The following is a 286,110-nucleotide window of genomic DNA, read 5'->3' on the forward strand; positions in this document are numbered from 1 at the left end:
AAACCCATCCCCCAGGGATTTAAATTCTGAGTGTAAGGGGATAAGAGAGAAAACTGGTTGGAACCAATTTATCCTAATGGCAGCTCCATGAAGATCCTGGTTTCTTGAAAGACCAGATTCTTCCATTTTGATTTCAGATCTGTGAGCATCAAACACCTTCTCATAAATTTGCTTTTTGCCTGGAACTAGGCAAAGGCAATTTATATTAATTACAATCAGAAATTTTTACCTGACACCCCACTGGTCTTGTATTTATCCATCTGGGGGAAATATAGACAGGCATAATCCCTCTTCACTATTGTAGTCCTTCATTTGTGTAACTGCTTAGAATGTTCCTTTTCAATCATTCCTTATTTCTTTATATGACCTTTTAAGAGACGAGCTCACCTTTCCTCAGCTTCTGCTATGTGTCATGTTTCTTTGTCCTCCCTCATCCTCCTTTTCTCCCACCGCTGTCAGGTATTACTGAAAATATCCAAAATACAGGACAATAAATGGTTGGCCAGTTTCTATTCCAATATTTTTGTAGCAATTTGTTAAGTTTGTGCAGAAAGAAGTATAAAATTATACATATAATAACCAATAAGTTGATATGTAGTGAGTGGAAGCCAGAATTCCCTGTACCACAAAATTTCACCCTTCTGCACCCGTCTTTCGCTCTTAGTGAATGAGGGATCTCAAGACCCTTTGATCTGGCTTACACTTTGACTTGTAGCGTATACCGCGTGGTGTTTCCTGCCCTCATCATCCTTGGAGCCTTAGTTTCTGGCATTACTTTCTAAGACCCACGGAGAAAATCCTTCCATTTCTGGCATACATTCGGTGTTTGGCTATCTGAATTTCTTTCAAAATATATCGACATATATGTTGCCAAATAACTGGGAAGAAGGAAGAAAACTCCCCTCCTGTCTTTGCATGCTAGAATTGTTTTCTCCTGTTATATATAGCTCTCTCTTTCTTACTTTTGAGACAAGGTAGAGTGTTGCTTCTGGCTTGCCTTAGAGTCTCTCTTCCCAGTCAATCCACAGACCCTCTCTGTGGTACATCCTCTGAGCCCACTACTAGTCAACTTGCTCACTATAGCATGACCTGATTCCAGATGGATTTCAACATGATTTCAAGTCCTTTCAACCCTTCCACTTGAAGGGTACCACTTCTCTAAACATGCTCCAGCTGGTCTTTTCTACTCAATTCCATAAAAACGTACTGAGTACCTACTAAGTGCCAGGCTCTGTGGGTACAAAATTAAATTGGACACAGATCCTGCCCTTTAGGGCAGATGGACACATAAGCAATATGGCAATGAAAAAGCGATGCATGCAGTAGTACAATTGAGCTGGCACAACATGGCCATGATTAAATCTGCCTGGTAGACATGGAGTGGAGAAAGGTGTCATAGAAGAGGTGACCTTGAGCTGGCTTGGGAAAGATGAATAGGAACATACCAGGCAGACAAGAGGGCATGCCACACACTTAAAAGTGAATGTGTCATCCCAGGTGTGCACAGAAAGGGGAATGCTTGCTTTCTTCTATCCTCTATAATTGCAGACTCCGACCATATTCATCTTTTTGGCAGCCTCAATGCACGGCAGGCTCGCAGAGAGCTAAAGCCACTCTCTTTCTCGCAGTGTTTGGACCCATCGACCTTCATCATTCATGCCGGTGAGTCATTACTCTTTATCAAGAAATGAAAGCAAACCCTGAGCTCCTTCATGTGTCCCTACTCCATCTGATCACTGCCCTTTGCTTCTGGAGAAGCAGCCTTGTCTCTCCTGTACTCGGCAAGAGAACCCTCCATTTTCACCAATTTTCCCTCCCCTCTCCTTCACACATCTGCTTCTAAGACGACGTGCTCCAAACTTTGCAGGAGGCAGAAATCAGCTTTAGACAAGGTTTACGGAGGGTTAGATGCAGTTTCTACCCAGCTGTTGTCCAGCGTTCTCCGAAACCAATCAAAAGAAAAGAAACCAAAAACATGTTTGCAAAAATCAAATTAAAGCCAAGCTCTGATGGAGTCACAGCTATCTACGCCCATACGGGCTGCCTGCCAAGAATGTTTTTAATATAATAATCGCTCATCCATAGACCCATAATAATTGATATTTGCAATTCGATAATGCTTCTTAACAATTTTTTATTTGTTTCCAATCTCCCCGCTTCCCTCCTCACCTCATCCGCCCAACAACCTCCTGTGTCAGCACATTCATGGCTCTTAATGACCCTCTCAGCAGCTACTGATCAAAGTCAAATTTTAATTACGATTCTAATTTTGGAAGTTTGCTTCCTTTTAATCTGAACTTTTAGAAGGGAGTCAAATGTGTGCTTGCAACGACTCACAGAAAACCCATCAGGCTCCAGGACTATTTAATTGGACGAGTTCAAGTCGTTTTGAGCGTCATGCTTCCTACCAGCTTGTCTCCGCTAGGTGATGACATCTACAGAATGTAAAGTACATGACTAATGACTGTAGTCTGGCCTGAGGATGATGGCATGAAAACAAGATGCAAACATAGGACCGCAGGACGTTGCTGTCATCATTTCAAAACGGGGCTTTTCCTCCAATCTTCTCTTCTTCCCAGTTTGGTCTGAGCCAAACCTAAAGACTTCTCTGCACCTTCATGCTAATCCCATTATCCCTTCAAGAATATCTTGATTTATTTAGCCTTTAGAAATTCTAACCATTCTTAACAACACCACCTCAAAACTCCACTTTCTGTGCAGCCTTTCCTGATCCCTCCTGATAGAAAAGACTTCTCCCTGGAAATCCTGGAGCACGTATTGTCATCATAATTAATATCAAATAGCAATCACAATAAAAGCACTATGTTGGCACATGAGCAGCGTTATCTAACTTTATCTTCCCAATAATCCTACTGTATGCTGTTATCATCCCCATTTCACAGATGAGGAAACTGAGTCTCAGATATATTAAAATGTGTTCAAAGTCAAGTAACTATTTAATGGGAGAGTGAGAATTCAAATTCTAGGTCTCGTCATAGCAAATCACAAGGATTTATATTCCTCTTACATGCATACCAATAATCTCAATCAGAATGTAAGATTGAGCAAGAAAGAAATTATATCTCATGCTCCTTTGAATCTCCTAATGCTCACAAAGTTGTCATTTAATAAATGTTTTCAGATTGAATGACTCCATCTTAGAATATATATTTAGAAGATTGAGGGCACCTGAGTAGCTCAGTTGGTTAAGTGCCCGACTTTGGCTCAGGTCATGATCTCGCAGTTAGTGAGTTCGAGCCCCGCATCGGGCTTTGTGCTGACAGCTCAGAGCCTGGAGCCTGTTTCCGATTCTGTGTTTCCCTCGCTTACTGCCCCTCTCCCACTTGCATCCTGTCTCTCCTCTCTCTCTCTCTCTTTCTCTCTCTCTCTCTGTCTCTGTCTCAAAAAATGAATAAACATTTAAAAAAAAAAAAAAGAAACTTGCTTATCAAAAGGAGTAAATGACTTAAAAAAAGTATTTCTCTACTTCTTAATAGTTTCTTTTGAAATTTAGCATTTCAAAAAGATAACTAAGGTGGTACCTATACACCACTCCAAACCTTTAATAGGAAGACAAAAGTACAGACTTACATCAGTTGTATCGTTATTATCCAGCCTTTATCAAGTACCTAACATGTGGTAGGTGCCGTAGAGGATGTGGACATGAAAAGAAATATTCGGGTCATCAAAATAGCTCAGCTTCTAGTTTAGGGGCACAATGAAAAGCCAGTGTTTGCTTCACTAAACCTGACTGCCTTCTGAAAAGGTTAGGTAATGATAATAAGAGGGTTTTTGTTCTGGAGACTATTTGGATGAACAAATGTGTGCATTTAGAGTAGGAGCCAGGGGGAGAGAACTCAATTGTTATGAATCACAATTTATAACCCAGAGAGGAATTACAGGTAGATTCTAGAATGGGAAGAGAAGAAGGCAAGAGAGATCAACTGTCAGTAACAATGTTTGAAGAGAGAAAAACTGTGTGCTGTGAATTTTAAATTGTTTGATGTGGGGTGCAAACATAAAGCCTTCCTCTATGAAATCGTCAGGAAATTGTACAGTGATCACTCATAAGTTTGTGTCCATGAATTTTTCTGGGAAAAGCAAATATGCTTAATTGTACATCTGTGTCAAAGCAACACAGTCCAGGGACATCACGAAGGGTGTAGGGGCCCTGAGAGATCCACCAAAGCTAACAGGAAAGAAGAGTTTCTATTCGAGATGATCACAGGATTCATGAGCAACCCTTGCCAACCCCTTCCTACAGAGGGGCTTGTGTTTACTCTCTTCTGCCTGGCTTTGACTTCCTAGTTCTTTATCACAGGCCCCGTACCCTAAACCCGGAGCCCATTGTTTGGATGTCATTCTCTTCTAGCTTCTTGGGCCCCATACCGGGCTGAATAGTGTCCTCCAAATATCTAAGTTCCATCTGGAACTTCAGAATGTGACCTTTTTTGGAAACAGGGTTTTTGCAGATGTAATCAAGTGAAGGTGAGGTCATACTGGATTTGGGTGGGCCCTAATCTCATGACTGGTACCCTTTTAAGAACGGAGGAATTTAGGGGCACCTGGGTGGCTCAGTCGGTTAAATGTCCGACTCTTGGTTTCAACTCAGGTCATGATCTCATGGTTTCGTGACTTCAAGCCCCGCATCAGGCTGTCAGGCTCTGTGTTGACAGCACGGAGCCTGCTTGGGATTCTCTCTTCCATTCTTTCTGCCCCTCCCTCAGTCACGCTGTCTCTGTCTCTCTCAAAATAAATAAACATAGTTTAAAAAAAAAAAAAGAATGGAGGAAGTTGGGCACACTCATGGGGGCAAAGATTGAAGTGATGTGTCTGTAAGCCAAGATTTCCAGCAGCCACCTGAAGCTAGGAGAGAGGCACAGAACACATTCTTTCTCGGTGTTTCCAGAAGAAACCAAGCCTGCCAACACCTCTAGAATTATAAGAATACACTCCTGTTATCTTAAGTCACCCAGTTATAGCAACCCGAGAAAATTAATACAGACCCTTATTTTCCTAACTCATAGTCTTGCATCCTCTAATACTCAATTAGACAATCTTCTACGGACCCAGACTGTAGAGCCCAATTCTATTATTGACCTGCCCAGGGAACTGTGAGCATTCCGTTGAGATCCCAATAGGACATTATTTAGTTTTTTCCTAGGACTCTGACAAGGAAACAATGAGGCATATCTTTTCTATCACACTTCCTAATTCTCTATAAAATAATAGCACACAGGACTCTTCAGAGGCTTAGAGCTACTGAGTGATAAAACCACTATAGGAATTTAGTAGCCCAGTCATGTTGACAGTAAGTACAATGTGGCAAACTTCATTTATACTTGAAAACACAGATAATAGGACTGTCACTGTCTACGAACTCCTATGTACTTACTGCCTGCACCGCAGATAGACAATAAATACGCACTTGATTAGAGCTAGGATGTTGCTCTGCCACATGGGCATTTCTTTAAACGACCTGGTCTGAGAAGTGTCACATGTGACATAGTCAAGATGAATACTATGCAGTTTGATAAATGACCATTCATTCAGTCATTTGACAAATATTTATTGTGTGCATATGTAGGCCATAGTATTTGGGACTTAATCTTTTTTTTTTTTTTAATTTTTTTTTTTTCAACGTTTATTTATTTTTGGGACAGAGAGAGACAGAGCATGAACGGGGGAGGGGCAGAGAGAGAGGGAGACACAGAATCGGAAACAAGCTCCAGGCTCCGAGCCATCAGCCCAGAGCCCGACGCGGGGCTCGAACCCGCGGACCGCGAGATCGTGACCTGGCTGAAGTCGGACGCTCAACCGACTGCGCCACCCAGGCGCCCCTGGGACTTAATCTTTTTTGAAGAAGTCATGGGACTTGAGGTCCAGTTGAAGAGAAAGAGACATGAATGCTCACTTATAATTCATGGAGGTGAATGCTATGTCATCGACCATTAGGAACTCATAGACTTGACTGGAGTTTCACATGTCTGGGAATGAGCTAGAGACCCTTCTACAAATTTGGATTGCCCCGTTCACTTGTTCATTTGGTACATGAGTCTAGCGAACTCCCCAACATTAGCATCTTCACATAGGTTTGTTGTTCTCTATTCATCTTGTGTACACAGTTACTCCAGTGAGTGATAAAACCTGTTTCTTTGAGGGAAATGATCCTCAAGTGAGAAATAAAACTTTAGTGTGAGAAGAACAAGGTGATAACTTGCTTTGTGCTTCTAAGCACTTGGAAACACCTGCTGACGTGGAATTGAAGAGAAAACAAGTCTCCTATTTAGATATTGTCATTGTAGAAACCGGAGATTTTAGAAGATGCCATGATGGACCACAGATAAATACTAAAGGTCTACTTTAGTAAAAATGAAAGGAAGGGAGAGAGCAACAGAGGATTCTTTGAGTTCTTTGAGTACAGTTGAGTGATGAAGGTCTAAATGCTCCTTTGTTTGGGGGGTAAGGAGTTTGGAAAAGGTTTGGGAAAGGACCCCCATCCCATCTTCCTGTCCATGGATGTCCACGATGAAACTTCAATTAGAGTAAAAATGCTGACCTCTCTTTAAGATGCATTTCTGCCACTCTGTAAGTAACAGTAGGACTGAAGCTGCTCCCTTCACCTTCTACTTGGTGGCTATGTTTCACTCTAAAAGCAAGTCTTATGGAATTCAGCTGAGACACAGACACCCACGCTGTACCTCCAATCAGCTTAGTCGCAAAGCATCTACTTCTCAGTAAACTCAGGAAAGAAAACATGTGGTATTATTAATCTACTCAGACAGTCACTCCTTGCTGACTCCCCTTTGCAAATGTCCACCAGATTGTTCCACACCTCTTCTTACCCCCTTAACTTCACACGCCTCCCTGCCAGCTTGTTACATGATGGGGGGAAAAAAAAACTATAGAGGCTATTTCAAATGCTGGGAATCACATGGGCTCTCTTCTTCCATTGAGCATCCATGGCATGTCATGAATGTGTCACTGAGACTGTTTTCATTCCGCCTTGCGTTGTAGTTATTTGAGTATTTGCTTTAACAGCCGGTCCGTGCAAACCACCACACCATCTGCTCCAGCTTTATCCCCTCATCCACACTCCTGAACTCCAAGCTCTGCAATAATAAGGACTTAAGTCAAATCGTGCGATACCCGGTCTAGTGTTTGTCATAAGGGAGCGCATTTGCAATACGTGTCTTCGTTTCATTAAGAAACTTTGTTCTGACATCAGCTGGTTCTGCTTCACCAATTTCAAGGTACACATATCATCACAATTCCAATTAACTGTTAAAATACCTCTGTGCCTGTGTTAGCAAGTCTCGAGGCTCTCCTACACCGCAGTGTCCAGTTTAGAGGGCTCTACTCAAGTAAAGGTGTCAGTTCTGCTTCAGAATGTCAGTGAGGGAGAGAAATCGGGGATCCTGCCCGGCGACACCTCGGTGTCAGATGGTCTCTGTCACTCATCCATCCTCTTCTCCCTCGGAAAATATGGTCCCTTTTGGGACCTTGGAGTTCTTTCCTACCGGTCAGTTGGAACCATCTCAATCCATCAAAGAGATTTGAAGTGTATCCTGTTCTTCTAGAGATAACCTGGTCCCTGTGCAGATTTGCCTGTCCCTAACTCTTATGCAATCAAATCTTCATTCCAAGTGGCTTAGGAGCAGCAACTTTGGCCGGGGCTGAAACGATCTGGTCCCATACTAAATGCATCCACATTCATCTTACAATTGCAAAACTCAATAACTCTGTCTCGGAAGTACAATTGTTAGAAAAACTCAACTGAGTTTTTTCAGTTTTCCCAATAAATTTAAAGATCTAATTGTCTTGATTCAAGGATTCATGAATCAGGCAGCATACCATCTAGCAAATAGAAGGGAGCTCCAAGGAGTTGTACAAAATGGAAGGTTTTTACAGGCAGAGGGAGGGTAGGACAAGGAAGTTAAAAGAGCGGATTATTTCAGGCAAGGTTATCTTCCCTTAGGAGAAGGCAGGGGGTCTTGTCAGGCAGATTACCTCATTAGTGCTGACCAGGAAATTCCAGACTGATTGGCTTAAAATTCCACTCCTGGGAGAGGCTGAAACTGCAATTAGGTTAGGTATTAAGTTTTACTGGGACTTAGCAAAAGTGACTCCATTTTGAGCCTGTTGGGGTTTTTTTTGTAACACAATGATGCTCTATTTTTTTTTTTAATTTTTTTCAACGTTTATTTATTTTTGGGACAGAGAGAGACAGAGCATGAACGGGCGAGGGGCAGAGAGAGAGGGAGACACAGAATCGGAAACAGGCTCCAGGCTCCGAGCCATCAGCCCAGAGCCCGACGCGGGGCTCGAACTCACGGACCGCGAGATCGTGACCTGGCTGAAGTCGGACGCTTAACCGACTGCGCCACCCAGGCGCCCCTTTATTTTATTATTTTTTTTTTTAATTTTTTTTTTCAACGTTTATTTATTTTTGGGACAGAGAGAGACAGAGCATGAACGGGCGAGGGGCAGAGAGAGGGGGAGACACAGAATCAGAAACAGGCTCCAGGCTCCGAGCCATCAGCCCAGAGCCCGATAACACAATGATGCTCTAAACTGACAGGCTGGGTTCACCTAGCAAAGCAACACACAGCCTCTATCGCTAAAATATAAAGTTAGGTAAAATAAAATAAATTCTACCTCACCAGGTACCTCAATAGAATTCCTTATGTCCAGAAAATATGTGTGTATGTACTGTCTGTTGGCCAACACCAAGTTCAGATTTTTTTTTTTTTTTTTAATACAAATGCCTTTAGGAAGGATGTATGCACTCCCGTTCTCCACAGTATCCACCTAAACATGGAAGCTCAGCTTTCTGCCTGGCCTCTATAGACATTTGAGTTTGAGCACTCTGCTTTATGAGTCTCCATGATTAGCTATACCCCTATACTGAAGGTATGGGGGATAAAGATACACACACACACACACACACACACACGCACACACACGAGACCCCATGAGGTGAGAGAAAGCATAACCTTCCTAATATTTGTATGTTTCTATTGTTGATCCTAGAGCTATTTTCAGCAACTTGTCCTCTGAACAACCACAGGTAAAGGGATGGAAATTGAAGACAATCTAGGTAGGAAGAAAAGACACTACAATCACCCCGAGGAGTGAGGCTTTCCCCAGTCCTGCATGTTACTGTGATGGTCAGATTGTCTATTGAATGAATGGTTAAAAAAAATTTTACTCTACAGGCTTGTTTTGAAGTAAGTCAACCATTGTCCTGTGGGTGTCCACAGGGTCCATCCACAAGAGATGGGGTGTGCTGGGGGGTAAGAAAGAAGGGGAGCCTGACTCCACCACCACCAGGTACCCTCTTCAAGGAAGGAAGTTGTTTTCATCTGTTTGACCTATTGGTGGTCTCACTAGGAGAAAATGAAGCAGTTGAGAAAAAATTGAGAAAATCACTGGGATACGTTAAAATAATTTTTTAAAAAGTCCTCTTTTTAGAGAACTCTACACTTTATTTTTCTTAAGAGAAGTTGAAGAGTAGTGGTTCTCAACTGTGTATGTGCGTTAAGATCATTTGGGGGAGGTTTAAAAATACCGATGCCTGGGTTCAACCTTCAGAGATTCTGATTTAAAATTTGTCTGGGGCGTGACCTGAGCATTGAGTTTTTTGTAAAGTTCCTGGCAGATTCTAGTGTGCAACCAGGGTTGAGAATTCCTGCAAGAGAGAGAAAAGGCTATATTTTGGTTTCAGGAAGGTAGGATGGACTCCTAATTCATCTCTGTCTGTAATGCAAGCTAATCACATAAAATCCAGATCCTCTGTGTTATGCATCTATACATTTGGAAAAACTTATGAATATGTATGTTGTTGCTCATTTGCACCTTTTTTTTTTTTGCCCTCAAAATAGTTTCATGTGCCTTAAAGAAATGCAGGTAGGATAGCAAGGAAATTGTGAAAAAGAAAAAGGAAGTTACAGTAGACTATTCCCCACAGGTTATTAGACCTCTACACTTCCTGGAGCTTCTTGAGGTCATGGCACAATGTGATAAAATCCTCAAAAGCCACAGTAAAAACAGTAAGGATCTCTATAGGACTGGGCTTCAGTTTCCTACACCTATAACATGGGGACCATAACAGACACTGCTAATACTTAGTCCGGAACTGGTCTCACCTTCCTCCTTAACAACAGAACGTTGTTTTTGTTGGGGGCAACAAAGTGCCCAGGTAAGAAGAAAGAGCAAGATGATGAAAGGGTGAAGAAGGAGGAAAAAGAAGAGGAAGAAGAGACAGACGAGGAAGAAAAAAAGCAAGAAGTAGGAGCAGAATGAGCCCTTTCCTCCATTTGCTTGCAAATAGTGGTAGTCAATGGGATGGAAATAGAATGTCTTAAAGACAATTATTTGCAAGGAAATCTCTTTAAATGGGGCTACTCTAGGCAGAAAAAGTGTTCTTGTTCTTGTTACTTTCCCACTTAAAACAAGGATGTGATGGTTGGAGCTGCAGCAGCCACTATGGAGACACAAGGAAAAGCAGACAGACTTGCAGACATCTTGGTCCTGAACAAACAACATCTCAACTATAGCCAATGACACTGGACTCCTGATTACATGAGGTGTTAAAATTACACCTTATCATTTACAGTCAGATTTCAACAACTTGCAACCAAATTCAGTTCTTAACAAATTCAGGGACAACTATATCTTACATATTCTTGTGAGACTGAAATTAACATAGGCTGTATTTCTGGAATTTCTTACTGATAATTATATTCTTCCATTCCATCAGAATGTATGAAATGCCTACCCTATGCCCAGCATCATTCTTAGTGTTGAAGAACATGACCCAACCTTCATGGAGATTATTTTACTAAAACATTCCTGCTCTTTGCCCAAATGTTTCCTTTTATCTCCATATACATTTTTGAAAACTTTTTGGCTTGTGCAAAATCAGGATTTATACATCACCACTTTCTACAACCCATTTCTAGCAATAGAGTCACACATCTATCTATTGGTCAAATAGGATTTGAATGTACATGTGTGTATTTGCTTTGCAGGTACCAAATGTATCTAAAAAACAGTCACTGCTCAGTCAGTTAAGCATCCACTCTTGGCTCAGGGCATGATCTCACAGTTGGTGAGTTCGAGCCCATATCAAGCTCTGTGCTGACAGTGCAGACCTTGCTTGGGATTCTCTCTCTCCCTCTGTCTATGCACCCCAGCCCTGCTCGCTCTCTCTCTCTCTCTCTCAAAATAAATAAATGAACTTAACTTTGTTTTAAATAAATAAAAATAAAAAACAGTCACTGCTCTCAAGAATCATGAATTTCTTTCTTTCTTTTTTTAATTAACGTTTATTTATTTTTGAGACAGAGAGAGACAGAGCATGAACGGGGGAGGGGCAGAGAGAGAGGGAGACACAGAATCGGAAGCAGGCTCCAGGCTCTGAGCCATCAGCCCAGAGCCCGACGTGGGGCTCGAACTCACGGACCGCGAGATCGTGACCTGAGCTGAAGTCGGACGCTTAACGGACTGAGCCACCCAGGCGCCCCAAGAATCATGAATTTCTACGAGGAGAGATAACAAAAGCCAGTTAGGCCACACAGACTATAGGTTCGTAACTAGCATCTACTGATCTAACTTATGTACCATGCGTTTTTCAAGCACATCACAGCACGTATCTCATTTATTCCCCGCATCTCTTAAGAGAGACTGATATTATCTTCCTTTGTACCCTGAGCAAACTGCCCCAAATCACACAACTCCTAAGTGGTAGTTCCAGAATTCAAACCCACCGAGTCCAAAACCACAGCCCACGTACTTCATGACAACTCGAAACCAACTCCCGGTAAGTGACAGATGCCAAGGAGAGGCAATGGCAGCCGTCAATGGAGACGTTTGTTTAAAAACTATTCGGGCAGCACCTTCTATATGCCAAACACTGATTGGGACACAACAACTCCATAAGTAAACAAGCAAGGAAAACTGTCCACCAGAGAAGTCATGACTTACATTGTATGGTATCAGTAGTCACTGTGACTGAGGCAAAGGTTCTGAGAGGTCAGGAGCAAGGTGAGATACTTTTGGTATTGTTTTAAGCATTTTCAATACCTGCAAAGAAACCAGACTACGTTCCTCAGTAAACCACACCAGTCACCAGGACATCTCACTGTGAGTGACTCCGTTCCCCTGCTCTCCCCAAGCCACTTGTGGAACAATTAGGCTTCTATTCTCTTTCTCTCTCTCCCTGCCCAGTGATGACTGATATTTTTTAAATCTCCTTTCCCTGCCCCCTTAAAAAAATAGGTGTCAAAATGAGAGTCTGCGAGAGTTTGCCCAAATTTGGTGACACGTGAGAGGCAGTGACTAGCATAACAAACTAAAATGGTATTTCAAGGATGGCCCTGCTGGGAAGGAATTATTTGCAGAGAGTGTGGTCACTACTGAGAGAAGGTCCCACAAACATCCCCAGTAGAAACCCACAGACACAAGCTATGATCATGCTTTTAATCCTGACGGCTCTGTTTTCACAAACTGCAGTAAGCCAAGTCAAAACAGGTTCCATTTGTCTTTGAGAGTAGTCTTTTTTTTTAAATCAATTTACTTATTTTTGAGAGAGAGAGAGAGAGCACAAGCAAGGGAAGGGTAGAGAGAGGGAGACAGAGAAGAGAAAATCCCAAGCACGCTCCGCACTGTCAGTGCAGAGCTCAATGCAGGGTTTGAACTCATGAACTGGGAGATCACGACCTGAGCCGAAACCAAGAATGGGACTCTTAACCCACTGAGCCACCCAGGTGCCCAAGAGTAAAGAATATTCTTAACGTCACATCTTCAGTATTTAGAAAAAATATATCCATGAAGCTAAGTTTACTTCAGTATCCATTACAAATGACAAGTATCATTGGGAGGCATTTACTTCTGTTGTGTGCTCAATGTTCCACAAGCATTTTCTCCTTGACTCTCTACAACAATCCTAGGAGGTGGGGTCTTTTGTGTACCCCATTTCATAGATGACAGGAGTGAGACTTATGAGCTGGGAAAGCAGTTTGGTGGTTCATGAAAAAGCTAAACATAGAATTACCTTATAACCCAGGAATTTCACTACTAGATATATACCCCATAGACTTGAACATGGATACGGAAACGAATCTATGCACACAAATGGCTATAGCAGCATTACTCAAAACAGTTTTTGGAAATAACCCAGATTTCCATCAATCAATAAATGGATAAACAAAATGTGGTGTAACCGTATAATGGAATATTATTCAGCCATAAAAATGTACAAAGTACTAACACATGCTCCAAAAACATTATGCTAAACAAACTGGATACAAAACATCACATATTGTATGATTCCATTTGTATAAAATGCCCATAATGAGAAAACCCATAAAGACAGAAAGTACATTAGTCGTTGCCAGGGACTAGGAGGGAGGGGAAATGGGGAGAAACCGTTTAATAGGTACAGGGTCTCCTTTGTGGGGGATGAAAACGTTTTGGAATGAGATAGAGGTGCTGGTTGCACAACATTGTGAATGTACTAAATACCGCTAAATTATACACTTTAAAATGGTTAATTACATGCTAGGTGAAATTCACCTCAATTTTAAAAGTTTTTAAATTGTAAATGAGACCAGATCTGGGGTGGCCATGGAGGTACGCCACTCAGGCCTCGCTTCAAGAGCGCGGGCTACAAGGAAGGTGGCCGGCTGACAGCCTCCAGCCGCCAAACTGCTGGCTCCTCTCCGCCAGTCCCCCGAACACGGTATTTATGCCCCAGTGCCCTGCTCTCTGTGACCTCTGTGAGTTGTTCCCAGTCAGTGATGGAGCACTGCAGGGCCCCCAGGGCTGTCTGGCCCTGCCCAGCTCTGGATTCACCTGGCAGGCATCTCTGCTTTCGACTGAACGGCAAACTTCACTCCACTGTCCTTTCTTCTTTCCCACGTCAGCCTTGTACTTCACTCCCCCCTCCACCCACCTTCTTCACCGCCTCGTTACTTTATTGGTCCCAGACATCTGCCTCCAGTAGATCCCCGGCACAGCTAACCCCACCTCAGTGTCTGCTTCTTAGGGAACCCAAACTGACACAAAGCCCAATAAATTGCCCATTGTTACACAGACAGTTGGGGGCAAAGCCAGGACTCAGTAGCTCTATTACTAACTTTCTGAACGTAAGTACAAAATCACATTTATTTGAGGATGAGAGCTACCTAAATAGGGTTTTCGTGTATTCCTGGTAGAGTGGCTCTGATTTGCTCATTAAATAGCTGTGATTTTGAGCAAACTGCTTACTGTTAGTATTTCTGTTTTCAAAAATGTAAAAATGAAAGTTTGCCAACTTACAGCTTGTCAATCCCTTCTCCCTCATGTGTCCACGGCTGACCTCATTGACCTACCCTCAGTCCTTCCTCACCCTAAGAGACCAGGCAGACATTGCAATAGATCAGAGTGTGTATATATATATATATATATATAAACTGATTTGCTTCCTGTCAGAGTCCACGCTCAGCCTCATGTGATTAAATTATCACACTTTTTTTTGCCTATTTTTTTAATATGAAATTTATTGTCACATTGGTTTCCATACAACACCCAGTGCTCACCCCAACAGGTGCCCTCCTCCGTGCCCATCACCCACCTTCCCCTCTCCCCCACCCACCCCGCATCAACCCTCAGTTTGTTCTCTGTATTTAAGAGTCTCTTATGGTTTTCCTCCCTCCTTCTCTAACTTTTCTTTTCCTTCCCCTCCCCCTTGGTCTTCTTTCTGGTAAGTTTCTCAGGATCCACACAAGAGTGAAAACATATGGTGTCTTTCTCTGTATGACTTATTTCACTTAGCAGAACACTCTCCAGTTCCATCACGTTGCTACAAAAGGCCATATTTCATTCTTTCTCATTGCCGAGTAGTATTCCATTGTATCACACTCTTTTTGACCATGGCACCACCCAGAGCACTGAGTCATCCAAGCAAGACCCCCACTCCTTCCTGTGCAGCATCCTTACCACCATAATCAGCCTAAACCAGAACGTCGGGATGAACTGAATTGATCTGACTTTCATATTTATGTCAGTCAACACTAGATGCCCCAACTCCCAGGTCATCCTTCATCACCCTAGAGTTCTTCACACTGTCTTCTCTGATCCCCATCTCCCATTCCTCACCATGAGCCTTCTAGAATGTACGGTCCATTGTCAGTAAAACTCTCCCTTTATCACCATCCCTTTCCGTTTCTCTGACTTACTCTAACTGGAATCGAGCTTTGTGCCGAAGACGCTAGATGGCTTAAGCTCTCTTCACTAATGGTTTCTTTCTTTCCCTTATCCCTTCTACCACTGAACCTAGAGGTAGGGTGCCATCCTTGTACGTCCTAGTCATTTCTAGATCATTGTCTCTTTTGCTGAAACTACCAGCTTGGAACTTAACTCAATTAGACTATACGTACCAGTACCACCCTCCTTCTTAATCTAGCCCTTAGTCACTCCTCATTTCTTACTAAATGTAGCACCTGGCTCATTATTACTCTCTAGTATTAATTCTGTCACGATTCTTGGCGAGCTGTAATATCCATGGAAACCCTTCTTTTATCACTCTGGCCTCTTAGTGGGAAGCTTCTTGATCTCCTCCCTCCATGATGCTGTCTACTCAACATCAGCCAACCAGTCCTCCAGACATTTCCTGAACTTTTTCATCACCATAATCTAATCCCCATTTTAAGTATCTTCACTTCATACCACACCCCCATTTTGTACAGCTCACTCACTCTTGTGTCCTGACTCAACATTAATAAACCCCACAGGGTCTATAAACCTCATTGCCAGCACTAACTCTTCTCTTGTTCTCATCTCGTTCCATACCCAACTTGGACTCCATGGCTCCTTGCAAATAGGCTAACATCCCTTCCTCTCTCTTCCTTCATCGTGATTCCTTGATTAACTTAATTTTCCACTTTCTCTATGCCTGCACCAGGGTACTTGAACTTAGATGGAAAAAAAAAAAAAGCCATACACAAATGGGGGCTCATCCACGTCACTCAAAACCATTACTACGGCCCTCAGGAGGGTCTTTGAACCTGCCTGACAATCTTCCTACCATTCCCAATCTGTTTTCTCTCCCATGATTCGAGGTGAGAATTTCATATCTTCCCTTTAAAATTCCAGCACCCCCTGCCTCCTCCTCACTCCCCCCAGAGAAGTCACTTCCAAGTGCACTGAAAAAATAGAAATAATCAGAAAAGAACTTCCTTGAGAGGCCACTGTCGTGTTTCCCCCTCCTCATTTATTTTATCCCATGTTTTCTTACTAGCCCTTATTCCACCCCAGACCTACTATTTATGCAATCAATTCTTTATTGGTTTGTCATCCATTTTCCCCTGCAGAATCTAATTTCCAAGATAGTAAAGATTTGTCTTTGTTCATTGCTATATCCCGTGCAGTGCCTGGCATGTAGTAGCATTCGATAAATATTTGCTAATTGTGTATCTATTATGTTGTACAGGCACAACTCACAGTTCACAATCACAAAGTAATCCTACTCTGTCTCCTTTGTCCCTTTAAAACTGTTCTCATGCTGCTAGTTTTGCCAGGAACTTCTGCCGGATTCTTGGTTTTTCTCGTCATCCTTCAGTATACAAAGAGTTTTTTCTTGTCCCTGTGAGTCACAAAACACTGCTTCAATTCAGTAATTAAAATGTGTAGTTCCATGTAAAAGTATATTTCAATTGAAATGAAAGCTTCTCTCTCTCCTCCAGCTCAGACTGCTCTGAAAGAAAGAAAGAAAGAAACCAAAACCTTTGGTCAGAAGGTGTTAGACTGACCTCATCCCTTTCCCAGCCTTTTTTCCCTCTTCCGCAATTTGCAATTCAAAGCTTCTTTTTTTTTAAATTTTTTTAATGTTTATTTATTATTTTTGAAGGAGAGAGAGAGAGAGAGAGAGAAAGAGAGAGAGCAGGAGAGGGGAGGTGCAGAGAGAGAGAGGGAGACATAGAATGCAAAGCAGGCTCCAGGCTCCGAGTTCCCAGCACAGAGCCCGACGCGGGGCTCAAGTTCACGAACAGTGAGATCATGACCTGAGCTGAAGTCGGACGCTTAACCGACTGAGCCACCCAGGCGCTCCGCAATTCAAAGTTTCTGATGGCTTCCCCCAAACCCAATGTCGAGGAAAATGAGAGAAGAGAGTAAAGGGAGAAAGACATTTATTAGCTGACACTACCTTGTTGATTTTATCATTGACTTTTTCTGAAGTTGTCAGATGTTCACAAGTGACTCTTCTGTGATGCTTTCAAGGGTTATTTGATGTCCTTCCATCACCATGGGCCTCACCTGCAATTTCATAGACAAGGTGACTGTGTCTCTGTTTTAGCTGACTCTTACTCCTTTCCTCCATTCCTGGGAGTCCCGCAGTATCTCCAGCGGCTCTCTGCTTAGATCTGCTCACCTCTTTTGGACATGATCTAAGACCATTCCATGCAGGTCTCTCTTGTGTGTAGCCACATGAGTTCCTAGGAACTACTCATTCTTCCTTTGCTCTGACAAACTCTATTTTATTTTACTTTATTTCATTTCATTTTATTTGAGAGAGAGAGAGAGAGAGAGTGTGTGTGTGTGTGTGTGTGTGTGAGTGTGAGATGGGGGATGGGGCAAAGGAAGAGAGAGAGAGAGAGAGAGAGAGAGAGAATCTTAACCATGCTCCACGCTCAGCGCAGAGCCCCACATGAGGCTTGATCCCACCACCCCAGAATCATGACCTGAGCTGAAATGGAGTCAGAGACTTAACTGACTGAGCCACCCAGGTGCCCCTGCTCTGGCAAACTCTTATGTGCCTATTGCCCAGTGCAGCAAGCTTGCCTTTGTTCTAGCAGTTGAGCATTCAGCCGGCCAGCCCATCCCCACTGTAACTTCACAGCAAACCTGAGTCTCCAAAAAGCCACGTCATAATAGGTAAGACTTATTTTGGCACTTAATATATGTGCTTAAAATATATTAATTTACTTAATCCTCAAACAGCCTTTAGAAGTATATACTATAATCACTTCCATCTTACAGATGGGGAACTGAGACACCCCCATTATTGCAAGTCCCCAGTGATGGGTTCTAGCCACACACTTTGGGATGTGGTTTCTGTTATCTTTAGCCTCAGCCAAAGCAACTGAAGTCATTAGCTAATAAGTATAGAGTAGATAATTTTTAAGGTCTTTTCTAGTACTTATAATTTTGACATTTAAAATTATATTACTGTCCCATCCATCCATGGCAAAGCGTAGGAATGGTGGTGGTGGAGGATGTAGAAGATTGGAAATGGCCTTTTCTGGCCTAAATCCCTGGGGGTTCCCCCCATGTGATTCTCGCTACAACTTTGTAGTTCAGCAGGACACTAGCAAAACTAGTCTAGATGGTATGTACTCATGGAACCGTGAAGTTATAACTCTTCCCTGGTCCTATTAGCAGATGTTTAATTGACCATTCAGACTTGCACCAAATTGCATGCAGCAAATGAAAGCATAGTGCCAGAGATCTGGACATGAAGACCTGTGTTGTTGTTGTTTTCTTCTTTTTTTTTTTTTTTTAAGTATATACTTAGAAACCAAATTCCCAACTGTTTATCTCTGCTCCCATATAATTCCCACATTCTTTTATTGAAAAGATCTCAGAAGAGTGGAAAGCAAAATGAACTCCGTGATAACTAGTTGGAGGTTTTCTGATATGGGGGAAAAAAAAGCAATAGACATGAATTTTATGGCGGTATTTTGGTACTCCCTGCTGAGGTATCTCTTGCTCAGAAAGGGAAAGAGCTGGGGACTCATCTATGAGTTCAGAGGATATTTCAAATGGCTTCCTCATCTGGGGTCTGTGATCATCATGGAGTTTTGGTACCATTTGTTAACGTCCAGCTGAAGAGCACAACCATGATGTAGGAATGAGTACAGCAAGGGAATATTAAACCTTAGAAGGCTCTTCAGCCTCATGTCTTGGATTTTGAAGGCTCTGCAGCACACCTGGAGGGCAGGAGTCCCCTGTCTGCCAGTCTGCCAATGCGACTGGGGAGGCATCTGTGAGCCCAGAATTAAAAGCCAAGGAGAATCCATAAAAGGAAGTATGTAATAATAAGGTGGATATAGAAAGAAAATGATGCCAGGCCCTTGCCCCTCTATCCCTTCTATAGTTATCTTTATTTCATTCCATCATAGTCATCTCTTAACTCTTTTCTCTGCTTTTAGACTTTCCTACTCCTATCCAAACTCAACTTCACAGCCAGAGTCATATTTCTAAAATGCAAATCTGATCATGTCACTTCTCTGCTCAAAAGCTGTTGCTCCCCACTGCCTACAGGCTAGAGTCCAAACTCATTAAAATGGAAGTCAATGCCCTTGAAAGGCTGGCACTGACCCACCTTCTGGCCTCATTTCTCAATGTAATATTTCTAAACCCATCATGATCTCTCCTTTCTCTCTGTGAGCCTTTGCACATGCAGCCCTCCTGTCTAGAAGTCCCTGCAGTTAGGAGGGGATCCATGGTAAGTAACAGAAAACTCAGCTTAAATGGGCTTTAACAATGAAGCTGATGTATTGGTTCACAGATTGGAAAGTCAAGAGGTTGACAGGATCCATATTTGATTGAACCAATGGACGCTGGCATTATCAATGGCCTGCTTTCATGCCATCTCTCTTCCCTGTTTTCTGCAGTGTCCATTCCAATATCTGGGAGGCTCATGTTGGGGTAATAGGATGACTGACGATCAGCAGTAAACAGGTCTTCATGGGAGGGAGCATACACACTTTGAGGAAAGAGTGGTTCTCAGAGAAAAATATGGATGCTAAAAAGTGAAATGGAGGAATAAAGTTATAGGGTATCTTTCAGTCTAAATGATTTTTAGACATCTTTCCAGTCCAGTTCAGGTGTTCCATGAGCTGTGGAAAACACCCCTTTCCCTCACGCTAGGTTAACAGTTTGTTCTTTCATGCTTATCTTTCACCTTATGCACAGCTCTTCCATTAATACTCCTACAAGTCATGGGGCACCTGGGTGGCTCAGTAGGTTGAGCATCTGACTCTTGATTTTGGCTCAGGTCATGATCTCATGGTTCATGTGTTCAAGCTCCACATTGGGCTCTGCACTGATAGTTTGGAGCCTGCTTGGGATTCTCTCTCTTCCTCTCTTTCTGCCTCTCTCCTGCCCATTCATTCTCTCTCTCTCTCTCTCTCTCTCTCTCTCTCTCTCTTTCTCAAAAATAAACATTTAAAAAAATACTCCTAAAAGTCCTAAAAGTTTTCATATTGGCCTACTATGTGCTGACTATCTGATATACACTAATTTACTTAACACCAACAGTAAAACTTTGAAATAGATATTTGATATCCATGTTTTATTTATGAGGAAACTGTGATGAGAAGTTAAATAACTCTCCCATGGTAACACAGTTAGCAAAACTCTCTAACATATGCATTCATATTGCTTGCTCTGTATTATGTAAATGAAAACACATCACAAAATATCCACTCGATCACAGTCACCAGAAAGACATGTTGGATGGGTCATAATACTTATCACACGGTCTTGTATTTATGGGTCTCCCTTCCACACCAGCTATAAAACTCTTATAAAAAGGGATTGTATTCTATTTCCATTGAGAGACCTGGAGTGTCATGATTAGACATTGTAGAGACAAACTTAGCCAGTCTGTCTCTACCTGACATCCTCCACTTCCTGGGAGAGTGTGGGCAAATTTTTTAACCTTCCTATATCCAAGTCCCCTCATCGATAAAATGGGGATAATAATAGTACATCACAGAGTCATTATAAGGATTGAATAAGGTACAGAAAAAGCCCAAACACATATGCCTGAAACATTGAAAGCCCTTGACCAATTTTACATAAAAATGATTGTTGTGTACCTTTCATCCCCTCAGGATAGTGCCTGAAACAAGGCAAGATAGTCAATGAAATATGATCAGTCATGGGTAAGATCCTTAATCCTGCAGAATACTTAACTTTTCCTCCAGTTTTCCCCACGGTCTTCTAGTTCTATGGACACAGAAATGTTTTGTGTGCCTGAAAAGCAACCAGGACCTGGTTAGCACAGAACAGTGACCTTTTTGGTGTCCTGGATGGGACACACGGAAAAGGAAAAAAAAAAAGTCATATGACAGTGAGGGGGAAATTAAAGACCGTCAAGGAATCAGGAGATTTTGGTTTCTAAAGCTGTTTTTTTTTTGTTTTTAACTGTGTGGGACATTGGAATGATATCAACAGGACTTGATAACATCTAAATGTGTGGATTGAGTAAGAAAGAGAAATTCAGGGATCTATTCTGCTATTGGCCAAACATGTCAATGCAATAGGCCTTGATCTTCCACCTGTGAAATGGGGAATAGCATCATTAGCCTTTCTCACTGCATTGCTCTAAAGATCAAACGAGCTTCCCATTTAATGACTAACACTCTACGAGAAAGAGCCAACACAACCATTCAAGCTGAAGAAAAAGCAGCAGCTGGTGCAGGTGTCCAAGGAGGTAGTGTCTCATACTTCATTTAAGGACTTGGGACTTCATCCTAATGGGGGGGGGGGAGCACTGAAGAGCTGGTCAGTAGAGTGGCATTATATTTGCATTTTAAAAACATTTCTCTGATTATAGTTTCGGTAAAAATTGTGGGAAAGCGAAGCTTGCAAAACCAGTAAGGGGTTATTGCAGGAACGTAGACAAGAATTAATGGGAGACTGGGCTGGGGTTGCAGCTATGGGAAAGAAGAAAATGCACGAATTAAACATGTTCAGTAGAACTTGGTGATGGACTTAATGTGGGCCTTAATGAAGAAAGAGGAATTGAGGATATTTCCCAGATTTTCTGATTTATCCAACAGGGCGAAGGCAGTGTCACTTTTTAAAATGAGAAAACTAGTAGATCAAAGTTAAAAATAATCATTCTTTTCAGAAATTGAAACAAGACACAGAAGAGATTCTTACCTGTGACCTGTTATAATGTAGACTCATGGATTTCATTAGAATGATTTTATACTGATTATTATAGGATCTAGTCTAGAGAATAAATATGTGGAATTAAAGGAAATGACAAGAGAAGAATTTGTCAAGTCCATTTATTCATTCAGCCAGTATGTCAGGTACTATTCTAAACAACTTTTTAACAATAGTAAAGAAGAGAGAAGGTCCTTGCCCTTTGGAAGTTGATGTTCTAGTGGGGGCAAAATATATAATAAACAAACAAATAGGAAAAATCATATAGCAATGAGGATTACTCAGAACATTAAGATAACTTGACATGATGGGAAGGCCAGGGGATTTTTTTTAGGGGCAATAGGAAGAGGTCACTCTAATGGAGAAAACACTGAAGCTGACGCTTAAATAATAAGAAGAGGAGTCAGTGACCCTTATAATCAAGGGAAAGGGCCTGCTAAATAGAGGGAACAGCCAATGCAAAGGCCCTGTGGCAGGGCATGTTGTTCAGGCCAACCACAGAGAGTTATGAAGAGAGTGGCACAAGAAGTTGGAGCCGTGAGCAGTGCATTGTAAACTGGGGCTTAGAGTCACATTTTATTGCACATGTAAAGGGAGGCCATAAAAGAGGTTAAATCATTTTGCATGTTTAATTTTTTTTTTTTTCAGCGTTTATTTATTTTTGGGACAGAGAGAGACAGAGCATGAACGGGGGAGGGGCAGAAAGAGAGGGAGACACAGAATCGGAAGGAAACAGGCTCCAGGCTCTGAGCCATCAGCCCAGAGCCTGACGCGGGGCTCGAACTCACGGACCGCAAGATCGTGACCTGGCTGAAGTCGGACGCTTAACCGACTGCGCCACCCAGGCGCACCTCATTTTGCATGTTTAAAGGTACCTCTTTAATGTGTGGAAAATGGGTTGTGGGAGCCAGGAGGAAAATTTGGGCCCAGGTAAGAAATGTTTGGTGCTTGGTGATTAAGGATCTGCAATTGTTTTTAGTAATACCATTGACATAGCGAGGGAAGGATCCCTGCGCAGAGAAACTTACAATGACTTACAATGACAAAGGGAAGCATGCACAGCGCAGTGAGGAGGGAGAAGGTCAGTGGCGGAAAGGCTGCCCACACTGAAGTTAAGAAGGGCCCCACGCCTCCCGGGAAGCAGGGAGAGTGCCAGGTTCCCACTGGGCAAAGAAAATTGGCAATCATTTGGGGGAGGAAAGGGAAAAGAGGGGGAGTCAGAGAATCTACGAAGAGCACGCATTAATTTAAGGATATATTTATATTTGGTTTCATTTTGAAATATATATTTGCCTTGCTAATAAATCTTTTATTTTGAATTATGTGTAGTGAGTGCTAGGTACTGGGACACCATTATCTTTGAGGATGTACTATAAAGTCTCTGAAGGTCTGAATTTATCTGAGAAGTGAACATGCCAAGTCATCACAAGAGACGAGGGGGAAAATAAAAAGAGGACACATTACAGGCTTTGTTGGGGGTTGGAGCACAAGGGAAGGGAACTTGAAATAAAGAAGTAGAAGCAGCTCAAGACACAAAAGGAAAAACACGCCTACTCCTTGACAATGAAGCAAATTTTAGTCTTGGAAAAGCCAATTTGTGCAAAATGCCCAGAAAAAGAAAAGAAAAATTAGGAGAGACACTCAGAATGGTTGGAGGAACGTGTTAATAATGTCACAAGAAGAAGAAGAAGAAGAAGAAGAAGAAGAAGAAGAAGGAGGAAGAGGAAAAGAAGGGGGAGGGGGAAGGGGAGGGGGAGGGAAGGAAGGGAAAGAAAGAAAGAAAGAAAGAAAGAAAGAAAGAAAGAAAGAAACTAAAACAAAAATACCCTGAACACAGATGAAGTAATACACTCAGGGAAAAGTGTCCACATACTTGACATAACAGAGAAAGAAAGACAAGAATGAGAGTATTTTCAAGAAAGACACTGAGTCGAGGCATCCTACATTCTAGAGGCAGGTATGAACCCAGATGCTGCTTCTTTTTCACAGTGTCAGACAATGACAAGTTCCTTTAAATTTTCTGAGCCTCATTTCCTTTATCTTACAGATAGGGAAGATGGAAAGAGAAAGTGACAATATGTATATGGGAAGGTTTATAAGCACTAAGAAATGACAGTGGAAAAATAAATTCCGGAGAAGTCTTGAATAACACATGCACACATATATCCACACAGATACATCCACCTGCGCGCGCGCACGCACACACACATACACACACACACACACACACACACACACACTTTATAGATCACCTCAGCATCTGGGTGGTGAATAATTTGAACAGGATATGAAACTAGAGAGACCTGGTTAAAAAGAGTGTGAAAGCAGAGGCACAGAGTAGAGAGCCCAGAATCAGACCCATTGCATATATGGAAATTTGATGAATGAGTTGATGCTGCAGGTTGATGAGAAAAGGGAGGACTATCCAACAAGAGGTGCTGGGGAAACTGGTTATCTATATAGGAAGAAATAAAAACAATTGTGTACCTTAGACCATATGCAGAAATTTGTATAAAGAACTATTGAAAACTTTAAAAATTACATAGAAAAACATTCTCACTTTTAAGGGAAGATTTTTAAAATAAGACATGAGGTAAACAACCTATAGAAAAAGGAATGATAAATCTGACTATTGAAGTTATAAACTTTAGTTCATCAGAAGAATTCTCAAATAAGAGGAAAGATAAATCACAAACTTGAATAAGATACACACACACACACTCACACATGCACACACACACATACATCCTTGACTGCCTCTACCCCCTACCAAGAAAACCACTATTCTGTAATTTGTTAATTATCCCCTTGTTTTTTCTTTATAGTTTTATCACATATGTATGTTTATGCATAATATAGTTTTGCTTGGTTTTGAAATTTAAACAAATGGAATCGTAATATTTTCTTTGGGGCCATGAAAACCATAGTATTATGGTTTCTAGCTCTATTCTTGTTGATTTAGGTAGCTACTTCATTATCATAGTTGTATTGTATTTCATGGAACAAATATACCACAGTACAGTTATTTATTTCTCCTATTGTTTCTCCTATTGTTTCAAGGGTTTTACTCTTATGAACAAAGTTGTTGTGAACATTCTTGTACGTGCCTCCCGATGCTCACAGGAGAGATCTCTTCACAGCAGGCGTTAGCAAACATTTTCCACAAAGAGCCTGATATTAACTATTTTAGGCTTTGCAGACAATATGGTATCACTTGCAATTATTCAATGCCATTTAGCATGAAAGCAGCAATAGATAATATGGCTTTAAATAAAACTTTATTTTAAAAGTTTTAAATAAAACTTTATTTATATAAACAGACAGTAGGCCAGATTTGGAACATGAGCTATAGTTTGCCAACCCTTGGTATAGATAATAATCTTTACAATAATCAAAAATATTAATACTGAGGAACAGAGCAAGCTGCAATAAAACATGCTATAATTCTGTTTGTTTACATTTTGGAACCTAGCAAAATTATAACATACCATAATATAATTTGGAGATATTTATATGAGTGGCAAAACTACAGAAAGCAAGAGGTCATTAACAACATGCAGGGTGGTGGTTTTCTCTGGGGATGGGGATGAACGCAATCAAGGACTCTTCACAAATTTTGGTGATATTCTAAGGTTTAAACTGATTAGTGGAGGGGCGCCTGGGTGGCTCAGTCAGTTGGGCGGCCAACTACAGCTCAGGTCATGATCTCACGGTCTGTGAGTTCGAGCCCTGCATCGGGCTCTGTGCTGACAGCTCAGAGCCTGGAGCCTGCTTCCGATTCTGTGTCTCCCTCTCTCTCTGCCCCTTCCCTGCTTGCTCTCTGTTTCTCTCTCTCAAAAATAATAAACATTAAAAAAAAATTTTTTTAACTGATTAGTGGATAAAAGGAAGTCATTTTGTTATTATTTTTTAAACAACACTTTTAAGTCCTCTAGACTCCTCTATTATATAAAATGAAATATGTGTGCATGTGCACATGTGTGTATGTATGTGTACATTTTATTTCACAATAAAAACAAAGAATTTAAAAAAAAAACTATTATAGTGGTCCAAGTGATGGTGGCTTGCTCCAAGCTAGTGGAGACTAAGACATGGGTTTAGATTTATAATACATTTGGAATCCAAAGTGACAGGACTTTGTGACTATTTGCATGTGAGTATCGGCAAGGGGTTGAGAGGGGTACACAGAGGTGACTCCTGCGTATTTGCATCTGGACTGGGTAGACACGCCATTATTTCTTGACGTGGGCGGACTTGAGTGAGGGAAAACAGAGTTCAGTCTTGAGTGAACTGGTGATCACAGGTGGGATACATGACAGGGGTCAGCCCTAGGCAGCTGAGTGGACAGGTCTTGCTCAGGAGAGGCTGAGACTGAGACTTAGTAGGGAGTAATCAGCCCCAAGATGGCATTTCACGCTGTGGGAGTGGTTGGGATATGCCGGGTACTGAGCACAGAGGAAGAGCGTATGTTTGGTGGTGAACGCTTTTGTCTCAGAGTCAGATCAGTACTTGGCCACCCACCAGCCAAAATGACTTGGGGAAGTTACTAAACCTTCACTGCTTTAGTTTCTTCATTATGTGAAGACGAATGCAATTAAGGTACAAGGTCCTAGCACGTAGTAGGTGCTTGATAAAAGATAGCTCTTAACTAATAACAAGGTCACAGAAAATGTTGACCTGGTGAATGGGCAGAGAGACATGAGAAAGATTATCTATTCAATTTTGCCCTTTTTATTCTTTCTGGGGAGAAACATCCACCCTTCTACCAAAACTGTATCTTTTATTCCCAGCCTGAGGCAAGTGGAAAGCAGTGGGGAGAAACCAAGGAAGGAGGAAGAAGCAAGGGAACACTGGCTTACCAGATTATATTGCATTTTAACACAACATAAATCTCCCCGAACTTGTTTCCTGCCCATTAGCATCACATCCTGCGCTCTCTCTAAGTAGTCTGCCCAAGTCCCTAAATGTATCTGGACCATGCATAAACTTCATTTTCCCTTCCTCTTTTCTCTACTTTTCATTAAGCTCATCCACCCACATCATTTTTCCCTCGATGAAAGCCACCAGGCTCATCTGGAAAAACATTAAGCTCTCAGTTTTGTCTGTCACTGGGAAACATTTTCAGATATTTGGTATGAAGGTTGCTGAAGAAAAACAAATTGTGTTCTCTCCTACCTGCCAGCATTGGCTGCTGCTATACCAAATTTAATGAAAGATTGCCATCAGGTGTCTAAATGCTTAAGCGACCCGAAGGTCAGAGGATGCCTTCTCTGCTGTTGTACAACCCAATGTGAGTCACAGACTCCTACTGCTGATGCAGGGAAGGAAATAACAGATATAATCATGAAACTCTTTTTCCATTGTCTTGTCCAGAATTTTAGGCAAAAAAATATATATTAAAATATTAAATGATTTAAAATATGCTCAATGAGAAAATGTGAAATCGAAAACTCACCTTTTCCATAAATCACTGCTACATGTTGTTACATCCTCTGAAATTCCAATAGTTTTCCCAAAAATTATTAGAAATGATCCCTTTAATTGTGAACTGGTTAACCAAAAATATCAGTCCTTCTCAGTGAAAGTGACATGATATGAAATACTGAGTGGTCTCAGCTTTCAGAAAATGGCAAAGCTATACTTCAGTTTCAAGCATAATAATCTCTTCATTTATACAGCCACTGTTTAATGAGCACCTACTAAGTGGCAGAGACTGTGCCAGACTCCAGGAAGAAGCAGTAGAAGAAAATAGATGAGGTCCCTACCTAGTTTGCATTACAGTTAGAGGTGTGAATTTGAAATAGATTGACGATAAACAAAGAAAAAAAAATCTGATTACAGGGCAGAAGAGCTATGAAGAAACAGGGCGGGGTCCTAAAGGACCCTGAAAGCAGAGTGTTGGGGAAACGGGGCAACCCCTCTAGGGAGGTGATATGGGCACTGATGTCAAAAAGGTAGGAGTCAGCCATTCAGGTGGTGATGGTGGGGAAGCCTGGACATGTGGGAGTCTCCCAGGCAGTGAGATTTGCGAAGGCAAAGGTCCTGGCTGGGAAAGAATTTGGCTTGTTCATGGATCACAAAGGAAGCCGCTGAGGGGTTCATAGAAGGAAGTGAGTGTAAGAGCACATTTGTGAAGTTATGGGCCATAAGAGGATTATATACAGTCTTTGGACTCAGGCATCCTTACCCGCTTGTGCTCAGTCTCAGCGAAAAATGGCTCTGAGTCTGGTAGCTATTTTGATCTCTCTTTCTTTGTTAGCCATGTTCCATCATTGATCAGGTTTGCCTATGCAATGTTTTACAAATCGCCAGTCTCAGCTCCTGGCCTATTTTCTGAGCCCTTGATCTATTAAACCTGGCCCATTGAAGAAGCCCCACCCCCACCCCAGGCCCTGGATTCCCACTGCCTCCCTCTCCTCCTTCAGCCTAAAGTTTTTCTTTTTTTTTTTAAATTTTTTAACGTTTATTTATTTTTGAGACAGAGAGAGACAGAGCATGAACAGGGGAGGGGCAGAGAGAGAGGGAGACACAGAATCCGAAACAGGCTCCAGGCTCTGAGCTGTCAGCACAGAGCCCGACGCGGGGCTCGAACTCACGGACCGCGAGATCATGACCTGAGCCGAAGTCGGACGCTTAACCGACCGAGCCACCCAGGCGCCCCTACCTAAAGTTTTTCCACTCTGCTGCACAGTTAGCTTGTTAAAACCTCCAACCAGGCTACTCCATGTTCGACAGCTTCAGAAGCTCTCCACTGCTCAGCCCGCTGAACTGCAGAACACAACTGAAGGGCCCTCACCATCTAGCCTCAATTTACACTCCTGATTCACTGTTGCATTGGCTTCCTAGAGCTGCCCGAACGAAGTACCACAGACTGGATGGCTTACACATCAGGAATCTACTTTCTCTCAGTTCTGAAGGCTAGAAGTCCAAAGTCACGGTGTTGACAAGGTTGGCTCCTTTTGAGGGCCATGAGAGGTGGATCTGTTTCAGAACTCTCCTTGGCTGATAGCTGGCTGCCTTTTTCCTGTGTCTCTTTGTATTATCTTCTATTTGAGTCTGTGTCCATATCTCCTTATAAGGACACAAGTTATAGTTGTCCTTATAGGGCCTGCCCTAATGGCCTCATTTTAACTTGATTATTCTAAGGGTGCCTGGGTGGCTCAGTCGGTTGAGTGTCTGACTCTTGATTCCAACGCAGGTCATGACCCCAGGGTTGTGGGATCAAGCCCCATGTCAAGCTCTACACTGAGTGGGGAGCCTGATAGAGGTTCTCTCTCTCTCTCTGTCTCTCTCTCTCTCTCTGTCTCTCTCTCTCTCTCTGCCCGTCTCCCACTCACTCGCATGCATGCACACTCTCTCTCTCTGGTAAAAATAAATAAAATAACCTGAGTACTCTATAAAGACCCCATCTCCAAGTAAGGTCACATTCTGAGATCTGGGAGATTAGCATTTCAGCATAAACATTTTATAAGTGACACAGTTCAACCCAGAGCACCTCCCATACCGCATCCAACACTCATCCTATGCTCTGATGGCATTTAACACTGTGTCCCCCCATATCATCCCTGAATCTTTGAGGCCACCAGGTGTTCCCTCCTTCTTTTCCAAACTCTGTAGATGGAAGTCCCTTCATGTCTTACTCAATTTGGTAAAATCTTACTCACCAAAAAAGACAATCTCAAAAGTTATGACCTCTGTAAAGTCCCTCAGCCCCACACTCGTACAGTTGGAAGAAATGGCCTCACTCTTGTTTTTTTGTACCAATTTGTTTATAACTGGACAGGTCTTGTGATGCATTCTATTATTTAGTTTGGGGCATGCCCATCTCCACAGGTAGAGGGTGACAAGCTGTTGCATGCCCTGCCTGCAACAGACTCTCAACAAATTGTTAGTGGACCATGCTTACATGGCCCTGCTTCCGCTCTCAGTCTGTTGGTTTTTCTTTTTAGAAACATTTTTGTTGGAGACCTTTGACAATGACAAATGGTATTATCAGAATAATGATGGAGACGATGGAATGGATCATGTTGTCAGACTCTGCAGTTTCTTTTCTACATGAAGTATTGACCAGCTACGTGATTGAAGGAAAATAAAAGTATTATCCATTGGATGAGTGGTTGGACTTGACAACCTTTAAGCTGTCTTCCATCTCTCAGGAGTGTAACAGAACTTTCAGCTGCTTCACTCCCATCCCCCACATCATAAAGAATCCTTTATTACCCAGATTCTAAAGGTGCATTAGAATGAATAATAATCCAAAGAATAAGGTGTCCCATGGTCAAATGAGTTTGTCTGAAGCTAACTTCCAAATCTCACTCTTGAAGATGACAATGATGTCAACATATTAAAGATTCTGGGGGTGCCTGGGTGGCTCAGTCGGTTAAGTATCTGATTCTTAATTTCAGCTCAGGTCCTGATCTCATGGTTCATGAGTTGGAGCCTCACATTGGGCTCTGCACTGGGCATGGAGTCTGCTTGGGATTCTCTCTCTCTCTCTCTCTCTCTCTTTCTCCTTCTACCCCTGTTCCCTGCTCACTCTTTCTCTCTTAAAATAAATACAAATTTTTAAAAAAAGATTCTGAAAAATCAACCAGCAAAGACTTTTTAAATTTGTTCTAACATTTCTCCCATGCAGTTGATTACAGAAACTTGTATACATATAAATATATATACACACACCTATAATGCATAAATTTATAAAATAGTTATTTGCATATAAAAGTATATACATATATTTACATATGTTATTATATATATATATATATATATATGCCGATAGATACATAGATAACAACAGTGCAAATAGGCATTTTATCTTAAGAAACTAATGTTCTGGGGCACCTGGGTGCCTCAGTTGGTTGAACGTCTGACTCTTGGTTTCGGCTCAGGTCATGATCTCATAGTTTCACGGGTTCGAGCTCCACATTGGACTCTACACTGGCAGCATGGAGCCTGCTTGGGATCCTCTCTCTCCCCCAATCTCTGCCCATCCCCTGCTCACACTCTCTCTCTCTCTCTCTCTCTCTCTCTCTCTCAAAAATAAACATCAAAAGAAAATAAAAACAAAGGTAATGTCCTGTATAATCTGTGTTAGGAATGACAAACACAGTAACATTCACTGGACCTAGTAACAAAGGAGAAGCATTTACATTTCTTATATTTTTTAACATTATATACTTATATTTTTCTCTTACTCTACACACATGGATTGGAGGGAGCAATATAAAACTCATTTCTCCACCTAATTCCTCCCTAAAGACATAATAGCGGTGAGTCCTGAACTTCCGAAGACATGGTAAACCCAGTGATTATCATTTCAAGGTAAAATTGTTAGCACTTTAGGTAACAGATTCTCGAAATATTTGTTCAACAGACGTCTGTGATTTTGGAAAAGCTCTACATTAGGTCTCTGACTCATGAGGATTTTGCAAATGATGATTGTGATGATCGGTTTTATGTGTCAATTTGGCTGATGCTTGCCTGAGGTTATTCAATCCAACACTAATCTAGGTGTTGCTCTGAAAATATTATGTAAATGGGATGAAAGTCCATAATGAGTTGACTTTGAGTAAGAGAATTTGTCTTAGATAATTTGGATGGAGCTGGTTCTGTCCATTGAAAGGCCTGCATTGCCACTGGAACCTCCTTGATGAAAGTGGAAGTTCCACCTGTGCCCAGCAGGCTCGACTTGAACCCATAAGTTCCAGAGACCCATCCAGATGACCTCCCTACAGATTTTGGTCTTGCCTATACCGTCTCCACTATTTCATTAGCCAATTCCTTGCAATAAATCTCTTAATATGTATCTCCTACTAGTTCTGCTTCTCTAATTGAACACTGATTGATACCAAGGTGATGTGTTTTCTATGGCCACTTACAGTTTCTTCAGCTTTTTTGATCAGAAGCATTGTAGGGGCAGGAAACAAATCCCATTCATCTGTTGGACTATCTGTTGGACTTGGTAGAGTTGAGCTCAATAAAAGTGAACTGAGTGAAATAATCGATATAGGCCTAATCCATGACAATGGCATATTTAAATAGACTTCTTTGTGCTTCTGTGTGGTTTTAAAATAACCCACTGAAGTCATATTTTTTGTGGTTTTGTTGAGGAAGGAAAAGAGCTCCATTTTTCTCCAATCTTCTATAGAATGAAAGAAAAATATAAAAGCACTATAAACACAAGCCTTGCCTAATTATTAGGGAAATTACATGGAGGAAGTACAGCAAACAAAATAGTTTCAAGGGTAATAACACTGTGGCATTTTTGTATAACTCTAGAATGTTGTAACGAAAATTCCAGTTTTATGATACAATCCCATAACTTTACAAATATACAAAATACTGGAGGTATTTTTTTAATCATTTTTGTCACATTCTAAAATTCAGGTGCATCATAAGGAAAAGCCCAGGGTTTCAATGGAGATATACTGGTAAGGAAAAAATAAATTAGCATAATTTTCACTGAGTGTATATATGATAGATGTTTGATTCCCAACAAACATGTTCCTCCTTTAACAATAGGTCAAGTGATTATGATGAAGTGAAACAGGCTTTTGAATGTACAAAGGATGTGTATGTATGGGAGTGGAGAGAGGGAAAGACAAATGTTACTTGTTCAAGAGTAGAGAAATGAGGAAAATAACCTAGAGTTCTACTCTATGCCAACTTTGATGATACAGGGGGATAATGAAGTAGGTTATACATCTTACATCATTTAATCTTTACAATTTTATAAGATACATTTTGTTATCGATATTTTACAGAGGAGGCTCTGTACAGTTACAGAGGAGGCTCAGATAGGTTTAATAATTGAGTCAATAACTAGTCAGTCAAAGAGTCAGGATTTGAATTCAGGGCTGACTCTGAAGTTGATGCCATTTTTCACTACATAAATGTTCCCCCTGCATTTTTATCACACTTTATAGTAGGTAAACTCTTTAATATATGTTTGGGTTTGGGGTCATAAATAAATAACATCTATTTCTCACATCTATCTCTTAAGAATGGAGTAGAAAAGTTAGATAGATGGAGGACAAGTATCTCATTTATTGTAGGTAAATGTGGAAGGGAGAAGCTGACTTCAATGTGCAACCACATTAAAACTTCCCAGTATTGGCACACCTGGGTGGCTCAGTCGGTTGAGTGCCAGCTCAGCTCAGATCATGATCTCACAGACCGTGAGTTCGAGCCCCGCATCAGGCTCTGTGCTGACAGCTCAGAGCCTGGAGCCGGCTTTGGATGCTGTGTCTCTTTCTCTCTCTCAGCCCCTTCCTCACTCACGCGCACTCGCTCACTCTCTCTCTCTAAAATAAAATAAACATAAAAAAATGTTTTAAAAAAGGTTAAAAAAAAAAACTTCCCAATACTACTTCCCAAATCTAGACCTTGGAAAAACCCACCTGAGGGAAAGTGTAGATCAGACATCATTACTCAGAAACTTTGAACTATATGCCTGCCTTTTTCCTTATTAGTAGGAGTAGTTACAAATTGAGTCCTTTAGAAACCAGGCTTATACCCTGATCCACATGTACTAACCGTATGGAAGATCAAAGCAGAAAACACCCATGCTATAGGCAGATAAATTCAAAGGGAGAAACTGGAAATGGATTTAGCTACACACAATCAGTGACCTCTTCTTAATTTCAGTGGTCAGAAAAGTCACACTTCTCCAAAGGAGAGGAACGGGTGAGTGGTGGAGAAAGATCAGAAGCATACATTCTAAAATTTTCCCTCTGAAAAGTGTGGTGAAACCCCACCCACCAGCTCTCCTCACTTTGCTGATCATGGAGATTTAAGAAGAGGGAATTGTAGCCCTTTCTAATATTTTTACAACTATGTCAATCAGAATGTAGCTACCTCTCTGGATGGAAATAGGGGAGGCTTATCATTTTATCTGGAACAATCTTACTTCCACTTTAATGAGGTGGTTCCTCCATACTGCTACCTTTTTGGAAGAGCTGGAGGGTAACTGAGCTTTTCCTTAGAGAAGGCTCTGAAATGATCAAAACAATAGATTAATTAAACACCAAGGCCAAGTTCCACTACAGTTACAAATTCATCTCCTAGTTTATTTACCATCCAAAATATTGCCCAGGAAATTAATTATCCTACACAGTTTACCAGTTATGCAAAGTATACTGATTTTCTAGGGCTGCTGTCACAAATTACCACAAACTAGTTGGCCTAAAACAACAGATAGTTATTTTCTCATAGCTCCAGAGGATAGGAGTCTGAAATCAAGGTGTTGGCAATGTTCCCTCTAAACCCACAGAGTACAGTCCTTCCTTGCTTCTAGCTTCTAGTGTTTGTTGGCAATCCTTTAATTCTTTGGCTTATAGATACCCCAATGTAATCTCTTCCTCCATCATTAAATGGCTGTTTTCTCCCCTTTCCCTTTGTGTGTCTGTATCTTCACATGCTGATCACTTTTCTGTCATCCCTCCCCTTTTTTCTATAAGGACACCAGTCATATAAGATTAAGTGTTCACCCTGCTGCAGTATGACCTGTTTTTAATTTAACTAATTACTTCTACAACAACCTATTTCTGAATAAGGTCTCATTCTGAAGTACTGGGTTAGAACTTCAACAAATATTTTGGGAGGACACAATTCATCCCATAACATAAAGTCATAAGGCAACTACATAAAGGTATAAAACAACAATGTCCACAGCTTAAAGGAGCTCCAGATTTAAACAACTAAATCTTCATACTCCTAGAAAAACATTAAGGCCCAAAATTAAGTCCCTTTGCCTTTTAGCGTCCAATGATATTACAGTCCAAAAATTATGAAATTAAGGTCTGGAATGTATCTCATTCTGCCTCATTTCACCCAGATACATCTCTCTGATGCATTCCTCCAGGAGCTGCACTCCCTGGAAAGGAGGTGATTCCTGCAGGAATTAGTTCAATACAAAGAATTTGTTCAATACAGTCTCCTTCGTGCCCTTTCCTCTGAAAAGCCTGAAGAGTCAATAGGACACACAAGATCATCACAGCAAAACCCCCACATTCACACAATTTAGAGAGCAGGCCAATGCTCAACCTCAAGAGCAAAGTCACACACACTCCCCAAACCAGCAGCGGGTACAATCCACGGGAATCAGAAGAAATAATACTGAGATAGTAAGATAGTACTTCTAGATTGTATGCTTTCTGTCACACCCACCATCATGATTGTGGGGTCTGGAGCAATATTACAAATGGAGGTCCTCATACCATTGTCCAGACATTCAGATGTTATAAATCAAGTTAACAAGCTGGAAGAAAGTATATTCTTGTCTTTGTACCTAGACAACAATAATAACTTGGAGGTCAAGTTAGAATTTTGAATTCTCAAACTCTTCTGTGTTTTTTTCTAATGACACTTTAAAAAAAAATTTTTTTTAACGTTTATTTATTTTTGGGACAGAGAGAGACAGAGCATGAATGGGGGAGGGGCAGAGAGAGAGGGAGACACAGAATCGGAAGCAGGCTCCAGGCTCCGAGCCATCAGCCCAGAGCCCTTGAATTCACGGACCGTGAGATCGTGACCTGAGCTGAGGTCGGATGCTTAACCGACTGAGCCACCCAGCCGCCCCTCTAATGACACTTTTAAGAGCAGTGAGACCCTGGGGGCCTCCTCTACACTGAGACCATGGAGCTCTTCTCAGTCATTCCCACTATGGTTTTTTTTGTTTGTTTTTTTCACTTTGTGGTGCTACCTCAGTTTTCTTTCTGCTGTTTCCAGACATAAACCAATTTCCTGAATTACAGTTCTATGTTTACCTACTACATCTTGAATTCTGTTTATCTGCTCTCCCAGGTCTTAGTGCTCTTCCCCAGTTCATCTGATTTCTGAGAGAAGGCATTCTAGATACAAGCCATCTCTTGTAAGTTTGTGGACTTTGAGTTTGTGATGATCTCATACAATTTCTTTTCCTTCTTTGTTCATAGAAACTTTTCCAGTGGATCAAGAGCACCATTGATCTCTATTTATTGAGTAAACACACCAGTCTTCCATGATTGGAGCCAGTGTCCAATCATGTGTTCAGGGAATTTGAAATAAGAAACAATTGTCAGAACTTTCCATAACTGACAAGTCTAGAACCAAAGTACAACAATGGGATGGGAGAAGGGAAAATTAATGACTCTCGGATTCTGTGAATAAGCCACTTGGAACCAAGAAGTTTTTCCTTCCAGAGTTTTACCATTGACCCTCTCCATAGGTAGTTCACAGAAAAGAGAAAAGAGAGGCAAAGAGAAAAGAAACACAATGGGGGCTGCAAATATATGGTTTTTTATACCCAGCAGACACAACTTAAAGGCTCAAAACTAAAACACAATTCTTTTGTGTTCCAGTAGAACTTGCTTGCCCCTTTGCATTTTGAAGTCCTGTTCTGAAGTTCTAGGTGAGAACACAACAAAGAAACAATAAAGCTATTTTTACAAATACTGCAAGGTAAAAAGTCACCGTACTGTAGATATGCTCATTCCAAAGGGAGCTTTAACTGGAAATAAAAATAGTCCTTTCCTTAAATCTAATCACTGTCTCAGTTGAGCCTGGAAAGTCAAAATCAGCTTTAGAAACCCATTCATTCAATCTCAAATTGATTAGGATCAGCACAGCCCAGGTGACTTTCAAAGACAAAAATATCAACAAAGTTCCTGATGGGGAGCAGAATATGCCACCCCAAAATGTGCTACTTTGACATGTTGATTATTTTGAATTAAAGTCACTTGAGAAACACGCAGTGTAAGAAGGACACTCAGACTCCTTTGTTCCCCTGAAATCAGGAGATAACTCTCTCACCAGAAAGACACTCTCCTTACATGAGGAGGAAGAGACACGTCTGTATCATCAGAAATAGGGAATTTAGGGCTGAGCAGGCTGTATAAACAAACCTTGTTACTTCTTCACAAATTTACTACCCCAAGCCCAGACTTCTTTGCATTGTCATTTCTTCACAAATTTATTATTTCTTTGTCTAGAAAGTATCAAAGCTGCCTTTGGTCACTTCTGTGAGTCTCATATTTTTAATGAGGCTCCCATATGTCCAAAATTGAATTTGTTTTTCTGTTGTTAATCTGTTTTATGTTAATTAATTATTGGACTAACAAAAGAACCTAGAAGGGAAGAAAGGGAAAGTTTTCTTCCCCAAACTACACAACTTAAAAACTTTCCTTTTTGTTCTTCCTGGTCCTTAACATCACCAAGGTGGATCAATTACTTCCAAAGGAATTAAGGTAAGTTGAAGGAAGAATAAATATCGTCCAATATTGTCTCCATTTTACCAGTGTGAAAACCATAAGCATTTGTATCATATGCCAAACACACACCGACTACTCCCAGGATGAGCAAAGATCTGTGCTGTTACTTTGAGCTGAATAAAAACAAATGAAGTATTTTTCTGCCCAAGATTATATTATCTTGTGGGAGGGAGAATATAGTTTTATATGATGGCCTGTTGGATCCTGTTTGATTCTGTTAATCCATGAATCTATAAATTAGTGAGTTTTACGAACCAAGACAATTAAAAGTAGGTTACATTGGAAAGTTCTATATGAGTAGGAGAAAACACCTCAGCAGAGGGAATGGGAAAGATTTCAGAGAGGAAGTGACATTTGAAATAGGACAGGGTGGGTTGAAGTTTACATACTGACTCATATAACTATTTTTCTATGACTCAACTCAATTTGCTCATGAACTCTGATTCCTACCTTTAGTGGGCCAACAGACTCAATCACTCTATTTCAAGGTTGTTCTGTCTGGAAACTTAATTTCTTCTAGTTTAACTCTCTTTTGCTTTAAACAAATTTCCAGGGTGTTTCATTGTTTATTGCCTTATTTTGTTTTCAGAAACTCTGCCTACCCTTTTCATTTCTTTCTCTCCCTAGACCTGATCTCAAATCCCAGAGGGTGCTGCCATCATGCTATTACTAGAAGAAGCAGTTGTCAGGTCTGTTTTCCCCCACAGGCCTCACTGGTCTTCACTGTGGTCTAACTGTTCCACTAGAGCACAGGGTATCCTGAACCAGAATCCACTGAGGTATGCCTAGATACACCCGAACCCTTTGGGGATGGCACCAAAGTGCACCATTGTGGCCCATGGTATCTTTTGTGACCTACATACACAGACTGCCCATACCCATACCCACCCCCACCCTCCTGCTCAACCAGTTTTCTCAATGTTTCCCTATAAGCTGGTAGGGCCTGGGAATTCTAAACTGCTATCACTAGACTTCACTGAAATTTGGGGGATTCTATGAGGCTACCTCAAATCCTGCTCCTTAAACATTTTCATGAGCCACAACTCTGGTACTGACCCCCAGAAGGAAAGCCAACACATTCTGAATTTATGCCTGACGTTCTGTATGGTCTTTTCCCTCCCCTCCCTGCTTCTGCTTCACCTTCTCCTTTATCTCACTATCTCCCTCCCTCTTCTCCTCTTCTCTCCTCCTTTCTTCTCTCCCTCTCTCTTTCTCTCTCTGTTTGGACGACACTAGAATCCAGAGGACCTTGTTTTCCATCCTGTACAACAAAAACTTCTCTCAGTCTATATGTGATGGTCTGCCTTCTCTACGAGCTACAGCCCTGATGACCTCTGACAGACAGGCTTGCCTCTTCACATGTAAAACCCATCCTTGGAAACAGCCAGCCTCCTGGAAACATCGGCCTTCATTTGTGGCAGGAAGGACCAGGAGAACAAATCAAGCTATCAAACTTGTGTGGCTGTTTGGGGTTGTGCAGTGGTTAGGACGCTTGGAAGTGTGTAGGTCTCTGTGGATGACTAGCTGAACAGGCTCAGCTAAGACAGGGATTTAGTTACAAAAGGCTTCTTCATTCCAGTTAAGCTCACCTCAAAGTGGGCAAAACTGCTATATGTCGACATTTTTTAACACTGTTTACCTTACCAAAAAATGTCGCTTTTATCATGCTCCTTAAACATTACTTGAGCCCAGCACTTGAAAATGCAAAGGGTAAAACATTCCACTGGGGCCACAGACCACCAGCATTTGAGATTTGAGCTTTCAATTGTTAGTTGTAGCTATAAAGCAGTATTCTTAGAGTCGCTGTCTAAACTAATGGGACTTTTCATCTCTTTTGAACTACCTGCATACAGGTTCGATGAGAGGGCTGTGGAGGGGCAACCTGCTCTTTCCATGTCACTGATCCACTCCCTCACCCTTGTTCCTAATCACCACATGACTTCAAGTTGGCTCTGACTAGTCCTTCAAAATGTATCAAGCCTCACTATTAAAAGGCTTATTCTGGGCAGAAAGAACAAGAGCAGTAACAATGAATATACAGCATGTGGGATGGGAAGGAAGGACAGCAAGTACTAGAATTTGATTTAAGTTTAGGTTTGGACCATAATTGTGAAGGGCCATGATTGTAGAGTTTATTCAAAAGACAAGGAGGAACCATTAAAACGTTTAAGTTTGTGAGTAGTGTAACCGAAGCAAGTCTAGAAAAAAACGTAATGGTCTGAAACAGTCCTCTGTAGGAGCCTGGAATAGATGTGACTGGGGGGGGGGGGGAATCATAATTTACAGACACAATATATGGACAAAGGGGGCACTGTGTCCTAGAAAAAAAACTGTCTCTTTCTCAAAACCAGAACCAATAACTTTTACCCAAAAGACCATAGAACTCTCTCTAGTAAAAATGGTTATTTGTACCATTAGGGTATAGACATAGTCTTGAGAAGTACAAAACACGTTGTAACGATTTTTTTAAAGAACATTAAATATAGGTCATTCACAAATCCCCCTGGCTGATCACACCGAATGCATTCAAATTATGCTCCAATGACTTATACTGTGCCAGCCTGGCATGACTTCCTAGTGGCAGCAGCTGAGATGTACTTTAAAAATAGGTTTTCTTTAATTGGATTCAAAATCAATTAAAATCCCATTAGAAACATAATTGTAGTGATACAAATCATAAAATGGTATCTTTTAAAATAAACTAAAAAGGGGGGGATACTTGCATAATTAATACTCGGTACACATAGGCTACATTGTACTTTTTAGTCACCACCTGCCCTGATGAGAGTAGATGCTTCAATTACTAGAGAAGGAACAACCGGAAAAGAATGTCAAATGCAGGTGTAGACACCAATGAAGCATGTAGATCCCCACTGGTTCTCCTCCGAGAGAGCCAAAAGTTCTATAGATATCCTAATACGGTTCAGGAAATATTCTCCATCTTTTCTAAACATAATTCACCTATGAGAACATACCAAGCAATACTCCCTTCCACTTACTTTAACCCATTATTCAAGGCCCAACTCAAATGTGATTCTTTTGACAAAGAGACTCCTGATATCCTCAGCTGCAGTCACTAAATGACTCTTCAGAACAATTATGATGGATTCCTTTGGCTTTTATCCCTTCAAAATTGCTTTCAGTATAGACTCTGTCCTTGTTCTCAAAGTGTGGTCCTCAAACCCATGACAATCACCTGGGAGCTTATGGGAAATGCAGAACCCCAGGCCCCACCCAGACTGACTGAATCAGAATCCACAGTGTGACAAGATGCTCAGGTGGTTTGTCTAGACATTCAAGAATGAGAAGTGGTGCATTTTGTCTTGTTCTTAAGAGAGTTCCTTGGAAAAAACCAATTCTCAATATATATATTTAAATAAATGGCTTTTAAAATTCTGAGGTATTAACAAAATTATGTTAAAAATGTGAGCACATTTTTTTTATATTGGGGCTCCCTTTGCTTCTGAGTGGTAAGAATTAAACGAGACAATTACATATCAAGTGCTTATCCAAAGCAATTACATGTAAAGCACTTAGAGTGGCTATCATCTAGTCGGCTTATTAAATGTTAGTTAATACCGTCATTATCAAGATTGTTATGCCACTGATTTCCTTAGTCATGTAGGCATGATTTCCTTGTTTTGGCCAATATATTCAGCATAACTTGGTTGAATTTTGCCGCCAGTGTAGAGCAGGAAAATGACGTGATATTGCCCAGCCATTATTAGAAAACAGTAAGAAAAGCAATGGAAAATATGAGTTTTTTTCTCTTGGAGCAGAATGACTGAAAGCCTTAATGTAAGGAATATAACTATTATGGTCATTGTATAGAACACTTCTTAAGTAGCCACTGGGTGTCTGGGAAAATTCAGAGCCCACAGGTGAAATATGTCCTCTTCAACACCACGCTGTAAGGATGAAATTTGGGGAATGGAGGAATTTTCTTTTGGCCAAAGTAAATTCCCACTTTCAGTGATTTCCTCATCAACCTTGTTTTTAAAAATCTCTTTAAAAGAAGATACTTAAAAAAAAAAATCCTTTGTGTTGAACAAAGTAGACATTCCCAGCTTTTGAACTGATACTTGAAGTAGGGGGCAATATAAAAATGAAGTACATAGTTTAATTGTCCTTTTATCAGATTGGGGGTGGGGGCACATGATAAGATTCCCTTCAGCAGCCTATTGACTCTTTCAACCTTGCCTCTTGAAACCTTTCTGAACACAGGAGCTGATACTGCAGGTTTTATATTTATAATGATTAATTAATTCTGCACTAAGCAATGTTCTTGACTGCAAGAACAAAATCCACTTTAGAAAGCCTAAATGACAGCCTGCCTAAAATAATTAACACCCATACTGATAGAATTGAAATGTTCTTACTCTATGCAGGCAGATTTCAGCAATTTAATTACTAGTATTTCTAATTGTTCTAGAATTACAATAAAAATAAGGAGAGTTTGATAAAGCAGTAAAAAAAAATCAAGCAAAGAATATAAAATGAGGAAATAATATTTACATGTGGATACACCTAAAATTATTACATACAACATAGGCACAAACATGCATTTTTTTGGTCGGCTGAACAGTGAACATAAAAACGGAGCTGATTTCGGTCCGGGTTTGGGGCAGAAGCTCTTTGAACCCCCTTGTGGCTCCCTGGAATGATTAGACACTCCCGTGAAAAATTACATAACTGTAGTTCCTGAATGTTGAACTTTTAGCACTTTCTTGAAGCTCCTTGGCCTTTACTGTCAATTTTAACTATTATCCAGTTCATTGTGGGGCTTAAAAATTTCCAAATTTAAGAGTGCTGACATCTGGTTCATGTGACATTAGTAAATAAAAGAGGCAGAATCATGTGATATTGTCTCTTGCTTTTTCCCTTGAATTTCCAAGTCGAGTTCGTAAAATTACCTTACAAGTGGAAGAACTCGAGCAAAGCAATCTCAGCATCGTGCCTGTCAGATTACGTGTCTATAAAGTGACAGCTTTGCTGATAAAAGACTTTGATGACATCCTCCTAGTCCCCATTCTCCCATCTCCCTGTTTTGTATTCCCTAAATATCTGCTAAATGAATTCTAACTGTTTTCTTCTGTCCCACATGAAATCCTAACTACCTTTTTAAAAATTTGCTTATAAAACCGTAAAAGCATCTGAGTTCCTGCTTTGCTTAAACAAATACTTTTTTTTTTTTTCCTTAAGGGCAAAAGAAGTTAGACCCTTCTTTGTGGATTTAGCAGGTGTAGTCCAAACTTTCATTGACAGTATTAATTCATAAAATCTTTGATCACATTTTTCCTCCTTTTGATATACTGTGGCAACTTTGCTGTAGCCACCAACCTCAAGGCCTTCCATAGCTTGGAGAATCATCTAAATTAAGAGAGCAATTGCCTAAAGTTACACTATCTAATGTGGTAGCCACCACCACTTGTGGATTTCAAGCACCTGAAATGTGACTAGTCCTAACTGAGATGTGTTGTATGTGTAAAATGCATACTAGATTACAAAGGGGAAACACAAGGGGGGAAAAAAAGAATGTAAAATACCTCATTAGTCATTTTTTTTTTTTAACGTTTATTTATTTTTGGGACAGAGAGAGACAGAGCATGAACGGGCGAGGGGCAGAGAGAGAGGGAGACACAGAATCGGAAACAGGCTCCAGGCTCTGAGCCATCAGCCCAGAGCCTGACGCGGGGCTCGAACTCCCGGACCGCGAGATCGTGACCTGGCTGAAGTCGGACGCTTAACCGACTGCGCCACCCAGGCGCCCCTAGTCATTTTTTTTAAGTTTACTTATTTTGAGAGACAGGGAGAAAGAGAGACAGAGGGCATGAGCAGGAGAGAGAGAATCTCAAGCAGGCTCTGTGCTGTCAGTGCAGAACCCAAGTGGGGCTTGATCCCACGAACCATGAGATCATGACCTGAGCCAAAATCAAGAGTCCAACGCTTAACCGACTGAGCCACCCAGGCGCCCCCCCTCATTAATCATTTTTATATTGATTAAACATTTAAGTAAAAGTATTTGGGGTATATTGGGTTCAATAAAATATATTACTAAAATTAATCTCACTATTTCATTTTGCTTTTATTAAAAAAAATATATGGCTACTGGGGAATTTTAAATCATATACGTGTCTCATATTCCTGCCTGGCATTTTATTTCCATTGGGAAGTGGTGGTTTGCAGAGAGCTACATACATAACAGTTTACAAAATGCTCATCTGTATGTTTTTAGTGTGGAAAAAAAAGTGGGCTTCAGAATCTGAGAATTCTGTGTCTAGATCCTCTCTCTGGGTTTTTTTAAGAACTGGAGGGTATTATGCCAAGTGAAAGAAGTCAGTCAGAGAAAGACAGATATCATAGGTTTTCACTCACATGTGGAACTTGAGAAACATAACAGAAGACCATGGGGGAAGGGAACAGGGAAAAAATAGTTACAAACAGAGAGGGAGGGAGGCAAACCATAAGAGACTCTTAAATACAGAGAACAAACTAAGGGTTGATGGGCGGGGGCAGGAGAGAGGGGAAAATGGGTGATGGGCATTGAAAAGAGCACCTGTTAGGATAAGCACTGGGTGTTGTACATAAGCGATGAATCACAGGAATCTACCCTCAAAACCAAGAGTACACTGTATACCCTGTATGTTCGCCAACTTGACAATAAATTATATTTAAATAAATAAATAAATAAATAAATAAATAGCAGAATACTTACCTCTCAGAGTCACCTACATTTTAGCTAAATAGAATCGTGTCTTTGAATAAGGACCCCTTCCCAACTACATAGTTGAGGGCCAGGTAACCGATGAACCTCAGGGTTTTCTTCACCCATGACGTGAAAGGGATGATTTGGCCTGGTGACCATCCCCCCTGCCACCACCACTAAAGGTCATGGTGGTGACAGAATGGTCCTCAACAAGTAGAGGCCATTAAAACACATTCTCAGATGTGAATCACACTCCTTTTGCTTTCTACCGTTTACTGCTTACCAGATGCCAGGCATTGTTCTAAAGAATTCCAGATACATTTTACCAGTTAATCCTCACCACCACCACCACCACAATAATAATAATGATAACCACAATAATAATAATAATAATAACAGCTAAATCTTGTAGAGATTTGAGCAAGTCCTGAGCCAAGGGCCTCACCTGTGTTATCTCACAACATCATGATGAAGGATGCAAAGAAATCGAGGTGCCAAACATCACTAGCTTCATTTTATGGATGAGGAAATTGAGGCTCAGAGAGGCTAGGTAACCACTCAAAATCACATAATTAGCAGGAGACTGAGCTGAGAGTCAACCCACTGGTTCCAAAGCTGTTCTCTTAGTTATTACATCAGAGTCAATCTGCAAGTCCTTCCCTTCAAGGCTTCATCCCTTCCCATCTTCTTCCCTTTCCTGTATTTCCCTTCCTTTTCCCCTCCTATCCTTCATTCCATTATGTCTCCTTTTATTTCTCATTTCTCTCCAACGACTTGCCACATGCCCGGTTACATATGTGAATAGGAGTTTTCCCTCTCCTAGCAATGTGTAGCTCACTGCATTAAAGAGCCATATTTTTAAACTTTAAAAAAAAAGCATCTCTACCAGTATTTTCCCTACCTGTGATGTAGCATTTGTACTTCCAGCTGTGAACCAAGGTCTGGTGTGTTCCCCCTTGTGGTTACGGCTCCTCTAATATATTAATCAGTGGATCAGTGCCGCCGCAGAGGTTCTTCCTGGGAACTGTAGAATCTGAAGACTGTCAGACATCTAGGCAAGACAGCCAGAATAGCACTGCTGCTTGATTCCAAGCTGACAAGAATTGCATGAAATCCCATTGCAAATCATGGAATTCGGTAGTAACCATCACCTTGGACATCACCCAGTTCATCTCTCCACATTTGACACATAAGGAAATTCTTTTTTTTTTCAACGTTTATTTATTTTTGGGACAGAGAGAGACAGAGCATGAACGAGGGAGGGGCAGAGAGAGAGGGAGACACAGAATCGGAAACAGGCTCCAGGCTCCGAGCCATCAGCCCAGAGCCTGACGCGGGGCTCGAACTCAGGGACCGCGAGATCGTGACCTGGCTGAAGTCGGACGTTTAACCGACTGCGCCACCCAGGCGCCCCAAGGAAATTCTATCTCAGAGAGAGTTTCACTTGATTTTGGTTTTCACATCACTATTTAGTTATGAAGGACTAGATTCAACGCACCGTTCTTTGTACTACAATAGTCTAAACTCCAAACTTGTTTACCTTTAATAAAACTCTACTGTTAAATACAGAGCTCCGTTTGAGAAAAGAAAATTCAAAGAAAGCATAGCGATATGAAAATTTTTGTGGTTGAATCCCATGACTACTTTCTTTATCTGTTTATCTATGTCTTGACCCTGTTTTAAACTGTACCCATATCCCCATAATCAAGGCTTAGGGTTTCAGCGCAGCAGAAAGCAACCTGCATTTCTCCCATGCTTGACCTTCGAACATCCAATGGAAGACCAAATGCTTAGCTTCAGAGCTGCAAATCCAGCCCGTCTAATGTTGTACAATATTGGAAACAACAAAGATACCAAGTCTTTAGTTAACTTTGGTTCCCCACCATCACCCTGTCCTTCCCCAGATCTAAGCCTGTAGAACAGGTTAGGTCTGTTTTACTTAAAGACCAGAACTTTACGATTTTCAAAATGGATCTGGGAAAGCATGCAAAGCCAGATGAAACCCTCCAACACTTCTGACCCAAGCTCATTAATCATTTCTTCACATACCTCTAATAAAGTTTTTCAAACTTCAAAGCACCCCTTCCTGTTTAGAGCAGTGAGATCTTGTGCAACACCAGGAAAGGGTAACTATTCAAAAATGCCTTCACAAGTAGTCTTCTTGATCTGAGAGAACATTTACAAACTTCTCCTGTGGCAGCTTCCCCCCCATCATATTTCATACAATCCCCGCCCACCCCCCAGTGCCATTACTCGTCACATTCCAGAATCAATTATTGCTATTATATCTACTAAAGAAGGTGGTAGAAATGATCGCTTATTGTTCTACATCTTTAATTCGCCACTGAGAAATGAACTACAACTTTATTAACCTCCACCGGACTATAATAAATTTGACAGAAATAATGTTAATTTGTAGCAACCACAGCACACACGGACATGCCTCTAATCTCTCAGGCTGGTTACCCGTTCTCCTGGTCCATGTCTCCAGCAGGAGAGTCTAAATCTTTCCCATTTCATAGCATCATTTGCTCCAAGGAGAGCTAGATATATTTTCCAATTGTGCTTTCTGGTGACTGAGCAGAAAGAAATCACCAGCGTCGTTTTCTTCAAAGAACATCAAAAGAGTATCCGTCTGTACCTTGCAGGGCTCTAGGCATCACATAAAACCAGATAAGCAGATATGGTCCTGCCCTCCAGGACCTTAAATAGACACCTATGCTGTGTGGATGCACATCGGCTTCAAGCATAAACTTCTGCCCCATGTGGTGGACTCTCAGTCAGTTACAGAACATACAAATACTGAGTTTTTACAACGCTTATTTCTACAGTCTGTATTCATGTAGCACATCCTGTGGAAAGGCATTACATACTTTCCTAAGAGAGTATGTTTTTAAAACTTGTGTTGACTACAATTTGGCTTCAAGACTGAGCCATAAATTGAACTTGAATTATAACTTGGTGCCTGTCTATAGCTCCTACCTCTCCCATCAGTCAAACTGTGATTCCAGGATGCAGATTTCTGAGGGACGTGGGGAAGATGTCCTAGGGAATAAATACTGTACAATAACAGGCACATCCTTTTTATAATACAGAGTTTAATGAAAAGGAAATAGATCCTTATGTCTCCTATAACCCCAAACCTAACAGACTGAGTCTGAATGTATCTCCTTTGAGAGAGTAATCCCTCTCAGATGCCTGTTGATCTCACCTGCATGTTAAAGGGATTCTGATCTTTCTCCTCTTAATTCTCCCTCAGTTATTTCTAAAGGTCTCCGGGATGTGTAACATATCCTTATGAAGATCAGACATATTGTTTCACTCCTGCCCATGGGGTGAAATCTTATTCTTCTAGAAGCTTCTCCCACTCTCGTTGCTTCCAGGGTCTTCAGTGGGATAAAACAGGTTCACTTGGGAGTCAGAGGCAGGGCGTCCATCCTTTTTACATTGTGAGCTGAGGGGCTGAGGCGTGCCTAAACAGCACCGTGACCCTCTCAGGGCTCACAAAGTGTAGGTTCCACACCATGTTTCACACAGATACGAAGAAAAGTTCCACTCCCCTGGGCTGTCCACACAAATAGACTCTGAAATAGTGCTGCTTGGACCCCAGGCCTCCCAGAAGCCTCTCACAAATCAACAAAAAACAGTCCATGCAGCTGATCCTACAGGCACCAGAGTTTTTCCCCTGATGCACTTCACCCGCTCCCTACCTCCTCTCACACAAAATCAGGTTATGAAAATGACATGCCTGGCTCCTGAACCACCACACACAGCCAGACAGGGGCTTCCTAGTAAATAGCAGAATCATAGCTCACCCTCTCTGAGTGCCGAATTTGAGCTGGGCAATGTTCTAAGTGCCTCGTGGGTAAAAATCCTGACTCTTGCCACATCTGTGTGACTTCAGGCAGGTTTCTAAACCTCTGTGTGCTTCAGGTTCTTCAGCTGTGAAATAGGAATAATCCTAAGAATGACAATAATATCTCTGTCAGAGGGTTGCTGTGAAGGCTAAAGAATTCAGACAGAAAGCCCGAACATAAAAGGCACAATATCATTTCTACTTATTAATTCTCATGGTAACACTTCTAGGACTAGTATTATTGTCAACTGCAGATGAGGAAACCAAGGCATAGAGAAATCATGTAACTTGTCTAAGATAGGCCAGTTCGAAGGTGATAACTCTGGGAGTCAAAGTCAGAGATTCCAGAACCACAGCCCAAGCTTTTTACCACCATCCTCTTGCCCTGTGTATCAAGACTCAAATTTGCAGGCGACCTGTCAAAAGTCTTGTAGGATTCCCATTTGAGGGGTGCCTGGGTGGCCTAGTTGGTTAAGCACTCCACTCTTGATTTCAGCTCAGGTCGTAATTTCACGGTTTGCGAGATCGAGCCCCATGTGGGGCTCTGCACTGACAGCATGTAGCTTGCTTGGGATTCTCTCTATCCTTCTTTCTCTGCCCCTCCCCCCCCCTCTCTCTCTCTCAAAATAAATAAATATTTAAAGAAAAAACAATAATTCCCATTTGAGCCTTCCACTTGATTATCTCCCGTAGTGGAGGCAACAAGAAACAGTAAGCAAAGATCCCTGAGCACCAAAGCCTGTAGCAGAGCCCTGTGCAAAGACATCGTCTCTTCTCAAGAGCTTTCATTATTAAATTGCAAACCAGTGTTGTATCCTCTCAACATCTGTGATCACCAACGACTGTTCCTGTCTGATTTCTTTGTCTTGTGTTGTCTGGTTTTGCTATCCTCCAGCATTAATATTGCCTTCACTTCTCATTTCATTGCAGCTGGGCATCTGCCCCTAACTTTCTCTTCTGTGCTCGATTCCATCATATAACCTGTAATCAAAGCTCTGAAGCAGAAAACTTGGGCAGTGAAGCTCTCCCCCTAGTGGTGATGCAGAGAATAGCCTAAAATTGCCTGGGTTGCAAATGAATCACTTTTTGTTAAAACCGACCTATTTCTCTGAAAGTTATTACAAAAAGAAGAAGCAGATGAGTGCGGAATGTCAAATGAAGAGGACGAAACAGGTTTCTGACGTCCGCTAAAAGCTTAGGCGCTACAGTCGCCTGGAGAGGATGAGTGGAATTAACAAGAGGGAGTAAGGAGCTGGGCAAGAAAACCCACATCCCACCACCCCACCCCCACCAGGCCCCCGTGCATTCAAAAGCCCTGAGACAAAAGGGAGCAATTCTTGTTGGGAGGGGAGTGGGACATAAAGGAAGGACAGTGAGGTGGGAATGCAGAGGAGAGAAGAGAATTAGCAGGACCAGCACAGGAAAGTTCTTCTGGGCCAAATTTAGAATTGGGGGAGTTGTGGGGGAAGGTTGGAGTTGTCTAAAAGCAATCGGAAGCAGTTGAAGGTCTTTAACCAAGGAAGTAACATGATAAGACCAGAATTTTTAGTAAATCCCTCAAATCATATCTAGTCATGCCAAGTTGGAGGTAGGAGCCATTCCAATCCAGTGGTTTTATTTTACCCATTTTCTTCATTTCACTTTCCTGGATGTAGATGTGGCTAAACCAATAGCAGGAGAGACCTGCTCTCTTTTTTCCCCAAGGTTTATTTATTTTTGAGAGAGAGAAACAGAGCATGAGCGGGGAAGGGACAGAGAGAGAGCGGGAGACACAGAATTTGAAGTAGGCTACAGGCTCTCAGCTGTCAGTACAAAGTCTGATGTGGGGCTCGAACTCATGAACCATGAGATCATGACCCGAGCTGAAGTTGGATGCTTAACCAATTGAGTACCCAGGAGCCCCTAGAGAGAGACCTGCTCTCTTAACAGAGACAATAAGAGAGATGTTTTTGTTGAGAAGCAAGAGACATTTCTAAGTCTGCCTTCCCTACTGGTGAGATGTCAGTGCCATCTGGAAATGACTAAAGTTACTTATCAGAATAAGTGTAATCATTCTTTTGCCATCTTCCCCTCTGTGAAGGATAAAATGTTTATCCATTTATGTACCCCAATGGCGTGGAAGTGCCAGGGAAGCCTGGAGTTAAATGTTGCCCAAACTCTACCCATTCTTTAGGTCCTTCTCCATGACAGCCCCCGTCAGTGACCTGCCCCTTTCTCCTTTACTCTCCCACTTGGAATCTGATAGTCAAACCTTGTGTAACATAGTTAAAAGAGAAACTCTGAGCTCCCCTCTCTGCCCTCCAATCTGTTCAGGCCATGTGGAGATAGATGCAGAGATGAGGGTGATATTCCACAAGCCAAGGAATGCCAAAGGTCATCAGCAAACTACCAGCAGAAAGGGGAGAGACATGGAAGAGATTCTCCCCCACAGCTCTCAGAAGGAACCATCCCTACCAGCACACTGGATTTTGGACTTCCAGGCTCTGAAACGATGAGACAATAAATTTCTGTTGTTTAGGGACACCTGGGTGGCTCAGTCGGTTAAGCGGCCAACTTCAGCTTAGGTCATGATCTTGTGGTTACTGGGTTCAAGCCCAGCATTGGGCTCTGTGCTGACAGCTTGGAGCCCGGAGCCTGCTTCAGATTCTGTGCCTCCCTCTCTCTCTGCCCTTCCTCCACTCACTCCCTGTCTCTTTCTCAAAAATGAATGAACATTAAAAAACTTTTTTTTTTTTAGTTAAAAAAATCAATTTTTGTTGTTTAAGCTACCTGGTATATGGTACTTTGTTAAGGCATCCCTAGCAAACTGAATACAGTTTTAGTCTGTCTTCTATATCTGAAGAAACATCACCACTGAGTCATCCCTGATTTATCAAGTTTCTTCAACACCTACCATCCATGTTCAAATCCTGAGTAAATAGTATGTCAGTAGGTAACATTGCCCCTTTCCCTCTATTTCTACTACTAGTCCCTAATCCAATCCTCCATTACTTCTTGCCTAGACTATTGTGTCATTTTCCTGGTTCCCTATTTAAAACCTTCCAGTGGCTTCTATCACATTTAAAATATAATCCATATTCTCCCCGATGGCCTCCTGGGCCTCACGTGAACTTGCCCTGCCCATCTCTCTGGCTTTCTCTCTTTTCCACCTTATTCCCCATGCATCGGTACATTCATCTCTTTTCTACTGCTTCAAATCACCAAGCCTGTTCCCACCTCAGGGCCTTTGCACTAGCAGTCCGAATGCTCTTCGTCCAGATACCTGTTTGTCTGGTTTCTTGTCTTTCAGACCTCAGCTCTTCAGGGAGCCGTCCCCTGACTGCCTCATCTGAATAAATCCCTCAGTCCCTCTCTATCACGTCATCATTTTATCCTCTGCTTGGTACATTCTATTACTTGCTATTTTATTTTTGGTCAATTGCAAATATTGATTGAACTCTGACTCTGTGCTGAGGACTCTTCTGGGCTCTGTGGAATGCAGTTGTGAATGACAAAGTCTTTGTTCTTACATTGTTGACATTCCAGTGAGGTAAGACAGATAAATCCCTACCTGATATTTTATTCTGGTTTATTCATTTTTTTAATTGCCCAACCTATCCCTCCTCCCACTAGAATATAAACCATAAGACCTCAGGGCACCTCTACCTTTTTCATGTCTGTATCTCTAAGGCCTTACATATTTTTTTTAAATTTCTTTTTAATTTTATTTTTGGGAGAGAGAGAGACAGACAGAGTGTGGGGGGGGGAGGGGCAGAGAGAGAGGGAGACACAGAATCTGAAGCAGGCTCCAGGCTCCGAGCTGTCAGCACAGGGCCTGACGTGGGGCTCGAATTCCCAGACCGCGAGACCGTGACCTGAGCTGAAGTTGGATGCTCAACCAACTGAGCCACCCAGGCACCCCTCTAAGGCCTCACATAGATCTGGAACCATTTTATTTCACTAAAAATATAAATAAAAGGGGGAAAAAAAAAGAATAAGTGGTATTGTACTGACAACACAACACTGCAAACATAAATCTGTCATTAATGGATAACTAAATCTCAGCAAACTCATCTGTAAATATGGGAGTAATAATAACTACCCTCAGGGTTATTATGTACATAAAAGAAGACTCTGTTAGTAATATTTTGCACAAGTTTCACACACAGAGAGCATAGATTAAAAGCCTAATGAGTTAAAACTTATGAAAGTAATTAGGAAGCTTTCTTTGGAACCTAGAAATTATGACTGGGTTCTCAGGTAAAATTTTAGATTTAACTGGTACCTGAATTCTGCAGACCCCTTCCCTTCCCCTGTACTCCTATACAACCTCTTTCCTATAGGACTTGTGATTTTTCCAGTTTACATATAGGTATTCAGATGCATGCTTCACTGTAATAGGCAAGATCTACTTGTCTTACAAAGAATTGCATACAGGCTGGTATTAATTAACCATTTCTGCTGATTATAGGCCATCTCTTCAACTCCCTTGCAATCTTCTTGGGAAAAGAAAATGGCTCGCACTCATCCTCTGGTGACCACTGAGCCTACTCATCACTGCTACAAAGAATATCTTTATCAGTTCTGGGTACCACGTCAGTCCTCAATCACCAAATACTTGCTAATTGAGTGGGACTGATTGTGGTAAATAGCCTCTCAGATAGCCCTCAGCACTCCTCATGTTTCTGAATGTTTATAATCTCCTCTCCTTGAGTGTTGGCTGGACCTAGGGTTTCCCTTCTAAAGAACAGAATACTGTAAAAGTGAAGGTATGTCACTTCTAATACTAGGTTACAAAAAGACTAAGACTTCCATCTTGTCCTCTCTGTCTCTGTCTCTTTCTCTCTGTCTCTGTCTCTCTCTTTCTCTCTCAGAGACCTCATTCTGGGGGAAGCAACCTCTCATTCTGCCATGTTGGGTAGCCCTCAGGAGAAGCCCACATCATATGGAACTGATGTCTCCATTTGACATCCAGGGAGGATCTAAAGACTTTCCACAGCCATCGTGAGTGAGCTTGGCAGTGGATATTCTCATACCAGTCAATAGCTGTGTTAACGAACATGGATGTGATCCTAGACGTGGAGCCTTGTCCATTTGAACCTTGAGATGACTGCAGCCCCAAAAGATACCTTGATCGAAACCTTGTGAGACCGTGAGTCAGGGACATCCAGCAAATCCATTTCTAGATTCCTAACCCACAGAAACTCTGAGCTAATGATTGTGAGTTGTTGTAACCCACTAAGTTTGGGAATAACTTGTTATATAGCACTTGGTCATTGCTCAATAAATATTCTTTGAGTAACCAAATGAATAGCTTTGACTCTTTACTGATATTGAATTCATGTGAAATCAGAGATTTATAAAAGCAACTTCTTTTGCTTTTGCTTTTGCTTTACTCTGAAATCTAAAACCACAGGCCATCAATATACAATTTGGATCTTTTATTCAGTTAACAAAATTTCTTGATTGCACTTTCATAAAGTAAATATGATACAGTCCCTGACTCCAAAATGGACCTTCCCATCTAGAAGGCACACACAGTCTTCCTATAACTCATGAGTGTCTCCATGTAGTGTCTCTCTGAATAGAATTCTGGGTGGAAGAGAACTTAATAAACTGATAATTATTTTTGAAAGAGCCAGACAAGTCTGTATATAACTCCCAGCCCTCCACTAATTAATTAAACATCTGGAAGAAATAAAAAATCTCTCCATTTTTTAATTTCTTCAGTAGCAAAACAGGCATCATGATATCTACCTTTGTAAGGACTTATATATTCCAAACCCCAGATTCAGAATTTTAGTCCAAATAAACTAAAAAATATTTATGGTCTCATTAGCCATGCTTCCTAAAATGGGATCATCAAACGGAAAAGAATGTAGATGGTCAACTATGAGGATCTCATAGAAAAGCAAGTGACTCATGGTTCAAAGAGTAGAACCCTATAGTCAGGAATCCCTGACTAAGCATGACTAAAACCAAATCTATAAGATCAACTGGGAGATGGCTTAGATCTCAGGTTTTTTCTCCATATCCCCCAAACACATATGGAAGCAGGAATCACTTACAGTTTGAGAAAAATAAACTTGAAACACAACCCCATAAGATCGGTAAGAAACATAAGAAACTTGTAAACCTGAGAAATGGGATGGAACTAAGTGGAAATTTAGAAACATGGAACTGAAGGGAGGGGTGTGGTTAAAAATCCAGAGTGTATCTGAAAACCATAAAATAAAAGTCTAGTAAAAGGCAAAATCAGTGTTACCAAACTTAGTTATCAAAATGTGTGTCTTTTAGTCTCTAGGCGCCTGATTACCTTTAGTTTACACAAAATTCTAACAAGTGTTGAAATTCAGTAACTCAGCCCTGAAATAGTTGTGTAGTCAGGCAAGCTAGAAATACTGGGAAGCACTAGTTTGACAGAAAGAAGACAAATGACAACGAATTAGACAAAAGCCTAAGAAAATAGTAAGAGTAATCTGAGGCCATTTAATGAAGGGGAAGGAAGTCTTACACATCCCAATAGTATCAATGTATGCATCACTATGTTATAGAAGTGTGAAAGTATTCTGATTAAACTGAGTCTTCCTAAAGATGTTAACAATTATGTTTTACATTTTATCCCCCTAAACTTGGAAGTGTGCCACAACTTAAAAAAAAAAAAAAATATTGTTAGTTGGCATTAAAAATTATACTAAATGTCATATTTCAGTCATCCATCGAATCCAAATATAAATTACTCTGAGTGACAGTAGGCAAATAAAATATTAAACAAGTGCATGTAAAGGGATCACAGACACCTAATGAACCACTGAGGGACGCCAGACTGTGTGAAGGAGACCCTAACATGTGATCTTGACAACCAGAAAGATGGGCATGACTGTGCTCCACATGTCCCTTGGGACTTGCAAACAGACGGTTCTACAGCTGAGTGTATAACTGGGTTTTTCTTTCTACGTGCAGTGGTAGGAAAGAGGCACACCGTGGGTGACTTCTTTACAATCTCACACTGGACTTATCTAGTGTAGTATCGGCAGAATCCCTCCAGCAATTTGCCTGGTATTGTCACTTCCCCCTTTGTAAGTCTTTTAACCAAGAAGTACTTTCCCACCTAACATTTTTCTCCCCGGTGGTTCTTTATTAAACGGCCTCACACCGCGTGGAAACATTCTGTGCTGAAGATTCTCCACATGTTCCTGCAGATCCATCCATGCTTCACTCTGCTCTGGGCCCCGGGAGGCTGATCTCTAAAGTCTTCTTCAAAAGACCCCCTTGTCCTCCAGCTTCTAAGTAGGGTAACTGTGAGGGGCAGCACCAAGGGACCAGGGAGTGGGAGAAGAGGATGACTGGCATTTTATCCACCTGGCTTCCTCCCTGCTGGACCAACTGTTAGAAGCAGCTTCTCTCTCTCTCTCTCTCTCTCTCTCTCTGTGTCTCTCTGTCTCTCTCTGTCTGTCTCTCTGTCTCTCTCTCTTTCTTCTTACCGATTTCACCTGTATGTCATAGAAACTCCTTTACTTTCACTGTTTCATGAGTTTTTGACAAATGTATATACCTGTGCAACCACTGCCGCAATCAAAAAAGAAAATTCCAGAGAATGTTACCTAGTTTCCCCCATGCATTCAGTACCGCCCCTAGCCCCAGGCAACTACTGATCTGATTTCCATTGTTATAGATTTGTTTTACTTTGATTAGAATTTAATAGAAATGGAATCACAGAGTATGAACTCTTTTGTTCAACATAATTATTTTCAGATTTATCTATGTTGTTGAGTCTATCGATAGTTCATTACAATTAATTGCTTTGTTGTAGTCCATTGTATGCCTGTCACAACAAAGACCAACAGTGGCTACTTTCATACAGGCCTCCCCTACAACTCGTTGCTCCCAGGTTCCACCATCCTTGTTGATTTCCCTTAAGTCAGTCACCATCTTTGTAAATAGCCCTTTCATGAAACTTTAGTCAATGATCCCTTGTGGACATACCACTGTCTCCTACTGGGCTTTTAACTGATCTGTCATCACTTAGGAAACACAATATTAAAAGAATATGAAAATGTTTGTTCTCAAAAGTGATAGATTTTTTTAAAGTTTTTATTTATTTATTTTAAGAGAGAGAGCGCAGGTGGGGAAGGGGCAGAGAGGGAGAGAGAATCCCGAGGAGGATCCTCACTGTCCGCGTGGAGCACAACCCAGGGCTTGATCTAACAAACAGTGAGATCATGACTTGAGCCGAAATCAGGAGTCAGACCCTTAAACACCTGAGCCACCCAACTCCCCTAAAGTGATAGATGTTTTTATAGGCACCATTCATTCTATCATCCTTCATTATGTCCCTTTAGGGCAAAGTAGATATCAACATTTTCTAACTTCAGAGAGAGATGTGGATTATCTAGCTCGTTGCCTATGGTACATCATGAAATTGGTAGGTAAAAAAAAGGATGAGGCAGAAGAGACTGAAGCCTTGAATTTTTAAACCCTCAGAGCCCTTTTAATTACTTAAAAATAGTCTTTTTTCTTCAGATTATAAAAGATACATGTGTTGAATGAATACTTGGAAAGTACAGAAAAATGTAAAAACATGAGATAAAATAATAAACACCCATAAACCCACCTTCCTGAAATAAACATAGCATATTTCTTTCCAGTCTTTTTTTCTGGTAATCCACATGCAGCTGTTTTAAATAAAATTAGATTCCTAGGGTAGTTTTGTTTCTTGCCTTTTCATACCTAACTGTATAGAGCAGCATTTTTCATTATCATTAAATATTATCTACAGACATTATTCTTAATGGCCACATAAATCTTACTTTGTATAACGCGTGTGTTCAATTACCTCCCCATTGTTGGCGATCCTCTGTTTCTAACAGGGATCTAAATTTTGCAGAAGGCAAACCAAATTTCAGTTCAACTCATTGCCCATTATGATGGTGTTCTTTGACATTTGGAGCCGGCCTAGCTCCTAAATAGAATTTAAAATCAAGGGATTTAACAATTGAAAGAAAGGTACTTGACAGCTAATCGGAGGCATTTGGGAAATATTCACTGGGCCTAACAAGGAAAATAATGGGGTTCTCAGTCTCCACTAACTTCCAAAGCCTGCCCTGCTAAGGTTCAATTAAGATGAGAAGGATCAGGTAACTTTGCAGGAAGACCGTAATTCCTGCAATAACAAATGTCAAATGTTGCCATTTTAGCTGTTCTGAGTGACTGCTTTGTTATTTCTAAGGGTTTTAAAGATAGTATTTGTCAATGGCAGTATCACTGACTTTTCAAAGTAATTAACTTTGTATCTAAAAATAAACTTAATTGTTTAACCACCGGTGTATTAGGCACCATGGGAGGGATGTACCACTTTCTTTGGAAATAAATCTGATTCCTTCAGTCTCTAGATTTATTTCTCCAGGAACCGTGTTATTGTCTTGTAAAATGGCCCACCCCTCCCATTATCTCCTAAGTAGCAGTTAGGCTGGGGAGAAAACAGTTATATTGATATATGAAGTTGGAGGCAGATGCCAAGCTAATTGATCTGAGTAGGTTAAATGGGAGAAAATACTTCCAAGAATCAATAGAGGTGCTAATTCGGCTAATTGTTGGATAGTGTTTCTTTTTTAAGTGAGTGATTTCCCCAATTACTGTTTATCATGTTGATTTTTTTTACCCTAAGTGTATCAGTTTTAACTTTACTAAACCTTCTATGATATTGGTTTCCAATGTGTCTTTGTCCCAGAGTTTTTATCGCCAACCTGATGACAGGTAGTTTTCCTGGATATGCTGATCTTACAGCGTAAAAACTAGGCTTGGTCTCTTACCCAGACAAGTCCAGTGGAGACAATTTTCTGCCCGTGGCATCCAAAATAAAAACAAGAGTCCTTGTCTTACCAGAGTTGATGGACCAAGAAATAGAAGTTGAAGCATATTATTTAAATTTACAATGATAACCAACAGACAAACTGAAGATTAATATCTTTCTAATTAAAAAACTGGGAAGAGAAAGGCAGAGTGAGTAGATAATGAACTAATTTCTTACCTGCCCATAGGTGTTGGGAGAAGGTGTGTCAGTACATGTTGCTAAGACTGACAGTTCAAGACATGGTCAATAATGGATACAAGGAGTGGACGTGGGGGGGGGGGGAAGAAATAAAGTGGCAAGGAGAGAGAATGTTTTCTTTTTTTCAAACCCTTATAAGTAATAATTTAAAAATAATCATAAATAGAAACACAAAGGTGTTGGGAGTTTGAAAAGAATAGTGAGTATATAAGAAGGAAAGAGAAATCCTAGAATACTACCCTGTGAGAACTAAAAGAGACCTAAGAGGACTAAATCTTTTCCCATTCCCCCACTTTACAAATGACAGACTAAGAGACAGATGGTTGAATAATAGAGGATACTACAAATATCGAGACTCAAAAAGGACAAAGCAGAGTATATTCTATTGATATGCATGATATTTTCTTGGAATAATACTTGGAGAGTTCTTGCTAACCTCCACCCCCAAGCCTTTTCACTAATGCCTGAAAAGATGGGACTAAGCCTTTCATTCCAAAATGAGGGATACCCTAGGGGAAAATTTACCCATTAACTCAGGGTTCTGCTTGAGTAATTTTGACCTAAATTGGAACAAAGGTTTAAATGCCTGATATTAGAAGAGTACAAAACTCTGAATGCAGGGATGGAGCAACTCTGTCAATATGAGCTCAAAAAGGAATGACCAGAGGCATCTGACACGAATATTTTACATCGTAACTGTTTCCTGCTGTGTTTCCTGCTGTCCACTATCTGTCTCTGGCCTCCTTCTTTCTTTCTGCGCAATGGTCCATGATGTTCGAATTGTTTTTATGGCTAAAATCAGCATCAGAATAGGAATTTCAAATAGTTACTGCCAGATTTTGGCTGGAATCTTTGGCAGACTCCCCTGCTGGAGTGTTCACTGCCATATCAGGGTGGTGATGATAAACCTGAACCAACATATCAACTGATGGCTAACCTGGAAGAGAGAACTTTTCAAGGCCTTTCACAGGAAAAGTGGGAGTTTGCTGATGAAAAGAATTCACACAAACATCAGGGCACCAACGAATGTCTCCCTGCAAGTAATAGGTTATCAGAGGACTTACAACAACTTATTTAAGAACAACTTCTTAGATGGTCAGCCTACTCAACTATGAAATGGATGTATTGGACTTGGCCCTGCACCTTTTGCAAAGAGACCTACATGTGGACAAATAAATGAGACAAAGAGTCATAGAAGCACCATGAGAAAGCACTAAGTAATCAGAAATGATTCCAAATGTTGAACTCCGAGGTCAAGGACCCACAGAGCATGGCATGGAGTGCTGCAGATCATAGATATTCAAACGTTTTTTATGTATGTGTAATGGAGAAAACGACAAAAACAGACAAAAATGCAAGTGAAAAGGCAGGATAGGATTAGCAAGGCAAATGGGCAGTCAGTACCATGATTTCAGAGGACATCAAGTCCTCCAGAGGGACTCTGGAATGAAACTGGAAGAGAAACTTCAGTTGGACTTTGAAGGACAGGTCGGGTTAGCTAGCTGTTGGAGAAAACAGAAGACAAACAGTGGGGTAAAATATAATTGGTAAATTTATCAAATGCCTCCAGTACATCCAGTTATGATTGTCTGGTAGTCTTTTGCATATATTCTTTAGTCTTAGCCAAAACTTTCTGAGGGATAAATGTAAATATTAATATGTGTTCCTAATAATTTGTATCTCATAGATAAACCATGATTTGAAGATGCTGAGTTGCCTGAGATCGCACAGCTAAACATGAGGAGGCTTGCATGACTGACCTCAAACCCCGGACTCTTAACTGGAAAGCAGATGTGTACAATGGAAACTGCAGACCACCGTGCACTTGACAGTATGATGCCAATGAGCCCTCAAAGGGTGTTCAGTCCTGACATCCCAGAGGAGAGTCTCCTTTGTAGCCTGAACTCTGGGAAGATGTATGCATGTGTGTGTGTGTGTGTGTGTGTGTGTGTATATAATATATATAATATATATATGTGTGTGTATATATATATTATATATATTATATATATATATTATATGTATAAGATGCAATATGTATATAATATATAAGATGCAACATATATATAATACATATAGATTCAATCCTTATTATTTACAGACTCTGTATTTGCAAATTTTCCCACTAGCTAAAATTTATTGGCTAAAATCAATACTTATAGATTGATAGATGATATAGATATAGATATAGATATAGATATAGATATAGATATAGATATAGATATAGATATAGACATAGATTCTGTGGCCATTTGCAGACATACACAGAGCGACAAAAAATTTGAGTCACCTGACATGACCGCTCCCAGCTGAGGTCCGACAAGGCAACACTCTGCCTTCTTATTTTAGCTGTCATCCTATAAACAAGCATCTTCTTCAGGATCTGTTTAGTGCCGTGCTCTTCACATTTTTGTGATTTTGGTTGGTGATTTTGCTATTGAAAATGGCACCCAAGGGCAGAACTAAAGTTGTGTCTAATGTTTCTAAGTACAAGAAGGCTGGGAAGTGATAAGGGACATGTTAGGTAAGTGTCATTCAGGTAGGAGTTTCAGTACAGTTGGATGAGTTCAGTGTTAATGAACTAACAATATATATTAAATAAGGAGTCTTTAAACAGAAACACACATAAAACAAGGTTATGGATCCATTGGTTGACAAAAATGTGACCAGAGGCTCACGAGAACCTAATCCTGTATTTCCCCCAGGAGCAATGGTTCAGTGCTCTCCAACTCAAGGTTCACAGAAACTTTATAGACATAACTACCACAAATAACAAGAATCAGCCCTATCCCCTTAAAGAAATCACCTGTTGCATGCCGTATCATTCATTGGTTACATATCACAAATGAATTTACTGGATTTACTAACTCCTCTTGGGGATAGAGGCAGAAATAGAGGTGGAGAATGGGAAGGATAGGTAGGGTCCTGAGCTAGATGGACAAGCATAGATGGATTACCACCATGGTGAAGAAGATGTCATCAGCCTTACCAGCTAAAGAGAGCTGGGCATTTGAGGTTATGGGTATAAGAGACTTTAAAGGAGGTGAGTCGGGGGCCAGTGAGAACAGGCTTTAGCTACTCATTATTTTGTCTTTACAAGCAGGATTACTGGAGGTGGTGCCTATTGTACTCAATGAGGAATTAATCAGTGGGATTGCCTTCCCTCTAAAACATCTGGTCAACTCTCCAGTCAGAGCCAGCAAACTCTGCAGTTCCCCCTTCAGTGTTTCTTCAGCTATGATTGGCCTATCCCAGTCTATGCTTCTAAACCATTCCATGGGACAGTGCACATCAGGTTGAAGGAGAATGGACTGAGTGTCCAGGGCCTGGGGCCTATTATCACAAGTTCAACACTTCTTTGAGGGTTTATGTTTTACCACAGAAACTCAGGTGAATTTTGCATTACACTGTACAATGTACCTTGCCTACGAGTGCAACAAAAAATAACATAAAATTAACACTTTAAGAATAATAGGTAATATGTATGGAACAGGGACCATGAGCCAAGCACTGTTCTATGCACTTTACTTTCATTGCCTTTGTTAATCCTCACAGCATGAAATAGTATGATCATTACTGTTATTATCTCCATTTTACACGTGGAGATACTAAGGGTTAGAAAGGATAATTACTTTGCCCAAGTTCACTCAGTCAATCAGTGCTGGAGGCAAGATTCAAACCCAAGCCACCTGACCCCAGAGCTCTGCTGGATCCTTGACTGTCCAACCACAGTTCCCCCTTCTCCACAGGTCTCTCCATGTACCCTATAGTGAGCTCAGTGTCCTCTGAAGTCATAAAATTCACCATCTGTGTCCCTTCCCTAATTATATACAGTAAAACCTTGGTTTGCGAGCATAATTTGTTCCAGAAACATGCTTGTAATCCAAAGCAATTGTATATCAAAGCAAATTTCCCCATAAGAAATAATGGAAACTCAGATGATTTGTTCCACAACCCAAAAATATTCATATAAAAATGATTATGATACTGTAATATAATACAAAATAATAAAGAAAATACAAAATATAAAGAAAAATAAACAAATTAACCTCTACTTACCTTTGAAAACCTCCGTGGCTGGTGTGAGGGAGACAAGAGAGAGGAGGGTTACTGTGTAGGACGACTTTCACTATCACTAACGGAATCATTGCCATCTATTGGCTCAATGGAATCTTTCTTTTCATGCAACTTTAGCAAGGAACCTATCCAATGATACTTGCTTTTGCCTCCTTTTGAGGATTTCGCAGAAATGTGACATTGCATTGACGATCCACCCACAATCCTGCAGCAAGAGAAAGAGAGAAGAACCATTGGCTCAGTTGTGATCATGTGACATTTGACATCACATACTACTCATATTGCAAGACATCGCTCATTTATCAAGCTAAAATTTACTCGAAATGTTTTCTTGTCTTGCAAAACACTTGCGGAACAGGTTACTTGCAATCCAAGGTTTTACTGTACTCCTTATATATTGTCATTCACATGTTTAGTACAATGCACCTACCCTGGAACTTTGGGAATTCTCACTCCTAAGACCCCAACTTTGAGAAGGACAAGTCTATATGAAATTCTTGGCATTCTTTAAGCCAAGCAATCAGCTTCAATATGTGTCACAGACAGCCTTAAGGCCTCAAATGGGAGGAAGAGAAAAAGGAGGACAAAAAAAGTGGTGGTGGTAGGGCACCTGGGTGGCTCATGTGGCTGAGTGTCCAACTTCGGCTCAGGTCATGATCTCACGGTTCATGGGTTTGAATCTCATGTGGGGCTCTGATCTGACAGCTCAGAGCCTAGAACCTACTTCAGATTCTGTGTCTCCCTCTCTCTCTGCCCCTCCCCATTCACACTCAGTCTCTCTCTGTCTCTCAAAAATGAATAAATGCTAAAAAAATTTTTAAAAAGCAGTGGTGAGGGAACGAAATGGAAGAAGGTAAAAATAAATTAATTAATAAAATAAAATAAAATTAATGGAGGGAGAGGAAGATGGGGTGGAAAGATAAATAAATAAACACTGTATATGAGCCTGGGCATTGTAGACAAATTACAATCATGGCAAAAAGTATCTAATTCCATGTGTCCAATGGATTACCAATCCCACATGGGTTGACCCAAGCTCAAGGCTAGTAATTAGAAAAATAGGAGTTCTGACCTTGTATTCACTACCCATTTGTTAGGCAACCTTGAGCAATTTGACCAACTTTCAATCAACGCACCTCACTCAATCTGTTTCTTCTGCTTATTACCTCCTCTGACTGCTGCATCAGATTACTGAGAGTAGAAAATGAGTGCATATTGTGTGAAAATTGGTGGTGGGGGGGGGGTGGGAATCACTAAGCAGAATATTCCATTGCATTTCTGGAAAGTATGGCACATCGACCAAGGTCCCATCTCGGTATTGGAGGTTCAAAGATACGCAAGACCTAGTCTCCACCTTCAAAGCCTCACAGTTTCCAGGTATAAACTCAATATGTGTTAACAAATGCTTTTCAAAACAGTATGAGAAGTGTAATAAGAGAGACATAGCCCAGGAGTAGGCAATAGTTAACTCTATCAAGGGAGGTCAGAAGGAATAGCAAAGAAAGAAAGCACAGGAGTCCGTATTTTTATATGGGGGAAAAAAAAGGTGATGAAAGACAAGAAGTAAATAAAAATGTCCAGCTTTAAGCCTATCTATTCAGTATCAAAGTAACAATGTATCTGTTAAAGCCTGACTTCCTTTCTGTGCAATTTTAATCAAGTCCAAAAGGGCACTTGTGAGATTAAATCACCATCCACAAAACCTTGATTTATCTGGGGAAAAATGGACTGTTCCAGCCTTCATCCCCTGAGCAGAACAGACAAGCCAATTTTGCCTTTAAAAAATCAACAGGTAGAGACATAACAAAGGTCATATATTATGAGGCTGCAGATGGAAATTCAGCCCCAGCAGTTACATCGACACAGTTATTACTGTTATTACAGCTAAACTTCCTCATTCCGCTGACATTATTAACCAAGACAAACGTGGCCCTGCAGCTTTATTTCATGGGGTAGATCACCTATTAAACCAAGAACAATATCATTGTCTTTTGCAGCACTTCCAAAATTGCTTCCTGCCTCCGAGAGGTGTCCTGGGCTTTTTTCCCCTTACCATCAAAATAGGCACCATCCATCTCGTACATGTTGCTGTATGGCCAGATTCTGTTTTGCATATCCCAGTATAGCCCTCCAATATTCATTCAGGTAAGAGACATGCAATTGTTGTGATCATTTGTGAAATCATCAACATGCTCTCTGGCAATCTCATTTAGGTAGTTACAGAGGGAATCAGCCCCTTCAAAAGCCCAAAATGTGTCAGAGTATTTTTTTTTCCTCTAACCAAAAATGCATGTTTCTGGATCCATTAGTAAAACTCATCCCAGAATTTGGGAGTGCTGCGTCAAGCTAGAGGAAGAAACCAAGTCTCAGACAGTTTAGGGAATTTGACTAAAGTTACACAGCTGTAGGTGGCTGAGCAGGAAGTAAAACTGAGGTGAGATATACTTTTCTTCATTTATTGTTTTAGGGAAAAGCACTACTTTTTGGAAAGAGATTTGCAAGTCATTATTTGCTATGTGAGTGAGAACTAAAATTCAAGCCACCTTCCTTTCGATTATGGATCAGGCTGATTTTTGCATGGAAATTTTCCTCATTAATTATACCTTTCTTATCTCAATTAATTTAGTGAGTAAATCTTTCCCACACTCCGTGTCCTGTGCCTTGGATTTGATAATGGTCCCTTCATGTCAAAGAGGGAAGAAATTCCCTTTAAGTACTAATGGTTCTGGAACTGGCAAATATTGACTATTTTTGAGGGAGTCCTATGTGACTATGTAATTATAAATAAAATTACAGACAGAAATAATGATGGCAATCACTCAATGGCATCCTCAGTTCTCTTGTGAACAGTAACCTCAAGAGGCAGCGTCCAGCAAGAAGCTTAGGACAATCTAATCCTTAAGAAAAGGGAAATCTCTTTCAGGGTGTGTGAAGCTCCAAATGATCAAAGCCATCCAAGGAGGTTTGCCATATGGCTTGAGCTCTTGCACATCTTTCCTTAATTTTTTTTCCCTGACAAAACAAACCAACATGTCGCTGTTGAACAACAACAAAATAGCAGGACTTGATGTTCCAAAGGCGTCAAGGTCGGGAGTCTGACCTGCACGGGCTTCTGTGGGCTGTCTCTCCCTTGGCCTCCACTCTCCCGGCCAAGCTGGCCGACGGCAGACAAGCATGATGAGGGGAGGCAGAGCCCTGTCGTCTCAGTGGCTCCTCTGGTCTGTGGGCAGCCAGATTGATCCAGGGCCAGACCTGGCTCCCCAGCTCTTTGCCTTTTGGCGACCAGCCACCTGGAGTCTGTTCAAATGAACAAGCTGCCTTTTCTTCCTACATATTGGTTTCTCCTCCATTTGAAAACAAAACTCTTCCCCATCTGCTTGCTTCTGGGATCGCCATAATTGCATGGAGGGTAATTGGCGGCAACTCAATCTGAGGAAAACCCTGTTGATTCGAAGCACAGACTCAATAAACGTTTGTGTTTCATCGTTTTTCTAAATGGAGCCTGTGTCCCAGCCAGCTTTGCTAATGCAGGAGTGGAAATTAATGGGAGGCATATGAGGAGGAGGGACACATCAAACGGTGCTCTACCATGACCCTCTTTCTTTCTAAGAATCCTCCACTGTCAGGAGATCCATTGATTTGTCTGGATCGTGTCTCCCAATCCATAAAGCACTGAAATAAATGATGTCAGAGTGGTGCCCTAAAGGCTGTGGGACTGCCAAGAATAGAGCCATTTCCCTGACTCTGGATCTGTGAACTGTGGCCCTGGATCTGAGTACTGGACTGGTCAACTCCAATAAAAAAGAAGAAAATCATTGCCTCAATACCTGGCATTTGCTCTCTGAAATGGTTATTGTCTGCCATGAGAGAAGCAACTCGAGTTTGTACACAGTCTGAGCAGAGCACTCGTATAAGAGAATAAACTTATCATCCACACCCCTGGGTTCCAGTCCTGCCTTTGACACTCACAAGCTGTGTGACCTTCAGCATAGCCTTTAACATCTCACAACCTCCGTGTCTCATCTCTAACCTGGGAGTTAAGAATCATTTCTAACTCATTAGGTTGCATGAATGTGATCATTCATGTAAAGTTCACCTCAGTACCTGATGCGTAGAAAGTTCTGTAAAACATGGGTATTAATGCTAATTACAGTTGATGTTCATTCACTTTACTGGGCATTTACTACCTACCCAGCACTCCTTCATGCTCTGGAAATATGTAGAAACAGCACAGCAAAGATAGACATGGTTTTGGCAATCATGGATGTTAGATACTCATAAGGGAGACAGATGACACAGAAATGAGTTAGTAAGCAAGATCACATGAAATAGTAAGAATTGCTATGATGAAAATAAAATGAGGTAGATGGGGGTAGAGAGAGACGGGAGTGGGGACTACTACTTTAGGCAGGGTATTTGGGGAAGGCCTCTCTGAAGTGGAAATATCTGGGTTGCAACTTGATTGGTGTAGGAAAGACCTGGTGCAAAGGCTGGTCACAGGAATGGTCTTGACATGTTCAAGGGAAAGAAGAGGCCCACGGATGCTGGAAAATAGTGAACAAGGGATAAGAGAGACATGAGATGAATCAGGACTTGGTCAGACCTTGTGTTTCAAGTAAGTATGTTTTCGTGCACAATGGAAGGGTCTGTGAGGAACTAGTGCTATGTGATTTACGAGTTTAAATGTTCACTCTGGGGGCTTTGAAAGCAGTGTCATGGGCAAGAACAGGAGCAGACCAACATGAGGCCAGTGCTGTAGCCTAGTTGAGAGATGATGGGGACTTGGACTAGGGCGATAGCAGAAGAGATGGAGAGTGGTGGACAGGATTTAAGCCATGTTCTATTTGAGCAATGTCAGCCTGGCACATGTTTACATGGATCTGATTAAGTTCAAGTTCTTTCAGTCCTCAGTTCACCTGTCCAGCAGCATATACACAGGCAATAGTGAGGACTAAAATGAGATATATTCAAGGGACTTCTTTCACTACGCCATGTAATCAGGACAGGGTAGCAGAAGGTGCCTTGGCTCTTAGTCAAAAGAATCTAGAATGAGCTGGACTCCCTCACTGACTAGCTCTATCACTTTGATCAAGCCACTCAATATCCAAACTCATTTACCTCATCTGTAAAATGCAGGGGCTCATATCAAACTCATAGAATTGTAGGGATGGTATATGTAGAAACTGTTCTGTGAACTTTAGTGTGGTATTGAAATATAAGAAAGTATTTCCAAACAGAGAGCCGGAACAGATGGTTTCTGCTTTTCTTGATGTTTAATGCCCAACCACAGGGCCAACTGGGCCACATCTTTTTTGAGTTTCTACATTAGTTTCCTGTGGCAGCTGTAACAAATTACCACAAACTGGGTGGTTTAAGACCACAGAAATTTATTCTCTCACAATTCCAGGGGCTGGAAGTCCAAAATCAAGGTGTTGGCAAGACCATTCTCTCTCTAAAGACCCTAGGGAAGAGGCCTTTCTTGCTTCTTCAACCTTCTGGTAGCCCCAGCTGTTCCTCAATTTACAGCAATGGTAGTCCAATCTTTGCCTCCAACTCCATGTGGCCTCCTTCTCTCTGTGTCAGTATGTCTCTGTCTGCGCATGGCAGTCTCCTCTTGATGTTTCTGTGTTCTCTTTTCATAAGGACACCAAATCATATTAGATTAGGGTCCACCCTGATTGAGTATGACTTCATCTTAACTTGATTACATCTGCAGAGACCCTATTCCTAAAAAAAGGGTGCCAGTATCAGGGATTAGGACTTCAACACACCTCCCTGAAGGACACACAAAAAAGGAAAAACTCAGATTTGGACTGTCCTAGTGTCTTCCTAAACAGGAGAGCAAAGATCAGTTTTGAGTTTGAGGAGATGTCTTGGCAAAAAAGGCTAAATCAAGAATCCAGGGATTAGAGCCACTGGTAGATGGGATAAAATGGGACCCATTTGATGTTAAAACTAAAAATCAAGCTGGAGCCATCTGGTGGCCCCAAAGAGGGTTGTCAGGTTGGAAGAAGGAAGGAAAAGAGGGACCCAGAGAATAAGCCATGATAGTGAGAAGGAAAGGAAGAGTTAAGCTGGTACAACTAGGGACACTGGGGACAGTTGCCACATACGTTGCATTGGTCAGACAGAGTAGGTTACCCAAAAAGAAACAAAGAAAATTCAAGGAAAGCAGGTTTCAAGTTCTGCAGCTCAGTAATTGAGCACAGGTGGAAACCCTAAAGAAATCAGACTTCAAGCCACTCCGAATTGTTATGTGTGTTTGACAGTGGCTCCATCTGGCAGATGGCCATGTTCCCAGGCGGACACGTTGGAGAATTTTTTTCTAAAAAAAATTCTTCCTTTGTTGGTTTCCTTTTTGTTTTTGCTTTAATAAAACTTCCATTTAAATCTTTTGTGAATATACACTTACCTGCGCTAAACAGAGATAGTGAGAAATAATCCCAACTTATTAGCACTTCTTTCTTTCTTAGCTGGGGAGGGACTCTAATCTAGAATTAACGAGGAGTTAAAGAAATTTCAAATGGAGCTTTATGGGATGTCTTCTGAAAGAAATTAATTCAAGGAATGTCGAACTTTATGTAGAAAGGAAAGAAACAGAATATTCTCTTTCCACCAAGAAATCATAGTGGCTTTCAGGGATCAAAGCAGTAGGCAAATCATTATCCTAGTGCTAGTGAAATGAAATGTGGACTTTGAATCCATAAAGTGGAACTGACGGTGTTTCCTTAACAGCATCAAGTGCTGCCCTGTGAGTTTCACTGTATCTAATTTCACCCAGGTATGTCATCTCAAACCATATTAGCATCAACGTTGTTATCAACCTCTGAGGGATATATCAATGTGTTAGTGTAGGATATGTCTCTGTGTTTATATATTTGCTTACCTGTCTCCCACACTAGACCAAAAACCCCCTAAGAGTAGAGGCAGACTTTCATCTCCATATCCCCAGGCCACTGTGTCATCAAAACCCAAAGAATGAATGCACCTCACATACAAATATCTCACCTTCTCGGAAATCTGTAAGAGGAAACCTATGGGGACGATGACATCTGAACTGAGCTTGAAGGAAAAATAAAAAAGAACATTCTAAGCAGAGAAAATGGAATGAGCAAATGCATGGAGGTGGCAAATAATTAAGTGAAAATTCAGAAATGGCATGTCTGAGGTTGAGACCAAAAAATTAGCTGGAGCCAAACAGTGGTCCCAAGCACATGATGCTGCCCTGACTTTCCAGACTTCAATATCAGTTGGCGTGCAAAATAGAAACAGAAGCCACCCTAGGTGTTTCAGTCTGGAAGGGATTTAACATAGGGAATTGAAAGCTAACAGGAATCCTGGAGCTGCTGGATATGTGGGTTTAGGCTGGGCCTCCAGGAACATCTCTTTGGATCAATCTACAGTGAGCCACCATGAGAGTTACTGTAGCTGAGAACACTGGAGTTATGCCAGGGTCAGAAAGCTCCCACTGCCTCTGCAGCTCCGCCACAATTGCCTCCAGGTGCTCAGGAAGCTGATGGCGGAACATGGCTGCAGAAATACCAACTTATCCATGCCCTTGTCCAAGAAGGGCAGGAAGACTGCACAAAGCCACTCGATCTAACTCCAATCCAGAGCCCTATCCACAAAGAACTCCAGGAAATGGGGTTTTAATGGAGTTTTCAGCTTTTTAACCCCTCTAACCAGAAGGAAGTTAGTGGTCTAAGGGATTTAAAGTACAGTATTACAGTGCAGATGATAAAAGGGATGGTTTGAGAAATTTCACCTGGTAGTCAAATGCGGGATGAGTGAAACAGAAGCTGAAAACAGAGAAACTAATATAAACAAATGAAAAGACTTATTTTATAACATGAACTAAATATTAATCAGAGATTTTACTGATGACAAAAAAATCTTTTTTAAAAATATATCTTTCCTGCTTTGGAGTGTGGTGTGTGTGTGTGTGTGTGTGTGTGTGTGTGTGTGTGTTTTAAGAAAACTGCTTTATGACTGATAAGGGCATTTGTCAGTAGGGAACAATGAAATACTGATAAGGAAAAAGCGTCCCTCAGCTCAGAAGGACAGCCTACAGTTGTCATCTTACACTGTGGCTTGCGGAATCCTGGAGCCATCCACGGGATTTCTTGAATTCATTCGGCATTTCAAATATCAGCTGCAGTTTTAGGTCAAGCATTGGCGTAAATTTCTATGGGGTTTGTTCAATATGGTGCTTCAGGTTTGGGTATTGGCAAACTGTCATTGTAATTGTGTGTCTAATTTGATGTGGCTTCAGTATGTACCTTTCACTAAAACCTCCTGAACAGCTTTTAGAATCCCTGATTAGTTTAGGAAAAGAAAAAAATGTCTCCCTTAATAGAAAGAAATAAAAATGGCTGCATTAGCAGTGAGGCTTTCAAGATTTGTGACAGTGAGTGAAGCAAGTCTCCATCACTTCACAGCTACATCCTAACTGAGCTCCTCCCCAGTATGCGTCTTAGGGGGGCAAGGACATGTGCATTCAACCTGCCCTGAATCTCAGTGCTGCTCCTCCCCAGCTCTGCGGTCTTGGGCTAGTTATTTCACTGCTCCAAACCTCAGTTTCATCTTCTGTAAAATGGACGTGACAACGATTTTATAAGATGGTTGAGGGGATTAATAAGATATGTAATTTCTGGCACACAGAATTAGTTTCAATACATGTTAGTGTGTACTTTCTCCTTTCTCCACTGGACCACGTGCTTATACTGTGCATCTCTTTGTTTCTAGTACCTCTGTGTATACGTGGCACATAGTAGGTTCTCGATAACTGGTTTTGGATACTAATTAACGTTAGGATGGATGGATGGATTGCTCACTACAGCCATGCAGACTCCAAGCCATTGACGGTTGATTGTCGGGGCTGTACCTGTGCGTCTCTAATCCTGGGTGGTGAATTTATACTACAGGCACCGGCCCGTGCTAAAGTGGTAAAGCGACAGTCAGTTTCACTTCTGACTAGAACCAAACGGGACCCTCCCTCTTACTGCCACGGGAGACTTGACTAGCATTTGAGGCTCCAGGAGTAATTGTCCTTTCCAACGGGCTTATTTCACAGTCGATTATGCTGTGGCAGCCCCAGACATCCCATTTTAAACATGTATAGCATGTCCTTGAAGAACCCAATCATTTCAACAAGAAGCAGTCACTCAAAATATTAAATATCGCTCCATCTTCAAAGCAACTTATCATATCAGCCAGCCCCTCCTGAGGCAAGATCTGCTATTGTCAAAAAGTAAAATAAAAATTAAAAAAAGACTGGGCTTGGAGGTGCCATCGGTCAGTTACTAAGCCACAGTATCCACAGTGCTGGACACCAACCAGGAGACGTCACCTGGTGTAAGGCTCAGACATAGCCTTGGATGGCTATGAACATCCAAACAAGTACTTGAAAACAAATAAATATAGGGCTCCAATTCTGCACAACTTGCAAGGATTTAGATGAGCAGACCCCATCGTCCTGGGGGGACTCCCATGGCTCGCTCTTCTCTCTCAGTGCCTCCCAGTGGTTATTTATCTTGGCTGCCTACGCCACCCCTGGTATCATTAATGACTGCAGAAAGAAATGCCGAGTCCTCTCAGCTGTTTCACCCCACTGTGGACAGCAGAGACAGGGTGGTTTGGATAACTCCTGGGAAGTAGGCTGCTAGAGAAGAGGTTTTTTTCCCCCTGCGAAGTGAAATTATACAAGCCTTTGATCTTACTTTTATTTTCCTTCTCTAAAGTGAATTTTATGCCTGTGGAAAGTGCCAGACAGGCAGGGCAGGAAAACGGAGGATCGTGCTTGCCAATGAGAAAGGTCAGAGAGAAGGAACAACCTTGCTCACAAAGGTCACTTTTGTCCTGCCTGATCTAGGGGATTGAGGAGAAAGCGGTCCAAGAATCAGATTCTTTCTTGTCTCTGCCGCAGTCTAATTTGAAAGCTTGGCCAACTTCCTTGCTCTGCCTCGGTTTTCCTTTCTGTTAAGTGGGCAGAATCGCTTGCGAACAAAAGTGTTTTCAGGTTTGAAGTGCTTCTGCTTACCAGAGCACAAGCATGAGAGCCATTCAGTCAAAGACAACTCCATCAGCTTCTGGGCAATGAGGAACGTACACGAGTGAAATCACTCCTCTCCATATGTTTATCAGTTTCCCACTGTGTCCCAGACTGCGCCCACCTTCGTGCAGTGTAGACAGAGAAATGGAAATAGGATTCTGCCCTCAGTCAAAGATTGTCTAGGAGTTTTCCTGCTCTCTCTAAAAATGCAAGCACAGATCTACCCAGGGAAATGAAACTAAGCCAATGCATAATTGAGAAGGAAAAAAGTTAAACCAAAATGGACGTGGCATCACTTTAACAACTGTAAAGTAGTGTGAAAGTAGAAGCTGCACCAAGGGACTCTCCCCCAGGGCCAGGAAAACTCAGGGAAAAGATTAGTGTCATTAAAACAGAACAAAGACTTGGAGAGGCGGAAACTTAGACCCTTGAAGAGGGAGCACTGTTGGGTTAGAGCTGGTATCTCTGAGGGTCTGTCAAGGGGTTGATCCTGTAAGTGTTGGAAAAACTTCCTCATGCATTCAGCTGCTGGCTGGTGAAGTAGCCCCCTGGATGATACAGGAGCAGGAAGTTGAATAAAGCTAACAGGAAATAAAAGGGAAGTAGCAGGTATCTTCTCCCCTCCAGCCTTGCTCATAGACTCCCTCAAAGTGCCCCCTCTATCAGGCAGGACTTAACGGGGAGCAGCATGGTGGTTGCCAAGCCCCAGTGTCAGCATCACAAAGAATGGAGTGGAGAGACAATTCCTTAATAATTGGCACAGGGAGATAACAAAGAAGAGAAAGAGATTTGTACCATTGGGGGTTGGTGCTATAAAGATGCAGAACAGAGAATAATACTCTGGAGAAGGAGAATACTGGAATGAGAGAGGTAACCAGTAAAAAAGGGGAAAAAAAGTAAACCCTTGCAATTCATAAGCAAAATTTGAAGAGGAAGTAAACATAATACACAATGGAAGATTAGGGTGAGGCAGTTGGGGCAGGGACAGGTGGTAGTGAGCCAGATAGATCTTCAAGGTTAAAACATCAGGGCCATGGACTTTGATTTCAACACAAAGTGCCATAACTTATTCAGTGTACAACCTTGGGTAACTCGTTCAAAGTCTTTTGAGTTTCATTGTCCACATCTGCAAAGTGGGGATACGAATGCTGTCTACGGGGAGCCTGGGTGGCTCAGTCAGTCAGTTTTGGCTCTAGGGTCATGGGATTGAGCCCTGGGTCAGGCTCTGCACTAGGCATGGAGCCTGCTTAAGACTCTCTCTCTCTCCCTCTGTCCCTCTCCCCGACTCATGCTATCTTTCTCTCTCTCTCTCTCAAAACAGAAAAACTATTTTAAAAAAGAACGCTATTTATGTTGAAAGTTTAAAGAACATATTTTTTAAGTTTCTTTAAATTTATTTTTAGAGAGAGAGAACAGAGAAGGGGCAGAGAGAGAGTGTGAGAGAGAGAATCCCAGGCAGGCTCCACACCATCAGCACAGAGCCCGACACAGGGTTCAAACCCACGCACTGTGAGATCATGACCTGAGCTGAAACTAAGACACCTATCCGACTGAGCCGCCCAGGCGCCCCTGTATTGAAAGTTAAATGTGAAGAGTCAATGAGATAATTCTGTGGAAGAGATTAGCATTGTGACTGGCATAAACTAAGTACCACTTTTTAAATATATAGTTTTTCAAATCTATTTACACCTATTTTTGTCATCAATGATGCTATGAAAGAAACTTACTTGCTCCCCAGTATCTACCTTTTCTTTCACATAATCGACTCCTCTTCCCTTCCCCCTTCCTGCTGGCTGGCAGACATGGTGAGGAGTCATCTTTGACTTTATGGATGAGAGTAACACCCCAGGAATGGCAGAACAGCAAGATCAAAGGAGCCTAGTCGCATGACAACGTCGCATACTTATCATGACAGCTCAGACTTTGTGTAAGAGAAAAATAAACTTCCATTGTGTTGAAGTCACTGTATTTGGAACAAACTAGAATCTGACCCTGTCTTTACAGAGCTTGCATTCTAAAAGGAAAGTGTAGCTGTTATAAAATTATGTCAGATAGGATACTTTTGGTTTCAAGAAACAGAAAAAATAGAAACTAAGAGGCTTTGAAATAAAGGGTTGTTTTTTTTTGTTTGTTTTTTGTTTTTTGGTTTTTGGGTTTTTTTGGGGTTTTTTTTTTGGCCTCACATAAAAAGGACTCTGGATAGTTCCAGGATTCATTTGGTGGTTCAGCAATATCAGGGCTTCATTTCAGTTTCTCTGTGATGCCCTTGGCCCTATCCTCATGATCTAAAAAAGGCTGCCATAGCACCAACATCATGGCCTCACACAAATAATATGTAAAGTAATAAAAATGGAGAAAGGTATGTTTCTTCTTCCTCTTTCTCTTCCCTCAGGGTGGAAATTTTTGACAAATATCCTTATCAGGTTTGGTCTCGGGTCCCATTGGTCAGGAGGGGAACACAGGCCAATCCCCTAGCAGCAAGGAGGCCAAGCAATCAAGGAACTGGCATTTATTTTTAACCTCTGTAGGCTTGGGAAGGTGGGCTCTGCAAAAAATGAAAAAGGAGTCTGGCAATGCTGTTAGGCCTCAGTCTTTGCAGGACCCCTCTTCCACTTTCTGTAATTTTCATGTGGGCAAGTCAGTGGTGAAATTCTTCTTTAAATGTGCTTATTTATACTCTGCCTGCTTGTTGAGTTGTCCTCTTGTATTTCAGAGGAAGTAGGTTAGGGTTAATTACTTTTTTGAAAAAGTAGTTGTAACTGCTATTTAATTCAATTCTACCATGTGTCAGGCTCTCCGTTGAGTGCTTGGTACACGTTATATCATTTAATAAAGCATGCTTTCTGAAAATTGCCGGTCATCTGCTTGTTACCTTCCAAAGCACCGCATGTTAGTATGAATAAAAATAAAGCTTGGTGATAGAAGGCACTGTGAATCAATTTTCAATATGTTCAAGAATCAACATTACAGAAAGCAGACATCTTATTATCTTGGGCAAACTACATAAAGTGTTGGCTTAGCTTTTAACTATGGCTTGAAATCGATTCTGATAATGGTGACAGAAAGCACAACGAAAAACTAAAATATATCTGGCATTTTCCTGTCAAATAAACTGACCACTCCCTGGGAAATGAGACATTGGTCAAGAATTTAGATCAATTTACCAGTACCATTCTAAGACTTGATGAAAAGTCTCAATACTCTTCTAATTTGCTTAAATATCTGCTGCAGACATTGTGAACTCTGCCAGTTATTTGCAACTCATAAGTTACTATACATTCTACTTTGGTCTGTGGGCTTGCCTTTAAATCTGTTGGGTTCAGGGAATTAATGTTTGGAGACTTTATTAAAACAGTCGCCATCACATCCCATCACCCAACAGCAAATGGTCAGGTCGCAGATGTGTAGAAGCTACTATGGCTGCAATGAGACAGTTACTGGAAAGATTGTCCAATAAGACTAGATAAATCCCTCATCATGCAGCATGGCCCAAGGGTGGTATCAGGTCTGTGGCTTAGCCAATTGGGCAAGGTCTCATGTCCTGGCTACGTCTACACTTCTAGATGCATAGGCTCGGCACAAACATAGCCTAGAATCATTTACTCTCATACTTGGGTGGTCATGATAATAACATAAGGAACATGTTAAAAATATAGATTCCAATGTCTCATCCTAAAATGTGTATCCAGTAGATCCGGGTTAAAGTAAATGATTCTGTATTTTTAACACACGCCCCACGTGATTCTGATGCAAGTAGACCAGATCACAGACAATAATTTGACAAACACTGATCTAGATGCTGTTCGGTTGGTATCTACTTTCCCAACTTTAAGTTACAAAATTTAGTCTTTTTAAGGAACTGTGAAGTTGGCCTAAAAAAAGGATTCTTTAAACTGAGATCACATAAGCCAAGTAATCCAATGGCTACACACCAGAAAAATCAATGCAACCTTACCATGTTGATTGGTTCGTGGTCTGTACACACACACACACACACACACACACTCACACACTCACACACTCACACCAGCCCAGTGACTCAACAGAGGCAGAGCTGTTAGAGCATTTCATCTCAGTCACTTAGTAAATGAATTATCAAGTATATCAGGGACATAATGTAAAGAAAATGTTAATGGGTAGCTCATTTGGTTAAGTGTCTGACCTTGATTTCAGCTCAGGTCATGATCTCACAGTTTGTGAGATTGGGCCCTGCATCAGGTTCTGTACTGACAGCATGGAGCCTGCTTGGGATTCTCTTTCCCTCTCTCTCTGCCCCTCCCCTGATGGCACTCTCTCTCACTCTCTCTCATTAAAAATAAATAAATAAAACTTAAAAAACAAGAAAATGTTAAACAGTTGAAGGCGCCCATGAACTGCTGTAATCAAGTCACCTAATAGTTTTATGCCCACTAGTATAACAAAGAAATCTTTGTTATAGGTACCCTTTTCCAGGATAAGCCCTATATTAATATCTGTGAATATGGGCAAATGTTTGGTGGCCATGCACTTCCAAATTCTCAGATTTTACCCTGACAAATATCCTTACTTCCCCATAAGATTTCCAAGAGAGATACATGCAAAATACATAAGCAGGATTTTTAGCATAAAAGAACCACTAAATTACTAGCAGCATGAAATCTTCCTATTACTTCACTATGTTAAATGGCAGAATTAAAGCAAGTTTTCCTTTGATGGAGACCTAGGAGGGGCCTTAAATTCCCTCCCATTTACCGCAAATCTAAATTTTGAGACAACTATACATAGTCAGATATGTGGCGGGATGGGGAGACAAGTAGGGAGAGAACACAGAAGGGAGCATTCAGAGAAGAGAAAATGAATGAGTAAATATGGTGTGTGGACCCTGACCTAGTTACCTACCTAGTCATATGCTAGGAGATACTAAAAATTAAGAAACCTTGGTTCTCAAGAATGAAGGGCCCTGCCTGGATCTGCTTATTATAGGAAGGGAAATCACAAGAGATAAGGAAAGATGCTGTTCCACCTATAAGGATGGTAAGCTTACCTGTAACAACAGTATGGCTCTGAGAAGTGCTTTGGTCTGTCATCCTATTAGTATGCTTCCTTGGTGTCAGGTACAAAAGGGATGGGGTAGTGGCAGTGGAAGAGAAATCCAAGTCTGCTGTGGCTATGATTTATCTGATAATTGGATTTCACATTGAAATGGCATGGTCACCCATAGCCTTTCAGACTCCTCTGTTAAGAACCCTGTCATTTCCACCTCCTATTTTGTGCTTTTTTAGGCTTTGAGGAGGCTGTGTTGGAATGCCTGAGCCACCATCGCCTAGGCAACGATTTGGTTACTTCCCTTGGTCTCAGTGCTTCGGAGTTGGGGTTGTGGTGGCGTTTCAGATTGTGGGAGCCTCGGCTCCCAAGTTGTCCCATGATCCCAAGCAGCACCAGGAAAGTAAGCAATGAGATGTTCAGTCTGAATCGGAAACCCTTTGTATATGGCAGCCTTGCCTTTGTTGTTGCTGAGCTTGGAACTTTCCTTGCGGACCTAACCAAAATGTAACTTCAAGTACAAGATGAAAGTATTGATGTCCACTTTAATGGGGTAAAATTCTGAGGAATCTTTCATGCTTGGTTCTCAATCTGTAAAGAAGAAGGTGTTTTGGCTCTGTATTCTGAAATAGCTCCTGTTTTACTAAGACCGGCATCATATAGCACCATTAAAACTGGCACTTACTGGAGCTTGAAGGGATTATTTGTAGAGTATTTAGAAGATGAAACTCCTCTAATTAATATGATCGGTGGGATGGTGTCAGGAGTGATATTTTCCACCATATCCAATCCACTGATGTACTAAAGGGTGAGATTTAGCTTTAAGCTTGTGTATTTTGCACAAAAATAAATTGATATTGGATTAAAGACCTAAATGTGAGACCTGAAACCATAAAAATCTTAGAAGGGACCACAGAGAGTAACTTCTCTGACATCACCTTCTTTCTAGAAATGTCTCCTGACGCAAGGGAAACAGAAGCAGTAATAAACAATTGGGACTACATCAAAATAAAAAGCTTCTGCACAGCAAAGGAAAACAATCATAACTATTCAAGGCAACTTACTCAATGAAAGAAGATATTTGCAAATGGCATATCCAATAAAGGATTAGTATCCAAAATCTATAAACAACTTATAAAACTCAACACCCCAAAAATGAATAATCCCATTAAAAAATGGACAGTAGACATGAATAGACATTTCTCCAAAGAAGACATATAGATAGCTAACAGACACATGGAATGATGCTCAACATCAATTATAGTCAAGGAAATATAAATGGAAACCACAATGAGATATCACCTCACACTAGTCAAAATGGCTAAAATTAACAACACAGGAAACAACAGATGTTGGTAAAGATGTGGAGAAAGGGGAACCCTCTTGCACTGTTGGTAGAAATGCAAACCAGTGCAGGCACTCTGGAAAACAGCATGAAGGTTTCTCAAAAAGTTAAAAAAATAACTACTCTACCATCCAGCAATTGCAGTACTAATTCAAAGCACTAATTCAAAGGGATATATGCACCCCGATGTTTACAGCAGCATTATCTACAATAGCCAAATGATGGAAACAGCCCAAGTGTCCATCAACTGATGAATGGATAAAGAAGTGTGTGTGTGTGTGTGTGTGTGTGTGTGTGTATAATGGAGTATTATATATATAAATATATATATATATAATGGAATATTATATATATAATATATAGTACATTACATTATATATACTATAGTACATATGTGTATATATATAGTGTATATATATGTATATATCACATATATACACATATATAATGGAATATTACTCAGCCATAAAAAAGAATGAAATCTTGCCATTTGCAATGACATGGACGGAACTAGAGAGTATTAGGCTAAGCAAACTGAGTCAGTCAGGGAAAGACAAGTACCATGATTTCACTTATATTTGGAATATAATAAACGAAACAAAAAGAGAGAGAGAGAGAGAAAAACCAAGAAACAGACTCTTAGCTACAGAGAGCAAGCTGATAGTTACCAGAAGGGAGGTAAGTGGGGGATGGGTTAAATAGGTTATGGAGATTAAGTCGTGCACTTGTGATGAGCACTGGGTGATGTATGGAAGTGTGGAATCATGATATTGTACACCTGAAACTAATATTACACTGTAATATTAACTGGAATTTAAATAAAAACTTAAAAACAAAACAAAACAAACAAAAGAAATGGCATGGTTAACCCATTTCCTCATCTCTACCCACTTTTTAAATCTTACCCATCTTTTAGAGTTCACCTCAAACACATTCTTGTGCCTGACCCCGATGCAGGCGGTGCTTCCCCTGTGATCACGTGACACACACGTATACCATTCAGTTTGTCACCTCACCTACTGACAGATTATAAATGATTATACTCACTAGAAAAAAGCCTAACTCTTATGTGAATTCACAGAATGATCAGAGGGATCTCAGAAATGTGGCTATGCCTGTCTTCCTAACTGGATTTTATGTTCCTTAAAGACTGCGACTTGGTTTTGATTGTTTTTGCAATCTTTGTACCACCTATAGTGTGTAATGCAAAAATTCCCTCACTTACTAACATTCAATTTACAAACTTTTGTAGTAACAAAGGTTTTCGCTTGGGCAAAAGTGAAGCAATCTCTCAGTCATCAACAGATGGTTGGGTATGGTTCCCTAAGATGTGGCGATCGAGTCTCTCACTAATTAACTGCATGTCTGAAGCAGCATCATGTTATCAACTTATTTTTTATTTAAAAAAAAAAGAAAGAAAATGCAAGCCTATTTGGGAAAAAATGTATGAGGATTAAAAAATCATAATTGGCTAACAGTCACAGTTCTTTAACAAAACTTTACACAAACATGCTGAGATTTCTTGTCAAGTATCCCAGGACTTCTGAACAAATAAGCTAATGAACAGCCTTTTGGATCCTGACTTGATCATAAGTTAAAGAAGATTTTCAACTACCTACTCAATGTAGTAAGGATTCAGTATTTTTTTTTTTTTTTTGGCTACACAAAAGATTTTTATTTTTTTTAATTTTATTTAAATCCAAGTTAATTAACATATAGTGTAATAATGGTTTCAGGAGTAGAATTTAGTGATTCATCACTTACATTATCATCCAATGCTCATCTCAACAAGTGCCCTCCTTAATGCCCATCACCCCACCCAACACCCCTCCAGCAACCTTGTTTGTTCTCTATAGTCAATAAATTTTGATCTGATTTCATTTTAATTTCTTTGACTCCAAACTAAATTTTAAGCCTTTTGAAGGGAAGAGCCACATTAACTGCTTCTTTTACATCCTCTTCAAATGACCAAGCAAGGTGCTAAATAGCATGGTCAGCCATAGAAAGAGAACAAGTTAAAAGAATCATTATCAAAATAAGCCCATGGTGGGCACTTGGTGGCTCAGCTGGAGTGTCTGACTCTTGATATTGGCTCAAGTCATGATTTCGAAGTTGTGAGATCGTCTTCATTGGGCTCTGTGCTGAGCATGGGGCCTGCTTAGGATTTCTTTCTCTCCCTCTGCCCCCTCCCCTGTTCATGCTCTCTCTCTCCCTCTCTCTCTAAAATAAAAATTAGAAAAAGAAAAACCCATCGTACATATATGTGTATGAGATTCTGCATGCTAACCTAGACTTTTTCCCTCCAAGAAAGCACCCCAGAAATGAAGGGAAAGGAAAAAAATGTGGAGAGTATCTTCAGACACTTGTATACAGCAGAGTTTGTAGGTTCAGGTCAGACAGCCTGGTTTCTTCAGATGGAGGCACTTATTAAGTATATAATGTTGGGTAAGTCGTAGAGCCATTCTGTGCCTTGGTTTGCAATTCTGTAAAATGAGGGTGACAACAATAGCAGGCCCCATGTCATATAGACATTCTGAGTCTTAAAAGAATGAGGAGTTTGAAAAATAGAGCCCACAGCCCAAATCTGCTCCACCACCTGTTATTTCTAAGATAAATAAAGTTTTATTGCAACACAAAGACACACACACACACACACACACACACACAAGTTAATGCATGTGAAGTGCTAAGTGTTTTTGCCTGTCCACTAGCAAATGCTCAGTGAATGTTCGCTATTGTTTTTGTGGTGTTGGCAGTCATAGACTGGAGTCCTGGTTCTGCTGTTCTTGAGACTTGCAATTTTGTGTTTCCTTATCTGAGAAAGGGAAATATTTAAATATTTAAACCATATGATCTCTAGTACTAATTCTAACTTGGGTTATTCAGTAAAGGACATACATACAGTATTTGAAAGAGAAATTTAGGCAAGGAAAAAGAACAGAGAAAATTATTTGACAGAAAGGATTCTTCCTTCTCTTATTATACCCAAAACCAAAAGCAGCTAAGATAGGGAACAGGATACAAGAAGAGATAGTGATAGCATAAAAAGGAAGAGGAGGCAATATTTCACTCAGGGCTCTATTGCTTTTATTAACTGAGAGACAAATTCACTCAGAACTTTTAATTCTTCAAATAACAGGCATCATAAACACCATTATCTGTTTGCTTGTGCCTGTAGCGTTTACTGTAATTCCTCAGATTAAAACCACAGCTTCTAATATTACAGGACAGGGATGGAGTGAGAAAGGCTTAATGCAATTCAAGATATTCAAAGGTAAAAAGCTGCAAATGAAAATTATCACAATGAGCAAGAATAAAATTATTATAAAACTGTCACATTTCTAATATTTCATATCACTTCTGACCATAAGCTCTGCAGCTATAAAAGCAATATCTTTTACTCCCCAGTGTGCAGTGGTGATGGTTCGCATTCTTCAAGGCTTATGATGTTAAAATGCCTTTAATTATGTTCCGGATAGCTATTCATAAGGCATCCTTAAACCTCTCCAAGGTCAGCGTCTTCCTTCTCACTGATTCTCAGATCATCACTCTATGATTCTAGCTTCACTGACACAATATTCATTTTATCCTGGGGAAAGACACAATTGCTGAATTGGTCACACTGGCATCCGGGACGGGAGCAAGAATTGTCCCAGAAGGTTCCTTTGCTGGGCACTTGATGTCTGCATTGGTCTCCTCTGCCATTCTTTAGAGGTCAGCCAAACAGAAAATTCAAACTGGTACTTAATGCAATTCAAAAGCCTAAGCACTGCAAACAGCCATCACCTTTTGGGGCCATTTGGAGACCCTGAGAATCAAGCAGATGGTAAGTGGCAGAGCCCCTTACAGATTTGTGTTTCTGGCGACACCTTGTAATGGGGGACATGAAAGTAATGTTGAGTTGCCAATCGCAGTGCTAGGTGGGCACTTGAAAACTGAAAACCTAAGTCTATCGATAGTTTCTCCTGAACATAAGAAATTGCTGGCTGGGCTACATACAGTGATAGACTTTATTCTCAAGCCATTAATTTAAACACTCAGATTCCAAAACCCAAAAAAGAATCAACTTCATGGATCGCTGGCCTTGTTAACAAGTAGCAAATGGGGTAAGTTATATTTCAGGAGCACTGGCTCACCAAGTCCTTGTTAAGGGCACAGCAACTTTGGAAATGTCCTTGTTTTCAGGGATTTTCTTTCCGTTCACACACACACACACACACACACACACACACACACACACACACACCTATACATCTGCTTCCTCTATGTGAAATTTCTATAAGCCCATGACAAACAAGTGGGAGCAGGGGAACCCAGAGCCCATAGCCATTCAGAAGAAAGACCAAGTACAGAATGGGATATGAAGTCATTTCCAGGGGCCACCCAGATAATGAGGCACGACTTCATTTTCTTTTAATAATTTGTACAATAATTTTACTGTGGGTTTTCTGCTTACACAGAGAAATCTAGGCCCATTATCATAAATCTGGACAGCAGAGATGCCATGGCATAAGTTCTACTACTCAGAGATGATCACTGATAATATTTTGGTCTTTTCACCTAATCTTATTTTCAAGCATTGTTGTATGGTCAATTTGTTTTATATCTGTTCATTTCTAGCCTACACCTAATCATGATGTTTAATTAATTTTGCTTACTTATCAGTTTATTGTCTGTGACCCGATCCCTGCCCCCAAACCCTCCTCTTGCCCTAGAAAGTATGCTTCCAAAAGGATTAGAGTTTTGTCCTATTCCTTCATTTTGTAGAACCTGGGGACCACTTCAGCACTCAATACATTATTGAATGCATGAATCAATTGAGATCAAATTGAGCATATAACATTAAATCTTATATTTCTCTCCCAACATCATAACAGTGTAATGAGCACATCTTGTGTCACTACATAATCCCCTCAGTCTTTCCACTCATTCCAAGTAGTACAGGAGTGTCTAGTTCCCTGTAGGCCTTCATGAAGTTCATGCAAGAGCAGTTGGAGAACGCCTTACCCCCACTTGGCCTGGCCATAAAATATGAATTACTATATCCTGTGTAATAATTTTAGTATTACTGAGTGTTTTGGTGGTTTATAGTTTTCAATATTACAAATAAAGTTATGATGATCATCTCCACATGCAAAGATTTTCCTCATTTAAGAAATGGAATTAGTGAATCAAAGATGAAAGGTTTTTTTTAACAACATATTGACCAATTACCCCCCAAAAGACTGTACCATTTTACACTTTCATAACAATACAGAAGCTGGTTCCTTTCATTGCAAGCTTACCAGTGCCAAGTATCATCTGCATTGCTGTTTTGATAATTTGGTAAGTTGAATAAAATTTTTTATTTTAATTTACATTTTTCGTATTTCTAGTATCCCCTCTTTTAGTAACTGTCTCTTATGGAAGATCAAGACTTTTCAGAATTTTGTGAGGAGTCAGACATACTCTACAACATGAGCCAAATCACCCTAGGAGATGGCCATTAGACCAAATGAAGGTTGGAGAGGAAATCTAAGGGAAGGTTTGAGTTGGAACAACAAGGAGAAGGGAGCTGTTCAACTGAATAAACATGGGTGCCTATTCCTGGCCACACGGGAAGATAGTGGAGGTCCAGAGATGAAAAAGACACAAAACTGTCATCTTGGAGCTACTAGTCTAGTGATCATGTTGAAGAGAGAACTGAATGCCTAAACTAAAGTCATCCTATAGAAAAATTATAGAGGAAGCTTTATTAAGGTTTGGCTTCATTGGAAAGAGTAAAAATGAGTTCAAAATCCTCCCACAGCAAATTAGGGAAAGTGGATTGTTTGGAATGCATTTAGATGGGCTATGAAAGAAATTACACAATGCTGGTGGTTTAGAGGTAGATGTACCTGGATTAGGTTCAAGTGATACCACATGGGGTAAATGATAATGCAATATTATAATAAGGAAACCCAAACGTAAGAATTAGCCAACCCTGGTTTCAAGACTAAATTCAATGGCTTCTAGGTTATGGCCTTGGACATGTTAATTTCTTTGGTTTTGTATTTTCTTATCTGTGGAATGAAGATGATAATACCTTCTTGACAGGGTTGTGATATAATTTTAAATAAGATAGTGCATGGAAGAGCCTAGCAAATCATAACGGTGCAAAGTAGATAACTGATAAGAGTCATGAAGAAAAAAAAATGTTAAAGTTTTTTGAAGTCAAAGACAAAATTCCTCTGAAGACGAGAACTGTGTTTTGGTTACGTGAAATAGATCAGTGTCGCATTTGACCAGGAAGAGATAGGCCCAAGACCAGCATCTGAAAATGAAGAAAAGGTTGTAAAATATAGAAACTATGAAGAAAGTAAGAAGTAACAACCAAACAGTAACAGTAAGAACCACAACAAAATGCTGATAAAAGAAACTGTCCCAATAACTTTTTTTCAAAAATGAAGGATATGAAATAATAAGTAACCAAAGCTACTTGCTACATGTTAATAATACTGTATGGTATACTTGAAATATTGCAAAGAGAGTAAATCTTACATGTTCTCATTACCAAAAAAAGAAAAAAAAAAATCTTAACCTGTATGAGGTGATGGATGTGTTAATTAAATTGACTGTGGTAATCATTTCACTATGTATGCATGGATCAAATCATTACATTGTCCTCCTTAAATACACACAATTTTTATTTGTCAATTACATCTCAATGAAGCTGGAAAAAAACAAAAGTGACTTTTTCCTACCTGCTCACAAAATTGGATGTTGTCACTCTTTATTTTTTTTAATTTTTCTAACCTTTATTTATTTTTGAGAGACAGAGCACCAGTGGGGAAAGAGCAGAGAGAGAGGGAGATACAGAATCCACAGCAGGCTTCAGGCTCTGAGGTGTCAGCACAGAGCCCGATGCGGGGCTCAAACCCACAGATCCTGAGATCAAGACCTGAGCTGAAGTCGGCACCTAACCGACTGAGCCCCCAGGCACCCCTAATGTTGTCACTCTTTAAATTTTGACAATAAGGTTTGAAAAATGTTGTATTTAATAACTATACATTTGCATATTTTGATATTAGTGGGGTTGTAGACCTTCTTCACATTGAAATAGTAAAAATTCTCTCTTGAAAAAAAAAGGTGTTTGTTGGAGGAGGCTGAGATGTAACCCCTCCTTTTATATCCAAAACTTCAACAAAATAAACACCCCCATTATGGATGTGTTCATTAACTTGATTGGGGGAATCGTTTCATAATGTATGTGTGCATCACATCATCACATTGTATACTCTAAGTATATCACAATTTTACTTGTCAGTTATACCTGCATAAAGTTGGGCAAAAAACAGATTCCTCTAAAACACTTTGCTATCCACATAGTCTAATACCAAATGTATTAACTATTTTGTTTATATGGATTTAAGATTACTAGCAGCTCTCTTTTCTTCTGTAGTTATGACTGCTTTCCTGGTGGGGTGGGAGGTAAAGTGCTGTGTGTGTTAGATTGAGAAATTAAAAAGTACATATCTAAAATATCTTATCTACTAATCTTTGCATGTGAATCCAATGCCTTCTCCTCAAGTGAAGTTCTTACAGTTGGCTTCCCTGCCATCTTTCTTACAAAAACTGAACCTGTAATGCCTATAATGCAGCATTAGTTTTCATTTTGGTTTCTCTAAAGTGGAGCAATAAATTAAAGACAAAATAATAAGTAAAGGCAAAATACTCTGAATGTATAATTCTTCTTGGTTCTTACAATTTTTTGGAAAACTTTTACTGTTGTTTTTCCCAGGTTTAATTTAATGCTGTTTTATTAAACACCTCTCCTTTACTGAGGCTTGCCATCATTGTTTCATAATAAACAAAAGCTCTCTTACAGAACTATTTAATCAGCTAGGATAATATTTCCATAAATTAAATAGTTATACTAAAAAAATCTCTGATAAGCAACATATCTAATTTTGGTAAGCATACAACTTCTCTGGTAGAAGTATATGTGCATGACTTAAGTGACCTGAAGTGACTTATTTCTAGCAATATGGCAAACTAGGTAATTCTAAACAACCTTCCTGACTAAAGCAGATAAGTGGTGGATAAAATATATATTCAATCTTCAAAAGGCATTGCTGAGTTAGCACAAAAGGAAGTAATTCATAGAGGTCAAAGAAAAAATGGAACTAGGAACTTTGATGGATAAGAGGATACCAAAATCACATTATATGTAGAGGTTTCTGGTAAACCCTAGAGTTCATGAGCTTCTGTTTTGATGCTGGAAAAGGTGCAGGGGAATGGAGCCAAAATCTAGGATCTTCCAGGGGTGCCTGGGTAGATCAGTCAGTTAAGACCCCCAACTCCTGATTTTAGCTCAGGTCATGATCTCAAGGTCATAAGATTGAGCCCCGTGTGGCCATGAGATCAAGCCCCATGTTAGGCTCACTGTGGAGCCCAGAGCCTGCTTTGGATTCTCTCTCTCCCCCTCTCTCTCTCTACCCATTCCCTGCTGGTGCATGATCCTTCTCTCTCAAAATAAATAAATAAAGTTAAAAATCTAGGATCTGCCAAAGGATGGAGCTTATGAAGGCAAACTCCATGAGGTACAGCCCCTAATGGCTATACATTGAAGGAGAAAAGAGACATAAAAATTGTGTTTATCAATTTATTGCATTTATTGATTCTATGCTAAGTGAAGAGAAAAAAAATCCCATTTGAGAATTTGCCATCATTAAACAATCATTGCAGAGGTATACAATTCAAATTCATGCTTTCATTTTAGTAAAAAAAAAAAATCTACACTGAAGTAAAGTGGTCCTGGGTTACTAAAGCTGCCAAATATCATGAATACATACAAATGTCTTTTGGAGGAATCCAACTACAACCTAGGCCTCAAGAAATTCTCACAAGGTGCCAATTAAAATGAGTAGCTTGTGGCCTAAAATCACAAAACGCAAAAGGAAACACAAAAAGTGACCGCCAGCAGGAACAAAGAGATGAATATCAGAAGTGAAAGTCTTCAGTGATTGCAATAATCAGAGTATAAAATATACAAATTCAATATGTTTAAAAAAAAATAAAAGAAGCTTGAAAATACAGGCAGAGAAGAGAAATTACAAGGAACAACTAAGTATATTTAGAAACACCCAAATTACACTCACATACATTAAAAATAAATTAATTAAAATTAAACATAAAATGAGTAAATAGGAAATTGGAGACAACACTTAAGAGTTTTAGTGAACTGAACGAAAGATCCAAATAAATGATCTAGAACGCATCTTCGAAAGAAAAGTGACTGAAAACATTAAATAGGGTAAGATACATAGAGGATAGAGGGATAAATATCTGGCATAAACCTTAATTGGTGATCCAGAAAGAGATTGTATTAGTCAGAAGAGGCTAATCTATGGCACAACAAAAAGTAAACCCCACATTTTAGTAGCCTAACAAAACAAATGTATTTCTCACTCATATAAAGTTCAGTGTGTATCAGGCAAATTTTCAGGGAAATATCTCCTCCACAGCAGTGGAATCTTGTGCATCTTCCAGTGGTTTGCTGCCAAAGGAGAAGACAAAGCTGAACATTAACAGAAGAGGCATCAATGATACTGAGAATACATAGCATTATCTCTGTTTCTGTTTGCCCTCCGGTCATAAAATCACTCCATTCTTCTACCCACACACAGAACACACTCAGCCCCAACCCAAAGGCCCATCAGCTCGAAATCCAAGAATTCTGAGTGAGAGTCACTTAGTCTTTCCAAACATGGCTTCTCTTCTCATGAGATCTATGAAGTCACCATTATGCCACACCTCACCTAATCGACTGTGAAACAGGAACAAAATAGTTACGGTAAAGATTCCCATTTGAAAAGGAAATGAATGGGAGACATATAATATAATATACCTTTCACTGAAATCCACTGGACAGACACTGTGCGTGCTCCTTACTCAAGGGAGATTTTCCTTAATTAACCTCTGATTCTCCTCTTCGGAGGAATCTTTGTCCATTGGTTTCATGTCCCATGGTGTCATTCTCTGTCAAGTTATTCCTTTTTTTCTTTTTTTTTTTCTTTTTTTTTATTTTTTTTTCAACGTTTATTTATTTTTGGGACAGAGAGAGACAGAGCATGAACGGGGGAGGGGAAGAGAGAGAGGGAAACACAGAATCGGAAGCAGGCTCCAGGCTCTGAGCCATCAGCCCAGAGCCTGACGCGGGGCTCGAACTCGCGGAGCGCGAGATCGTGACCTGGCTGAAGTCGGACGCTTAACCGACTGTGCCACCCAGGCGCCCCAAGTTATTCCTTTTTAATGAGTGTCCTTGACCACATCTAAAATGAGCTTTGGGAGTCATTCACTGTTGTGGTCTGCACAGGTTTCAAAACTGACTTTCTGTTTATTGAAAGTTGGAACCCAATGGTTGTTTCAAATCTTAAAAGTCATATGTTTTGTTTTGTTTTTCAAATCCAGACTCAGAGTTTTTTTGTCATTATAGGTTTCCTAAAAACTTATTAACTTTCTGAACTATTTGCTTCCAGTCAGTTACATGTGCCAGTAATGACACCAGAGGTACTCTTAAAGACATTGTTTTTAGATATGATTTCTTCTTTTATTTTCTTGTCCCTCATACTTCTCTCTGTCTTGATTTAATGGGAGGTATTTTAAGGCTATCTGGAGCAATGAAGGGGGTGGAGGTGGGGGTTGGGTCATTTTATCTATTGGTAGGTTTTGCTAGTTGCCATTTTTAGGTCTTTTGACTTTCTCAATTCTATAGGGTTCTGAGTTTCTATTCCCTATTATTGTGCAAACTGACCTTATCTCTCTTGAACAAATCCCTTTTTAAAAAATGTTTATTGGGGCGCCTGGGTGGCTCAGTCGGTTGAGCGTCCGACTTCAGCTCAGGTCACGATCTCGTGGTCCGTGAATTCGAGCCCCACGTCGGGCTCGGAGCTGATGGCTCAGAGCCTGGAGCCTGCTTCCGATTCTGTATCTCCCTCTCTCTCTCTGCCCCTTCCCCGTTCATGCTCTGTCTCTCTCTGTCTCAAAAATAAATAAACGTTAAAAAAAATGTTTATTAATTTATTTTGGGGATAGAGAGGAGAGAGAAAGCATGAGCAGGGGAGGGGCAGAGAGAGGTAGAGAGAGAATACAAGGCAGGCTCCATGTTCAGTACAGAGCCCAAGGCAGGGCTCAATGCCATGACCATAAGATCAAGACCTGAGTCAAAATCAAGAAACAGGCACTAAACCAACTGAGCCATCCAGGCACCCCTGAACAAATCCCATGTTAATAACATTGTCACAGGTTGGGTTCTCCAGAAAGTAGATGCCGATGTTGGGGTTAGTGTACAGGATATTTGTTAAGGACCTTGGGATCAGCGTCTGTGAAAGAGAAGAAAAATAGGAGGACTGAGAAATTGAGATATGGAAGCCCATGACAGCTTCAGCCTACCCCACAGGGAACTTGGGCACTAAAATTGTCCAAGACGATTGTCACAAACTGGGCTAAAATGGCTAGATGTTTATGCATCTGTTCTGATCAGTCATTGGACTGTTGCACCTTTGTGAAAGCTGACTAACTGCAGCCAAGTAATTCTGTGAAGAGGCTGTTATCTGATGGGTCCTGTTAATGGAACTTCCAGAAACAAAGGAGTAAGTCCTTCTATGAAGAGAGATCTAGACAAAATATCTTGTCCATCCCCATCCCCTCTTGTGTTTTTCGACTATGCTTCTTAGCATGTTGAGTAGCCGATTTTCAACAATTCTGGTAGGCCTCTCTTCCTGGGGAAAACTTAGTACAAAAAGGTGAGTGGAAAAAACAGACAACTCCCACCATTGCAGATGGTCTCTGGACCACAACTGATATTCAGTGTCTCCATCCTCCACTAGATGATACAATGAATAGATTACATGGTTGTAAACCCATTTACACATTTCCTTGTTGTATATGCGCCCCCTGGTCTGACACAATACAATGTGGGATAAACCAGTGAATCAAAGATCTATAAACCCTTCAATAGTGGTGCTGGTTGAGATCCTGAAAGCAAGACAGGAAAATGCACACACAGAATATGTATCTGTTCCTGTGAGAATTAATCACTGTACCTTTAATGATAAGAAAGAGGCCAATATAGTCACTTTGCCCCTAAGGTGACTCATTGGTCTCCTCAAAAAATGGTGCTGCATCTGGAGCCCTTCAATGGTATCTATTATTGATCAATCGGACATTTAGCAGTGGCAATAGCTACATCAGCTTTGGTAAGTTTACCTTCATGTTGTTGACACCATGTGTGGCCTCCATCACTGTTACCATGACCACCTCAATCATGTGTGCCTCATACCAGCACTGAGGAGGTCCATGACAGAAAAGTCATTCGAATACTTGGTTGTGTAGTATCTCTTTCATGAAGGATATTCTCTGATGGGTATTAATATGTCCTAATAAAGATATTTACCCTTAGCACCCACCCCCATATGTTCATCCACATGCTGCTATCCCAGATCACCCTGTTCCTGGTCTTTCACTCTTTCTCATTTCAGATGTCTGACCAACTGTCCAGGATATTCACATCTGCACTTGAATCCATATATATTTTAACCTGAGGTAGTCACTCCTCTGAATACAAAAGTTGATGACCAAGTGTGCCACTAATATGTCTGCCAAACCTTCCACCCACATTCTTTTGTCCATAATTCAGTCACATGCTCCTAACCTAATTGAAAGAGAGGCTAGACCAGCTACTCTTATTCTGTGCCTGGAGTGTTCAAACATTGTCTCTGCCACAGAGATTAACAGAGAATGGAGAAAAGGTAATGTTCAAGTCAAGAATGGTTGAGAATTTTCCAGAGCTATGTAAAGACACCAATTCTCAAAACTAGGAATTACAACAAATCCCAAGAGTGTTAAATAAAAAGAAACCACACCTCAGTCATCATCATAATACTGAAGAACACCAAAGTAAAAGAGGTCTTAAAAGATAGAGTGCCCACAAAGGAACAGAAATTAGACTGATTGATGACTTATCTCAATAGCGATAATCAAAGCCAGATTATATTGGAATAATGCCACTAATGTTATCAGAAAAAAAGATAGTTGAACTAGTGTTCAAGAAAGAGGATAAAGACATTTTCAGATAAATAATATGTGAGTAGCTAACCTAGCACAGATCCTGCCTGGATTACAGTCTATAGGGATACACTTTAAACAAAAGGAAAATGATCGCAGAATATCTGAGATAGAATGGTGAGCAAAAAATACATAAGTAAATGAATAAGATTGAGAAATATGTGGGCAAATCTAAGTCAACATCGACAATTCAAAAGAACTACACTAATTTTTAACTGTTGGAAAAAACTAGAAGAGAGTTAAAATACAGAATAACAATAAGACTTAAATTGAGGGGAAAAGGTGATTAAGTATTTAGGGTCCTTGAATGTCTGGGAAGATGATAAAGTGGTGGTGGTGGTCGTGGTAGTTGAACAAGTCTGTTAAAGGCGTTAGAGTAACAAAAAAATACATTGAGCACATAACATCCAAACATATAAAAGGAAAAAAGAAATGAGAAAAAGATGATACATATAATCATATTATTTTACCAACATATAGACCGGGAAAGCAGCAAAATGAAACAGTATATTTTTAGGTGTACATATCAAACCATAAAGGAAATTTAGACAGTAATTTAGAGAAGATTCAGGATAGTGGTCACCCTGGGGAGAGTATGCAGGGAGGGGGAGCACCAAAAGGAATGCAAAAGGGAGGGTGGGAGAGGATTAGGGGAACCTAGGTTTCTATTCTTAAAGCTAGACAGTGAGTACCCAAGTATTTATTTTATTATAATCTTTTAAAGGAATCAAAAATGTTTTAAATACTCTTTTCCATGTATATTTCATCAAAAAACAAATCTACTAAAATAAAGGTAAGGATGTGAGTTGAGGGATGTGTTAATTAACTTGATTATTGAAATCATTTCACAATGTATATGAGCATCAAATCATCACGTTGTATGCTTTGAATATATTACAATTTTATTTGTCAATTATACCTCAATAAAAACTGAAAAAAAAAAACAACAATAAGTAAATAAGTGAACAAATAAACAATGAAAATGACTTGCCAATTCTGAGTGTGCAAAGTGCCCATGACTATTAATCATTATAGGTTGTCAGCACATATATTTTAGAGAAGGAATGGACAGTGTCAATTAAGGCAATCAATCAATCCAGAAAAACATTAATCCAGCAATTTGAGTACGTAGAAATCAATTAAGAGTGGTTCCACTCTGGGTATATAAAACTATTTGGATATGCTCTCCCTGGAGAAGAGAGGAGAGAAGAAAAGTACTCCTAGTTTGGTTACTCAGAAACTACTCTTGAGTATTGGGTCTGGGTTTGTCTGACTGCAATGTGTTAGATTCTATATGTGCTAATGGCATAATATGGTATGCATACTGAATTTCACACTTTATGGGCTATATCTCTTTCTATACAGCTTTTGTTCCTCCACGGAAAGTATAGCAACAGGTTATTGGTTAACCACAACAACAAAAAAGATAGTTAATAAGGCTTGTATTTCTTCTAAAGTTGCTTGAATAGTGTCTGCTCAGTTCCCTGAAGAAACTAGGATAAAATAATGGTATACATTTTAATAAAATATGCAGGGAGTTTGAACATTAAAACTGCCATTATTAGTATTACCATTATCAGTAGAAAAGTTGTATACCTAATTCTCCATACATTATGCTAAAAAATTAAAGCATTATATCTAATGCAATGTCAAACACAATGTTAATATAAAAACTAACTACAGGAAAGTACAAATGTGAAAGAATGGAATTCTAAATGAACAGATTAGAAAGATGGTAGCAAGAAGATATCCTCAGCTTCTAGAGTCAGCACAGAGGGTTTTCTAATGCAGCACTCTGAAAAATAATTCATTCATGGAAGTTCTACCTGTCATTACTTACATTTTCATAAATGATATGTAAAATGACTAGTTGTTAAAATGCAATATTGACATCAGGTTGATAATGAATCAACAACCAAGAAATGCCCAGGAGTGTATTCATCCAAACTATCATAATTGGCCAGACCCTGTGATTTGTCAGAGAGAAATGTGAGAATAAAACAATCAGGATCCCTGCCTCTTTGGGCGAGTGAAGCAAACAGGTAAAGTGAGTCCCTTGTTTCCATTTCCCTGTATCTTAGTAGGTGCTTACTCAAATGTTAGCTAACTTATGGTTGGGTAGCAGGTTGAGTAAAAGTGCTTTCAGAATACCAAGGAGCAGGAAATATTTGAGCTGAATCTTTAAGGAAGGACAGGACATTTCCAAGAAGAGAGATATTCCACTAACAGAGATCAATGGAAAGAAAGATGTTTTTTTTTTCCCTCCAAAATGTAAGATAACACAGGGCTAGACGGACATGTAAGCCCTGAAGGATTCCGAGTGCCTGTAACAGAGGCTGAGAGTGGAGATGAGATTGGTAGGTTGATTGGACCATGTACGAATGGCATCTATTCCAAAGTAGTTTGTACTTTCTCCTACAGAAGATTCAAGGCCTTCAGAGGTTTGCATGCAGGAAGCAGGCATGCAGGTTTTATTTCTCTAAGGAGGAGAGCTCCTGCAGCATAACAATGGCTTGGGTGAAGTGTGCCATGCTGTAGGCCCTGAGTCAGTGACCACTTGTGTGTGATGGAAGGTGTCCAGGTGGTGGAAACCTAGTGGGAAAGGCAGGTAAAATCAGGGGATGGATAACTGCTATATGAAGGTTAAGTGTTGTGATAAAAATATACACAGTGGCGCTTTGGAAGCACACAGGAGGGCTACCTACTTCACGGTGGAGAAGTCAGGGAAGGCTTCTAGGAAAAAGTGAGACTAGGAAATCAGGAAATAAAGGCAAATAATGTACTCTAATAAATTGCTCAGGACACAACCATTATGTTAAGAGATCATAACTGATTCTTATCCAGTGGCATGCATTTTGGGGAACATGGCAAGTATACATATGAAAGTAATTAATGTAATAAATGAATAAAATCATAAGAACAGCATTTAATCTTCTTAAGCACAAGGAATGTTTAACTGATTAATCATGCACAGTGATCATTTATCAAGGGCTACACATCAGAGAAGCTTCAAGAGAACCTTCAGGAGTGCCAGAATTGTATCCAATGAGATTCCCACCTTGGAAAGGGGTTAGAATGGGTCCTATTTCCCTGAGTCTCTTTCAATACTGAGGTTCCATTTCTGCCACCTTCTAGCTCAAGAAGCTTATAACCTAATTGATGAGGCAGACTTTTCATGCCAGAAAAGAATAAAGCTAAAACAAGGCTTATACAAAAGTAGGAGTAAGTAGTTTGGCGCAAGCCGAAACTTCATGGCGTTTCTGAGAGATGAGTGGAGAAACCTGGACTAACGAATTCCAGACAGAGGGGAATTCCTGGGCAGAGGGCCTAGGAATATGCAGAACCATGGCTTTCTCTTTTCTTTCTTCCTTCCTGCCTCCCATCCTTCTGCCACCCCTATCGTTCCTTCTGTCAACAGATATTTACTGAACCTAGAATTTCTCTTCTAATCAAAATGTATTTCTTCACTGCAAGTTGTTTGTGGTTCCATGAAGGGACACCAAAATGAGAAAACCTACCCTCCCCTTCTTCCCTCCTAAATCTAATTCCATCTTCTGGAGACAGGAATAGGACATTGACCAGGGAATATATCCCCAAAAAAGTGGTGCCCAAACTAAATCATGAAGGAGCCCAGAAGATACTCCAGGTGGAAAAATAGCTCACACCAAACCAAACTACAGAGTGCGGCATGTTCCAGGAAGTACTAGGATCCAACTAGGGCAGAAGCTTAGGGTAGTGAAGAGGGGTGAGAGGTAGAATCCGAGGAATCGTGCGATAATGACTCTCAGGACAGCAGACAGACCTGGCTCATGGCAGGAACCGTCAGAGATAAGGTTGAATAGGTCATCTAAGGTCCTGCTGACTGGAGGACAGAAACGAACTTGACAGAAACAGGCTCCTGCTAGCCTTCAGAACTGTGTTTGCTAAGCAGTTTTGCACACTTGAAAGCAATCTGGGTACATATAGGCCTCCTGACTATAGTTTGTGTTACCTGTAATTATTATTAATTAAGGCAGAGACTCATGTCTATGAAAGTAGTGTGGAAATCTGCAGGGTTCATTTTTGTATTTGTCAACTTTTATTTGAAAACAGCAGGTGAAATTCTGATTTGAGCAACGTTTAGCCTCAAACTATCATGCAGATTGTTTTGGTATCCATGTAATTGCAAAAGACTGCTTTGGTCGAAGCTCCTGAACACTTTTTATTGCTAATTTTGGCAATAAACCTGTTAATTAGTTAATTGTAAAACATTAGTGAATCAAGCAAAAAGAATCCATCTGTTTATAAAATTTCAAAGATCTCTTCTGGGCATAACATTTAAAAACAAGAGCTGGCTTGCACTCTATTGCCTCCTAACTACAGACCATCTCTTTGGAATATTTGTACAGTCTCCACTAGGACTAAGAGGTGATATTTTAATGCAACCATTTGCCATGTTTGAAGGCAATTTTGTAGGTACATGGTGCTGCATACCATGTGTTTCAGGGACTGTTAGAAAATGAAAAATTAGTGAGGGATACACAACTTTTTCATTGATATCCCAAGCTGAACCTAGAAATAATTAGCCAAGCAGGAAAAGAAAGCAGAAGGACACTGCACACAGGAAAACACAGTTATAAAAGCAAGTCAGAAAAACAACAACAGAGGACTGCAAAAATTCCTAACAAGGAGAACCAGTAGTGCACACAGAAAAGGGCAACAGAGAAGACTGGCGAGTTGGACAGGGTCCAGACTGTTACAAACTTAAATTTCCATAAAGAAGAAACCTCCTGCAACTTTACTAACATAGTGTGGGGAATCCACTGAAAATCTTCCATCTAGTGAGTGTGGTAAAGAATTGGTTTTTAGGAGTACGATGAAAAACGTTGTGAATCTTTCACTTGGAAAACTGGGAGGATCCTAAGGTCTTCCTTGTCCTAGCTCCCAGAGGCAAGTGTAGTGGAAAGCCTGGAAAAAGCCTGGGCACCCAAAAAGGAAGTAAGAGAAAAGGTCACCACACTAAAAGCCAGAGATGTGGGTTCTAGTTTCAGCCCCATACTGACTAGCTGGGTAGCAAAAGCATGGAGTTCATCTTCCCTGAAGCTCTACTTTTCTTTCTAATTGGGAAAGTTGTATGGGGACACATTTAGTCTGGGTTTGGAGGAATAGATTGATACGGTTCCATCCACAGTCCCTTCTGTGTATAGCTCAGTTATTGATAGCCATCAGAATATGGAGATGGCTTTAAGGAATTCCTCCCACCCAAAACAATCTGATTCCCTGACATGAAGGTACAGGGCCAGAGGCCATATCACAATATGGGCAAAGGCACCCAAAACTGGAAGTATGGAGGTTTCAGGGAAGAAACAAGGTTTGGAATATAAAACTACTAGCTGCTAGTCCGTGGTCTAAAATCACACATAGATGATGTGGTTTTGATGGAAACCCAATTATAATGGAAGTTACTACATTTGTTATAATCTGAATTTTTGGTTCTGACTTGTAACTTAACATCCGAATTATTTCCATTGATATTTTTATTGCCGATCTTCATAGTTTTTTTTAATTCCATTAATTATCTGAATTTGCTCCTGGATCTTTAATAAATAAATTTAATGATAACAAAGGTACTGTGCCAGTATATAGTCATAAAAATCACTTGTTCTCTTTCTTTCTACATCCCCAAACATCTTAAATATCCTTCTAATATGTAATTAAAACGAGTACAGAGTTGGCTTCTGGAGAAGAGCATCAAAGGACCCCAAATTCTCAAACATTCTTTCATTTATGCTTTCCTTTGCTGTGGACTTCCTTATGTCTTGATGCAACTAGCTGTTTCAACATTACGAGGGTCCCAGCCACCAATAATTCCAATGCTCGTGTTTCTGCCTTATCATAGATTACCTAGTTGTAAGTCAGAATTCCATTTATTTCTTTATATTAAGACCTGGCTTTAATATTCTCACCTGGGGGGGGGGGTCCCAGTGGCTATCTATTATTAAGTACTCTGATTTGCTCATGAAATCCTCACTTAAATATTCAACAAAACTTGAAGAAGTTAAGGTATCAGGATATGATGAAGTAGAAGGAGCACTGAGTTAGGAGTCCAGTACAGTCTTGAGAGCTGGGTGGCCTTGAATAATGCATATAATCTCCTTCAGCCCCAGTTTCCCCAACTATAAAACTAGGGTGGGACCAGTTATCATTTTAGATGTCCTCTTGTTAAAACATTCTGAAATTTGATTTCCCAGGCTGCTTTTGGGAGCATCCATTTGCTTCCATCCTGGCAAGCAGAGGCCAATGCTATTATAACCAGACAGCTGGAGAGATAGACAAAGAATAAAAGCTTCCCTAAGTGTTCCTGATCCTCCTTTTTTGTAAATAAATGAAAAGACTTCATTTTCCAGAGCAAATCCTGAGTTGCAAATGCCATTTTTTTTTCTTCATGGGGAGGTAAAAAAAAAAATTAGCATTTAAAAATATGCCAGCATGTAACATTTCGTTTGTTTCCATAATGTCTGATTTAAGGATAAAGATCTTTTTTTCAATACTGAAAGCAAAACCTCCTAATTCATCTGGCTTACGGGATCATTTACATATCCAATGGAACATTTATTTTATCTGACCAGAATTGAAGATGATACAACATTCTCGGCTGAGATTAAAAATATATAAGGATGGAATATTGATGGCAACACACAATATAGAGGAGAACAGCCCAGATGATGCACCGAGGATGATAAGAATGAAATGGTTCCTAGCTAAAGTGAAATCATAACCTCAAAAGATATAGATTAATGACAGTGGTTTCTAAGATTGAAAAAGGAGAGGCAAGGATAAAAGAGGAATAAATTTAAGCATTTCAACAAAGGATGGGGAAATTTAAAGGATAATGTTAATTGAATTATGTGTTGTAACCAGATAATACTCCATTATACAGAGATGAAAGCCACGGTCATATCAAACCATCTAGTCAAAAGATGTCAACTTGAATCTGCAAGGGTTATTTTTAAAGTGGCAGACTCTAATATGAGTCTGAATTTCAGGAGTACAATTTTAGTTTAAGCTTATTAATTTATAATGGTGATAAACTTAGTTTGATTGCTCAGTAACATATATCCAGATTTATGACAACACTGGGATAACTGAATGCGTTGTTACTTTTCATCTAGAATTCATTGATTTGTTTTATGTCTATTTACTGAGGTCTCCTATGTGTCCATAATCCCAAGTGGCCCATAGGGCCCGGTTTTTTCAAACTTCATTCATTCAACTAACCTTTCCTAAGTACCTTCTGTGTAGAAAGTATTGTGCTAAAGTTCAGAGCCTAAAGGACATTAACGCACTTTTTGAGGACAGGAGCCATATCATTTTCACATGGCTAGCAAGAGGGCCGGACCTAATTTTTGTCACTGGTGAATATTAAAACAAACAGAACATTTTAGGGAGGCAAATACAAAATCAAATAATATTTTACATGTCTACAACCATGAACTAAAGAAGTTGGAAGAGATCTTATATGTCATTGGATCTAATGTTTCCTAAGTTTGTTTCACGGAATAAAAGTAATGGATGTTACTAAAACAAAAGGGGGTGGGAGATTCCTTCGTCAAGTAAGTCTGGAAGGCAGCAGTGGCCCACCGCTATGCCACCAATGCTGCTCAGCTCAGGTCAACTAAGTTTGGAAAAAACTGAATCAAGCAAGTTTCTTCTCAAAGACTTTGACATGCCAGAATTTTGTCTTTATCTCAAAATCAGATATAGCACATAACCTCTCCAACTGTGTTCATCCAGGGGGCACTTTTGCAGAGCCACATCTCGTGAAGACAACATTCTAACCTTGGAAAAGGATCAAGTGGTCCATTTTCCTGGTTTCAGCCCTTAATCCCAACCACCTTTCATCTAGTAAGAGAGAACTTTGTCCCTCTGCTTAAATAATTCTGTGAAGAAGTGATTCATCCTATTTTTTGAACAGACTGTTTCTATAGTTGGACAGCCTTAACCCCCCATTAGAGATCTTCTGCAGCTTGAGCTGAAATCACCTCACAGTCCACTGAGAACAGGTGTCAGCAAACAATGGTCTGCAGGAAAAATCTGGCCTATTGTTTACTTTTGCATGGCCCTCAAATTCTCAAGATAAGAATGGGCTGTACATTTTTTAGAGACTGTAAAATAAAAAATAAAGAAGAATACACAATAATGATCACATGTGGCCCACCCAGCTTATTTACAATCTGGACCTTTACCAAAGAGTTTGCAGACTTGTGCCCTAAAGTAGTATTTTCCAGACTTTGAACATGCACTCTGTAGCGAGGAACCTCAAAAGTAGTCCCAAAGGATCCCTGCATCCTTGTGTTCAAGTCTTTGTACAATCTCTTCCCCTTGAGTATGGGCTGGATTTAGCAATTCACATTTATTCTATTCTATTCCATTCCATTCCACTCTATTCAACAGACTTGCTTCTATTTTGCTGTGTTGAATAGAATGTGGCAAAAGTGATGGAATGTCTTTTCTAAGATTAAGTTATAAAAAGACTGGCTTCTGACCTGAGTGCTCTCTTGCCCTCTCGCACTCGTCTACTCTGAGGGAAGCCAGCTGCCATATTGTGAAATACCACCATATTTCCCACTCTATAAAAGGGTAAGGAAAGCAGGAAGTCCTCCAGCCAACAACCAATGAGGAACTATGGCTTCCAGTCCAATAGTCTAGTGTTGAAGGAACTGGATTCTACCTACAACCAGGTAATTGAACTTGAAATGCATCATCCCCCAGTTGATCCTTCAAACATGATTACAGCACTGGCCAACAGCTTTATTTCAAGTTCATGAGAGACCTTGGGCTAGAAGCAGCCAACTAAATTATACCCATATTCCTGATCCATAAACACTGTAAGATAATAAATGTTTGGTGTTTTAAGATGTCATGTTTTGGGATAATTATTACCTAGCAATAGATAAGTAACATATATTCCCATCAGAAAAAATTTTTTCGTGTGCTATCCCAATGTATGTATATTTACTTATGAATGATAAACATGCATTCCTATAAAATTGACTGTAATTACTAGGAAAGCTTACATTCTTTAAAATTTTTAGGTAAAAATACAGGGAATTTTTAATAACTCTTTTATGGGTATGGACCCTACTGGATTGGTTTGTCCGTCCCCTGATGTGTCCACATCTACTTTGAAGAACAATGTGATAGAATAACATACAATATCGTACTAACACAAGCACTCCCCAAAGTTGTAAACATAACATTTTATTTGTGTGATCACTATATGCTTTCAATAGAATCAGATTTTTCTGTCTAAAATATTTTATTTCTTCAGAAATGTTAGTTCTTCATTCATGCTAATCAGTGGACAACTCATCACAGATGTCACCTTGGAAACCTATACTTAGGTCTGTAGAAAATTTCAGATGTCTGAGAGAATTTGTTCCTGTCTTAAGGGTTGCTTGGCCACTGAAGAGGAATGTTAACAGCTGTGGGAGAAGCAATTAGTGTCCATTCTATCCTGATTGACAATTCTGTAAAATGCCCAGTAGCATTTTCTATGGTTTTACAAAATGGCGACCTTCTGTTTCAGAGTGCTGGGTAGCTATTGAGTTCCGGGTACAGTTATCATCTTGCAGATGCCCCATGTGGCTTCCAATTAGAGAACTGGGCCTAATTTCACTCCCCAACCAGACTGAAATATAAAAGAGACAGATAAGACCTTCAGAGTGAGGCATGGACAGAGATTTCAGGCAAGCAGAATACATGAATATCAACTTTTAGGACCATTCAATTAAAAATGCAAAAGCAGAGCTCTCTGAGAAACTGGGAGACTCTGGATGAAAGGAGAGAGATTAGTGAGAACCCTGCAATGAATGCTCTGTTTTCATACAATGCCCTAATCAGGAGGACAAGTGGCAGTTGTTAAGAAGCAGTGAGATTCAGAACAATGCCTTTCCCCGGGAAGTAGTCACTACAAAACAAGAGCTGTAGTGGGACAATACTGACTTGTACACATGAAAAAGAATAATTACTTTAAGACACTATGCTCCACATTTGGGAAGCTTTCCTGGCCCAAAAACAAAAATACTAGAAATTGGAAAGTAGTGGGTTATTTTTCCCTTGGCCTCCGAACTTCCTATTTTTGTCACTATGCATTTCATATTATCCCAATTATCTAAGTTAGTGCATTAATACAGAAATACTATGATCTTCCATTTTCCCTAATTAAGACTATTAGGAAGACATTTTATGCTCTTATTTTTTTAATGAAATTCAATTTAAAGTCACTGTATCAGATCTTATTAGCTGCTACATTATAACATATAATATTTCATTGGGGGCAAAGTGCCTAAATCAAAAATTAGATCCAAACTTCAAAAATACAAACTATGATAGTAACATAGTCATGGTCCTTTGCATATATTTCATCCTGTATAAAATAAAACTTTCCTTGTGTCAAGTTTTAATCAAGAATGTCCCCAGGAAATACTATGCCATGGAAGATCTAGGAAGAAATTGTACCATTCCATCTTTTGAATAATAGAGGGTCCAAATTAAAGGTTGTGAATATTTTAAGGACAGTCTAAGAGGTGAGTAAAGGAGTTGAGACACCCTATATCGTTTTTTTTTTTTTTTTTAATGTTTATTTTTGAGACAGAGAGAGACAGAGCATGAACGGGGGAGGGTCAGAGAGAGAGGGAGACACAGAATCGGAAGCAGGCTCCAGGCTCTGTGCTGTCAGCACAGAGCCCGATGTGGGGCTCGAACTCACGGACCGTGAGATCATGACCTGAGCCGAAGTCGGACGCTTAACCGACTGAGCCACCCAGGCGCCCCCCCATATCGTTTTTTTAAAAAGAAAAATGGGAAAATTTCATTTAGTTAATACAGCAAGTGTATTGAAGTGTTAACTGCATGCTAAGCATGAAGCTGATCATCGTGGTATAGGATAACGTACTGGAGGAAGATATCTCCAGTATGTAGCACATAGTAGTTGCTCAATACAAGATTTTTGAATAGATGGATAAATACCTTACTGTCTTCCCCTGAAGGAACATACAACCTACTTGGAATTAATAGGCATTACTTCATGTAATTTTCACCCTATATCTATGAGAAAGGAAATATTTTTAAGCTAATTTTTAAAATGTTTTAAGTTTATTTATTTATTTTTGAGACAGACAGAAACAGCAAGAGTGGGGGAGGGCAGAGAGAGAGGGAGAGACAGAATCCCCAGCAGGCTCTGCACTGTCAGCGTATGTAATAGGTCAACTTATAAAATATCAGAAAGCTTATTGCATATAAGTTCGGCTTAAACTCACCTTTCGTGAATAATTGAGATAAAAGCTTATGTAGTCCCCTATTAAGGTTATCGGAAATTACTAACCACCCTATCTCACTTCTGTAACTTCGCATGGTTGCTGAATAGGTAACTTAGGTTGCAAAATGCTCCCCCACCCCTTCTACCAAGATCTGGCCTAGGCAAGACCAACATGTAAAAAGTCACAAACTCACTGCCCCACGGTATCTTAGGTGTCTAACTATGATTTGTCATTTTAAACCCTCTTAGGACAAAGAACTTTAAACTGATAGGTTCCTGCCAAAACTAACGTCTGTGTGTCACAATATAATTGGCCACCATGAAATGCTATAAATTGTAACTGGTTAACTAAATAATGAGGTACTCTGACTTGCTAAAATCCATATAAACTCACTGCTGCCTTTGTTCGGGGCCATTCTCTGCACTTTTCTCCTTAAGATCAGGAGATCAGGTTTGGCCCGGCCGTGAATAAAATCTTGCCTCGCTTCTATTCGGCATCTGGCAGGTTTTTTTCGACAGCACCCTGTTTCACATAGAGCCCGATGCGGGGCTCACACTCACGAAACCGTGAGATCATGACCTGAGCCTAAACCAACAATCAGATGTTAAGCTAATTTTTTAAATGAAGAAACTGAGGTTCTGAATCTCAAGGTCAGAGAACTAGAGAGCAGTGGAACAGACTTCAACCCTGTCTTCTGACTCTGGAGTCCAGGTAATAACTTGGTATCTTCAGCTACTGATGTTTTGCTCTTCTGAGAGATAAGGACTGCCCTCAGTGATCTCCTGCTAGTCCTTCAGTCCTGGACTCTTGCTAATGTTTTCTTCTCTTGTCTATTATTCTCCCTTAGAAATGATATAAAATAACAATTCAGTTTCCTGCGGGAAATCTTCCAGCCGTAATTATTAAAACACAAGTAAACATGTACCTTTGAAGCTTGAGGGAAAACCATATTTCAAGTCAAACCTTGGGGGCTACCTGGAAAGCCACTTGGCATGTACCCAAAGCTCAGAACAACCACCTCCAGGACAACTGATACTCAGGGATGTTTTCTTTGTCATTGCTGGACAGGAGGGACCTTTCTCAATGATTTTCTGTCACCACATGAAAGTGATAAGTTCTATGAACAGTTTAATGGCCAAATAAAGGATTTCTGGATACCCCATAGAGGGGATTCTCAATTTTGCTGTGCTCCCAGTACATCTCACAGATATGCTTCGAGGACACATCGATGTTCAAATTTCCACCAGGGCTTGGAATTGTCTATTTCTCTTGGAACAGCTCAGCACTGGCAGGGTTCAGCTGAGACTAAGGATAAAGCACCTTAGGAAGTTGACAGTCAATAAAATATGGGGCCTTGTTTTGAGCTGATGGGAGCAAAAAGGTTTTTTATTTAAGGTCTGACTTTTTAAAGCCTTAATAAATTTGAATAAAAGAAACCGTAAAATGGGTAAAATATGCCAGAAAGTAAAAATGACCACTGGGATTCCTCAACCAATAGGGACAAGTGGTTTCGCACAGCCACAATAGCTTCTTGCCTGATTTTCATTTTTGTTTTTGTTTTTACAACATTACTTTAATTATACCATTCCTCCTTAATACTCCCTCACTCTTGAAGGAGGTTAAACAACTCTTGGCCAACAGACTTCATTCATTCACCCAAAATCAAATCTGACTGAGAAAAGGGGCAACTCTGAGTCCCAAAACATTGACAGATTGCCAACTGTAAAAAAAGGCAGGAACTTCTGGAAACACCACAGAATTGGTCACACCCACATTTCTGTAATGTCTGATCTGTAGCATATCGTTGGTCTATACTGAATTCTTCCCACAAACATGGCTGTTGGAGGTTAGAGGTTTGCTCTTCGCATGCGCTCTGGACATCTTACTCAATCTTTGCACCCCTGTTTGTCAGACACACTAGATAGAGGTGAATGATCATCATGAGAATTAAGCAAAAGTTTTAAATCTCAGAAATTCTTTTAAATCTCATCGGGTTTATGGGGTCCCTGGGTGGCTCAGTCGGTTGAGCCACTGACTTTGGATCAGGTCATGATCTCATGGTTTGTGAGTTTGAGTCCTGTGTTGGGCTCTGTGCTGACAGCATGGAGCCTGGAGACTGCTTCCAGTACTGTGTCTCCCTCTCTCTGCTCATGCTCACTCTCTCTCTCTCTCTCTCTCAAAAATAAATAAAACATTTTTTAAAAATTAAAACAAATGATAAATCTCAAAAGTTTACAAAATGCTTTCAGATATACAATTCAATCCTTGTAACAACTTTGTTATGAGAACATGCATTCTACAATGAGGGAAGAAATTTGGAGATGTTCAATGACAAGATTAAGATGATCAAGGCATTTAAACAGTGGTGCTGGGAATCTACTTAGCTCTTCTGATTCTTAGGCCAATACTCCTTCCAGCTCTCCATCACTAAGGTTAGTTGACTCAATGGCATATACCAAGGGCTCTCAACGTGAGGAGAGTCAGCAGCAGTGTCTGGCAACTCATGAGACATGCAAATTCTCAGGTTTCTCCCCCAGACCCACTGAATCAGAAATTCTGGGACAGGGCCCAGCAATCCATGTTTCTACAACTTCTCCGGGTGATGCTGATGGCTGCTAATGTTTGAGAACCACTGGCATACAGTTCCTACTTATGGTATCATGAAGTCATCTCAGAAACAGACCTTATATCAGTCGTCCTTCTTAAAGCTTCCAGAAGACTTGAAAGCCAGAAGGGAGCAGAATGTTTAAAGCTTACAATGCAGGTGCTGTGGCCTTTACTGGCAGATTTTCTCCCCCTAATCTCTATCATTTGGAGATAAAGGAAATGGTTTTTATTTCTTGAAGTCAAGATCATCCAACTACTCAATTTTGTTAGAGTAAAAAAAAAAAAAAAAAAAAAAAAAAGATCTTTATTCTATGGAAATCCTTTCTCAAGGATCTTCAGTGCCTTCTCAGTCTGCCCAGGACAATGGTTTTATCCAATTCATGGGCAGCCAAAAAGAGTGACTACTTCTCCCCACCACTCACCCACTCCAGGCACACTGTAAATGCCTACTCTTTCAAGGGCTTTATTCCAGTGTATTTTAAAGTGTGCATGTCTTGGATTTCATCGAGAAAAAAGAAGGGAGGTGAGGCTCCCCTGTCATATGCTCCATAGCATCTGTACTTCTTCACAGTGCTCATCACATTTCTAATTACTTGTTCAATGTCACTGTCTAATTACTTGTTCCCCACATGTTCTCTATTAAGACTTTTAGAGGCCCTAAGCTCTGACACGATAATGGTGTCTCCTCCAACACCATATGGATTTTGAAATTAGGGAAAAAAATCAAAACTTTCAAATAAGTTTAAGGTGTCCAACAGGTTTTCATATTGCCCATGATGACACTTCAATACTTTACATCAAATATCATAGACTGAGCATAAGTTTTTAAATTAGGGAGGAGGGTAACTCTTCCTTTGTGGGTGTCCCAAGCATGGGGGTCTTCATGTTGGGTAAGCCAGCCCCATTTCTATCCAAATTGTACATTTCATGAGGATCAAGCTACATCTATCTTAGTCACAGTGTAGTCCCACTGCTGGCACAATGTCTGAGCCAAGATAGGTTCTTAAGAAAGGTCTGATGAAAGAATAGGAGGGTGAGTGAGTGAGTGAATCAGTGGATGGATGGAGCAAGAGGAAGGCAGTGAGGTAGAAAAGCTAAGGTGACAGGGAGGGAAGGTGAGGGAAAAGTGGGGGTAGAGATGAGGCAGGAAGGGAGAGAGGGCAGAAAAGCAGATGACAATAAATCCAGTTGGTTACTATCTTAATTCTGCTATAGTTTAAGAGAGAGATGTACTGGTACTAAACTCCCTAGCCTACTGCTAGAGCTCAAAGAATCATCTGTTTCATTACTGCTTAATTCTAGAATAAATGTTGCCATCATCCTCTTATAGAATTATGAACTGTGTCTTTATTTACTTACACGGCACAATTTTCAAATACGTGACAGCCCATTGCTCATGTCTTTGTCATGGAATTAGGGAAATGTAGCATAAGCTTTAAATTTGTAGCTGCTGTCCAATCAATGAGGAGGGCCCACCATGCAGATAGCTCTGTGATACATGAAGTTAGCTATTCAACAGTTGCAGTCTTTGGGACTTTTTGATTTCTGTCACCCTGGAAAATGAACAGCATTTGTGCTGACAGCTTTTTTTCTTTCCCAATTCACCCCTTTCTAATGAATCTATTCTAAAGCATGTTACGCATTTAAATAAATTTTACACGCCATATCAAAACAGCAATATTAACAGTACTTGTCGCCACAATATCCCATGCAAATTACAGAGAACTTACACATGCAATACATTTACCCAAAATGAGGCTTTTAGATGACAGCAATCTTATAAGGTGTCAACACACAGCAATGATATGCAGACCCTATTTTCTACTTTTTCCTGATGAGAACAAAAGTATGCTTTGGCACAGCATTCAAATTCATCAAATAAGCACCCAAGAACGGATTTATTGCACAGGCTAAAGTTGAGTAAAGAAGGCCCATATGCTGTGTAAAAAAGCTTCTATATCTTTAGGTCCCCAGATCCTAATGTGACAAGGATATTATTATCCACTAGAGTCATAAAGCCTTTTATAGAGATATTTCCCCCCTTAGCCCTGTTATTTTAATTTGTGCACAGATTTTAGCACAGGCAATTTCCCCCTGCAAGGGCTTTTCACTAATAGAATTATACTGTCTTAGCTCAAAATGGCCTTTGGTTCTTAGTCCACTGGGCTCAAAAGATTATTTTCTTGTGTGGAGAGCTCTCCACACCACCCGGGAGCCCACCATTATCTGTACCGAACACCCCAATCCTCTACATCCTCCAACAGGCTACACAGCTGGGCCCAGCATGAAAATGACAACCATTCAAAACTCCACAAGTTTATTTTCCTCTGGCTGGGCATCTCGGCTTCTGGACTCCCGTCAACACCATCACAACACATGCCTTTCAATAAAAAGTGATCCTAACAGGATTAAATGTAATTTAGAGTCAATAAGGAGAAGTTTGCCATCGGGTGGAATTATAATAGACAGTATGATCAGAAGGTAGAAAATCTGGAAGGGTTTCAGGGGTGCATTCTACTGTAAAAAAAAAAAAAATGAAACAGAGCAGAGAAAAAAATTCATTCCCAGCCAAAACCTTTCACTCGTTCTAACTCTCACGCAAATCAATTCACAGTCTATTAAAGTAATAAGAACCATGTACTATCATTTACAGGGAGGAAAAAGAAAGAGGGAGAGAGACATTTACAGGAGAATGGAAAGGTAGTGTGATCTCTCTGCCAGTTCTCTGTTGCTATGTAACTAGTAAGTAAAATATTTTTGGTTCTATACAACATGGAGAGGACAAAGGGTGCATGGCAGCCACCACAGACTTACATTTGCTGCAGGACAGTTCCCAAATCCTAACTCCACAGGCAGCAGCCTTGGGAAGGCTGTTACTTTTGGAGAAGGCAACCCTCCACCCCTCTTCAGGGTGGATCTAGAAAAGTAATGGGAGAATTGAACAGTGAAATGGACTCTATCCTAGGGAAGAATAATCCTCCACTGCAAGAAGAATGAGCTGCTTTCTCGGAGCTGCCTGTAGAGATGCCCATCACCGAAGCACTGCTTCAGTACAAATGGAAGAAACCAGGAAGGGAGATGGGCATGTTGCAAAAATGCATTGCCTGAAATTATTTCCCTAATTTCGAGTCTTCACATCACTATTAACAGAAAATAAGAGCTACCACTTATAAGACATTGTACTTACCACTTAATGGAGGAGTTTTTAAGTTATCTTGCCTGTGTCATCTCTCTTAATGCTCACTACAGTCCTAGAAAGCAGCTAGTTTTATTTTAATTCTCACTTCACAGATGAGGACAACCTTTTAGGTCCATCCACCATGTCACAAGTGTCAGGATTTCATTCTTTTTTATGGCTGAGTAATATTCCATTATTTATGCATGCCACATTTCTTTATCCATTCATCTATCAGTGGACACTTGGGTTGCTTCCATATCTTGACTATTGTAAATAATGCTGCAATAAATATAGGGATGCATATATCTTTTCAAACTAGGGGTTTTGTTTTCTTTGGGTAAATACCCAGTACCGGAATTACTGGATCTTAGGGTGTCTTTATTTTTAATTTTTTGAGGAATCTCCATATTATTTTCCCCAATGGCTGTACCAATTTATATTTCCCACCAACACTGTATGAGGGTTCTCTTTTCTCCACATCATCGCCAACACTTGTTATTTCTTCTCTTTGTTATTTTAGCCATTCTGACAGATGTAAGGTGATACCTCATTGTGGTTTTGATTGTAAATGCAGCACCTTTATTACGGGAGTAGTCTTGTTTGGGTATATGCCACAGCTGGGAAAAGTAATCAGCCCATTAGAAGATAGATTCAAAAAGAAAATGGGCTGGATGAGTGCAGAAGCAAAGAAAATGTTTGGCATAGATGCTGGTAGTCTTAGAAAAAGAAGAAACTACACATCTACAACTTTGTGAAATGACTAGCTGTGGAGTATGGAAAATCCGCTGAAGTTTTAGAGACACGGGGGGATTTCATATTCAAATGTTCCAGTTCGGTTAAATTATGTGTCAGGGTGTCTTATTGAAAATAACCAGAGTGCCAGGACTGATTCTGCCACAACTCTATCAGGAAAGAATATGAAGTAGCTTTTTGATGTTTGGAAACACATGTATGGCTTGCAATTCTGGCTTTACTGCTCTATGGTTGAGACAAGTTATTTACCTTTTCTCCGCCTCAGCTTACTCATCTATAAAACAGGGATAATAACTACAATTGATCTCATTTGGTTCTTGTAAGGACTAAATGAGTCAATCCATATCTTAGGTTTCCATTGCAAATAAGAATTTGACTACCTAACATCCACTGCATCAATGATTTAATCCACATTTATAAATTGCTTAGAATTGCCAGATATCATGCAAAAGGTACTGGAAATATTAAGATAAATAAGACCTCAAGTTGTTCACCATCTAGAAGGGCAGACAAATAAAAACATTATGTGCAGCAGAGATATAATATGTTGGTGATTACAGAAGAGATGTGGCAGTTAATTTTTAAATATCTCAAACCGTAACAAGCACTTAAGACATATTTGTTGCCATGATGAGTTTAAAGTATCACCTAGATGGAGTGATGTGTATGCTTGCCATTTTTCATCGGTTGTACCATTGTTCCTTTACAGAGCCATCAGCGACTTATCTACCTCCATGACTTCAACATGCAATGAATCACTGTGACAGATGAAGTTTGTCTTTAAAAATATTTTCTAAGGGCACCTGGTGGCTCATTCGGTTAAGCGTCTGACTTCGGCTCAGGTCATGATCTCACACTCCGTGAGTTTGAGCCCCGCATCAGGCTCTGTGCTCACAGCTTGGAGCCTGGAGCCTGCTTCAGATTCCGTGTCTCCCTATCTCTCTGCCTCTCCCCGACTTGTACTCTGCCTCTCTCTCTCAAAATGAAATAAAAACATAAGAAAAAAAATTTTTTAATCTAAAAAAAAATAAAAATATTTTCTAATAATAAAACAGAAGCTAACTAATGACAACTTAAGAGTAAATTATAAAGAAGAAAAAAGTAGCCTTTAAAGCACAACCCCAAGAGAGATAAAAGGACATGTCAAGACATTACCAGTGGTTATAAAATACAGCTGTGTTTTAGCTCAGTATATGGTAGATTATAATATATGCTTATATCCAATATATTCTCAGAATATATTATTAACTCTTCTATGTACATTTTTAGAAACTTTTGGGGGGAATAATTTTAGATTTACAAAAGAGTTGTAAAAAGAGTACTGAGCATTTCATACTTTCTTCACCCAGCTTCCCCTCATGTTAACCTCTTACATGACCATGCTTTATTTATTCAGCAAACCTAAGGAGTTCACACTGGCAAAGCACCATTAATTAAACTGAAGACTTTATTTGGATTTCCCAGTGTTTCCACTAATCTCTTTTTCTGTTCCAGGATCTGATCCAAGAGACCATGTTGCATTTAAGTTCCTGTGTACTTTTCATACATTAATTATAATTATATATTAACTTTTCATATATGCACTTCCTACCTTAAATAGAGCCCTTAACACATCAACTATATTCTGCTACAAGCAGCTTTCTAACTGGTTCCTACATCTTAATTTCTTGGCCATCTTTTGACATATTGCTTTTAAATCTTCACCATCCTGCTCAGAAATCTTTGACTTGTTCTACAAGAAAACCAAGACCAAGAACATCAGACTCTCCATATTCCAATCTTCCCACTCCTTCCCCAAGGTGAACTGGCCTGGGTGCTGCATCCCACACCAAAGTTTCATGCTTTCCATTTCCATATCATTGCCTATATTACTCATATTATCATACTGTTTTTAATATTATATTATTTCCCTTGCCCATGAAGCCATATTTGCCCACCCCATTTAGCAGAGAGCTCACCCTATCCCTACTGTCTAGAAAATTCACCCAGCATCATCTGCTATCTTTTCTTTCTGGTTCGGCAACCAGACCATGAACTTCTTTGGAGAAGAAGAGCTGTCTTGTGTGCATCGTTGAAGGTCCACAATATATTGCACAGTTTAGTTTAATAAATATGTCCTAATTGGGATGCTGGGAACCTTATATTCTAATGATTATAAAAATAATGGCTATTTCCTATTTCTGGCCTGATATGTTAGGAGCTTGGAAGGTATTGCACCCCTCCTAACAAAACAACAACAACAACAACAACAAACCAAAAAATAAAAGCCAAGTTAGTAATTTTTCTTAGGTCAGAGAAGTGAGATCACAAGGAAAACCACTAACACAAAAATTGGAGAGAGAAAATCAGAGTGACAGTGAATCACCACTTACCAGAGCAGAAACCTGTGCAGGACATGGAGGTAGAACAGAACCAGAGTTAGAAACATCTATGCTGTAATTGACAAATTGCTGGGGGATCAGTGTGAACAAGTCTGACAGTTACAAACAATGGTGCACACTAACCCTGCCCTTCCCGTGTTCTGGGAACTGTCTGAACAGGTTACATCTGTCAGATTACTTATGTCTTGCAAAAGCCTTATAAGGAGGCCATTTTCCAGATAGGAAAACTGAGGCACGGGGAGGTTCAGTAAGTGGCTTGGTTAGTAAATGTCAGAACCAAGATGTAAATCCAGGTGAATGGGCTCCAGAGCTCACATTCTTAATGATTACTCTATATTTGCCTCATACCAGGTACCAATAGCCTCTCAGACAAGGCCACATAAGTCAGTCATGGGTCAGATGACATTTACAGATACCAGGAAAACCTAGGGCAACAGACATTTACTGTCTACAAGAAACACTCATTAACTCTCACCACTGGGGACCGCTCTTCCCTGTGACCCTAGCCCAGCGCTTCTACAACATCTCCCCATCTCACCACTGCCACAATTAATAAGGTTTATTCTCACTTCATGAAGGCCACCATAAAGTGCCTCTATGTCAAATTTTCTTCTAATTTCATTCTTCAAGGCTCATCATGCTTTGTGCTAAGTACTATATCCCTCCCAGGACAACTAGAGCCTAAAATATTGTCATCGGTGATGAATATGTGTTCTCCAGGTAAGGTGTATTGCTAGTAATTAAACAGTATTAATTCCATCAGCTTTGATTTATTCTGCTCTCTCAGTAATGAAGCCCAGTATTCTATTTTCTCTCTGCCTAGCACTGAGCAATAGAATTGGTGTTTAAGGATTATCATATAAATCTACTTTTTGGTCAGTCAGTGTTGGGGAATTTTTTCAATATATTACAAATGTATTCATTATTCCCTCGTTCATAAAAATAATTAAAAGCTACGGCCGAACACAAATTCCCAGAGCACAAAAGCCTGACTGGCATGCTACTGCCAAATACCAAGGTTGGCAGCTTCTTAGTTTACGGGTTTCTTAATGAGAACTCGTACCTTCTCATTCAATAAAGGGCTTAGGTGGACATTTCCTGCTGGTGTTCACAGGAGTTATAAAACTAAAGCCCTACACATCAAAATGAAAATGGGCTACTGTTATTTTCTATATGTTTTTAGCAGTTCAGAAATAACTTACCCTAAAATAAAAACTATCCCCAAAAATCCGACAATTCTTGAAAAGTGATCCCCAGGATGTTAATAACATTCTCTTAAAAAAAAAAAAAAAAAAAAAAAGCAAGGAAGGAGAAAGAAATACAAGTAGATCCAATCCATCATTGTGATATCCAAGTTTCTCCTTAGATAAAACAGACATAAAACATGTACTTTACAAGCCTCAGATGACCTTCAAGACATCTAAAGTACAGTATCTATGGATTTTTAAGTATAATTAACAACTCCTGTTTTTCCATTTAAAGAATCCAAGTTCTGTTTCTGTGACAGGCAAAAGCCAATCAATCTCTTTTTCAAATGCTAATACAAGCAATTAAAAATAACATTAATTAAAATACTGCAGGGGCTGTAGATTTTTGGTGGTGGAGTTTTTTTTTTTTTTTTTCCTTTACCTAAACTCGTGACAATTCTAATTTACAGGACTAATTGAGGAAGCACCCTTGGTTTGATCCATTTCTGGGACGAAGAGCTGGCCCCTGAAACCCAGCTGAGAGCTGCAGAAAGCCACCGCTCTGTGAGGAAGCCCGGGCACTGCAGCTGAAATGCGTATTTCACCTGGTACACCAAATGTGACAGATCGTTTTATTTACATCACGAATATTAATTTTCTGATTTTGGTAACGAAAATGCAGAGCTCATTTGTATTGTTGTAAAACTTGTAAATATGCCCTGTAGGATAAGTAATATTCAAAACAACATCCTAATTAAAAGGAAAACTCAGTTGTCTTGCAAGATAATATAAGGAGGGCACATAAATTGTAAATAAGATACATGGTAAAAATGAAAAAGACAGTCTGGATAGGAGAGGAATGAAATAAGATTTGGAAATGTGCTTTTTAAATGAACACAAATTGTGAGATAATGTCTCATTGAACAATAAAAATAACAAAACAGTGGCAAAGATGTAATAGAATTTCCTATGTATACCATTTTAATCTTAATATAATTTTCCCCAGTGCATCCACGTTTATTGAACTACTACGACCATTTCTTTCTCACTCTGTCCAAAGTTACCGAGACAGTATTCTTTGCTGTAAATAATTCCCTGATTATGAACATGAAAACGATCTAGAAATTGACCACAGTGCTTTTTTAAAAATGACATAGTGTCTGCTCAGGGCCAAAGGCCTTATGGGAATGGCAAAGTATGTATAGCTTTCTCAGGGAAGCAGAATGAGAACACAGAAGAATACATTCCCCACATCCTCTCCATAAGGCAACTCCACACCTTTGTTTCTTTTTCCCTTTATTCAAAAAAATGCAAAGGAGACTTCTATGACACCTGAGCCTATGGTGTGCTGGACAGAGCACAGAGCTAATGCCAAAGAAGTGCCGGGTCCAGGAAACAAGTACACATGTGACTTGAGGAAAATCTACATCAGTGCATCCTCAGTTTCTCAGTCTGCAAATGGGGGTGATGATACTTGCCTGTTAGCTTCAAGCTTGATCACAAATGAATGTTGAGTAAATACTACTTAAATATGTAGGTGAGAGTCCAAATTCATTAAGTATGAAAAGGTTTGCTGGTGTGGACACATGACGTCCAGAGGAAGCCCTACATCTACTACTGACCCCAACTGAGGAAGTTCAGCAAAATGTCCAATTCCAATCCAATGCCATATACATCTCAGATGTGCACACACGTCTTCTACTCATATAGGTCATTCAGTCTATGTGTGTATTTCATGGATGTCATCGATGTTCTTATAGATCTTAAATTCTTAAAAAATACTCAAAAGTATAGAATATGCTCTGCTTATTATTTTGCCCTCCATTTGATGTCACTGTGGAGTAGGAATTCAGTTTCTGCTGAACATCAGTTCAAATGCTCTTTCTGCCATTCACAGTCTAATTTGTTTTATTAATTTATTATTTTTCGAAAATAATTCATCAGACAAGAGAAAGATGTACTTGTTCACACATTAAGAAAACATGTGCCAAACACATCAACAAATCCATTTTATTAAATGTGTTATCAATTAATCCCTTTTTTTGAAGAGAATGCATAACTGTATAATGTGACTAACTTTTAATTTTGATTTTTTATACTAGATTAAACAGTAGAAAAATTATGGACCACATGAAAAAGTACCCACAAAGCAAACAATAACTGACATAACCAGAAAAACTAGGTTCATAAACAAGTATTCTTATAATAAGTGGCCTTGCTGTTAGAGCTGCAAATCATGAGCATGCTATCTTTATAAATTTTGCATTATCTTTTTCTAGAAAAATTCTAAGGATTTAAATTGAAGTTTCCTAGTCTATCTGATTTCTTAACATAAAAATCAATTTCAGTGGTTTTCTATTCTATTTTTTTTCAAAGCCTCATTGATCCACATGCAAATAGAGTAAAGGCCATCATTAAATACATCCCCAGGCATTACATATTCAGACTTTATAATCATGGATCAGCTGGTAGGAGATGATTACAAAGGCAACTTGAGATTGTCTGAAGGATCACCGAAGCAGACATCCTTTCCAAAAGCAGAGGCCTCTTCTCCAGCAGACATGGGACAGCTGTCTTTTATAGACTTTCCTTTAGTCCATTATTTCGGATGATCTTGGCATACTCCTTGGCTGATGTGTAAGGGACTCGAGGTCTAGCAGGATCCTCAAAATCAACGTGGAAGAGACCAAACCGGATACTGTACCCTTGGGTCCACTCAAAGTTATCCAGAAGAGACCATGCACAATATAATTTAAGATTGACTTTATCAAGCTGGATAGCTGATTTTTGTTTCAAGAGAGAAAATAAAAGAAAGGAAGAAAAAAGAAAGAAAATTATCATCTCTGGGAAAGTTTTTTGAGAACTTCAAAATCATTGACAACCAGAATGGTATCTTTCTCCTGCAGGAGATCACAGAAAAAACTTCTAAATTCTCTTTTCCAATTTTCTTTTTTTTTTTTTTTAACCAAGTAGGGGCTCCACTCAAGAAGTTAAATTACATATCATTCTAATTATTTGGTTATTCACTCATTTTGATATGTGTTTTATTCGTCCATTGATTTACTCAATAAATATCTTTAATATCTACTACTTTTCAGACACAGAGAAACACACACACACACACACACACACACAGTTTCTCTCTAGTACCTAGAGTTATATTTATTCAAGACACTGCTCAGCTTCCAAGTGTAATCTCTAGATGATCCACAAAGTCCACTAGTAAGTTGGAAGAGATGATAAAAATAGGGCTGAAGAAGCCTTAGCCCTTGTGTCTCTATGACCAAACTGAGACATGTCTTATAATTCTGGAAACAGGACCCTAAAATGAAAAGGGTCAACACACCTCCCTGGTTATACATGTATCTTAGACTGAGTAGGTACAAAAATGTGATGGCATCTCCTCTGCCCAACATCTAAACTTACAGTGGTGTTTAAACCCCCTAAAAGCCAAAATAATGGACCATCTCTCCCCCAAATACACTTGTGCACATATGCAATATTCTATATAATTTCATTTGTGGGTATCTGAAAGCCCATCCCTGGACTCTGTAGTGAGATACCAAAGTGTGGAGAATTTTCAAAGTAGTTTTACACGGATTCCCATCCTGTTAGGGAATTTAACTCACTTTTTAGTATTTTAAGTATTTCAATAAGTATTATTTTAGCATTAGGATTTAGTAATCAGCATTTTAATTTAATATCTTAAGTTTAGCAAAACTCTGGCATTGTATGAATTGCTGTATTGAATATGTCTTTTTAAACCAGCATTTTAATTTAATATCTTAAGTTTGGCAAAACTCTGGCATTGTATGAATTGCTGTATTGAATGTCTTTTTAAACCAGGATAAGTGAACTCTATTTATGGGATGCACTCATATCTATTTCCCAATGCGGAAATTAAATAAAAAGGCAAGTTTCCTTCATAAGATAGACATATTCCTAAATAAGTTGGGTAAAAAGGAACATTCATATAATATACCAATTTTTAATGATATTAGGGATCACTCTCAACCAAAATGGCTCTCTGGCATTGGCAAAGCAAGATCCACTCTATTTTTTTCTTTGATGTAAATCTGTGTTTGGGGGTTCTCTTAGAAGCACTATACTCATAAACTATTGCATATGTGTTGGTCTCCTAATCACCTTGGAATTTTTTTTTTTGACTATGGACACCCCCATAGACAAAAGGTTCCTGAGAAGTTAATTGATGCATAACCCCTCCACCTTTGTGCATGGAGGCGTGCAAAGTGCTGTACTTAGAGAGCGCCTTATGAATGGTCTCAAGGCAGGAATTAAGCCAAGCTAGATTGATTCCTTTTAAATAAAGTATGGTTGGAAAATGAAATACATAAGATTGAAGCACACCAAGTTTTGCAGGCATTAAAACATTTATAGATATCCCTTCTTCTACTTGTCCACATTACCATTCGTGTCTCCTCCCCTCTCTGTCAACCACAACTGCAAAACACCAATATTTTAAAATCATTTTTTTAGGGGCGCCTGGGTGGCGCAGTCGGTTAAGCGTCCGACTTCAGCCAGGTCACGATCTCGCGTCCGTGAGTTCGAGCCCCGCGTCGGGCTCTGGGCTGATGGCTCAGAGCCTGGAGCCTGTTTCCGGTTCTGTGTCTCCCTCTCTCTCTGCCCCTCCCCCATTCATGCTCTGTCTCTCTCTGTCCCAAAAATAAATAAACGTTGAAAAAAAAAATTTTAAAAAAAAATCATTTTTTTTAACTAATTTAAGTTCTAGATGGCATATATATAAGAATTAAAATAACTGAAACCAAATACCAGGCCAGAAAACAAAAATCTCCTGTGACTGCCTTAGAATTCAATCCGGAGACATGTAAGAATCTGCATTATTTTTTTTTTCTTATTTGCAGAACGACTGCCCAACACGAACGCCTGCCAGATATAAAGCCAGACAGTTTCTGAAAACACACACAGTCCCACTGAACGTGCACAAAGGATTGATTCATGTGCTCAACCAAGGGATAAAGACGATGCCCTGCCTGCTTGAAAGGAAACAAAAAGGAAATGCTGACAATTTCATTGTTACCTGCCAGGAGTTCAGCTGCAGGTACTAAACTGCCCATTGACGCTGGTGGGCGTAGCTGCATTTTCACTGCAGGAACATTCAAATAAGAATCACCTGGCTGCTTAGGGCTGAGGAGTTAGCCTGCTGGATTCCTTCTCATTGTGCTACCACAGGGAAAAGTTACGAAACCATGCTAGAGCCTGTATGCCTCTGCTCTTCCAATCTCCTCTGGAACAGAGAGAGACCATCATCACATTTCTCGTCAGTGTGATTTAGGAGGGCCCAAATCTTAGTAGGGAAAAATCACTTCTGTGAGTTCACTTTCTTTCCTTAACCAGAGTTGCAGGCAAAGAAAACAGACTGACAGGGACTAAGAATGGGTACAAAACACACGGGATAAAAACAACAAACATACAGAGCCAGAGTTTGGTTTTAGACAAAAAGGCCAGAGGAAAAGATCTCACAGTCAGCAAGTTGAACATAAAGATGCAAGGAGAAAAATATCTAAGACTTGCTAATATATTAACATCTGAGTCAGGCTGTTCTAATTATAAGAACCATGTGCCAGTGTTATCCTACTCACACACACACACACACACACACACACACACACACACAGCCCAGTTTTAGTCAAAGTGGGAAGGCTGAGGGGAATGGTCCTTTATCAGACCACCCTAATTCTTTACAAGTTCAAGGGGTCCCCAAGCCACCCTCAGTTTCAATAATTTGCTAGAACTCACAGAACTCAGTGAAACCTGTTATACTCACAGCTATGGTTTATTATGGCAAAAGATACAAATTACCATCAGTCAAAGGAAGAGATGTACAGGTCAGAGACTGAGGGGCCCCAAACATGAGGCTTCCATCATCCCCTCCTCTAGGGGTCCTGGTATGGGCATGTGACCATAAACACAAAGCACAGTCAATCAGAGAAACTCACTGGAGCTTCAGTGTCCAGAGTTTTTATTGTGACTTCATTACTCTGGCATGATTGATTAACTGACTGTCCATGTGGATGAACTCAGACTCCAGGTCAAGTGACACTGTGTAACCCAAAGCCCCCACCTTCAATCACATGGTTGGTCTTTTTTTTTTTTTTTTTTCATGGTTGGTCTTTCTGATGTTACTAGCCCCTATCCTAAACAAGGGCATTCTGTCAGGTATGACATAGATTTCCTCCCAAAAGCTGAAGGCAAAGGCCAACCTGCTATTTGGGCAAAACCAAATTCTTTACTACACACACACATGCACACATATACCTATTTTAAAAGCTCATTATTTTATGCTCCTGGGCAGAATCTTCTCAAATTACTGGTTTATGAAGTGCCGTGATTATGCCTGTGTTTGTCACATTACAAAAGGCTAATAACTGGGCACTCAGCTTCAGTGGGTTTTATTTCCTAACAGTTTATAAACAGAGATAGCCTTCGTTTTCAAGACTGCCTGGGACTATATAAGACATCCACGAACGTAGCACAACTGTTCAGCTGTCAAACAAAACACTAATCCACAGGCCCAAACTGCCGTAGTGAGGACCAGTGGAAGGGATCTGGACAGTGTAAAAGGCAGCCACCTCACAGAAGAAAAATGGCAGAGATAAAGCCCCAGGAAGGAGTGAGAAGAAAAAATACAAGCCTCTAGATTTCCGTGTTCTGGTAATGGCAGACTACATTACTTGAGCAAGCCCTCCTAATGAAACAAGTAAGCATGCTGGATAGAATTTTAAAACCAAATCTTCAAAACAATGAAAAGCTGAAAATTTCATAGGGAATTACCTGGCCACAGCAGAACAAAGAAATTGAGATTGATGGGCATGGTAGCTACTTTCACCTGATGGAATTGTCTATTCTTAGGAAATCAGAATCTTTTCCTATTACCCAGGGTGAGGATAGGTGTCAAAGCCCAGAGACACATGGAGGGAAATCTGAGACCCCACACATAGAAAACTAAGATCCCAAAGGACAAAACACTAATACCTCAAGGGCAGGATGAGCCAGAAGCAAACCAGTCACTGGAAAGTTTCAAGTCACCTGGTGGTTCTGAAAACATCAAGTCTGGGTCTTAGATGGAAGTGATTCCAGACTGAAGTAACTCCAAGTGTCTGGAAGATTCATATTCAAATACTTTCTGAAGGGAGAGATCTATATTCTAAGCCTTCAATTATTATCACAAATACTTTTAAGTATAATCATCAGCACATAATCAAATAATCAGAAAGACATGGGAAAATAACAATTAGAAAATCACTAAAATCAACAGACAACAGAAACAGACCCACAAAGAGCTCATTTATTAGCATTGTCACACTATAAAAAAACGATGTTCACTATGTTTATACTGAAGAGATAAACTTGAAATATCTTCAAGGTTTATAGGGACCTATAAAAAGTGATGTGGCAGATTTGGAAAAGGAAACAGTAACACTTGGGTTTGAATCCCAGATGCAGCAGTTACTAGCCACGGGACTTCCAGTTTTTCATGCGTACAATATAGACACTAATATCTACTCCTGGGGCTGCTGTAAAGATTAAAGAAGACAGCATGGACTCAGCACAACATATTGCCCATGTGGGTTTCTGTTGTTTTCCACTCTGGCCACCCCTCAGAAGAATACAGTATCCAAAGTAAACATATACCTTGGTGTGCCCTCTCCCCACCAATCCAGATATTTTGATGAAGTAGAAACTGGGTTTAAATGAGCATCTGGGACAATGTAAAAGAGGAGGAGGAGTCACAAGAACAAACTTCAGTCTCAGAAACTGTAAGACTTAAGGGAGAGGCACAGACAGACTGTATAAATCTGAGGACAGGGGTCTTTACATTAGTTGACAAACTCTTTTCTTTTCTCCAGGGTGACATCTCCAAGTCACTGCCTGGCTTCCTGCCTCCCTGAGTCTCGAGAAGCAGTCCGGAGACCCCTATAATGCCGACTTTCAGGTGTCCAAGCTCTCAAACTTAAGAGTTGTTAGTTGAACAGGTGCATCCTGGGATTTACTTCGTGAACAGCAAATCTGATCGGAGGTATGGAAAAAACTAATAGCATGGGTCTGAGTCAAAATCCTTAAGTAGTGCATGGCTAAGTCTATGTCAGAAGTCCAAAAGGCAGGATGCAAAACAAGCTCAGATTTAAAGTCATTGAAATAGAATGAGAAGAGATCAAAGACAAAGGCAGGGTCTTGGGGAATGTCTGCAAAGGGTCATGGAGTATTTTTTATTTTCATTAACTTGTTGCCAAATATGCCAAATCTGGCTGATGTAAAGATATAGAGCCAAAGCAAACATCAAAATGATTACTAATCTAGCAAGACATCGTTTCTCCAAGGGTTGACTCTAACTCCCTCCACTGTAACCAGTTGGAATCACCTAGGGCATAGCTAAAAAACAAAAAGTTTGTTAGCCTCACCCCAGACGTACTAAAATCAGAATCTCTTGGGTTGTGTTATGAGCTGAATTATGTCCCCGCCAAAACCCGTGTTGAAGCCCCAACCCCTGGTACCTCAGCATATGACCTTATTTGGACATTAAGTCTTTAAAGAGGTGAATAAGTTAAAATGAAGTTGTTAGGGTATGCCCTGATCCAGTCTGACTCGTGCCCTAAGAAGAAGGAAGTCACCAGAGTTATGTGTGCACAGAAGAAAGACCAGTGAGAACACAGTGAGAAACTGGTTATCTGAAACCCAAAAAGAGAAACCTCAGGAGAAACCAAACTTGCTGACCCCTCAATCATATGCCTCCAGCTTCCAGAACTGCGAGAAAATAAATCACTGTTGTTTAAGCCATCCTGACTGTGGTGTTTGGTTATGGCAGCTCTTAGCAAACTAGGTACAGATCTGAGAATTTCTGTTATTAATAAACAACCTGAGTGATGTTTATACTTAGTCATGTTTTCGACTCCTAAGCCTAGGATAAGCTCTAAGAGTCCACCATAACTTTTTGAACACCAAGGCTTCCCTCCTGAGGTTATAAATGCGGGCAACTCCCTTAGCACTCGGAGCTGGAGGAGCTCTTTGCCAAGAGACACGTGATGTGCAGGCCCGACCACACCACCTTTCAGAAACAGGGGACCACAGAGAGACGAAGGTGGGAATCCTGCAAACTCAGGAGTGCCAAAGGCCTGTCATCTGCTGCTTAATGAAAGCCTTGCCTTACCCCAGTGGGTCCTGAGACATCTTCTCAATTCACCATGTGCAATGGGTTTGATGGCTCCTGTACAGATCTGTTCATTCAAAAACTGTGAATGTGACCTTACTTGAAAAAAGGGCCTGTGCAAATGCAGTTAAGGATCTCAAGATGAGAGACCATCCTAGACGATGCTGAGTCGTAAATCCAGTGACCAATGTCCTTAGAAGAGAAGAGAAGGGGGGGAAGACACACGGGGAAGAAAGCAATGCGAGGCCAGAATCAGAGATTAGAGTGATATGTCTGTAAGCCAAGGGATGCCAAGGCAGCCACAAGAAGCTGGTAGACATGCCTGGCCTAAGTTGTCTCTCAGACCCCCAGAAGGAATCGATCCTGCTGGCACCTCAATTTCAGATTTCTGGCCTCCAGAACTGTGAGAGAACAAATTTCTGTGGTCTGAAGCCACCAAGTTTGTAGTAATTTGTTACAGCGGTCACAGATCATGCACCATACTCATACAGAGTGGTTGCCAACTGGGCTCCAAGTCCCAAACCACCCACCTGGTTTTGCAGAGGGCTTGTGAGAATCTTTTCTCAAGGCCTGTGAAAGAGAGAGAGAGAGAAATCCTTCCTGGCACACAGTTTGAAGCACATTTTCTGGCAATTGCCCCACACGCTAACCTTGCAAATGTGTTTCTCTGAGCTTGGTTGAATTGCACAGAGCATTACAACGGGAAGACAGCTTTGGCTGGGTAACAGTGCCTGCAAGGGAACCGGCACACTGTCTTTCCCTTTCTTTGGGAAAAAAAATAATAAAATGGAACAACATCAGGAAGATCTAAACATAGAAAATGCACAATAAGCCCCCCCCCCCCCAACTCCAGGTGAGTATCAGTGGCGGGACAGCATCTGTGAAAATGCCCAAATAATCCCAACACGGGACGCCCCACATGCACATGGTAACTCCTAGTAGCAAAACATATGACTCTCTGAAAAAAGAGTCTGAAAACCAAAGGCTAAGTTTTAAATATTTTATAGGAAAATGCCAATTAACCAGAAATAAGCTGTAAAGATTTCTTAATTGTCTGTATAGTTCCTATTACTTACATTAGATTTGGGAGGGGAAAAAACCCCTGCAAATAGTAAGCAGGTGAAAGGTATAAAAAATTATACTTTTATTTAATTATAAAACTGATCTGAGGCTAGGTACACATTCAGTATCACCTTCTATAATTTATCCATCAATATTATTTTCAGAGTTACCTCTGCTGCAATAGAGAAATTCTTATGAAAACCAGTGTTCTGAGCAAGTGAAACTCTCCTCTAGCAGAAAACCTTTCTTCCTTCCTCCTTTCCCTGCTCTTCCCTCTTCCTTCCTTCCCTTTTTCTTTCCTTCTGGGGACTTACTTTTCCCTCTGCAAAATGGGGGCAACAATATCTTTTTCCTAGGATTGTGGTATTAAATAAATTAACTCATATGAAGCTCTATGAAAAATGCCAAGTTTATAGGAGACACTCAACATATGGTACTGTTGTTGCTGTTGTTGTTGTTGTTGTTGTTTCTTTCAGAGTCTGGAAGGGTGATGAATGAAACCTGTTTTCTCTCTTCCTCCCATCTGGCTTCAAACAGCTTTCAGAAGGTATGGAGTCAGCAGAAAATGCTCAGTGCTGAGAACCAGAGAAATCAGGGCATCAAGGGAAAGAGCAGCATCTGGGCTAGGGTTTGTGCTCTGCGGGAAAGGGTCAGTTGTGGGTCATGAAAAATAAGTCACTAAAGACAAGGACCTTGGGGTGAGGCTGCCAGGAAGACCGAGTGCTGCTGAAGCCGGCCTGTCTCAGTGAACTGGGAGGTGAGGACCACATCGCTCAAGGTTCCTGGGATCCTACGACAACATCCATCCTGCACTTATTAAATAAATACATATCATGCTAGGAATTGGGAATATAATGGAGAGCAAAATAAACAGCCCCTTTTTTTGTAGAGGTTAACAGTGCATGTGGAAGACATATCTTAATCCAATTACCACCCTGTGAGCCTTTAATTACACTCAGTGTAGAGTATTATGGAAGGAAAGACATGGGAACTGTGAGAAAGAACAACACATCAGCTCACATTTATTGAGCATTTAGGTACTGATTCAAGCGTTTCATGTATGCATTAAATCAGTTCCTCTTTACAGTAAACCTAGGAGTTAGGTATTATCATTGTCCCCATTTTGCAGATAAGGGAACTGATGTACAGAGAGGTGAGGTAACCTTTACAAAATTCATACAGAAAGTAAGTGGGAGAGTTGGGGTTGGAACCCAAGCAAGATAACAACAGAGGCAGCATGCCATGTCCTGACGCATGCTCTAATGGAAGAACTAGCTTAGTCAGCAAGGGTGGGAGAACAGGGTGAATGGAGCAGTCTCCTGGAGCAAACTAGAGCTGAGAGTTCAGCATTCATTGGAGTTATCTACTGACATCAGCCGAGGTTCTCTCTTAATTGTAAGTAACAGAAACTGACATTGATGGATGAAGCATAAAAGGGTCAAGTTGGAGAAGTAGGCTCAAATGAAGCTTCTAGGACCAGGGCCCAAAAGCACAACACAGAACTGGTGGATGGAAGAAACTTCTTTAACCGCTAATGACCCAAGGCACTGAGTCCTGCGGTGCATGTTGCTGCCAAGACCCAACTTTCCTGCAAGCATAGCAGCCACTACTTCTGCACCAGAAGCTAGACCTTATAACCACTGTCATTCTCAGAAGCCAGATGCCTCTGCTGCTACCCTCACCAGCACAATCAGTTCTGCCTTCCACAAGCTGTTTGCTTTCAGATCAAATTCCCAGATGGGTAAGTCTGATTGGTGGGACTAGGTCACATGTGTGAGCCCTGGCTCCTACAAAATCTGAGGAATGTCATGCTCTACCTTGGTTAGACAAAACGCTTAAATCTGGGTGTCCCTCAAATGTAGCAAGAGTGTTCAACAAGTGCTAGGCACCCCAAAAATGTGACAGATGCCCACTTCACTAGATGAACTAGATGTTCACTAGATGAACAAGGACAAGAGCAATCCAAGGAAAATGAACCACATATGTGAAAGATCAGACATGGGAAAAGTTCACAGCACATTTAAGGAACTCCAAGAAGGTAGTTCAATGGATCAAAAAGACTTAACAAGAATTTATAGAAACAGAGGGTAGAATGGTGGTTACCAAGGGCTGGGGCAGGGGGATACGGGGAAGGGTTGTGCAAAGGGTACAAACTTTCAGTTATAAGATGAGTAAGTTTTGAGGAAATGTATGGTGTATATAGTTAATAGTTTGATAATTATACTGTATTATGGACTTGAAAGTTGCTAAGATTTTAAATGGTCTCACGACAAAAAAGAAATGGTTATGGGAAGTAACGGAGGGTGTTAGCTGACGCTACAGTGGGAATCATTTTACAATATATAAATGTACCAAGTCAACACACTGTATACCTTAAACTTATACAATGTTATATTTTAGTTATATCTCAAAAAAGCTTAAGGAAAAAAAAAAAGAATTGTGGAGAGATAGCCATAAGGCAGGGGACATGCAGGTCCTTATAAAGATTTTAAGGATTTTGATCTTTATCCCAACCACATTAAAAGTCATTGAGGGAGTTTAAGCAAGGGAGTGACTTTAGCTAATTTGCATTTTTAGAAGATTACCATGACCTCTGTGGAGAATAAATTTGAGTGCAGCAAGAATGGAATCCAAGAGAGTATTTAGGCGTGATTGTAATAAATCATGAGGGAGATGACGGGAGCTTGGTCTGGGGTGGTGTAAGTGAAAAGAAGAGAGAATCAGATGGATTAAATAGATATTCAGATAAAATCAACTGGATTGAACAATTCACTGGAGATCAGTGGTAGAGGAGATAAAGTAGCAAAGATGACACAATTTAATGGATAACATTGAAGTTAGGGAATCCTGGGTATGGACAAGTTCTGGAGGAAAGACAGAGAAGATAATGAATCACGCTTTGGTTATGATGATTCGAGGCTTCTTTTTCTGATCTCCAAATGAAGAGCTGAAAAAGCTCAGGGTAGAGTCCGAGATGAAAATGTAAATTTTGAAGCCATCATGTAGAGATGGTAATTGAAACCATGGCTGTTGAACACAATTTAGAGAATAAGAAAACAAGACGTTGGTGTAGCCCAACACTCAAAAATAAGCTGGCAAGGAAAACTGAGGAGGAGGGCCAGAAATATTCCATGTCCTTTACCTGATACAACCATAGATGACACTTCCTGATAATGTAATTGACCAACATTACACAGCTAAAATGGGAGAGTTTGGAAATGAACACTATGGCTATCTTGACTCCAAAGCCTATAGCCCTTCCATCGTAATAACATGGAAAAATTGTAAATCTAAGACTGTGGGTGCTATGCCAGCGTCAAGCCACTATGGGAAGCACATAGCCAGGCTGTGTGAAGAGCATAAAGAGGGTGGAGATGGGGAGGGGCCTCCAACATCTATTCCCTAAGAGCCAAAATCTAGTGCTTTCTCAAGGCTTCTCTACCCCTTTCATAATCCCCTTATAGCACTCCAGGAAACATTCAGGGTCAAAACCAAAAAACTTGTTCCAGTGAGGAAGAGTAGCACTCAATTTAGAGGACAGTAATGGATCCAGATTTTTCTGGGATGATAGTTTTAAAGGGGATCAGGTTATGAAGTTGTGACCTACATAGGTAGGGGTCTCTCTTTCATGCACTCTTTTTTTTTTTTTTTTTTTTTTTTTTTTTGAGAGAGAGAGACAGGGACAGAGCTTGAATGAGGGAGAGCAGAGAGAAGAGAGAGACAGAATCTGAAGCAGGCTCCAGGCCCTGAGCTGTCAGCACAGAACCCAACATGGGGCTTAAATGCATGAACTGTGAGCCTGTGACCTGAACCAAAGTCGGACACTTAACCAACTTAGCCACCCAGGAGCCCCATGCACTCTTGAAGTCAGAGTGGTAAGATGGCATGGATTCTTTCCCCTTGGAGCACACTTTGCCAAGGTGCATGCTTTGTTCAAAGTCTCTCTTTTTCCTATCTGACAACAGACTCAGAGCTTCTTGACTTGCTCAAGCTTAGGACACAGGCAGGGTTGGGAGGGGGCTTTGCGGGTGGAAGGAAAATGCACCCTCTCCTGCTATCTGTTGCTCTGGTCCTATTTCCTAGGGTGTGATATAGTGGTGTTACTTTTCATCATATTAGAAGGGATCAGTTCAAAGATCCTAAGATGAATTTAGGAAAAACTGTGGCCTTTAAGCTTATTTTAACTCTGGGCTTTAGAAGAACTCCAACTTGTCTCTGGGCAAACAACTATGCCATGTGGTTCAGCCTAGCTCACTAAACTTATGAAGAGAATTGGGAACCATGACCCAATTTAGGTCAAATATCATATGATGACTCCAAAATTTATACTTCTGTCTCTGGCATCTCCCTTACCCCCAATCTCTATATAGTTGAATAATTAACCTCTCCCCTTTCAGTCAAAATGACATTTGAAATTAACATGTATATTTATATACTAATGTTTAAAGCAGCATTTTCACAAGAGCCAAAAGATGGAAACAACCCAAATGTCCATTACTGGATGAATGGATAAATAAAACATAGTATATACATACAATGGAATATTACTCAGTATTAAAAAAAAGAGAATAAAGTTCTGACTCACTTTACAATATGGATGAAACTTGAGGACATTATGCTTAGTGAAGTAAGCCAAAGAAGTCATATATTATATAATTCCATTTGTATGAGGTACCTAGAATATCAAATTCACAGAGTCAAAGTAGGACAGTAGTTACCAGAAATGGAGGGGAGGAGGCAATGAGGAGTTACTGTTTAATGGGCACAGTTTTGGTTTAGGGAAGATGAAAAAGTTCTAGACATGGATGGAGGTGAGTACATGAATGTATTCAATGCCACTAACCTGTACAGCTGAAAATGGTTAAAATGGTAAATTTAGGTTTTATGTGTTTTAATTTTGAAATTTTAAAAGTTAATTTTAAAATTAATTTTTAATGAAAAAAAATTAACACGTATAAATTAGAACTCTTGATTTTTAACCCATTCCTCAAACCTGCCCCCCTCTGCCAGCTTTTCTAATCCTAGCAAACGGCACCATCTCTCTAACTCTTCACACCAAGCACCTAGAAGTCATGTTGGATTCTCTCTTGGCTGTATTCTCTCCCATTGCCAATCTGTAACTGGTTTTGCTTCCATCCATCTCTCTATCCCCTGAAATGGCCACAGAAGCTTCCTCACTGGTCGCCTGCCATAACTCTTGCATACAATATAGCCAGAAAGTGTAAATCTTTGAAAAACCAATTTAGCTTATGTCCTTCCCTGTTTAACTCCTCCACTCAATGGTTTCCTATTTTAGTGAAAATCTGACATCTTTTTACGACCTTTAAGGCTCCATATGGTTTGGCCTCTGCCTGGCTTTCCTCTGGCTTCTCCTTGCTGTCTTCCACCTCCATTCTCCAGACACACCGGGCTTCTTTCTCTTCTTGAAATGTGCTGAGCTCTTTTCCATTTTATGACCTTTGCCCTGACTTTCTTCTATGAGGATCACTCCTCTAGGTTCTCACTTTATGGCCTTTATTGCCAACAATTCTTAACTTAAATTCACCTCCATAAGCTATCTTTTCTGATGGCCCAATTAAAAGTTTTATTCCCAACTACCCCATTCTCTCTCATATTATCCTGTACTATTTTCTCTGTGGCCCTTATCATTAAATGAAAATGTCTTATTCATGTATTTACTTATTTTTCATTGTCTATCCTCCCTGAAAGACTGAAAATCCCATGAGAAACAGGGACATCTGTCTACTGTCTTTGGTATGCCCAATCCTGAGAACAGTACTTAGCCCATAGTGGATGTTAAATAAATACCTGTTGAAGGAATGAAGAAGAGAGGGAGGAGATATGGAAGGAAAAGAGGAAAGAAGGAAGGAAGAGAGGAAGGAAGGAGGGAGGGAGGGAAGGAAACAAGGAAGGAAGGAAGGAAGGAAGGAAGGAAGGAAGGAAGAAGGAAGGAAGAAAGGAAGAAGGAAGGAAGGAAGGAAGAAAAGGGAGGAAGGAAAGAAGAAAAAAAAAGTCATCTTAATATGATCTTAATAAGACTCTGGTCTCACTATTACCATCTGGGTATTAGAATCATAGGATATTCAGGCTGAATAACCAAGACTTCACTGGGTATTGATTTCAAATCCACACCCAACACCTGAATCCCTGTTACCACGCTGCTGGCTATCCCTATTCCATGGGAACCAAACTCTGCCTCCAGTCCCAACTTGGCGATTCTAAGTCTCCACCCATTCAGACCTGAGATTCCTCATCACTTTCCATTGGCTTCTTACTCTCCAACATTTCCCCAAAAGCTTGTCCACTATTTCAGCTTCTGCCACCACACTTCCACTCTGATTCCCAATATTTCTCAAAGAACACTTTATTTGGCCCTTGGTTGCACTTCTGGGATAGTCCTCTGGAGTGCTTACCCTTCTTGAGAACTCTGGGAGATCCTCTTGAGCAATGTCATTCCACTCTCCTGGACACAGTATAAGCTTGAATGGTGGCTCTCGGTTCCAGAAATCCCATAGGGTACCAGAGTAGAGCCCCAAGAGAAAACATCCCCCATCATACAACCTTATCCATAGGCCTGAGGTGCCCACTTGGGAATAGCCATCATTTTTTCAGTCCATAAGAATATTGGTCTACTTGTATTTAGAAATAGCCCATCTCTAATAACGACAGCCACGTAAGAATAGCCCTCAAAGGAAGTGATGCCTCAGCTGGTGCCTCAGAGAGAAATATCAGAGTCCCACCTTCCTATACACAGGTGAAAAGGTAAATTCTAGGTTTTAAGTCTCACTAAGTGCAAAAATAAGCACTATGGGTGAATAAAAGTTGTATAACTGCATATGAGAACAAAACAAACGTGTAGTTTTCCTCTAAAACTGATTTAGGGCTTTAGAACTGTGATTTGTCAAACCAAATTCTGAGCATGTAGATTAATATTAATACTTCCTTCTTAGCTTCTTTCATTCCTCCCTTTTGTCCACAAGATACTTTATTAAGCACCTACTATATGCAAGTTATTGTTTTAGGCAGAGCGATTCTCATAGAGGAAGGGAAAATCTGATGTAGAGTTTACCCTCAAGGTAAAGCAGCCAAGTAGAAGAGAAAAGCTCCCACATAGTTTCTCTGATTTGTGCATTCACCAAACACCCTTAACTTCCCTTTTGTAACATGAATAAGACATGGAATTAACTATTTGTTCATTTTCTGTCTTCTACTCCCAGGGTCTAAGCTCTGTGAGGGCATTAAGCACATACATCTTATCCTAGGGAAGGACAGGTGTTTAATGAATATTGCTTAGATGAAAGAAGGACTACAAATGGATATAGAACACTGAATATAATGTTACCAATATAAGAATAGATAATAGGTAGTTCTCAAGAAGGCAAGATTATTTTCTTGACCACGATAACAAAATTCAACTCCAAATTCATCTTGTCCAAATAAAGAAAAAGAAATAACTTCTTCCAATCTGATCAGCTCCCTGCTCATTTTGTATTCTAGACTATCTTTCTGTGATCACAAGCACCATGCCTCTTGTCAGTTACTGGAATTTCTATACATATATAATAAATGTTGAATAAATTATATTAAATGTCCCTTAAAAAGTCATTTTCAGTGGAGTCAATGCCACCTTTTGCTAATGACAACGGGAGAGGCAGCAAGTGTTAGCATTATCCTCGCCACAAACACACTTCAGGTGCTGGCATACAGTGGCCACTGTAATGGCCTAGAGTGAAGAGATACAGGAAAGTGAATAGTAGAGAGCTGAGAAGAAAGAACACTGGCATCTCTTTAAAATGCTACCATGTAAGTTTTCATATTTCTGGCACCAAGTTCAAGCCCAGGTGGGTACACCTTACCCAGACTGCCCATTCTGGCCTACTGTAGAAGTCTCGCTAGTCTGCTTTTTAAGGACAATGAAGGACACTGCTTGGTGATGTGGCTACAAGCTGTTCAGGGAAGAGACTTTGCTCAGCACATTTCAGCTACTGAGCAAGGTTGGGCTCGTTTCACAGAGCCACATAAAATAAATAATCATGCAAAAGCAGATTCGTTCTGATAGGGCTCTGACAGCTGCTCTGAGAGGTGGATCCTTGCAAGCCCATCTTTCAACAATGAACTGACCCAAAGATCCAGGAAAGCTCCAGACAGGACCATATGGCCTGGAATAAAAACATATTTCAAACTCTGTTTATTATGCATATCTTTCAAAGGTTCACTACTCTGTGATGAAACATTGCACCTGCAAAGCTTTAATAAGCTTCCCAAGCAAGTACAATTATAAAATCGCAGGCACCTGAAGAATTTGTCTTCTCTTACACTTAGCTATGCACTGCCCACGAACGACTGGTCTCATTCTTTTTAATTATATAGGTTTGTGGTATTTTGTAAGCTGCGATCAATACTTATTCAGAAAATAAAACCCCTTATAGACCTCAGCATGAGGCCATGAAATATCTCTCCTCCTAAATTTTAGGGACTCCAACATTATTGCATATAGAACCTTCTAGTCTACCTGAAAGGAAAAGCAGCAGTTCAATCATGCAGCCCTGCAAAGACAGGAGAGCATTTGACATGAATTTAGTCTGGGCTTCATTCATCAGCAATGGAAGGGGTAGAGGGGGTATGAACAGTTTCTCTCACTAGCGCACTCTGTGACTCCACATCCGGTCCAAATATTTGAGAAGCACAATCTGTTCGTTATTCACTCAACAAATATTCACTGAGTAGCAATTATGTGCCAGACACCAGGCTCGGTGTGGTGACTCAGAGATACATAGCACATAGTTTCTGCCTTCAGGAGTTGACGGTCTCATTGGGAAGACTCAAGAAGAACCTTTGGAAGGTTCCATACCTCATGGAAGGTATGAGCCATATCAGTGTTGGAACTCGGCCCATGCCAATTTTAATGGCCTGTCCCAAGGCCACAGCAGTGTGATACAGTTTGAGGCCATGAGTTCTGTTTCTATCCTTGCCTCTAATCAGCTTATGCACTAACAAGACATGTGTCTCTGAGACTGTTCATGTGATCCAGTGATGGGTTTACAATAGATGACCTTTACAGGTCTATTGGCATTAGAATCCTTCTAGAGTTCTCTCCAAACTAAGAGTCTACATGAAACTTAGACTTCTTTTATTTCTCTACCCCAAAACAGTGTACAGTGTATATTTTAGGATTTAGAAGTTAATTTTACATAAGTTGGCTAAGCCTAATCGTTATGCAGTGTGACGGAGTAGCTGGGTCTTACTGCTAGGATCCTGTCTTATTCCCCTTGAACCCATAGTCTTGCATCAAAAGAGACTTTGGATTATATCATAGAAGGATTATATCATACTCAGCCTTCAAAATGAAGAATATAGGAACAATAATGGTACATGAAATGTACTATGAGATTATGAGATTACATGTAGACCTAGAGACATGAAAAAAGTAACTGTTTCTTCCTAAAGGTACTGATGATGCCATTAATAATATGCAAGATGAGCTTTTTTTTTTTAACCACAGGTTGTTATTTGACAAATGTACTGAGGACATTAAAAAGAGAAAGGAAGGGAGAGAGGGAGGGAGGGAGGAAGGAAATAAAGGAGAGACAAGGCAGAGAGGGAGAGAGGAGGTGGGAGAAAAGGAGGGGAAAAGGGAGGGAGGGAGAGAAGAAGGCAGAGAAACACATACTTCCTACAACCAACGTTGTCGCCAAGCTTTTTATCTCCAGGCTCTCAACAACGATTCACAATATGTAGCCAGGGCATTACCTTTCAAGGCTTTTTAGTCTCAAGGAGAACAGCAGAGGATTACCAAAGGTGGCACCTGATACTGCCCAGGCACACAGAAAAAGGGACAGCTATGATTTGTTGCTAAAAATCACATTATTCACAACAACCCTTAAAGACTGATGCTGTTGGATCACCTGGGTGGCTCAGTCAGTTAAGCATCTGACTCTTGACTTAGGCTCAGGTCATGATCTTGCAGTTTGTGAGATCAAGCCCCGCATGGGGCTCCATGCTAACAGCGCAGAGCCTGCTTGGTATTCTCTCTCCCTCTCTGCCCCTCCCCCACTCATGCTTGCTCACTCTCACTCTCTCTTTCTCTCAAAATAAAATAAATAAACTTAAAAAGACTGATGCTATTACGTCCATTATACGGATAAAGAAAATAAATTTCAGAGAAAGTGTTTTCAAGGTGAGCAAGAGAACAGGTAACAGAGAAAGGATGAAGACCCAGCTCCCTGCTTCCAAAGTCCATGCTCTTTCCAAGACCCTATCTTGAGTCTTGTCTTCTTTTTAATTAATCTTCATGACACCCCTGCTCAGGCGGTGGAGAATAGCCATTTTTGTCTCTGTTTTACCTATGCTTTGAAAGACTGATGATCACAGCCATACATGTGGCCATAGCAGACAAAGTGTCAAAGGAATTCTGGACAGGTACCTGACACTGAGGATGTCACTGACAGGTACAGGTCCAACCAATGTCTCTTTTTATTTGACCTCACTGTCTGTCATATATCAGTTAATCTTTTCTGGTGTGAGTATTAAAAAGACAAAAATATTCCTAAGAGGTGTCAGCAGAAAGGGAGAGAGAGAATTAAAAACCTTTGTTTTACTATGAACTATAGGCAGAGAAAACCATCATTCACAGAGAAAATGGAATCAACAGATTTTTGTTTTTCTCTGGCTTATGGTAGAACTCTACATTCTCCGAACTCCATTGTCTTTATTGATAAATATTGGCTTTGTTTGAATTTTAATAAATCCACTTTTTTATGAGATACTTCACTAAGGTCCAAAAAAACTACAGACCACCTCTCCCACCCAGCTTTTCACTGACCACCTCCACAAACAACTGTCTTCAATGACGAATGGGGTGAATTTACTTCTATTTTGAAGCTAATAAGACAGCAGTAATTTAAATTTACTGGGTGTTTACTGGATATCAAGTACTATTTTAAGAGTTTTATATGCATATTTCATTTGCCCTTTACAGCAACAAGATAGATACTCTTATTATTCTCATCTTAAAGCAGAGAAAAATGAGTCTTGGGGAGGCTGTATCATTTGCCCAAGTTCATGAATGAGATAATACATCTCAAGTATGGTCTCCTTTGTAAGCCTCTTGTAGAGTGGAGTGGATTAACAACTTGGAAATGATTCTGGAAGGACAACTACATCACCTGATTTTTATTTAATATAATATTTATTCTTTAATTCAATCAACATTTTTTTCCCAAGCCACTGAAAATACAGAAACAAGTAGGATGAGATGAAAATCCCAAAGGGTTCCTCTGTCTTACAAAGAAAAAAATACATAAAGGAGTAGTTATGAAACAATGCAATCAGGACAAACACTGGGTATCATGGGGGCACAGAAGAGAAACTCCTACTCAGTGAGGATATTGGGAAAAGGAGACATCAGACCCTCTTTGGTTTAGATAATGCTAGAATAACCTTGAAGGGCAAGTAGAAGATAATGAGGAACAAAGGGTCAGAAAGCACAAGTAAAAGACAAGGACATGTTCTGGCAACTACATCTAATTGGATGTGACACAAGGCATTGAAAAAGGCAAAGGGCCAAGAGTAACCCTGGGAAAGTGTGTAAAAAGTGTGTAAACAGTGTGTAAAAAGCTATGCCATTCAAGACCTCGCTTGCCAATAAATTGGAATTTGATGCTGAAGGCAATGGGCAATGAGAAACCACTAGGGAGTTTTAAGTAGGGGTAAAAGAAGACTGAATTTGCATGTTAGAACAATTGTTCCTCCAGCCAACTAGAGACTGGAGTCAGGGAGGCCAGCTATGAGGCTGCTAGAGCCTTATATTTAAGGAAATTGCAGTGGGATAAGAAGGAAGAACCAGATACTAGAGATATTAAGAAGAATCAAATCTTACAGCCAACTAATTGGGACAAAGGGTTTAATATGGCTCCCACTTTTATAGCTGTGTTGTTGGGTTAACGAGAAAGAGAGAATTCAATAGAAGGATCAGGTTTGAGGAATTAAGAATGATAATTAACAAGGAACTTTACAAATGAAATGGACAGATATGATTTTATTTTTCCTTTAAACAACCCTCTGAGGTTGCCTATCCAGGATCTCAAATGGAGCCCTGAGCAGAGAGGTCAAGGGACTTGTTCAAGCTCCCACAAGTATTAGAGGGAAGAACTAGAATTCGAACCCTTTCCAAATTCCATTTTGGAGATTTAGAGCCATTTTCCACTATGTAATCTGACACATAACAACAGTAGCAGAGTAATAAGGATGATAGCTAATGTGTGTTGAATACCCAGGTTCTCTTCTCAGAACTTTGTATTTATCAACCCATTGACTCCTCAGCACAACCATATGCAGGAGGTATTGTTATCTCCACTTTACAGAAGCAAAGGGACACGAAGAGGTGCCAGCTGTAAGCTGCATCAGCCATGATATATACTTGTTGCCATTTCCCCTGTGGGGTGGATCTAAGCACCATGGCAAAATGAACCACACAGCCGCCAGTTCATGGCTTGTGTTCTTCACCAGACATCTTGTTTCTTTCGGAGCCTGTGGTTTAGGGGAAAATCCAGACCCAGGCCCTCATTGTTTTAACCCATATATGAAAGATGAGAACCATTTTCCCCCAACTCCAATTCCTTGAGTTTACCGGCGAGGGTGTCCAGGACTTCCTTACTAGGCTGCCAGTGTTGACTTCTGAAAGCAAGAGCCAGGCTCTGTTGATCCAGTTTGAGTTTTCAATAGGGAACCATTTTCTAGCAGCTTATGTGTGCTGGGCTGTGCTGTCCTGGAGCGGGATAAACAACCTCAGGCTTGACTGCCCAATGCATCAGGCTGTGGAAACAGCCCTCCAGAGGACACTACTCACCAAAAGCCCATTAGCCAATTACTCAGAGCCCGTTTAGTAAATGAGCTCTTTCTGTGTACTAATTGGAGCCCTGTAAAAGTAAATTTGCAGGAAGAAGCTAGCTCTCTGTGGCCAGATTCCTTTCTCTGGCACACCCAGAATCGGGGGTCCTGGAGAGGCAGAATGACTTGGTACGGCCACAGGCTCTAAGCCTGCACTGCCTAGATTCAAACCCCAGTTCTGGTACTTCCCACCTATGTGGCCATCAGCAAATTCTTCTGGGCTCAGTTTCCTCATCAGTGAAGTGAGATTATAGGGCCGATATCATGGGATTTGGGGGGCTCAGATGATGTAATACACCTGTGCCCAGCACATGTAAACTATTCAATAAATGTTATGTGATACTGTTTACTGCTCTTGCTTGTATTACTTCCAAAGAATGTAATATAAAAAAGTGACAGGGGCGCCTGGGTGGCTCAGTCGGTTAAGCGTTCAACTTTGGCTCAGGTCACGATCTCGCGGTTCGTGAGTTTGAGCCCCGCATCGGGCTCTGTGCTGACAGCTCAGAGCCTGGAGCCTGCTTCAGATTCTGTGTCCCCCTCTCTCTGTGGCCCTTCCCCTCTCAAGCTCTGTCTCTCTCAAAAATAAACATTATTTTTTTTTCAAAAAAGTGACAGGAAGCAGTATAAATTTACTCAGGTTTAATTACTGAAGTTTGACTAAATATATTTTCACAGGCTATCTGTGATGTCTGCTATACTCCTAATTTGGCAATTAAGATATATTTTATTATTAGTTTGCATTACTACATCACTAAGTGACTTTTCATATACCTAAGCATTAATTATCTCCTCAATTCGATTTCATGCTCCTTTAAAACAAAATTTTTTTTGATGTTTATTTATTTTTGAGAGAGAGAGCACAAGCAGGGAAAGGGCAGAGAGAGAGGGAGACACAGAATCCAAAGCAGGCTCCAGGCTCAAACCCATGAGCTATGAGATCATGACCTTAGCCAAGCCAAAGTCAGATGCTTAACTGACTGAGCCACCCAGACACCCCTCAGTTTTATGCTCCTTGAAGAATGGTTCCTTGTAGCCTAATACCCACCCATACCATCCAAAGATTAGATATTTGTTCATTATTGATGTCATTGAGTAAATTATTGTCATTCCTGATGAAAATCAGCTGGAATGAATATTGGTGTGTTACTACCCGTAATACTTAATACTTCAGGATTGAAGGTTTCCAATGAATGTAATCTCTATTCATGATTTAGTGTCAAATTAGACATACATACAGTCAAACCCATAGGGCAAAATAGTAATACAATAAGCTACAGCAAAAACTTACAATACTCATGAATCATAGTTGTTTATTTTATGAGGACTTCATCACAAGGTTAAAGTAGATGAATACTAAAGGCTTCATGGTCTTAACTCCCCTAGACCTGGGCAACAGCTAGCTTAAGAAGTAGAAAAGACTTGGGGTGCCTGGGTAGTTCAGTTGGTTAAGCATCTGACTTTAGATCAGGTCATGATCTCACAGTTGGTGGGTTCGAACCCCACATCAGGCTCTGCAATGATAGCTCAGAGCCTGGAACCGGCTTGGGATTCTGTCTCCCTCTTTCTCTGCCCCTCCCCCACTTGTGTTTCTCCCTCTCTCTCTCTCTCTCTCTCTCTCTCTCTCTCTCAAAAATAAACATTAAAAAAAAGTGGAACTGACTCTGAAAATGAAATTGAAGTTCTGCCTAAGCTAACTATAATTGTCACTAAAGTTGTGCAAACTTGATCAAATAATTTTATTGTCTGCAAAATTTTAAGTATATTTTAGTATACATGAAAATAATGCGCTTGGTATTATTGAAACAACATTAACTCAGCAGCCATTTTATGGTTTGAGTACCTGATGGTGATTTTATTAAAAATTAGTTTTCAAGATAAATATTGGAAATAATAACTTCATAATGTGGTAAAAGCCCATTATTCTATTTAATCTTTTAAAAATTTAATGTTTAAAAGCATAAAAATAATATGTTGATTTGTTTAAAGGAAACATAAGAAAAAACAAATTTAACATCTTTTGGTAACAGCTGGATGGAAAAGTCAGAACCATACACATGCAGACCTATCATTCAAACAGACTTAGGTAAAGAGTTAAATTACTCTTCATTATCAGGTTTCTATGGAAATAACTTTGTACTTAAAAAAAAGAGAGAAGAAAACCCTGAAATAGCTTCCTTTCTTTAGCATGGTCATTTTCCTGATTTCACAAGCAGAAGCAAATACAATGTGACTAGCTAATTCCCAGATGCATAAAGATTTAAATCCATGTCTGAACACTGGACAATCAAATTATGTAGTAGTACAGTCACCAGAAATAAACTCAACACATAAATGCAGTTTATTCAGTATTATTAACACAAATAAAATTTACACCTACAGTCCTGTGTATTAAAAATAACTTTTCCCACATCAAATAGCAATATTTTGCTCTGCCAATCAAATTAAACCACCAGAAACATATGGAAAGAAATCAATTCTGTAACAAAACTTTGAAAAGTATGGCATTTATCATGTTCAAGACAGGTTAATTCTAGTTCTAAACAAACTTTCTTCCAAGTAGGGGCTTTTGTTTCTGTTCTTTTCTTTGCTGGAAATATACTTAACACAAACATTCTGTCACTCTAACCACAAAATCCTTTTTCTCCCACCCAACAGGAATTAAAAGGAGAAAAAATACACACACACACACACACACACACACACACACACACACAAATAATCTTACCAGACCCAGACAAATTTAACTGTATCGATTTTAGGCAAAAGTGAGACTAAAATCCTATGCCAAGAATGAGAGTCTGCAAATTCTGGTGAGAAATGTTTATAGAAAAAGCCCTGTCCCCTTGTTCCCTGTCAACAGCACTTTGGGGACTAATTGTAAAATCACCTTAGTTAAGTGTACTTAACTAAAGGGAGAGAGGCCGTCTTTAATAGCTTTCAGAGCCCTAAACTCCACAGAGCTCTACAGATGAAAGCTGAGAGCCTCGAGTAGAGCCCTAACCTGAACAAGAACTGCATCATCCACACTACCTGAATCATATTCCCAAATTAGCAGCCTCTGCAGACACCATTAGCTCATGTTTGAAAGACACAGTCAAGACCAGTCTTCCAAATCATGTACCACAATAGCCTCATCTACAAGTTATGAGCAAATGAACAATACAGATGAGACAAAAAGGAACAATGCCTGCTCTAAAGTGCAAACCAAGTGTAATGGAAGGAAAAGAAATGCACAGGGTGCACAGTTTTGGAGCAAAAAGAGACCTTACCAGTTACTTAGTCTGGTCTTGTAGCTTCCATCACATTAGAGTTTGGCAGTGGAAATGTAGAATGCAAAAAGGTTTCCCTCTGGCGAGGAAGAAATGAACACATGGTGCCAAATGCCTGTGGGGCTTCTCAGGGTTTGTGCAGATACCTGGTTGTTCTCCACGAAAATGGAAACAGTCAAAACTATTGTGTCAAAATTAAGAGAGGGGCTGGCTTTTCAGCTGGGAATCTGAAATTTGCATTTAGTTAAAACCAGTCGACTGAAACATCAACGTGAGTTTCTTTGTTTTGCCTTAATTTTACCATATGCATCCTAATTATTTCATCAGACATTCACTTATTAAGTCAACAAATATTTACTGAGAGCTACCAACTATCAGTATGGCCCTGGCTGGAGGGGTATAGTAATGAACCAAGGAGAGAAAGCGCCTGGGAAGGGATGGTCAAGAAACAAGTACAGACCTGTATATATCGGGTAGTGGTGCATGACATAAAGAAAGAGAAGGCAGGGTAAGAGTCCAGACTGTTGGAAGATGCTATTTTATGCAGAATGGTCAAGGCAGGCCTCACTGATAAAGTGACATTTGAGACAAGATTTACAAGAAAAGGGGAGCAAATCTTGAGAATATACAATTGGAGTATTCCAGGCAGAGGAAGCAGCAAGCAGTGAAAGCGTTTTTGACATGTACAGGAAGACCAGGCTGGCTTTGAATGAGCAGAAGAAGAGTAGTTCGTGGGATGTGGAGACCAGATCGAGTAGGGTCTTGTGGGCCACAGTGAGGCCTTTGGACCACATTCTGAGTGAGATGGAAAGCCATTAGAGTGTTCTGAGCAAAGAAGTGGCAGAATCTGACCTGGCTGATGGGGAAAGAGTGGAGCACTAGGGAGCAGGCAATGGGCATTTCAGAGAACTGCCACTAACTGGTAGCAACCCCTGCCCCACAGAGCTTGTTGCATTCAAGAACCAAGTTCAGGGCACTTGGGCTGCTCAGTCAGTTAAGCATCTGGCTTTTGTTTCAGCTCAGGTCATGATTCACAGTTCATGGGTTCGAGCCCAGAGTCAGGCTCTGCACTGGTGGCACGGGGACTTTTGGGATTCTCTCTCTCCCCCCGCCCCGTTCTCACCCTGCCTCTCCTCCACTCTCTCTCTCTCACAAAATAAACTTAAAAAAACCCTCAGTTCATCATGCACCACCATAGCCACTACCAACACCTCCACCCAACCCAGCAGATATGAACAGAACCAGGAGGGGAGAAATGTCACTTTGAGCATGTAGAGCAGCAAGCATCCTCTATTAGACCTCTCCATCATCTCTTTCTGTAATATTGAAGGGACCCAAATGTCCTCCCCACCTCTGCTAAGTCAAGAACCGTGACCATTTCTTGCCAGAAGTGCTGAGCAATGGGAACCTCAGATTGCCCAGGGTTGATGGGAACCTCAGATTGCCCAGGGTTGCAACTGTGGAACAAAGGGCAAGGGCAGGATGGCAGAGGTATGACAGGCAGCAGTTGGGGGCAGCCTATACTGACACAGGTTACCAGAGCAAAGATACAGAAAGTCCTCCTGGGTCAACCAGTGCCAGAAGATAGGTGGGTTTAAGAACTTCCAAAAGAGTCACTCAATGAATGAGGGGAGCTTGCAGCAAGAGGCCATAGAGTGAGTGGTTTGCCCATAGCGTGGGCTGAAGCTGGCCTCTGCCCACAGGTCAAGACTGAGCCAGGTCTCCCGGGCCAGTATACTGTATAGGGCAAGTATGAAGAGAGCTCTCCCATGAGCACCCATTAGAGGTAACTCTTGGGGCAGCTGGGTGGTTCAGTCAGTTAAGTGTCCATCTTCGGTTCAGGTCATGATCTCATGGTTCATGAGTTCGAGCCTTGCATCAGGCTCTGTGCTAACAGCTCAGAGCCTGGAGCCTGCTTGGATTGTGTCTCCCTCTCTCTCTCTCTCTGCTCCTCCCCTGCTTGTGCTCTGTCTCTCTGTCTTTCAAAGATAAATAAATGTTAAAAAAAAAAAAAAAGAGGTAACTCTTTGGTGACCTGCCATACAGAAAAGTGACAATCAGCTGATAAAGGAAGGCAGACTAAATAAAGGACTCTGAGAAATCCTGAAAAGCACCTTACCCTAAAACTATTGCTTTGTATGTGATAATAATATTATTCTAGGGGTATTTCTTCGAGAAGCTTGCAAATATGGTTTTCTATGCATACAGTTTAACTTGTGAAAACACCCCAGTGAAAATTTTCTACACTAAAAAAGTATCATGAGGGAATGATTACATAAAGCTTATATATATTCACCTTTTACAGAATTAAATTTAAAAACAGTTCAAAACAGAAAGTTTTAATAGTTCTCTCATAAAGTTGTATTCACTTGCTCTTGGGGGTTTTCCAAACTTTTGAAAAGACAAAAATAACACTTTCAAAAATGGACTATTGTTTAAAAATAAGCTATACGGTTAACCTAAGAAATATCTTCATCTCTAGGAATAGCATTACAATGGTTGTAGGCTGCCTCTGACTTTTTAACCGTGATTCAACGAACAAGTCACTTAATTTTTAGAGATGATGTACTCATGGAGGAGCTAGAATGTAGACCGCGTTCCTAATCTCTGGATTTATAGTCAGTCCTCTGGGGAGGGGTTCCTCCTGATGTCACCTACCTCCCAGGCTTTTGTTACTACGACATGTCCTGGAGTCCACCTGTGGAGTCCTCATGGGCATCTGTTACTTTTGCCTGCCTCGCATTTATTTACCTCCCACCAACCACTGGTAAGAACACCCCCAATTTTTATGGAAAAGTAATGTTGCTCAACTTAATATACTAGCTGGGATGGGACTGGCCACATCCCATGAATCCAGGTGTGGACACAAGAACTATTTCTGGTCAATGAGTATTTTCCAAAACTAAAGTCACAGTGATGGGTTCAAGGATGAACTACCGATTCAAGTTGTCTAATCAGAGCTAAGCCAAGCATTGGCTCGAGAAGTGGGAGGAAGTTATTCTCTTCTCTCTGATTATAAACCTAGAAGATATACACCTAAATCTGCCAGCAACCACCACAAAGAGAGAGTCTGAGGGTTGAAGAGAATCTACAGAAAAGCAGAGTCAAGATATGGAGAAAAAATAGGTCCCTTTAAACCACTAAGTCCAATGAACTTGAAAAACTGTCCTGGGATCAGTCATTTGAACAAATAACAAATGTTTTTTGTAACTAAAGCCAGTTTCTGTCAAATTTTTTGTACCTGAAAGAGATATGTCTGATACACATGATCTACAAATTGAATAACTGATTCAGGCTAATACAGAGATATACAAATATTTCTATAATATATGTAAATAATATACCAAATAAAATTTAAACCAGTGTAAAAGTTTTCTAATTTTTATTACGATTTTCTCAACGTATAGTAAAGATGCAATTAGAAAATTTCAACAGTCCCTTCAGGTTCTAAAGTCCTATCATGTTTAAGAGACTTTGTATTACATAAATCAAGGTATACTCCTATGAACAAAGTGGTACAGGGACATCTGTCCACACAGATTAATCAGTAAGCGACTGTGTACCTTTGCCTGATATTGTGAAATGCGGTAACTTTGAGACAATGATGTTATATTGTGGGTTTTGCAGATTAGAGACATGGAAATAAGGTTGTGAATTCTGAGTAAGACCAAAAAAAAATTGAAATCCAAAATATGCCTTTTGTTTTGATCCTTCCTTTGGTGCCAGTGGAGATTTCACACTGGGTAATATAAATCACCAACGTGCTAATTAAGCTGTGTTTCTCACTGTAAGGTCTTTCTGTGCTTCCCTCAAAGTGCTAACAAATAGAACATCATCATTTTCCTTAGATCTGAGATCACAAAATGTCCATGAGCAATATACAGTTGTAGTGATACAATAGCCAGCAAAAAAAAAGGCTTTAAATATCACCCACCACAAAACTTGGAATATAAAATGTGAAATTTGCAGAGGTATGACTAATGGGGTGATTTCTATTTTTCCAGCAACTGAACACCCAGTCCATGAACCGAGCACATATAATACTTAGAAAACAGTCTTAGAGAAAACTGACAGATATATAGGGCATTTTATCTTGCATTATGTGATTTGTAGAAGTAATCTCAACTGGAAGTACTTCAAAGGAAGGCATTAAAGAAGTGTAAAATAACTAATCTACAAGTATTTATTAAGTGTTTGCTATGTAGCCAGCCAAATCCAAGGTGATTGAGGAGGAAATAAGAAAGTGAAATCTAAGGACCCTGTTGAGAGTAACTTGCTAACTATGTCCCCCTCTTTCAACCTCATCCCCTCCACATGGTTCCTAGCCTAATTGATTCAAAGCGCAGTATAATTCACTTAACCATCTAGCTCAAGCATCTTCAGGGGCTCTTTGCTGCCTACTAAATACATTCTAGATCTTTTCTCTTGGCATAAACTAGTTCCAACCTAATCTCATAGCCTTATCTCCCAGTACCCCCATTTGGGTGACATTGATACAGGTTAGCATTTTTATCTGAGAAGGAATTGGTTCCAGAATGGCTATGCCCATGTTAGCAACAACAACAACAACAATGATGAAGAGGGGGAGAAGGAGGAGGACGAGGAGGAGGAAGGAGGAGGAGGAGGAGGAGGGAGAAGAGGAAGGAGGAAGAGGAGGAGGGGGAGGGGGAAGAGAAGAGGAGAAGGAGGAGGAAGAAGAAGAGAATGGCAGTCCTTGACTGGTTGCAATGTGCTAAGTATTAACCACTGTGCTAAGCATTTCATGGCTGTAAGTCTTATTATAAACCTGTGGAGTGTGTACTATTTTTATGCCTACTTTTTTCTGTTGAGGTGAACTTGACATAACATAGACTTGACCATTTTAAAGTGAACGAGCATTTAGTACATTTACAACGCTGTGTAACCACTACCTCTATCTGGTTTCAAAATGTTTTCATCAGCCTAAAAGGAAAACCCATATCCATTATTCAGTTGCTCCTCATTCTCCCCTCCTCCCAGCCCCTGCACCACCAATCTGCATTCTGTCTCTGTAGCATCTACATTTTTAAAATGAGAAATTCGGTCTTAGAGAGGAGAAGCTACTAGTCCAAATTCTCACTGCAAGGAATAATGGAGCTGGAATTCTGTCTTCTCCTTAAAAAAAACTAAGCTATAAGGCTTTTGAAACATGATTACTTGAAGAATAAACTTATCATGAATACAGGGACTAGAAAGAGGTTGAATGGTATATGTTGGAGAGTTCATAATTTTAAAACAAACAAACTAGATTCCCCCCAACTACCTAGAAGAAACAGCATACCAGCTCTCATTACCCTGAGGGGCCCCCAAAGCTGTTTTCTAGCCAGTGTTTGCTTCCATCATTTTTGTATTATGTAATATGAATTGAACACCTACTATGAGCTCAGTGTGTAATTCTCAGCTATAAGTACAGTCCACTAAATTTTTTATGCCTTTAAAACTTTCCAAAAGGGACAAAGTTCAAAACAAAATCTCTAATAAGCCTGCATATGCCACACTTGTTAAAATGGACCATTTTGTTTCTCTCATGTTGGGATCCAAGTTCTTTTGTAGAATATAGTATGAATATCATATAAGATCTTACAGAGAAGATGTAACTAACCCAAGCTATATTATGACATATACACTTCAATATTATAATTCCACAATACTACAAATTATGGTAGTGTAATACAAATCCAAGTATATTGTTACACATAGGAAATCATACAAATTAAGTCTAAGAGCATAATGTTCTAAGACATCTCACTTGACCCCTAGATTAACCACTACAATGGCTGTCTGACTTATGCCCCTAATCCCACCCCTTCTACTTCTATTACAGGTGACAAATGAAACAGAGAAATAGAACCAATGGAGGAGGAGGGAGAGAGAGAGAATTCAAGGAACTGGCTTGCATGATTATGGGAACAAGGAAGTACAAAGTCTTCAGGCCAGTCCAGGAACCCAGGAAAGAGTTAAAATTGCAGCTCAAGTCCAAAAGAGTCTGGAGGCAGAATTTCTTCTTTTTTGAAGGACCTCAGTCTTTTTTGCTTAATGCTTTCAAGTAATTGGGTGAGCCCCATCCACATTATAGAAGGCATCCTGCTTTACTCAAAGTCTACTTGTGTTAATCACAACTAAAAGATACTTTCATAGCAACGTCTAGATTGGTGTTTGATCCAATTGCTGGCCACCATAGCCTACTAAGTTAACAGATAAAATTAACAATCATACAGTAGTCATGTGCTAGATTTTGTACCCTGCCAAATTCTTATGTTGAAGTTCTAACCTCCAATGTGACTGTATTCAGAGATAGAGCCTTCAAGGGGGTAATTAAGGTTACATGAGGTCATAAGGTTGGGACCCTAATCCTATAAGACTGGTGTCCCTATAAAAGGAGGAAGAGACACCAGAGACCTCTCTCTTTCTCCCTTTTCTGTGCACACAGAGGAAAGGCCACATGAGCACACAGCAAGAAGGCAGCTGTCTACAAGCCCAGGTGAAATGTCACACCAGAAATCAACCCTGTTAGCACCTTGGTCTCAGGCATCAGCCTCCAGAAATGTAAGCAAATAAATTTCTGCTGTTGACGTCACCCAGTCTGTGGTGTGGTAGTCCTGACAGACTAACAACACACAACCTAAATCTCTTCCCAGTGAAGTATCCAGTGGTTCACACCAGACACTGCCATCCTCTGCATAAAACCTTTCAATGACTCCTACTGCAGTCAAAGTAGAAGCCGGTGTCATTAAAGGCCTGTCCTGCCCTATGGGATCTCTTCATACAGGTTCTCTCTCTTCCTCGATGACGCCTTTTCCCTCACCCATGCCTTTCCAGCCATGCTGCCCCTCCTTGCTATCGCTGGGCCATGCCAGGCCAGATCCCAACTCATAGATTCCATCCTAGCTCTTCCCTTGCCCAAGAGCTTTCTGCTGAATGTCTGCGCTGTTCCATTCTCATCTCCTCCAAGCCAGTCCTCAAACAACCCCTACTTGATGGGACTTATGTTGCAACCCGCCTTCATCTCCACCCCCACAGTCTGCCCCCAAATGCCTCTGGCCCCCATACACCCCTTCTACCTTATCAATCCTCTCAGGAGTCCCAGGAAGAAAGAAAGTGCTATTATTATCCCCATTTTATAGATGAAGAAACTGAGGAAGGGATGGTGTAAACTACCTTGCCCTTCCCCATTAATCCCAGAAGTGGAGAAACCAGGGTTTGAAGCGAGCCAGTCCTTCTCTAACTCCATACCCTTAATTACTCAACTAGATTCTGTCACTGTTTTGGGAAGAAGGAAATGCCACTTTTCCCCCAGCTTTACTGAGCTATAATGGACATATAACATTGTGTAACTTTAAGATGTAGGTATACACTGGGAAATGTTGTCATGGAAAACACTGCTTTCAGAGTAAGCACAATGCATCAGGCACAGCCCACAACCCCATGCCAGTGCACACTTTTTACACATTGTTTCACTTAAGTGCCAAACAATTTTGTGACATTGACATGGTTCCCTTTATACAAATGCAGGGACAACTTTTTAGAAGAGATTAGGTAACACAGCAAATGAAAGAATTCAAATCTTCTTCCCAAATCTATGTCTCTACTACTCCATGCTAATCATCTGCTGTGAAACTGTGCCCTGTAGAGCTAATGAGGTTGAAACTCCCAGAAAGTTTAAAGCTTGTTTTTCAGAGAACTGTTTCCCTCTAATCAGTTATTGTGTCGTTTCAGTCCCCACTAACAAATCCACTAGCTATCTCCGCAGAAGCCTGGACTCAAGGTCAACTAATGTGGTTTCAGCAAGGCCCTGCATTCCTTACGAGAGATAAGCAGCCCAAGACCCCATTCAGTTTGTACCAGCTCTCAGAACATGCTGATAGTGCCTTGTCCTTGTCCTAAGATAACCTCCTGATATCAGGGGCTGAATTTTGCCTCATTCTGATGTTAAGTCTCCACCCCAAGGTGAATATGGGATGCATGTTATATACATGCCTTGCTTAATGTGCATACTCCTAACTTTACTCATAAATAATCTTAAATTCCCCTACCCTTTTATCAAGATGTATGTAATCTCAACCCCTGTACTTATAAAAAAAAAACTTGTTCTCTCCTCCTTTGGGGAGATTAAGGCTTGCCCACCCCCCATCTTCTCCTCTGGCTGCCTCTCAGTTTCTTTGCTGCATTTCTGATTTCTCAGTGACTGGCTTTGCCATGTGTCAGACAGACAGACTTGGGTTCAGTTATAGCTGTGGATAATATGGGTATATTACATAAATGTGAACCAAGAATAGGTTTAGAGGCAAGATTCCCAGATGATTTAGGGTCTTCTCAAACAGAGAAATTAATAGTTTGGGTGTTACTTCTATATAGGGGCTGATGGACATATGCTTTATAGAGTTCATTCCTTGTGGTCAAAGCTAGCTTTTTTTAGCTTTACGTAACCTAAATATTATAAGCTGAGGGATCCTATAAAGTCTGTTACAATGCATGTAACTTCATCAGTAAAAAGGAATTCTTTGGGGTTCCTGGGTGGCTCAGTTGGTTCAGCGTCTGACTCTTGATTTTAGCTCAGGTCTCACAACTGTGAGATCAAGTCCCGCATCAGGCTCTGTGCTGAGTGTGGAGCCTGCTTGGGATTCTCTCTCTCTCTCTCTCTCTCTCTCTCTCTCTCTCTCTGCTTTTCCCCCCCTTCTCTCTCAAAATAAACATTTAAAAAAATGTCTAAAATTTTTTAATGAATTCTTTTGAGGTATGGCTTTACTCTATTCCACTAAACCTTTTAAAATTACAAGAGAGTATTTTCTAAAACTCTTTCTTTTGAGACTAACAAAGATTCAGACCTAAACAATAAAGGGAATTAATAGACCTAGGTAATTAAAAGTTGAGAGATATAATGGCTTAAGGTAAGGTTTGATCCAGCAGCTCAAATGATCTCACCAAGGATCCAGGGTCTCTCCATTTGTCTGTTCTGACTTCTATATCTGCTTCAGCCTCAGGATTCCCTCAGTCCCCCTTGTGAATGTAACACAGTGACCAGAGTCTCAGACTTCCCTTTCCCACACCACATGAGGAGGACCAAGGGTGCCCTTTCACAGCTATAATGGAAGAGAGGAAAATAATCTTTGTAGAAATGCCAACAAATGTCTTCTTGCCTCTCTTTATCTCTGCTTAGGTTACACCCATCTCTATGCTCCAGTCGAGTGTTGTTCTGATTGATTTGAACTAATTAGAGCTCCTCTTGGAAGCTAAGGGTGGAGCCATGCTTACTGAAATTAGGTGGCCGAAATGGGGACCAAATGAATGGCTCAAAGGACATGTCGGATGATGTTAGAAAAGCTACCATATGTCCACTAGAAAAGAGTAACGTATAAAACCATTTAATACTTTAGCAGGATATTGGTCTGTCCACTGAGTGCCAAGCATGGCAACCAGCCTAATACAAGGCAATGAGAAGAGTGTGCGGAGGATGTTAATGTGGGCAGGTGTCAGGGGGTGGCATTTCATCTCCTGAAGCGAGAATTAGTAGAGCAGGCATATGGAAGAACTGGGACAACCTGAGGGGACTGAGTGCCTTAGGTCACTCTTGAGTATCAGAAGTGATGAGGCAGAGAAAGGGGAGGAAGGCAGAAAGGTGCAGGAAAGAGGAAGAGATTTTGCCTACTTGACAACTTCGCCTTTTCTGTGAGGAAATGAGCTATAGGACGGACAGGCTACAGAATAAGAAGAGATCGACTCTGCAAAAACAAGCATACATTATAGAAATTCTCAGATGGGATGATCCTCCTGAGAATTTTGTTATGTCCTAGCTAATTAGCCAAGGAGATAATTCATTTTACTCTTGAGGATTCGGTTTTCCCTGAGGGGGGTAAATATTCAAGGTCTGCAAAATGAGAGTTCCCGACTACTCTGTGCGTTGCTAAACCAAACATTCATTCTCCAGGGCTGGAACCCAGCAAGGACAAAGCAAAGACAAATGATGTGGCTTTGAGAGTAGCCACTCCCCTCACACTTTGCTCTGCCTCCTTCTCATCCTCCTCTCCCCTCCCCTAGCATTTAGGCCTGGACATAGCTCACACCAGGGGAATGCAGATCCTGGAAAGAATCCCTTTTGTTACTGCCAAAATACACAGGAGGGAGAATTATACAGCATGATGTGGGTGGGACACAGGGGAACAAAAGGCATGCCCAGTGCTCAATGAGATAGAGGAGCATTACTGTATAAAAAGGGGTGACAGCAGACAACTGCAGAGACACTCTTAAGCAACACAGTTTCCCCCAGTACAGAACTGGAAGGTGTAGTTACACCTAAAGACAGGATGTAGCAAGGAAACATAAGGATTGGACAGAATTCTGGACACAATGTGTGCTCAGCAAATCCAGGGACTGGATGTCCCAGACAACTAGTGTAACTTTTTTGTGCCTCCCTTGGAGGAATAGCATTATAATAGAGAGGGGTGCATCAGGCTAAAAGATGATACTCTTAGTCCTAGCCATGCTTTGATCACCTAGCCAGATTTTGAGCTTTTCTTCTGTTTCCCTGACAACTTTCTTCCAGAAAGAGGATGTGTTGATTGATTGCTACAAATATCTTACATCCTGGACAGTTGTATTTCAAGTCATGAATTAATAAATTGACATTTGGGTTTATATATCGGGGTCCTGCAAGTTGCTAGACATGTGCCTATTACGTGAGAAACTGATATGCTCTGGGAATGCTGGCAACATTTCATTTTCTGAACAAGCACAGCTGAAGAGCAGAGCCATCACTGGCCAGGAGAATGCCCTCTGAAGGGCCTTGCCCAGCTGTCTGGTTGGACTCTCTGCGTGTCTTCCCTTTTGCTCACGCCTTCAAACTGCAACAGCATTGCAGGGTGGCCGGCAAGGTCAACTTCATTGCAGAGGATTAGCCTCCGCTATAATTAGTAGCATAGGAGAGACCTTTACGTGTTGAAATTTTGGGGCCACTTCATTCAAAGCAGGCAAAAGTCAAAACACCACCCAGAATCTGAGAGCTGTAGTGAGTCTTCATTTCACAAGTGATGCCAAAGAGTCTCAAAGAAGTCAAGTGACTTGTTTATGGTCACATGTTTTTTGGCAAAAACAAGACCCAGGATTCTTGGTTTAAGTCTGTTTATTTTCACTGCACCACAGTGGTCCCCAAAGACCATCAAAGTTATCACCATGTTCACAAAAAGCCATCTTTTGCATTCACAGTTATTATTAAGTGAATTAAATTTGAAAACATAGCCTATCCTAGTCTATGTCCTCTATCCACCAAATAGTCTAGAAAGTTTTTATTGCATTTCAAAGATAAAATGCTCTAATTTGCAATCAAATTATAATTGCCCTGATGCGTCTTCCATTTTCTTATTATAATGATGCTAAGACTTCATATAGAATTTCAATATAGATCAAGGGAAATATTAATTTCAATATGTTGTCAACTCAACATGAGTTCTCATTTTTACATGACACACAGCAAGTTCCTGATAATGTCACAGTCAACTGTTAACTTTGTTTATTTATTTTATTTTAAAGAATGTTCTCTTTTTTTAATGTTTATTTTTATATTAGAGAGGAAGTGTGAGTGAGGCAGGGGGAGAAAGAGGGGGGGACAGAGGATCCAAAGCAGGCTCCGCACTGTCAGCGCAGAGCTGGTTCAGGATTCAAACCCACAAACCGACTGTGAGATCTTGACCTGATCTGAAGTCAGATGCTTAACTGACTGAGCCACCCCGGCCCCTCAAGTGTTAATTTTAGTATCAGGAGATTATACTGTTTTGCTTCTTGAAGAACTGGCGTGTATCCTCTTATTGGGTAAAGAAAAGTATACAGCCCATAGTATTTTCCCTTTTTGTCCTAACTGATGGGCGACTCAACAGTAAACCTAATGCTCAATCACAGGAATTGTTCTAGACGTGTTTTGGTATACTCGCATGCTTCGGTCTGAGCCAGTCATGCTGGGCTCAAGCTACATTCAGGCAGAGTTGCCTGAGAAGAAACTATGTAGGGATGGTGCAGAGTGGAGAGTCTGGTAATACGTAATCTATGCTACATCTGGGATGAACTAACTAAAAATCTTAAAAAAGTTAAACAGCCAGAAAAGTAGAATAAATAGTGTATCAGACTAGAGAGAGAAACTACAGACAAAAAAAATAGGAGTGAAGCACGTGTTAGCTAAGATAATGAAATCTAAAGAAGAAAGGAGCTAACAAGGCCAAAAATCCTGTGAATTCAGCATAAGCACTCTTACATCTACCTTGTGTCTTGATTGGTTTCCCACCTTAGGTTCCTAAAGAGTCATCTTCCTTTAGTTTGGCATCTTTGTTACTAATCCATCTAATTGGATGTGTTAATTTTGCTTGAAGCCACCTCTATTCCTATAGGAAAGCAAGTAGACATATTCTAAAATATGCGGATGGGCTATCAATGACCTTTCTTTAAAAATAGGACTGCTCTTCCCTCTAGGTGGTCATGTGCCTGGAGTGTTCAGGAACAGCAAGAAAGCAAGGGTGGCTGGAGTGGAATAAGGCAGAGAGAAAAATAATAGAGATGGTCCAAGAGTTTGAATAGAAGTTAAAGGTTTCACTGTTATGTTGTGTGAAATGGAAAGCCATTAAAGAGCTATAGGCAGGATATTTTTATGATCTGACTTACATTTTAAGAGGATAACTTTGGCTGCTATAAGATAGAAAATGGGAAACCAGTTAAGAGCCTATATCATTAGTCCAGGAAAATATGTGACAGCTCAAACCTAGGTATTTGTAGATGAAACAGAGAGAGGAGTCAAAAAAAAGAGAAAAGACAAACTAACTCCAAGACTTTGGGCTCAAGGAATTGCAAGTCTGATCCAAGGAGATGTCTTGGAATGAGATGCTGTGCCAAGGGGTAGGGCATAGAGGATAAGCAGAAAATGGTAGCTCTGAGAACTCATAGTCTACAAGAGGAGATGGACAAGAAGGATAATGAGGGGCGCCTGGGTGGCTCAGTTGGTTGAGCAACTGACTTCGGCTCAGGTCATGATCTCACGGTTTGTGAGTTCGAGCCCCGCATCAGGCTCTGTGCTGACAGCTCAGAGCCTGGAGCCTGCTTCTGATTCTGTGTCTCCCTCTCTCTCTGCCCCTCCCCCACTCATGCTCTGTCCGTCTCAGAAATGAATAAAATAAACATTAAAAAAATTAAAGAAGAGGGATATTGATAAAAGCAGGTTCCATTTCTTTTACACTCACTGTTTTTCAGGCACTGAAGGAAATATTCTACAAACACAACATAACTCAGTTCTCCTAATGACTTGATATGGTTGATACAATTAGCCCTAGTTTACTGAAACTCAGCAAAGTAAAACGATTTGCCCAAGATCTCAGAACTGAAAGATAGGCATGTCTGTCTAACTTCAAATGTCTACACTTAACTAGTATCGTTTAGTCTACCTCTGGCTCAATTTAATCTGAGGAAGCAAGGAGGGCAGGATATATGAAGCATACCCATGAGTACAGGGAGCGGTTTACCTATGACAGAATGACTGCATGATCGCTTTTAATCCATAAAACAAGAAGGATGGATTCGATGATTTCCATGGTTCCCCTCGGCCCTAAAAGCCTGTAATTTTAAAACATGGTGATGCTTCTTTTCACTAAAGTGAAGTCATTTTTACTCCTTAAGTTTGAAAAGCATAAAACACAAGTGTCTTATTTACACAAAGCTATTCCAAGCCAGGCTGAATTGAGCCCCATACCTTCTATGTTGCCCATTTTGAAATAGAAAGGGCATTAAGGGTAAAAAAAAAAATAGCAGTGAACACAGAAGAGTATATGAAGAAAAGGAAAAGGCACATCAAGGAAGTAAAGGCATTATATAAAATAAGCAAGGAAAATAAAAAGGAGGTTTGGAAAATTGCCATGTTCCAGAAAACTGAAGAATGTTTACATCTTTTATACAGAGACATCTTGATTACTGACTAAAAAATTCAGTGACAACTAAAAAAGTATCCTGCATGTAAACAGAAGCTTTAATTTTCATAGTCTCTCTTGTTCCAAATCCTGGCTTGTAATATCACACCTTCAATTTATCACAATAGCAAAATCATGTGAACATATTTTCACCCAGAGAGGACATAAATCATGTATAGCTGGAAAAAGATAATGCAATACATTTATGTTTGCCTCCAATTTGGGATATGTCTGAGAGATTAAAGCAAAATTTGGCCTAGATTTAAGGAATCATAAAAACAACTTGGGGTTTAATAAGGAAGTAACAAGCAGCGTGTTTTTCTTCATCATCGTCACTAAATTGATAATAGGCTTCCATAATGCATGTGTCTCTGTACCAGTAGGCAGCTAAGGGATATCCCTCTTGATCTGCTGACACTGGAGGCAAATGAAGTTACAGGGAAATGATAATAAAGTGTCCCATTAGTGTGAAGAGTAAAGGGAAAGCCCTAAACTCTAGTTTTGAGGCCATGCTTCATGGAACCAGAGCGTCACAGTCCAGAAGGAAGTGCTCGCTCTCTCATTTTCTCTCTCTCATTCCATCCTCCTTTAGATGGCTCCATATGATGTCATTATGTAATGCACCTTAAAATTTCATTTTAAGCTTTTTAAAATGTGTAAAACTGCATCTAAGATTATAATGAATCAGTGAAATGTTTAAAGATATAAATAAATTGAAGATTTTACCAAGTATATTAGAATCAGTATTGTTTCTAAATACTTTCTGGGAATTGCTAGGGGAAATGACATTCATTTATTATGATCACTATTATTCTCTTAAACCACATCCTAAATATGAAAACCACAATAGAATGTTCAGAAAACATGAACAGACACCTCACAGAAGAAAGTCAAACAACTGACAATAAAACATTTGGTCTTCTCTGAAATTAAATGGAATACAAATGAAAACAACAAAAACATACATGCAGACACACACACACACACACACACACACACACACACACACACACGTCGTACCAAATTATCAATGTGTGTATTGCATTTATGTGTGTGTTTTGACAATAACACTCAGTATTGGTGAAGCCATGGCAAAATAGGTATCCTAACAAGAATTAAGAAAAAAGTTAATTTCTAGAAATCAATTTGAAAATATATAGCTATACATGTTAAAGTGCATAATTTTGACCCAGTAATTTTCCATCTAGAGCTGTATCCTAAGGACATAAATGGAAGCTGGATCTAAAAGATACTCTCCAAAAAATAAACAAATAAAATTAAATTAAAATTAAAGATATTCTCCAAAGATTTATCATGATTTCATCTTTAAAATTTTTTTTTAATATTTACTTATTTTTGAGAGACAGAGACAGAGAGTGAGCAGGGGAGGGGCAGAGAGAGAGAGAGAGAGAGAGAGAGAGAGAGAGAGAGAATCCAAAGCAGGCACCAGGCTCCGAGCTGTCAGCACACAAGTCCAAATGCAGGGCTCAAACTCACAAACCACAAAATCATGACCTGAGCCGAAGTCGGACGCTTAACCCACTGAACCACTCAGGCACCCCTATCATGATTTTAGACAAGCTGTCAGTGTCAGCATAAGCATCTAATTCTTCCAATTCTCATATTCCGATAGCATATTTCAAATATACATATCAATGATTCTCAGCATTATTTGCCCATGACAATCTCTTGGGGAACTTGTAAAATCCCTAATGCCAGGGCCACGCTCCACACACTTAAATTAGAATCTCTGTTCTGCATTTTCTTGTCCACTGCATCATTGTTCACAACAGTCAAGGTATGGAAACAACCAAAGTGTTCATCTATAGATGAATGGATAAAGAAGATGTGGTGTACATATACAATGGAATACCATTCAGCTATGAGAAAAAAATGAAATTCTGGGGTGCCTGCATGGTTCAGTCAGTTAAGCATCCTACTCTTGATTTTGGCTCAGGTCATGATCTCATGGTTCATGAGACCACCCTTGGGCTTTGTGCTGACAGTGCGGAGCCTGCTTGGGATTGTCTCTCTCTGTCTCTCTCTGTCCCTTCCCCACACATGTGTGCATACACTTGCTCGCTCGCTCGCTCTCAAATAAATTAATTAATTAAAAAAAAAGAAATTGTGCCACTTCCAACAACATGAATGGACTTTGAGGGCATTATGCTAAGTGAGATAAGTCAAACAGAAAAAAAAATATTGTATGATCTCACTATATGTGGAATCTAAAAAATCCAAACTGACAGAAACAATAGAATGGTGGTTTCCAGGGCCTGTGGGGTGAGGGAAATGGGGAAATGTTGGACAGAGGGCCCAAATTTGGAGTTAGTTATGATTATGTTCTAATGCATAGCATGGTGACCACACGAAACGATATTGTATTACATATTTGAAAGTTCCTGGGGTGCCTGGGTGGCTCAGTCGGTTAAGCGTCTGACTTCAGCTCAGGTCACGATCTCACAGTCCGTGAGTTGGAGCCTCGCGTCGGGCTCTGGGCTGATGGCTCAGAGCCTAGAGCCTGCTTCCGATTCTGTGTCTCCCTCTCTCTCTGCCCCTCCCCCGTTCATGCTCTGTCTCTCTCTGTCTCAAAAATAAATAAACGTTAAAAAAAAAAAAAAAAAAAAAAAAAAAAAGAAAGTTCCTTAGAGTAGAACTTAAATGTTCTCATCTCAAAAACAAAAAAAAATTACATAAGTTGATGGAGGTGTTAATTAACCCTATTGTGGTAATCACTTACTATATACATATACATCTATTAATCACCTTGTACACCTTACAATTATACACTGTTTGGGGTGCGTGGGTGGCTCAATCGGTTAAGCCTCTGACTTTGGCTCAAGTCACAATCTTACGGTTCGTGAGTTCGAGCTCCCGCCTTGGGCTCTGTGCTGACAGCTCGGAGCCTGGAGCCTGGTTCAGATTCTGTGTTTCCCTCTCTCTCTGCCTCTCCCCTGCTCATGCTCTCGCTCTCTCTTTCTCTCTCTCTCAAAAATTAACATTTAAGGGGCGCCTGGGTGGCACAGTCGGTTAAGCGTCCGACTTCAGCCAGGTCACGATCTCGCGGTCCGTGAGTTCGAGCCCCGCGTCGGGCTCTGGGCTGATGGCTCAGAGCCTGGAGCCTGTTTCCGTTTCTGTGTCTCCCTCTCTCTCTGCCCCTCCCCCGTTCGTGCTCTGTCTCTCTCTGTCCCAAAAATAAATAAACGTTGAAAAAAAAAATTAACATTTAAAAAATAAAAAATATATATATACACTGTTAGTTACATCTCAAAAGAAGTTTGAAAAAATAAATTAGAATCACTATATGAGATGAGGGATGTTAATTAAAAAATTTTTTTTTTCCACTGGGGGTGGAATCCAGGTGTCAGTATTTATTTTATTTTATTCTTTATTATTTATTTTTGAGAGAGAGCAGGAGAGGGGCAGAGAGAGAGGGAGGCAGAGGGTCCAAAGAGGGCTCTGCGCTGACAGCAGCTAGCCCCACACAGGGCTGGAACTCACCAACCTTGAGATCGTGACCTAAGTCCAAGTTGGATGCTTAACTGACTGAGTCACACAGGTGCCCTCGAGTGTCAGTATTTATTAGATCTCCCCAGTGTTGCGGGCAAGATTAAGAAGCAGTTCTCCAAATCTTTGCTCTAAAGAGTGCAAAAAACAGAGTATTAAAAAGGAGTAATGTAGGAGCAATATTTTCTCCCTGGTGAGAATATGCAAACCTCCATTTTAACATTTTTAATTTTGCAATTTTCTTTTTTGTTTCTCCAGCTAATATCCTTTAAAAATCTTCACAGAAAATACTAAATGGACACTTCAGGCCCTGCTAGCAAATCATTCTTGGTGACTTCCAAGCAATGGTTTGGGAAAGTTGTCTCCATTGTGCATTCCTTTTGGACTATATCTCTTATTGGAACACAATAATCTGAATTACATTTGGAGAACATAAATTTAAACTAGATTAATTTTAAGGTCAACAAATGAAAAGTAAACACATACAAAGAGACTTTGGCCAATGGAGGGAATAACTAAGTCCCCAGACTCTACAGCAAAGGACTATGTTTAAAGACTATTCAAGTGTCTTATATATTTACTAATATAGTATGAAAGCAAACATTAAATATCTGGGGCTGCACATCTACTCAGGGTCAAGGTGGCCCCAGTGTTCTGTTAAGTAGCCTAAGGGAACATGTTAATCTCTCAGATCACTGTGATAGCATGTGGATCAGTGACTACAGCAGGCATTACCTACATTAATGAGGTCCCAACACACTTGTTTCTGCAATGTGTGCAAGACAGAGAGGCCGTATCCATGTGACGGCCAACTTCACTGACAACTGTCATTGACAGAGGCCAGAAACTTCAAACCAAAATGTTAGGTTCATAACATGATATCCACATGTAACCCCCAAAACTGTTCCATCCAGACATTTATTTATGAATGTTCTCTCCTGTGCTGAAGGAGGTTTCCAAGTCAAACACTTTGTGATTGATTGGAGCAGATTTGACTTTAAAGAATTAAGTGTGCTTACTTATAATTTCATAAAGTCTCTATAATTCATGGTTTTTTGTCATCGGTGAGAATCACAGTGATCCAATTCTAATGCAAAAATATTTATCTCAACAGAGTTTGATTAAATAAAGCCAACACATGCCATCCTGAGCTCAGAATTCATATTAACTTTCAAAACCAGAAGAGAAGTGAACAAAAGGCGGAGGAAGAAAACTTTTACATGCTATCATCATTTCTGTTGTAAAAGCAAAGCCAGAGTTTCAACTGGGGGCAAAAGTAGGACTTGGCTAGGACGTGGCAGTCCGCACCATCCTCGTATCGCTGGGCGTAAAGTTAAATGCTACCAGTAGGTTGGCGACGTTTTGGGACTTCATCACTTCAGACTGTTCTAATGTAGAGGATGCAAGAATTACATCAGGGCCTTGGCTGAAACTCCCTGAAATTAACAGAATTTAGGATTGGAAGGTGATCGTGTCCAGATAGCAGCTGTGTCTTATATATTTCTGCATCCTCCACGGAAGCAAGTGCAGTGTGTGTACTCAATAAATATCAGGCGGTTGCACACACTTGTGGAATGACCCTCCCACACGGGGCAGACATCCTCTCAACAGCGTCGTTGACAGATGGGCACCTGGCATCTGCTTCCATGCCATCTATTGACAAGCATCTAATGATCTCCTGAGGACGCTCACTCCCTTACTCAGCCCCACTAACGGTTAGAAAGCTCTGTCTTATGTCAAACTGAAACTCGCTTGCATGTAATGGGCCCCCACTGGCCTGAGTTCTGCCCTCTCCAACAACACAAAATGAATCTGTTTAGTCTTCTATCTGATAGTTCTTTAGCGATCTTAGCAAAAACTAACCGCCCTCTCCCTGTTATGAGATCATCCCAGTCATTGCCTTCTGGGCATCATTTAGAATGTTAATATTCATGTGAGTGCTCAGCGGTGCCAAGGATGGGAGATACCATTCCAGGCAAAAACTGCGAGTGATGCTATTATACCTTATAATCAGATCCCGCACTGTGAACGCAAGCACGGCAAACTTTTAAACACACGTTAGCTTCCGTGAGGCATATGCAACAATGCGTACCGGGCTTCTTGTGTTGACTCCTTCCAAATTTCATTTCTGAATGAGGAATCCGATCATATCACTTCCTTGCCTAATATTCTTCAATGATTCCCATGACTTTCATTCAATCAACAAAAATTTATTAAGTTCCTATTATGTGCCAGGAACTATGCTATGTCCTGGGGTGCCAGAAATGATCAGGGAAGCACGGTCCCTTCTCTCATCAAGCTTGCAGTCTGTGGAGATGTGTCAGAAAACCATTAAACAACTAAGAAATACAATTTCAGATAAAGAAAACAGGTAAAAACTGATTGGAAATGAAGGTCATGTATTAGTCAGCTCCTCAGGGAAAGCCTGTATGAGGAGGTGAAATTTAAGCTAAGACCTCTTTGATGAAAATGAACAAACCACCATAAAAGTAGCAGCAAACTTGGTTTTGCTCTGTCCCAGGGAGCTTTTTCTCATCTGCAAATGGGAAATGCATTCCCTCAACTCTTCACCCAAATCACTGATTAATAATGTTGCCCGGGACAGGGTCGAGAAGGGAACTCTAGGCACCTAAGAGAGCTTCCTGCTAGGCTGTCTCTTGCAACATCTAATTTCAAGGACTTTGCAAAAGCAAATAATACGGCTTTCAAGATTTCGAAAGCAGGGCAGAGTTTGCTCCCTACCACACTCCCATAAACAATAGAGAGGATGGTGCTGCCTGTTCTGGGGTTGTTTTCCTCTCCAGCAAAGCCACCTAGTGAGTAGCAAAGGAACTTTCCAGGAACGCATTTCAATGTATTGGCACTTGCAGCACCAGCCCCAGCGGGAGGCTCACAGCATGACACCTCAGCCCAATACAATTCAAACTTCCTTTCCCAGAGCAAAGACATAGCCGTCCCTGGACAGCTTGCCTTCCTGGAGAAGGCAATACTGTTGAGTTAGTAGATGAAGCCTGGTAGAAGCCTGTGTCGTACTGTATACATGTCTACAAGAAGGGGCTTGAGGGCAGTGTTCTGGAAAGGGGCAACTGAAAAATAAAACCTCTATACGATATCACTTTACCTGTCCCTGGTCCTCTGTGACCAGAAAACAAACAAAAAAAGCCTTATACATCTTCCCTGTGTTCTTCATTTGCAACATATCTCTGAAAAAGATACAATTTTTCCCAGCCCTTACCTTTAGCTAGAAAGACCTCATGTGAATACTCAGCACAAATCCCGCATTTTAGATTACAGTTGCTAACCTGTTAAACACACTCATTCACCCAAACTCTTTATAATCTGCAGGTTTTCATGCTGTGCATCCCCAATATACAGGGTGACTGTTATGATTATGCGGGTTTTACTATGCACAAGTATAGAGAACACCCTTGAAATAAAGTGATTTTAGATTTGCTTAGTCTTTGTGACCATTTCCCAGAAAATGTAAAGTGTTTTGAGGATAAGGAGCCTCATTCTAAATGGTACAAAGACACCAGGTGGGTTAGCTGAAGGCCTGCTTCATAATCTCCCATATAAGAAAAGCCTTTCAAACATGAGCTACTCAACGATATTCAGAGCAGCACTGTTTCTAAAAGTGAAAGAAAAAATGTCCATCATCTGGACTATGAATGTCTGTCGGCAGGAAAATGAATAAATAAATGTGGTGTGTTCACATATCCGAATACCACAGATCCATTAAAAAGAATGAATTAAACCTAAAAGTATCAACATGGGTAAGTCTGCAAGAATGTATCGTTGAAAACGGGTATGTATAGAGGGACACCATTTATGTGAATGCTGTAACGCACAAAACCACATATACAAATAGGTTATGGATACATATATTTGCAGCAAGATGCATATCTAATACACAAGTGGACACACATCAACTTCAGGTTCAGGATCACCCCAGGTCAGGGAGGGGGCCTTGTACAGGAGATTCGGACAGGAAGAGTACAAAGGAATTCCACCATGGTCACTTTCACTTATTTATTTACCTATTTACTTATTTTCTAATGTAAAATATATGTGGCAAAATACGAACATTTGTTAAATCTGGGTCACAGTTATGCAGGAACCTGTATCTTTCTGTATGTTTGAAATAACATAAGTGAAAGAGCAAGGTGGTTAAGCTTCATTTCCCCAGAGGAGCTGTTCTGTTGCTTCCCCTCTGACAACGAGATCCTTATTATTCAGCGGCTTTCCAATTTTTTTCTTTTTTTAGCAACAGTCTTCCTTTCAAATGAAAATTTTTACGGGTTCCTAATACATACGACCAATAAAAGCTGAGGTGCCCTGGAGCCCCACTTCCTCACCTTACCTCCATGCAAACTAACAGTCCCCAAAGAGATCTCTGTGCAACCCGGGGCTCCACACAGCTCGATTTCAAACCACAGATGTAACTAATGGGGAATCCCTTTGGACCTGGTCTCCTGGACCCTACAAGCCAGTTTCCAAGCTTTGTGTCAACGATCCATGGTCAGAATGTTTGCATTCTTCCTTTGCCCTCCTTCTTCGGCCTCACTAGCTGGTAACCATGTCTTTTTTATCTAGAGCCTAAAATCTTCAATAATCGACAAAAATTAATACTTCTCAACAAGTTGAAACTGGCATTTCTTAACCGTCCTTCCCACCATTATTCTCAATAACAGATTTAACAGTGCTTGTGTTAAAGTAAATATATGTGTGTGTGTGTGTGTGTATGTGTGTGTGTATTTTAAATAGTAACACAAAAAAGAAGATAATTTCTTTTCAAGAAGCAAATCTCCCTTAAATAAAAGGAAAGCAAGAAATGACTTGGGGTGAATGCAATTACACATGTTTATAAGAGAATACAGTATTAGGAATGTCAAAAGTCAGAAAAATAAGATACATCAAATAAACACCCTTGAACCACTGACCAACACAAATATTTAATATGACATTTCTGTGACTAATGTTGCATCAGTACAGCAAACTAGTAAACATATTTAAACTTCAATTTTGTGAGTGTTCTTATGCTTTAGCATTATATTTGTATTTTAGTATACGTGCTGGTGAAGCAAGCACGGCATTATATTTATATTAACATATATCCATTTGTTCTGCCAGATGGTCTTCTACTACTACACTTAGGGAAATGTCACATTTTGTTAAAGAAGCCTATTCAATAAAACATTCCAATTGACCATTCTGAGATACCAAAGTTCAAACTCACGGTTCCCAAAAGATTCAAAATAGCCCTATAATGCAAATATGGTTTGTCAAACACGAAAATGTTTGTGGTAGCTAAACAGATACACGTTTGGTATAGATAAGAAACAGTGATGGTGATAGCATTGAGTTGCTGGCTTTTAAAAAAATGTCTATGAAATGAGAATAGAAACTACTTTGGGAAGAAACAGTAGTAACATGGAGCTTACCTTACGGACTGAATGACAGCTACCTAGTGAGCTGAGTCTCAGAGAGATCCCAGGATTAGAGTACAATGCTAATTGTTGCTGTCTGGCAATGCACCCGGGCTTCCTCTCCTCACCTAGCGCCCACCCGGACATCACATGGCAGACTTCTACATTGCGACGGGAGCACCCTCACCAAGGCACCCTGCCTTCGCACCAGGACCGAGCACTGTGTGGTCCTGGAAAGCAACATGAAATCTTCACCAGCCTGTTTCCCCTTGGCCTTGCTCTCCCTCTAAAGGAAACAATCCCCCTCCATCTACTGTCACTGCCGCACTCGAGGAGTAAGTACTGAGGGTGGCAGCTGGGATGTGAAGGGCGATGTGGAAGAGGGACTGTCATGTAGAAGAGGGGTTTCAGGGCAAGGCAGGGATTTAAAGGCAGGCAGAATAAGGCCAGAGGAAAACCAATGTATACTACTATGTCCTATGGTGATCAATTAAATGACTAAAATCAATCTGCCTGCCTGAGAATGAATACCTTGTTAACTGGGATCACAAAGGGACAAGAATAGTGATAATTTTTTGAAGAGGCTACTTTTAACACAAGCCAGCTGTCAAGCCATCTTTTAAAGCAGCAGACGACCTTATGTGGGGTGGGGGGGTGGGGAGATGAGGGGAGGAGAACGTGGGAAGTTCAAAGGACCACAGAAATGATAAAATGCATGGTGAAGTTTTCATCAGGAAGGTTATATAGCCTAAGAAGCCCAATGAAAATAAGTCTAAAACATGATTGGATAAGAGTAAAGGTTGATGAAACACCAAGATAGATTGATTACTGATGTCAGCTGTGATGTCCGTCTCTGGCAATCCATAGGAAAAGAACAGACAACCCTCAGGGCTAGATTTAGTTACTCATCTGCACAAAATCAGATGGGATGACCACCATGATGACCTTGTGATAAAAAAGCATGCAAGCAGGGCCTTGTATACAGTATCATTTCAGGATATTTAAGGATTAGGTCTAGAATTTCCAACAGGTAATAAGTCAACACATTGGGCCTGAGAATGGATAGAAGACCAGTGTGAAGTGAATCCATCCAGCAAATGCCCAGTTTATCTGTAGGGCAGAATTTGAGTTCCAACAATGTACAATACACTCTTTATTAGCCTGACAGTCAGGAAGTGGAGTGCTTCAGCTAATCAAATATTTTTTGTTAATTGTTACCACATGCAGAAGGATTACAAATTTTTAAAGAATGAGAATAAATTAAAATACACTTAACACTGAAACTAAACTGATTATAATTTAATCTTTCTCTAATTATTCAGAATGCATTTCAGGGTCATCAGAGAAGCATAAATTATCAATGCTTGATGACTGATCAGGAAGTCACAGTTTTTTGAAAATCCTGGTTAATAGATGCTGGGTAACAAAGAATTCACTGCAACAGTTATCATTTGGGGGATTTATGTGCTAGGCATTTTGCTAGGATATGAAGTATGCCATTAATCCTCACCAAAAATAAAATTTCACAAAGGATGAACTGATATTCAGAGTCCAGAATAACTTGTCCAAGGCCACACAACACAAACGGGTGTCAGAGCCGGGCTTTGAATGCAGAACTATCTGTCTTTAAAGAATATGTTCGTTCACTACATCAAGCAAATCCTTGTTGTGTAAAACTACTCATAGAATGTGCTGTCTGTACAAAACTTACACACAATGGGTCATGCTGTTTATTCTTCCAGGAATGCTGAAGGATTTTTCTTACCCAGTCTTGAGATTCCTATCATGTATTCATGAGGGCAGGAAACTGTGGCCATGAAATATTTTTGAAGTTTCTTTTTAAATGAATGGCCAACTGCTCCTTCATAGGATCCACAACATAGACTGAACATCTTTGGAAGAAACATGTTTTAAGACACTAAACCAGTGTGGCCTCAAGCACAAAACAAAATGATTTACCGATAAAGGTGTATACACTTAATAAATACACTCATATACTCAAATTTTATACAGCGATTTAATTTTTGTGCTATTTTGCTTATTTTTTTAATGTTCATTTATTTATTTTGAGAGAGAGAGAGTGCGTGAGCAGGAGAACAGCCAAGAGAGAAGGAGGAAGAGAGAGAGAAAGAATCTCAAGCAGGCTCTGCACTGTCAGCACAGAGCCCGATGCGGGGCTCGAACTCACAAACGGTGAGATCATGACCTGTGCCGAAATGAAGCATTGGACACTTCACCGACTAAGCCACCCAGACACCCCTTATTTTGCTTATTTTTAACTATAAAACATATTAGACTTGAAATTACTCATGAAACAATGTGGCTCTTTAAAATTATTTGACTTTAGGCTGGGTTTAAATCCATTAAAGAAATGAGTTCTACCTGTTAAGGGAGGAAAAAAGTTATTTCATCAACAGATATGATACATCCTTCTTCCCATTATCTATGTTTAGTCCCAAACTCATTCATGTTTTCACTTGAAACATTTGTGGCTTCCTGTTCACCTTCCCTCACCAGCGCCAATTAAAATTCTTCAAGGTTCAAATGGTTTTTCTTCCTCCACCCATAATGGTTTCACTTATCTCTAAAGCAGGCAGTGATTCCTATAATGGAATTTCACAAACAAGGGGGGACATGTGGCTGAACTTTAGAATGGTACAAAATAATCTCAGGCCATGATACTGTTTCATTAGCTAATCTCACTCACACACAGGAGACTTTGCTGTTGCTGAGATGACCCTATTCAAGGAGACAAGCCTCCCTCCCTCTCCTCTGCACATAGCGTTTCCAGATAAGCCCTAAGAATTTCTGTCTATTCCAAAATGAACTATTTTCATCTCCAGCAGCAAGCTGATATTTTCATTGTATTAAAGAAAAAGCTACCTTCACAGTAACTTGGGGTAAAAGGAACCCTGACTGTGCTCAAACGCTCCAATCAGAGAAAGAGACTTCCAGATATGAAGCTTCTCCACAGAAATATGGTGGGAAGGTAATTCTGAAAAGGCTGCAACTTGATTCCTCTTTCTAAGTCAAGATCTTGCCCAGACACAAAAGTTTCACACTCAAGTCAAATCTAAGGAAAGTGAAAATCACTGCACTTCATAACTGAATTAAATTTCATTTAAGGTGGAGCTTGGAAAACGTACTCAACTGGCTTAAAACTTGATCGATTAGGTGGGGCTTGCCATGATCATATTTTGAAAGGTGATTCTACTACTCATGATTGTAACTTCCGTGGACTTGTTCAGCTGGGGATTTTACTCTTAGTCTTTGGACTGTTTGTTCGTTCTATTTCCTCCCTGAGATTCTATGTTCTCCACAGTAATTCTGTTAAACTTGAATCTGAGGTGACCCTTCTGACTCTGAACTCCAAGGGATTACTTTCTCAGGGGAAGAAAAGTGAGGCTCATTTTTGATATGAGTGAATAGAAGAGGAAACACCCAGATTGAAGGTCAAGAAAATGTTACCTGGAACCTGAGTCAATATCAATAGGAACAGTTCGTTGAAAACCAAAGTGTTATTTTATGCCCAGCTAAGAAAGGTGTTCACATTGCAAATTAAGTAGCTGAATGAGAAGAATGAAGAAAGCTTAAAAAAAAGATATCAATTATAATTCCTTAGACTTTATTTTATAACCTAAGAAATTATCAAGAGTTCTAATAAAATATGATCCTTGACATACCTGCCTAGAAAGGATATTTATAGGGTCGCAAAATTCTTAAACTGGAAGGATCCCAAAAGAACAGCTAGTTCAATACTTTTTCTTTTTTTTTTAATTAAAAAAAAATGTTTATTGTTTCTGAGAAAGAGACAGAGCATGAGCAGGGTAGAGGCAGAGAGAGAGGGAGACACAGAATCCGAAGCGGGCTCCAGGCTCTGAGCTGTCAGCACAGAGCCCGACGTGGGGCTCAAACTCACAAACCATGAGATCATGACCTGAGCTGAGGTCGGAGGCTTAACCAACTGTGCCTCCCAGGCACCCCAACACTTTTCTTTTTCTAATGAAGAAATTGAAGCACAGAGGGGTTAAGTGTATTTAAATATGTTAAAAACTGTCAACATATATTTCAATTATTGTCACAGCAAAACCAAGTTTAATATCAGAAGAGTATAAATAAATAACACCTATGCATAATACCAAAGCATGAAAACTATTTTCATAACAGCAAAAACAACCTACTATCTCTTTAAAAGAGCAAAATGGTGGCATAAATCTAATATTTTCTTAAAATTCGCAGGAAGAATTCAGTTTTCCTGCTAATCTAGACTCGATTTCCTAATCAACCATTATGCTTTTACTGACCAGCTACTGAATGCTAAGTATGTAACTCAAAACTCCAAAATTTAATTCTGGTAAGAATTTTGACATTAAAAAATGGTAAATAAAATCGTTGTACACACTGTTCCTGCCTATGAGTGCTTGTACCTTTTAATAACTTTCATTTCTTCTGAAGATGGTTTTCTTCCTTACTTCCAAGGATTATAATGGTATTGTCTTTAAGAATCAAAGTCTCTCAACTCCCATCTATTCAACTGTCTCATTCAACAAGTGCTTAATTGAAAGAAGGGCTGTGGTTGTGTAAGGAGCCCATGAACCAGTTATGGCACCAATTTTTAATGTTTTTGTTCATAATATTGCTGATTTTCTTCTACACAGCTATTTTTCTTCTTGCTATTGAAAAAATAACATAGGATGTAGTTAACCAGTTATTCACCCAACCTGGGAAAGCGGGCAGAAACAGCATTTATCGTACTATACAGCAATTGACCATTATACCATGTCAAAGTTATAAGTAGGTAAGATAAGACCACTGAGAGGAAGGCTATAAAACTGGTGAGCTTAGCACTGCTTAAGGTGTAATTACCAACACTGCAAATCCAGACACTCGTTTCTTTAGTGCACCCAGAGTCAGTCCCCACTGAAGACCTTCATCTACAGAACATAATGTCCATGTATTAATTTATGATGGGGACTATTTTTTTTCCAAGCACTGGGAAACTCATGTAAAGTTTCCTGAGTAGCAAGGGCTAATACCTGGCCATCCGCTTCTCCCTACTCTTTTCATGAGCCCACAGGTGTCCAACAGAATCTCTATTAACACCATTATCCAGGCAACCCCTGCCAATCCCACTAAGATAAATTTTACAAGCCTTGTTCCACAGCAGTGCCTTTTCATTCTCTAGATAACTAAGCGGCCAGGTAGTAATCAAGTTATTTTGGAGATCAGGAAATAAGAGCTAATATAAGCAGCTGCTTCAGGACCACTTCACCATGGCCCAGTGGAAAACTTGAGGAGTTCACCTTCTCTCAATTCCAAAAGCTCTCTCATCAACTGAATATTCTAGCATCGCTCTCTCCTGAAACAGGTTTTAAAAAAAATCATTACCTCTTCAAACCCATGTTTTAATTTCTTTTGGATAATAAAAGGAAAGTAGAAATAGAATTGCTTTATCATATGGTAGCTCTATTCGTAATTTTTGGAGGTACCTCCATACTGTTTTCCGTAATAGCTGAACCAACTTATGTTCCTGTTAACAGTGTACAAGAGTTCCCTTATTTCCACATCCTTGCCAACACTTATCTCTTGTCTTCTTGACGATAGCCAAGAGATATATGCACTCCTATGTTTATTGCAGCATTATTCACCATAACCAAAGATATGGACACAATCTAAGTGCCCACCAACAGATGAATGCATAGAGGTTGTGGTGTGTGTGTGTGTGAGTGTGCATACACAATGAAATATTATTCTGCCATAAGAAAAAGGCAAAACTTGCCATTTGAGACAACAGGGATGGAACCTGAGGGCCGTATGCTAAGTGAAATCAATAACTTAGAGAAAGATAACTACTCATAAAAAACCAATGGAATGGTGGTCACCATTGGCTGGGGGGGGGGGTGAGGGAATTGGGGATAAGTTGTTTAAAGGTACAAACTGGAAACTAATAATGAATAAATTCTAGAGAGCTAATAAGGCACATCATAAGTGATTGTGGTTAACTATATTATATTATAAACTTCAAAGCCGCTAAGAAACTAGATCTTAATTGTCCCCACCACAAAAAAAGAAATAATAATTATGTAACATAATAGCTAACACTATGGTGGTTATCTTATTGCAAAATTTAAATATATCCAATTAGTGTGTTGTACACTTTAAACTTACAAAATGTTATGTGTCAAATATATTTCATTTAAAAATCATTATCAAATCCTTCCTCTTTTTTTTCTCACCTTTTTCAAGATTCCATTGAGTCTACTCTTCATATTGGAAAAATTGATTTTCTCCAGGTAAATTTTTCTTCAATTATTTTACAGGTCTCCTTTATAGTCATAAAAATAAAACTGGGCTTCTGTTTGCTGCTACCTTGCACAAAAACTAGTGGACAGATTAACATAAAAAAATGGAGAGGGTAAGTTTGAAATCATCTTAAATGTTTTTTTTTTAAGTCTTTATAGAAGTCTTAAAATTCACCTGGCCTTAAGTAGTGGGGATCCTTAAGTAATCATACCCCCAGAGCAGTTGGAACTGAATTAAAAAGGAGTGCAGGGGCGCCTGGGTAGCTCAGTCAATTAAGCGTCTGACTTTAACTCAGGTCAAGATCTCACAGCTAGTGAGTTTGAACCACGTGTGGGGCTCGGTGCTGACACCTTGGAGCCTGAAGCCTGCTTCGGATTCTGTTTCTCCATCTCTCTCTGTCTCTCCCCCGTTCATGTTCTGTCTCTCTTTCTCTCTCTAGGGGAAAAAAAAAAAAAAAAAAAAAAAAAGGAGCACAAAGGAATATCCATCTGTAGGGGCACAGCATACCTACAGAATGCAACTGAAGGGGACGGTGAAGAAGAACTTTGCACATTCTTTGCACGAGGGCAGATTCTCTGATGTGTAATTGAGCTGCTTCTCACATGGGCGACTCCAAGAAACCTACTGCCGTGGAGCAGATGTACCACGTTCTATGTTTCTACGAGAGTGTGTGTGCTACATGGTGTAGATCTCTAATCCTATCAATATGTGCGGCACCCAGATAAGCCTGGCGAAGTAGTCTAACAACCACCTATGTGTGTGTGTGTGTGCGTGTATGTGTGGGTGACTGTGAGCATCACCAAGCTCTACACCAGTCCTGCGGTCACAGCACACGTTCTCGAAAACCCCTAAACTGATCACACCATCACAGCAGTTGAGAAACGTGCAGGAAAATAAAACCGCAGAACCTGGGAATTGCAGATGAAAGCAAGTGGATAAGGAACACCAATCCCATTTCTTTGCAATGGAGAATACTGAGGTCCAGATTATGGATTTGGGGCCAGAGTGACAGATGTCCTTAAAAGTAAGGTAAATATATCAATATGAGAAAATATCTAATATTTTAAGGTATTCAAAGCATACAGAGACAGAAATCATCTCATTTTATTGCACAGCTGACTTTGGGTTGGCAGAATAGTAATTAGCATTAGTCCCATTTAACAGGTGAGAAAGATGACATTCAGAGTCCTGCTGACATTCAGAGCTGAGCTGCAGGCACACCACAAGAACACAGGACTTAGTCTGTCTTTACTCTCCAAGACCCGCACAGACTTTTTACTCTCTTATGCTTTCTGTGGAGAATAGAAGGCAAAGGTAAGTGTGCCACTACAGAGAAGTAGGGGAGAAGGTAACAGGGAAAGGTCATTTGGTATGTCTCTGTTTCAGGTAAACTCTGGCTGTCTGAGTTTGTATGTGGTCTGAGTATGAAGGCTGATGGAACACAAACGTACTGGAAATTGTTTTCTTCGTAACTTTTCATATTCCACAAGTTTGCACCCTAGCATACGCTAACAATTCTTGTGCACAGCCTTCAACCCCTGTTCTTTCTTCTCTATTCTGACCTTGACTAGCTGTCATCCAGTTCAGCCAGGAGCAACGGTACCAAGCGAATCTGATATCCGACCACACACGTTTCCAAAATTGTGAGCTCTCTGTGAGCGACGGGAGGAACTGCTTCATCGGGACTAATTGCCAAAGGTTTACTTTGAGAAGCAATAAAGCAGTAGATAGGGAGTGGAAATCTATATGCAGGTACTTGGGTTTCTATTCTGAGCTTGCAATGGATTTTTAATTGGTTAGTTTTGCTAAAAGGTCAATGTATTAACCTTTGAGATCTTTCCTTAATTCTTAAGATTTCTTAAATGCACATTTAGAAACACACAGGTGCTTAACACATTTTGTCCAGTTAAACGGGCCTCTGTGATCTGAAATTGACAGAGGCAGGTGGCTGCCAGATCTGCACTACTTCGGGAAATGGATGTATTTCTCCTCTACTGGCTCTCCGTGGGAAGGAGAGGAGGAGAGGGGAGGGAGTATGCTGACAGACAACAGCGGGGTGATTCTGTGCTCAGCATCTTGTCTTGGTGGTATACCCAAGCTGCAAGATTTATAACCTTCTTGTTACAATGCATCAGCTTCAACACTTTCAGTGAAGTCTTCAATAACTTCGATGACATCTTGCTGAGGGGTTTTGTCATTAAAAGCCTAAAGCTGGTCATTAACAAACCTTCTCTGCAATCATCTACTGCTGTGCTAACTCAGGCATGGATCCGACTGGAAAGTTGGGCTGGCTCAGAAACTTTCCAGAAGTCTGCTTTTTTTTTTTTTTTTCCCTCTCTATGGGGTATATTTCTTTAGGGAAAGAAAATACAGTTCTCAATTATTTAATCATTTATTTCTCATTACCCATTGGCTAACTCTTCTCTGACAGACACAACCAAATTTAACCAAGTATACAACACCTACTACTTGACAGAAATGGCTGTCAGGGCTGAAGATATAACCACGAAAAAGACACGGCTCCAGTCTCAGGGAGTTCACGGCCCCCTTCAAAAATTAGCCATCATTTACAGAATCCTTTGTAATGGGCCAGACTCTGTATTTAGGCTTTAAAGGCACTACCCTGTTCATTTTGCAGATGTGCTTATTAGCCCCGTTTTAAAGATTAGATAGCTGAGGTGTTGTCTGCTTATGAATTTTCCCCGAATTATTGATTGAGCATGTGAGTGGCAGAACCAGGCTTCGAACCCATGTCTTGCCTGAGTCCCAACAAGTTCATGGACTCCAAAAAACAGGATCTGGGCCAAGAAGAAGGCAAAGGCATAGCATTCCAGGCTGAGGGAAAGATCATGGGCCACGTAAGAGGCAGGCAGGCACATTCTGGGCACAGGCTCAGGCACGTGATGAACAGGCAGAACACAGACTGAAATCCCCTTTCAGGAGAACTGAGGTCACGGCTGGAGTATTACTTACTGGGGCCAACCTCCCCTTGCTTCACACTCTCGCTCACCTCAGCGGCTTTCAGATTATTGAGGCATCCATTTGTGTGTGTTTACACAGGAACTTAAACTCACCTGCTCCGGAACAGCAAGGACTGGTGTACGTTTTACGAATATAACTGACATTCATATGATGTGAGAAAAGCTTAACTCCTTGAAGATGACTGCTTTCCAAACTTACACAAACATCAAGCAACCCAGTTGCTTGATGGTCGTTTCTGCTGCCAATGATTTAAGTTTTTCCCTAATCTGGCAACCTCTCTGATGGAAATAATGAATAGAGGGAGGCTGTTTCTGCTTTCTACTCCACAGGAGTCAACTGTAAATAGCCAGAGGCCCAAAGCTAGAAGACTGACTCAGAGGTTCCCCCCCCAAAAATGACGGAGAAACCTGTAGACATGGGGGAATATTCTGCTATAACTTAATTACTTGGAGGGAAATTTGAAAAAAAGCCTTGGGATGACATTTTTAAAATAAAAAGTTAAAAAAACTTGGGGTGATAAATATATTCTTAAGAGTACATATTTCGGGGCTCCTGGGTGGCTCAGTGGGTTGAACATCTGACTTCAGCTCAGGTCATGATCTCTCAGTTCATGAGTTTGAGCCTGGGGTCAGGCTCTGTGCCAACAGCTCAGGGCTTAGCCTGGAGCCTGCTTCAGATTCTGTGTTTCCCCCTCTCTGGCCCTCTCCCACTGGTGCTCTCTTTCTCAAAAATAAATAAACATTTAAAAAAAATTAAAAAGAGTACACATTTTCTAATAATAATAATAATTATTACCATTGATTGAGAGCCTACTGTGCACCAGCAGTTGGTGGTTGGGGGTGATTACACAATAGCTCATTAAATGGAATCTTTACAACAACCCCGGTCAAGGAAAGTGTTAATCCATTTGTATAGGTGAACAAACTGAGGATTTGGGAGGCTGAACAATTTGCCAAAGGCCCCTCACTGAATAATTTGCAGAACTGAAATGTAAGCCTAGTTATAGGTTATTGCAAGTTTTTTGTGTCTCTACTCTGTTGCTTTTATCTATATCTATGTTAATGAAAAACAATCTATTTAAAGGCATTTAAATAACGCAATGATTAAAAAAGCATTAGCTGATTTCCCTCTCTTTTTTTTTCTTGAAATGACATCCCCCGCCCGCCCCGCCCCCTGCCGCCCTTTCCCAAAAGGAAACAGAAACATTAGCTTACTTTTTACTGCTCAATTAATTGCTGTGGGATTTTACCTGAAGAGATCAGAAAGACCTCCAGGCGGATATCATTGATCCAACTATAGTGTCATTATGTGCCTGTCCGTAAGTGTGATGTTAGAGAGAAGGCTTTGTTTGTGGGGATCACAAAGCCATCATCCATCCGACTCTGTGGGTTCTGGCGGGCCCTCACCTGCAGCGCTTCCCACGAATGTCTTCCTTGGCCTGTTATTAGTTTTAATTGCTCACAGGGCGTTCTTACTAGTAAAGTTCTTGCCAGTCAAGATCATCAGCACCACCTCAAAGGAGTCTCAGGAAATCAATTAGTAAATTAGGCTCTAGTCCCCTGAGGAGAGGCAGGATAGGGAGTGTCCCGAAGCTTTGTCCAAGGTCACAGGACGAATTGGCCCCTGCAGACGCAGCAGGAAGCACATTTATTCAAGTCCAGAGTACCAAAGTAAGGAAAAGGTTCTGTGTGGTAGGACAAGTAATCACTCTGAGTCAGAAAACCCTGGACTCACAGATCTTATCAAACACCAAAATAGTAGTAGTGGTAACAATAATGCACACATTCTGCTTGGTTCTAGGAGATATGACTTAGTGACTGTGATCTTGAGCAAATGACTTAGCCTCTTTGAATCTCACTTTTCTCATCTGTAAAATAGGAGCAATGACCTCATCTCACTGTTTTGAAAATGAAGTAATACGATGGTATCAGCGAAGATTCTTTTTGTTCCAAGTGATGGAAACCCAGTCAGATTCAGATGAAGCAGAAAGAGCACTTAATTATAAGTAAAAGTAATGTCTCTCAAGAACATGCACGCAGCTGGGTCTGAGGAAGAACTGGAATTAGAGGCTCCATTTCTAAGTGCCACCCTGAAGCCCTCCCTATTTCTTGTCTCCACGTCCCTGCAGCCCCCCTTTATACTACTGCTTAGCGTCCATGGCAGGACATAGCCAACAGCCCACAAAGGTACATCCCCCTGCCAAGTTAGGCTAAGAGACAAGGTGACTGGCCCAAATTCTAAACCTCAGGGAAGACTGGGATTGGCCCAGTTCATGCCATGTACCTGCATTCAGACCAATCAATTATATATTAACAAGGAGCAGGATTGTATTCTACTTACATGGCTATCCCTGGGGTAAGCCTGAAGATGAGAAGAGATGGGTATTTCATAGAAGAAAAGGGATTAATTACTAGAAAAGAGAGTTTCTCCACAGATTACATAAACGGTGTCCACTACAACAATATATAAGAAATAGCTATCACTATACTCACTCCAGAATAAATACGCTTGTCTTTTTTTTGTCGATAAGTAGATTTCTGCATATTTGAAAGACCACATTTTTTTAAAAGCAAAAAATTATAATATGTATTAATGGCAATGAATATAGATCTAGTGTTAAAAAATCAGAAAAGAACATAATACTGTGAACAGTTAATGTTTTAAGTGTATAATATTTTTTTCCATATGTTTAAAGACACAATTGAAATTCTACAAGTAGAAAAACAGAATCTTGTTTCTAGTCCTATTCTCCTCTCTTGCCCCTGAGAAATCCAAATCTCTTCACATTTTCCACTCTCACCTTCAGTTACTTTTCTGTCTTTAAGTTGTCTTTGTTTGTGGGTCTACCAGCGAATTTTTAGTGTTAAGGATCTAACTGTATTAAAGTACTTGAAACTATTTCAAAGAGCAATGAAATGTCCTTATATGTTAGCACTAAACAGAGCACCAAGCTGAAAATGAAGAAAGCCAATTTCTATTTTTCTCTCTTTTCCCAGGAAACACAGAACAATTTTGGACAAGTCATTTGTGGTCCTTATATCATCCATAAATCTGCCTGCCGGTAACCAGCTTACTTTCCTCCGAGGATGAAGCTGGGAACATCAATGGATTAACTATGAATAGGGTCATTTACAGGGAGAAAGAGAGTGGAATCTCAGAAAACTGGGCATTTCCTTTTTATTTTATCAGGAAGTGAATTCCTACCTAGAGAAAGAATCTGTTTTGCATGTAATACAAAAGAATTATTTCACTTGGATCAAACTGTAGGAATCCAATTGCCCTCTGCCAATAAATTCCAAGCCAGAGTGAGGGATTGAGTACCATATATTTTAGGTTTTGGAAAGAGACCATTTTGTGTCACTTTCCAGAATTCCTTCTGGCTGATTTCAGTACATTACTGATTAATTTGGAAAGAATAATTTTAGGACCTTTCAAATAGAATGATGAGAGAGAAGTGTACCTATCATGGTAAAAAAGGAAATTGAAAGTCTCGTTTTACATTGGATTTTGTTTCTGTGATATGATTCCTTTATAGGGAGGAGAAATTAAATTTACAAAGCAACAGTGTTCCAAGTAGAAGCTGAAATGGGGAAATTAACTGGTGTAGAAATGTGTGTTGCCAGTTAAAGATGATTCCTTCACATTTGTTTTCAAATGTGAAAAGAATGCCATGGGGGGAAGAGCATTTGCCAGAATAATAGTATTGTCTTGAAATAAAAGTCACAGATTCTATATGACAAAAACCTGTTCCTAAATGGAGCTGTTTGGTTACAAATGAAACACACAGTGCTGGAAGACTCATTTTAGACCAAGACTCATCGAAGGCCATTCTAAAGTTTATTGCATAAATGCTTAATTTTGGTCCTTTACAAATTCCGTCAGTTCATTTCTTGGTAGTTAGGATGTTGAAATATGCACATAGGCATGCTGTAGTTGGTCAGTACTAATCTTTTTGTAATAACTAATGTTCTCTTCGAACAGACACCACCCCCTCTGTTCATATCACCTTCACCCAGGAGTCACAAAATGCTGAAGACAGTTGCTTTTACTTGATTAAATTTTGAAAGGTTGAAGCTAGGCCAAAATTCTCACCTTCCTCTTTCCTAAATACTTTTTCTCTCTCTTAATTACGTGGCTTTACACTGATTTACATGAATTTCGGCTTTCAAAATCATTGGTCTTTGCTGAATGCAAATAGGCACGTGGGAAAATTATATTAAGTTTGCACAATTGATCTTTCATCATTTCAAATGGTACCTTTGAACAGTTCCTGAAATGTCTGTCTGAAATACTCCCAGCGCTGAGTGTCATCAAGAGATGCAGGGTCACCCTGGGGAAACCCGTTCTCAGTGATGTAAATTACAGGGTTATTATACGTATCCTGGAACAAGAGAGCAGAAGTTTTATTCCAAACAGATGTAAAAAAAAAAAAAAAAAAGACTCATAAAATCAGGTGCATTACCCTCTATCTTCTCTAAGCTACAACCCAAAACTAGTTTTCATCAAATTGCACTGACCCTATTAACTTAATTTTCCACGCACTGACCTTTTATGACTAACAATGGGAAAGCAAAACTGTGCAAATGTCCATGAAGACAGTCAAATGACTCTTATTGTAATGAGAAGACAGAAATATCTTTCTTCCATCAGCATCTGCTGATTGTCACTACTCCTTAACCCCTTGGTCCCACCAACAGCTACACTCTCTATCTCCCCACAGCAAGGGTCCTAAAAATCATTAACTTAAATTTTTAATTTCAGCTACCTGGACACCATCCAGCATAATGGAGGCCAAAAAAGGATCCAGTTATTTCAGCCTTTAATGTGCCTTTTGATAATCACAGTTGTGACATCAGCCTGAAAAATATTTCCAAGCAACTTCTTTGACCCCAACTGACTTTAACAAAGAATCCCAACTTTGACCTTGTTTTGAAGCCTCTTATCAGCCAGTTATCCCTCACCAACTTAAATCCTAATCTCTCTTCCCAAGCCAATATATAAGCTACTGTCTAAAATCATTCTTTTTCCAAGTTCTTATATATACACATATGTCTGTCTTTCCGTTTCCACATATTTGGGTGTACATGAACACAAACGTGTTTTACCTTAATATATTTCAGTAGTTTACGTATTCCCCATGGCACCACATAGACCCAATCCAACCTTTTCCAAGATGGGTCTGGAAAAACTTGAAGCTCCACATCCTGAAGAAAACCCACTTCTTCTTTCTTGTTCTCCTGGTACTTGACTAAACGACTTGTATAATATTGCACAGCAAAGAAATCAGCTGTGCCTTTAATCATTCTCTTCTCTTCTTCTGTAAATTCTGGAAGCCTTGATGATGGATAGCCTTGCTTTTTACTCATGAAGGCAATCTGGGACTTGACAACTTCTGGATAATCACCGTCAATAAATATGGGTTTAGCAAAGAAATCCAAGCAGAAAGCAATGGCTCTTTTAGCAGCTTCCTGGTCGGACACTGAATTGGTATCTGCTGGTTCCGCCCAGCCAGCAAAAATTCCTAGGGACACCATGCCCTTCTGCTCCTTTCGGAATAAAGAATCGTAGCTGTGCCAGGATCTGGCGTGAGCTTTGATCAAATTATGAGCTGCCTGATAACCTCCAGTTCCAAAGTGAGGTACACCAGGAGGAAATACACCGAGATCGTACGCCACGATGGCAAGAATATTAGGCTCATTTATGGTGATCCACTGCTTGACTCGATCTCCAAACGTACTGAAGCAAAACCGGGCGTATTTGTCAAAGGATTCGATGATTGCCTCTGACAACCAACCTCCTTTGTCTTCTAAGGCCTGAGGCAAGTCAAAGTGGTAGAGTGTCACTATGGGTATGACCCCATTAGTTAACAAATCATCAATGATCTTGTTGTAATAGTCTATTCCTAGGAAAGAAAAAAGAAGAACGTATGAGAAGTAAAGTTATTTTTAGAACATTGACCATAAGTAGCGATCCGGAGAGGATTGGGAATAATTTCCTAAGTAACTTTTATTCCAAATAAGGTTTGTTACTTCCTGCATATAATCAAGTAAAGGCTGGGAGGAAGAAACATGAAGAATTCCAAGGAAGAATGGCTGAGCAGAGGGTTGGGGATGTGACGGAAGATGTGGAAGATGTATGTTCTGACAGGAATACATTTGGGCAAGTTGCTACCACATAACTTTGTGTTATGATCACATGTATTGAAATTATTCTATTTGCATGCTTGATTTCTAACCCCACTAGAATACAAGCCTCATAATAGCTGGAGTCATATCAAAGTCACCTCTGGATCCCCCAAATCCTGGAACAATACCAGAAAGTCAGTAGATAGATGCTCAATAAATAGTTGTTGAATGAATGAATGGTTCTCAATGGTATTAAATATAAAGTAAAGGAACTGATCTAGATGACTGTCTCAGTTCTTCTCCAGATACAGCGGTCTTATAAATCTAAAAAGGAGACCCACTGAACATGAAAAAGAGGTCCCAGAATGTGGGTTACAAGGGCAGTTAGCCAGAGCCTTGGCATATTAAGGAATATGGTTGAGAACTTTGCTCTAGGATTCTGACTTAGTCCATGAGCTATCTAGACACCTCTGGCTCTCACCTAATTCTCCAGCATTGCATGTGGTGGAGGGGGGAGAGCTTTTAGTATTGTGGCAGAGTTCAGAAGAATGTTATTAAGTTGGAGATGCTCTGTCTCAGAAACCAATGCCAAGAAGATGTTGCGTCCAACCTAATAAGGACTCTTAACTGGAAGAGACTTTCTTAGGACAGACTGATATTAGTGCTTCGTGTTATTTTATGTCTAAGATTGTGGAAGAAACCTAAGCTCAGAAGAGAGAAGCTGTCCTGCTTTTCTGGATAATAACTAAATTCCTATGTAGAATTGTATTGCACTCAAAGTTTGTTCAGAAGTAGGGTCCTTTTTTCTCTTTTTTTTAACTTCATATCCTCTGATTAAAAAATAATTTAGGCTTTTCAAGGTGTCTGGGTGGCTCAGTTGGTTAAACAAATGACTTCCGCTCAGGTCAGGATCTCACAGTTCATGGGTTTGAGCCCCATGTCGGACTTCATGCTGACAGCTCAGAGCCTGGAGTCTGCTTTGGATTCTGTTTCTCCCTCTCTCTCTCTCTCTCTCTCTCTCTCAAAAATAAATAAACATTAAAAAATAATTTCGGCTTCATACACAGAAATAAACTCAAAATGGATGAAAGGCCTAAATGTAAGACAGAAAGCCATCAAAATCCTTGAGGAGAAAGCAGGCAAAAACCTCTTTGACCTTAGCCGCAGCAACTTCTTACTCAACACATCTTTGGAGGCAAGGGAAACAAAAGCAAAAATGAACTACTGGGACCTCATCAAAATAAAAAGCTTGTGCACAGCGAAGGAAACAATCAGAAAAACTAAAAGGCAACTGACAGAATGAGAGAAGATATTAGCAAATGACATATCAGATAAAGGGTTAGTATCCAAAATCTATAAAGAACTTATCAAACTCGACACCCGAAAAACAAATAATCCAGTGAAGAAATGGGCAAAAGACATGAATAGACACTTCTCCAAAGAAGACATCCAGATGGCCAACCGACACATGAAAAAATGCTCAACATCACTCATCATCAGGGAAATACAAATCAAAACCACAAAGAGATACCACCTCACACCTGTCAGAATGGCTAACGTTAACAACTCAGGCAACAGATGTTGGCAAGGATGCAGAGAAAGAGAATCTCTTTTGTATTGTTGGTGGCAATGCAAGCTGGTGCAGCCACTCTGGAGGTTCTTCAAAAAACTAAAAACAGAACTACCCTACAATCCAGCAACTGCACTACTAGGCATTTACCCAAGGGATACAGGTGTGCTACTTCAAAGGGACACATGCACCCCTATGTTTATAGCAGCACTGTCAACAATAGCCAAAGTATGGAAAGAGCCCAAATGTCCATCGATGGATGAATGGATAAAGAAGATGTAGTATATATGTACAATGGAGTATTATTCGGCAATCAAAAAGAATGAAATCCTGGGGCGCCTGGGTGGCGCAGTCGGTTAAGCGTCCGACTTCAGCCAGGTCACGATCTCGCGGTCCGTGAGTTCGAGCCCCGCGTCAGGCTCTGGGCTGATGGCTCAGAGCCTGGAGCCTGTTTCCGATTCTGTGTCTCCCTCTCTCTCTGCCCCTCCCCCGTTCATGCTCTGTCTCTCTCTGTCCCAAAAATAAAAATAAACGTTGAAAAAAAAATATTAAAAAAAAAAGAATGAAATCTTGCCATTTGCAACTACGTGGATGAAACTGGAGGGTATCATGCTAAGTGAAATTAGTCAGTCAGAGAAGGATAAATATCATATGACTTCACTCATATGAGGACTTTAAGAGACAAAACAGATGAACATAAGGGAAGGGAAACAAAAATAATATAAAAATAGGGAGAGGGACAAAACAGAAAAGACTCATAAATATGGAGAACAAGCTGAGGTTTACTGGAGGGGTTGTGGGAGGGGGGATGGGCTAAATGGGTAAGGGGCACTAAGGAATCTACTCCTGAAATCATTGTTGCACTATATGCTAACTAATTTGGATGTAAATTTTAAAAAAATAAAATTAAAACAACTTTGTGGGCATCATAAAAAAATAATTTAGGCTTTTGAATTTGTTTTATTCAATCATTAATTTCTTCATCCCTCAAATACACATGTATAGAAAAGCTACTGTATGCTGGACTTATAAACATATGTAAGATAAATACTGTCCTTGACCTAAGGAAGCTCCAATTTTAGTAGGACTACAGATAAATTCACAAACAATCATAATGCAGTATTACTGGTAAAGATAAAGTATGGAATACTATTTAAGTATATGGTAAGGAGTACCCATTCCTAGCTAAGGACATTTGAAAATCTATTTTGAAAGCAATATAACATCATGATTCCAAAAGTGAACTATGGCAACCAGCTACCTAAATTCTACCCCATTCCTTCACCTACTTCAGTGACCTTAGGCAAGTTACTTTATCTCTCTGAATTATCTTTCCCTGTCTGTAAAATGTGGATGATAATAGAAACCTACTTCAATAATTTACTGCCAAGAGTTTAATGAGTTGATAAATTGAACATCATTAGAAAGTTCTTGGCATAAGGTAAGGGGCTCAGTACAAGTTAGCCATCATTTTAATAATTATTATTGTTGTTATTGTTGTCACTAGTGACATCTAAGTTGATACTCAAATGATGAATATAAATCATTCATATAAGACAAGGAAGAATGAGTGATCCAAGAAGAGAAAAAAGGGAAACAAATATGTGAAAGAGTAAGGGAGGTGTGGAAATAAACAAAGACCACCAAATATGAACAAAGAGTTTATTTATTCAGAGCTTGCTGTAGCGAGGGAATCAGCCATCATCACTTGCATTTGACAGATACTGAAAGTCTGTCAGGAAAGAGAGGAAGCTTTATAGTGAGAAAAAGGAGGGGAAGGAGAAGACTTCAGTTACAAGCTGATTGGAGATTGTTGGCACAGGGAGGCTGGAGGTGGGCTAAATAGAAGCAGGGCATCTTAAGCAATTGGTCTGGGACACATATGTGACTTTCTCTGGCTGGTCCTAAGTTGGAAGCAGGGGGAAGGGGAACAAACATACATAACGAAAAAAAAAAAAAAAAAACCAGAGAAGTTGGCAGATGTTGATCTAGTTCTGACTATTCTGGGCCAGTTGCTACAGAGGTTGTGTTTGGCTTCCTGGGTTTCTTTTGTAGATCAGAGTTTTAGTACCATATATGGACTAGCCAGTCTTCACTTGTAAACTGTATTTTAGCCTAGTGTGGCTCTTTCTGGGAACTGTAAGTCCAGGATAATGATAATGTATAGCTGAGCAGAGAAAGCACAAGAATGGTGAGAGGTAAGCAAGCCAAATAATGCAAGATCATGTGTTGTCTGTCTGTCTGTAAGAGTGGATATTTTTAACAACAGCTCTCTTGTTTTGCAAACCAGAACATAATGTGAATCATGCATAACAACTCCATACTTGGAAGACCCTTACATATGTCATTACTCACTTGGCAGATAGGATACCTCCACCTATGCCCTAATCCATGCCCTATGTCCATGCCCTAATCCATGAAACATGTGAATAAGTTACTTTACATAGAAAAAAGAATTTGCTGATGTCATTAAGGTTAAAAATCTTGAGATGGGGAGATTTCTCTAGATGGTTCAGGTGGGCCCAATCTAACCACATGAGTCCTTAGAAGTGCAAGAGTAGAGCAGAGGAGTGGGTCGGAACGATGAACAACAGAAGAGGCCAGAGAGGTGGCAGCATAAGAAGCACTGAACCCACTATTGTCAGCTTTGAATGTGGAAGAAGGGAGCCACCTGCCAAGGAATGCAGGTTGCTTCTAGAAACGGAAAATGGCCCTCAGTTGATAATCATCAAGGAAATGAGGCCTTCAGTCCTACTACCATAAGAAACTGAAACAAGCCAAGAAACAGACTTTGGAAAGAAATGCAACCCTGTAGGCACCTTGGTTTTAGCCTACAGAGACCCATGTCAGACTTCTGACCTCCATAACTCTAAAGTAATAAATTTGTGCTTTTTAATTGAAATATACTTAATATACAATTTTACATTGTTTTCAAGTGTAAAACTTATGCTATTTTTAAGCAGCTAAGCTTGTGATAATTTGTTGCAGCAGCAATAGAAAACTAATACATTCACCAAACGTTATAAAGTTTTTCTTCTCTCTCACAATGAAAGATCATTCCGCCGTCCCATCTCAGGGCCTCTGCAAGCCCACATGTCCTCATTTGTAAAACGCAATATCCAACGATGGTATAATGGAATCAGTTTGGAATTGATATGTGTGAAGGTTTTCATAGACAATTCCTTCCATTGGCTCTGAATATAAAAATAACATCAGTTTTCATTTATTGCATTCATACTATATGTGCCATTTCATTTAATCCTAGCCCTAAGCCCAAGAGGTGGGCTTTTTTTTTTTAAGTTTATTTATTTATTCTGAGAGAGAAAGAAAGCATGAGCACGGAAGGGGCAGAAGAAGGGGTGGGTAGAGGAGGAGGGGGAGGAGGAGAGACAGAGAATCCCAAGCAGGCTCCACACTATCAGTGTGGATCCCGATGTGGGGCTCGAACCCATAAACCATGAGATCATGACCTGAGCCAAAGTCAGACGTTTAATCAACTGAGCCACCCAGGTGCACCAAGAGGTAGATATTTTGTATCCTCATTAAGCATCTAAGGAAACCTCTTCTCTTCAGAGACAGCAAGTCCCAGACTTAAGTAATAATGTCATATGGCACAGCCGACATTTAAACCCAGTCTGCCTCACTACAAAGACTGAACCAGTTCTACCATGACATTCCGTTTCTCACGTTTACTGTTTCAGAACCAGAAACATGGTGACAATGTTTTACTGGTCTTCACAATCACCTATTTTGGAGCTGATTCATAATATTAGATCCTTTTTTTTCATTTTTGGAGGAATCAATGATTTACCCCTGTAAGCATCATTAGATGTGGTACAATCATTAATGACGGCAATCAACGTAGTTCAAACAACATGATAATCTTTGGTTTAATTGAAGATTTAAAAAAATTTTAAATAAGATTTTTTTTCTCACTCATCAGCCTGACAGAGCAACAAAGCATTTCATAATTAATGTTTATCCCAGAATTGAGTACTCTTGGTTTATACAGAGCACTTTTGGTTTGGTGCTGTAATGCAATTTTCCCATGGGGCAGTGAAGTGACGTTTGTAAGAGCAGAACTCCAGAGTCAAACAGTTGAGCTGAAGAATCATGGACAAATCACTTGGCCTATGTACATCCAAGTTTCCTCATCTGTAAAAATATTACGGTATATTATAAGTGCCACCTCATGACTGTTTTGAGTATCAAATGAGACCAAGTCATGAAAGGATTCTTTAGCTTTTATAAGAAATTCAGTCGTTGGACAAATGTGTATTTTTAAATGATCATCTGTTACCAATAAAGGGACCTTGAAACTTTGAGAGGCTATTTGGACTCTATTCTGCTCCTGGATATTTAGGACATAATTTTTTTAAATATATAATTTTTTTCTACTGTTTATTTTTTAGAGAGACAGGGTGCAAGTGAGGGAGGGGCAGAGAGAGAAGGAGAGAATTCAAAGCAAGATCCAGGCGCCGAGCTGTCAGCACAGAGCCCAACGAGGGGCTCGAACCCATGAACCAAACTGTGAAATCATGACCTGAGCCAAAGTCGATCGCTTAACCAACTGAGCCACCCTGGCGCCCCAGGACATAACTGATTATTTTAAGTATTTAAACTTCCATAGCCTTCTTTCATACTTAACTACCATTTTCTCTGATATAATTAAGCCCATTTCTTCTTATTTGATCTTTGGAAATATAAAGCAAATTTGAGTTAAATGTCTTTTGGATATAGGGGAAAGCAACCCACTTCAGATTAACTCAAATATAAAGGTGGCATGAGGGGCAGGTGGCTGTTTGGTGTAGGAAGCCTGGGCATTATTTGATATGATAGAGAGCTATCAGATTCCCAGTCACACAAAATTACAACTGAAACTCAAGGGAATTGAAGCTGGGAGCTGAGAACGTCTTTGCCTCTCAAGAAAGACTGGTCTCACCCATCCAGTTTCACTCAACACATGTTTTCTTTATGCACCAAATTTGCTATGGTCTCAAAATGGCCATCCCATCTGCCAAAGCTATCTTATAGTCCTGGTTCCAGCACCAACCAACTCATATTCTCAACTTCTCAACTCCAAACATCTCTGAGAGGGGAAGACAACTGGGCAAGATTCTCTTTTTCCATGAGGTTATACAATATTATGTCACAGGGGAAAAAGGTCTTTCCCTTGTCCAGTCAGCTATGGCCAGGAGTGGAGCAGGTCTATGTAGAACAAAGAAATGGGGAAATTCTCTCAGAAGAGGATGTGGCTAGGACTTGCAAAGATGATGTGTCAATGCAGAAAATAACTGACCTGGAATCCCCCTAGCCAAACTATAAATATCTTAATGTAGAATTAATTTTGTTCAAGTGCCTAACATGCATCACACATGACAACTAGGTTCATCCCCTTCTAGACTCACACCACCAATTAATTTCTTTGCTTGCCCTATGTTCTCTTATCACAGTGCCTGTATTTGCTTCCTATTGCTGCTATAAAAAAATTACCATAAACTTAGTGGCTTAAACCAACACAAATTTATTATCTTACAGTTCTGGGCATCAGATACTCAAAAAGATTCTCACTGAACTAAAATCAAAATGTCAGCAAGGCTAAGTTCTTTCTGGAGGCTCTCAAGGAGAGCCCATTTCTTTGCCTCTTCTGGCTTCCAGAGGCGGCCTGCATTCCTTGGCTCGTGGCCCCTCTAATATTCTCAAAGCCAACAGTATAACCATCTTCTCTCCTCTCTGACCTCTGTTTCAGTTCCTGTATTTTCTCTCTCTGACTCCGATCCTCTTGTTTCCCTCTTATAAGGGCTCATTGATTACACTGGGACCATCCAGATAATCCAGGATAATCTCCTCATCTCAAAATTTTTAATGTAATGACAACTGTAAAGTCCCTTTAACCATGTAAGATAATATAGTCACAGTTTCTATGAATTAGGATGTGAGCATCTTTGGGGGCCATTATTCAGCCTCACATATTGCCTGATATGGAGTAGCAGATTAATAAATGTTTCTTTAGTTATTTACTTTACCATTCCTGCTAACTGTGCTCATATTTTAAATACTAAAGTGAATAAGGAATTCTGCATAGACATTCCTTTTTTTTATTTCCAATACCTGGGTCCCCTACTAATCATCTGAAACTTACATTTGTGGCAGAAATGAAAATGAACTTGAACAGCTGAGAACTAGAGAAATATGTGATTTCTTTTGCCAGCTCAATCTCTTCTTGTTAAACCTCGAAGACTTGACATTTGAAAGAGAAAGGCTGTGTAACAATTCCACTTTGTAAAATATTCTTACAGTTTGGGAACATAGGTTTTACACGTTTCCAAATGTCCTCTAATCAAGCTTTAAAATAGGAGTTAGAACACAAAAAACGGGGTGCCTTGTAAAGGATAGTGACAAGGGTTTTTCCAATTCTTTACATGCTCTTTGAGAAAATGTTCAAACAGAAAAAAACAAATGATGGCCTTTCTGAGTTAAAACAGTTCCAGTTGCTTCAACAGATCACTGCACAACAGTGAGCAACCGCTTATTGAAATTCTGCCGACTGGAAGCACCTCCTGTGCCCTATTGTTCATGGAAAAGTCTCTAATATTAATCAGCTATGACTTTACAAAAGCTGGGGGCAAACATAAAGAGCTCAGTGCTGGGGCACGTGATCCTCACATGAGATGTGCATGACTTATCTTCCCACATTGTGCAAGTGGCCCCATCACCACCCAGTCTCATCACCACCCCCCTCCAGCTTTTCTGCTGTCCTGTTCCTGGATAGTTGATCTATAGTGTGCTCCATGGACTTCTGTATATATCTCATATTTGTTTTAAATAGCTTGATATGTTGACATAGTGGTACAGTAATCCTCTATCTGAAAATCTTGGAGGGAAATGTGTTCCGAATTTTTGGATTTTTAGAAAGGAAATACAGAACAAATACCATATACTAAGTTAATACCCTCAGTGGGTCTGGATCAGTCTCACTTAATATTTCTGTGTCATAGACTTTAAGTCTAAAGTTCTCTTTTGGCCAGCAAAAGAGCAGACGCAGGATTAGAGCGGGAGATGGCTAATGTCCGGGAAAAGACAAGAGCCCCAAATAAGGGTCTTTGCTGGGTATTTATTAAGATCAGAAGGCTTACAAACGTGATGGGCATGTACAAAGAAACAAAGAAACTGTCAACATTAACTTGGGGATGTGAGGGAAAAGGGGGAATTTGAAAATATACAGTATTTGGGGTTTGGGTCAATATAAAACAAAATCCTGGCGCTGGGTAGATGGGCAGGTGGTTGTTAATGGCAGACAGGAGGTGCCGTGCTTGTTTATCTTAGCTAGCCTAGGGGATGAGACAGATAGGAGAAATAACCTCAGGGTTAATAAGCCACCTTTTCTTTTGTTAACCATCTCTGCTCTGAGCTGCATCGCCTGCAGGGCAGTGGTCCATAGTCCAATTCACCAGTTTACCTAACTGGGCCCTATCCTCCTGTGAAAGCAGCTTTTCTGCTATAGTACTAAATTGGGGGTGCTTCCACCCTGAATATCTAATCTTGTTTATTTCATATACCTATGTATTGGGCACCTTTGCGCCTGTTCCTATTTTGGGCCTTTGCCCCTCCCTCTCTATTCTGGGGGCTCTGCACCTCCTCTCTATTTTGGGGTGCCTGTGCACCTCTCTATTCTTGGCACCTTTGCGCCTCCCTATTCTTGGGTGCCTTTGCACCCCCCTATTTTTGAGATGCCAATCTGGTTTACCCATACTTGAGTATGAGCATTCTATAGCTTTGTATTTCTTTATGCCTTGTTAACCCATTGGTGTAAGCCTGGGGGATTCCTAAGCATATTCCCCACATTTCTGCAATAAACTATATAAATATTCTTACCAAGTGAAATCACCTAATATTGCAAAAAAAATTTCACAAGGGTTGGACGTCCAAAATATATAAGGAACCCGTAAAACTGAGTATCAAAAAACAACCTGATTGGGGTGCCTGGGTGGTTCAGTTGGTTGAGCATCCAACTCTTGATTTCAGCTCAGGTCATGATCTCACGGTTCATGAGTTCAAGCCCCACATCAGGTTCTACACTGACAGCAGGGAACCTGCTTGGGATTCTCTGTCTCCCTCTCCCTCTGCCTCTTCCTCTTTCTCTCAAAAATAAATAAATAAATATTTTAAAAAATAACCTGATTAAAAAATAGGCAGGGAACCTGAATAGATACTTTTCCAAAAAAGCCATACAGATGGCCAAAAGGCACATGAAAATAATGCTCAATGTCACTAACCATCAGGAGATGCAAATCAAAACCAGGATGAGATAACACCTTAAACCTATCAGAATGGCTAGTATCAAGAAGTAGCAAGTGCTAGTGAGGATGTGGAGAAACAGAAACTCTCATGCAGTATTAATAAGAATGTAAATTGGTGTGGCCACTATGGAAAATAGTATGGAGGTTCCTTAAAAAATTAAAAATAGAACTACCACATGATCCAGCAATTCTACTTCTAGATATTTACCTGAAGAAAACAAAAACACTAATTTGAAAAGACATATGACCTGCTGTGTTCATTGCTGCATTACTTACAATAGCCAAGATATAAAAGCAACCTAAATATCCATCGATGGGTGAATGGATAAAGATGTGGTGTCTGTGTATGTGTGTCTGTGTGTCTGTGTGCGTGTGTGTGTGTGTGTGTGTGTGTGTGTCTGTGTGATGGAATATTACTCAACCATAAAAGGGAATGAAATCTTGCCATTTGTAGTGAAATGGATGGATCTAGAGGGTATTATGCCTAGTGAAATTAGTCAAATTCCATATGACTTCACTTATACATGGACTCTAAAAAACAAATGAACAAAGAAAACAAACCAGAATCAAACTCAGATATTGAGAACAAACTGATTGTTGCTACAGGGGAGAGAGGAGGGAGGATGAGCAAAATAGGTGAAGGGGATTAAGAGGCATAATCTTCCAAGTATAAAATAAGTAAGTCATGGAGCCATAGTGTGCAGCATAGGGAATATGGTCAATAATATCATAACAACTTTGTATGATTACACCTGGTAACCAGACTTATTGTGGTGATCATTTAGTAATATATATATATGTTAAATCACCATGTTCTATACCTGAAACTAATGCAATATTGTATATCAATTATTCTTCAATTAAAAAAAAGCATCAATTCAGGTTAGCTTTTGTTGCCAAATTATTTTTAAAATTAAACTTGCTAAAAAGGATTCAGTATTCAGAGCTTTTTGGATTTTAGAATTTCAGATAAGGGGTTATGGATCTGTATTACAAGTTGGCCCCGGGGAGGTGTTGTTTTGGGGTGTGTGTGTGTGTGTGTGTGTGTGTGTGTTTTCAAGTTTTTCCATTGTTTACCATCCAAATGGAAATTCAGTGAAAGCTCCAAACACCCAGAATCATGGACTACAGCAGTGGAAAGAGTTCTGGTGATGTGGTGCCTTTGCTTCATTTCACCAACAGAGAAATTGTAGCACAGGGAGTAGAAATGGTCTACTGAGGCTAAAGAAGGTTCTAGAGTAGATACTACATGTTTGACATTAGGCAGACCTAGGTTGAATTCAGCACTAAATTGCCACCTTGGCAAATTTATACCCAGCCTTCCATCCCAGATCACCATTATTCCCTGTTTAGAGAAGCACCTCACCCATAAGGGTACTAGGAGCATTAAATCAGCAAAAGCAGGGTGCAATGTTCGGCACACTGAGCTATACATACTGTGTGCTCAAGAAAACACAACCATTACTAGCTTTAGGGTTATTTTTATGATTATTATTGACCTAATTCACTTAAACTCAGTAAATGTTTACTGAATTCCTCCTTGTAAGACACCATACTGTTATGCGGGTGAATGAGGCAGAATTATCTGCCCATACACTATAGGCAATTCAATACAAGTACCTAGCACAGTCCCTGACACACAGTAGATACTTAAGACACATTTGTTGAATTGAATTAAACTCAAGGTGCTTATAATCTAACAGGGGATTTAATAATGCTAAGAGTAAAAAATGTGAGAAATACTCAAAGAGGTTTATGACGTGCTATGGGAATAGAAAAACAAAGACGTATTCTGTCTTCGAACAGGGGAGAGTGTAAAGAAGAAGAAACATCCATGCTGGTCTTACCAAGAGGGTTGATATTCAGTGGGTATAGCCATTCCAGGCAGGAGAAAAGAGTGTAAGAAAATTCCTACAGGGGTGGAAAATTGCATAGTACGTTTAATAAGTAGTGGGTTATGTGCTTAGGGAATTACATAGAACAATTGCATGGGTCGTATGCATGAGGGAATTTCAGCCTGCAATGCAACAGAGGTGAGTTAAGACTAAGTCAAATGAAACCTGAAACGGTGTTATGAAGGAGTGTGCACTATACATCGAGGCTTGGGATTTTGTACAAAGAATTAAAGGGCAGAGAAACTGTGAAAGTAGTTAGACCCAGCATGGGTATATCAAAAAGTCCTTGATGGGAATGATAAAGAACTAAACCAGGGCGGAGGCAGAGAAGAGGGCCAGGAGGGAGAAGTTAAAGAGACATAAGTGGAATGGATCATACTTAGCAACCAATTAGATGTAGAAAGAAAAATAAGAGGAGATTCAGAGATTACTCTTAGTTTTTAGACTTTTGAGGGTATAATGGTGCCAGAGAAGAGAGAAGGTTACAGATGATGGATGAGGAAGGCAGAAAATTATTAGTTCACTTTTAAACTGAACAAGTTAATGTGTGTTCAAGGCAGGAAAAAAAAAACTGGTCTGTGATGTCAAGAAACTAGACATTCAACCAACAGGAGTTAGTCAGGGGAGCTAATGTCTTTAGATTGGGCAATGGACTTGCTAATCTTGTGTTGTCCCTTATCTGAAGTTGCAGCTGCATTTCACAACCTACAGATTCCCCCACCTTACATAAAAATCAACATTTGCAAGTACATATGCCCACCTAGCAATTGTTGTCACAGGTGGTTCTTACTATGTGGGAAATCAGATAACTTACCCAAAAAAGAGCCCCTGAGGATCAGTGAAGGCACTGAAGGCTGGAAGCAGGATGAGGCAAGCAGGGCCCTTCATTCGGGTTTCTGCAAGTGCCCACCTTGCACTTGCAAGACCCTGAGAGTCAACGTTTCCTTGGATTTTGCACCTTGGGCACATCACTTGCCTCACCTAGTCCCAACACTAGGAGTAGTGTGAAGTATTTCCCAGGACAAAGTAGCAATAAAGATTCTTTATTAAGAAGACTTTATGTTGTAGTACAGGGGTCACAAAACTTTTCTTGTAAAGTACCAGGTAGTAAATATTTCAGGCTTTGCAGGCCATATGGTCTCTGCACCAACTACTCAATTCTACCAAGGTAATGGGAAAACAACCACAGACTATATGTAACGAATGGGCATGGCTGTGCTGCAATAAAACTTTATTTACAAAAATGGGAGTCAGGCCAAATTTGGCCCTCAGGTTACAGTTTGCCAGCACTGTTGTGTAGAAGGAGCTAGCTAGACCTTAGGTTTAAATTCCAAACCCACCATTTACAAAATATCTGGATTTGGACGTGTACCACTGTAAAAAATGTGATTAATTATACCTTCTCCTCATTGATTGTGGGGATTTGAGAAAATGTATTTAAAATGTCTCATAAATAACAGGCATTCAAATAGGGCAGTAGTCTTTTTTTTGTAAAGTTTTTATTTACTTATTTTGAGAGACAGAGAGAGAGACAGAGAGAGACAGAGAGAGACAGCATGAGTCAGGGAGGGGCAGAGAGAGAGAGAGAGGAAGAGAGAGAATCCCAAGCAGGCTCTGTGCTGTCAGCGCAGAACCCGATGCGGGGCTCGAATTCACAAACAGTGAAATCATGACCCAAGCCAAAATCAAGAGTCAGACACTTAACTGACTAAGCCACCCAAGCACCCCAGGACAGTAGTCTTTTTAATTACAAAGCTCAATAAGAATAATAGCTAACACTATTTGAATGCTTTTATGATAAACAAGCTACTATGTAAATAATGCACTTTACAGAGTTAATTTCACTTAAACTTCCCACAACTCTTGGAAGTAGGAACTATTATAGTATTCCTTTCTACTTGTGGGGAAACTGAGTCATGAAAAAATGCCCAAGAGATGCTTACATAGATAGTAAGTGATATAGCTGGCACTTAATCCCTAATTAAGTGAACTTCACATGCCTTGGTGCTAATCTCTTTGCTAGTTAATTAGCTCCACCAATTCAGCTCCAACTGAAATGCTCCAAATCTCCTCAAGTTCTGCAGGGCTTTTCATAACTCATCACAGCCTAACACAACTGAAAACAGTTTAATACATAACTTTTGGAAAATTCACCTTCAGGTAAACACTCCATATCTTACATCAATGAAATACTTATCCCCACCCCCTGCCTGCCCATCTATTTTGCCCCTCCCAACAAATATCTCCAGTTAAAGGAAAACAGAATATTATTAAGAAAGCTAATGCAAACCTATTTCAAAAAATTTATCCTATAATCACCCTAAAAGCTTGCAATTTCAAAGCTAGGCTGCAGAACAGCACACTGGATTAATTATGCCAGACTGCAGCAATAACCTTGAATTAAAGCTGCAACCTTCTATTTTTAAGAAACACTTGCCTTTCTGGTTGATGAAACCTGTCGTCCCATCAGGTAACAGACGTGACCAGGAAAGAGAGAAGCGGTAATGAGTCAATCCAAGCTGTTTGATACATTTCAAATCTTCCTCCCACAGAGTGTAGCTGCCACAAGCTACATCGCCAGTCTGGTTCTGGAAAACTCTCTCTCCTCCCTGATGGGTGAATGTGTCCCAGACACTAGGGCCTTTTCCATCTGCATCCCAGCCTCCTGAGAAAAAGAAGAAAATGAAACGGTTACACTCTTGACATCAAGAGGCATATGTGGAATGTAAATATTTGTCGCCAAAAGAACATACCTCATTAACTCAATGTACCATATTTATAACTTTAAAATATGCCTTTAAAATAACATGCATGAGCGAGTTATGTGTTTAGCTGTCCTTGATCCCTGAAGCTGACTGGTAGCAAATGAAAAATGATTGCATACTGCTGCTGCATCACAGGCTTTCATGGTTCATTTTCTGAAGATTTCCCAGCTGGTAAACAGAGGCAGGCCCCAGCTTATGAATGTCTGAGTTGAAAATATCTCCTCCTGGCCATGACTGACACGTCTTGTCCTTGCTGTGCCTGATGGAGTCTCAGGACCTTGTCTTTGGCCCTCTACACTTGAACCCTATTTTCTGTTAGTTACCACTGGAGCCTGCAATGGTCCAGTCAATTATTGTGGGGAGGGCACTAGTTTCTGCCGCTGTTGACATGATATTAGTGTCCTACATTCATTCATTCATACCTCCATTAATTCCACAAATGTTATGTGTCAGGCTCTATGCTGAGCGCAGGAGATACCAGGGCGAACTCTGCTGTGCTTCCTGTCCTTGGAGAAGTTAGCTATGGGCAACTGCAAAACAGCTGAGGTAAAAGCCTTGCCAGAAAACCAAGGAGGGGCATTTATCCAGATGTGGACTAGAGTCGGGGGTCTCTTAGAAAAATGACTTTTAGACAGACACCTAAAGGAAAAGTTGGGTCATCTAGATGAATTGCTGGGAAGTGGGGGTGGATACAAAATAGAAAAAAGGGCAGCTAAGATCCAAAACCTCACAAGAAAGAGTGTTGCATATTAGAAGAACAGAAAGTACAAATTGCATTAGATTTGGAATATCTGTACACATAGAAATGTTGTTTAAAATGGAGTTAAAATGCATTCTATGGTATAAAGGAGTAATTTTAAAAATCTCGTGACTCCCTAATTCCACTTCTAGGTACATACCCTGGAGAAATGCTCATGTATTTTCACAAAGAGATTATATGAGATCATTGAGGCAGAGACGTCTGTACTAACAAAATCCTGGAAACAACCTACATTCTACCAACAGTAGAACAGATCATTAATTTGAGGTATAAGCATAAAGAGGAAACACTAATCAGCAGTTAAGGGAAATGAATCAGAGAGTAACCCTGTGCTACACTCTGAATGTTTGTATCCCCCAAAACTTACGTTGAAATCCTAATGGCCAATGTGAAGGTATTAGGAGGTGGGATCTTTGGGAGGTGCTTCAGACATGAGGGAGGAGCCCTCATGAATGAGTTGGTGCCCTTGTAAGAGACCCCAGAGTTCCCTAGTCCTCTGTGCCATGTGAAAACATAGATACCTGTGATGCAGAAGAGGGCCCTTGCCCAGCCACTCTCACCTCAGACTTGCAGCCTCTGGAATTGTGAGAAATAAGCCTTCCAGTTTATGGTGTTTTGTTATTAGACTCCAAATGGACTCAGCCTCAAAACTATGAAGTTATACAAACAAAAAAACTGAGATCCAAAAGAATGTATCCAGGGATAAAGAGATGGAATTCAGAATTTTAGGGCAGTAAGACTATGCGACATGATAATGTAATAGTGGATATATTTATCAAAACCCATAAACTATGAACTTTATTTAATGATACTGCATCGATTTTCACTCATCAGTCGTAATAATTGTTCCACAGTAATGCAAGATGTTACTAGTAAGGCAACTAGGGGAATGGGGTATATGGAAACCCTCAGGATTTTCTGCCCAATTTTCCTGTAAACTTAAAATTATTCTAAAATATGAAGCCTACTGATTTTTTTAAAGAATATATACAATACGAAAAAAAGAACATATACATTTATCATGTTTTGTATATTTTTAAATATGTAAAAACAATCCATGTATTTTCTGAACATATAGATACAAGGTAAACGTATAACATGCCTGGGAATGGTCAATTCAGGCTAGTGGTTACCGTTGGGGAGAAAAAGAGGGTAATGGAACCTGGGAGGAGTGTGACTGCAATTCTTATGTCTCCTTCCTTAAACTGGGTAAGGAGCATACGGGTAGGTATTTATTACATTATTCCCAACCCTTTTAATGTGTCTAAAATATTTCATAATTATTTTATTTTAAAGTGTATTTATTTACTATTTTGCAAGAGAGTGTGTGCATGTGTGTGTGCACGCATGTGTGAGCGGGTAAGGAGCAGGGAGAGAAGGAGAGAGAGAATCTCAACCAGGCTCCACGCTATAAGCACTGAGACTGATGCAGGGCTCGAACTCACGAATTGTGAGATCATGACCTGAGCCAAAATGAAGAGTATGATGCCTTAACAGACTGAGCCACCCAGGTGCCCCTCATAATAATTTTTATCTAAGAAAGGAGGTCACAGATAGAGTAGAGTAGACCAAAGCAATTACAGGAAGGTCTTTCAGGTCTCACTTAGCATCTACTTACTCATATTGTGCATACAATTCAAACAGGATTGGGTATTAGGTTTTGGACCCACACAAGGACAGCATAGGCTGTAAGTTATGGGAGGGGACCACGGGGAGACAGGAGAGGCTAGTAAAAGGAGGAGCTCTGATAAGAGCAAAAATGACAGTTGAAATCAAGTAGGATACTAAGTATCTATACAAAGAAATCGTGAATATTAAAAATTACTATACTCTGGAGTCATAATATAGAGGCAAAAAGCTATATACATTCCAATGGCTCTCAATTTATGTCTATATATGAGGTTTAGAGGGATGGGGGAAAATACTGATATCCAATCTTAGAAGGAAACAGGTATGAATACTAAAATACAATTTAGTCAAGTATGGTGCTCATAGTTTTGGATAAGTGATTTAACAGATGAAGAACTTAATCTCAGAGAGTTTAAGCAATAGCGTTCTAGTAAATATTAACAACTGGCTATACGTTTAAAATTGTGGGGGCACCTGGCTGGCTCAACTGGTAGAGCATGCTACTCTTGATCCTAGGGTTGTGAGTCCAAGCCCCACATTAGGGAGAGAGCTTACTTAAAAAAAATAAATAAAAATAAAGTATGTGTACATACGTTAATTAGAAATTTTATTGACACAAAAGCCATGTAATACACAATTTCCAAATAATATGTAATGCTCTTTCTATAAATTCCATATGGCCAACTGATTCTCATAGAACGCTCACTTAGGTTTTTGCCAAATTTTTATATTGGTAGCCAAGCTATGGCTGCGACCTAACAAATGTGTGTAGTTCTCATGTGAACGTTAACTGATATGTTTGCTTAAATTAACAGGCAAGATAAAAGGAAAACAACAGAATTTCACTTGTTCATCAGTGATATGAGCTACGTCTTCACTGAATTGGATAATGTTTTCAAACACTGGAAGAAAATTTCCTCAAACATCAGTCCTACTTACAATGTAACGCTACAGATGTGACACACTTTTAACTTTACTCTGAATTATTAAGATTGTCTCTATCACTTTCTTAGGTCTTGACAATCAACAAAACGATACGTTAAATACTGACTTGGCAGCACTTGGCCAATTCCTACAGTGTTAATACTTCCACCATGGCCAAGTTCAAGCAACCAAGGGGATAGCACTGAAGGTGGGTGGGGAAGAGATGAATGGTAGCACAGCATTATATAGGATTTCTTCTATACAGATACAAGAATAAGCTAAGTAACCTTGGGTTATTTACAGGGGCATGGGGAATAATAAAATTTAGTAAATTTCTATAATTTAATTTTGAATCATGAATATGTTAAGAATCAGCTCACAAAATTGCTGAAAGCTTAACAGTAGGTACTGGTGAACCAGTACAAGCTGGCTTCCCCAGTCACTGGTAAGTGGCTTGTCTAAGAGCACACTGGTAGTAAGTAGCAAAGCCAAGTTGTATTTCCAGATCTGCCTGATTTTGAAGTCTAAGTCCTTCCAATGAAATATGCTACTTTTAGTAATAATTACTCTGAGTGATTAAGGAAGAGTCAATTGATGCCTGTGCTAGTCAATTTATAGAGCCTAAGAAGTGCATAACATGATTTATTATACTTTTTGGAAAATACTCCATTGAAAGTGCATAAAACAAATTCTGGCAATTTTGAAAGGTAAATGTCAGTTAGTAGGAAAACGTGGAGCAGCTCATCCTACACGTACACTAGTTAGAGCATATCTAGGCAATATTGTTTCCACGAGAAACTAAAATTTGAATTTTAATTAACCATTATAATTGATATTTTGATAAAAAAAATATAGTGGGTGGGACTCATCAGTACATTAATGTAAATTTTGCTGAATTAGTGGTATCAATAACTCACTTGTTCACTACGGATTTTCTCTAGATGCAATTATGTCCATATTCTAAAAGTGTGACTGTCCTTTATAAGGAATGAGACTACCATTTTCAGATGGACTTCAGATGGAGACATCCTTCAGACAACTACAGTTTCTGGATGAAATATAGGAACTACATTTTTAAAAGTGCCATTGATCTGGTGGGATGGTAGGTAACTCAAAAATAAAGTGAGTAAGGCAATTCAGAAGCACAAATGAATAACGAGGCAGGCTTTTGTCCTGAGAGCATCTGCCAATCCCAGATGATGTGAGCTGCCATTTTAATGGCCTTCTGGGACCAGGCAGAAAGGAGCAAAGTCTAAATCTTATCAAAGATGGGAAGCCACATGAAGATGTTTACATAAGGCTGGCAATGGAAGGACCCCACACTCTAAATAAGAAACAAACCCTACCTGAGAAAGAGGCAACAAAGCAACTAGCTTGACACAAAGTTGGGTGGAAGGGGGAAATGACTCCTCAATATCTGCACCAAAAATCCAACCCTCCAACCATTAATCAAGTGTGATAATGAAAAAAGATACTATCAGACATATGAGCTCTCATTGGATATTGAAAAAAAATTTCCTCTCATTGGATATTACAGGAGGATAAATTTCACCATACCAAGAGAGAAAATTCTAGGATCCAGGAAACAAGGAATTCAGCAGAAAAAGATCAAGAAAGGGTATGTCTGGGCTAATGGTAAAAAGAGACCTCCAAGGATACAGCTGTGCAGCAAACCCAGGGACTAACCAGCCCATGTAAGCATGTCATAGGCTATAAGAAAAAGTTCTCCAAGAAAATTAAACTCATAGAATATCTAGTATGATTTTTTCAAGTATAAATTTTTATTATGGAATTGTCAACATGCACAAAAGTAGACAGAATAATACCGCGAAGCCCCATGAACCCGTGGCTCAGCTTTAACATTTTCAACATGGTGCCAATCTTGTTTCATCTGTATCCATTCAAACTCCTCCATTCAATCGGTAAACATTACAGTATATGCTCTGATAAGAATATTTTTTAATTGTGGTAAAATACACATAAAACCACTTACCACCTTAACCATTTTTTAGCGTAAAGTTCTGTTGGATAGTTCTGTGGCATTAAGAACATTCATACCATTGTGGGACCATTACCACATCCATCTCCAGAACTCTTTTCATCTTGTAAAACAGAAACTCTATAACAAGTTAGCAGTAACTCCCCACTTTTTATGCTATTAGAATTGTGCGTAGGGTCAGTGAAAAGTAGGGGGCTAAGGGAGAGAAAGTGGACAAGTGGGTAAATCCTCACCTTTCACATTAAGAAGTCAATAGATTATGCCTACAACAGGACTAAAATCAAGAACTTGTAATATAAGAATGTTTAAAATATAGTGGTCAGGGTGCCTGGGTGGGTCAGTTCATTGAGCATCTAACTTCAGCTCAGGTCATGATCTCATGGTTCGTGAGTTCCAGCCCCACACCCAGCTTGCTGCTGTCAGCACAGAGCCCGCTTTGGATCTTCTGTACCCCCTTCTCTCTAACCCCCTCCCTCTCAACTTGCACTCTCTCTCTCAAAAATAAACATAAATAAATAAATAAATAAATAAATGTCAATACCAAAAGGATTACCTGAAAGAGTTAAAGGGGCTTCCTCTAGAGAGAGGAACATGGAAAGGGACCAGGCATTGATGGTTTCTCAGTCTTATTTTACTCTTTAAATTATTTTATTTAATTTTTTTAATGTTTTTATTTATTTTTGAGACAGAGAGAGACACAGCATGAGCAGGGGAGGGGCAGAGAGAAAGGGAGACACCGAATCTGAAGCAGGCTCCAGGCTCTGAGCTGTCAGCACATAGCCTGACGCGGGCTCGAACTCACAAACCCTCATGACCTGAGCTGAAGTCAGACGCTCAACCGACGGATATAACTGAATTTCACGATATAAAAACTACAGTGGTTGAGATGAAAAATACACCAGATAGGAGTAATAGCAGATAAAACACTGTAGAAGAAAAGATCAGTGTACTTGAAGACATAGCAATGGACACCCTCTAAAATGAAACATGATGGGGAGAAAAAAAGACTCGAATATAAACAAAGGATCACCGACCCCTAGGACAACTTCACTTAGCTTAATATACATGTAATCAGAATCTCCAAAGGAGAAAAAGAGGAAGGGGCAAAAAAATTTTTTTGAAGAAATAATGACTGAATTTTTTTAAAATTTGACAAAAACTATAAACCTACAGATCCCAGATCAGTGAATCCCAAGCACAAGACAAACGAAGAAAGCTATGCCAAAGCATAATCACGTTGCTCAGAACCAGTCTGAAGAGAAAAATCTTAAAAGCTACCAGAGGAAAAGATGTGTAATGTCTAGAGGAACAAATATAAGAATACAGTAGTTTGTTGTCACAAGCCACGCAAGCAAGAAGACAATGGAGTGACATCTTTAAAATAATGAAAGGGGAAAAAAAATTTAACTAGAATTTTATTCCAGTAAAAATATGTTCCAAAAATGAAGGCTAAATACTTTTCCAGACATACAAAAGCTCAAAGGATTCATCACCAGCAAACCCTCAATGCATTAAAGCAAGTCCTTCAGGCAGACGGCAATGGATACCAGATGGAGGTACGGATCTACACGATGGAATGAAGAGCACCAGAAATGGTAATTACACGGGCGAATACATAAGATTCTTCTACTATTCAAGTCTCTTTAATACATAATTTATTGGGTAAAGACAAATAATCACACTGTAATATAGAGTTTATAACATATGTAGGCATAAAACGTATGGCAACAGTACACAAAGGCCAGGGAGGGAAAAATAGAAGGATGTTGTTGTAAAAGTCTTTAGTTATGCATGAAGTGGTATAATACCACTTGAAGGTAGACTGTAGCAAGTTAAAGATGTATACTATAAATCCTACAGGAAACACTAAAATAATAAAACACGGAGTTAGAGCTAGTAAGCCAAGAAATAATATATAATAGAGTCATTAAAAATAAGTTATCTGAGAAAGGCAGGAAAAGAGGGAAATGAGAATAAAAGACAGATGGAAGAAATAGAAAACAAATAGCAAGATGGTAGATTTAAACCCAACCACATCAATAATATCATTAAATGTAAATGAGTCTAAACAATTGAAAGAGATTATCAGATTGGATAAAAATGCCAGACTCAGCTACATACTGCCTACAAGAAACCCACTTTAAATATAAAGACAAAAGAAGGTTAAAAGTGTCAGGGCAAAAAAAGACATACCATGCTAATTCTAACCAAAGAAAACTAGAGTCGTTACAATGATAACAGGGTAGATTTCAGAGCAAGAATATTACTAGGGATAACAGAAGTCATTTCATAAAATTAAAGGGGTCAATTTATCAAGAGGACTTACAATTCTAAATGTTTATGCACCTACTGACAGAGATCCAAAACTCATGAAGCAGAACCTAACAGAACTGCAAATTATAGACAAATCCACAATTGCATTTGGATATTTCAATTAAAAAGACCAACAAGACTATAGAAAAATGGACAAAAGATGTAAACAGTTCCTTCACAGAAGGAGAAACACATGGCTAGTAAACATTTAAAAAAATGTAAGAGATCATTAAAAATCTGGAAAATGCAAATGAAAACCGCAATGAGATACCATTCTACACCCACACAGTTGGCACAAATTTAAAAATTGGGCAATATCCAGCATTAGAGAGGTTGTTGCATGGCAGCAATGTTTATGCACTGCTGGTAAGAGAGCAATACGGAAATATCTAGTAAAGTTGAAGAAGCACATAAACCAAAACCTAATAATTCGCATAGCACCATATATCCTGTTACTACAAATGCAAACCGGGAGACATATATATCCATGACTGCAACAAAACAACAACAAAAACCCACACTGGATACAGCTGAAATTTCCTTTTCAGGACAATTAATCAATAAATGAATAAATAAACTATAGAAGAGTCATACGATGAAGATTATACCGGAGTAAGGAGTGAATGAACTACATGTACACAGATCAGCATGCATAAATCTCCCAGATATGATATTGAGAGGGAAAAAGCAAATTACAAAAAACATACAATGATACATTTCCACTTGTATGATATCCAAAACATCTCAAACTCACAATCTAGCTGATATCAGACAACTAAATTCTTAGACTACATCAAGATAAAAGTTGTATTAAGATATTGTAAAAACACTATGAGAGAATCAAGAAGAAAGCACTGAAGAGTTACTTTTGTCATTGGGAGTCAGATAGACTTGCCCAGGAGAAATACTTAAGGCAAGTGTTGAAAAATGAGTTAAGAGTTCTCACAGTGGACCTGATAAGGGAAAAAGCAAATGCATAATTCAGTGGCAATGCTGAGGGTGAACTGCAGAAAGAACGCAGTAGAGACACAAAGACCCCCCAGTTAGCAGGTCATTGCAATATTTTTTGGTAAGAAATTATAAGCTTCTTTTATTTATTTTTCTTTTAAACTTTTTAAACAGTTTTATTTATTTTTGAGAGACAGAGAGAGACAGAGCACAAGCAGGCAAGAGGCAGAGAGCAAGAGGGAGACACAGAATCCAAAGCAGGGTTCAGACTCTTATCTGAACAGCACAGAGCTGACACAGGTCTCGAACCCACGACTGTGAGATCATGACCTGAGCCGAAGTCAGATGCTTAACCAACTGAGCCACCCAGGCGCCCCTATTTTTTTTTAATTACTTGGAAGAAAATAAAGTGTCTCTAAAGTCCTCACCATGTTAGGACATAGAAGGGATTCCCACAAAAATGTAAAATATTGATATCACCCACAAACCTAAAATCAAAGATTTCCAAGGCTTCCAAGTATTATGAAAACAGCATTCTAGAGTCAGGCATAGGTGAGTTTAAATCCTGTCTCTACCCTTTACTTCACTGCTCTGTACATACAAAGTGGGAAGATAGTATCTACTTCATGGGGTTCTAGTAAGATCAACTCAGCGAAAGCAAAAGCACTACTAGCAAGGTACGTGGCAGAAGGTACGGGCTCAACAGATATTCTTTTTCTTCTCTTCTAGATGCAACGCAACGAACACTAACTACACTTACACAAAAAGTGACCAGTTGCTCTTTTTTTCTTCTCTCCGTGGCCTACTCTTGATACCAGAGGACATACAAAGGAATTACTCTAACTAAAAATATTTGCAAACTTGCCTGCAATTAAGATTGGTGTCCATACTTGCATGACTAGGTCTACGGGACCCTTGGCTTCCTGATTTGGAAGACATCATTACAAGTGGGGCCGTGTCACTTTCACTTTTGCCATGACAATACCCTCTGAGAGGACATAGATCTATTTGGACTTCAGTCCTCTGCATAAAAAGAAACCATGTCAGATAAAAATAAGTAAGTGTATGAGTGTGTGTGTGTGTGTGTGTGTGTGTGTGTGTGTGTACTCTTGCTTCAACACCCAAAACTGACATTGCCACATCACCTCTTTTTAGAAGTATTCTCTGACTCCACATTAGACCAACGCCCTCCTCAGTGCACACTCTGTACAATTAACACATTATGTTGAGTCATCTTTAAAAATACCTTTGTCTCCTTTCCACTCTGAGCTCTGTCAAGGCAGGGCCCAGGTTTCACTCATTTATCTATGTCTCTCGTGTGCCACAAATGACATATGGAAATACAGGTTCCCGGCTATCTGAACGTAGAGCATTCCTAGGAAACCTTTCGTAACCTGAAATGGCTATCCCCTGTTGGCATATACCACGTTCCACTTTTACGAAAAAAACCATGACACCATTACCATACTAATGCAGAGCAGTGGCATAACATAAACTTTCAGAAAGCAGGGGCTACCTGTAGTATGTGCTAAGTAAAATGGCTTCTGTGAGGTGTGTTTAGCATTAAAAATAAATATTGATATTTGCTATCTCATCACTTCACAGAAATATGCAGAAGTTATTTTAATGCTCATAAGTTATTGCAAATTATTTGAGAAATGAAATGTGATTAAAAATTCAAGTAATTGCCATTTATAAGTTAGGACCTGGTGTACTTTCAGACAAAAATATGTTTATTTTGGCAATTAACATTCAGATGTATTAAACATAACTATTCTATGTGGAACTTTGAAGCTGTGGTGAGCAAAGGTTCCCTGACCTACTCGCAGCATTCGGTGTCCAAAGCTATTTCAGAAGGGACAGGGCTCCCAAAGTGACAAGAAAAAACATTATACTCTATGGAAATACATTTCAATATCATGTCACAGGAGGGTGGAGGGTTCCAGAAAAGTTGTCTCCAAGAAAAAAAAAAGGAAAAAAAAAAGAGAGAAATGAGAAACTGATAAAGCATCCGATGTGTTTGGCCAACAGTGTGGGGATGAATTAGTGGAAGAACCCCAGAACAGGAAGCCATCAACAACAGCCAATCATTAACTCTCAGGCAAAACAAAACCATACACGAAAAGAAACTCAACCAGAGGACGTTAAGTGGCTCACTTGTGCACAATTTTTATATAAAACAGTAATGTAAAAACTGAATGAAGATTTAAACAAAATGTGTTATATAACAAAATGGGAAAAAATGGAGATGAAAAAGTTTGCTTTGTGAGTATGGTGCTACAGCAAGCTTAAAAGAAAAAATAACTCATCTTACAAAATGGGAAGTCACAGGGCACCTGGGTGGCTCAGTCGGTTAAGCATCGACTTCATCTCAGGTGATGATCTCAGAGTTCGTGGATTCGAGCCCTGTGTCAGGCTCTGTGCTGACAGCTCAGAATCTGGAGCCTGTTTCGGATTCTGTGTCTCCTCTCTGCCCCTCCCCTACTTATGTTCTGTCTCTCTTTGTTTCTCAAAAATAAATATTAAAAAGAAATTTTTTAAATAGGAAGTCACTGTTATACTTTCAACTACAATATCAAATAATGACTCTCTATGTATGCTATTTAGAAACACAAAAGTAAAGGGGCGCCTGGGTGGCTCAGTCAGTTGGGCGTCTGACTTCGGCTCAGGTCATGATCTTGCAGTGCGTGAGGTCGAGCCCCACGTCGGGCTCCATGCTGACAGCTCGGAGCCTGGAGCATGCTTCGGATTCTGTGTCTCCCTCTCTCTCTGTTCCTCCCCTGCTTGCACTCTGTCTCTCTCACTTTCAAAAATAAATAAACATTAAAAAAAAAAAAGAAAGAAACACAAAAGTAAATACTAGAACAAGATGATAGGACTCTCGGCTTTAGGGAAACTAAGTAAGAAGTTGAGAGTAGTGACATAAAAGATCTTTCTTGGTTGTTGGGTGTTATAATTCTCACAGCACTATCTGAGTTTTTAATCTAAGTACATGTTATGAAGACAAAATTAAACATTAAATTTGGAATTACAAGAGAAGAGAGATTGGAGGCCTATGTCTACACTTTTTCCAGGTTAGGAGTGGTAGAACACCCAGAGGCATGTGATAATGTCCAAGTGTGCTGTCCATCGTCCCAGGGACTTGGCTGCTACTGATACTTAGTGGCAGGACCAATAATGAAGGCCTGCCCAGTGCAGAGAAGCCACACACAAAACCAAGAAATGCCAACAGCACCTCCACTGGGATACACCGCACTCAACGGGAAAAAGTAAAGAAAAAATAAATGCGTGGGGGTAGAAGGAGGAGGGGGAAAGCAAATGGAAACCATTACAGAGAAAATATAAAATAATAATATGGCAGAAAACAGTTGAAACCATGGTAACCATAAACCCATTAAATAGTCCTATTTGAACAAAATAAAGGTGAAGAGGAAAAATATTTACCATGTAAATATTGATAAAAATAAAGTGGATTTTGCAATATTAATATTATATTAATTATATTTATTGATTTTATAATTATTAATGTTATTATGTAATTAATAATACATTAATTCTGACTGGCTCATCAGAAAATCATACAGCTCTTAGTCCCAGAGTCATGGGTTCAAGCTTCAAGTGAGACGAAGAGATTACTTAAATAAATAAAACTTAGAACAATGTAAAAAAATGAATATAAAGAAAAAATCATATGGGGCAAAGAGTAATATTCTCATATTAATAAAAGTTATAGCCCACCAAAATTATATAGTAATCACGAACTTTTGTGCATCTATCAATACAGTTTTGAAGTATACAAGAAAAAACCTGTGATAAAAACAGGGATATACTGAAAACTCCACTAACAGGAGAAATGCTCTCAGAAAATGACAGAGAAAGAGAGAATTTGATTAACATAGTATATAAGCTTATTCTCTTACGGACAGATGTCTCTATGACTTTATATACATAGGTGTATACATATGCATGTGTATATAACATAAGATACAGACAGACATATGGGAGAAAATATTGTTACTCAACAAACAGAAAATTATTTTTCAAATACCTTGAAGTATTAACAAATATTAGAATTCATGCAGGCTACATTCTCTGACAATTAAACATAAAAGGAAGAAAGGAAAAAATGAAGAGAAAAGGAAGGGAGGGAGGGAGAGGAAGATTAACAAGAAAAAAATAAGTCAATGTATTTTTTTTTAATTCTAACTAAATCTTGCAATAAACAGAAAACAAAGGCAGAATGATCGTTAAGGGGAAAAAATGTGTTATTAACATTATCTTAAGAAAAGGCAGAAACCTGAAAACAAACATCTTTAATGCAGCTAAATGCTTCAGAACAGACTTTCCCTCAACAGATGGAAGCTAAGGCAAATGGCTGGAGAGCAAGTGATGAACCAGAGCAGATAGCTTCACCTGTACCCACGACACCAGGCACTCCACAGCAATGGGCAGGACCCTGAGGAAGCCACAGGCATGTCTAGGAGAAAAAGACTTCGGTCTAAATATCTGCCATAATCAGATGTCATGAAACTGCCTTAAGCATTTTCCTTTTTAGGGGTGCCTGGCTGGCTCAGTCAGTTGAGCTTGCGACTCTTGATTTCGGCTCAGGTCATGATCCCAGGGTTGTGGGATCGAGCCCTGCATCCAGCTCCATGCTGAGCGTGGAGCCTACTTAAGACTCTCTCTCTCTCTCTCTCTCTCTCTCTCTCTCTCTCTCTCTTTCTCTGCCCCTCCCCTGCTTGTGCTCTCTCAAAAATAAATAGATGTTAAAAACAAATTTTTTTAAGTAAAGACAGAAAATATCCAGCATACAATAAGCCTTAATATTACTAAGCCCACCTGTGTTTATTTCTAAAGAGAAGACAAGAGCTACCCCCACCAAGTGTGAAGAGACAGTGGGCAAAAAAAAAAAAAAAAATATATATATATATATATATATATATATATATATTATTTTCAATATTTTTTAATTTTATTTTTGAGAGAGAGGGAGAGAGACAGAGTGCAAGGAAGGTAAGGGCAGAGAGAGAGGGAGACACAGAATCTGAAGCAGGCTCCAGGCTCTGAGCTGTCAGCACAGAGCCCGATGAGGGGCTCAAACCCATGAACCAAACCGTGAGATCATGACCTGAGATGCAGTTGGATGCTTAACCGACTAAGCCACTCAGGAGCCCAAAAAAACAAAATTATTTTTAAGAGTGCGCCCTGAGGGGTGCCTGGCTGACTCAGTCAGTAGAGCATGTGACTCTTGACCTCAGTCAGAGTCATGAGTTCAAGCCCCACGTTGGGCATGGAGCCTACTTGAAAAAGAAAAGAAAAAAAGAAGAAGAAGAATGTGCCCTGAGTGTGCTACATGTGGACTGCACTGTGTAATGTATAATAGAACGTGGATATAACTTAAGTACTGATTTAGTAATTCGGGGAAGTGATAAATTCTTCTAGAAATAAATGGTGAGAGGAAATATTTCAGTCCTCCTTGTGGGACTTGACCCTTGAACTCCAACTCTGCACTTGTCGTGTTGTTGTTTTCTGATGATCCTAATGTCTTTAGCTACAAAGGCTTCTCACACTCCCCTTTCATTTACTTTAGTCCTGTTTAACATATGCAGCTTTTTGTCTTAACTGCTTTTGCCTCTGCTATTCTGCTATAATTATTCTTATCTTTCAATTAAGTCTCTTTGCATTCAGCCATTGATGCATCGAAACATGCTATCTAGTGAAAGACACTTTTCCCTGTCTTTGAAGCAAAACCCCCACGCTTCTCTTCATCCATCAAAGCACTGCGGTAATCTGAACCGGCTTCAGCTTCTGATTGCCGCTATGCTAATCTGAGCCCCACTTGGAAGGATGGAACAGTATACTGGAAAAAGCATCATGATAATAATAATAGCTATCATTCATTAAGCCTTACAATGGCACAGGCACTTTGGCAAGCACTCTACGTCTGTAGAGAAGGAAAAAAAGTTTTCCTCGACCCTCTTAGGGTCCCTGGCTGGGTCTGAAAATTAAACTGACAAAGACAGAGGGGCACCTGGGTGGCTCAGTCGGTTAAGTGTCCAACTTTGACTCAGGTCATGATCTCACAGTTCATGGGTTTGAGCCTTGTGTGCAGCTCAGTGCTGACAGCTCGGAGCCTGGAGCCTGCTTCGGATTCTCTCTCTCTCTCTCTCTCTCTCTCTCTCTCTCTCTCTCTCTCTCCCCCCTCCACCACTTATGCTCTGTCTCTCTCAAAAATGAACATTTAATTTTTTTTTTTTTTAAAATAAACTGACAAAGACAGATTAAGAGGCAAAAAGCATGTATTTAAGTTTTACATGCCCTGGGAGCCTTCGGAGGAAATGAAGACCTGAAGAAATGGTTAAACCTGAGTATTTTTATGCTAGGTTTGATGAAGAGTGGACAGTTGTGGAGGAATATGATAGGTCACGGAGCATGAGGTAAGGGGAGGAAATTGGGGGAAAGTCGGCAAGGTCTATTTATTCTGATTCTTCTCAGTGTCCCTCTGTCTTCAAAGATAAGGATGCTCCTTTCCTGCAGGTATAGGGAAGGCGCCTCTCACATGAGCGTTTTATGACGTTTATGAGAAGTGGCGGGAGGCCACAGCGACCTTCCCACTTCTGCTGTTTTGGTGCCGTAGCATGTCCTGAACTCCATCCCACAACTTTCTACCACTGGTATCAACCCCCACTTAAACTGGTGGAATCTGAGTTTTCCTTAATTTTAAGGATTTAGAGGAAAGCTTAGGTAACTGACGAAAGTGAAATCGTAAGCCAGGTGTCACTGAACGGAGACTGTGTTCTTATTCACATTTTCTATAAGCATACGAAATTTATCTCTATGCCTTACGATCTCTGTGACCTCAAGCAATTCACCCCACCTTTCTGTGCCTCTGTTTCCTTATCTTCAAAATGAGAGTGATAATAACACCTAGGTCATCCTACTTCATAGCATTGCTGAGAAAATTTATCGGATGTATTGTTGGAGTTGATGCATTTAGAACTGGCTCCCTGGGAGGTAGCGTATAATTGTTGGTAATAAACGGTTTTCGTACCCACTACTCTAGCCTATACTGTCTCTCCTAAGAGGAGATCTCAAAGTAGCTAGTCTTTTTAGGAGCCCACCTTGTCTTGCTGGCCTCCTCAAGGTTCTCTTATCAGGACTAGAGGACTGTGTTGCTGCCCTGGCTCTTCGGGCTAGGGACCACCAAGCCTGTTGGGCGTGCAGTGTATCCTGTCTCCACAGTGTTGCAATTCCTCTGTTTCCTGCACTCAGTTGTCATTCTGGATTCTCAGCACCCTAAGAAGGGCATTCGTCCTGTTCTAGAACTTTGGGGGCAGGAGGAGATGACTCCTGGACAGCATGCACTGTAAAAGCTATCCCCCAGGGGCAAGTATTTGTCTCAGTAGCCTTTTTTTCTGTTTCCCTTTAAAAATAATAATAAAGTTCTTTTATTACATAACTGTGGGACAAGGGATCAACCGTAAGTGCTTAAAATGCAAAAGGTGCCCTACATTTAAACCTCTCCTGCTCAGAAGAAATACCCCTTGCAACATTTAAATCCTTTAACTTTTTCCTCCCTCTTCCACATGAAAATTATAAACAGCACCATGCTGTTAATCTGTAACTTCCTAGTGGCATCATGGTAGATATAAAATACCCCCAAAAAACTTCAGCCTCTAGGAATTTGCCTGGCCTGGTTCCAACAGCAAATCAACTCAAAGATTTTATAAGCAATAATTTGCTTTTCATTATTTTCCTATCACCAATCAGATTTTAATTGTACAACACAACTAAACAAAGAAAGGAGGGTTGGGGGGGGGAACTTCCTAAATCTACCCTATGAATTGCACCAGGTAAAGGACTCTGTTTGCCAGTTAAATACAATGGCCTTATTTTAAATAATTCCATGTTAATACATGTTTTCTAGAATACCTTTATAAATCTGGCATTTGTGCAAAGGGGCTAATGGCATCCTTTTTTTGACTAATAGAAATCAGTCTCCAGAGTCAGCTGAATCTTTTTATCATACCAACAAATATTTATGGATCACACAATGCTGCAGATACAGAAGCATGACTCCAGACTTTAAATCCTGGTTCCCATTTCCCAAGAGAAGTGAGAAGAGCTGGGAGGGAATAAACGTGGAGACACTGACTTGAGGAGGGATGGGTCATGTCCAGATATTTGCACCCTAAAGAACTGTGAGCCCACTAACTAATGGGGCAGGAACTCCTGACAACCTGCCTCAATAGGAATTTGAGGGGTTTTTTCTATAATTAAAATTTTTTTTCCAGAACTCCCACATACTAATTCACCCCAGATAACTTCACTTCTTTGAGTCTGTGTCTTCATCTGTGAAAAGGGAATAATTACACAGGAAGTGTGTAAAATGTCCGGCGTGGTGCAAATAATAGTTGTTAAAGGGGGGGGGGGGCAGCCCTTATTGTTATTATTCCTGTCACTCCTGTGTTAGCAAGCTTTTTCTATATGTGGCTTTCATGTTTTCAAACATCTCATTAGACTTGCTAAGGCGTATTTAGACACATGCAATATACCCAAATGCATTTAATGACAGGGTATGTCGGAAAGCAGCTCTGCTATAGCTTTTGTCTTTTAGAAAGATGCTCTTCAGAACCAATGTATCATAGAAATTAAAAGCCCAACTTGAGGTATTATAGAGTCATAGTCCATTGCCTGGGGAGAGCAGAACCATACATCCCCTCCAGACAGGTCTACCCTCGGTACCGGCGGGTCTTACTGAATCTCTATGCGATCTAGGTTTTGTTATATACTTGAAATGGTTAATTAGAAGAGGTAGGGGAATCTGAAATGTCACAGCAAGTGCCTCCTGGCCCACTGTCACGTTTCATGAATTCTCGTGCGGAAGCCATTTGGATTAAGCAGTGACCCAATCCAAACAAATTGCTTCTGTGCCTCTTATCTCCTATCACCTATTTATGTCCCAATACATCTGCATTGTGTGGCTCGGGAAGATCCATTAAGTCCTTGGGCAGTGTTTACGGCTAGTTTTTTTTATTATTATTTCTTTGAGGCTCAGATTTCTCACATAAAGTGATAGAAAACTACTGTACAGACAGTACATGTTAACATTTTTTAAAAGAAAGGGGAAAAAAAGAAGTATGTATAAGATTCGCAATTTCAGTCTGGGAATTCTCAGAGCAACCCTGTGGGTGAGAGACAATAATTTCTTGTAGGTTTTAGGTAAAGATATAATTTACCTTTATTTGCAGACACAAAACTCTAAGAAAACATTATGTGCCATCAATGCCTCTGGCTTTAAAAATATTTATGAGATTGAAATAGTTACCTGGAGGCAGACATTTCCTTTCAATGTCATAGGTCAGGCATGTTGGCTAACACCCCAGATGATATTGATGTACCTTCAAAACTTAAAATAATGTTTATACCATTTATTTATTCATTCATATATAGAGCACCCATCCTGAAGTATCTGGGACACTGAACAAGGTTTACATAAATCTGACTGTTTTTTCCTCTGGGCCATTTGGCTCAGTCTGATAGACCATAAATATTCAATAATACTTTACAATGACAAAGCATCTTTTATGCAAACATCTCTAAGCACATTATTCACCAATATTACAATCTCCTTTTTAACCTACTGGTAAAGTCACAGAAACTAATTGACTTTCTTCAAGGTCCCACTGCAAATTGTTTATTTTGTAGATCAGAGTCCAAGTGTCCTGATCCTAGCCACAACTAAAGGGAGAGAAAACAAACAAACACATTTTTTAGGTGCTTAGGCTGATGACCTACACTAAATATTTCTAAATTGAATCTATTAGGCAAAACGTCCTCCTTAAAGATGTTAAATGTTGTGATGCATCCAACTGAATTTTACAACTTTTGTTCCAATTTGCCCACGGCCAGTTACCATTTTCAGAGCCCCAACAATGACCTATTTTAATTGAATCCTGCTACAAACACTTAAGCTTTCACTCTTTAACCAAATCAGGTTTCTAAATAGAAATTAAAGTTGGAGCAGAACAGTGAAACTTTTCATGGAAAGGTCCAGTTAAGTAACGGTGCGGCTGTAACACAAAATACCGAAGCAAAGTGTGAAAAGCTGGGAATTACTCCGAGATTGGGCCAGTCTCAAACACGTCAGGTAATGCAAGTGAAAGAAAATACTTTAAATTCATTATTTTACATCTTCTTTACGTTAAAGTAAGGCAGCTTTAGTATAGAGGATTAATAAAATGGCAAAAAAAATTGAAAAATTTTTAAAATCACTCGCAACCATGACTGTCGTTAATAACACATTTACAGACTCCTAACCTCAGGAAGAGTAGTTGACCAAGGGCCCCAGGTCTGAGCCCTGAAATCCTCTGTCCCAAGTGCTGGCCTTTGCACTGAGGCCACACTTTCCTGGGCTGACCTCAGCCAGTGCTGAGTGTGGTGAGGCTACCATGACAAACCTGTACCTGGGAGATGGGGGACTTCCTGACAGGTGACTTTGGCTCAAGGACTCCCTGAAGACCTGGCTGGGCTTTCCCTTGAGCTGTCATGCAGTCTAAATGCTTCATTCAAAATTCCTTCTTCCTTCCCTCTCTCCTACACTTGTCAGACCTGCATCCCAGCCTCTTCCCACTCCAGTTGCTCTCATTGAGAATAAACTTCTTGCATGGTCAACACCATCCTGGCCTCTGCTTCCTGGAGGACCCAGTGTGACATGCCAGTGTGACATGGCAAAGACGATGGTGAGGACGATGGTGTTGATGATGGTAGTGGTCATGACGGTAGTCTAAATAATAATAAGGATTAACATCTACTGAGTTTGTTTGTTTTTTTTTAATGCCAGGCTGCATGCTAAGAGATTACTTGAGTTATTTCATGCACTATTCCCAATAACCTCCAAAAGGTAGATATTACCCACCTGAGAGAAGTAAGTCTTAAAGAAATTATGAAACAAAAACAAGACCACATTGCTTATGAAAGTCAATAAGCTAACTTATGCAAATATTTTTCATGTTTGTATCACATATATGAAGAGCCACTGCATCAACTCTGGGTAGTTGGGAAAGTTTTTCCAAGCCCTTAAAACAAACAAAGGTCAAGAAAACGAGTCAAGGCCAAGTAATTTAAACAATTGGGACCATTAAAACATCCAAAATAACAATACCCAGTCTCCAATTTTAGAATTTATTGACACTATTAAACAGACCACTTAATAACAAACTAATGGGCTTTTGCTAAATGAAACAATTGGTACAATAAAATGCACTTAAAAAGATTTATACCCCATAAGCATCTTTCTGAGAAAGAACACCAGCTTGGAACTTGTAGCAGCTTGCTAATTCAAGAACAGAACTTTCTGATGGCAGCAAATGCCGTTTAGAATAATTTGAGGTTTCTTTGACTCATAAACGAATTGACTTTGCTCAAGGTCTCCCAGGAATCACTGGGTCAGTCTTCATTCTTAGGAGATGTCTGCTGATGTCTCAAAACAACTCCCTGAATACAGAGTTTTCTGGACTTTTCATGTTAAAGTCTGATTGTGGCAGCTACAAAGTTTCCACAGTATGTCAATTGGCAGTACAAAGGGGTATGCCATTGGTAAACCTCTAAAACTCTTAATTTAATTGTTAACTCATGTCAGGGAACAAGGTCCTCCAGTACATCATGGAAACAGACCTTTTGTGACTCTTCTGGCACAATTTCTCTCCAAAGTCATCATCCAACATCAAGCCAACCATATCACAGTTTTAGTGTGGTTGCATTTTGTCTTTAGTTAAGCCACAGAGAGTACACTGGGGTGACCCTGGCAGATGCTTGTCTCAGCTGTCTAATATCTATGCTGAGAAGGCCTCAGTTCTCCCTTCACTAAATCAGTTGGACGACAAGATTTATTGTATACCAACATTTGCCAAGTTCTCAGCATTGTGGGGAACCAAAGGATACATTAGAGTCTCCATCACCTCCATCCCCATATCTTGTTCTTCATGCAAACAAAGTAGGCAATGGTCAAAGCCCTTTGTAATATTTCCTCCCGTGAAAGACCCCTAGTCTCCCACACTGTGTTACAGAGTGGTAGATGCACATCTCTAATCCGTGCCTGCAATCTAGACCTGGATAATAATTTGTAAGATATATGAAGTAATGGACCATCAAGAGAAAATGTTGCTCTTTCAAAGATCCCCAAGTATGCATCTGTATGATAGACTACAATGACTCCAAAGGAAGATTATTGTCTTTAGAGTAAATAATGCACTTTTTCCCCCAAGTCTCAAAGCCTGTATTTAAATGATTATTCATGGGTGTTGTGGGAGACTTTAAGCCTTAGCTTGGCAATTCCCAACATAAAAATGTGTAATGTTTCAAAAACCTTGTTTATGAGTCACCTGCCCAGAAACTCACCATTGCCTCTTACATTATATTGAAATTCCCAAGCCAACCCCCAAAATCTATTTATCTCATTACACACCTGAAGGGTATTCAGTGACACCTACCCCTATTTACAACGTTGTTCCTTTGAGAAAATGTCCTCTAAATTCCTATTCAAGTGACATGTAAATACATTTCTCCCTGTACTCAGGGGTACATAGGGAGAGACAAGAGGATGAAAATGAGAAGTGAATGAGCTCAGACATTCAGACAGCGATCAGAACCCTGTTAATCTTATACATACATTCAAAAAATGCCCTTCTCTACATGATTATTGCTCATTAGGGTTGAAGAATTATAGCCTCCACTATCAAGACAGATATTTTCAGAATCTGAAGTGACTACCACCCTCCCCTTGGTACCTAAATGAAACATAAACCTAGGCATAGGAAGATTTGACATTGACTCTGAAACTGTCCAACCTCTTGTCTATATTTTCAGTATTTCCCCTAACTCCTTTAAGTGCCTATTATAATTAGTATACATTTTAAATAGGTTTTTAAATGGGTGCATCACGAAAATATTTTTCTGTCTTGAATCAAGGTAAACCCTAATAAATTTACAGTTTCAAAATATCAAATAGGCCCTTTTAGATTAAAAAAAGAAGAAGAAGAAGAAAAGAAAACCTACCTTGGTTTTTTTTCTATTATTAAAATGTAAAGGATTTTTAAAATCTCATTTATTTTGTCAATTGGTTCTGCTTAACATTCTTCAGCCCAGTCCACTCTCAATTATCCATGCTAAGGAAGGGGGATCAGTGGCCTGGATAATCTAAAACAGCAGACAATTTTAAAAGCCCTTGTATTTGGCCCGGGCATACTTTACAATCAAACTCTGATTATCCACACTAATGAAAGGAAGATCAGGCACCTTGAGAAAGATCCAAAGCCAATATAGATGTGCTCAGCTGGTTTAGGGCACCTCGAGGCAGAGGTTCATGTAGCACAGTAGAAGGAAAAAACAGGGCTCCAGCTATTACCAATGGTGACCACCCATGCTATCCAAAATACCAACACACAGCTACAATATCCGTATCAACACCACTTATGATGGTAGTCTTCTTTACATGCATGGAGTCATGTCCAAATGCCACCATGTAAAAAAGCATGTTGTTTCAAATATTTAATACAAGAGCAGATTGTTCATGTATACTCGAAACCTCTTTTAGGGGTTCCCTTTGCCCCTCTCCATCCCCTGCCCCTTACTACCTTTACTCAGAAAAGTCACATACTCAGAAGAAGAGTGTAAAGGATAGAGATGAAAGAGGCAGTATGTTGGAGTAAGAAAAGTTCCAACTTGGAAGGTGGAAAGACTGGACCTCTGTCCCGTTGGTCTCTGATCATGCCAATAGTCAGGTGTGCACCCAAGCGGAGGGAATAATGTGTGCAGCAGTACATGAAGGTCATGGCACATTTAAAGAATGGCATGTGCTTCATCTTGGTCAAGGAAGAAGATACAAATGAAGAAAAGCAAGGGGTGAAGCTGGCGATGTAGTGAGAGGTGAAATTACAAAGTTTTTTTTTTTTTTTTATGCCATGCCAGAAGTTCAGAAATTATTCTGTAGAAGATAGAAGACAGTAATAATGTTTTTAATCATTGTTAAAATTTATTAAACGCACACAGGTTGTCCAAGACTGCTCTAAGAATTTGATGTTAATAAACACATTTAATGTTTACAACAACCCCAAGATAGGCACTATTATTGTTCCCATTTTACAAATCAGGAAACTGAGGCCTGCAAAGCTCAGGTATCTCCCAAGATCCCTGACTGGTGGAGTCAAGATTCAAACCTAGCCAGTTTAATTTTGGAGCTCTTGTTATCTCTCACAAAATGGAATGATGTGGTCAGAATTTGAACAGACCACACTATAAGCACTGTGCTGGAGAGACTGCAGGAGTGTAGAGGAGCGAAGGGTATTTCAAGACGATAAGCGCCAGTGAGTTCCAGAACTAAAGAAAAGGCAGTAGTAATGGAGGAGAGGATGTAACCAAGAGGTTAAGAAGAGATAGAATAAAAAATAATTGGTTAAATAAAGAAGAGAGTAAGAGTAAGAGTCTAACATGAGTCCCAGAGTGCTGGCGTGGGCACTTTGTGATGGCCTAATAATTTCTAAAGAACCACTTGACCTTGTGCACCAGTGAACTTACCTGGAAAGCAACCCCTACCAGATGGGCAGGCCCAGGAAGGAACAGCACAAGTAATGCTTTTTATTTTCCAGTACAATGCTGACACATACTCATCCAAATAAACAAATGTCCCATCTTAACTGATGAATTTGGTGGTGACAAAAACAACAACAACAACAACAACAACAACAACAACAAAACTAATGTACAATTATGTAGGCTAATATATAGAACCCATACTCCAAACAAATGATTGAGGTACAGCAATTTTTTCTTGTTTTTCCTGGTTAAATATATTGAATCACATTTAGTTTTTCATGTAACATCCATGAGCACTATAGAAAGATAAGAAAGAAAAAGCACAGGCTGATGAGAAAAGATGCAGACATGTTATAGCTTATCAAGATAGTTGTTAAGTGTCATAAAAAAAGCCAAAACCATTTATAGAACACTCATATTCAGGTGAAAAATATAAAAGGGTATGTGTGCACAAAAGTCTATGGATGGGGGCATCTGGGTAGCTCAGTTGGTTAAGCTTCTGACTCTTGACTTCAGTTCAGGTAATGATCTCCACAGTCCGTGAGATTGAGCCCCAAGTTGGGCTCTGTGCTGGCAGCACAGAGCCTGTTTGGGATTCTCAAGCTCTCTGCCCCACCCCCATTCACACACATCCTCTCTCTCAAAAATAAATGAATAAACAAATGTATACAAAAAGACTAGAAGTATATTAACCATGAACTTGAAGAGAAGTGGGGGCAGGAAGCATGAAAGTAATAAACAACAATCAGACAGAGAAAGATAAATACTGTATGATCTCACTTATGTGAAATCTTAAAACAAACAAACAAAACTCATAGAAAAAGAGATCAGGTTTGTGGTTACTAGAGGCAGGAGGTGGGGCTTTGGGGATGGGAGAAAGTGGTCAAGAGGCACAAACTTCCAGTTATGACATAAAATAAGTACTGGGGACACAATGGACTACACGATGACTACAGCTAAAACCCTGCTACATTTGCCAGTTGCTAAGAGAGTAGATCCTAAAAGTTCTCATCACAAGGAAAAAAATACGTTTTTGGTGAGGGCGATATCTATATGAGATGATGGATGCTAACTAGACTTACTGTCATGATCATTTCCCAGTATGTCTAAGCCAAATCATTATACTATACACCTGAAATTTATACTGTGTGTCAATTACATTTCAATAAAATTGAAAAAAATTGACTTCATAAAAATACAAAATTCTAAAAAAAAAAAAGCAAACAAAAATATTCTTTAAAATCCTCATTATCTGGAAGTTATTGAGATCTAAATCTTGTCTCTTTCTCTTCATATATAGTCCTTTATGAAAAGACTGACTGTCAATAGTTCCCACCCACTTATACAGAACCCTACTTCTTATAAAACCAGTCCTGTTTTAGTTAAATAGAACTATTTGACTTTTAAAAACAACCTAACTCAGACACTGATATCAACATAATCTTTCATTCATGAACATGAACAGGCTCTCAAGGATCACCAGACATTTGACAAAAACAAATAGCATGAAATATATGCAAAAAAATCTCAAAATCTTAAAGTGATACAGAGGGAAGGAAGGAAGGAAGGAAGGAAGGAAGGAAGGAAGGAAGGAAGGAAGGAAGGAACTTAATTTTTTAAACAAGCATTCTTAAAAAGATTTGAGGTGTGATTACATCCAGAAAACAAAATACAGCTTCTTAAAACTGAAGCAATCAAAGAATAAATTTGAAAACCTAAAACTATGATTGCCACAATTAAATATTCAAGAGGAATTGAAAAACAGAATGAATGAAGCTAAAGTCCAAATTAGTAATCTGGAAGAAAAAGTTGAGGAATCAACCCAGATCCAGAGAAGTACAAAATGTAAGAAAAAATGTCTCCCATATTCACCCCATGAAGTTTCAATAAAAAGAGATCAGCATTGGGAATTCTACAGGTGAGAAATCTGAGGCTTAGAGAAGTTAACTCATTTAATTTTCCAGCAGTATACAAATAGAATCAGGCATATTCCAGATGTGTCTTACTCATAAGCCCAAGACTGAAATTCAGTCAGTACCTGTAAGAGTGGCCCCACTCTGATTGGTTCATGTAGGTGCCAGCCTGATCAATATCAGTAGTTTACAGCTGGCCTCCACTCTTAATGGTCAATGAAGATGATAGTCTGCCCCATACCAGTTGTTTATGGCTGGCATCCACTCTCACTAATCAATGCAAGTGCCAGTCTAGTCTATACCCATTCTTTATAGTCATCATCTTCTTGGGTAGTGAATCAGTTGATGAATATTTGAACATCATCCCTGCCCCAGCCCATACTCTTTCAATGATGCCTACATACTTTCATGGTACAATCAAAAAAAGGGATGGATTAAATACGTGAGGGGGATTAAGGAGTGCACTTGTTGTGATGAGCACAGGGTGTTGTATGGAAGTGTTGAATCACTATATTTCACAACTGAAACTAATATTGCGCTGTATGTTAACTAATCAGAATTTAAGAAAAACTTAAACAAAGGGAGGCGATCACTGAGATTTTTGTGGGTCACAAATTTGAACCTGCGGGGAAGAAATAAAGGTGGTTTCTGTCATATCACCCTTTAAGCTATGAGAAATTTCATGGATAAATGCTTCCCTCTCTTCTTCCTTTTTCCTTACACACCAAGAAATAAGCAGCCATGCTTTAAGTCTTTTTTCTCTCCTTTCCCAGGTGGTCCAGACAAAGAGTAGATCTATCTGGTAAACTCTATCTGGTAAACTCTGTCCTAGAAGACTACCACAGGCAGTCATCCTAAACTGGAATGTTTAAGGGGTTTAGCAGAAAACAGGAATCAAGATAAACAGGAAGTGGTCTAAAGAAATATAGGGCCTGTGCTGACATCTAAAACGTGTAGATGTCATATGCCTCTGGCTCAGGTTTGTGTAGACTAGAGGAGTTTTTAAAAAGGACTAGAGAGGAAATAGCCTGAATAGAAATCACCACAAATGGGATCTAAAACCAACTTGAAAATTCAGCTGCCCTGTTTATTCTCCCACTTTTAAAATGCAAACATAACTCCAATTTCTTAACTATAGCATTCCATCTTTGACATACCAAGGCAAACAGAAGGCCAAAATTTGAGCCCAGCCCCAAGTTCTGCCAACACAAAGCCAAAGTTAAAGCTAAATCAACATTCAAACGTTATATTGGTATCCAGTGCAGCATCAAAGGTTGATAATGACATTCATAAAACTGAGGCCTTTTCCTCCCTAAGAACCACAAACTCAGATCCCACCAGGAGGTGTTGACGGAGTAGTTTAGACTTTGCTTAGGATTTGTGGGATTCTGCAGATCTTGTTCACCCCTTAAGAGCCTTCCCTGAAATCACTGGGAGTTATAAGCTCATAAGAGCTGTAGAACTGGGTCCTAAATGTTATTTTCATAGCTCCTCTGTGGCCTACCGAGGGAGTAAACAAAATGCCACTAAGCTACCTGCTGTTTTGTGTCTCTCATTCCCTCCAGCCAAAACAGAGGCAGAGGTGACTTCACAAAGGGTTAAAACTCATGAGAAATGTTTTTTTTTTGTAATTAAAATACTGCAGGAGACTCACTTCTGTACCAACAATGATTATCTGCCTTTTTTTCCTGCCTCTTCGTCTAACAAACATATTTTACAGGTTTTACAATGTTCTTTACAACTCACCTAAAACACATAATTTTCCTCCTGCTTATATCACTCGTTTATTATTTATTTATTAGATTTATATTGTGCTTTCCTCCAAAAGGCTCAAAGCACCACACAGCCAACTCTTATATAATAAACATTTCATTAAACTCTTCTTAAAAGCTATAAACAGGGAAGTAGCCAGAGTGGGGGCAGAAGAGATATGAAGGACAGTAAGAAGGAAGAATCAGGGGTCAAGTGAGATAAGCAACCAAATAATCAATATATTAGCAGGCCCGGTGATCAGAAAGTCCTGTCCTGACCCACCTACAAAGACCCTGACAGTGCCTTCTATTCTGAGTAACAGAGCCAAAATACCCTATTTCTGTGTGGGGGTGAGGCATGGGTATGCCGGGCAGTGGGGAGGCGGGGGAGTATTCTCATTATCTCTCAGGGCTAGCAAGAGGGCATGTGAAAACAAAGATACCTACACAGACAGCTGTGTTTTGAAAGCCAGTGGAAAGACATACATGGTAATGCTTTATCACACATAGCCAAAACGTTAGCTTTTTGTTGTTTTTTTTAACAAATACAATTTGCGTTTCATCCTCAGTTCTGTTGAGGGTATGTGACTTCTTCCAACGGTTCTGTAGACTTTCGGAACCAGGGCAACCTAAAAGTTCAAGGATTCTCAAAATCAAAAAGTGACAAGGCGACTTCAGCTTTTAAATCCCAGGTCACATTGATTTGACAATGCCGTATGACAAAGCCACTGACATCCCGCATGTGTGATCTGCACCACAGTGGAAGGGGAGCTACACTCTCCCAGCAACTGCTGGTGGAACTAGTCCGGAATGAGCAAAGAGGCAATGTATTCTAACATGCAGAAAAAGGGGAAATCACCATTCCCCTTAGGTGGAGCAGACAATGTAACTCTCCCGTCAGTAAAGGAGTGGAAGAGACCACAGCCAGGAGAAAGAATCACCATGATAGGATTAGTGTTGCTGCTCTTATGCTCCAGGCTCTCTTGTGCTCCCCTTACACATGCTAAACTCTGTAATCCTCAGAACAAACCTACAAAGTGGGAATGACCACTTTCCTAATTTTATAAATAAGGAAACTGAGGCTTAAGTTATTTGCCCAAGGTCACTCAGTTAGTAAGTGCCTGAGCTAGGATTCAAACCTAGCACAGAAGCATAGGTGGAAAACCACAAACATAAAAAAATCATTCTGTGAGTTGACAAGGAGAGAAGTCATGTAGGATCAAGTCTCCCCACTTCAAAGCTGCTAGAGAGTTAACAGCACAGTGGGAGGTTAGGGGCCACAAATAAAAATCCTAAAACAAGGCTGCAGCAAGCTCAGTACAGAAGGGCATGAACAAACTGCCTCCAAAAGACAGAAGAGCTATGGCAACCCTGAGGCCCTGTGAAGACAGGAGCTCAGAATGGACCGGTAAGGTTATCCCTAGGTTCTACATGAAAAGGACCTGGAAACTGGCAGCTGAAATCTATGATATCGTCTGGTATAACTGATTGCAGATTTATGCCAAGTTAACTTGTAAGTTCCACAGTCATCCCCAGAAATCCTTTTGTAACCCCCTCAATATAAAGACCATGCATTGAGCACTTACTAGGTACCAAGCATTTGACATACGTCATCTTATTTTTGTTGTTGTTGTTGTTTGTTTTTAGTATGAGAGAAAAAGAGTTGGGGAGAGGGGCAGAGGGAGAGAGAGGAGAGAGAATCCCAAGCAGGCTCCACGCTCACTGCCAAGCCCCCCACAAATGCAAGATCATGACCTGAGCTGAAATCAAGAGTCAGATGATCAACCAACTGAGCCACTCAGGCAATTCCACATCATCTTATTTAAACCTCACAGCAAATGATATAACATAGATACCCTAATTTTCCCCATCTTACAGATTGGAAGCACAGAGAGATTGAGTAACTTGTACAAAGTCACACAGAGCTAGTAAAAAGTAGAGTCTGAGGAGTCACATGGCTTGTTCTGGCCCCCAGAACTGTGAGAAAATAAACCCCCCAATTTATGGTAATTTGCTACAGGAGTTCTATGAAACTACTACAAGAAACTCTCTTAGCTTTGTTTAGCCCAGAGTTTCCCACATGGAAAAGATATATATATATATGGAGCACAGGCTCATCAGTAGTAGGACAGAGACCAGGGCTCCAACTCCATTAGACCTCCAGCTCCATCCAGGGTGCTTTCTCACACCCTGCGGTTGGCCCCTGCACTTATCAGCTGCCCCAGAGATGGGATGGCACACTAGACTAGTCTCTGCTTTTTAGCACTAAAAATAGAACCGGACACCTCTTCCAACGGATGAACATCCTCTAATAAAGTCTCTTGTATTCCTTGAAGAAATTTACTGACTATTTTTCCAGCCAACAGTGGAAATTAATTTTTTGTTGCTGTTGGGGGAATTTTGGCAAGAGTGTTCAAGAAATCAATGACAAAAGCAGCTAGTCCAAGGTAAATTGATGTCTCAGATAAACTTGAACTTACTGAAATTACAGGTGCAGCTCAGTCGTCAACCCCTCACTACCACCAACCTTGCCGAAAGAAAGGGACAAAGGAATGTGAGCCTCTTCTGTGTGAAAAGTGACAGTTTCACTTCTACGATTACAGACTCACTAATCCCTTTCCTTCTTTTCCTTCTGCCTCCTCAGCCTCACCCTCTTCCCTAGGCACACAGACCCCACCAGAAGTAATTCCATTCCAGCCCTAGTGAAGGGGAAGGAGCTTCTCCTACCTTCCACTTGATAAGCTGCAGTGGACGCCCCCCATCCAAATCCTGCAGGGAAAGCCATATTTTCAGAAGAGGGCCAGCTAGACACTCAGCCAAATGGGAGTTCTGTGCCCTTTAGTCAGAGGAGCCCAAGAAATTGTGCAAACAGTGTGGGGACTCACCCCGACCAAAGTCTCAGAATGCAAATGTGTATGCAAACAAGAAGGGAGCCAGATTAAATGACCACACTTGACTGGCCTTGGCCTTGATACAAATCCAAGACACTTTGTAAAGGCAAGCATTTCCACTTTCTTCTCTGGGCACACCCTGATTTTAACAGAATTAGACCAGCCTGGATGCTTTGGCAGGGCACCCATTCATCCAATCTTATCCGTTTTATTAAAAAACATGGACATTGTTTTTAAAAGTCACATTATCCTACTAGAATTCTCCCTTAGCCAATTCCTCCCAATTCCTAAGCCCCACTCCCTACAAGTAACAGTTTGCAACTGTCTCTTCTGGAATTTTCTCCCATGTTATTTAAACAATAAACTGAGATTACTGCTTCTTTGTTTTCAATTTTAGATAATAACGATCGAATTCTGGATATAGAGGTAGAAGATCAAGCTCACTCTGTCTCCCTCCCTCTGGCTCTCTCTCCTCCTCCTCCAACATGCTAAATAAACACTTGATATTGGGGCTCCTGGGTGGTTCAGTCAGCTGAGTGTCCAACTTCAGTTCAGGTCATGATTATCACTGTTTGTGGGTTTGAGCCCCACATCCAGTTCTGAGCTGACTGCAAGGAGCCCACTTCAGATTCTGTCTACCTCTCTCTCTGCCCCTCCCCTCCCTTGCTCGCTCTCTCTTTCTCTCTCTCTCTCTCTCCCCCTGCATCTCTCAAAAATAAATAAACAAACTTCCAAAAAGTTAAATAAATACTCGATACTTACATTACTATGACCATGTATGGTTCAAAGCTGAGCCGTGAAATAATAGACCATGCTTACGTGCAACCTTTTATTTTCTCTGGGGTTAATCAACTGCCTGGTTTTTATATTGAATTTTCTGTATACCTATCACTAATTCATCCCCAAACACTCTGAGAGAATGATAAATCTCTGATGTTCAAACACTTCTATTTTCCTGCTCATTCTGCACGGTTTTCGTTCAGGCCACCACAGAGCTACGTAATCTGCAACCCCATCACCTCTTCTCTGTGCTTTCTTCCTCTTTGTCTTTTCTCTGTGAATAACTTTCTGACAAAGGAGGCATGAGAAGTAACTTTTTGGAAACTCTGTAGTTCTGGAATTATCTTTATTCTAATGTCACGCTTGATATGTAGTTTGACCACTATGGGATTCTATGATGGAAGTAATTTTCACTCAAACTTTTGCAAGCATTGGTTCCTGGCCTTCTAGCTTCTGGTGTGGCTATTGAGAAGTCTGATGACAACCCAAGTCCTAATCTTTTATATATAACCTGTTTTGTAACCCAACCCCCTTCCCTGCCTCCCAGGCTTCTGTTTCTGAAATCTCACAGTCATGCGCCTCGATGTGGGACTTCTCCTCCACTGTCCCAAGCATGCAGCATATGTATCACAGTAACTCAGAATGTGGACAAGAGGGGAAACTGAGGGGTGCATGAGAAGGCTCTGTACTATCTTTGCAACTTAGCTGTACATCTAAAATTGATCCTGAAACTGATATAACACTGTATGTTAAGTAACTAAAAATAAAATTAAAACTTAAAGAAATAAAAAATTCTTTTTAAAGGCAAAATAAAAAGTTCATTTTTTTTAACTGCCTGTGGAGAGAGGAGTTAGGCAAAATCAAAGTGAGGCTAGTTACTTATTCAGTTCCCCTACATCAGCTTTTAAATCATCCTACACTGTGTAATGAGAGGAACACAAGATTGGAATGGGGTATAACTCATTTCAAATCCCACCCTGTCCAGTTATCCTAACCCTAAGAAGAAAGAAGAGGTTAAATATAGAAAGAAATGAGAGAAGACATTTAAAATATTTAAAGGTACATGTTTGGTGAAATAAACACAAAAAATACAGGGCATACTACTAAAATTAGGCCCTATAGTCATTCAGTTCTGAAGCAATCATCATAAACTGAATGAAAAAAAATTGAAATATTTTCATTATGAAACACTAGATGGCAGTATTGCAATTATTTTAGGTTTACACATTGACCTTCGAAGTGTTACTAAAATTTAGTTATCCCACCAAAGACCACCTTCCCCTGCAGCCCCTAGCTAATTGCTACTGTTCTTCTAATGATTTTTCTCCAGAAAGAACAATCTACCTTCTTAGCACTCCACAGCCTCTGAGGTTACTTGACCACAAATGGCAGAATATAATTTCTCTCACCTCTGATCTGATTCTCTACTATGGCATTCTCAAGCAATTTGGCATCAGGACCTCGTACACTCTTAAAAATAATTGAGGCCATTAAAGAACTTTTTAAAATGTGGATTATACTTATCAATATTTACCATTTTAGAAATTAAAACTGAGACTTAAAATTACCGATGATTTCATTTAACATATAGCAATAAAAAGCAGGGAACAGAAATAACATATTTTATGAAAAGTAATCATATGATCCAAAACAAAAACATTTAGTGGGAAGAGTGTTTTACATTTTTGCAAATTCCTTTATACGTGGTTTAGGAGAAAACAGCTGGGTGCCCATAGCTGCTTCTTACTCTATTTGTTGCCTGTGTAAAACTCTACTGCACACTCAAACAGCTGAGAATAAAAAAGGAAAATCATGTCTTCATATTTATGAAAATAGTTTTGACCTTGTGTATCTCCAAAAAAAAGTCTCAGAGACTCCAAGGGATCCGTAGACCACACTTTAAGGACCTGAGCTTTCCTGGTAGTCTCTTCCTTCCTCTCTTCCAGTACCTTCCTTTGCTATCCACAATCCTTCTGTATTCTTCTGCCCTTACAGAAAATTCACACTACTAACAGTCCCTGCACTGAAGTCCTAATGGATATATGACATATAAATATGCAGCCACAATACTGAGTAAAAATTATCTTATTTGGGGCTCCTGGGTGACTCAGTCGGTTGAGCACCCGACTTCAGCTCTGGTCATGATCTCACGGCTCGTGGGTCCAAGCCCCACGTCAGGCTCTGTGCTGACAGCTCAGAGCCTGAAGCCTGCTTCAGATTCTGTGTCTCCCTCTTTCTCTTCCCCTTTCCTGCTCACGCTCTGTCTCTTTCTCTCAAAAATAAATGCTGGGGGAAAAAAAGAATTACCTTATTTGTTTACTTTCTTTATACAAAAAGAATTCTGATTTTATGGCCCTATCTAACAAAACTGGCTATAATTTGTCATTATGTAGGTCCCCTCCACTTCATTTTAGGGCCATTCAAGAAAATTTAGATCTTATGAAGACCAAATTTTAAAGATGCTTAGTGTCCTCATTCTCCCATCTCCTAGTTTGGGCCCATCTTGCTCAATACCAAGATGTCCACTTTCCAAGCCTGCCATGGGTCCTTCAAGCCCACTTACTCTCTGCTCGTGAGGCACAGAAATCCCTCTCAATGGGTATAAATCTGAGACCTTAGGTTCAATTCCCACCTCAAAAACCACACAGTAATTCCTTTGAGATCCTGCCACCTTCCCAGGGTACGGGCTCAGAATAGCACTCCAGACCCTGCTATTCACGAGAGTCACCAACCTGTGTCCACCTTCCAACTGGAAGGAAATAAGGTACTTGCATTATGGTTACTTGCACAATGGCTATCAGAATGTATGCTCTCACTAGACGTCCTAGGAATCCCAACAGACTATATATCCAGTGACCTCTAGGTAAAAATACGTCTTGCAGAAACTCTTCTCTTTGTTAACTGCAAAACAAGCCATTCTTCAAGGATTCAGCTCAGTAGCTATGACTTTCACTCTCCCAACTTACAATGCTGAGAGTCAAAAGCCCTGGCTTTCAAAATGTTCCTGTGTACCTGTGTCAGGAGAAAAGCAAGGTTCTAAATAAGCATTTTTCAGTCTGCAACAAAGACTCCTCTGCATTAGCCAAAACCTTGTCCAGCTGGGCACACAATCAAACCACATTTGTCAGCTCCCTTATAGTTAGACGAGGTCACAGGACTGTCTTGACCAGTGGAATGTGGGCAGAAATAGTGTGCACCACTTCCGGGCCAGGTTGCTGAGATCTGCCCACATCATCACCTGTGTTTCATGCATAATACCATCATTCTCCTTTCATCTACTGATTGGATACACAGGCTACAGGCTCCACTGAAATCTCTGAGGCCCTAGGCAATCCTGAGATGGAAGGAGCCTGGTTCCCTATATCACCGCATGGAGCAGGGCAAATGCTCACTCCATAAGCAACCCACTTTGGTTGAATGAGAAATAAATGTTTACTTTGCTAAGCCACTGAGATTGGGGAGTTGCCAATAAACACGCTTTCTGAACAATGACTATGATTTTTAAAAAAGAAGCCTAAGAAAAAAGTTTAATTACTTCAAAGTATTTTCCCCCCTAGCAGGGAGACTCTTTGGTCGTATCACATCACTGGAGAAAAAAGACAGTGACAGGGAAAGAGAAGGGGGTGGGGCTAGTATGAGGTAAACCAAAGGGCAAATCTACCCCAGGTTGTTTGTGCATTGGATTATTCATCTTGACTTTATGCACTTGTCAGGAAAGATCTAGTCAAAACTTGACGTTGAAGAGGCACATTTTACAAAAGTGCTTCCCAAACAGAGCCCTTGATTCCTGAGAGCCATCAAGCTATTTTTAATATTTCAATAATTATAATTGCAATTGTACATTCGCTTCCTTTCAGGTCTCCTAAGCTTTCTAAAACTCCAATTTTATTACTTTAGGCTGGAATTATAAGAACTCATTGTGGTAATACCAGTTTTTTTCATGCATGAAAATACAAAAATGAATTCTTTATAACAATGCTCTCAGTTTCTTAGTAGATAGAATCTGTTAAAACATGAAGTCCAGAAAGTAAATCCATTATAAATGGAATCTTTGATTGTGAAATTCCTGACAACCATGATGTGTGCGCTCACGTGTGTGGGAGACAAGGGGTAGGGGCATTTATTAATCCAGACCACCTAGGATTCAATCAACTCTCAAGCTTCTGTTGGTAACAGAATCTGATTTTCCTTTGGCTCTCTGCCTTTCCCCTGTGCAGACCACATAATTCGAGAAAAGCTGACACCACACCACACCCAATAATCCACCAGCTCTGGGGATTAATTTTAGGCCATCTTCACACCTCTCATTGGTTAAGGGATTGGATTAAAGGTGGGCTTGAAACCCAATCAAACAATAAGATGTGAGAAAATGTACTTTTAGGGGTTCTGAGTAAGAAGTTTTTTCACTCGGGGAGCCTGAGTGGCTCAGTCGCTTGAGCGTCTGACTTCCGCCCAGGTCACGATCTCACAGTTCGGGAGTTCGAGCCCCGCGTCGGGCTCTGTGCTGTCAGCTCGGAGTCTGGAGCCTGCTTTGGATTCTGTGTCTCCCTCTCTCTCTGCCCCTCCCCTGCTCTGTTGGGCTCTGTCTCTCTCTCCAAAATAAATAAACATAAAAAAAATTTTTTTTTTAAGTTTTTTCACTCTTCTATAGAAGTTACCTAAACAGACATCCTCTTCCTGCTACACACGAATACGGAAATTTTTGGCAGCCATTTCATAAACATAAAGAGGACTACCTTTGGGATACGGAAGAAAGACGGAAGGAACTCTAATTGCCTTTATTTAGAGCTACTTGGATTGGGTTTCCTATTAGTTGCAACCAAAAGATTCATATACAGTATATATATGTTGTGTGTCTATATCTGTATCTGTCTCTGCATATACATACATATATATGTACATGTGTATATGTGTGCAATATGTATGTGCATGTGTTCATATTTAGCCATGCATATGGTCTGATGTAGATATAGACGTATATAAGTGAGTATGGACTTAGATATATGAAAGTGAATGTGTGTACATATACATAATTCATATGTGTGTCTATACATCATAAATCCCCTCCAAATAAAGAAATTTACTGGATATTTTTTCTAGCTGTCTTGAATGCTGGCTCATGTCACCAGGCAGGCAATGAAGATATATGTGAGATAATTAATGGCACACTGAAGTGGGATTCAATTACATTATTTGCATTTATTTATTGAAGGCCATACGCCCCATAAGATTTAGTATGGGTGCAATATAAAACAACAGCAGTGCATCAATCAACATTTCAAAAAGTCATACTGTTATATAATTAAAGATTACTGTTGAGTAATTTCCAAAACAAACAAAAAGATGCTCTGTCCTTTAAGGTGTTGACAGGCTGGTACTAACAAAGGCATACAAGTAATCACAAAAACCTCTCAATACCACTCAAAGTTCAACTGTTGAGCTTAGCAGCTCTAAGAATAAAAGGCAGTCCGAAGAGACAGAGAGAACTCATAATACTTTTGGGAGCCTTCCAGCAAATACCCACAGCTATAGTATCAGATTCTAGTAATAAGGCATTTTAGGACATTATCCATAGTGCAGTGACTCTGTCCACCTCATTAACAATTCAGATTCACCAGAACTATTATTCCACATACTCAAGATTTAGCTACTCAGATCATCCTCCTAAAAAAACTTCCACCAATGTAATTTAACCTCCATTTGTATATCTATGGACTATCTGGAGAAGTGCTAAACTGAGCTGGAATTAGGGTTACAAGTGAGGTGCCTAGGAGAAAAATTTAAGGAGGTACACTCTCAGTCCTGGTCTTCATGTTAAATAGCAGAAACAGAGTCCTCAGGCTCAAAGGCCTCGCTACAGACCAGGAACTGGTTTTCCTTCTGAACTGTTCATGGCCATGCACAGGTGTGCCATGTGCCTCAGGACTAGACTGTAGCTAATCCACCTAAGTCCCATGAGCATTTGCACATTTGAAAGTATCTTTGATTGTTAATCTTGCTTCAGGGATTGGGTTTGGAACTTCAAAAGCATTTTCTTCCCATAGTGAATAAAGCAAAGCACTGGAGGCCCACAATCTGAAAAGGAAGTGTAAAAGACTAGAATGAAGCCAAACATGATGTAAAACCAGAGTGAAAAGGAACAATTTCAGTGATCATAAAATTAATTTAGGGGTGCCTGGGTGGCTGAGTCGGTTGAATGTCTGACATCGACTCAGGTCATGGTCTCATGGTTCCTGGGCTCGAGCCCCACTTGGGGCTCTGTGCTGACAGCTTGGAGCCTGGAGCCTGGAGCCTGGAGCCTGCTTTGGATTCTGTGCCTTCCTTTCTCTCTGTCCCTCCCCCACTCGTGTTCTGTCTCTCTCTCAAAAATAAATAAACATTAAAAAAATTAATTTAGATGAATTGTGTGGAAAGAGCAAGCAATGACATACAGCATGTGATGGCCTAGGAGAACCTGCCCAGACCTGTGTCTCTTGGGTCCTTAGTCAAAGAGCACCAGATGGTCTAGACAACATTCTGAACCTTTCGCTTGTCCTCTTCCTACTTTCTACCACATGCAGCCCACCTCCAAATACCGTTGACTCCAATTCCTTGACCTGTCTTATATATGTCCATTCACCTTCATCTCTGTGACCTCTTAATGCAAAGTCCACAGAAATCCTCTCAAGACTACAAAGTTCCAAAGGTGCTAACTCCCAACTTCCAGTTGTGTTCCCATCCAAGAGCCTCTAGAGCAGCCTGAGCCACCTTTCTAAAACACAAGTTGTTCAGATTGTCACTTGCCCCTGAAGTTCAAACTTCTTGACCTGCATAAAGCCTGCAATGATCTGGTTCCTACCTCCCTTCCATTGACATCCACACCAGTGTTCCTCTCACAAGCTCTCCTTTTTTCAGATTTTCAAATCTACCATGCTCCATCTCTTCTTCAACACAATTCTTAACAAACACTGCTTCTTCTGCCTGGAATATTTTTCTCCCTTTATTGTGGCTAACTCTCACCACTCTTCCATTAGCCAGCTGAAGGTTTCCTTTTAATGTTTATTTATTTTTGACAGAGAGAGACAGAGCATGAGCAGGGGAGGGGCAGAGAGAGAGGCAGCCACAGAACCCGAAGCAGGCTGCAGGCTCTGAGCTGTCAGCACAGAGCTCCGACGTGGGCTCAAACTCACAGACCACGAGATCATGACCTGAGCCAAAGTCGCACGCTCAACTTACTGAACCACCTAGGCGCCCCTGAAGGTTTCCTTTTTAAGGACATATTCTCCAGAAAGAGTTAGGTGTCCCACTGCCCCAAGCTCCCATTGGACCTTGTGCACCTCTTATCATAACACTCATGCCATTTTATTTTAAAATGTGTTTAGTGGTCTGACTTCCTTATCGGTTTATAACTCTTCTAAAGTAGAGATTACCTTACTCAGGCGAGCTAAAAATGAAAGACTCATTTGGTATATGGTTTCCCCGAATTCATCAATTTAATCACCAAATGGGTAATGATCATTTGTTATGAGCCAGGCACCATACTAAACCCTAGGAAAAAGTGGTGAACCGATCCAACCAAGTCAATCCCTGAACATAGTGTTAGGGAATTTACTAATTAAAGGTCCTCAACTTTGTTTAATAGCATCCCATTTTTATCCCAAGTTACTCAGGGAGGAATCAAAGAATAAGAGTTACCAATAATTTTCCTAAGCATATTATGGCCACTCCTCCTCCCAACAAATTTACAGATTCAGAGTAGAAAAAGGAGACAGGTAGGGAAGAGGGAAGTGTACCAAAAACTACAGGATGCTATTGTACATTTGATGTCATCAACAGAGAAAGCAAACCCTCTGGGACCATGGCCTGAAGTGGATTTAGGATTTAGGCTCAAGGAACAGATGATAAGGATTCTTCCCCAAGCACTCCACCAGAAAAGCTATCTGTGATGCTTCTGGGTGTTAGGGAGGCTGGTTTAAAAATCCACCTGCCCAATTTGGTGTGCTGATGGTATGGAGCATCTCTCTGCCTCTGCACCAAGCAGGGAGCACCCCTCACTGTCCTTCATAGGCAGCTCTGTCCTGTACTCACATTCCCTTTATTTGGGAATCCCTGCTTTGAACAATGGTGCATGATACAACACCAGACCTCAACTTCTGCTTTGGTTCATAACATTTAGAGCTAAAAAATGGTCTGCTCATTTTCAATAATTATATAAGATTATTACATTCTCATTTCATGTGTGAGTTCTATGTGGTTGTATTCTAATGATTTTTTGCATTATAATCTTTACATGTAACAATCAAAATGTATAAAGCATGAGCAATACATTGATATTATTCCTGAAATAAAGGGGAGGTCATTAAAATATGCCAAAACAGTTAAGGTCAGCATGAAGAAGCTTGTGACAAATGAGAATTTTTCCTGAAAACTTCTTTTTAGAACATTCACTTCATGTGCTTAGAGTTCCATTGAAGAGACAGGTATTAATACACACAAGCAAAAAAAAAAACAAAACAAAACACCCACAAAAATCTAATTACAAATGTGATTAAAAACAAAAGTTTTAGCTTCTGATAATGGCAGAGTAGCTTGTATCAGAATTACCAATTCCAACTGTAAACTCTAAATATAACACCAAAGACAACTGAAGATAAAGTAAATGTGGATAGCTACAGGGGAAGAGACAAACCATAAAAGAAGGGAAGTGAAGCAGAGTGTGATCCATTTTTAAAGGTTTTTACCCTGAGGACACCCCTCATGGAATTCAAGCAGGAAACCTCTGTCCTCTGGCTTGAGGGGAAACAGGGAAAGAAGTCTGAAGGAGGAGAGGGGGCTGGAAACTGAGGGGTAAAATCCCAAAACAGAGGAAGCTAAAATTTAGTAAAATTGCCATGTTCTCATTATATTTATGGGTTACCTTTTACTTACAACAAATGATTCTAGTTTTCTATATGCCACCATGATATTAAATATATTTATAAGCCCATTTTTAGGCTAAAAAAAAAAAGGTTGAGTCAATGTAAAGTAAGTAGTAATGAAGGTATGACAAAGCCAATTGCACAAATTTTAAAAGTGTACCCAAATGTTTGAAACTGGGGCCAAATGGCCAAATGTCTTAGGCCATTATTTTCACCCACTTTAAATCCACGCACAACCACTCATTTCCCCTCTGTCTTATGTACATTTTAACAGTAAGGAAGATGTTGATTAGCTTTGCCTTTGCCACTTTTTATTGGGAAGAAAATTTGAATATGCAGTATTTTTAAACCTCAGATGACACTTCTTTTCTAGAATAATGACTGGACAAGGTCTATGGGCTTGGATGTCACATGACAGGCCCCATGAAAGGGATAACTTTGCTGTTTCTTATGTAAAACTCGGATGCGTTTTTTATTATTTATTTATTTTTGTTTTTTAAGTAATCTCTGTACCCAGCGTGGGGCTCGAACCCACAACCTCAAGATTAAGAGTTGCATGCTCCACCAACTGAGCCATCCAGGCACCCCTTTGGATGCATTTCTTGACCTCTCTGAACCACAGTTTTCCCTGCCAAGGAGGGATCATCATTCTTAGCTCATGAGCTTGTTGTGCAGATCCAATGAGATGATACATGTGAAGCTCTGTGAAAAGTGCCAGGCCCACCACTGATAAGCTTCATCAAAAACAGTCCTGGGTAAGACATGCTATTTGTTCAAAGTAGCAGTCTCAGAGGGCCATAAGGACAGCGGTGAGGTTGGGCAGGGATTCTTTTTCACAGCAGAGAACATCTAAAAGAAGCCAATTCCCTAAGTCAGTTTAATTTGGCAGTGGAAGGGAGACAGGTGGAAGGCAGAGGACGTGTGAAAGCAGACAATTATGGGGTGTATGGGAGCAATATTTCTCCAAGGCTCACACTTGTGAATGGCTTCTCTCCTTAGACACAGCTCCTCTGACATGGATTCTCCCACTTTTACAATTGCTGTACCTGCTCTTGTCTAGGCAAATCCAGCAAAGGAATGGAGCCAAAACAGAAGTCACATGTGTGCATGGAAAAATGTACCCTGCTGATTCTTTCCAATGTCCAGTGTGATGCATTAGGTGCCCTCTCTTTTGCTGGACTTGTGGCCTTTTGCCATTTGTTATTGCAATCAAATGTAGTCCAATAAACACTGTGAAGATAAATCTCTCAGCTATCCAAAAAAAAAAAAAAAAAAAAATACAGTCTTCCATATTCTCACACTCACATCTTTCCTTTCCTTTTTTTTTTTAAGTAAGCTCTATGCCCAACGTGGAACTTAAACTCACGACCCTGAGATCAAGAGTTGCATGCTCTACTGACGGAGCCAGCCAGGCACCTCTTGCACTCACAACACTTCTGAGGCCAGCCATGTGGGTTTTTCCCCACACCGACCAACTCCAACACCAACAGGGGTCCTACAATTCAGTAGGACAATTCCACCTAGAGTTTGCATCAGATCCCGTAAGTTATGTGCTCAGTCCCAGGGAGTGCCACCACCTCAGAGGCCAGTTGCAAGTCCCAGTTTGTCACCTATACTTCTGACAAACCAGCTAGAAGTTGAGGTTCCCACACTCCTTCTAACAATTCAGAACTCAGGGAAACACTCACTCATGTTTATCAGTTTGCTATATAATAAAGGATGTGATAAAGCACACAGAGGCACAGCCAGATGAAGAGATACACAGAGAAAGGTCTAATAGAATCCTTGGTGCGGGACCTGTTGTCCCCATGAAGTTGGGGTGCTACATGTCCCAGCTTGAATGTGTTCACCAACCTAGAAGCTCTTTGAGCCTCCCATAATTAGGATTTTTATGGAGGCTTCATCATGGAAGTATGATCAATTATTAACCCCACTTCTAGCCCCTCTACCCTCTCTGGAGATTGGGGGTGAGGTTGAAAGTTCCAAGCCTCTTCATGGCTTGGCCTTTCTTGTGACTGGCCCCATCCAGAAGCCCACCAAGAGTCCCCTCATTAAAGCAAAAGATGTTCCTGTAATCTAGTAAGTTACAAGGATTTTAGGAGCTCTGAGTCAGGAAGAGGGGCCAAAGACCAATATAGATATGTCTTATAACTTCACATCAGTGCAATCTTATAAAAATACTGAATCCTTGGGGTCACTCATTTCCATATTCTAAGCAATATTTGCTGCACTTGCTATAATTAAATTTCAGTCTAATAAGACAGTTTAAGAAGTTCTTTTTTTTTTTTTTTTTTTTTTTTTTTTTTAGAAGTTCCTTATGTAGTTTTCTCCTGGGGTTGGCCTTATATCCTTTAAAGAGGCAATCAGAACTGTAAAAATGAGAGAACAAATAGGGAATATTGAGGATGAGATTTGGCCCCTTCTATTTTAGTGCATTTGGATATTACTTTTGTTAGGACAAAATGCCAGCGTGTGTCAACACATCCATTTCTGGATCACTTTCCCCAGCTTTTGTTTTATTTCTGCCTCTGTTATTCAGAAGCCTGGAGGCGTCAGCTAAAAATAAGGACTTTATTTGATGGCATAATGGCTAATACATGAAGCAAACACTTAGTTTGGGTTGGGTTTTTTCCCAAACCAATCGACCCCTAAATCAATAACTTAAAAAAAAAATTGGATTGTCAATGACTGAATGGCAAACATTGTTAAATTCCTTCCCAAAAGCCTTTATTTCCCTACAATGTTAATTTATTTCATTTTGCCTCTGGTCTATTGAGCTATATCTATGTTAATTATTTTTTTCTCATTCTCTCTTGTGCTGTTCTTTTCTCTTCCTCTCATATATATGGATAGAAGCTTCCAAAAACTCTAGTGACTGGAATTTTTTGGCAGTAGAAAGCAGGACACTCACCAAAGTCCTTTTTCCTTCATGGCAATCACTCATATACGTCCTTACTAAGAATAAAAAGCTTCACCCACTTAAAAGAACTGTGATTCTATATTTTACGGAGTTTTTTGGTGCCTTAACCAGAGCTGTCACTTTTGCCAGGCTAAGGGAAAAAAACATTTTTATTTGCAACATTCTTCATAAATATGCTCTGTTTGGCTTTTATAGTTAAAAACGCATCATTTCATCCAAGTGTAAATATTTTCTTGGGATGAGAAATCCAATAAAACCACAGGTCCCTGGCCTTTGTGGTTGGTATAAAAAAGCTCTGCTTTTAGAGCTTTCAGTCTCCAAATGTGACAGCCGCAATTTTACTTTAAAGGTTATACTTTGCATTTTTTTTAAAGTGTTTGCAAGATTTATTCATATGTGGTTAAATGTTTCCACATCTCTGAAGTCACCTGCTAGGTTCAGCCCCACTTTACATATGGGAAATCATTTATGGGAAGGGAACAATATTTCCTTCATATCTAGCCACAAGCTGGATCAGCCTCACCTTCACAATTAACTGAGCTTCCAAAATCATTATCCTGGTGTGCACTGTGATTCTTTTCTTGCTTCAGAAACAGAACAAAATTGCCTTATTCCAAGACCTTACTTTAGCTTTTGAATATCAACAATGCTTTCACTCTTCTGAAATGTTTAGCTGAGCCTGAGGAAGGGTGGTGTAGTACAAAGAATCTGTACATGTTGCAAGGTTCCTTAGCTTCTCCAGGCCTATTTCCATATGTGCACGTCTGGATTTCCTCCCTCCCATGCTTCTGTGGCTTCTTCTTGATGTACAAAAAGACACATCTGCATATGTCTTAGTGGTGAGGTTATGGTATGTTCTACAATACGTATACATTATATATTAGAAAAGCAAAAGCATTTTTCTTAAAATGAGACCACACGAGGAGTAGACAAATTCTACTGACCATCAACAGACCCTGATTCTAACCACCAACAGTCTTCAAAGCCAGCTGTGTGAACATTCCACTCCACCCCCTCTAGAAAAGAGGGAAAACAGAACTACACAGGCCTACTGTTCTCTCTGGAGCACTTGCAACAACTGTTTTGAATGGCAGCCTAGGCACATTGAGTAATAATGTCACAACTGACTGCCAGTCATCTGGGGCTAAATAAAGCTAACATTCCAGCAGCTCTTACCCTTTCACTACTTGGTCTTTTTTTGTCACTTTAGAACATCTTATTTTTTTAGGAAGCAGACTTGCTTGTAGTACAGCTGTTCTTTGTGCCACATGGTAGAGCAGTGAACTACACAGAGCTCCCTTCCAAACCTCTCTCCTCTTTTTCCACAGTGGTCAAATGGAAGTAAGACCTTCATTCAGAATCATAAAACCTAGAACTGAAAAGGCCCTATTCATGGAGCTTGGAGAGGAATCCTTGGTTAGGGTCATAGAGTCTTTTGAGCTACAAATAATATTAAAGGTCATTTGGTAAAGCACCAGCATTTATAAATGAAGAAGAGGGCCAGAGCATTGCCGGGAAAAGCATTGTGATAAGTCAGCAAAGCCAGAACTCAAGTCCAGGCTTTTCCATTCCAAGTCTTGTCTCTTTCCAGCATTTTCATCCCCTTGGAAGACTCAGTCAATTCTTCTTATAGAAGGCAGAACACATTTCTACCGCAGAGTCCATGTACTAGAGGAGCCTTTCCCAAAATTGCTTTGATTTTTCTTAGCTTTTTATAAGCACTTATATCTTCACTTGGTAGTTCCACTTTTCAACAGGCATATATCTAACAATAACCAAAAGATCATGATCTTTCCTTCTCTCTCCTCTATGTATAAAAGTAAAAACTGCAAAGGGAGAGACAAACCTAGAAATACGTGTTGACATATACACCTGGTACTAGGTTTCACACAGTAGAATAAAAGAAAGTCATGACATTGTGGGACACCCAAATGAATTGGTAGCACATTGACTAGAAAACATTGAATCGGGTCTCCAAACCAGGAAGGTTATTTCAAGTAATCACCATATCTTGCACAAATATCTCTTGCTAGGTCAACATACTACCAGAATTCTGGCACTCCATTTTGTTGGATCCACACTATGCTTTAAAGGGAAAAAAAAAAGCCCACCAAAATGCTTTTTAAAAAACTTTCCTGCAATTTAAATCATTCTATAAAAAGTGTCAAAGAACTTACTTGAGTTAAATTATGTAGATAAGAATAATACTTTTTGAAGCAAGGTAACTTGCTTTTGACAGGAAGGAAAAAAGTCATGCTTCCCTAAATCAGAACAATCAGCTCTAACACTGATTGTATTAGATCTTGGCTAGAAAGAGGAACGTCAAAAAAGCATACACATAATGTTATTCTTTCAATGACTGTTGGCAGTATGTGTGGGACTGTGTTCACAACGCTCAGACCTACAACTTTAACCATTTCACTTTGTCTTAAAGCTCTTCCATTTTTCATGATGAAACTAGGTATTTGGAGGGAGTGGTGTTGAAAGAGAGAGGGTTGAAAGGAATCAACAACTGTAGCCCAGGCATTATCCTATCCACTTTGCCAAGCTGACTTAATTCTTCTCCACAACAATCTTGAAGGCTAAGAAGTCTTACTCTCTTTTTAAAGACTTAGAAATGGATGGTTATCAAGATTTAGAAACTTGCTCAATTCAAAGCTGGGGAAGAGCAGCATGGGGATTTATTTGACAATAAAACTATTGGCTTTAACCTAAATCTCCAATGTGTGATTTTAGCTCTTCACTCCTGGGCAAGAGGACAAATGAGGAGGACACACCCATTCTTTCTGTGAAACTGAACTCCTAAAATATCACCATTTTCCACTTAGGCAAAATCTAGACTCTTCCAGACAAATGATGGCTAGAAAGGAGGAGGCTTAGCCCCTGAGGTGGAATTGTGTACTCATGTTTATAAAAGAAAGAAAAGCCATGTGGAGTGTGGGAATTGTTCTGATTTACAGTTCAGGAGTCACTAGAGACAAAAGCCCCAGAAGGCCATCTTCCCTTTTTTTATGGGGCACCAGCTGTTGCAAAGATCATCTTTGTTTGGAGCTCTCACTTCTGACTTCCTGGGCCATTAACACCTTCCTTTAAAAAGCCCTACCTCCCAGAGACCGCTTCCCTTGTGGAACAGAGGCTTGCAGTCTCTCTTCTCAGGTAGATTTTAAGCTTCTTGAGTACAAACTGGCCTGTGGTAACTATTTTGATATCTACAAAGGATCTCAACTTGCATGCTGGTGGTTTTCTTGAATAAAGCTGGCGAGCAGAGGGGAAAGGATTAGAGGGAAAGGGGTAAGGTTTGGCTAATGTAAAACAAACAGGGAAAACCACAAACAAACAAATAAACAAACAAAAACTGCTGCTTTCCCCAGCTTTCCAAGCTCTGACACATTTTTTCAAATCCATTTCCATAAACCATCTTGGCCACTTGCCTCGCTTTATCTTCTCAAAATCATAAATTAGACAGACCGTCATTTAGGCATGGCTCAAATATATTCCATCAGCAAAATGTAATTTTCTGTTGGTGGGCAAGACCAGACCGTAAGACCTCATGATTTGTGATCTGTTCATGGTGTACATAAGTCGCTCTAGGAAAACGGCTCAACAAGCTGGATCCGATGCCTCTGGCAAGTATCGCATCAGTGGGTGGATGTACCTATTGATGTAATGATGTAAGGAGAAAGCAAAGAAAGGGAGAATACTTGTTCTTATTTATGATCAGAAAGTTTCCTGGAGATTATTTCTGTTTGCCTTATTTTATAAATGAGGAATTTAAGACACTGGCTGACAGCTGCTAAAACCAATGCAAGTCGGTCTCATAACTCATTGCCTTCCACTTGCTATCACCATGTACACCTACCTCTAGGTCAACTATAGATGTTCATAAAAGGATCAGCATGCTACAGAGATCACTTTAACAGCTACTGGGAAACCTGTAAATCCAAATTGCTACTTTCAAATAAGCTGCATACAGATTTATATTGTGATTGCTTTTACAAATCATTATTACAGATATCTGGTCAAGCTCAGAAGTAATTCTGCTGTCTTGATAAGGCTGCTTATTCTGCATCTACATTAACCAAACTCTAAAACAGCTCTTGCTCCTGGGAAAATAGCGACGTGTGGTAGTTACACGGTTGCATGTTCATGCCATAGTCCATGAGTTCAGATCCAGGCTCTGTCACTTACAGCTGCAAGAACTTGAAGCAAACTAGTCCTCGATTTCCCTATCTGTGAAATGTAACAGTACCCACTTTGGATAATTGTTACTATTAATTTATTTTATTCACAGGGAACATTTAGAACTGTGCCCGATATATATAATCATTAATGTGAGCTTTACATTCATGCCGAAACAGACATCTGTTTCATTGTGGGAAGAAGAACAAGATGGTCTAAAGAAGAAAACAAAGTAGTGTAAAATTCCAGGGCCCACCGTGAGGATACTCAGAAAATATTGAGCCTGACGTCAGAAGATCTCAATGCACTCTGTAAGGACAGGGCATACTTGGGGAAGTCTCCTTAAATCTCTGTTTCTCAAGGTACCTCATCTGCCTGCCTTGAACTGGTTGAAGGATCAAATGAACCCTTAGCTGAAACCTGTTGTAAAGTGAAAAACATGATACAAAAGTCAATTTGGTTATTTGTCTTGGTGTTGATTTTTACTAAAATTAATCTGACAGGAGTTTTTATTGAAGTCTTAGAAATTAATTCTGTATCAATCTGCAACTTTTTAAACACAGTTTTGATCATGTCTTTCCATCAGCGGTTCCTACAAGTAAAATAAAATTCCTTCACCTGGAAGTCAAGGCTTTCCCAGATTTGGCAAAGCATCTTTTTCCAATCTTATTTCCCTGAGTCTCGTCAAAGTGAATGATTATTCATGATTCCTGTCCACAGACTGAATATGTATTTATTCCTTCTCTAATGCTATTCCTGCCATTTGGAATGCTTTTCCCTCTCCATCTTCATCTGTCCAATTTTCATTCGTCCTTCAAGATTCAAGTGTCATTCCTATGAGATCTTATCTAATTTCCCTGGAGTCAACATTATATTTTCTTCCTTCTCTGAACTATGCCAGTGCTTTATTTATAATGTCGTGGGAAATCAGGGCTCATCTGACATGCCATTGCACGTCAACAGCCATAGCAAATGACTTGCGCTTCCCGGACCCACTCTGCTCTTCTCTCCCGGGAGTGCTTGCTCCTGCTGGCTCTATAATCTGTCATGCTGGCTCTATAATCTGAGATGCCCTCCCTCATCTTGTTCACTTAGTAGACTTCCAGTCTTGCAAATCATAGTCCAAGTGTTACCTTGAGTTAAGTAATGGCAGAGTTAAATAAATGCTTCCCAACATCTCATAGCACCTAACAGACTCTGAGCACATCAAGAATCAGTAGAAGGTGTAGTTTTTGACACTTGACAACCCTGTGTTTGAATTCTAGCTCAGTCACTTATCATTATCATTCTGATCATTTTTATTAAGTTAGTTCCACCTACTCTAAACTCCAGTTCCTTCACAATAAATAGAAAGAGTTTGAGAGACAGAGAGAATATTAAGGAGAAACTACTGTAACAGCTTACAAAGTCTTGAGACTCTGCAGCATTGTGAACAAAACACTTTCATATTTAAAGAATAAATATAAGAAATATTTTCACATAACTCTCTGTTGCCTTCTACCATAATATATCACAATTGCATGGGTATTGATGTTCCCTTTGTTCCATGCACCACTGAAAAGCAACCACCATGGAACATGAGAATCCCAAAGCCTGACAAACACCTGGGTTTGACTATCAGCTCTGTTGCTTGAAAGTGGTGGGGCATTAAGCAAGACCTTTCAGTTCTATGCCTCAATTTCACTGCCTGTAATATGCAGGTAATATTAGCTATGTGGGAGGGTTGTTGTAAGGATCCAGTATGTATAAACAGGAAGTTCAGAAGAAAATACAAGACACAGGAACTTGTCAACATATGAAAATTATTATTTATTTGTAACACCAGTAGCTAAATACAGAGCATAACAGATGCTAAAATAAATGTGTTTTGAAGAATCGTGTAAACTTTTATAAAGTATTAAATAGATAGTAGTAATTATTATGACTATTGACTTGATGAGATTATTTCAGCTCTGAGATCCCATTCCCAGCTGTGTCGGGCAGAAAACTTAATTTCATCATTTACCTGAGTCTCTGTGAATTGGGCTCCAGGATACAGATAAAAGACATTCCATATTTTTTTCTTTTTAAACATGCTGGGGGCACTTGGGTAGCTCAGTTAGTTAAGTGTCCAACTCTTGATTTCAGCTCAGGTCATGATCTCATGGTTGTGAGATCAAGCCCCACGTCAGGTTCTGCACTGACAGTGTGGAGCCTACTTTGGAATTCTCTCTCTCCCCCCTCTCTCTGCCCCTCCCCTGCTTGTGTGCACTCTCTGTCTCAAAATAAATAAATAAATAAACTTCAAAAAAAATAAAAATAAATAAAATAGGCTAGAAAATACACCTGAACCGATTATCAAAACCAATTGCCTTATCTTTAGGCACAGAGTTAATTTCTCACATTATCTATCGGCAGATTCTCTACAGGTCAAAACAAAGAACGCTGCATCTTAAATTCTTCTGGAGATTTTTTCCCCTAGGTTTTTTGGACTAACCTGGATTTGTTCGCACTAAGGTTATTCTCTAAGGTTAGTCCTAGTAGCTAAGGGGCTCAGAATCTTGTTGGATTCTATGGAGAGAGGACAAAACAAGAGACATGTTCCCTTCCTTCCAAGAGCACATGGTATTCTGAGCTAATATATTTAAGTTAAATAAGGAATCAAGACAAGCTGCTGATTAGAATCAGAACCCATTGGTTCTTGGTTTAAGGTTGAAAACTTGCCATATTCTTACTCTAGGCCTTTGTTTTTCACTATGAACAGAATCTTCTGATTCTGATTCCAGTATTCTACACACTGCAATATCACATCTACAATTTCAACACCAAGTTTTACAAGAAAGACATCTCCTGATTGCTTCTTGCTTACCACATGGGTGTCCGTTTCTGATATGTTTCAGATTTTTTGCAGATTCTAATGTCTTTGGCAGCATGCGTGTTGTCTTGGACACTTGTCCATTCACTCACTTCAAACAGGGCAACATTGAAGGGGACAGTGAGTTTTAGTGTGAACAACAGAGAAACGAAGCACCATATTATAATTTTGACTCTCGTTGGAAGAGCTTTTGGGACAGTTAGCTTAGTTTTGAATTGTTGAACTCTAAGAGTTACCAATTTCATAGAATTTATGCTAATATGTGCCTTGTATCATGTTAACTTTATGTTTAGCTATTTAAATGATTTGTATCTTTATCTTATCTCCTCTAAAAACAACCAATATTTTTAAGTGCTTAATATGTGTCAGACCCTCTTCGGTGTCATTGAGTCCCTACACAACAATGATGTAGGAAAGGTATTATTAACTCCATCTCACAGCTGAGAAAACATAGTAAGGATTTAAAATTTGCCCAAGGACCTATAGCCAAAACAGAAAAGCAAGATTGGAACTCAGTTCTTCTGATTTCAAATCCTGAATTTTTAATTACTATGTCTTAGCAGCTCCCCAACCAGATTGAGTATTTCTCTACAACAGAAACAATATCTTGCTCTGATATCTGCATCTCTTCCTAAAGCCTAGCATAGGACCTCTTGCCTAGTAGCTTCTTAATATATATTTGGGATGAAGAAGAAAAAGAAGGAAGGAGTAAGAGGAGATAGATTCTAAGAATGGTATAGCCACTGTACAAATGTTTCTCATTTCTTGAAGGAATCCCCCTTGCTTTTCTCAAAAGCCTTGGGCTCCAGCCAACAGTGCCCACTTGCTGCATGGGGGATGAAAATGAGAGGTGGGCGGGTAATGCATTTCTAATTTTCTGCATGGATGCCTTAGTTACTATTAAGATATTGTCAAAGGGAAGTAATTTCAAAGAAGAGAAGCTAGCCTGATTAAGAAGTTCGATTAAGATTGACTTTTGAGAATATTAAAAGCTCAGAGGAAAAAGAAAAGATTAAGATTAGGAGCCTTTAAAGGAACCCTCAGATATCGGAATACCAGAGGACAGCTGCTCACTGGTGTAACACAGAGCCTTAATATTGACACCTTTTACGTTAGCAATCACCACACAAGCATGCATTGTCATTCCACTCAATGCCACGCACAGCCATGTTAGCTGTGATTCTAATAAGCTTGGGGTCTCCGCTCAGAGCCTCCCCGCTTACCTTTTCTCTTGCTGGACCACTCAGGACTTAGACCTTAATCATAGCACATGGAGCTTAACTTAGTTCCCCTCCTTAGATGTTGTGAATTAATTTTTTCTCTCCTTAGAGATCTGCTGAGACAAAAATAATCACCCCAGCTACCTCTCATTTAAACAAAAGATACACTTACTTTTAACCAAGCATATTACCATATGTCAAGCTCCTAATTCGTGGAACCATTTGGCAAACTGTCCAATTCCTCTAAACATCCTCCCCTTCCAACCAGTGCTGCCCAGGAGTGGATGTTCTGGCATTCGGCATCAGGAGTGAAGTCAAGAAAGGATGTCAACAACTCATCTCCTGGAGAGATCTCAGAAGGAGAACCTGTAGGAAGGAATCCTTTAGGGACAGCTGACATATAGATCCATACTCTCTAACCTCTGCAAAGCCTACCTATTTCTCTGTCTGGATTTTATATATTTGGCAGCATTTGGAAGCTGCTATTCAAATGGACTCTAGCCACCCACTCTATGGTCAGTTCAAGTGTAGTCCAAGTGCTCTAACACTAGCAAGTAAGGAGAAAGCTGTCAGGCTGGTTATTCACAGAACCAGAGCTGGGAGGAATGCCTAGGAAACTTTATTTCAATTAAAGCATTGGGCATCCCTGGGAGGGACAGGAGCTAGGAAACTGGAATCTCCAGGAATCTTCAAGGTCCTTTTCATTTTTTTTCTTCCTCATTTTAGTTCAGGGAAAGAAACAAGGTCCTGAGTTTCAAAGTCCCACACTTTTACAGAAAAAGGGAAAATGGCATTGTCACCCTAGGAGTTTATAGTGACAAATGGAAAGCTTTTGTGTTACTGTACACATGTGTGTGCTCACTTGGTGCAGCAGAGCAATAATGTCTTCCTCAATTTACTCAGAGAAATGTGAACCCGAGAGTGACAACAGTTTGCAACCCGCCACATACTGTCCCCATTCATGTAATCACCTTCTGCTTTTAGAAACCTCAAAGAGGGGGCACCTTGGTGGCTCAGTCAATTAAGCATCCGACTTCAGCTCAGGTCATGATCTCAGGGTTCGTGGGTTCGAACCCTGCGTTGGGGTCCGTGCTGACAACTCAGAGCCTGGAGCTTGCTTCTGATTCTGTGTGTGTCTCTCTCTCTGCCCTTCCACACACCCCCCCCACCTCAAAAATAAATAAACATTAAGAAAAAAGAAACCCTAAAGAGTGCATATGTTTGGCAAGTGAGGATATGCACCAGAAATACATAATATGCCTTAGAATTAGACAGTAGAATCTTCAAATGTTACATCTACTGTTCTGAACACAGTAACCCCCCAATAATTAATTCTAAGTTAACAGTTTTTGTTTCCTCTGGATGCATGTATGTGTGGTGTGATGTGGTGTGTGTGTTTTAGTCAACTTTAGATAACTTTTACTTTTTCATTTCTTGTTTTTAAGATTTTATTTTTAAGTAATCTCTACACCCAGCATGGGGCTCAAACCCACAATCCCAAGATCAAGAGCCACGTGCTCCACTGACTGAGCCAGACAGGCACCCCCACCTGTCTCTCATTTCTAAGAAAATGAAGAATTATTGTGTATATGTTAGAAAGAACAGAAAAGCAAAAAGAAAAAAAGAAAAACCCCACTCACGGAGGTAGTTAAGATTTAACATCTTGGAGTACATCTTGTCAGTGTGTTACATTTTGTTCTTTTAAGTATAAGAAGCCCATTTCATTACATCTTTCTTCACAGTGTTCTTCACTAAAACATGAAATGACTGTTTTTTTAGCCCATTTTTAATATATCCAGAGTAGATCTGAAGGAGCAAAAAGATGGGACAAGTGGTCCACACATATTTGCATGTGCACAGAGAGCCAAAGAGAACATTCTGGTTTAAAATGGCTTAAAAAGGAGACTTAAAACTAAATATGGTGACTTGGATACTTGTTTCCTTCGCACTCAATTCATGCTTCTGTTAAATATTCTATTAATCGGGGTGCCTGGGTGCCTCAGTCGGTTAAATGTCCGACTTCAGTTCAGGTCATGATCTTGCGGTTTGTGAGTTCAAGCCCCACGATGGGCTCTGTGCTAATAGCTCAGAGCCTGGAGCCTGCTCTGGATTCTGGGTCTCCTCCTCTCTCTGCCCCTCCCATGCTCATGCTCTGTCTCTCTCTGTCTCTCAATAATAAATAAACGTTAAAAAAATTTAATATTCTATAAAAATTAAAATGTAGGGATAAAGTCACAAGGCCAAAGAGAATGGGAAAAGGGCAAGAAATTTTGAGAAGTTAGAAACCAAATGGTCAAGTAGTAACAGACTCAGCAGAACAGAGAAAAACATGAAAGTGCAGAAGCAAGCTGAATTGGTCCTTGGACTTCCAAAATCTAAAAATGAGGTGGTAAATGGGGCTAAAAACAGGAGAGTTTATTGAAAATCTGTCTAATAAGCAGCAGGAACCAACAGTATGATAGTCTCCAGCTCCCTACCTGCCCCATCACAAAAAGCCCCCTTTGCCAATTTCCATGGTATAAATACCCCCACCATGACTAGGAACATAACGATACTGAACACAGAATTGGGATAAGATAAGCACACTCAACTATAGAGAACTGGTTCAAGCTCGCTCCATCACACCTCTGGTCTGACCCTATTAAGAGGTAGAAGAATGATCCTTCTCCTTCTGCAGCTAAGGAATGCCTACCTATTCTCTGAAGACATCCAGAGAGAGACATAGGACTCAGGGACCCAAGGCTCAGTTAAAGAAAAGGTGCATCACTGAAAAAGGAAGCTACATGGAAATGCATTCATGGTACAGTCCCTTTCTCTTCTTGGTTTCCAGAACTTCCCACAGGCTGGAGCTTGGAGAATCCCTTTCTAGGGAAACAGAAAAAGAAGAAGGAAGATCCATAGATAAGGCTTTTGAAGGGTTCTTCAGTGAAACAGCCTAGCCACATCACACCAAAGTGAAACCGTAACTGAGATGCCCCACCCTCCTCCAGAGCTTCCAGTCAGCTTTTCGGTGCATCACTTTCCAAATAGATAGAAAACCATACTGGTGTTGGTAGTATTAGTATTGCTATTCTGAAACAGTATACTGTGTATAAAGTGGAACAAAATGCATGCATGATTGCGGGATATTCTGCCATCCTCTGTCTTTGAGAATCAGAATTCTTGATGTAAGAGAAAGATTAAATGTAACAAAGAAGGAGTTAAACCCTCACAATGATGGTCAATTGATTTTTGGCAAAGATTTCAAGGCAAATCAACAGAAAAAGGAAAGTGCCAAGAAAATTGGATATTCATATGCCAAGAATATAAACTTCGATTCACACTTCACCCCACATATGAACTCAAAATAGAAGACAGACCTCAATGTCAGAGCTAAAAGTATACAACTTCTAAAACAAAACACCTAAGGTAATCTTTGTGACTCTGAATTAAACAAGCATCACTTAGATAATGACACCAAAAACAAAATCTGTAAAATAAAAATTTGATAAATTGGATATTTTTAATAAATTTTATCAAAATTACAATCACTCTTCAAAGCATACAGTTAAATAATAAAAAGCTAACACAAGTTGGGATAAAATATTTGTAAGCCATATCTGATACAGTTTGTATCCAGGATATAAAAGGAATTCTTGAACTCAATAAAAAGTCAATCCGATTTTTAAAATGGACCAAAAATGTGACTAGAAAGTTAAATATACCCATGTTTGATAAGCCCATAAAAGATGTTCAACATCAGTAATCATCAGGGAAAAGGCAAACTGAAACCACGATGAGATACTACTATGCAGCAACTAGAAATAGCTAAATTCAAAAACACTGCATCAACTATTAGCTAGGATATAGAAAAACTGGATCTCCTATATCTTGCTGGTGGGAGAACAGTCTGGAAATTTTGGGAACCAATGTGGCAGTTTCTTAAAAAGTTAAATACAAACTTACTATACAAACCAGCAATCACATCCTTAGGTATTTACTTATGAAATGAAGAGAAATGAAAACTTCTGTCCACTCAAAGATGAGCATGACCACAGCAGCATTATTCATACTTGCCCAAAACTGGAAACAATCCAAATATCCATCAACTGGTAAATAAACAAAATGTGGTAATATCCATACAATGGAATGCTAGTCAGCAATAAAAAGAAATGGATTCGTTTTTACATACTGCGAGATGAATGAGCCTCAAATCAAGCCTAAGAGCCTCCAATCAAGGCACACCCAGAACCTACCCTTTTCTCTCCTATAAAGCTTTCCCACTCCTCTGTGTGCCTTTGAGTCCCTGCCAAACACAAGTGAGGATGGCTGATTCCCTTCTAATGTAAGTTCAGAGTAAGTGTACTTTGCTCTTCTCGTTTGGTTGATCTCCACTTATTTCTGCAACACACACTGGCCACCCAGGCCACAGGCAGGACTGACCTGGAGGAGAGATCCACCAAGCCCTGGAAACAGAAGCCAACAACGCTGAGGCCCTAGGTGTCTGGCACATTTACAGAAAGGAAGAATATGGGGTTCAGGTGGGGGAATCTCCTCAGCCCATGACTGCTTGTCTTCTGAGCAGGGAAACAGCAAAGAAGAGCCATAGCCAGTCTCTCCAAAGCACAAGGCCCAGGGCAGGAGCCCTCCCCCCAGGTCTATGCAAAGTTCTCTTTCTATACTACTCTGAAGCAGACTTGGGGGGGGATTGGCTTTTTTATGAGATCACAGGGATAGGAGCTTGATGTCAAAATTAGGTTGACTTCAAGAAAATAAATCATCTTTTACCTAGGCATCCAAGAGTGCTTCGGAATCCATCTGAATTTTTGTGACAGTCTCAGAATTCTCAATGACTGCTCCTGAGCCTGGGCATCGCCTTCTGCAGACAGTCGTCCCCATGCTTGTGTGAGGCAGGTCCAGCTAACCCTATGAGCAGAACCAGGGTGCCTCGCATTGCCTGACACTGCCTGCCGGGGGCCACCTACGACTCTGCACCCATGGGGCTGTCTCCCTATTCCAGATTCCCACTTTGGTTGTCGCCTTCACATCTCCACTCCACCCCTCCAAATGTTCATTTGAACCCTTTCCTCAACACTGAACATGCCAAGGCTTTCCTCATAAAACCACAGCATTAGCCCATTTTGGTGATGTTGGGGTTTCAGTCACCAAAGTCCTGCGGGACCACAAGTGCATTAAAGAAAAAATTATTCAGACGCTCATTAAAGACACCAAGGTGAACTATTCAAGAGAAACTATGCAACTGGGGTTTAGCAGTAGGGGAGAGAAACCGGACTCAAATCCAAACAGAAAAAGGACAAGTGGAGATTTATAGCCAAGGAGCAGAAAGGAAGTCAGTGGATGGAAAATTACCAAGACAAAAAACATCAAGGCTAGGGGGATTCTTGCTAGACCAACTAGACAGGATTCCTGTTGAAGGCAAGCTAGGATGATAAGATACTGAGGGTGGGGATAAGGAATTTGATCAGCTATCAAGGATGAAAGATTTTTGCTAAACTAATCCAGGAGAATTCTTGGTAAAACTGGACTAAGCAGGCCAAGGACAGATCCCAAGGTCAGAGCCTAGTCAAAAGGAGGACACAAAGGAACCTGACTCAGGTGTTGTCAAGGAATGAATCTTTGTCAAGTGGACTTCACTATCCTTTTTACTTTTGACCAAGTTTGTATGTATGTATGTATGTATGCATATATATACACAGTGTAAAATGTGATATTTTGGTATATGTATGCATTGTAAAATAATTATCACAAACCAATTAACATATTCCTCACCTTCTATAGTTACCATTTTGTATGTGTGTGTGATGTGGATACTTGAGATCTACTCTCAGCAATTTTAAGTACACAGTGCATTATTATTCACCCTTCAGTCATTATGCTGTACATTAGGTCTCCAGAATGTATTCACCTTATGACTGAAAGTTTGTAACCTCTGATCAACATCTCCCCCATTTCCTCAACCCCAGCCTCTGGGAACCACCATTCTACTCTCTGTTACTACAAATGTGACTTTAATTCCACATATAAGTGAAATCATGCAATATTTGTCTTTATGTATCTGGTTTATTTCCTTTACCATAATATCTTCAAGTTTATTCATGTTGATGGTAAGGATTCTTTCTTTTCTTAAGACTGAATAATATGCCATTTATATATATACTCCACATTGTCTTTATCCATTTATCTGTTTGCAGACACTTTGGTCGTTTCCATTATCTTGTCTACTGTGATCAATGCTTCAACGAACATGAGTGTAGATATCTCTTCATGATTTTATTTCCTTTGGCTCTATACCGAGAAATGGGACTATACAGTAGTTCTATTTTTAATTTTTTGAGGAACCTCATTCCTATTTTCTTTTTATTTATTTATTTTGAAAAAGAGAGAGCGCATGCATGAGTGGGGGAGGGGCAGAGGGAGAGAGAATCCCAAGCAGGCTCCATGTACAGTGTGGAGCCTGAAAGAGGACTTGATCCCACGAACTGTAGGATCATGACTTCAGCCAAAATCTAGAGTTGGACGCTTAACCGACTGAGCCACCCAGGTGCCCTATATACTATATTTTCTACAGTGGCAACATCTATACTATTTTCCATAGCGACTGCATCAATTTATATTTCCACCAACAAAGCACAAAGATTCCCTTTTCTCTAAATCCCCACCAACACTTGTTCTCTTTTTTCTTTTTGATAGCAGCTATCCTAATAAGTATGAAATGATAACTCATTGTGCTTCTGATTTGCATTTCCCTGATGATTGGTGGTGTTGAGCATCTTTTCATATACCTATTGGCCATTTTTAAGTTTTCTTTGGAAAAATATCTATTCAGGTCCTTCGCTCATTTTTACATCACATGGTTTTTTGGGGTTTGTTTTGTTTTGTTTTGTTTTGCTATCGAGTTGTACTAGTTCCTTATATATGTTGGATATTAATCCCTTTATCAGCTCTATGACTTACAAATATTTTCTCCCATTCCACAGAATGACTTTTCACTTTGTGGATTATTTCTCTTGCTGTGCAGAAACTTTTTGGTTTGATGTAGCCCCACTTGTTTATTTTTGCTTTTGTCACCCGTACTTTTGGTATTGCAAAAAGTTGTTGCCAAGACCAATGTCCAGGAGCTTTTCTTGTATGTTTTCTTCTCATAGTTGCACAGTTCCAGGTCTTATATGTAAGTCTTTAATCCATTTTGAGATGACTTTTTCATGTGGCATAAGGTAAGGGTCCAATATCATTCTTTTGCATGTAGATATCTATTTCTCTGAACATCATAAATTGAAAAGACAACACTTTCCTCATTATATATTGGTGACTTTACCAAAAATTAGCTCATTGAATATGTATGGGTTTATTTCTGGGCTCTCTATTCTGTTCCATCATCTGTTTTTATGTGAATACCAGATTGTTTTAGGTCACTATAGCTTAATAATATAATTTGAAATCAGAAAGTGTGATATCTCCAGGCTTATTCTTCTTTCTCAGGATTGTTTTAGCTATTCAGGGTCTTTTTTGGTCTCATACAAATTTTAGGATTTTTCTTTCTGTGAAAAATGCTGTAATTTTCATAGAGAATGCGCTAAATCTATGGATCACTTTGGATAGAATGGATAACTTTTTTAAAAATTTTAAAAATTTTGGGGCACCTGGGTGACTTGGTCGGTTAAGCGTCTGACTTCAGCTCAGGTCACGATCTCACGGTCCGTGAGTTCGAGCCCTGCGTCGGGCTCTGTGCTGACAGCTCAGAGCCTGGAGCCTGTTTCAGATTCTGTGTCTCCCTCTCTCTCTGCCCCTCCCCTGTTCATGCTCTCTCTCTGTCTCAAAAATAAATAAACGTTAAAAATTTTAAAAATTTTAAGTCTTCCAATCCATGAACACAGGATATCTTTCCATTTGTTTGCATCTTTTAGAATTTCTTTCATCATTGTTTTATAGTTTTCACTGTACAGATCTTTCACCTCATTGGTTAAATTTATTTCTAAGTATTTTATTCTTTCATTATTATTGTAAATGGGATTGTTTTCTTACTGTCTTTCCAGATAGTTTGTTAGTGTCTAGAAACACAACTGATTTTTGCATATTGATTTTATATCCTGCAACTTTACTCAATTCATCCATTAGTTTTAAGAGTTTATTGGTAGTGTCTTTGGGAATTTCCATATAGAAGATTGTCATCTACAAACAGAAATGGTTTTATTGGCAGCACAGGCTAGTGACAGAAAGCAGGGCCAGATTTGGGCTCCAGAACACCCGCCAGGGCCTGGGCTGTCAGAGTGTGCAAGGATCTGGCTGCAGTCACTAGCTGTGAGTGAGCAGCAGTAAAGCCTATATCAGGAGTTTGGCCCAGCTTCTGGTGCACAAGTAGCTATGGGGACCTGAACTGTTTGTGTGCATTTGTGTGGCTGTAGGGGTTGGCCCCAGGAACACACATGGTGTTGGGGGGTTGGATGTGGGGGCCTGGACTGGCGTCGTGAACATGCACAGCCACAGAGGCTGAGGCTGGCTGCTGCAACACAGTGGATAACAGAGCTCAGAACCCAGGGTGTCTGTGGGAATTCTAGCAGGGGGTGGGGATGGAAAGGGACTCAGGCAGCTGGAATAAGGAAATGCAAAAATTTGCAGAGCAGTCAGTGCTGAAATCACAGGGGGTCCGTGGTGGCTTTGCTGGCCATTGGTTTCTTCAGGAGCAAAAACTGCTGCAGGCTTCTGTGGAGCCGTCCCCTGAGGTTCACAGTGGAGTCCACAGTGATGAAATCTACTGAGGGACCACGGCATCCACAAGGGCTCTCGAAGAGTTCAGTATCAAAAGCTGCTGAAGTCCCGTAAGGCTGCTGAGAACTAAAATCATGCCCACCCCGTGATTGATACTGCTGATAGCTACAACCTTCTTCCTTGCTCCTGTCTGTATATGCCTCAGCTACACCACTCTCTGAGTCAGATGAAACCAAGCGCATCCGTTATCCTGTCCAAAAGGCTAGGGAAGCTGGGTGTTCACTCCAGCGAGGGGAAATCCCTCTCACCAGGGAATGCCTCTTGGCACTGACCAGTGCCAGTCTGGAGGCTGGGATGATGCATGCAAAATGAAACTGCTCTTCCTACCTATTTTGCAGTCATTCCAAGGTTTTTTTGCTCAATTGTGTTGCTGAAGCTTCTTAAGTATACTCCTGAGCTACCCCACTAAGCTATTTTCATTAATGAACAACTGTTTAACTGTTACTCTTTGTGGGGAGATAGAGGCTGGTGTCACCTACCATCTTGATGACATCACCGGACATGACTCTCTTTTCTCACTCTCTGTTCTGCATTAGATCACGGGCCTACCCAGAAGCTATTGCTGCCAAAGTCATCCGCCTTCCCCTCACTTCCACTGTGCAGGGAAAGCCCAGGACTTGGAGGCAAGAAGATCAGAGTTTGAATCTGGGCTCCACTACTTACGGTTGTAGGATCGTTTGTAAATCATCTGTCCATGTTTAAATCATTTATCCTTATTTGTGCCATGTCCTCGTGTGCAAAATGGGAATGGATAATATCTTATTGGAACAACTGATGTTTATATTGGAGATGGCTACGTTATAGTGACTGGCACGTATGTAGTTGGTGATCTAAATATTTACTCCTGCTGCTATTACTACTGTAGTTATTGTGTATCCTTTTACTGGACGTTCTGTTAGTGCTATCTGATTCAGTTTGATGCCTAATTCCTGTCAAAATGTTGCTAAACAAGTGTATCAAATTGTGTATTTATGCAGCTAAGAGAGAAATCTGCCCCCCGCCCCTCCCCCACACACACACTGCATGTCAGGAAACAATCTTGCATTGACAGAAAGAAGGATAATGATACCCAATGGGTCATTTTCATGTCTAATTTCAGTCACTCTATGGTTCTGCAATTGCTATAGCCAACTAATCAACTAAACATAATTATGCACTATTCCAAACATATTATGAAGTAATAAGGCCTTTATTTTTCATTGTGCCCTGAATGCTTGTATCATTAAAGATGTAAAAACAGAATTTAATTTGGACTCGCAGAATGGAAAATCAAAGGAATGAAAGAGAAGATTAAGAGGGCCTAGATTATTTTTCCTTTTTAGTTCTGAAGGATATAAACACCTGCACCTGTACAAATTTTAAAAGTATGTAAATAGCCTCACAGCTCCAAGATCATACAGGGGACTCGTCTTATTCAAGTCATTATTGTAGGAATTTTATCTTCAATCTTTTGGGAACACCTGTAAGAAAGTATCGCAAGTCTCTGATGAAATGTAAATGATCAAAAGTGTCCTGGAAAAACTAAACACATCTGTATAAAGATCATCGGAACACGTCTCGATTATCCTGCAGCCTGGCAAACATGTCTAATTCCACAGTTGTCAAAGTTCAGACTGTGTGTATATACTGGCAAATTAGTTCCAGAAGCATATTAATGAAAAGCAAGAAAGAGAATAGGCTGTTACAAAGTGGTTATGATATAACTCTTGTAGCATATCATTAAATGAAATAATGAATGCCACCTTGTTCCGTAATCTATAATATAGTAGAATAGGTACAGTCATTATTTTCTCTAATGATGAAACCCACTAAAATTCTCATGATGAGAACAGAACAAAGTTATGCATCTTATCCAACATCTTCAATATACAGCCAAGTGCAACAGTTACAAGAGTTGGTATATGCTTTGTCCAGAAAACCAAACAAAATAATGCATGCGCTTGCAAAATGAAAAGAACAAAAGCTATCACAAGTAATTTAGAAATTATCTTAATAGTTCTTTTCTGAATTAGAAGCTGAAATATGGTAATACTAGGCTCTATCTTTGCAAATTAATAAAATAGTAAGTTAGTTTAAATTCTAGATTTATTATATCCCACTGTTTCCCCTGCAACCTGCCCTAATTTTTAATCAGCACAACACAAAACTGTATGCAGTGCCCTCTCACATCTCGTTTTGTATTTGTTATTTAAATTTTCTTGGAGGACACTCAGCATAGCTAAATGTCCATCACTCTCTAGGCAAAACCATGCATGAATGTGGATTCCAAATTTTGCCCCCTCTGTTTTACCCTATATGGGAATGCATTAAAATGCTGACTAGCTTTATGAGGTACCATCATGAATAAAACAGAAAAAATTAGAAGTGTTTAAATCCAACGAGTTGGAGCTGATATTTCAGGATCCAGGGAGGTAACACATTGTATTTTTCTTCCCAGCTTTTTACTCTTCTACATCTTCTAGTCTCTCAGAAGTTAAAAGAAGAATGTTGAGCTTAACATCAAAGATAGATTACTCTCGAAAAGGAACATTTATCAGAGAAAATATTAATTGGTTGCTGGAAAGCAGAGCTATGAGAATTAAAGAATCTGCAGTGAAATGGGAGATAAAAGCTAGAAAACATCACTAATGAAGAATGGAATTCCTTTTATGCATGTGGGAGCCTGCATGCGCGTGTTCATTTCTCCCAAATATCTAAGATGTTTAGATGAGCAACAACACGCCGTTAGCTTTGGCAGGCGAGTTTTACCTTTGCCTCTTCTGGTTTGTGATATGAGACTTTTCGCCCCTTAGCCTCCTGACAAAGTGTTATAATTCTGCTCAGTGTTGCAGAATGCCCACGCTGCTGCTGTTCGTGCTCTGTCAACTGCCAAGTTGGGGATATAGGGAAAGTACACCCCTACTTGTAATCCGGGCTAATCTGGGCAGCGCATGGGAGCAAAATGCAAGAAGACCACATAGTGTCCTGGCAGAACATGCAGGTATGTAAGCAGGGTTTACAAGGCCCCTAGAGTCTAACACATGGTAATTCTCAGCATAATAGCACCCAAGAAAGGGGGTGGGGGGAGTGCAGGCAGAGGCAATGCCTGTTGGAAGTTCTAGGGAAAGTGGAGCAGGAAGATGAGTGTCAGCAACCTTTCCTGCTTGTTAATTTCTGAATCTTTGCCTTAAAAAGCCCAAGAAAGGGATCAGGGGTCGAAGAACCAGACATGTGAAGTAAGTGACTCTCTTTGCTGTGCCCCCTCCTTCCCCAAAGTTCAGATCATCTTTTTCCCTCTTGCCCTTTTCACCTTCCCCCAAAACACAAACGCATACTGATTGGGTTTGGGGGACATAAAATTACCCAAGAGAATTTTACTTGGCCAACTCATCTTTCCACTTTCTTGCATTCCTTTCTCCCAAATTCTGGAGCTTTCATGCCCCAAGGTCTCAGCCTCAGTACCAATGATAATAATGATAGTTGATGTTTATGGGACGTTTACTAAGTGTCAGGCACAATTCTCAGTGCCCTTTGTCCTTTTAAATCACATGGGACATAGCAATCCTGTACTGCACATCTATTATCATTCCCATCATATAGATGAGAAAATTCAGGCTTAGTGTTGCCTAAACATAAGTAGCTTGTCTAGGATCGTACAGCTCATGTATGGGGCAAAGATTTGAAGCTGGATCTTCTGCCTTCAGAGTGCATGCTTTTTTTTTTTTAATTTTTTTTTTAATATTTATTCATTTTTGAAAGGCAGAGAGAGACAGAGCGCGAATGGGGGAGGGGCAGAGAGAGAGGGAGACACAGAAACAGAAGCAGGCTCCAGGCTCCCAGCTATCAGCACAGAGCCCGACGCGGGGCTCGAACTCATGGACCCCGAGATCGTGACCTGAGCTGAAGTCGGCCACTTAACCAACTGAGCCCCCAACTGGGACCCCGGTGCCCCCAGAGTGCATGCTTTTCGTCACTACTTATATTATCACCGTTGCTACCTCTTTCCTCCTCGTCAACACTTAATGTCCTATCAGCATTACCGTGAATGAAACTGAAGTTATGTTACGCTCCTAGACAATGGCTAGCGATACTAGAGGCACTATTAGTATCAATTGTCCTAGACAATGGCTAGCGAATTGTCTCCTCCCCTATTCTCATTAATAAATTCTAATACGGACCGGCCCAGACATCTTGTTCAACGACAAACTCTCCCCTCCCCTTCCGAATAACATTGCCTCGAATGTTTAAGGAATGGAAAAAGTACTGAGATTCTCAGGTTTCCTGGAAGTGGCAGGAAGAGAGCTCTTTTAGGGCCTCAGTCTAGTCCTCGTTATAGGCTTCGGTGGAGGGGTGAACATTACAGCCAAGTGGATGATACGAAATCGTGCGGAGTTGTCCCCCCCCCCCCCCCCCCGCTGCCCAGAGTTTTTTTGTTTTCTTTGGGTTTGTTTGTTTGTTTGTTGTTTTGTTTTGTTTTCCTGCTGCCCATTAAGAAGGACTTGCATTGTCATCATGGAAGTTCAGTTCCGGACCTTTATTCAATCACAACACAGGGCTGGCTCCTGACATTTATTAATTAACACTGTGTCCGAGCTCAAGTGATTTCTCAGGATTGCTAGACAAGTAAAGAGGCAATTACTGGGCCGTAAGATGAAGTCCAAGAAAATGCCAGTCTTCATAAACTACATTACAGTCATCCCCCCTTATCTGCAGGGGTTACGTTCCAAGACACCCAGGATTGCCTGAAGTCACCAACAGCACTGAACCTGTATATACTCTGTGTTTCTCTTGCACGTACACACCCACGACAAAGTTTTACTTGTAAATCAGCCACAGCAAGACATTAACAACAATAACTCATAATAAAATAGGACAATTAGGACAATATACTATAACAAGCGTCACGTGAACGTGGTCTTTCTCTCACAAAATACCTTATAGTACAGCACTCACCCTTCTCGTGGTGATGGCAGGTGATAAAACACCTACGCGATGAGGTGAAGCGAGTGAAAGACGCGGGCACTGTGACGTAGAGTCAGCCTACTATTGACCATCTGATGATTCGTCAGAAGGAGGGTCCTCTGTCTTGGACCGCGGTTGACCACGAAACTGCGGATTGGGAAACCGCAGATAAGGCTAACTGCAGGCCTGCTTCATTTTATTGCGCTTCGCAGATACTGCGTATTTTACGAGGCGAAGGCTTGTAGCAGCCCCGTGTCCCCCAAGTCTGTCCACATCCAGCAGTCTGCTCACTTCAAGCCTCTGTGTCACATTTTGCTAATTCTCACCATATTGCAAACGTTTTTATGCTTCTTACACTTGGTGCCCGTACAACCCGGCGAATTTAAGGGATGAATGTGTGTATTCTGACTGCTCCGCGACAGGCTGTGCGTTCGTCTCTCTCCCTCTCCTCTGGCCTGTCTGTGCCCTGAGACACAACGGTACTGAAATTACGCCAATTAATAACCCAGCAATGGGCTCTAAGTGTTTGAGACAAAGGAAGAGTCAATCGATGCGGCAACCTTTATCCTTGTCTTATTTTAAGAAATTGCTACAGCCACCCCAGCCTTCAGCAACTACCACCCTGATCAGTCAGCAGCCATCGTCGCTGAGGCAACACCCTCCACCAGCAAAAAGATTACAACTCGCTGAAAGTTCAGATGATGGTAAGCATTTTTTAGCTATAAAGTATTTTTTAATTGAAATGTAGGGGCACCTGGGTAGCTCAGGCATTTGAGTCTCTGACTCTTTGATTTCCGCCCAGGTCATGATCCCAGGGTCTTGGGATCAAGCCCGCATCTGGATCCGTGCTGAGTTTGGAGCTTGCTTAAGGTTCTCTCTCTCTCCCTCTGCCCCTCCCTCGCTCATGCTCTTTCTCTGTCTCTAAAAAAAAGAAAAATTTTAATTAAAGTATATACATTGTTTTTTAGATATAATGCTGTCACACACTCAATAGACTACAATATAGTGTAAAGTTAACTTTTATATGCATTGTGAAAGTTAAATTTACACTTGCATTGGTAACCAAAAACTTCACATGACTCACTCACTTCATTGCGATATTCCCTTCATTGTGGTCTTTCTGGAACTGGTATGCCTGTACTACACTGTTTCAACACTGATGTCAATTTCACATGAATTAAAATAAAGATCAAAGTAATTGTTAGAAATAGCCAAGTAAAGAGAAGGGGGAGGAAAAAATACTCAAACGGCTTGAGGTGGGATGAAGGATGGCATGTCTAGAAATAGGGAACAAAGCCAATGAGATTAGCATGTAAGGCAGGTGGAAGGATGTTTCATGGATTTTGTTGTTTTCATTGTTTTAATCCTTATCTCTTCATTTTCACAACTCATATGTACTGATCTTAGATACAAAAGTGGCCCCAACTTTGGATCTCACATTTGTCTGGGCTGGTCTAAAGAACTTACGCCAAATGTCTCTAGGAGACGATTTGCATGAAATTTTTTGATGAAAATAAAAAAAACGTGCTAGAGGATTTGACCCATGTGATCAGAATAAAAGGTACTAGAGAGGATGGTGCAGAATTTGCCTCTAATTACTCTTGGCCTTGGTCCTTTAGACTTACGCCTATACCTCATGGAGACAGCTCCAGAAGAAGCTGAGAAACCATTACAAGGATTCAGGTATGTGTGCCCAAAACATACTGCAGGTCTTTTTTTTTTTTTTTTTTAATTTTTTTTTTTTAACGTTTATTTATTTTTGAGACAGAGAGAAACAGAGCATGAACAGGGGAGGGGCAGAGAGAGAGGGAGACACAGAATCTGAAACGGGCTCCAGGCTCTGAGCTGTCAGCACAGAGCCCGACACAGGGCTTGAACTCATGGACCATGAGATCATGACCTGAGCCGAAGTCGGATGCTTAACCAACTGAGCCACCCAGGCGCCCCTAAAACATACTGCAGGTCTTAAAGAAATGATACTCCAGATGCAAGAGCTTCCCCACATGGGATACCCATGAGGAGACATCAGAACATATTCTGTGAAAGTCGAATAATATGTGCCCCTTTATTAAGGTGAAAAGCAGATATCAGCGAGAATGAGGGTTTGGAGAAGTTCTCTTCAGCATGAGTCTCCTTTGAGAATTGTCTATAATTAAGGAGCCAGTACAGGCATAGATCAGAGCAAAGGGGGTCTCTATCCAGGGCGCAGTGCTTTCAAGGAGGCCCTTACACATAAATCCACCCTCACAACAGTGTCTAAAACAACACATGGGTCAGCAAAATAAAAAGTTCTCTCATAAGACGTTAAGAAAATGAAAAAAAATCAGACTGGGAGTGAATATGCACAAGACATATATCAGATAAAGGACTTTTATACAAGATACATAAAGAGTTCCTACAGATCAATAATAAAACACAAGGGGCACCTGGATGGCTCAGTCAGTTGAGTGTCCAACTCTTGATTTTGGCTCAGGTCATGTCTTGCATTTTGTGTTTTCCAGCCCTGCATTGGGCTCTGTGCTGACATCGTGGAGCCTGCTTGGGATTCTCTCTCTCCCTCTCTCTGCCCCTCCCTAGCTTGTGCACATGATCTCTCTCTCTCTCTCTCTCTCAAATAAATAAATAAACACTAAAAAAATTTTAAATAATAAAAGACAACTCACTTATTTTTACATATGCAAAAGACATGAACAAATGCTTCACAAAAGAAGATATAAAAATGGCCAATAAGCACATAATAAGGTGCTCGATGTCATTTATCATTAAGGAAATGAACATTAAAACCAAAATTGAGAGTGACCAAATTTTTAAAAGATTTAAATTCCAAGTGTTGACAAAGATGTGGAGAAATTGGAACTTTCATACCAAATGATACAACCACTTTTGGAAACTGGAAGTTTCTATAAAATTAAACATAACTGCAACCTATGACCCAACAATTCTACTACCCGATATTTACCAAAGGCAAATGAAAACATATGTCTGTACAAAGAATTGTATAAGGATGCTTGTAAGCAACTTTATTCACAATAGCCCACAACTGGAAACAACCAAATATTCATCAACAAGAGAAAGCATAAATAAGTATATGTATTATAACAAATATTTTGAAGCATAAAGATGTATATTCAGCAATAAAAACAACTATAAACACAAAATATAATGGATTAATATAAAAAACATTACATTGAGTTGGGGCGCCAGGGTGGCTCAGTTGGTTGAATATCCAACTTCAGCTCAGGTCATGATCTTGCAGTTCATGAGTTCAAGCCCCACCCTGGGCTCTCTACTGTCAGCATGGAGTCTGCTTGGGATCTTCTGCTCCCCCCACATTTCTGCTCTCTCTTTCTCTCTCTCTCTCTCTCTCAAAAATAAATAAGCATTAAAAAAATTATATTGAGCTAAAGAAGTCAGGCACAAAATAGTATGCATCATACAATTTCATTTATATGAACTCCTAAAATGGGCAAAATGAACCTATGGCAATAGAAATTGGAGTAGTGGGGGGTGTCTGGGTGGCTCAGTCAGGTGAGTGGCTGACTTCAGCTTGGGTCATGGTCTCACAGCTCGTGAGTTCAAGCCCTGCGTCGGGCTCTGTGCTGACAGCTCAGAGCCTGGATCCTGCTTTGGATCTTTGTCTCCCTCTCTCTCTGCCCCTAACCCACTAGCATTCTGTCTCTGTCTCTCTCAAAGGTAAATAAATATTAAAAAAAGAAATTGGAGTAGTGGTTGCCTCTGGTTTGTGTAAGAATTTACTGGAAAAGGACAAAAATGACATTCCACAAGTATGGGATGTTCAGTATCTTGAACGTGGTGGTCTTTGAAGGAGTGTATACATTTGTCAAAAATTATCTATTTCTATACCTAAAATCTGTATATTTTATTGCAATAAATTATGCTGCAATTTAAAATATGAGTTTAGGATTTTAAAAAATATTATCTATGAGAAAAATTTATCCAAATCCACATTTCACCTCATTAAAAACATTTCTCTCCTAAAACACTGAGTGCCTCTGTCAGTCAGGAACTAGTGTTTAACACTGATAATGCAATGCATTATCTCTGTAGGGAAGGAAAAACTTTTCCTCTACCCTCTTAGGTTTGGAGAGTGAGATCTGCAAATTAACGACAAGAGGTTAATAGGAGATAAAAGTTTGTGTACATACAGAAGCCAACAGAGAAGTAACTGGCTTATCTAACGGTTAAAACTGAAGGCATATATATATAGCTAACATAGTAAGAGAAAGTTACTTTAGATCACTGCTGTCAAGAGAGTGCAAATTACGTATAATTTTGATTTCAAAAATACATGATTTGCTGAAATGCAGACAAGAAAAATAAATTTTATAAAATAAATATGTCTTCATTATCTATTCATAAATCTTTGCTTCATCAACAGAACCTCCAGCCATGTGCAAAAATAATAAAATCAGTCATGCGTAACACATTTTGCCAACTTGCAGTCATCTGAAATTCATAGCCTCACACATATTTTTCCATTTTGTCATCGTGAAGGCACATTTTTTCAAGGTAGAAAATACTACATATGTTATTTAATGATTTGTTATTTGATTTATACCTTTCAAATAACTAGACAATGGTATTTGGGTCTCAGTTTTTACTTATGCCTGGGGCTCTGTTCATGTAAGGAGAGAAGAGATAAGCACTCCCATATGTCTGTAACCCTGAGACCTGCTCCTCTACTGCCAAGAATTACTTGGTTGGGACTTTGTAGGACAATCTTGTGTTTGCTTTGACGGGATACGTCTTGCTCTCTTTGATATCTCTAAACTACTATGCGGTGAGATAATGCTCTTCATTCTTCCCATGGTCTTTTTGTTTCCTGTGGGTAACTATTGGCCAATGCAAATACATGCTGAGTGGGGAAGGAAATGGGGCTACAGAGAAGGAAACTTCCCCCACTTAATGGCTTTCTGTACTCCAGAAGCACAAGTAAACAAATCATTATATATGAAGAGAATTACTTACAGAGCAAGTGAACCTCCAAAGGTTTCCCAGCCACAATGGAGATAATGTTTTCCATCATTATGCACAGAATTTCAGTTCCCATTTCTTCCTCTTCTTTCTCTGACCTGAACATGGGTTTTTTTTCTATGCCTAAGAAATTGGAGCCTTGACAATGACTTCCAGTCTCCCCTTGCTCACCATTCTTATTTCTAGAAAGCCTCAACAGAAAGTTGAAAATTTGTTTTTTCTTCTATCTTGGCCTATATCAAATTCTTAGGCAGGGTTTCTACCTACCAATATTCTGTGTAACCCTGAAAAAAAAAAACAGTACAAGATTTATTTTCTCAATTTTAAGTGTAAATCATTATGAATTTTCTCCACTTTTCCAGAATAGTGTCATCTGATCGAGAATAAGGAACAGTTTCTCTCTCTTGCTGTCTGTATCCCTACCCCTACGTATTATATATCCTGTCCCCATATATTCATGCTGCTGGCCTAATATTGTTTTGTACTAGCAAATTCACCATTTCTTAGTGGGCAGTACATCGCATAGAACAGAGAGGGAGCCATAAGATGCTGGATCTACTGAGAAGCTAAAGAAGCTTACTTTAGGACTCCTCACTTGCACACATCCATTCAGAGCCTTAGAAAAGGCCCTACCCATGTGGTCTCATGGTCATGCATTGTGAAATTTGCAAAAGTGAGGCCACTACCTCTCTATAATTTGACTTCTCCATTTGCATGTACACTTCTATTAAGGTGATGTTGAAATGACTATGGGCACTTTTTTTTTTAAAACAAGCTAAGGGAGACTTGAATTGGGATCCTTCTAGTTTATGTTTAGTGGGATATAGTTATGTGGTTTGCAATCACCTCCATCTACAATTAAGTCATTGCCAACTTTCCAGTGAACGAGCCTTTCTTTTGTTCACTGTGCAAACTCAGCCAGCATGATAATCTGAAGGTCAGGGCTGGAGATTGCACCATGGCATGACGGTGTCATAATTTTTTTTCTCATTCATAATTAGTAGTTAGTTACATATCTAATTTTAAATGTATGAATGTGTATGCTTTATCCTAAAGAAGATCTCCAAATTATATAAAGTCCTGACCCCGTAAAACTCAGATATTTCTCTAATAGATGGATGTTCAGTAAATGTTTGGTGCAGGAATGAATGACCTTCCATGATCAGATAAATTTCAATTCATCTGATACAGCACCTTAATTTTATTAAAAAATTAAAAATTTAAGATAGCAAATTAAATGCCTGAATCTTTAAATACCACTTCAGTATATCAGGAAAAGGTTAGAAAAAGCATACACTTCAGAGTCAGAAATGAATTTATATCCTTCCTTCTAGCAGCTTAAACCTGGTCAAGTTACTTAATGTCCTTGCGGCTCATTTTCCCCATCTGTAAACTGAGGAGGATAATACTTACTTTGCAGAATCATTGTGAAGATGAAATGAGATGATATATGTGTAGCACCCAGTCAGGGTGCTGGATTTAGGAAAGTGTCGGAGGCATGGTGGTAAGGGCCAAGAACACAGACTCTGAAATCAGATCACTCCGTTTAAATCCTGGCTTGGCAGCTAGTTACCTGTAACGATACAGGACAAATTGTTTCCATGCTTCTGTGTCCTCATCCTTAAAATGGGAATAAAAATGATACCTGTGTTATAAGATGGTTATGAAGATTAACTGAGTTAATATTTCTAAAGCACTGAGAATGGCGCCTTTGGCATAAGGTATGCTATATAAGTATATATTAAATTGTCAGCTATTTATTTATTGAAAATCTTTATTCCACTAGACCAGAACTGTTCTATTAGGTGCATGTTATAGAAGAATAACCATAACATTATCTCTGATAATGTAGGAAGTTTATTCTAATTAAATCCACACTTCATTGTTGGGGGTTTCTTGTAGCTGCAGATTTATAGACAACTTTTTAAAGAGCTAAAGTTTTGAATCTACAGCAACATGTTCTACCTTGTTATTATACATAAGGACCCCAATTATACTACTCGGTTATAGCCTTCAAAAGTATTTTTGGTAACAGTTAAAGAGTTCCAACACACACACACACACACACACACACACACACACACACACACACAAACACACAATTGTTTTCTCTGGGATCCAAGAAAGTTTAATTAAAATGCCAACATGATCAAGCAAGCTAAGAATGTTTTCTCATTATTCCAATTAAGAGTCAGTAAGATTTGATTAATATTATTCTGACTGCTTTGGGCTCTGGCGGATCTGTATATTTTCATTCAGTTATTCAACTCTAGCATATCCTATTAATTATCTTTCTCTCTGCCTTACTGTTCTTCAATATAATCCTTTTTTCCCCCCAAAATGGCCTCAGGAGCTTTTTCTTTAAAATAGTAAGAATTATTTTAAGTGCTACAGTTAATTTTAGTCAAAACCTTAAATACCCTTTTGAGTTAATTCATATCTCAGATTCTTCCTATAAAAAGAATATGTGAGTTTTAAAAAATGGAACTTTCCCAGGCTTGATATAATTTACTATGTAATTCAGTGTCTACCAGAGAATTAAAATGATTATTTATGTTCCCCAGACTCAGAGAATTAGGGAAACATTGAACTGTGCTGATTTTTTAAAACACAGTTGGAATTGTTTTGTAATGCTTCATTTGTATGCAGAAAGCCCAACACATATTAAAATAGGTACACGTCTGTGTTGGTTTCAAAGAAATGAAGGTGAACCAGTTTATCATCAAAGCTAATATATTCAATACCCACCCCAAAATTACACAAATTGGTACCATGTCTGAAATATTAAATGGACGGAAGTCTAAAATCCAAAGTTATGACTCCCAAAGAAATGATAACTCATTCTTTTATGTATTTGCAATATTAAATTCTTGGCTTTAATATACAATTCTGAGTAGGTGTATGAAATGGTTTTCTATGGGGAAAATGCTTAGTTAGTGCTCTCTTTCAGTCTGGTAATTTTGCTGGTATTTTTAAATATGTTATGATACCCAGAGGTTTTGGAAATGGTCATATGTTTTATAAAAATATGAATAAATGTGAGTTAAAATTATGCTGCAATTTCTGTGAAAACCATAATTCTGAATTGAATACCTTTTGTGTTTTTAAACCTCACCTGCATAAACATGAAAATTAAATGTGGGTATTAAAAAGAAGGGCGTCTATAGTTATATTCTAGTTCTTTTGTGTAATCAGTTTCACAGTAATGTATGTTTGTATACACACACAAGTTTTTGGTTCCTGTTCCAGGGGGAAAAAAATCGCCCCCAAATTACAGTGATATTAAGACATGATATACCAACATGATTTCATAAACAGTTCTTGCCTTTTAAACTTGGGTTAGTTTGGTTTTTAATTTTTTGTTTCTTTTGTTTTTGTTTTTTTAATTTTTTGATTTAAGAATCAGAAAGAAAAAATAAAATATACTCACTCTTCCCCATCTGCCCATTACCACTGCAGGTGGAAGCCTGGTACACCTGGTTCATTCCACCCTGTGATATGGATTTATGTCCTAGGAAGGTAGCATTCCTGACAGCGATTTTATACACAAAACAATGCTTTTCAGCTTCATTTACCAGGCTGCATTAAGTAAAAGATGGAAAGGATTATTCTGATTTTAATTATTATCATTTCACATGATTAAAAAGCCTTAATTTATGCAGCTCTTTATTGATGACACAAAGAAAGGAACTCTAAGTGATGAAGTATATCTTATTTAAGAAATGAAAAATTAAAGCTCCTGAATGACGTTAGTGGCAAGGAAAATTCTTCCATGAAGAGAATTAAATGTAGCTTCTTGATCCGCTCTTTGATGGCAGAAGAATAAATAAATACGATGTGCTATGGTAACGGTCTGATCATTTTATTGCAAAATGGCCAAGAGCCAGTCACTGACCGTGTTGTATCCTGATTCTTTACTGCGCTCTGAATTCTTTAACTTGTGTTTCATGAAAAAATATATATACTCCTTTCTGTGTTGATGGCAAACATCAATGAAATAATTCATATAAACTGATGGATGCTTGATGTATAGTGAGTGGGTGCTTAGCAAATGATAGTTCCTGTTTCAAGACCAGATTTCAAAAACTTACTTTTTTTCACCATCCCTAACTATAGATGTCTTTTCTTTGTAAAACTCCTAGTCTACTCCTTTTGCTTACAATAAATAGCAGTGTTATCTTCATAAAATGTTCACCATCACCTTTCAATAATTCCTGTTTACTTTTGAGAGAGAGTGTGTGTGTAAGATGGGGAGGAGCAGAGAGAGAGGGGGACAGAGGATCTGAAGCATGTTCTGTGCCGACAGCAGATAGCCCAGTGCAGGGCTCGAACTCACAAACTATGAGATCATGATTGGAGCTGAAGTCAAACACTTAACCAACTGAGCCACCCAGGTGCCCCTGTTCCAAATGTTTTTTTTCAAATCAAGTTTCTCTCCTTTAAATAGGAAATATTTTCATCACTTGCATGATTGTTTTCTTAAGGAATTTCCTTTTATTGCATTATATCAGCAGCTGCTGTATCTACAAACGGCAACAGCATGTAAAACACTATTTTTCCTTAGCCTTGATTTGAAAACGTAAGATTGATTTTATTTTCTTTATAAATCTTCAATTTTGTTTCCAAGAAATAAACAACACCCACTACCCTAACCTCCCAAACACTCAACAATTAAGTTAAAACTCAGGGTTGAACATTTTGGAAAGAAAATGAAATTGTGTTTAAACTTCCAAGTTACTTAGGATTAAGAAAGTGAGAAGGGAAATTTTAAACTAGCAATTTGTACACTACCCAACTACATGTTTTCTACAAGAAACCCATTTTTAAATATAAAAACACACACAGCTTAAAAATAAAAGGATGGAGAAAAATATACCAAGACAGTAACAATTTGTTACAGTTGAACTTAAATGTGTCCCTTTTTGATGGTGCTTAATTTTAACTCCACGAATTGCGAATTGCGCTCAGGATGCACGAGTCCCTTTATCTAATCATGGGCTGCCAAAAATCTGTTTAGACATTCACCTGGGTTAATACGCATGTTATTGTTCCTCAGTTTGGGAAATGAAGCTTCAGACAGAATCCATTATCTGTGTGCATTGGTTTGCTTGAGCAATTGTTTCCCAGATGCGTATTAATTTTATTTTTCTTATTTTTAGCTTTGATCCATCTGAGTTCTATTCACCTTTGTTTAACCCAGAGCTTCATAAATGTATTTGAGCATGGAACCCTTTAAACAAAACAGCCATAGAAGACTTTTTTTTCCCTTTTTCCTTTGATCTGTTTTCTGAATTTTCTGCAGTAAACAACCATTACTAGAAAAGAAAGCAACAAAGGAATGGGAAATGAAACAATGAAAGCTGCCAGACTGACGGACTAGAATACCTGTGTGCATCTGTGAGATCCTGACTTTCCTCACCATGTTTTCCCCATATGTCCAGCACAACCAAAATCACATTCTCTGATCAAGTTAACCATCCGTTCCCAGAGATGTTAGTGAATGCTCCACAAAAAAGTTTCAAGGTCAAAAAAATTGGAATCGACAACGTAGTGATTGGGCTTCTCAGAACTTTTAATATTCGGACCTACTTTGTGCATTCCCAAGAGGCAGGACATTGCCGTGTTTCACCAAATTTATTTGTCCATAGGTCGGCTTTTTGTTAACAATACCTCAAGGGGCTTTTCCTACCAAATACACTTTGGAGAACACTGGTTTAAAATTTCAGCTGAGGAAGTGTGTGAAGACAGAAAAGGCAGGGATTAAAATGGTTTTCAGTGGTTGACCTAAGACCCTGCCTAAGCTCTGAGGTTTTGCCAACAGAAAAAAATGCAGAGAATTTTGCCTAACAATTGTTATGGGCAGTTTGGAAATCTAGGGACTTTGTGTTTATATGTCAAGGGAAGAGAGATGATATTTTCATGAAGACGATAAGGAAATATATTTCCTTAACTGAATGTGTGTGTGTGTGTGTGTGTGTTTCTCTTTTCACTTGGCCAATCAATTCAGTGCCAATTTGATTCCTAAAACAGGTGTAACACGATACAAAGGCACTTAGAGGAGTGCGTGACCTCTGAGAGTCTGCAGTCTCATTGGTGAGAGAGCCATGCACACAGCCCAATACTGTGATAACTGTAGGGGAAAAGCTGTGTCTACACAGCCACAGGAGCAGAGAAGAAGGACCCAGAGCTTGCAAAGCTTTGGGAAAGACACTCTAGAAGACTGTATGACTGGGCTGATATTTCCATTGCAGCCACTTCCACCACTGTCCCCACTGGAAGATCTTGTAAAGCGTGAAATTGCATCCTGTAAGTTTATCTTTTTTTTTTTTTTTTTTTTTTTTTTTTTGTACCTCTGACAACAGTGGCAATTTCTTCAGACTTTGAATTGAAAGCCATGTTTACCCAGTGGTAATAAAATCGTGTCATTAAGATAGTAAATGTGACCCTCCTGTGCTTTATATAGAACAAGAAATTATCTCTAATGAAGACAGAAAAAGCCTCCAAAAATGAGATGAGACTATCATTCAGATCATCTGTGTTGAAGAAATACTGAAAATCCTCTTTTAGCCGACTGCAATCTGCTGCTGAATTGAACCTTTGAACCATTGAATCATTAATTTTAAAAAATCGCATTTTGCCATCCAATTACTCAGCATTCTGTGACATGATCAATGATGTTAAAGGTTTTCAGCTCATTGTATTAATCAATTAAGCACAGAATATAAACAAAAAACAACTGTCAGCTGATCTGGGTCCACTGCTGATGAACTGCTGTTTAAAACAATTAATAATGAAGTAATCCCGCAAAACTAAGGGCAAAGGCCTAATTGATTTTTCAAAAGTAAGAACACTCTAAATGCTCAATTAGTTAATAATTTGCCTACTCATTGATTTCTTCAAGGTGTCTGACTGGCAAAATTGAGAAAGATTCTATCATCGCTGTCCTTCTACAAAAAGCTCATTTCTAGGCATCTAGGAAGGTTAGAAGATCAATTTACACTCCCATTAATAGTGTAGGAAACTTTCTCCAAGGATGAAAAAGCAACTATCAAAAACAGAAATCATCAACTAATAAAACTCTGGGGAGTACTCTATGAAATGAACCAATTTCAGGAAGAATATTAATAAATTAAATAGGGGGAAATCATGAAATGATGCAAATATCTATTAGAAATAACAGACATTTACCAAATGCAAAAGGACAAGTTTGAGACTGAGAGACTTGTGATTAAAATGCTTTTAATTGCAGGTAATGAACTCAATAAAGAGAAATGAACTTATGAGGACACTGGGACTTCCTCTAATTATTATTTTTTTATTCCCTAATTCTGTCTTTTCACTCCACAGGGCAGGTTTTGGTAATGGAAGCTGATGCATGGTATGTAGATGGTGTAATAGAGATTATTGGTGTTAAAAAAGAATCCAAAAGCATGCTGAGGATAGATCACAATGCTAACAGTATGAGTAGGAGTAGCTGACATTTACTGAACATCTGCTATGGGCCAGCCCATTTTTCTAAGTACTTTACACAAATTAATGCATTTAATCCTCACAAATTCTTATGAGAGGTTGTCTTCCCAGAGAGTAAGTTGTATTTCCAGAATTTGAATACAACCTGGTTGCAGAGTCCAAACTCTTACCTCCCGCTTCTTTATACAACCGTGCACTCTTTTAGCACTTGACATAGGCTTTCTTGCTTAATCTCACAACAACTCTATGTATCAGTTGCTGTTTTATCTAGATTTTACCAACTAAGAAATTCTGATCAAGTAATTTGCTCGAGGGCCACAGAATGTCTTAGGAAATTACAGGACTAATATCAGAACAGATGGTCTTTGGGCACAGTGTAGACACACAGGCCAAGTTTCTACCACTAAGTACCTGGTGACCTTAGATTCTTAATGGAGGAATTTTATTCCAACTCCTTACTGTTTCTTCTTCTCCTCTCTCCTCCCACAATGTTTTTAAAGATTTTTTTAAGTAATCTCTACACCTACCATGGGGCTTGAACTCACGACCCCAAGATCAAGAGTCACATGTTCCAGTGATTCAGCCAGCCAGGTGCCTCATCTCCTCCCACAATTTTAAATCAACCATCTGACAATACTTGTTTTTCAGGGGTACATGAAAATACAAGCACAAACTGCATGTAAAAATTATAAAATAGAAAGACATTTGCACAAGTAAGAATATACAGTTTTATGTGTATAAATATTCCAAGTTCATTACTGTAAATTGCCTTATAGGATGGCCAAAAAAAACGATGTTAGCTGAAAGTATTAAGCATATATTAGTTGCTGAGCTAACAGCCAGAAGATCATTTCAACCTTAAGAACCATCTGTGTCAAAGCAGGGATCCAGAGGACCAAGAAACTGGAGGAAGGAGGAAGATGGGAGTCCATCCTGAGTACAGGGGCCGGAGCTGGGACCCAGGGCCCAGGCTTTGGGCTCTAATATTAAGTCACCCATGGTGAGCAGCAGCTTCACCAATTAACACCAAGTGGTCACCAGGTGGTCCCAAAGAAAGGTTGCAAGTCTTCTTCTCCAGTCCCTCCCATCTCTTGGTTAATCCTCTGGGGAAATACAGATGCGAAGAGTGAAGCAAGAAACACATTTTAAAGAATTAGGAGCATCCACCTTTCCTCTTGGTTCATTTCTTAATAACCTTGGATGAAAACTATCTTCAATGAATAAAAGGTGAGGATCCTTGATTAGGGCTTTAAGATTCTAACCCTAAGATACGTTTTTTATTATTTATTTATTTAGGTCAGAAAGAAATTTTTTATAACTCTGTGAGAATGACTTCCTGCAGGACAGGAGGAGAAAAAGCAAACAACCATGTGCAGTGTGAAGGGAAGAATCTCCTTTTTTTCTGATTTTGAAATTGAATAGCAGCTCATGTACTATTTGCCGTGGTTGGGAAGATTAATTGAATAACTTACCCAGTGTGCCTGGACGTAGTCGGTGTTTGTTGTATATTAGTCAACCACCTCCCGCACCCCACACACAAAACCCCACTAGCTCTCCTTCCCACTTACTTCCTCATTGCATTGAAGAGATCATTGCTATGCGTGAGTATTGAATTACTCACCCAGATCAACTCTTTCTCACCATCTCCTTTCCTCCCCCTTCTGTGGCTCTTTGTAGGTCTTCCTCTCCTGTAGGACCCTCTCCAAGGGTCCTTTCCTTTTTCCCTTTAACCTTGCCCCTATGCAGTCAGCCATATGCACTGTCTGAGGGGGCGGGGCAGAGTTACATGTAATATAGAGAACGAAGAGTTATCCTGGCTTTTTGGAGTTCCAAAATTTACTCCTGAATTTCATAGTCTATACAATCACCTTGAAATTAAGTTATTTCAATTTATGAATATCAGGATTTTTCCCCCTCTATCTCTGTCTCAAAAAAAAAACTGCACACAAAAATTTAGTTTTATGTATGGAAAGTCAAACCTCAGAAATGAAGTCACAAATTGAATGTCTAACACTAGAATGGAAAACAGGTATTTGAGGAATCAGAATACTACAAGTTGGATAGCTAGCTTCTGAGAGAAGAAAATAGCATCAATTCCTAGTACATGTTTCTAAGAAGGTGTGGCACATGATAGTAGAAAGGTAGAAGGGAGGCATGACAGAAACCACAGGTGGATTTAGAGGGAATTCCGAGGTAGAGGGACCGCAACCAATGAAGCTCACTTGGTGGGCAGTCCTCCAAAGACTTCACCATGACAACCAGCAATAGCACCAGTGTGGTGAGGCAGCATTAGAAATAGTGGCTGTGTGGGACACCTGGGTGGCTCCGTTGGTAAGGCATCCGACCAGCTCAGGTCATGAGTTCGAGCCCCACATCAGGCTCTGTGCTGACAGCTCAGAGCCTGGGGCCTGCTTTGGATTCTATGTCTCCCCCTCTCTCTGCCCCTCCCTGCTTGCGCTCTCTCTCTCTCTCTCTCTCTCTCTCTCTCAAAAGTAAGTAAACATTAAAAAATAAAATTAAAAAAAAAAAAAAAAAGAGATAGTGGCAGGGTGTATCCAGGCAGAGAGAACCTGAGTCCACTCACCGGGATTTCTTCAGCTCCAGGGAGCATGAAAAAGAATCCAGAAGTGTCTCAATATCTTGAGAGGATCAGAGACATGCATGAGAGAGCACTTCAAACCAGAAGGGACCTTTAATCAGGAAAGGGCAGATCTCGAGTGAGTGTACTAAACTGTTAATAACAACAATGATGGGAAAGTACATGAAGTTTTCTTCCTCAAGGATGACAGTTCAGGATAGTGTTCACACGTAGTTTTTACCCCCTTTAAAAATGAAAAGGTTTATGGGGCGCCTGGGTGGCGCAGTCGGTTAAGCGTCCAACTTCAGCCAGGTCACGATCTCGCGGTCCGTGAGTTCGAGCCCCGCGTCGGGCTCTGGGCTGATGGCTCAGAGCCTGGAGCCTGTTTCCGATTCTGTGTCTCCCTCTCTCTCTGCCCCTCCCCCGTTCATGCTCTGTCTCTCTCTGTCCCAAAAATAAATAAACGTTGAAAAAAAAATATTAAAAAAAAAAAAAAAATGAAAAGGTTTATACCTGAGTTTGTGATCTATAGTGTTATGCCCCCCTCAATAGAATTTATTTCAAGAGATATCTAAGCCCCATTTTAGATTTACTAAAATGAATTAGAAGTTTTGTCACAATGAATTGAAAAATGGGTATGTTGAATAAGAGTAATGTCAGCGTATTAACTTTTAATATGCCACAGATAAAAATATTTTGTGGAGTGCATCCATGTTCATTGCAGCAAAAGGTGGAAATAACCTAAGGTCCATGAATGAATAAACAAAATGTGGTGTATATACACACAATGGAATATTATTTAGCCTTAAAAAGGAAGGAAATTCCGGCACAAGCTACAACATAGATAAACCCTGAGGACATTCTGTGAAGTGAAATAAGCCAGTCAGAAAGGGCAAATACTGTATGATTCCATTTGTTTGTGATGCGTAGAGTAGTCAGATTTACAGAAAAAGGAAGTAGGATGGGGGTTGCCAGGGCTGGGAGGAGAGGGAATGGGGAGGAGAGGGAATGTGGATACAGAGTTTCAGTTCTGCAAGAGGAAAGGGTTTTGGGAATGCATGGTGGGAATGGTTGCACAACCATGTGAAGGTACTTAATGTCATTGAATAGTACACCTAAAAATAGTTCCAGTGATAAATTTGTGTTGTGTGTATTTTATAATGAAAAAAAAAAAACTTTTTAAAAGATTAAGGCAAAAAAAATCTGCAGGGAAAAAGAAGGAACTTCTGTTTGTCAGTATCCACATACCCCTTCATGGAAATCTTTAAAACACAGCGCTCTTCCATATGAGGAATTTATGAGACTACCCAATGCTATATAACTGCCAAATTCACATCAAAGTCTCTTGAATCCAAATCCACTGTTTTCTCCATTAACTCTAATAAATATACATTTGAATATATGTGAGCAAACACCATATACACGGTCATACAAATACAAGTATAGTTAGCGTGTGTTGTGCTCATAGGAAACAAAGCAATCAATGCATTTTACTAAACATTGTAATGTTACCAGTGATTTGTGAATTTAAGACCCATGTCTTTTTAAAAATTTTTTTTAATTTTTTTTTTTTTTTTTTTTTTTTTTTTTTTGAGAAAGAGAGAGAGCTTGCAAGCAGGGGAGGGGCAGAGAGAGAGAGAGACACAGAATCTAAAGCAAGCTCCAGGTTCTGACCTGTCAGCAAAGAGCCTAATGCAGGGATGGAACTCAAGGACTGCGAGATCATGACCTGAGTCGAAGTCAAAAGCTTAACTGAGCCACTCAGGCATCCCCAGATTCATTTGTTTCTAAATAAAACATATTTTCAGGGTACCTTTGATGCCCCATAATTCTAAGTCGGCTTACAGACTTTGTTCTTTGAAATAGTAAGTCAGGGTTACTAAGTACTTAAATACTAAATGGTTGATTTTCATTGTCTATAAATCTACAAAAATTTATTCTTGCCTGCTCCTTTAAAAATGTATCTGAATTTCACATGCTTCTTATTTTTACAGAAGTCCAATAAAAAATCTATCTATTGTATACACACTTGAAATTGGAAATAGGTGGCTGTCATTAAAATTAGGGACTATTTTTATGCTATACAATATTTAGACATCATTAAAAAGAACTCACAGGTTCCAACAGACTGATAGCTTACGTTTAAAGTAGTACAAAGAGCAAACATATATTTATGATTGTATGCTTAAAAGCTTATTTTGCTACATTTTGTATTCATCTCATATTTTACTTTGCCATAGATTTAAAAAGAAATAGGATTTTTTCGCCCTTAAAGTCATGCTGGGAAGGGAAGTGGCATTTTATGGTGGAAGAGTATTGGCATCGGAACAGTCGTCCAAGCCCTTCTGCTGTGTAATCTTGAACAAGTAATTTTACCTCCCTTAAGCTCATTTTTCTCCCCAGTAAAGTAAGAGAGTGAGAGTAGTTGGACTGAAATATTTTTCCATCTTCCATGTTCCAAGACCTCATGCTTCTGAGACTCTGACGGGCATGCACATCAGAAGCATGGGCTACATCCAACACTATACAGTAAACCCATGCTCGTTTCCTTCAACTAAATTGGACTGAACCAGTCAGCTCAACCTGTAATTACTTAGGGCCTTCGGTGATGATGATGATAATGACAGGTAAGATTTATTGAGCACTCACTACGTGCCAGGCACTGACTATGGTAGGTTGCTTGTAAAAAACAGCCCCCAGTTTCCAATCCAATCCCGTATCTATGCTCTTTGTAATGTACCCTTGCAGCCCCTTCCTATCATGATGTGGAGTCTCTCTCCTTATTCTCTGAATCTGTGTTTGCCTTGTGTCAAATCTTGGCCAATAGAATCCTACAGGCAAAAAGATGTGCCAGCTCTGAGCCTGGTCCTCCATGCTTGTTCTCGGAACTCTGCTGCCCCCGAAGAACAAGCTCAGGATATCCTGCCAGAAGGTAAAAGAACATGTGAAACAGTTCTCCTGGTCGTGACTCCAGAAATGTGAGAGAGCCCAGCCAAGATTAGCAAAGCTTCTGCATTGACCCACAGCTAGCCACAGACACACGAGTGAGGCCCCTGGAGTCCAGCTCAGACAGCAGAACCACCAAGCTGAAGTAATTCAGGGTTATTATAAGCCACTAAGTATTGGTTAAATGTTACACAACATTTTTGTGGCAATAGAGAAATGTTGCTCTGCTCTAAATATGTCATATGATTTTCTCATTTACTCCTCACAATAGCCTTATATGAGAGGTATTATACCTACCCTACTTTAGAGATAAGGAAAGTGAGGCACAGAGAAATAAGTTAATTTGCCTAAGATCACAAAACTACTATATTTTACTTATTATATTATCAGTTATAAGATGCACCATTGTTTTATATACCACTGAGAAAGACAGAGTACAACTTATTATAAGATGCATCCTAATTTCAGAGATATCAAAATATGAAAAACAGGGGTGCCTGGCTGGCTCAGTAGGTACAGCAGGTGACTCTTGGTCTCAAGCTTGTGAGTTCAAGCCCCATATTAGGTGTGGAGCCTACCTAAAAAAAGAGAAAAGAAAAGAAAAGAAAAGAGAAGAAAAAAGAAAAAAACAGAAACAAAATGCATGTTTTGTGTTTTGGTGGTTCCCAGGGGTAGGAGGGAGAGAGGGATACATAGGTGGAGCACAGAGGATTTTAAGGGCAATGAAATTATTCTACAAAATATATAATACCAGGAATAAACCCTAAAATGTAAATTATGGACTTTGGGTGATAATGATGTGTCAGGGTAGGCCCATCAGTTGTAACACATATATCATTCGAGTGGGATGTTGATAATGGGGGAGGCTATGCATGCTGGGGGCACAGAATATACAGGAAATCTCTGTACCTTCCCTTCAATTTTTCTGTGAACCTAAAACTACTCTAAAAAAAGAGTTCTATTTTTTTTTTTTAGTAAGCTCTGTGCCCAACGTGGGGCTTGAATTCAGAGACCCCGAAATCAAGAGTTGCATGCTCTACAGACTGAGCCATCTAGGCACCCCTCAGTTCTACTTTTTAGAAATGAAGAAGAAGAAATGCATCTTAGAATTGATGCAATAAGAAATAAGTGGCACCAGCCAGGCCTTTGGGTTGGGCATTTTTACTTATTTAAATAATTTAAGGAACTTGAGTATTTAGCTGGTAGTTTGAGAATTGTAACTACCTTTTATAGTTCTCTGGAATAGATGATGTATAAGGGATCTGCCCTTCTTAAAAATCCTTTGTTAGTACTCTGAGATTTAAAAATTTTCTCTGCCCAGTGTGAACTGTGCTATATCCCTATGCTCTAATCAGGACTTCTGTTCTTTGTTGTATACTTCATTGCCTGTATTATTTCATTAACATTTCCTCTTTCTAAATCCCTCTTTGGTTGGTTGGTCTTCTAAAAATTCCTCCAATTTATCTATGTCTCTTAAAAGAAATTAGATGCTCACTTGCTAAATATAGTATTAACGAGACCTAATCACTTGTGCTGAATTAGATTAATTACCTTGCTTGTTTGGAATGTGACACTCATCAATCAATTAATATTCCGCATAAGTGTGGTTCCCTCATTGGATTCCCTAAGACAGATTAGTCTGATGATGGCTTTTGGGGGGTAGATAGACTAAGATCAAATATTGCTTCTTTCTGCCACTTGCTATTTGTATAACCTTGGACAAAGTACTTAACATCTGGGAGATCCAGCATCCTCATGTAAAAATGTATATAAACACATTTCAGCCTGAATCAGTCAAGGTTTGTTCAAAGAAGCAGAATTACTGGAGGAAGATAGATAGAGATACAAATATAGATATAGATGTGATTTATTCCAGAGATTGGATCTTGCACAATTGTGGGTTGATTGGACCATCTAGGTGAGGCTGTTGCTGTGGTGTCTGCTGTTGTAGCCCAAAGTCAGCAGGGCCAGCAGTCTAGAAGAAATGAACATGAGTGGGGATTAAGGACAAATAGGAAACTTCGAGGCTCAGGAGAATCCACAAGAATGTTCTGGATCTCCTGTTTGTCTCGCGTAGTCTCCAAGCCTCCAACATCAATGATGGGGGTATCCTGCTGGGGAAGCTGCTCCCTACATCACTTTTTTAAAGGCTGTGTAATATTTTACCATGTGAATATAGTACATTTTCTTTATCCGTTCATCCATCGATGAACATTTAAGCTAAACACACACCTGACCAAGGAATCAGTGAAACTGGAGGAGGAGACACAGCAATTGCTTGGAGTTGCTACAGATCTGGCCACTTTCTTACACCAAATAGTGAACCCACATATCTTCAGCAATGCGCACAAGCCACAACAGTGCTGGGTGTCTTGCATTTAGTGTTGTCAGATTTAGCAAATCAAAATGCCAAGGGCCTAGCTAAATTTAACTTTCAGATAAGTATTTTTTAGGTATAAATGTATGCCTAATATTACATATAAATACTTTTTTAATGTAAATATGTTTCATGCAGGATTGGGGCATACTTATACTGAAAATTATTTTTGTCTATCTGAAATTCAAAATTAATTGGGCATCATATATTTTATTGATAACCCTACCTCTTCTGGCCCTCAGAATCTAAAAAGATTATGCATGTTACTTTACTTTTACCTTCCAGTTCATACAAAAGTCTCTTGTGGGCAAATCAAAACCACAATGAGATATTACCTCAAACCCATTAATCAAAAGAAAAGAAAACAAGCATTGCTTAAAGAAGCCTTGTGCACTATTGGTGGAAAAGTAAAATGGTGCAGCTGCTATGGAAACACTATAGCTGTTCCTCAGAATATAAAAACAGAATTACCATGTGATCCAGCAATCCCCCCATATGGGTATATATTCAAAGGAATCAAAAGCAGGATCTCAAAGAGATATTTGCCTACCCATGTTCATTTCAGTGCTACTCCCAATAGCCAAGAGATGGAAGAAATGCATGTATCCACTGATGATGAATGGATAAACAAAATGTGGCTTATATGTACAGTGAAATATTATTCAGCCTTAGAGAAGGAGTGTCATAGACTCAGGGTCTGGAGTTCTCTCTTGTCCAGCAAGAAAGGGGATGCAGGATTACAAATGCAAGCAAGGCTAATGTCCGGGAGGAGACAAGAGTCCCAAATAAGGGTCCTTGCTCCATTTTTATTAAGATCAGAAGGCTTACCAACATGGTGATGGGCATGCACAAAAAGACAGTGAAATCATGAACATTAACTCATGGGCATGAGGGAAAAGGGGGTTTGAAGATATGTGGTGTTAGGGGTTAGGGTTAACACAAAACAAAGTCCTGGCAACTGGGAGCACAGCGGAAGGTTGTTTACAGCAGACGTGAGACACCACCTCTGTTTACCTAAACGGACCTAGGGAACAAGAAAGACCCAGCAAGCTACCTCAGGGTCAAAAAGACACCTTTCTTTTGCTAATTAGCCCTGCTCTGGGCAACTTTGCCCCCTCAGTGGTCTATAGCCCTATTTACCTGTTTTCCTAATTTGGTCCTTCCTTCCTGTAAAAGCAGCTTTCTGCTATTGTGCTAAATTGAGGTGGGGGGGGAGCATTTCCACCCTGAATACCTAATCTTGTTTACCTCATCTTGGATGTTTTCATGCTGAGATTCCCTACTGCTATACCTTTGTTCTATACTGGGACCTTTGCTCCAGCTTTACCTATCCTAGGGGCTTTTGCCATACTTACCTATACTGGGGGCCTTTGCCCCGCTAGTCCTATACTGGGGCCTGTGCCCCATTTACCTAATCTTATTTACCTAATCTTGTTTACCCAAACTTGGGTGTGTACATCCTATGGCTTTCTAATTCTTTATGCCTTGTTAACCTATCCGTGCAGGCTAAGGAAATTCCTAAGCTTATTCCCCACAAAGGAGTTTCTGGCACATGCTACAACTTGGATGAACCTCAAGAACATTGTACCAAGTAAAGTAGATCAGTCCCAAAAGGATGAATACTATATGATGCCATTTGTGTGAAGTATCTAAAGTAATCAAACTGATAGAAATAGAAAGTCAAAAAGTAGTTTCTGAGGACTGAGGGAGGTGAGAGGGGGAATTAACGTTTAATATGCACAGTATCAATTTTGCAAGCTGACAAAGTTCTAGAGCTCTGTTTTACAACAGTGTGAATATACTTACCACCACTGAATAGTACACTTAAAAATGCTTAAGATGCTAAATTTAATGTATATATATATATATATATATATATATATATATATAAAACCACAATTAAAAATAAAATAAAATAATCTTTTAAAAGTCCCTTGTGGCTTGCATGGATCAGAAGGAAATGCTGATCAGAGACAGAAATTCTAGAAGTATAGCAAGATTAACATTATACCAATCGTCCACACAACACAACTCATATGTTTGGAGGATTTAATTAGATAATGTACTTGAAACCACTTTGTAGGTAAATATACTTAGTATCTAATCTTTACTATAAAGTTACTCTACTTATACAGCATAATTTTCTGGCCTCATATGTCACATATTCTTATGGGAAAACCCCTCATCAGTCCTTTCCAATGGCACAATTTTAACCTCACCTTCCTCTAGTAGGGCTGAGTGCTATCCACAGCCAATGACCAGTTTAAAAAAAAAAAAAAAAAAGTGCAAGCACACTTATGTGGTTCTAGAACACACTGGTCTGTGATTCAGAGTTGAGGTCATTATAAGACCATGATTGGAATGGGATGTTCTGTCCTTCAAGAATAGGAAAATTGAATTTCCCAGTGTCTCTCAGTAAAGAAAAAATTTAGATGTCAAAGGAGCCCAAGATGCCAAGTAAACCAAAATGTTTGTACCAGAAGTAGAATGCAAGAGAACCTATCAGAGAAGGCAACAGACCCTTTACAATATGTCTGCAGTGTAAGCCATCGGTAGACTTCGTGAGCCCAGGAGAGAGGAAAGATGTTGACTTCAGGGTACCATAGCCTGGGGATGAAGGCACAGCCTCAGGCATGAAGGGCCAGATAAGAGAGGGAGAACTGCATTATGGGAAGCAGCATACTATGGAATGGAAAGAGCCCTTTCACTTTTGAGTTTCTTGATTACCTTCCTCTTCTCCATTATCTCTATCACATTCTCTTAGTCTATTACTTCTCCTAAAACTTCTTCCTTTTTTAATTCTCCTATACTTCGTTCTACTATCTTCCACCCACAAGACATAAAGAAAAATCCATTCTATTGACATCACAGTGCCCTCCCAATTATGGGCAAATGGGCTGTAACATTTCAAAATAAAGGGGAAATAATTATGGATGACTAGCACCACAAAAATGATAAAACGGTCATTATCAGTCCTCACTCTTCCCTTAGCAGCAAGTATGTACCCATATGGGATATAGTCCATGGCAAACTAGCCAGAAATAATATAATTCAGACAGAATAAATATTAAAAGATCCCCCAAATAAAGGAATATTTGTCTTCTTGCTTCTCTCCCTCAAACAGATGTTATTTCTGTTACCTGGGTGTGGTTCTGTTATCCAAGACAAAGTCTTGTATTTCCTAAAAGGTATATTCTTCTCCAGCAGAGTACCACATGCTCTGAGGTGCAAGGTGATAATATTGACAAAGCTCTATAGATAGCTTATCCTAAGGGTTCACAAAGACCTGTAGAAGAACTACACTCAACAGATTGGAGGTGCTCAATACAGATTTGATGAACAAAGGTTTGAATGAATAAGTGGTTTAAATGAGTAAGGACTTGCTCAAGGTTGTGCTATCTGGTATTCCATATGATATTTTTACTTATCTGCCATATATACCCCTTTGTTTTCTTCTACTCTCTCTGTTACAACCAATCCACCTACACCAGTCACAGCCTTCAATTTTGCCTGTTGTACTCTCAAATGGTGTGAGTAGATTATTGTGGTGGTGGTAGTGTTTGCTGTTGTTTTGGAAGAAGCCAGGTTTTACCTCGGGTTGAGTGTGAACAAAACAAAGAGAGTACCAATTTGGAGAAAAGTAGCAATGAGAACATAAGCCATCTAGAAATTCAAAGAAATCTAGAATAAGGTATTAGAGTTTTCTACATGGATTTGAAGGCAAGTGTAAGTTAGGTTCATCTAATCCTCAAGGAACTGAGAGAATCCAGCTGACATATGAATTATGCTTGGTTGGTTGGTTGCTTGGCTGATTGGTTGGTTTTAAAATTACCTTTCTTCATGAAATGGTATGATAGCCATTCCTTTTAAAACAGCTTCTGAATGCAATCTTCTGATTTAAAAAATGATAATACTTTCCAGGAAAATGCGCGCGCGCGCGCGCACACACACACACACACACACACACGCACACACATCTAAAAATCATTATGGAAGAGTTGTACACCAAACTGTTAATGATTATGTGGATATACAGGGGATATTCATTCTCAGTCTTTTTTTCTGTATTGTTTGAAGTTATTTTTTTAACTACTATGTATTACTATTGTAACTGGAAAAAAAATAAGGATCTATAAAATCTCATAAAAGAAGATTTACACCTGCCTTACAAACTTGACAAGAACATGATCACAGTAAACAATTTTAAGACACTTCTCTCAACAATTGATGGTGAAGGGGATCAGGATTTGCCACCCCAAAATATGACATTTTGACATAGGAATTATTTTGTGTTGATGGCATTGGAGTTCTTTAAATCCCTTACCTGCTTAAAAGCAGAGCTTCCCAAAGGACCTCAATTACCATAAATCCCCTCCCCAAATTCTAATCTTCTCTTCTTGGAGAGAGAAGTTGGCATCCACACCCTGACAGACATGTCACACATGATCACATCTCCTATCTTTTTTCCCAAGGACCCATTTCTCTTTCCAAAAAGTCATTTGCTTTCCCATAAGTACCCTTTCTCCCCTTCCCTTACTCCTAGTACTTAGGTATGTAGACCTCCAATTCTAACCACTCTTTGAGTTATTCATATCTGAATGCTTCCAGGGTATATGTGTAAGGCACATACTATTAAACTTCTGCTCATTTTTCTCTTCTTAATCTGTCTTTTGTCAGTCTAACTTATAGAGCCCCAGCCAATGAACCTAAAGTGGGTAGAGGAAAAAGATTGTTCTTCCCCTATAATATTTAAAGTAGGAAAACAAACAAACAAGCAAACAAAAACTTTGCTAATTATGTTATTAGCAAACTTGACCTAATGAATATATGTAAAACATTGCACTCAGCAACTGGAGAAGACATGGAATGTTTATAAAACTTCACATGTACTGAATCATAAAGAAAATATCAAGTATCAATACATTTTTTAATAATCAGTATCATACAGACCACATTAGTTGACCAGAAGATAATTAATATTAAAATCAATGACAACAAATTTTAAGTAGCCTATAAGAACAAAAAGAAATCATAATCAAAATGAATAAACACAAATATTATATAACAAAAGTTGAAGGATACAGCTAAAGTGGTATTTAGAGGGGAATTTATAGGCCCTAATGTATATATAATTAGAAAAACAGAGACCTTTTTTAAAAAGTTATTTATTTATTTTAGGTACACCCAAAGTGTGGCTTGAACTCACGACCCCCAGATCAAGAATCCCACACTCCTCTGACTGAGCCAACCAGATGCCCCGAGAAACAGAACTTAAAGCCCTAAACATCCAAAGTAAAAAGATAAGGAAAGGAATGCAATAAACCCAAAAGGATAGAAAAAATAACATAGCAAACATAGGAAAAAAATTAATGAAATAGGAAACAAATACGTAGTAGTGGCATTCAAATCAGCCAAAAGTATGTTACAGGAAAAAATTAATAAAAATGACAAGCCGCTAGAAAGATCAATCACAAAAAGAGAAAGCAAAAATAAACAATATGAGAAATTTTAAAAGAGATAAAATTACAGATGCATTAGGGATGAAAATATCACAAGGTTTTAGAAACTTTTGACAAATAAATTTTAAAACTTAAGTGAGATGACAAACTCTTAAAAAATACTGCATTACCAGAGCTGCCTCAAAAAGAAATAGAAAACCTAAATGATCCTAAAACCAATTTTAAAAATCACTCATTTTTTACCTTTCCACAAAGAAGTTCTGTGTCAGTTTTACAGTCATGATCTATCAAATTTTCATTTCACTCTTACACAAATTCTATGAAAGAATAGAAAAAGTAGGAAAATTTATCATGACCCATGTGGGTTTCTTATAGGAGACACATCTGGTTCAACTTTAGAAAATCTTGTAATGAACAGTTTCTGGCAACATGGCAGACTGGTTTATATACTGACACTTGCCCTGAAACCAGCTGAAAATTCTAGATAATGGATTTTTAAAAATCATCTTCCAAGCAACAAAGGGCTAGACAGAAAGCAAGTAATGTCCTGACCAGAGACTGAAGGTATGTGGACACACTCAGAGAGCAATAGAACATTGAAGCTAGCCTTCAACATGAGGGCATCCACTGAATCCTACAAGATTAATCTTTGGTTTGTCATAGCCTTACAGGTATAGGAAACTAGGCCCAGGGCCACCCAAAATAAGAAAAATAATAGGAAACACTTTCTCCCAAAGCTGAGACTCCAAAGGGCCTCATCTTCAAAATAAGGTTGAACTAGAAATAAAACTTCTTTTTCATACCCTCAGGTCTACAAGGAAAAGTGCCTGCCTGAAGTCGGTTCCTTATGCAAAGAGGAAAAACACTTCTAAGAAGTTTACACCATAACCAGTTCTTACACAGGTCTGCAGCCTATGTAGGTTGAAACTGGGTGGTCCAAAAAACCTTAAGCAGATAATTTTGTTTCAAACCAACCTGGGAATGGGCATAAAGGGCTGAAATGGTGTTAGATGCAGGGAAACAACTTAATGGTGATTTATATAACCAAAGGCTAGGACAGATTCTGGAAGGAGAAGGAAAAGTCCTGTGAGTCATAGATAAAGAAGGAGTTGCAGAGGGGAGAATCTGAGAGACATAATCTACAAGTAGAGGGGCTACGATAACAATAGATGGGAGATGGAAAAAAGAGGATATTAATTATTGTTGGGGACAAGAGCTATTTAAAAAGACCCCACAGACTTAGAATTTTATATATACAAGATGTGGCTATTTATAAGAATTCCATTGTTGGAAGGAAGAAGAAGTCTCACCACCCTGTGGCTGGAGACCACCTCATGCCAGTGGGTCAACACATTAAAAAAAAATGGCTTTCACTGATACCTAAATATAGATACATGTAAGATACCCTCCCCTTCAAAGCTGCCCTGGGGCAGCAGGGAAGGAAAGGGCCTCTTGCCAATCAGACATAGAAGATGAGACACTTTGGCGTTTAACAGGGGAGAGAAACATGGACTTTGAAAGGTCTTAGAAAAGGCTACTTGAAAGTGGTATTAATAATGTACATATTATTTATCTGGTAAAACATTTAGGCTCTCTAAGGGATTATAGCATTTGTGCAGAGATGTTTAACATTGAGGATTTCTTTGATAATTGAGATTTTGTTTTTAACCTTTGGAACATGTGGCAAGAATTTCTGTTGGTTGTGGAGGGGGCAAGTTCCACATAATGAGCCCCTCTCTATCTGTCTTCATAAACAAACCCATCATTTTTTCCTTGGATATTTATCAGGCACAGAGCCCAATGCGAGGCTCAATCTCATGACCATAAGATCATGACCCGAGACGAAATCAAGAGTCAGGTGCCTGACTGAGCCACCCAGGCGCCCCTCCCTGCTTTATAAGTATTATCAATGGCAAAAATGGAGCAGAGCACAAAATGAAGTCCTGCTTTTTGAGAAAATCAGTCCGTTGTTATTATTGTTGTTCTGTTATCCCCCAAGTGTGTCACTTAGTGGAAAGCCTGGACTAGAACAAGGAGCAGAGGATGAGACCATGGGAAACTAATCTGCATACAACCAAAGCCTGTGAACAGGGTGCACTAAGTAACCTATGTGTGTAGGTAGACTTTTAAGAATTAAGGATCCAATTTGTAGGTTAAGCAGTTAGATGTCAGGGGACAAAATCTGAGTGACATTGTGGTGGTATGATACTCTGGAATGGAAGAACATTTGCAGCTGGATCACCTCAAGCATTTCCCTTTGAAATACTACAATTGGCTAATTCAAGAAATAAAGGGGCTTGTGGGTGGCTCAGTCGGTTAAGCGTCTGATTTCGGCTCAGGTCATGATCTCACAGTTCATGGGTTCAAGCCCCACGTTGGACTCTGTGCTGGCAACTCAGAGCCTGGAGCCTGTTTTGGATTCTGTCTCCCTCTCTCTCTGCCCCTACCCCACTCATGCTCTCTCTCTCTCTCTCTCTCTCTCTCTCTCTCAAAAATAAACATTAAAAAAAAGACATAAAGCTTTCTTGGGTATTAAATAATTCTTATAAATTAAATAAACAAAGCTTATAAATAATGTAAGCCTAATATCTTAGATGAGATATAACTAAGATATGTAAGTTATTATTTTTTAAAGATTTTTGTTCTTAAGTAATCTCTACACTCAGTGTGGGGCTCAAACTCACAACTCTAAGATCAAGAGTCATACGCTCTATCAACTGAGCCAGCCAGGTACCCTGATAAATATATTATTTAAATAGTTAAAAGACTGTCATTCCATTAGACCAAATTCTCCCATTTATTCTTAGCATATACAGTATCAGGTAGGCACAGCCTCTGTCATAACATGAAAACACTAATTCTAAAGGTGTAGCTTTCTTAAACTTTTCTGTACGTAATACTAAACCTTCTCAAGTTGAAAAAACATTAATTCACTAAGGAAAACAGTTATCATACCCATTTCTTGATATTATTAAAAGAGATTTATGCCAGAAGAACATTGTTACTCTTCTGTGACTTATTGGACCCAATTTTTGTTCACTACATCAATGATTTCATAATCTAAGAGGATCAGCTAATTGCTTTTATGGATTCAACTTATCTACGTGATCTAATTCTTTAATCTGGTAGCAATTCTGTCACTCAAGTTGGTGTCTTTCTCTAACTGTAGAAAGCTTCACACTTGATGGGATCCTGAGAAGTAAAACACTAAATTCTTTGGATCTGATGGCTTTTGCATGTTTTTCATTCTTGGAACCATAAATTCCTTAAAATACTAATACATGTACAGTATTATAAATGTATTTATTCATCCTTATAATTTTCTTAATAACATTTTCTTTTCTCTAGCTGACTTTATTGTAAGAATGCAGTACATGAGGCATATAAACATGCAAAATGTGTGTTAATTTACCTTTTATGTCATTGGTATGCTTCTGGTCAGCAGTAGGCTATCAGAAGTTAAGATTTGGGGAGTCAAAAGTTATATGCAGATTTTCAACTGTGTGTGGGGGGAGTCAGTGCCCCTAACCCTTGTGTTGTTCCAAGAGTCAACTGTATATTGTATCATTATATATTTTATATTACTAATATATGCTAATATATGTATATATATAATTTAATTTGAATATTTCATATCTGATTTAAATTCACAACATATGGTATCATTCTACTCATATTCCCTTTAATCAGAAAATACATTTCCCTGAAGTATCTATGTTTTTTGTTCTATACCCTTTAACAGTACAATAAATTAGTCACAAACACCAACATGACTGCGTAGTAAGAGTCAACACCTTAAGTTAGCTTTTCTCTTTGCACAAATTATATACTAACAGGTTTCCAGCCTTAAAGTGTGTCAGTTGACCAGAGCCATTATCCTCCTTTTGGTGCTTAAATTGTTTCAAGTACCCTTTAAATGGGTTCCTGTGGTCTTTTGACACAACACCATTAATCTTCGGAAGCTCCCAAGCTTTCTGGCACAACTAGATGCTCAGTCTCACATCG

At 39.9% G+C, this 286,110-nt stretch overlaps 1 protein-coding gene and 1 pseudogene across 1 annotated transcript; one reads left to right on the forward strand and one right to left on the reverse strand.

Annotated features, from left to right (window-relative positions):
* Nucleotides 1–77,196: 77,196 nt before the first annotated feature.
* LOC115513092 lies at nt 77,197–77,740 on the forward strand (annotated as a pseudogene).
* A 36,922-nt stretch (nt 77,741–114,662) lies between these two features.
* Nucleotides 114,663–221,710, reverse strand: LOC115512768 (cytosolic beta-glucosidase). The gene is made up of 5 exons (XM_030314111.1): nt 221,560–221,710; nt 191,676–191,903; nt 176,454–177,250; nt 175,606–175,729; nt 114,663–115,552 (listed from the first exon to the last, which is right to left on the reverse strand). Exons 1-5 carry the CDS (start codon nt 221,615–221,617, stop codon nt 115,350–115,352), a joined length of 1,410 nt encoding a protein of 469 aa, XP_030169971.1. The 5' UTR covers nt 221,618–221,710; the 3' UTR covers nt 114,663–115,349.
* Nucleotides 221,711–286,110: the final 64,400 nt, after the last annotated feature.

The sequence above is a fragment of the Lynx canadensis genome, chromosome B1 (assembly GCF_007474595.2).
Source record: "Lynx canadensis isolate LIC74 chromosome B1, mLynCan4.pri.v2, whole genome shotgun sequence".
Taxonomy (NCBI): Eukaryota; Metazoa; Chordata; class Mammalia; order Carnivora; family Felidae; genus Lynx; species Lynx canadensis.

Bases quoted from the DNA above. Each gene is read 5' to 3' on its own strand.
- LOC115512768 (XM_030314111.1), bottom strand. From the start codon at position 221,617: ATGGCTTTCCCTGCAGGATTTGGATGGGGGGCGTCCACTGCAGCTTAT. The intron at 191,904-221,559 runs GTAGGAGAAGCT...TCTTTTTCTCAG, and splicing joins TGCAGCTTATCAAGTGGAAG to GAGGCTGGGATGCAGATGGA. The intron at 175,730-176,453 runs GTAAAACACGTT...CTCTTGTTCCAG, and splicing joins AACTACTGAAATATATTAAG to GATACGTATAATAACCCTGT.